The sequence below is a fragment of the Oncorhynchus mykiss genome, chromosome 4, assembly GCF_057628025.1.
Source record: "Oncorhynchus mykiss isolate SJ-2025 chromosome 4, ASM5762802v1, whole genome shotgun sequence".
NCBI classification, from domain to species: domain Eukaryota; kingdom Metazoa; phylum Chordata; class Actinopteri; order Salmoniformes; family Salmonidae; genus Oncorhynchus; species Oncorhynchus mykiss.
This window is the reverse complement of record NC_143025.1, coordinates 76,653,067-76,941,424: the sequence shown is the minus strand read 5'-3', so window position 1 is coordinate 76,941,424 and position 288,358 is coordinate 76,653,067. Positions and strand designations below refer to the sequence as shown.

At 42.4% G+C, this 288,358-nt stretch overlaps 5 protein-coding genes across 21 annotated transcripts in view; 2 read left to right on the top strand and 3 right to left on the bottom strand.

Moving 5' to 3' along the window:
• Nucleotides 1–9,842: 9,842 nt before the first annotated feature.
• On the bottom strand, nucleotides 9,843–18,797 carry opn8b (opsin 8, group member b). Its single transcript, XM_036975468.2, has 3 exons — nucleotides 18,489–18,797; nucleotides 17,761–18,086; nucleotides 9,843–13,226 (listed from the first exon to the last, which is right to left on the bottom strand). The coding sequence occupies exons 1-3, from the start codon at nucleotides 18,742–18,744 to the stop codon at nucleotides 12,819–12,821; spliced, it is 990 nt and encodes a 329-aa protein (XP_036831363.2). The 5' UTR covers nucleotides 18,745–18,797; the 3' UTR covers nucleotides 9,843–12,818.
• Nucleotides 18,798–62,863: 44,066 nt separating this feature from the next.
• LOC118964415 (opsin-5-like) lies at nucleotides 62,864–126,430 on the bottom strand. Its single transcript, XM_036975467.2, has 4 exons — nucleotides 126,343–126,430; nucleotides 109,943–110,236; nucleotides 74,823–75,148; nucleotides 62,864–63,500 (listed from the first exon to the last, which is right to left on the bottom strand). The coding sequence occupies exons 1-4, from the start codon at nucleotides 126,425–126,427 to the stop codon at nucleotides 63,102–63,104; spliced, it is 1,104 nt and encodes a 367-aa protein (XP_036831362.1). The 5' UTR covers nucleotides 126,428–126,430; the 3' UTR covers nucleotides 62,864–63,101.
• Nucleotides 126,431–139,350: 12,920 nt separating this feature from the next.
• Nucleotides 139,351–257,954, bottom strand: LOC110522432 (otoferlin). 17 transcript variants are annotated; one of them, XM_036976031.2, is made up of 47 exons: nucleotides 257,533–257,954; nucleotides 246,513–246,571; nucleotides 228,829–228,917; nucleotides 210,044–210,143; nucleotides 208,792–208,994; nucleotides 191,079–191,149; nucleotides 190,252–190,384; nucleotides 190,050–190,104; nucleotides 189,149–189,280; nucleotides 188,062–188,124; nucleotides 187,766–187,850; nucleotides 187,487–187,646; nucleotides 187,138–187,324; nucleotides 186,712–186,898; nucleotides 180,525–180,748; nucleotides 168,039–168,147; nucleotides 167,667–167,865; nucleotides 167,222–167,342; nucleotides 166,658–166,758; nucleotides 166,460–166,550; nucleotides 166,236–166,352; nucleotides 165,744–165,896; nucleotides 165,331–165,523; nucleotides 164,505–164,629; nucleotides 164,167–164,301; nucleotides 162,930–163,091; nucleotides 160,981–161,052; nucleotides 159,652–159,771; nucleotides 159,301–159,462; nucleotides 157,703–157,865; nucleotides 155,366–155,541; nucleotides 155,122–155,151; nucleotides 154,851–154,982; nucleotides 154,492–154,567; nucleotides 152,921–153,069; nucleotides 152,321–152,593; nucleotides 152,017–152,144; nucleotides 151,567–151,737; nucleotides 151,216–151,376; nucleotides 150,948–151,090; nucleotides 150,658–150,746; nucleotides 147,619–147,717; nucleotides 145,804–146,045; nucleotides 145,443–145,621; nucleotides 145,252–145,352; nucleotides 144,364–144,571; nucleotides 139,960–141,898 (listed from the first exon to the last, which is right to left on the bottom strand). In XM_036976031.2, the coding sequence occupies exons 1-46, from the start codon at nucleotides 257,609–257,611 to the stop codon at nucleotides 144,391–144,393; spliced, it is 6,180 nt and encodes a 2,059-aa protein (XP_036831926.2). In that variant the 5' UTR covers nucleotides 257,612–257,954; the 3' UTR covers nucleotides 139,960–141,898; nucleotides 144,364–144,390. The 17 variants fall into 17 exon arrangements, with proteins under 17 accessions (XP_036831923.2, XP_036831929.2, XP_036831932.2 ...); XM_090233063.1 differs by lacking the exon at nucleotides 144,364–144,571 and adding an exon at nucleotides 147,931–148,029 and having other exon boundaries at nucleotides 139,966–141,898; XM_036976028.2 differs by lacking the exons at nucleotides 139,960–141,898; nucleotides 144,364–144,571 and adding an exon at nucleotides 139,351–139,801.
• A 406-nt stretch (nucleotides 257,955–258,360) lies between these two features.
• cimip2c (ciliary microtubule inner protein 2C) lies at nucleotides 258,361–259,383 on the top strand. The gene is made up of 3 exons (XM_021598428.3): nucleotides 258,361–258,551; nucleotides 258,669–258,927; nucleotides 259,028–259,383. The coding sequence occupies exons 1-3, from the start codon at nucleotides 258,478–258,480 to the stop codon at nucleotides 259,139–259,141; spliced, it is 447 nt and encodes a 148-aa protein (XP_021454103.2). The 5' UTR covers nucleotides 258,361–258,477; the 3' UTR covers nucleotides 259,142–259,383.
• An 11,601-nt stretch (nucleotides 259,384–270,984) lies between these two features.
• LOC110521062 (fibronectin type III domain-containing protein 1) overlaps nucleotides 270,985–288,358 on the top strand; it is a 114,419-nt gene continuing 97,045 nt past the window's right edge. The window contains exon 1 of the mRNA XM_090233055.1: nucleotides 270,985–271,221. Coding sequence (XP_090089181.1) covers nucleotides 271,158–271,221 — 64 coding nt within the window. The 5' untranslated portion in view covers nucleotides 270,985–271,157. The remainder of the gene's footprint in view (nucleotides 271,222–288,358) is intronic.

Genomic DNA, 288,358 nt, shown 5'->3' with positions numbered 1-288,358 from the left:
CTGGTGCGACGGTTCACATTCCAACAGGACAACGACCCTAAGCACACAGCCAAGACAACGCAGGAGTGGCTTCGGGACAAGTCTCTGAATGTCCTTGAGTGGCCCAGCCAGAGCCCGGACTTGAACCCAATCGAACATCTCTGGAGAGACCTGATAATAGCTGTGCAGCTACGCTCCCCATCCAAACTGACAGAGCTTGAGAGAATCTGCAGAGAAGAATGGGAGAAACTCCCCAAATACAGGTGTGCTAAGCTTGTAGCGTCCTACCCAAGAAGACTCAAGACTGTAATGTGCTTCAACAAAGTACTGAGTAAAGGTTCTGAATGGTTACGTTCTGGTTACGCAAACAGCTATTTAAAAAACAATTTATTCCAATAAGGCTGTAATGTAACAAAAGGTGTAAAACAGTCAAGGAGTCTGAATACTTCCCGAATGCGCTCTATAGTGTAGCTTACAGTGATTGGAATGAATTGTTTTTGTAATCTTTTAGTTGTCACTGTAATTGAATAAGCATAGTTGATATGATGATGTTGAAATGAAGCTGGAATAGTGGAGGCAGCTCCTGTTTTCATGCGACTTGTGTAACTCTCCGGTGTTCTAAATCAATAGTTGTTTAGTAGTCTAAAGATGTCGGAAACATCAGCTTGATTGACTATGCTGTAGGTCATACAACAGTTTGTCACATGCGATATGTTTTGTGGACTCCACCTGACATATGTTGCTCTTCGGTTTTGTGAGCCGCTGTGTCTTATTGTCTCGGCCTTAGGCCTATATATTATGGTGCCAAGGCATATGAACTAACAGGTTATAGAGCAAACAACACAATTATCACAACACATACAATTGGTTGTAATTTGGCTTTTTTTCCTAGGCTTGGCTCGCCCAGTGATTTTACCCATGCACCACTACTGTTCTCATAACTATTTTTACTTTCGCTCTTCATTATCATGTGTGACATTGTGAATCCTAACAGACCCTTTATCTCCAGAACTTGCCCTCAGACAAATAGTAATGACTAAATTCAATATAGATCATGGAAACCAGAATGAATCATAACTGGAGAAACACAAGAGCAGCTCTGACTACATGCTTAAATCACTCATTGTGTCATATGGGTTAGAGATTTTCCTGATTCTCTGTTCTCAAGCTCTCAAATTGGAGACTCTAACTGATGAGGGAAGGTCAGAGGTTTGCTCAAGCAGATCAGATCAGACATAATACATAGTGGACCGTTGCTGGCTACATTACGCATTTAGTCAGATAGCCTTTTGCCTTTATGTACAGTCTTTTGTAATATCTTTATCTTATTAAAAAACCCATCTGCTGGAGCTTTCAACCGGCTTATTGGAATAAGAGTTGAGTGCTATGGAGACTGATTATACCCGCTGACTGCGGTTGACTTGCTTAAGCTCACATCTCTGCTCTCAACAACATAAAGCTCAACAGCTCTTTCTTTCTCTCTGTCCATCCCACTAAACCACAGCCAATCACCATCCAGAAACAACACATAGCCCTTAGGGATTACCACTAACCCATACACTTGGTACCCCAAGGCACTTCTGTAACTTGATCTGAACATTTTGGAATCAACTATTATAAGAGTGTGAGGTGGAGGCGGAGCTACTAGAATATTGGTTATTCCTACCCATTCATTTCAAGTACCTAGGAGGTAGGAGCTAGGGGTTATTTCTGTACAGGGCCACAGTAGCAGAATGGTTGTGTATTTTGTCCAAGGATGAACTCCATGTTTTCCTCTACATCTTTTCATGCCTGGAGTCCGTCTATCACAGATAGCTATCATAGACAAGTGTATTTTTCGACATGTGATTCTGCCCTGAGGTTCACTGACATGGATAATGAAATAAATAATCAAGTGTTGAACTTTAAACTGAGGCTCTCCCTTTTATCTGTGTTGTGGTCTTTCTCTCTGTCTCATACACACACTCACTCTTTTTATTTCTTTCTCTCTAGTGTAATTATATGCAGGATTAGAACTGTGTTTAAAAAATAAATACAATTATTTAACCTTTGTTTATCCAGCTGAGTCCATTAAGAACAAATACTTAATTATATTGACTGCTTGGTGTTGACAAAAGCCCTGATAGTAATGTAAACTAAATCCTCATGAAGCCGTGGCCAGTGAAGCATGTCTTATGAAAAGCTTAGGAAAGCTTACAACAGTCAATATTCCTAATACCAGCCATTTGATGCCACGTTCTCAGGTGCTGTCTTGGTATTGATTTGCCTTCACATGATAAATCTGTCTCTTCCAGTTGGTTGGCTGGCTGACAGGGTGAGACTGGAGGATGGTAGAGGAAAGTGAGGAAATTCATGGTGAGACTGCAAAATTGAGTTGACAGCTGAGCGAAGGAGGGGATGGGAGGGTTAGGAAGGTTGAGAAGGACAGTAGTGGGTGATGGTTGAGGGAAGGAGGAGTAAATGTTGGGTGAGGGTGGTGGATAAATGGGAGAGGGAGTCATGGGGCTTTCATTATATAAAATATGTTTTAGTCACAGCACCAGCCATGCATGTCTTTATGTTTTAAACAGTCGAAATTCCTATTAACAGCCATTTGGTGCCACATTCTCAGAGGCTGACTTGGTATTGATCTGCCTTCACATGATATTTCTGTCCTTTCCGGGTAAAAGTGTCATGATGGAGGAGAGTGAGATAGGTTACAGCTGAATGGAGGAAGGGGTCAGGAGTGTTTGAGGCCTAATTGAAGAAGGGGTGAGATACGGGCGGTGGTAAGTTGTGAAGAATGGTTAAGGGGTGACGGTTGTGTGAGGAGTAAGATAGAGTGAGTGTTGCAAAAGGGGTCTTACAGTATATAATGCCTGTTGTTCTAGTCAGAGCAGCATGACTACCCAGTGTAAGACCAGGGTGCTTCCTCTCATTATGATTTCCATGCTATGTATTCCTCCACGCAGGGCCTGAGAGGAGAACAGCAGGGCGGCAGGGTAGCGCGTTGGTTAGAGCGTTGGACTAGTAACTGGAAGGTTGCAAGTTCAAACCCCTGAGCTGACAAGGTCGTCATTCTGCCCCTGAACAAGGCAGTTAACCCACTGTTCCCACTGTTCCTAGGCCGTCATTGTAAATAAGAATTTGTTCTTAACTGACTTGCCTAGTTAAATAAAGGTAAAATAAAATAAATGAGAGGCGCATGATGGGGGGATTTCGCTGCTCTGAAGGTGACTGTTTTTATTTGAAAGAAATGGCTGCAATCTCCATGACACTACGGCTCCATCTCAATAGTCTACAGTGGATTCCTCTCCATGACATCATGGCTGCATCTCAATGGTATATAGTGTATTCCTCTTCATGACACTGCGGCTCCATCGTAATAGTCTATCGTGGATTCCTCTCCTTGTGGATTTTTCTCTCTTCTTCAGGAATTTGCTGTCACAAAATCTGTCTCAAGCCATACATTGCCTACATTGCTGATCTGCCATAAAAGCAGTGACAGTGCTATGTATAATTTCCCCCTTTTAGTCTGTCCTTGTAAGATGACTTCAGTCACCCTAAGCACACCCTCACTTCATAAGTCTGAGATAAACAGTGTCGTATAAACACATTTTCCCACAGAAAGTGCTGTTCATTGTTATAGATTTCACATTGAGATGAAACGTAGCACATTTAAGTGGTATGCAAGGCTGAGGGGATAGCCAGTGAGAGGAAAGTGACAGTTGGGGCATGGCTGTTGGAGAGAGTGGCAATCATCTTCCTCTGTGTGAATAATAACTGCTACTCTCCCCAGTCAGCCAGCTCAACAGCCATGTGAAACCTTACCATGTCATTGCTTGGACACATCCAGATCACAAAATAATGGATGGTAATGTCTTCAGCAAGACAAGACAAGATGCTTTCAATCACTTCAAGATACTTTTTATTGACTAGCCGTGATAGAAAAGTAACAGGGTTTTTCTTAAAATGCCCAGCGACAGTAACAGAGGAAGAGAGAGGCCCAAAGCGGCAGAAAATCTGTCTCCCTCCAGCAGGTAGCGTTTTTCATTGTTGCAACCAACATGCAAGGAGTTTTTGTATGGAGGTCAATGTGAAAGTGTGGAATTTGGTCAACATAAAAGTTAATGGCTTATTTTCTATGTGAGATATATCCACCAATCCAAATAAAGGGTATGTGGGAGCTACACTAGACTGCCCGCCATGCCACTTTGTGGACAACGACTCCCATTGTTAGGGCAGAGAGACATGTATGTATCTTGTCAGTATAGCCATAATCTTTGACAGTAATAATGGTTGAGTGTGAGGATGACGTCACTTCTTCTCCAAAGACTGAAACATTTTCCCCATCTTTTCGATTTTGTGTGAATGTTTCTCTTAAAGAGTTAAAGAGCAGTTTTCAGTTATACAGTATTCCATATCCATTTAATTGAGCCTCTCCAGGCATTTGTTTCTCAGTAATGTTGGCTCCTGTTTTTGTCTTCCTGAAACATGTCAATGGCACCTCTTGATTAAATTAATGAGCTTCTCACCGAATTAAAAATCAAAATTAATCACACCAATTAGCACCTTCCCATAATTCCTCTCCAGTTGGCACCAATGTAGTCTTGCTTGCCAGACACATGGCGGCCGTGGAGCATAGCACATATGCTCCCAATCAAATATTGCAACTGTCGTTTTACGATATTTTTCCCCCTCTATTTTAGTCCGGTCACTGACGTACGCCATCCAGAGAGGATTGTGGCTAGTGAGAGGTAGACATACATCCGTGTCAACAGTTATAGAGACAACCTTCAATTGTTAAAATGGTTCCGTCAAGTGACAAATGTGCCTTCTGAAACTTCAATCTGATCTCCCTTTTTAAAATCTTTGTAGGCATGACAAAAAAGGTTCTAAAATAAATGAGTTTCAGGTTTTTTTTTAAAGAAGAGAAGAAGTAGCTGTATCAATTAAAGAAACATTGCGCGTGTGCGTAGTTTACAATATATTTTTAAAATGTTTTATACATTTTTCAAATGGAAACAGAATGTATTTGATTGAAAATATATGTTAGAGACAAAGAATGTCCTTGGTCAGAAAAAATAATCATCACTCCACAAATGTATTTTTCTGTAATGAAAAATGTATTTCTGATCATTTGCTTTAAGCAGTAAAATGAACAGAAAGCTACATCAGAGAAACACATCAGATTGAAATAAATGACTGTTTGAATTGCTTCTGCATCAATTATGCAAATATCAACCAATCTGCCTGTCTGAATAAATACTTCTCTAACCATTATATTCAGAGCATCAATGATCATCATTTTCATTGAACAGCTAGAGGTGTTATGAACCATTAACTTTGTCCATTAGATAATATTGGAAATATAATCAGTAGGGCCCACACTGAGCCAATAATTTATCAATAAATTGACTGTCCTCCCCTCGCTGTATCATTGTCTGTCTCTGTAGGAGCATCAATGATTTACTGTACACCGCAACCCTCATAAGCATAGTATCCATGTTTTGTAGGTAAACTCAGCGAAATGATGTAGAAAGTAAACAGCATAGTGGGTCAACTAATAGCATTGAAGATTGAGGCTCAACTTCTCCGCTGTTTTGGTCACGTGGCTACCACGATGTGAACGGTGTGAAGTGAACCCACGCTCATCTCAATATCTGCGGTTCTGCTCGTTGCACCGTTTTTCTCTGAGTCTACCTTTAAATTTGGACGTAGTCTGGCGTTTGAAAGTTTAAACACTGCTTGTGTCTAGATTCTTGTCAGCAATCGTTTTTAAAAAATCAAACGTGGGCATTATAGGGGATACAAGTGGTTTGCAGTCAAACAGAACGTCACATTCCACACAATTGAACACAACAGGTAGACAGGTTTTTGTTATGGCTTTGCTGTAAGGGAGTCAACCATAGCAATGCTATAAGGAAATGGAATAACTGTAATAAGTCTCCCATGCTTTTATGAATCAAGCTTGCTTTGTCCTGCAACAACCCATTGTTTACAGATGGCTAGTAGTTGAGGCTTCTGTAGCCTGGCGTCCTTTATCAACCAAACCTACATTATTTTGTTTCACAAAAATAACGTTTACCTGCAACAGAGGCCCATCCAATATCTCTAGCAACAATACTTACGATTTGTCAGGTTGAATGTGTTCTTTGAAACACATCTCCCATTTTCCGCCTCTGTGCTGCCATTGTCTAGACCCCGCAAGAGCAGGCTACTATGTAATCTCCAATTTCTACAGGTGGAAAATGGGAGACCCTGGATGAAAATGTGTTTTAAATACTTATTTGATAGCAAAAGACACATTCAACTTGATTAATCGAAATTATTGTTGACGGGAAACCTCTGTTACGGAAGCTTGCGCAACGAGTCATCTGTAAACATTGTTGCGGGCCAAGGCAACAATCTACCATTATTCTACAATACAATTAGAATGAGCTTTTCTTCTATAGTTTGACTGAGATGGGACCTAGCCAGAAATATAATGGTAGGGGGTACTTCTGCAAACATCAATAATAAATAATACAAATGTATTAATTAGGTATTGCTTTTTCATAATCAGCTATTAGGAATGGATTCAATCCGTAGCACTGAAGTTTGACATTACAGTGTGATTGTCACGATCGTTATAAGGAGTGGACCAAGATGCAGCGTGGTATGTTTCCATCCTTATATTTGGAAGAGAAACTCAAAGAACAAAGACAATTAACGTGAAGCTCAAAGTAGTGCTTACAGGCAACTATACCTTGCCAAGATCCCACAAAGCACAATGGGGAAATGGCTTCCTAAATATGATCCCCAATCAGAGACAACGATAAACAGCTGCCTCTGATTGGGAACCATACCAGGCCAACATAGATCATTAATCACCTAGATAACCCACCCTAGTCACTGTCACGCCCCAACCAACATAGAGAATAAACAGCTCTCTAAGGCTGTTTCCACATTGGCGGAAACTGCATTCACGGTAAACGCTGTATCAGCTCAGTTGAAAATTACCTTTACATTTCAACCGTACTACAATGCTGATCTTCAGCATTATGGACTGAATACAGCCCTTAGTCAATTAATGTTGGTTTGCAAGTACACAGTGTGCTGGAGTCACTTCAACCAAAGTTCTTCATTTTTCGTCACTGATATATACACCTGTTGTTTATATGTGTACTTCATGTGTGTCAAAGTGATCTTTACTTGAGTTGCAAAACTCAAAGATGGTTTTGGGGATGTGAATTGTGTCCTTTATCAATTCAAAACATGACTTAGTGATGCTACTGTAGGTGATTAAAATGTCCACATCTGAAACAGTTTTTATGGGCTTTCAGAAACAGTAATTATATAACTGTATAACAGGGATTTTATCAGTGGTTGGTCCTGGAAAATAACAACATTTTTCAAGGAACCGAAACAGATTTTTTTTTTAAAGCATGGGAACTGGTTAATAATGGTATTTTATTTTCTAGTCCCACAAAAAAACGAACAAAGCATCTATGCAAAGCCCTCACTCTGTCACTCAGAAACTTACTTCAGTGTCTGCCTGCAAGCTGAAAATCTTTGCCAATGTGTGTGCGTGTTTAGGCTACCTGCCCCCCCCCCCCCCTCCGAAGCATAGGCTATGGTACTGAAGTTACAATCTAGATTCAGAAGATAGGAGGAGAGATTTTTATTTAGCTAGAGAAAAATGTATTTACTTTTTCAATGTTAGTTAAGGATACTATAGGCATAGTTACCACGTTTCATGTTGGATTTATTAACTACAGAAAGGTAAAAACGAGTTTTTAAATCTTGTGCCGCTCTGCACAGACAAGCTTGTTAGCTAGCTAGCTCAAAAGACATTCAAAGTTCCTTCATAGGTATAATTCTGTGGACCGAATTCAGATAATGCATGTCATAACAAGATGCCCAGCGCTTCAAGCCTCCTCCTCAACCCTCTCTAGTTCTCTCCCCACCTGCAAAACACTGGGGTGGCAGGTAGCCTAGCGGTTAGAGTGTTGAACCAGTAACCAAAAGGTCACTAGCTCAAATCCCTGACCTGACAAGGTGAACAATCTGTTGATGTGCCCTTGAGCAAGGCACTTAACCCTAATTGCTCCAGGGTCGCTGTTCATACTGGCATTTAAAAATATGTATTTTTTATTTAACTAGGCAAGTCAGTTAAGAACAAAATGACAGCCTACCCAGGATGATGCTGGGCCAATTGTTTTCCGTCCTATGGGACTCCCAATCACAGCTGTATGTGATACAGCCTGGATTCGAATCAGGAACTGTAGTGACACCTCTTGCACTGAGATGCAGTGCCTTAGACCGCTGCACCACTCAGGAGCCCCTCTAAAATTATTGACCCCACTCCCTGAGGGTGTCTCACATTTCCAATTCAAACGTGCATGTTAATAAACAATCGTACATGTGTGAAATAGCACAAATATACAGTGGGGCAAAAAAGTATTTAGTCAGCCACCAATTGTGCAAGTTCTCCCACTTAAAAAGATGAGAGAGGCCTGTAATTTTCATCATAGGTACACTTCAAAAAAAATCACATTGTAGGATTTTTTATGAATTTATTTGCAAATTATGGTGGAAAATAAGTATTTGGTCACCTACAAACAAGCAAGATCTGGCTCTCACAGACCTGTAACTTCTTCTTTAAGAGGCTCCTCTGTCCTCCACTCGTTACCTGTATTAATGGCACCTGTTTGAACTTGTTATGAGTATAAAAGACACCTGTCCACAACCTCAAACAGTCACACTCCAAACTCCACTATGTCCAAGACCAAAGAGCTGTCCAAGGACACCAGGAACAAAATTGTAGACCTGCACCAGGCTGGGAAGACTGAATCTGCAATAGGTAAGCAGCTTGGTTTGAAGAAATCAACTGTGGGAGCAATTATTAGGAAATGGAAGACAAACAAGACCACTGATAATCTCCCTCGATCTGGGGCTCCACTCAAGATCTCACCCCGTGGGGTCAAAATTATCACAAGAACGGTGAGCAAAAATCCCAGAACCACACGGGGGGAGCTAATGAATTACCTGCAGAGAGCTGGGACCAAAGTAACAAAGCCTACCATCAGCAAGGGCATTGAAGATGAAACGTGGCTGGGTCTTTCAGCATGACAATGATCCCAAACACACCACCCGGGCAAGAAGCATTTCAAGGTCCTGGAGTGGCCTAGCCAGTCTCCAGATCTCAACCCCAAAGAAAATCTTTGGAGGGAGTTGAAAGTCCGTGTTGCCCAGCAACAGCCCCAAAACATCACTGCTCTAGAGGAGATCTGCATGGAGGAATGGGCCAAAATACCAGCAACAGTGTGTGAAAACCTTGTGAAGACTTACAGAAAATGTTTGAGCACTGTCATTGCCAACAAAGGGTATATAACAAAGTATTGAGAAACTTTTGTTGTTGACCAAATACTTATTTTACACCATAATTTGCAAAGAAATTCATTAAAAATCCTACATTGTGATTTTCTGGATTTTTTTCTCATTTTGTCTGTCATAGTTGAAGTGTACCTATGATGAAAATTACAGGCCTCTCTCATCTTTTTAAGTGGGAGAACTTGCACAATTGGTGGCTGACTAAATACTTTTTTGCCCCACTGTAAGCACCCATCAAATTATACTGTCCCCTGCCCTTTAAAAGCAGACAACTGCACTCAGTCTGACAACTGAATCGGTGTAAAGTGGTCTTTTGTAACATTGAGGAACATTGAGGAACAACGTGTTCTAAGATTTTTTCATCTATCTACTGTATATATATACAGTGCCTTGCGAAAGTATTCGGCCCCCTTGAACTTTGCGACCTTTTGCCACATTTCAGGCTTCAAACATAAAGATATAAAACTGTATTTTTTTGTGAAGAATCAACAACAAGTGGGACACAATCATGAAGTGGAACGACATTTATTGGATATCTCAAACTTTTTTAACAAATCAAAAACTGAAAAATTGGGCGTGCAAAATTATTCAGCCCCCTTAAGTTAATACTTTGTATTAACCTTTTGCTGCGATTACAGCTGTAAGTCGCTTGGGGTATGTCTCTATCAGTTTTGCACATCGAGAGACTGACATTTTTTCAAGGGGGCCGAATACTTTCGCAAGGCACTGTATATATTAACTTGTATTTCTTCCGTGAAGGTTTAGAGATATGATCAAATGATTGTGACAGGCCTATACATTTCAACTTTTGTTTCCCTGACAATATGTAATTGTATTTTTCAGACATTTAAAAAGAGTACAAAGAGGGAAGTTATTTAGTATGCAACACTTAAGACAACACTGGGGGTGAGGACATTGACAAACCAGTGATAGCAGAAATGAATAATCCATGAAGACGCTTACATAATAACTACATTCCAAAAACCAGAACTGCTCAATACCACAGGACTGTATTCACAATAAAGTTCCAAACTATACATACCATGGTTGCATGACAAGCATGACAACATTATTTGGGGTCATATAGGGTAGTCTCAGAACGAGTCTCAGAGCGAGTGACGTTTGAAACACTATTAGCGCGCACCCTGCTAACTAGCTAGCCATGTCACATCGGTTATACCAGCCTAATCTCGGGAGAGGATAGGCTTGAAGTCATAAACAGCTGCTGGCAAACGCACGAAAGTGCTGTGTGAATGAATGCTAACGAGCCTGCCGCTGCCTACCATCGCTCAGTCAGACTGCTCTATCACTTAGTTATAACATGATAACACACAAAAATACGAGCCTTAGGTCATTAATATGGTCGAATCCGGAAACTATCATCTCGAAAACAAAACGTTGATTCTTTCAGTGAAATACGGAACTGTTCCGTATTTTATCTAACGGGTGGCATCCATAAGTCTAAATATTTCTGTTACATTGCACAACCTTCAATGTTATGTCATAATTACATACAATTCTGGCAAATTAGGCGGCCCAAACTGTTGCATATACACTGACTTTGCGTGCAATGAACGCAAGAGAAGTGACACAATTTCACCTGGTTAATGTTGCCTGCTAACCTGGATTTATTTTAGCTAAATATGCAGGTTTAAAAATATATACTTCTGTGTATTGATTTTAAGAAAGGCGTTGATGTTTATGGTTAAGTACACATTGGAGCAACGATACGTACCACAACGATTACATGCAACGCAGGACACGCTAGATAAACTAGTAATATCATCAACCATGTGTAGTTAACTAGTGATTATGATTGATTGATTGTTTTTTATAAGATAAGTGTAATGCTAGCTAGCAACTTACCTTGGCTTACTGCATTCGCGTAACAGGCAGTCTCCTCGTGGAGTGCAATGAGAGGCAGGTGGTTAGAGCGTTGGACTAGTTAACTGTAAGGTTGTAAGATTGAATCCCCCGAGCTGACAAGGTAAAAATCTGTCGTTCTGCCCCTGAACAAGGCAGTTAACCCACCATTCCTAGGCCGTCATTAAAAATAAGAATGTGTTCTTAACTGACTTGCCTAGTTAAATAAAGATTAAATAAAGGTGTAAAAAAAATATTTTTTTAATCGGCCAAATCAGTGTCCAAAAATACAGATTTCCAATTGTTGTGAAAACTTGAAATCAGCCCTAATTAATCGGCCATTCCGATTAATCGGTCGACCTCTAGTAGGAACCCAGATGCATCACCTATGAGATTAGTGTACAGTCTATGGCATAGCCCAGTCAACTAGATGCATGAAATCCCCATCATCAATCCATGGTTGCCCACCCAGAGGAGCCTCAGCAGGCTCCGCTCGCAGTCCTGGCTGACTGCTACTTACTTACTTACTAGCATCCTATTTAGATAAGAGTGCCTGCTAAGTTTCAAGACAAATATAATATAATAATACAGTATTATATAGAATATATGCCATTTAGCGGATGCTTTTATCCAAAAGGAATTACTGTCATGGTAAAGTGGTTTTGCCAAGCTACGTGGCCATGGGGATATTAAACAGAATTAAAAGTAAATATGAACAGACACCCAATTCGTCCTTCACATATTCAGATTCCGTCCGACCTCAACTATGACTTTTCAACCTCCTTAGTGGCTGGCGTGTGACCTTTGAGGCTGGGCTGGGATCAGTCCTGAGCACTAGAAGCATCCGTTTCTCCATCCTCTCTTCTCCTCATGGGATCAGTCCTGAGCACTAAAAGCATCCGTTCCTCCATCCTCTCCTCTCCTCTCCTCATGGGATCAGTCCTGAGCACTAGAAGCATCCATTTCTCCATCCCCTCCTCTCCTCATGGGATCAGTCCTGAGCACTAGAAGCATCCATTTCTCCATCCTCTCCTCTCCTCATTGGATCAGTCCTGAGCACTAACAGTGCTCTTTAGTGCAGGGCACTACTTTTGACCAGGGCCCATATGGCTCTACATAGGGGATAGGGTGGCCCCAGGCTTAGTGTCTCCATCCATCCTCTCCTCCATGGGAATACGGTCACTTCCTTCCTCTGCATTGATCAATGGCAGCTGTGTTTGTCTAAAGAAAACAGCCCACCTACTGTACGCTCCGTCCATTCAAACCGTATACAGTCTATGATTCCCTATTGGCTATAGCATATTGTCAATCCTCTTCACTCTTCACTCAGTCCAGATATCCTCTCATTGGATGCCATTTTTCACTCACATCCATTAAGTTAAGATACAGTAGTGCAAACACGCCCTCTTTCATGTAACCATCAATACAGGATTTGATATTACCCTGGAAGTTGTTGCACACAACAGTTGTACTTATTAAAGTATAACTTGTCTTTATGTAAAAACTATTTTCATGCCAACAGCAATTGATATAACAATAAAATCATAGATATTGGTCTTAGCTCATTTCAAATTATATACTGTATGATGTCCTCCCTCCCCCCCTCCCTCCCCGAGGCCTTCCTATTGGCTGTCGAATGAGTTTAACCTGGTCTCCATCTTCCGGCTCTTCCCAGAGGACAACTTATCCTCAGTGGTCCTCCCAGCCACCGTGGCCACCACCTTCTCCTCATTCTCCGTCCGGCTGCCGTCACACACCAGGTAGATGGCGTTGTCCGTGATGTTGTTCCTGGCTCTGGAAGCATGGCATGCGTTGGATCTACCACACAGCTGCTTCACCTCCTGCTTAAAGGTCTTGCTGAAGATATAGTAGATCAGGGGGTTGTAAAGAGTGGAGGACTTAGCAAACAGGCAGGGCAGCATGGTCACCTCTGGCCGGATGAACTCACTGCCCCTGACGACAGACACCAGGCTCACCAAACCGTATGGAGCCCATGATAAGATGAAGCCCAGGCTGATCAGGACTGCTATCTGTAAGATAGAAGAAACACTGTGAAAATGGGCAGGCAGAGAAAACTATCTGAAACAGAGGGCAGAAAGCAAACCAGCTGAATATACTTTGAAGACCATGCAGTTGAAACATTATTGTTGAATCCATATCTTCAGTTAAAATCTGATTTGGACACTGTCCCTGAAACAGGATCTTGAACGGTGGGATTTACTTTCTCTTTCTTTGGGCATAAGAAATAACACTGTTAAAATGAATGTATTACCTATGTTTTTATACTTATTTCAATGTATTCCTATCTTTCTGACAAAATATATTTTTTTATCTCCATAGATAAACTGATATCTGCTTTTATCTGGAACAAGAAAAACCCTTGGATACGTAAGAGCGTATTGCAGAGATCTCACCCCCAGGGTGGTCTAGCACTTTCAAACTTTTTCAATATTATTACTATTACAGGCCCGAAATGGTTGACCTTGGAGATGTCATCCTGTGGACCCACCTCCTTAGCTGCCTTACTCTGTTCTAAACTAGCTGAGACAGTTCATTTCCAAATACATTAAGAACCCTATTGTGAAACATTCTCTAAAAAACTGGAAATAGTTCAGGCGATCAGTGAATTTTCAACTTCTGCCCCGTTATTTAAGAACCATACATTCTCTCCATCATTATTAGACCGGGCGTTTCATATCTGGGCTGGAAAAGGGATCTCCTCACTGAACGTTGTACGAGATCTTCAGTTTCTTGGCAATTTCTCGCATGGAATATGCTTCATTTCTTACAACAAGAATAGACTGACGAGTTTCAGAAGAAAGGTCTTTGTTTCTGGCCATTTTGAGCCTGTAATCGAACCCACAAATGCTGATGCTCCAGATACTCAACTAGTCTAAAGAAGGCCAGTTTTCAGCTGTGATAACATAATTGCAAAAGGGTTTTCTAATGATCAATTACCCTTTTAAAATGATAAACTTGGATTTGCTAACACAGTTCTATGGAGTGGCACGACAGGAGGCCCCTCTAAACAGTTCTATGGAGTGGCACGACAGGAGGCCCCTCTAAACAGTTCTATGGAGTGGCACGACAGGAGGCCCCTCTAAACAGTTCTATGGCAACATGCTGGCATGTACTACTCTTCTAGCTAGATGTCTTCTACTAACTAAGTGGAAGGATCGGTTTCTTCCGACTTTTAACCATTGGATAAAGGAAGTTATGCAACATCTCAAGCTAGAGAAAATACACTACTCCATTAGGGGATCTGCAATTACATTTTATAATATCTGGCAACCTTTCCTATCCTTTGTAGAAGACATGGACCCAGCTAATTTCACAACTCCATAAACCAACCCAAATTAGGATTTGTATAACTATTTTTACTATTTTTAACTTTTTGTTTTATAATATACTTTAATTTATTTTGTACTATTTGATTATTTTACTCATTCTATATCATGCCTGTTTTAAGTCTGGTATTGGGGTGGGGCTCTGTTGGAGCATGGGGGGGGTTGGTTTGATTTGGTAGGGGATCAGTGTGTGTTTTGCGCTCTACCTGTTATGTCTGTATTATCTGTATAATCATAAAAAAATGCCAAATAAAAAAACCTTTGAAATCTGCAAATGTATAAAATAACAAATTATCTAGAGGCTGTTTGTTCCTCTATTTTTGGAAGAAAATATCACACATTTCTCAATGTCTGAGCAGTGCAGCTGGAGGCAGAATAATTTATACAATTAGTTTATTCAAAAGGAAGTTTGTTCTGAAGTGTTTTTACATGTATGTAACCCCTTTTTGGCACGATGTCTCCCTATATAAATATCTCTCTATATACAGTACTAGTCAAAAATGTTGGACACCCCTACTCTTTCAAGGGTTTTTCTTTATTTTTAGCTGGTTGAGAGAATGCCAAGAGTGTGCAAAACTGTTATCAAGGCAAAGAGTGGCTACTTTGAAGAATCTCAAATATAAAATATATTTTGATTTGTTTAACACTTTTTTGGTTACTACATGATTCCATATGTGTTATTTCATAGTTTTGATGTCTATTATTCTACAATGTAGTAAAAAATTAAGAAAAACCCTTAAATGAGTAGATGTGTCCAAACTTTTGACTAGTACTGTATATACTTTATTTAAAAAAAAATGAAATATACAACAATAGACAATATAATAATAATATTACATCTATACAATATTCCATCAATATTACGTCCCCTTAGTCCTACAGTATCTGACATCCTAAGAGTCAGAATATCTTAATGTTCACATTAATGGTTTGCCTTTAGCCACTTTTTCAGGTTTGCCTTGAAGCTAGCAAAGGTACTACACTCTCTCACACTGGTTGTGAGAGAGTGTAGAGTGTTCCACGCAGAGTGTTCCATAATCCAGATGCTCTGACTGAAAAAGCAGTCTGGCCAAATTTGGTGTACCTAAACTGAGCATTCCCCTCAGGTTGAAGCTCTTGTGGTTTTCCTCTGGGATTTAGTCTGTTCTTAGCTCTATCCTTTTTCTTTTCATCCTGAAAAACTGCCCAGTGTGTCAAGCATACCCATAGCATATACCAGCCATATACCATACCCATACCAGCCACCACCATTCTTGAAAATAAGGAGGCAGTTACTTAGTGATGTGTTGTATTGGATTTGCCCAAAACATAAGGCTTTGCATTTAGGTCAAAAAGCGTATTCTATTGCTGTTATCTTTTTTTTCAGTATTACTTTAATGCCTTGTTGCATGCATATGCATGTTTTGGATTATTTCTGTTGTTAATCCATCCTGTTTTCTCCAGAAGTTGGAACCGGTTCAGGGAACAGAAACAAAAACTGGGAACGAAAGTGATCTATACTGTTCCGGAACAGAATTGTTATTTTAAAAGCACGTGAACTGGTTAATAACGTTCTTTTACGTTTCCGGGCATTTTTTGTCAGTCGCACAAAAAACGCAACAAGGCGCCTGTGCAAAGCCTTCATTCTTTTTCCAGTGGTTGCCTGCCAACCAGCTGAAAAATACTGACGTTACAAGCGTGAAATTAGGGAGAAAGATTTTTAATTAGAGAAGAATGGGTTCAGTTTTTCAATGCTAGTTAAGGATACTATAGTTATTATGTTTCAAATTAGATTTATTAACTACAAAAAGGTATGAAGTGTTTTTATTTAAATAGAACAGCGCCGGCTTTAACAGGTCAACATTTAAACGAGTGTGCGTTTGACAATTGCGCCAGCTTAACCCCAGCCTAAAATAGAGCCCATTGTGAAAGATGCAGTTTCATTCATTCAACTCATGAAAAACGTTATAATTATATACACTGAACAAAAATATAAATGCAACATGTAAAGTGTTGGTCCCATGTTTCATGAGCTGAAATAAAATATGTATTTCTCTCAAATTTTTGCACAAATTTGTTTACGTTCCTGTTAGTGAGCATTTTTTTCTTTGCCAAGATAATCCATCTATCGGACAAGTGTGGCATATCAATAATCTGATTAAATAGCATGATCATACACAGGTGCACCTTATACTGGGGACAATAAAAGGCCACTTTAAAATGTGTAGTTTTGTCACATTCACAATGCCATATATGTCTCAAGTTTTGAGGGAGCGTGCAATTGGCATGCTGACTGCAGGAATGTCCACCAGAGCTGTTGCCAGTGAATTGAATGTTCATTTCTAAACCATAAGCTGCCTCCAACGTCGTTTTAGAGAATTTGGCAGTATGTCCAACCGGCCTCACAACCGCAGACCAAGTATATGGCGTTGTGTGGGCAAGCGGTTTGCTGATGCCGATGTTGTGAACAGAGTGCCCATGGTGGCGGTGGGGTTATCTTATGGGCAGGCAGGCATACGTTAAGGACAACGAACACAATTGCATTTTATCGATGGCAATTTCAATGCACAGAGATACCGTGATGAGATCCTGAGGCTCATTGTCGTGCCATTCATCCGCTGCCATCACCTCATGTTTCAGCATAATAATGTACGGACCCATGTTGCAAGGATCTGTAGACAATTCCTGGAAGCTGAAAATGTCCCAGTTTTTCCATGGCCTGCATACTCACCAGACATGTCACCCATGTTGCTCTGGATTGACGTGTACGACATCGTGTTCCTGTTCTCGCCAATATCCAGCAACTTTGCACAGCCATTGAAGAGGAGTGGAATAACATTCCACAGGCCACAATCAACATCCTGATCAACTCTATGCAAAGGAGATGTGTCCCACTGCATGAGGCAAATGGTGGTCATACCAGATACTGACTAGTTTTCTGATCTTTTTAAAGATATCGGTGACCAACAGACACATATCTGCATTCCCAGTCATCTGAAATCCATAGATTAGAGAATCATTTATTTATTTAAATTGACTGATTTCCTGATATGAACTGTAACTGTTGCATGTTGCGTTTATATTTTGGTCAGTATATATAACGGAATAAGTTAAAAGTATGTGTAAATAGGCCTGTATAATGTCCATATTCTAGTCCTTTAAAAAATCAATTTAAATTAAGATGGTGTGACAAAAACAACTCTATAGGAATTCAACTCCAAGTCAGCAAGTCACTCACTATGAGAAGGCGGCGGTGCATCTTGATGATGTTTGGGATATTTTTGCTGTTGTCGAGGGACTTGTAGGTAATGTACAGCTTCAAGGCAATGCCAAAGTAGCAACAAAGGATGATGAAGGAGGGCCCCAGCAAGTTGAAGGAGAAGACGGAGATGACGAAGGAGAAGCCTTGTTCCTTCATCTCTCCCCAGGCCAGGGTGCAGGAAAGGCCAAAGGGCTCTGGACCGTACCGGCCCCAGCCCAGGAGAGGGAAGCAGGCCCACAGCAGGGCATAGAGCCACGTCCACAAACACAGGAGCTTCACGTTCCTCCGGCTGATCTTCTCCTCTAGGGAAACACACACAGACAGTGGGTCACTAAGAGGTTTAGGGGGAGAGCAGTACTTCCTGTGTGGCTCAGCTGGTAAGAACACTAGCAACAGAAAGGCCATGAGCTCATGTCCTGGAGGGCTTACATACGCACACCAAACATGTAAGCACTCACTGTACTGTAAGTTGCTCTGGATAAAAGCATCTGCTAAGTAGTATATATTACACTTCTGACCTCAAGGTCCGAATTTTAGACATTTTCCCTGATCTCTGTACTGTGAGAGTGAGAATATGATTTGAGCAGCTTTATATAGTTTATCTGTTGCTATTTCTGGGTTGTATTCTTCAAACATACACAAATTCCAATGGTCCTAACATCATTCCCTGTGGTACTCCTACTCCACATGCTCTATATACTCACTGGGAGACTGGAGGCTGAGGGAGACGACGAAACGCACCACAGCCATCACGGTCATGGTCATTATGCTGGCCGTGCCAAAGAAGAAGCCTACCAGGCCGTAGTAGATGCATGTGGTGTCTCCTCCCAGCCAGTGGTGGTTCCAGGCCGAGGCCACAGCCAGAGGGTACATGGCGACAGCAGCTCCCAGGTCGGTCACTGCCAGGTTGACACTCAGCAGCTCCGGGGGCTTCATGTGAGATGAGTGCTTAAATGCCATGATGAGCACCAGCAGGTTCCCCACAATGGACAATATAGCTAGAGAGAGGGGAGAGAGACAAAGAGGGAAAGGGAAGAGAGCGAGAGGAAATGGGAAGGAAGAATAAAGAGCAATATGATGAGAAAGAGAAACAGGAAGAGAGATAGCGATAGAGAAAATAGGAAAAGAGAAAAGACCTTGCCTTAACCCTCCATTTCCCAACACCCAGGCCAGACCCAACAATCAAACCAGTCTAACATTGGTTATTTTCTTGTCTGGGAAAACACTAAATTATTAGGCATTCAAAAAGCACATGAATCCCTCCAGAGAGAGATTGATTTGGTCAACATTGGTCAACACCTTCAATGCCCAATGTAATGGTTTAGTGAAAGAGATTACATAAAGTTAACACAAGATAGAGCAATAGCATGAGCCATAGAGAGTTAACCGTTGAATTTTCAGACAACCCAGAGGGTTAACTGAAGATCAGAACTAGATTCCTCAAGCTGTCATGGCGATTGGACCATTGAAAAGAAACCTCTGTTTACCAACAGGAAAACATCAAGGTTGTATAAACTGTGAATATTTTCTCAATGGGTCTTTTGTTGTGCCAATGAATGGCGAGCACATTCAGTTTTGTTTGATTGGGAGTATTTGAGGTCATCAGTAATAGACAAGAAAACAGGTCTGATAGGATCTGACAAGGATCCAATTTTGAGCCTAATATAATTTCCAGATAAAAGAAATATGAAGAGTATATGCCTCTGGCAGAGGTTCGTCGTCTGAGTAAATTAATGTGGGCCAAAAAAATATCACGTTACCTTTAACTCCAAATACACAGGAGTTAGATAAGATAAAGTAAGATCGAGTTCAGACTTCAGCAGGATATTGATAACTCAGTAAAACATTGTAAATTGGTTTTATTTCAATGCACATTGAATTAAATAAAAAAGCTATTGGAAAAACAAATCCCGTTTTCTGTGGTATACCCCACACAACTGCAGGTCAAATGGAAGGAAAGAGACATCCCACTAAAATCAGCAAAAGAAGACACCTGATTCCTGGACAAGGACAACAGTGGAAATGGCAATGAATGAACTGTATAGACTACAGGACAGCCTCTCAACAGACAATGTACGACAGATGGGGCACTGGAATACTTAGGCTACTGAAACACTCTTTTTGAAAATACAATCATAGCACCACTCAGGAGATCTGTCTAAATGAATAACACTTTAATGACTATTGGCTATGCAGCTTAAATGAGAACCAATTCATTGGTAGGCTATAGCCATGATGTATTTGTTCAAGCAAACTGACAAGTGAACAGGACAACGTGATTGCTATGATCTGGACAATTATTTGCGAATGCTCCCCAGCCGATAGGCTCCAAAGGCCTGGGTGTCTTCGCCCAAGACATTAGTGACCACTGACCCGCTGTTTGTGTTAGAGATGTGAGAAAACAACAATCCTAGCCCCATGTCATCACAAAGAGGAACTATAAAAACATCAGTGAACATTTTTTTTTTACATTATCTTTATTTTAGTGACCTTGCTCGTATTTCAGCTGTCTCTGAACCTGATTTAGCTTTGAAGCTTTTTGCAGATGTCTTCCACACTATTGTGGATAATCATGCTCCCTTCCAAAAATTAAGGGTTAAAGCTAGATTGAATGCCTGGTACACTCCGGAATTATCAGAAGTCATTCATAAAAGAGATGATGCTTGGGTCAAGAACAAGAACAGAGGCTTAGGCCTGGACTGGCAAGCTTTTAAGCAACTGAGGAATCATTGTGTAAAACTAATCAGAAAGGCCAAATCTGATTATTATGTAACCGCTCTTTGGATTGCAATGGGAACATGGCTAAATTCTGGACTACTGTCAAATCCCTGAAGGGTTCTACTTACTCCTTTGGGCCACAACAAAATCATTTAGACACTGGTCTCATTACAAAAAAAGAAATGTCATCATTGATGCATTTAATCACCATTTTACTTCAGCGTGCGATCTCTTTGAAAAAACTTCTAAGCCTATTCACAATGATATTGCGCTGGAAGCTGATAGGGGAAACTGGCTGAATGATCAGAGAAATTATAGTCAAAGCTTTTCTTTTAGGCTATTTACAGAAAATAAGTCCTGGATGCTTTGCTAGCAATAGACAACAAGAAATCCACAGGGGCCGACCAATTGGATCCTGGTCTGTTTAAGTGTGCAGCACCCATCATTGTTTGCTCAATAACCCATATTTTTTATTTAACATTGTTATCAGGAAATATTCCAAAAGTATGGAAATCAGCTTGTGGCTTCCTTATCTAGCTAAGATTCTTGAATCCTTGGTAAATGTACAATTTAGCTTGTTTTATGTAAACCAATCATGGTTTAGGCCTGGGCATGGCATTATTACAGAAACCACTATAGTTGTTAATGATCTTGTCAATGCTTTAGACACTAAAATGAAATGTGTTGCTTTGTTTCTGGATCTGTCAAAAGCTTTTGATACGGTTGATCAGGATACTTTATTGAATAAGTTGTCCTCGATAGGCCTGAGCTCTGACGTATGTTCATTGTTTCATGATTATCTTATTGACAGAACTCTGGCCATCAAGATTGATGGAGTTAAGCCTGAATTTCTCCAAGTACATAAAGGTGTACCACAGGGGTGGATTTTGGGACCTGCTCTCTTCACTATTTAAAAAACACCATTGGTCAATCAAGTTCATCTATACGCGGATGATACATATGCTATTGCGCCATCTGTTGATCTGGCTGTGTCAAATCTACAGTTAGATTTTATAGCTACTGTATGTAGGAATCCCTTGCTGATTTGCTTAACATGGCCAATATGAAATACATGTTTAAACTCTCGTAAGAATGTTGCTGATTAATTACATGTTCATTCATTAGACAGTTCTCCAATTGCACGTGTTACCGCATATAAATACTTAGGCATTTGGATTGATATGAATTTGACCTTTAAAAAACATGTAGATGAGCTGGTTAAGAAGCTAAGATGTAAAGTAGGCTTTTTCTACTGAAACAGATCATGCCTTTCCCTAAGCAATAGGAGGCAGATTATTCAGTCAATCTTTTTATCTGTTCTTGATTATGGTGATATTATTGTGAGTAGTGCTACTACACTTAAACCTCTGGATGCCATTTAACGTAGTGATCTTCGTTTTGTTACAGGAGACAGTTTTGATACTCACCACTGCATCCTGTATCAAAAGGTCTCGACATTACTGTATTTTTGCTTACAAGGCCCTACTACTTCATAAACCTCCGTCTTATCTAACTTTGCTGTTGAAGTATCGACACCTGAGTTGCCTAACCCTTTCACAGGATTGGTTAACTCTTGACGTTCCTAGGGTCTCCACCAAGCTAAGTAAATCTGCTTGTAGGTTTAATTCATCGCATTGTTGGTACAAAATTCTAAATACATTTCATCTTGATGTTCTGGTGCCTTTTGGGCAATTTAAAGTATTGATTGAGGACTTATTTGTGGAGGAATGTAACAGTTTTTCTGGGTGATTTGTGATGTTTTATTTGTGCTTCCCATAACTTTTTAATTTAATGTGTATATACTGTATATGTTGTATTAAGGGCACATTTGAAATATCTAAGTCTCAATATGTCTTCCCTGTTAAAATATATATATACATACAGTTGAAGTCGGAAGTTTACATACACCTTAGCCAACTACATTTAAACTCTGTTTTCCACAATTCTTGACATTTAATCCTAGTAAAAATTCCCTGTCTTAGGTCAGTTAGGATCACCACTGTATTTGAAGAATGTGAAATGTCAGAATAATAGTAGAGAGAATTATTTATTTCAGCTTTTATTTCTTTCATCACATTCCCAGTGGGTCAGAAGTTTACATACACTCAATTAGTATTTGGTAGCATTGCCTTCAAATTGTTTAACTTGGGTCAAATGTTCCGGGAAGCCTTCCACAAGCTTCTACAATAAGTTGGGTGAATTTTGGCCCATTCCTCCAACAGAGCTGGTGTAACTGAGTCAGGTTTGTAGGCCTCCTTGCTCGCACCCACACGGTTTTCAGTTCTGCCCACAAATTGTCTATAGGTTTGAGGTCAGGGCTTTGTGATGGCCACCCCAATACCTTGACTTTGTTGCCCTTAAGCCATGGAAGGGGGTGAGAACCGTGAGCCTCCTAGGTTTTGTACTGAAGTCAACATACCCAGAGGAGGACAGAAGCTAGCTGTCCTCTGGCTACACCATGGTGCTACCTTACAGAGTGCTGCTGAGGCTACTGTAGACCTTCATTGCAAAATAGTGTGTTTTAATCAACTATATATTTAGTATATTTTTATCTAAAAAGGTCACATTTTTTATGTTTCACAATTTTTATTTTTACAAAATTCATTGAGGAGGATGATCCTCCCCTTTCTCCTCTGAGGAGCCTCCACTAATGTACAGTACTAGTCAAAAGTTTGTATACTCCTACTCATTCAAGGTTTTTTTTACTAAATATTTGTACCATTTTCTACATTGTAGAATAATAGTGAAGACATCAAAACTATGAAATAACACACATTGAATCATGTAGTAACCAAAAAAGTGTTAAACAAGTAGCCACCCTTTGCCTTGATGACAGCTTTGCACATGTTTGGCATTCCCTCAACCAGCTTCATGAGGTAGACACCTGGAATGCATTTCCTGTCCTTCTTAATGTGTTTGAGCCAATCAGTTGTGTTGTGACACGGTAGCGGTGGTATACAGAAGATAGTCCTATTTGGTAAAAGACCGAGTCCATATTATGGCAAGAACAGCTCAAATAAGCAAAGAGAAACGACAGTTCATCATCACTTTAAGATATGAAGGTCAGTCAATGCGGAACATTTCAAGAACTTTGACCGTTTCTTCAAGTGCAGTCACAAAAATCATCAAGCGCTATGATGAAACTGACTCTCATGAGGATCTCCACAGTAAAGTCAGACCCATAGTTACATCTGCTGCAGAGGATAAGTTCATTAGATTTGCCAGCCTCAGAAACTGCAGCCCAAATAAATGCTTCACAGAGTTCAAGTAACAGACACATCTCAACATCAACTGTTCAAAGAAGACGTGAATCAGGCCTTCATGGTCAAATTTCTGCAAAGAAACCACTACTGAAGGACACCAATAATAATTTTAAAAAAAGAGACTGGGTTGTGCCAAGAAAACACAAGCAATGGACATTAGACCGGTGGAAATCTGTCCTTTGGTCTAATGAGTCCAAATTTGAGATTTTTGGTTCCAACCGCCTTGTCTTTGTGAGGCGCAGAGTAGGTAAACGGATGATCTCTCTACATGTGTAGTTCCAACCATGAAGCATGTAGAAGGTGGTGTGATGGTGTGGGGGTGCTTTGCTGGTGACACTGTCAGTGATTTATTTAGAATTCAAGGCACACTTAACCAGCAGGGCTACCACAACAATCTGCAACAATCGGCCAGTCAATCTGGTTTGCGCTTGGTGGGATTATCATTTGTTTTTCACACCTCCAGTCTGGGTAAGGGCTATTTTACCAAGAAGGAGAGTGATGGATTGCTGCATCAGATGACCTGGCCTCCACAATCACCCGACCTCAACCCAATTGAGATGGTTTGGGATGAGATGGACCGCAGAGGGAAGGAAAAGCAGCCAACAAGTGCTCAGCATATGTGAGAACTCCTTCAAGAATGTTGTTAAAGCATTCCAGGTGAAGCTGGTTGAGAGAATGCCAAGAGTGTGCAAAGCTTTCATCAAGGGTGGCTACTTTGAAGGATCTCAAATAAAATGGTTACTACATGATTCCCTACGTGTTATATCATTGTTTTGATTTCTTCACTGTTATTCAACAATGTAGAAAATAGTAAAATTAAAGAAAAACCCTTGTCTGGTCTGAAAACCCGTGTGTCCTAACTTTTGACTGGTACTGTATGCGTTATTATTTCATTGTGGAAAGGAATTTATTTTATTTATCCATCTCCACGATTTTGTCTGTTGGGAAATGTTAATATTGGTCTAATTGCTGCAAAAATGTGTATAGCCATCAATTGGAAACACCTCATATTTACACTCAATAACAAACTGGAGGACTGAACTATCTAGTTACGTTCCACTAGGTTTCTATATACTATGAAGTCAAACAAAAAACAGACTTATATGACAAAGTTTGGAGGCCATATGTGGACCATTTCGGGGAGTGTGGTGCTTAAGTGGAAGTGACGGCTACTTGTGCCGCGCATGTGTGCCGGTCGGGGCTCGGGGGTTTCCAAATTTCTGACTGGTTGTGGTTGTGCACATGTCGCGTTTGTGTTTTTGTGTGTGATTGTGGGCAAGAGCAGGCATGTTTTTGTGTGTTTTGTTTTTGCAGTGTATTGTTTCTGTTTGTGCATGTCAGTTTATTTTGGATAGATTTTTTACTTTAGTATTTTGTTCAATATAAAAAAAGTTATTTGTGAATGTTGAACCATTATCAAAATAAACATATTTTCTAGCGAATAAGCCATAATATTGTCTAGATAAGGGGTGGGCAATTCCAGTCCTCGAGGGCCTGATTGGTGTCAGTTTTGCCCCAGCTAACACACCTGACTCCAATAATCACCTAATCATGATCTTCAGTTTAGAATGCAATTAGATTAATCAGCTGTGTTTGCCAGGGATGGAGAAAAAGTGTGACACCAATCAGGCCCTCGAGGACTGGAGTTGCCCATCCCTGGTAGATGGTGCACTGATTTCTCTTCATGGACAGTACTGTACCCTACCCTGGTGACCAAAGTAGTGCACTATAGAGAATAGAGTGCCATTAGAGACACAGCCTATGTTCCGTTAAGAATAGATGACAGGAGGGGAGAGGAACCTCTTGAAGCCATTAATGGCAGCATCACTCAGCTTAAGTGCCTGTGTGTGTGTTTGTGTGCATGGATGTGTGTCCCACCCTAAATCAGTCCTGTTCCTGAGGGACTGTGAGGAGTGTCTCTCTCCGTCTACCTGAGGGACTTGTGGATGACATTAGATCAGTCAGGCCTACTAATCCAACTAATGACTCCCTCATACATGCTCTCACACACACACACACACACACACACACACACACACACACACACACACACACACACACACACACACACACACACACACACACACACATATATAGACACCAAGCATATATAGACACCTGTGTTGGAGCTCAAAGCCTCAGGCTCTTAAAGCCATCTCCCCTCCTATTCCCCTCCACCCCCTCACCTCTCTATGTGTCACGGTGAATGCATAAATGTGAGGAGATATTCCATTATGAAAGGAATTCAATAGATGGCTGCATTGCTTAAGCCTGGCCTGGACTCATTAAGGTCAGGGTCATAATATCAACACACACACACACAACACACCCACTCTCTCTACCTGGGGTGACTTTCCAGTACATCTCTCTCAGACTTAAAGAGCTGGAGCTGGAGGCATCGCCTCAGGCTCTTCAAACCACCTCCCCTCCTCCAGCTCTCCCCTCTCTCTACATGTCATAGTACATACTTACATACAAGGTCCATGGTCACAAAAGCAGCACTTCTATTAATACATATGTGAGGAGACATTCCATTATGAAAGGAATTAACTTAACTGGCTGCATTGCTCTAGCCTGGCCTGTATCTGTACCCCGTGCTTCTACATCTGCATTGCTTGCTGTTTGGGGTTTTAGGCTGGGTTTCTGTATATCTGCTGATGTAAAAAAGGGCTACATAAATACAATTGATTGATTACGATTAGGGTAATAATAACAGTAATTGTCTATGGCTGAATATGGTAAGCTAAATGTTTCATACAGCAGGTCATCCTATAGCAGCAGTGGCCATTCGTCATTCAGGGCACATTGAGCCCCACATTTCTAGCTAAAAAAGTATTAAAATAAAATAAAGAAATTGGGCATTAAAACGTGTCACATATATATCATTGAGTTAATAAAGCCGCATGGTCTCTTTTTTGTTTTCTTGAGTATGGCAGCTCCAAAATGCAGGTGTTTCAGCCTAGCTCAGTGCTTTCTGTGGTGGTGGGGCAAGCCAGCAGAAAATACGGAGCGTTGCGCCATGATTGTCTCAGTGTTTTGTCACTCATGGGGACACTACGTTACCACCAAGTCTAAGGGTAGACCTCAAAAAATGTTGCCCTTTGGGTGCTGCCATAGAGTTAGAAGTGCCCATCCAAGAAGGCTCTAGGTCATTGGCCACAGATAAAATTACATTATATGTACAGTAGCTTTGATTGGACTGATCATGTCAACATCATACTTTCAAAATCTTAGCTAGCAGTCATCATCATGAATCAAGTCGACAATCTACTGGCAAATCCTTTTTAATCTTTGTCATATGAAGAAAAATAATGAAGAGAAATTACAGATAAAACGAATTGGTGCTCATCAGCCATTGGACATAAACATTACACAACAAGTTGGAAATCGCAAATTCAACAATGAGTGGTTTGGAAGGAATTAGTGACAGTGGCTGTGTGGTCCCAAATCTGGGATTAAGGGACTCTTTTCCAAGTTTAAAATGATAAACATTCAACATTGGCCATGCTGTTGATGAGGCATGATTTGTACCGTGCCCAAAATAACAGTTAACTCGGAACTGCGAAAACTTGACTTCAGCGAGTTCAATAACTCAGAATTGTAAATCCGGCCTCTTTCTTGGTGCTACGACCTGAAGAATATTTACATCATCATGATTCAACCTTGTTTTTATCAGAGTTCCCAATTGTTTAAAAAGCACCATAAATCCAGAGAATGCCAGACTTTTATGACAAAATTTGCCCATGAAGGACTGCTGCGCCAACTTCCTGTTCAAGTGAGCACAGCACAACAAGGTGAGTCCAAAAATGTATTGTATGATGCTGCATAAATAATGTAATATGCCAGGGAGATATGTATACAGTAGCTAAGAAAGTAATACTAAGTATATGTTGTGTAGTAAGATGTTAGTAGCCCATGTGCAGCAGCCTAATCATTTGGTCTATTTACCCCTCTTAATTTCGCCAACTGTTCTGACTTGGTGGTGCATATGCAGCCTATAACCTGTTTTAGAGAAATGTAATCATTGAATATTGTAAGAGCTTTCATTGTCTGCTTATATGCCCCCTTTATTTATCCTACGGTTCTGACTTGGTGTACAGGGAGAACACTGTAAGAATGGCCCATGTTCTGAGTTCTGTCCCTGTACAGTTAAAAAGTGCCAAACAAATAGTTTTGTTGATTACGTCTGTCTAGTTTTTGATTAATGTCTAATCGAAAGGATGAGAGACATTATTCCAGCATTTCCAAAACTCTGTCCTTCCTGGGGACCACAAAGGGTGCACGTTTTGGTTTTTGCACTGCACAGCTGATTCAAGTAATCACAGCTTGATAATGAGTTGATTATTTTAGTTGCTAGGGCAAAAAATTAAATGTGCACCCCTTGGGGTCCTGAGGACCGAGTTGGGAAATGCTGCATTATAGCAATATTAGTTTGACGGTATGACAATGGAAGTGGAATAGAAAAGGCTTCTTTGTGATTCAAAACAAAGTGTTTCTGAATTACATCAATTGGTGTGCTAGAGAAAGCATAGCTTAAAGTCAGTGGTGGGAAAAGTATCCAGTTGTCATACTAAAAGTACAGATACCTTAATAGAAAATGACAAGTAAAAGTCACCCAGTAAAATACTACTTGAATAAAAGTCTAAAAGTATTTGGTTTGAAATATACTAAGTATCAAAAGTAAATGTAAATGATAAAACATGCTGAAGTATCAAAATCATTTCAAAGTCCTTATATTAAGCTAACCAGATGGCATCATTTTCCTGTTTTAATTTTATTTGTGTATAGCAACGATATCATGAGAGAGTAAAAGGCAGCAATCACCCTGTCGCATGGATGGTCACACACACATTCACGCACACACGTGGATGGTCACACGCATGCACGCGCAAGTTTCTCGGCGTACACATCACGGACAAACTGAAATGGTCCACCCACGCAGACATTGTGGTGAAGAAGGCGCAACAGCGCCTCTTCGACCTCAGGAAGCTGAAGAAATTTGGCTTGTCACCAAAAACACTCACAAACTTTACAGATGCACAATCGAGAGCATCCTGGCGGGCTGTATCACCGCCTGGTACGGCAACTGCTCCGCCCACAACCGTAAGGCTCTCCAGAGGGTAGTGAGGTCACCGGGGGCAAACTACCTGCCCACCAGGACACCTACAGCACCCGATGTCACAGGAAGGCCAAAAAGATCATGAAGGACAACAACCACCCGAGTCACTGCCTGTTCACCCCGCAATCATCCAGAAGGCGAGGTCAGTACAGGTACATCAAAGCAGGGACCGAGAGACTGAAAAACAGCTTCTATCTCAAGGCCATCAGACTGTTAAACAGCCATCACTAACATTGAGTGGCTGCTGCCAACATACTGACTCAACTCTAGCCACTTTAATAATGGAAAAATTGATGTAATAAATGTATCACTAGTCACTTTAAACAACACCACTTTATATAATGTTTACATACCCTACATGAATCATCTCATATGTACAGTGGGGCAAAAAAGTATTTAGTCAGCCACCAATTGTGCAAGTTCTCCCACTTAAAAAGATGAGAGAGGCCTGTAATTTTCATCATAGGTACACTTCAACTATGACAGACAAAATGAGAGAAAAAAATCTAGAAAATCACATTGTAGGATTTTTAATGAATTTATTTGCAAATTATGGTGGAAAATTGGTCAATAACAAAAGTTTATCTCAATACTTTGTTATATACCCTTTGTTGGCAATGACAGAGGTCAAACGTTTTCTGTAAGTCTTCACAAGGTTTTCACACACTGTTGCTGGTATTTTGGCCCATTCCTCCATGCAGATCTCCTCTAGAGCACATGGATGGTCACACACGCACGCACGCACACACATGGTCACACACGCATGCACACACACACATGGATAGTCACACACACGTGGATGGTCACACAAGCATGCACGCACACATGCATGGTCACACACGCATGCACGGACACACATGGATGGTCTCACACGCATGCACGCACAAATGGATGGTCAAACACGCATACCCGCACACACATGGTTGAGCAGTCTTACTACTATGTACTGAGCAGACAGTGTGTCTGAGCCAAGGCAGTATCACTTTTTTTTTCTTTTTTTTCTTTTTCTTTTTAATTTTACCCCTTTTTCTCCCCAATTTCGTGGTATCCAATTGTTGTAGTAGCTACTATTTTGTCTCATCGCTCGGGAGAGACAAAGGTTGAAAGTCATGCGTCCGATACACAACCCAACCAAGCCGCACTGCTTCTTAACACAGCGTGCATCCAACCCGGAAGCCAGCCGCACCAATGTGTCAGAGGAAACACAGTGTACCTGGCCACCTTGGTTAGCGCGCACTGCGCCCGGCCCGCCACAGGAGTCGCTGGTGCGCGATGAGACAAGGACACCCCTACCGACCAAGCCCTCCCTAACCCGGACGACGCTAGGCCAATTGTGCGTCGCCCCACGGACCTCCCGGTCGCGGCCGGTTACGACAGAGCCTGGGCGCAAACCCAGGGACTCTGATGGCACAGCTGGCGCTGCAGTACAGCGCCCTTAACCACTGCGCCACCCGGGAGGCCCAAGGCAGTATCACTTAATCTTAATAATCCTCTCCACCTCTCTTACTCTCCTTTCTTTCTCTCTCTCTTTCCTTCTAGAGGAGAGCATAGTGGCATGTCGCTCGACAACCAGAGATGCAGAGAGGAAGGCATGGGGAGGACTCACACACACACGTACACTCACACGCAGGCAGGCAGGTGCACACACACACACACACACACACACACACACACACACACACACACACACACACACACACACACAGCCAGGCACACTAAACATGGTCTGATTCACATCCTCCGCTAACCACTTGTCTGCCACCGACTTCTGTCTATGACACTAGACGAACAGTGAAATGTGTTTGTGTTCATTGGTGTGTGTGTGTGTGTGTGTGTGTGTGTGTGTGAGAGAGAGAGAGCGAGAGAGAGAGAGGATGAGGGAGGATGAGAGAGAGAAAGAGAGTGTAAAACAGAATAGAAAAGTGTGAAATGTTTGAGAAAGTATGAATTTGTCTTGAGAGCCTTTATGCCCCCTAATGACAAGACGGTTTAGAAGTGGAGACTAATAAAGACATTACCATCGAATCAGACGGTAACTTGAGAGACATATATTTCAAAATCCATGTACACTTCATAATACGTAACAATAAAGTTATTCAATAGACTAGTTGAGTAGGCTAATAATCAAGCCATCACCTGCCATGTGTTTGGTAAACAGCTGAGGGATGGAGCTGAAGAAATGTAAATGCTGACAACCATGAGATCAAAATGATAGGCTATGTTTTGAAGCTACATTGTTTGTTTAAGATTACATTGTTTACAAACAATGGAGTAAAAATAGCATAGGCTTATTTTGGGTTCGATGGGGTGAGATTGTTGAACTAATCTCATGAAGCATTTCTAAATTATATTCTTCAATAATCATGCACCAATACCAGATTGCCCGTTTATTAATTTGGCTAGATTAGGTACTGTAAATACTTCATCAGTTTCTTATCATCAAAACTATTTAGATATATCGTAAATGGCTAACCATTTGGCGCGCGACAAATTAAACTAAACATTTACAGTGACATAGGAAAAAGCGTTTACCTATAATGAGTAGAAAAGCACCGGCAGCGAAATCCACTGCAGGTGATAACTTCGACGAGTAAATATCCATCTGGGACATTAATTTGTAGATTTGCGCCGAAGCACAAATCCAAAGGCAAAAAGCTGTAAAATATTCTGCTTTCATGTAAACGCAAACCTAAACACGCAGCGGAGACAGACACAATTGATGTTGTGGATTTCTTGTGTCAAAACCATCTGATTTGAAGAATCCAGACCAGCAGCCTGTACTAACTAGGCTAGCTGCGATGTGAGAGAGGAGCGCGTTTAGATGGAGTTGACACTGCTTCCAACCAAGTCAGAGAGTGAGTGTGAGAGAAGGGTGGGCTCGGTATCTGAAATCCCGTGCAACCCATGTGTATATCAAACACTATCGTCTGGGGGAGTGTTATGTTGAATACAATTCAGTCACATAACATTAGAACAGGCACTGTCTTTGTCCATGAAAACAACTTTTGAGCGTGCATAATAAACGTGTGTGTAAAGTGGCGGTCGCGGACAGCGCAGACAACCTGGTCTCAGAGCATTTCGTATTATTCTGTACATAAATCCGAGACGCTCCATAAACAGTTTTATGATGTTATGTTTGGTATGGTTACATATGACAGATGGTTACCCAAGGCAGAAACAAAAGGAGGGTGGTTGGTCGAGGTGGAAATGTAATAGCTCAAATCTTATCAAGACAACTTTAGCATTTTATCTAATTAGAAACTTTTCAATTACTTACTACTTTTTAGTTACTTTGCACCTACTTAGCATGTTAGCTAACCCTTTCCCTAACCCTTTTAGCTTACCCTTCACCTAACCCTAACCTTAAACCTTAAACCTAACTGCTAAACTTAACCGTTACCCTAACCTAGCTAATGTTAGCCAGCTAGCTAATGTTAGCCACCTAGCTAGAATTTGTTAAAATTCATTACATATTGTACGTTTTGCAAATTCGTACCTTATTGTTTATTTATCAAATTCGTAACATATAATACAAATTGTAATTCCTAACATACCATATGAAATGGGCATCCAGAAATTAATACATACTGTAATGAAACAGCAGGGAGCAGGGAGCAGGTCTCGAACCCTCAACCTTCTAGCTCGAGTTCCGGTGCGCTATTGACTGTCCCACAAAAGCATGCTCGGACGGCTTATAAACCCAGGGTCGTTACACTACTCCCTCCTTTCAAAGAGCGCGTCCTCGCGCTAGCTTGCGACTCTACGTCTTACAGGAACTTACAGCTCACCGGCCAAGCACACGCACTGTCGTGGATGCAAGGTACGATCACTTCTGACACCAATGTAATGAAACAGCAGGGAGCAGGTCTCGAACCCTCGACCTTCGAGCCCGAGGTCCGGCGCATACAAAATGTAACGGAGTCCGGATTTACGTACAGAATAAATCCACATGCTCTGAGACCAGGTTGGCGCAGACAAGCAGTCCCATAAATAGCCAGTTTGTCACACTTACATTGCATGCATGTGTGATGGATCATCTTTGTCACCTTTTCTTGCACAGGGACTCCCTCCCAGGCAAACTGGTGACCCAGGAACCCTAATCATACTTTAGCACAAAAAATACGTTTCACATGTCTTGTCTTATCATCAGGTGAATGAAAACAACAAGGAGAAGTAATCAACATGAGCAGAAAATGAGTAGATTTGGTAATAGTTTTTCACAATTTGACCTCCCCACATTATAAACGGAAGAGGAAGTGTAAACTCTAACATAGTCTACTAGCTAGAAAGGTACATCCAAACACATTTTCGATAAGAGCAGCTACCCAGCTAACAAAAGTACTTTCCAGGGCGTGACCAAAGTTATTTTAGTCCCCACATAATTCATGATAATGTTATTGTGAGACGTGCCTTCTACGTAGCATTGGTGTCCGCTGACAAAACATACATCCCAAGTCTTTTCAGGACGTATAAATGTGTGGGACTTTAAACAGACAAATAACATTATTTAGTAACGTTATAAGAGATGGCCTTGATCTGAACAATAAATTATCAACATTTGATCAAAACTGGCAGACTTTGCTCTCCTACTTGGACGAGTCGGCGCTGTGGATTTGTACATTTTAAGGTAATATTTTAATCTACCTTTGGGCAGCATGTGCTGTCCCCACCACCTGAGCAGTTGGGGGGGGGAATAAGGGGGTGACATCTACCCTCTTTTTTCTACATGTCCTTGTTTGTATGTCCTGTTTTGTAATATTTATTTTGTACCCAGAACTCTGGGTCTTGTTGTTCCTGTCTGCTCTTTTATGTTTAGATAAGAATTGTATACCTGTCTTTTATACCTATACACCATTCTTGTGTGTGTTCAATAAATACACTAATATTTGAAACAGAACACACATGAATGGGTCTCACTTATCTGGAACTCCGTTTATGGCCTAATCCAGATACTTTTAGACTTAAAACTGTAGAGTATCACTAACTGCTCTCCTCAAGACCACAGTCTCAGGGAACATTCCAACTGGAGATAATGAAACGGCCTCCTCTTCTGGAAATGAATGTGTTTTGTTAGCATTCACTATGCTATATTTTAATCAGCAATCCAAAAATATGAATTATAAACCAAATCTGATAATTGTATATCCACTGTTCTTACTCCAATCATTAAATGCTTGTTTCAATCCACCACGATGTTCATGAACTAACTAATAAAATGTGAAGTTCATTTTAGGTTTAGTAACTTTGCTAATTCCTTGTTACACCTCCACCCTTTCGTATATTCTAGAAATCTATTTAAGAATAAGATGACATAAAACATAAATTTATTTCAAAATAAAACCACAAAGTGTTTCATGAGATCAAAAAAAAACGCCAGGCTTTCTGAGTTTGCAAGGAATGTTTGGCCATATAATCTAAATTTGCTACTAGGGTAGCCTAGTAGTTAGAATGTTGGACTACTAACCGGAAGGTTGCAAGTTCAAATCCCTGAGCTGACAAGGTACAAATCTGTCGTTCTACCCCTGAACAGGCCGTTAACCCAATGTTCCTAGGCCGTCATTGAAAATAAGAATTTGTTCTTAACTGACTTGCCTAGTTAAATAAAGGTTAAAAATAATAATACTTCTTCAACCCAAATACGTTTTCTGTGGCAGATTTAGCCAATTTCTCATAGTAAGGAATCCGCGTTATTTGATCCCTGGCCTCTACTAAAAAGTTAGGTAAGACGTGATCTCACACGTCTCCCTTCACATAGAAACTGTAATCTCTATGAACCACTTATCATCATATCAATAGTTATTATTCCCTAACCTCTCCCGATGGTGTTCAGGGTATTTTAGATTTCTTCACTCCCATCTATAATTCACACCTATTAACTATTTTCCAAGGTACTATTATCCACTTCCCCGGATAATAATTAATTGGTCACGACACTTAATACCTTGTATTAGAACCTATCCTATAGCTTCTGCAAATGTATTACTGGAGAATACGGATGACTTAATGGCTTTTTCCCATGTTGCCTCAAATATCACTATTTTTGATAACACATGTTCTGCGCATGAACCGCTAGCGGGACACCTATGACAACATCCAGTGAAATTGAAGAGTGCGAAATTCAAAATACAAAAATCGTAATATTAAACATTCATGAAAATACAAGTGTCATACATAATTTAAAAGCTTAACTTCTTGTTAATCCAACCACGTTGTCAGATTTCAAAAAGGCTTTACGGCAAAAGCATTCCATGCAATTATCTGAGGACAGCGCCCCACATCAAAATACTTTTTCAACCAGCGCAGGCGTCACAAAATCACAAATAGTGATTAAATAAATCACTTACCGTTGAAGATCTTTCTCTGGTTGCAATCCCAGACGTCCCAGCTACACAATGAATGGTCGTTTTGTTCAATAAAGTCCTTCTTTATATCCAAAAAAGTCTGTTTAGTTGACGTCAATGTTCAACATCCATTCAAACGAATCCAAAAGTTACCGGTAAAGTTCGTCCAAACAAGTCAAACGATGTTTCTAATTAATCCTTAGGTACTTTAATATCTAAATAAACAATAGTATGCTCAATAGGGAAGATAAATAACGAAGAGTGCTCACCTCATTCACACACCAACAAGACTACTTTTGTAATGAGAGTCACCTTGTAGTTTTTCCAACTACTTTCTAATTTTTCAAAAAAATAAGCCTAAAACCCTTTCTAAAGACTGTTGACATCTAGTGGAAGCCATAGGAACTGCAATCTGGGTCCTATCTATTTGTATTTCCCATAGGCTAGCACTGAAATGGGCTGTGACCTAAATTTGTTTTATTCCGGATGGATTTTCCTCTGGTTTTCACCACCTATCAGTTCTGTTATACTCACAGACATTATTTTAACAGTTTTAGAAACTTCAGAGTGTTTTCTATCCTATGCTACCAAGTATATGCATATCCTAGCTTCTGGGCCTTACAGGCAGTTTACTTTGGGCACGTCAGTTATCTGAAATTCCAAACAAGTCTCCAGTCTCCAAAACAGGTTAATACCTTGTATTAGAACCTTTCCTATAGAGCCTGCAAATGTATTACTGGAGAAAACGGATGACTTAATGGCTTTTTCCCGTATTTCCTGAAATATCACTATTATTGATAACACATGTTACCAAAAGTATTCACACTTGTCTTCTTATTTCCATATAATCTTTCATGATTCCCCACCCCAATAGTGCATAAAACTAACCTCTCTTTCACACACACACTCACACCCTGCTCTCTCACGGCATCTGCGACTGGACTTCCACCATTCTTACGGGTCTAACCAATATACCGTTACACTGGTAAGCAACCTGAAACCTATAGCAGTAGCCATTGCATGGATTGAGGGAGACAATGCCATCCTGTCTGATGTTCAGACTCTGATTGAATATGTAAGAGAAGAAATCCGTACTGCCCTGCCCACTTCACTGTTGCTCCAAGCAGAGGAAACTTCAGTTCTGAAATACATTTAAAACATTTGAAGAATTCTGCCTGAAGCCCATACACGCCACAGAGTACATGTTGGACCCCAAGCATGCTGGCAAGAGCATCCTATCTGGTGTAGAGATTAACAAGGCCTATGTTGTCATCATTATTGTGTCTCGCCACCTTGGCTTGGATGAGGTCAAGGTTCTTAGCAGTCTGGCGAAGTACACTTTCAAGCAAGGGCTTTGGGATGTAGATGCAATTTGACAGTCGTGCCAGCATCTCATCAGCCACCTGGTGGAAGGGACTTTGTGGATCTGAGGCTTTTTCCAATGTTACCTCCATCATCTTCCAAATCCCACCAACATCAGCTGCTTCAGAGCGCAACTAGTCCTTGTTTGTGAACACACACACCAAAGTATGCAACAGGCTGACCAATACAAGGGTTGAAAAATTGGTGACCATCCGGGCAAATTTGAGGCTTTTTGAACCTGACAACGGGCCATCCTCAACAAGGTTGGAAAATGACAGTGAAGATTCTGAGAGTCTGATGTTCAAGAGGTGGACATTGAGGAGGTCTAGGGAGAAGACATGGAAGCCTGAGAGGAAGACAACCAAAGCTTTAGTTTCTAGACTATAATTTTACAGATGTATGTTGAAAACATTTTTGGGAGATGCGATGGATCATTGTGGATTATTAGACTCCCTTTATTTTGTTGTTCAGTGAAATAATCCCATGTGAAGAGTCAATTAATTTAATTAAAGTTCAATTTGTAACTAAATGTAAAAAAAATATATATTGGAAGGATTATATAATTTGCAAATATGTCTACTTATGATAATGAAACGGTTTATGTTTCTGTCTCAATATGATATGGTAAATATATCCAATGCAAAAATATATACATTTTAATGGTAGTAATTTTAATTTGCATATATTTCAGTTAATTCCCATATCCCACGGAGAGTTTACACCTCTGAATATTCCCCAAAATGTGCAACCCTAAAATATTGTCATAAATACTTTCCTATTAACACTGATAAAACAGGGTCAATTGAGTATTAGTAATTCACATAGTAATGCTTTCAGCAAATACATGTAGTACTTAAGAGGGGGAAGTTACTGACTCTACTGACCAGGAGTGGGTTGCACCAGTTAGACGCTAATAAGGTGTAAGAGATAAGTTGGGCTACCTACTCCAGACCTAATGATTTAGACATTTGAACAAGATGCGACATGACTAGTCATGAAACACTTACCTTGGAAACTAGTTATAGATTTATACTATATGCCTACCCAACATTACACTTGGTTTTTATACCCTGGCATAGCAAAAGCTATTACTTACAACTAGGTGGTGACACAGGTTTACGCCTGGCTTAGAACGTTTGGAACTAGCCTTACGTATGTTCAACTGATAAAACCTGCTCCAGAGCCATACAACCAAGCATACATGGCAATATAATCAGGAGTGGATGGATACTGTCAAATATTATTTTACCAGTGGATGAAAGGATGGAAATTCTGTACTTCTCCCATAATCTTCTGTCCAGCCAGTCTCCTCTCTTAATCATTGTTGTGCTGGCATTTCTTCTCCTGTTGCAACACAGGACCTGCAAGATGAGACACTGTTTAAAGTGAATTATTAATCCATCTCTTTGTCTGAAAAGGGTAAACCATTTAACTGATCAACTCACCTCATCTCTCTTCTCCACCCACTGCTCTGGTACAATTTCAACAGTGTTCTCTTTTACAAAATGTACAAAATAATAACACTGTGTCCTGTGCAGAAAAACAAAACACTGATTCCACACTGTCTCTTGATTTACCAGCAAAGATCATTTGTTAAACTAATACAGCTTGTAATCTTGACTATAGCTAAATGGGGCTTGCTACAGGCTATGCAAGATGGTAAGCACAACACGAGTGCCATGGTCCTCCTCAAGTATAATAGCTCTCTTAACAAGACTGCTCTTTGCAATGAGATGTATTTGTGCTCTCCTCGTAGTGGTGCGGAAAGTCCAATACAGTCTTGAGTCACAAGGACTCAGCGTATAAGATTCCAGATGTTGGAACACTAGAGGTGAGTATCAAAGGCATCTTCGAGGCTCACTACCTCACAGCATGACCCATCATTAGGTATGTAGTCATTGTTTGGCTGTTTCATTTTGATGACCTGTTGGTGGGGAGAAGCTCTAATGGTGCGTTCTTGCACTCTTTTAGAAATTTGCAGAAGTGGTTGCCTCCCTGAATAAACCATCTTCTTTAGTTGTTGCAAGTAGTTCTCAAACTTGAAAGCACTACAGTTGTCAAGGCAGGTGTGTTCTTCAGCATCAGCAGTGAGGTGTAGGAGGAAGAGAACATTATACAGGAGAAATGTGTCTCCATACAAAACCCTTCCCTGCTCCACAAAGAAGTTAGTAAAGCATGAGCATAGGCACTGTGGATTGAAGAAAGTTGACGATAAACCAAAATGCACATGGCAACACTGAAGGCCTTGAAGTGTGTGTACTGTTCTTTAGACAAGATTCTTCTCAAGACTACTTTCCTAGTAGAGTAGAAACTGTCTGAATTCTGTGGCCTTCCAATGGTCGAGGTCATCCAATCCCCGTGGCTTGCGAGAAAAGCAGTCTGGAATTGAATCCTTTATTCGGTTTAGTCGTTGACTGACCTCCTTGACCAACGACAACCTGGTCACAGTCTTTCCCCTAGTCCATATCATCAAGAGCTTCTGGGTTACTTCGAGGCAACAAAGGTGCATATAGTCATTTGCGAATGATACTTATTACTTAATACTTATTTTCCACCATAATTTGCTAATAAATTCATTAAAAATCCTTCAATGTGATTCTCTGGATTTTTTTTCTCATTTTGTCTGTCATAGTTGAAGTGTACCTATGATGAAAATTACAGGCCTCTCTCATATTTTTAAGTGGGAGAACTTGCACAATTGATGGATGACTAAATACTTTTTTGCCCCACTGTATTTGGGATAGGTTCCAAGACCAGCTCTTCCCCAGAGTCACTGCTGCCACAAGACTGCTGTGGAGCAGTCAGGTATTTATCCTCGCTCGGCCAGAAGTTTATTCACACACAGGGATACTCCGTTACACATGGAACAACTTCACATGGGTCCACAACCACAAGCAGCACTATCCATGGCCATTAGCAATCTAGAACGTGACATGAAAGCAAAGCTGCATTATGCGACATTGAAGTTAATGTTGAGACTTAAATTCCTGAGTTTTCCTGCATGTCTTCTTTAGAGAATAGAGAAAGGATAGCCCTAGCAACATTTTACTTTATATGTTTCTTTGATTTTTAGCATTGTTTTAAAACCTCTCTGGGGTAGGGGGCAGTATTTTGAAATCCGGATGAAAAGCGTGCCCAAAGTAAACTGCCTGTTACTCAGGCCCAGAAGCTAGGATATGCATATGGTAGATTTGGATAGAAAATACTCTAAAACTGTTAAAATAATGTATGTGAATAGAACAGAACTGATATGCCAGGCGAAACCCCGAGGACAAATCATCCCCCTCCAAAAAATTTCAGTTTACCAATTTTTCAATGGCTATTACTTTAAATATAAGGCCAAGTCCTCCCAGATTGCAGTTACTATGGCTTCCACTAGATGCCAACAGTCTTTAGAAAGAGTTTCAGGCTGGGTTTTGGAAAAATTAGCCAGAAATTGTAGTTTTTCTAGGTGGCTCCCATTTTGGCTGTAGTGTTTCCGAACGCGTGGAAGAAAGACAGTTCTTTGGTATTTTTCTCCGGTAAAGACAATAACGATTCTCCGTCTTAAATTTGATTGTTTATTTGCGTATTAGGATACCTAAGGTTTGATTATAAACCAGTGATTCTTAACCTTGTTGGAGGTACTGAACCCCACCAGTTTCATATGCGCATTCACCGAACCCTTCTTAATTGGAAAAATAAAATAGCATTTTTTCAAATTCAAAACATAGGTATATATTTTACTGGTTCACAAAATGAACCGTGCATCAACATCAATGTGTTCAAAGAACAAAATCATCAAAACATGATTTTCACACAAAAACAAAAACATAATAATGAATATTTACTGCAAATCAGTGTGACTTCTGCTGTTGCCTTTCAGAGACCAGTTCAGAAATGCACGGCTTCATTTTAGCAAGTGCCACTCTCATGTCATTTTCGCAACAAAGTCTGTTCCTTTTCTTCGTTTTTATGTCCAGCATCCTCGAAAAGGATTGCTCGCAAAGATATGTTGTAACAAATGGTGTGAAAATCTCCAGAGCTTTCTTAGCAATCACAGGGTACGTTACCATTTGTTGACACCAAAACGTTGAAAGCGTTGTTGTTCTGAAGAGTTGCTGTTGAACCTGGCTCTGCTGAATTTACAATGATTTCATCGAGGTATTCATCATTGACATCTGTTGTCTCAACACTAAACGTGAACGGCTGTCTCACCCACGCTGGATATTGTATGGAAGTATCCGTCGAGAGACTTTGCAAGCTCATCTAAGTGCGTGGCAATTGCTTGCTTCAGTTCCGCGGGTACAGAAATGTCTCCGATTCCAGATACATCTTCGATCTTACTTACACAGTCGTCCAGCAGGTGAAAGTTTGCAAAGTTATCGTTCTCTGTTCGTCGCTTCCATAACGGTAGCTTTTTTTGAAAAGCTTTCAGGTTTTCCTCCGCTTCGATGATGTTGACTCCACCGCCCTGCATCTTTTGATTGAGATGATTGAGAGCTGCGAAGATATCAGCCATGTACGCTAAAATGAGAATTAACTCAGCATTTTTGAAGCAATCTGCATGACAATGTTGGTGCTCTTGCAAAAACAGGACTAATTCCACACGCACGGCAAAAACACAAACGTTGTTTGACTTGTTTGGAAAAGTTTATTAGTAATGTTTGGGATTAATTTTGTATGCATTTTGATGGAGGGAAAATGGGTGGATTATTGACTGAAGCGCACCAGCTAAACTGAGTTTTTATGGATATAAAGAAGGACATTATCGAACAAAAGGACCATTTGTGATGTAACTGGGACCTTTTGGAGTGCTAACAGAGGATGATCATCAAAGGTAAAGCATTTTTTATATCGCTATTTCTGACTTTTGTGTCGCACCTGCCTGGTTGAAATATGATTTTCATGTCTTTGTATGCGGGGTGCTGTCCTCAGATAATTGAATGGTTTGCTTTCGCTGTAAAGCCTTTTTGAAATCGGACACGGCGGCTGGATTAACAAGACGTTAAACTTTATTTTGATGTATTACACTTATGTGATTTGTCGGTTTCCAGGAGAACGTTACCTGCCCAAATGCATAGTGTCAACTGTACAGTTGTGTGGTAGGTCTTGTGGCTGAATGGAAACAAGGTCCCACAGCAGTGTTCAAGCATATAGTAAAATATCTTCCCAGAAGAGTGGAGGCTGTTATAGCAGCAAAGGGGGGACTACCTCCATATTAATGACCATGATTTTGGAATGAGATGTTCGACGAGCAGGTGTCCACAGGTGTCCAGATGTCCAAGTCAAGAAAGATGAGATCTGTAGGTTCTACTGTAGGTATATAATTCAACATTTGGTTAGGCCTATTCTGTTGTTGCTTGCAACATTAATGAAAACATATATTTTTTAAATCGAATTTTTGTGTTTCTTTGCAGACCCCTTGCAGTATCTCCCCGGACCCCTAGAGGGCCGCAGACCCCTGGTTAAATACCCCTGAAATATTTTCATGTTATGTTGTTTCGAAATTGTTTTAAATATATTAGCTATTTATTTAGTAGTTGTGTAATAATAGAATAGTCTGTTGAGTGAGAGAGACAACAATGTGCTGTATTGAAAAACAACAAGAGAAATGAATTATTTTCAAGGTGTCAAGGCTCCATCTTTCTTTTCACCACATTTAATTTCAAACAGGGAACATATTACTGCTCTCTGCTCTATTCCCTGACCATGCATATGCAAAACATCCTAGACTGACAATATCAAGTGATAGATTACTGTCACTTGAGTATTTGTCAGTTTGTGTCAGTTGTTCATTTATTTGACCTTTATTGCATTTCATTCAGAAAGAGAACAGTGATAGATAGATAGATAGATAGATAGATAGATAGATAGATAGACGGCATAGGCCTGTGTTACACTATTAGATAAGTGTTATTGGGATCGGTAGCCAGAGCTAACCTACGTCTCCACATCCTCATTATAACTCTCATTACCTGATGCAGAGCACATTGATTTGAAGCTGATCTTTCCATCTCATCTCTCAACCCGGGAGTCTCTCATCAACATCTTGACTTCTGATTGAAAGACAGATTGAAACTAGCGTAGGAGAGAGAAAATTATGACAAGTAGGCTACACAGTTTTAGCTATTCAGAAGAGCTGTTGGCATATAACATCAGTGGGTGGGCGTGCAGTGGGTATTTTGTGCCTTTGACTCCACTGTAGGCCTATCACCAGTGAACAAATTATCCAAAAGGTCAGTCCCACACTCAAAAGGATGCAACAAGAGTGAGTGATGATTTCTCAGAATTGGCTGCTCCATACATTCAAGTTTTCTTTCTAGTTTTCTTTCTACCTGAAAGAAGATGATCCCTAGGAAATGTCCCAGCATCACTGACCTGACTTGTGTTAACAGATAGATATTAGGTGTTATACTATTCTATAGTAAACTCAGCAAAAAAAAGAAACGTCCCTTTTTCAGGACCCTGTCTTTCAAAGGTAATTCGTAAAAATCCAAATAATTTCACAGATCTTCATTGTAAAGGGTTTAAACACTTTTTCCCATGCTTGTTCAATGAACCATAAACAATTAATATAGATGCACCTGTGGAACGGCGGTTAAGACACTAGCAGCTTACAGACGATTGGCAATTAAGGTCAAGGCCTAAAACTTAGGACACTAAAGAGGCCTTTCTACTGACTCTGAAAAACACCAAAAGAAACATGCCCAGGGTCCCTGCTCATCTTCGTGAATGTGCCTTAGGAATGCTGTAAGGAGGCATGAGGACTGCAGATGTGGCCAGGGCAATAAATTGCAATGTCCGTACTGTGAGACGTCTAAGACAGCGCTACAGGGAGACTGCTAATCATCCTCGCAGTGGCAGACCACGTGTAACAACACCTGCACAGGATCGGTACATCCGAACATCCCACCTCCGGGACAGGTGCAGGATGGCAACAACAACTGCCCAAGTTACACCAGGAACGCACAATCCCTCCATCAGTGCTCAGACTGTCCGCAATAGACTGAGAGAGGCTGGACTGAAGGCTTGTATGTCTGTTGTAAGGCAGGTCCTCACCAGACATCACCGACAACAACGGTGCCTATGGGCACAAACCCACTGTCGCTGGACCAGACATGACTGGCAAAAAGTGCTCTTCTCTTGGTCTCACCAGGGATGATGGTCAGGTTCGCATTTATTGTCGAAGGAATGAGCCTGTACTCTGGAGCGGGATTGATTTGGAGGTGGAGGGTCCGTCATGGTCTGGGGCGGTGTGTCACAGCATCATCGGACTGAGCTTGCAGGCAATCTCAATGCTGTGCGTTACAGGGAAGACATACTCCAGCATGACAATGCCACCAGCCATACTGCTCGTTCTGTGCGTGATTTCCTGCAAGACATGAATGTCAGTGTTCTGCCATGACCAGTGAAGAGCCCGGATCTCAATCCCATTGAGCACGTCTGGGACCTGTTGGATCGGAGGGTGAGGGCTAGGGCCATTCCCCCCAGAAATGAACTTGCAGGTGTCTTGGTGGAAGAGTGCGGTAACATCTCACAGCAAGAACTGGCAAATCTGGTGCAGTCCATGAGGAGGAGTTGCACTGCAGTACTTAATGCAGCTGGCGGCCACACCCAATGACTGACTGTTACTTTTGATTTTGACCCCCCTTTTGTTCAGGGACACATTATTCAATTTCTGTTAGTCACATGTCTGTGGAACCTGTTTTGTTTATGTCTCAGTTGTTGAATCTTGTTACGTTAATACAAATATTTACACATGTTAAGTTTGCTGAAAATAACGCAGTTGACAGTGAGAGTACGTTTCATTTTTTTGCTGAGTTTATGCATAAACAAATCCATCCATCCAATAGTTCTTATCTGTGCCCCATCACCTGAGGCTGAGTAGCCTATACATCTAAAGTATACAACTAAAGGACAGTGATGATTATCAGGACTTGTATAACTAAAAGTAAAAGAAAAATTGTAGCATTTCTTAGAAATCCACTCCCTTAATACTTGTTAGAAGTTACTCGATGTTTTTGTGACGTGACTTTTAGTTGCTGTAATCTATCAAACAAATCTAACACAAGCATTTTGAGGAAAGACAGGATGAAATTCCTAGTAGTTTATCTCACACTCAGTGACCCATAATATCACACACACAGTCTTCAACTAATGACATTTATAGCCAGTAGATGTGTGTGCAGTTGTGCGTGCTTGCATGCGCGTGTCTGCAGATACTCATAGCCAGTAGACAGGTCACAGTAGGGCAGGTGAGAGTCTAAGAGTGCAAGCTTTTGCTCCCATCCCTCCTCTACTTGATTCAGATTATCAAGGTCCAATGGCAGCTGATTAGTAGTTTTGGAAGTGTTAGTGCAGGGCTGGATCAAAGTTCGGTACACAAAATAGCACTACAGGAGGAGGATTGGCACCTGGTACAAATACTGCAACAAGAGTTCTGGTTGTTGATTCAGAATAGGTGGTCTGTTTGGCTGCATTCCTCTGGTTCATGTGTTTGACCTCACCATCATCTATTCATCTCATCCCCATGTAATTACTTCACAGGAGGTTGGTGGCACCTTAATTGGGGTGGACAGGCTCGTGGTAATGGCTGGAGTGGAATTGGTGGAATGGTATCAAATACATCAAACACATGGTTTCCATGGTTTCCATGTGTTTGATGTCATTCCATTTGCTCCGCTCCGGCCATTATTATGAGCCGTCCTCCCCTCAGCTGCCTCCCCTGAAATACATACATATGTTAATTCAGAGCTTTATGTGTAACTGTAGCCATGCTAAAACACAGTTAAATACAGGGGGTACGTTGTAAATAAGGCATGAATAGGTGTGAAAGAACTCGTCTCCAAATGAGACTGGAGAGAATATGTTATAGTGATAATTACAGTTTGTCTTTATGTGAGTGTGAGAGAGAGAGAGGTTTATGTGTCTGTGTGTTCACGTGTGCGTGCAGTGTATGCATGTGTTTCGTATTCGTGTCTGTTTGTATCTGTGTGCAGACATGGGGGAAGGGGTTGTTGTTTCACATCTCACTTAGAGGAGGTTGTAGGAAATGTGTCTCCTTTAGAAACCAGGCATCATTCTGAATGCCGTTGTTATACAACTACATAAAAAATCTATGTTTTACATACACCAGATAGGTGCATTGAAATATGTCATTTTACTGGGACAGCCATAGTAGTACAGTGCACCTGGTGCAATATTAGGATGAAATGCCTTGCTCAAGAGGACACAGACAGATGTTTCACCTTTTCGGCTCGTTAACCAGCAACCTTTTGATTACTGACCTAACACTCTAACCGTATAAGGCTACTTGCCACCCAGGACTATTTAAAGGGCTATGATATATCCTAAGATCCTAATGGTATAGCTGTGAGCACTAAAATACCCCAAATAGAAATGTCAAGAAATGCTATATGGTGTTGCTGTGCATGAAACCAGTCTGAAACACATTTATGGAATGATATATGACTTCGGTAGGATTTTATTCCTATTACCTAGGGAGTGTGTGAATCCTGTTAATATGAAGAGACTTAAAGGCTCTGAAGTTCTCTTTCCTCCTGATTACGTAACAAATTACATGCACAATCTCTGCTGTCATACTGTCAAGATCGTTATAAAGATGAGACCAAGGCGCAGCGTGAGTAGAGTTCCACATGTTTTTAATAAAACCGAAACTCAGCAAAACCAAACAAACAAACAAACAAACAAACAAACAAACAAACAAACAAACAAACAAACAAACAAACAAACAAACCGTGAAGCTATACGAATAGTGCAGACAGGCAACTAAACATAGAACAAGATCCCACAAACACCAAAGGGAAATGGCTACCTAAATATGATCCGCAATCAGAGACAACGATAAACAGCTGCCTCTGATTGGGAACCATATCAGGCCACCATATACATACAAATCACCTAGACCTACAAAAACCATAGACATACAAAAAAAACCTAGACAATACAAAAACTAGCGTACCCACCCTAGTCACGCTCTGACCTAACCAAAATATAAAGAAAGCAGAGATATCTAAGGTCAGGGCGTGACACATACGGCAAATGACAAATGGCATAGGCACTCATAGTTTAGCAATCTGTTATTGGTTTCTGGTGTTAGTGCACACCCCTGGCTCCATGCAGCAAGCCTTACAAAGTCACTGTTTGACTGAATATTGTGCAATCTTGAATCCAACATGGCGTAGCAGTAGGACATGTGTTTTTGACTTGTACCGTCCTGTCCCGTGTTTATATTGTTTTTGTCGTATATATTTCGTATATATTTTAATCTCACTTTCCATCTACGCACTGAATATACTCTCCTGCAACCCGCCTCAACCAATGTGGTACGGATCTGCTATTTTTAAACTTTAGAACCGGAACCCCCATCAGTAGCTAGCCAGCTAACTGGCTACAAGCTAGTAGTCAGCCACTGCTAGCGGTCCTCACCGTTAACTCGGACATCAGCCAGCCTCAACCCGGTCAATTCCTGCCAGTCTGCACACCGCGATATCAACCCAGAGCATATCGGACTGCTTTTTCTCTACCACATTTCTGGATTTCTACCGCAAGCTCTGAACCTTTACACCGGATCATCGCAGCTAGCTAGCTGCTATCTGAGTGGCTACTCCTGGCTAACGTCTCTGTCAAGAAGCAAGCACCAGTTAGCCTGGAGTTAGTCTCGAGCTAGGCCCATCTCCCGGCTTGGCAAAGAGGTCCACCAGCCAATTCTTGGGCTATAATACCTATTTTGCCAATTGGCCTGGACCCTTTAATGCCAACACGAAGCCCCAACATTATATAATGTACATATATTATGTACATTATACCTTAAATCTATTCTTCCGCACCCAGAAATCTGCTCCTTTTACTCTCTGTTCCGAACGCACTAGACGACCAGTTCTTATAGCCTTTAGCTGTATCCTTATCCTACTCCTCCTATGTTCCTCTGGTGATGTAGAGATTAACCCAGCCCCTGCAGCCCCCAGCACCACTCCTATTCTCCAGGCGCTCTAATTTGTTGACTTCTGTACAAGCCTTGGTTTCATGCATGTTAACATTAGAAGACTCCTCCTTAAGTTTGTTTTATTCACTGCTTTAGCACACTCTGCAAACCCTGATGTCCTAGCTGTGTCTGAATCCTGGCTTAGGAAGGCCACCAGAAATCCTGAAATTTCCATCTCTAACTATAACGTCTTCCGACAAGATAGAACTGCCAAAGGGGGCGGAGTTGAAATCTACTGCAGAGATAACCTGCAGAGTTCTGTCATACTATCCAGGTCTGTGCCAAAACAATTCAAGCTTCTACTTTGAAAAATCCACATTTCCAGAAACAAGTCTCTCACCGTTGCCGCTTGTTATCGACCCCCTTCATCTCCCATCTGTTCCCTGGACACCATATGTGAATTGATTGCCCCCTTCTATCTTCAGAGTTCGTACTGTTAGGTGACCTAAACTGGGATATACTTAACACCCAGGCCATCATACAATCTAAACAAGATGACCTTAATCTCACACAAATTATTAAGGAACCTACCAGGTACAACCCTAAATTTGTAACCATGGGCACCCTCTTAGATATCATCCTGACCAACTTGCCCTCCAAATACACCTCTGCTGTCTTCAACCAGAATCTCAGAGATCACTGCCTCATTGCCACGGTCAAATGACCACCCCTCATCACTGTCAAATGCTCCCATAAACACTTCAGTGAGCAGGCCTTTCTAATCGACCTGGCCCGGGTATCCTGGAAGGATATTGACCTCATCCTGTCAGTAGAGGATGCCTGGTTGCTTTTAAAAAGTGCTTTCCTCGCCATCTTAATTAAGCATGCACCATTCAAAATATTTAGAACTATGAACAGATATAGACTTTGGTTCACCCCAGACTTGACTGCCCTTTACCAGCACAAAAACATCCTGTGGCGTTCTGCATTAGCATCGAATAGCCCCCGCAATATGCAACTATTCAGTGAAGTCAGGAACCAATATACTCAGTCAGTTAGGAAAGCTAAGGCTATCTTTTTCAAACAGAAATTTGCACCCTGTAGCACTAATTCCAAAAAGTTTTGGGACACTGAAAATTCCATGGAGGATAAGAGCACCTCCTCCCAGCTGCCCACTGCACTGAGGCTAGGAAACTGTCACCACCGATAAATCTACGATAATCGATAATCTCTATAAGCATTTTTCTTCGGCAGGCCATGCTTTCCACCTGGCTACCCCTACCCTGGTCAACAGCTCAGCACCCCCTGCAGCAACTTGCGCAAGCGCTGATGTTCTGAAAGACCTGCAAAATCTGATTCCCTACAAATCAGCTTGGCTAGATAATCTTGACCCTCTCTGTCTAAAATGATCCTGCGAAATTGTTGCAACCCCTATCACTAGCCTGTTCAATCTCTCTTTTGTATCGTCTGAGATCCCCAAAGATTGGAAAGCTGCTGCGATCATCCCCTCTTCAAAGGCGGAGCCAATCTAGACCAAAACTGTTATAGACCTATATCCATCCTGCCCTGCCTTTCTAAAATCTTCGAAAGCCAAGTTAACAAACAGATCACCGACCATTTCGAATTCCACCATACATTCTCCACTATGCAATCTGGTTTCAGAGGTCCTAAACGATATCATATCCGCCATCGATAAAAGACAGTACTGTGCAGCCATCTTCATCCACCTGGTCAAGGCTTTTGACTCGGTCAATCACCACATTCTTATCGGCAGACTCAATACCCTTGGTTTCTCAAATGACTTGGAGGGCCTGTTGATGTCGCTCTTGCTGCTAGTGATTCTCTGATCCACCTCTGCGCAGACAACACCATTATGTTTACATCTGGCCCTTCTTTGGACACTGTGTTAATTAACAAGCCTCCAAACGAGCTTCAATGCCATACAACACTCCTTCTGTGGCCTCCAACTGCTTTTAAATGTTAGTTAATCTAAATGCATGCCAGTCAACGGCCCGCCCGACTAGTATCACTACTCTGGACGGTTCTGACTTAGAATATGTGGACAACTACAAATACCTAGGTGTCTGGTTAGACTGTAAACTCTCCTTCCAGACTCACATTAAGCATCTCCAATCCAAAATTAAATCGGCTTCCTATTTCGCAACAAAGCCTCCTTCACTCATGCTGCCAAACATACCCTAATAAAACTGACAATCCTACCGATCCTTGACTTCGGCGATGTCATTTACAAAATAGCCTCCAACACTCTATTCAGCAAACTGGATGTAGTCTATCACAATGCCATCCGTTTTGTCACCAATGCCCCATATACTACCCACCACTGCGACCTGTATGCTCTCGTTGGCTGGCCCTCGATACATATTAGTCGCCAAACCCACTGGTAAAGCCCCGCCTTATCTCAGCTCACTGGTCACCATAGCAACACCCGCCTGTAGCACACGCACCAGCAGGTATATTTCACTTGTCATCCCCAAAGCCAACACTTCCTTTGGCAGCTCCCAGTTCTCTGCTGCCAATGACTGGAACGAATTGCAAAAAATCACTGAAGCTGGAGTATTATACCTCCCTTTTTAACTTTAAGCATCAGCTGTCAGAGCAGCTTACTAATCACTTTACCTGTACACAGCCCATCTGTAAATAGCACACCCAACTACCTCATCCCCATAATGTTATTTATACTCTTGCTCTTTCGCATCATCTGCACATTTGTCACTCCAGTGTTAATGCTAAATTGTAATTATTTTGCCACTATGGCCTATTTATTGCCTTACCTCCTTACTCTTCTACATTTGCACACACTGCACATAGATTTTTCTATTGTGTTATTGTGTCACGCCCTGACCTTAGATATTTCTGTTTTTCTATATATTTTGGTTAGGGTCAGGGTGTGACTAGGGTGGGTACTTTAGTTTTTGTATGTCTAGGGTTTTTGAATGTCTAGGTTTTTTTGTATGTCTATGTTGGGTAAGTAGGTAGCCATTAGGTAGCCATTTTCCTCATTTGTGTTGTGGGATCTTGTCTATGTTTAGTTGCCTGTTAGCGCTAGTTGTAAAGCTTCACGTTTCGTTTGGTTGGTTGGTTGTTGTTTTGTTCAGTGAGTTTCAGTTTATTAAAATTATGTGGAACTCTAAGCACGCTGCGCCTTGGTCCGTGCTTAGTCCCCTCCTGTACTCTCTGTTCACCCACGATGAGTGGCCGTGTACGACTCCAACACCATTATGAAGTTTGCCAACGACACGACAGTGGTAAGCCTGATCAATAACAACAATGAGATAGTTTATAGGGAGAAGGTCAGAGACCTGGCAGTGTGATACCAGGACAACAACCTCTCCCTCAACGTCAGTAAGACAAAGGAACTGATTGTGAACTAAAGGAAACGGAGGGCCGAGCACACCCCCATCCATATCAACGAGGCTGTAGTGGAGCGGGCAGAGAGCTACAAGTACCTCTGTGCCCACATCACTAAAGATCTATCACGGTCCAGTCACACAAACACAGTCATGAAGAGGGCACAACAACACCTCTTCCCCCTCATGCTTACACTGACACCCCAACACACACACACACTACATAAGCCCACATGCACACACGTTTCTATCCTATCTTTACCTCTGCATTGTTGGAAAATGACCTGTTAGTAAGCATTTCACTGTTAGTCTACACCTGTTGTCCAAGAAACATGCAACAAATAAAATTTGATTTGAAAATGTGATTTATGTACTTGTCATTTGGTTTAGAAAATAATTGTTTGCTCTGATTATATTTGATGTGTAGTTGGTTGACTTTTCTATTTAGCAAGCTGAGTCCTCTACTCAAGTTGGCTAACGTTAGCTAGCTTGCTAATAATGTTTTGAGGAGAACAGGCTAGCTCCCTGTAGAATCAAGACGAGGATGGGAAAGAAGATTAGATGTGCAGTTGCTTCATCTGGCTAATGCCCAGATGAGATGAGAGCTAACTGCTACAGGTATAAAAATGTGAGATATCTGAGATTCTGTCTTGATTAGCTAGCTAGATGTCAATGTCAAACCAATGCAAATACAGTGCCTTGCGAAAGTATTCGGCCCCCTTGAACTTTGCGACCTTTTGCCACATTTCAGGCTTCAAACATAAAGATATAAAACTGTATTTTTTTGTGAAGAATCAACAACAAGTGGGACACAATCATGAAGTGGAACGACATTTATTGGATATTTCAAACTTTTTTAACACTTCAAAAACTGAAAAAGTGGGCGTGCAAAATTATTCAGCCCCCTTAAGTTAATACTTTGTAGCGCCACCTTTTGCTGCGATTACAGCTGTAAGTCGCTTGGGGTATGTCTCTATCAGTTTTGCACATCGAGAGACTGACATTTTTTCCCATTCCTCCTTGCAAAACAGCTCGAGCTCAGTGAGGTTGGATGGAGAGCATTTGTGAACAGCAGTTTTCAGTTCTTTCCGCAGATTCTCGATTGGATTCAGGTCTGGACTTTGACTTGGCCATTCTAACACCTGGATATGTTCATTTTTGAACCATTCCATTGTAGATTTTGCTTTATGTTTTGGATCATTGTCTTGTTGGAAGACAAATCTCCGTCCCAGTCTCAGGTCTTTTGCAGACTCCATCAGGTTTTCTTCCAGAATGGTCCTGTATTTGGCTCCATCCATCTTCCCATCAATTTTAACCATCTTCCCTGTCCCTGCTGAAGAAAAGCAGGCCCAAACCATGATGCTGCCACCACCATGTTTGACAGTGGGGATGGTGTGTTCAGCTGTGTTGCTTTTACGCCAAACATAACGTTTTGCATTGTTGCCAAAAAGTTCAATCTTGGTTTCATCTGACCAGAGCACCTTCTTCCACATGTTTGGTGTGTCTCCCAGGTGGCTTGTGGCAAACTTTAAACGACACTTTTTATGGATATCTTTAAGAAATGGCTTTCTTCTTGCCACTCTTCCATAAAGGCCAGATTTGTGCAATATACGACTGATTGTTGTCCTATGGACAGAGTCTCCCACCTCAGCTGTAGATCTCTGCAGTTCATCCAGAGTGATCATGAGCCTCTTGGCTGCATCTCTGATCAGTCTTCTCCTTGTATGAGATGAAAGTTTAGAGGGACGGCCAGGTCTTGGTAGTTTTGCAGTGGTCTGACACTCCTTCCATTTCAATATTATCGCTTGCACAGTGCTCCTTGGGATGTTTAAAGTTTGGGAAATCTTTTTGTATCCAAATCCGGCTTTAAACTTCTTCACAACTGTATCTCGGACCTGCCTGGTGTGTTCCTTGTTCTTCATGATGCTCTCTGCGCTTTTAACGGACCTCTGAGACTATCACAGTGCAGGTGCATTTATACGGAGACTTGATTACACACAGGTGGATTGTATGTATCATCATTAGTCATTTAGGTCAACATTGGATCATTCAGAGATCCTCACTGAACTTCTGGAGAGAGTTTGCTGCACTGAAAGTAAAGGGGCTGAATAATTTTGCACGCCCACTTTTTCAGTTTTTGATTTGTTAAAAAAGTTTGAAATATCCAATAAATGTTGTTCCACTTCATGATTGTGTCCCACTTGTTGTTGATTCTTCACAAAAAAATACAGTTTTATATCTTTATGTTTGAAGCCTGAAATGTGGCAAAAGGTCGCAAAGTTCAAGGGGGCCGAATACTTTCGCAAGGCACTGTACATACATTTTATTGGCTTGCTATATGAGTTGCTTTTCCTGAAAATGTATTTCTGATATAGCTAGCTAGTTGTTGTTGCTCTAGTGCCAGTTAAATGTTACAGCCACAATGTCATGATCATGTTATCATGCATCTGCACACCAGCGAGGATGAGAAAAGCATTCTTTGGCTAGAACAACATCAACTAGCTAGCTATAATAGCGGATAGACATTTTCAGCAAAAGCATGGATAGAGTTAGCTATCTGTAGTAACATTATATTTGAAACCACCACATGCTCATTGTCTGTATCTGTGTTACATTCCACATTATGTTTTAATATATTTGTACTGTATTGCTATCTGTCTCAAGTTGTACAAATCATCAGCATGAAGAATCCACTGGTCCTGGGAATGGAGCTCTAACAGAGCTTTCTCATGGAAAGGAGAAATGGCATCGTCATCATAAGGCTAGGCAGCCTAGTCTAAAGAGGGAACCTTCATTACTCCTCAGACCAGTGTCCTCAGTTTTCAACAGCAGCTCTCTCCTAAAATAGCCTACCTCACTGTGGCTACCGGCTAGACATGCTACCGAACACCAGACCAACCAGCAAATATCTTTTATTTTCTCATGCCTAATCATCTGCTGCATTTTTTTTCCCCTCAATCTATTTTTAAATGATGTCTGAGATATTAACTGAACCACATGAGGCCAGCCCACGTAACCTTTTCCTTTTCCAACCAGATCCTTTATATGAATATCTCCGTTTTTTTCTCCAAAGAATCCATGATTGCCACGGGATTCTGGGAACCAGAATGGCAGGGATAGGCGGTGCTCTGAGGGAAAACTTGTTCACACATTACACCACATGTCCTCCAAGTCACACGAATATTCAATAGGTGGTTTAGGTTCATAATAAAGCACATGGGGCTGGAGATTTGACCATCTGTGGGTAGGAACCAGATAGACAGGTATTATGATTTAGGTCATGATAAATACATGACAAACTGGGAACATGTTGTTTTGTATCACACCATGTCCTAACAAACATCAATTGTCTATGGGACTCCACTCCACTCCACTCCACTCCACTCCCGTGAATTCACAAGGTTGAACACCAATAATAGCCAACTTAATTTATTCAGCTCTTTGTTACAGTGTGTGTGCATTGTGTAATCTCAGTGTATTCCAGAGGTATCATTATGCATGCCGCTAGTACAGTCGATTTTGAATAATACCTCAAGTGAAAGCAGTCCTTTGTAGTTGATGATGTATTTGCAATAATGTTGTATCTGGGCTGCTGGATGTGTAATAAGATGTTGTGAGAAGAGGAAGATTGGCCTCAGGTGTTAAGGCTGCTTTTGACTAGGATGACCTGTGGTGTAATGTGCGAACGAGTGCACATGGAGCCCTCACAGTCACAGTCACACATCATAGCTGAGAAAACAAATCAAATCAAATCAAAGTTTATTTGTCAAGTGCGCCGAATACAACAGCTGTAGTAGACCTTACAGTGAAATGCTTACTTACAGGCTCTAACTAATGGTGAAAAAAGTGTATGTGTGTGTGTGTAGGTAAGTAAAGAAACAGTAAAAAGACATTTGAAAAAAGAGTAGCAAGGCTACCTGTCAGGCTTATTGAGGTAGTATGTACATGTGGGTATGGTTAAAGTGACTATATGCATATGTGATGAACAGAGTAGCAGTAGCGTAAAAGAGGTGTTGGCGGGCGGTGGGACACAATGCAGACAGCCCGGTTAGCCAATGTGCGGGAGCACTGGTTGGTCGGGCCAATTTAGGTAGTATGTATATGAATGTATTGTTAATGTGACTATGCATATAAGATAAACAGAGAGTAGCAGCAGCGTAAAAGAGGGGTGGTGGGGGGGTATGCACACAATACAAATAGTCCGGGTAACCATTTGGTTACCTGTTCAGGAGTCTTATGGCTTGGGGGTAAAAACTGTTGAGAAGCATTTTTGTCCTAGACTTGGCACTCCGGTACCGCTTGCCATGCGGTAGTAGAGAGAACAGTCTATGACTGAGGTGGCTGGGGTCTTTGACAATTTTTAGGGCCTTCGTCTGACACAGCCTGGTGTAGAGGTCCTGGAAAGCAGGCAGCTTTGATGTACTGGTGTACTGGGTCGTACGCACTACCCTCTGAAGTGCCTTGCGGTCGGAGGCCGAGCAATTGCCGTACCAGGCAGTGATGCAACCGGTCAGGATGCTCTCAATGTTGCAGCTGTAGAACCTTTTGAGGATCTCAGGACCCATGCCAAATCTTTTTAGTTTCCTAAGGGGGAATAGGCTTTGTCGTGCCCTCTTCACGACTGTCTTGGTGTGTTTGGACCAATCTAGTTTGTTGTTAATGTGGACACCAAGGAATTTGAAGCTCTCAACCTGCTCCACTACAGCCCCGTCGATGAGAATGGGGACGTGCTCGGTGCTCCTTTTCCTGTAGTCCACAATCATCTCCTTAGTTTTGGTTACGTTGAGGGATAGGTTGTTATTCTGGCACCACCCAACCAGGTCTCTGACCTCCTCCCTATAGGCTGTCTCGTCGTTATCAGTGATCAGGCCTACCACTATTGTGTCGTCAGCAAACTTAATGATGGTGTTGGAGCTGTGCCTGGCCATGCAGTCGTGTGTGAACAGGGAGTACAGGAGGGGAGTGAGCACGCACCCCTGGGGAGCTAGAGAGAGGTGTCGTGTCTTTGGCATCATTAAAGATGAAGACTGTTATTTTATCAAATCAATTCTCTGTAATTTGTATTATGTGATTTAACTAATCATGTAAATTGAATTAACTAAGAAGTCGGGGCACCATATTCTTTTCCGAATCTAACTTCAGATATTTTAATATCTGATCAATTAGTGTTCTAATTAATTCGTTATTATTTACCTCACATCAGTCTCATCTGAACATCATAAATTGTTGGTTATCTGTACGAACTCTGCCTTTACTATAAATCATCCATACACCAATTGGCTTAATCATTTATTCACTAACTAACTAAATAATCACAGAAATGCATAAACAGTAGATATCGGTTACTAACAATGATAACGAAGATTCCCTAGTGGGCTAAGCAAAAACAGTTTGGTTATAACACGATAGATTCAGAGAAGATAAGGGGTTTTAGAAGGAATGCTAAGGAACATTGTGTCACGTTCTGACCTTTATTTTCTTTTGTTTTGTCTTTATTTAGTATGGTCAGGGTGTGAGTTGGGGTGGGCAGTCTATGTTTTGTGTTTCTATGTGGGTTTCTGTTTCGGCCTAGTATGGTTCTCAATCAGAGGCAGGTGTCGTTAGTTGTCTCTGATTGAGAATCATACTTAGGTAACCTGGGTTTCACTGTTGGTTTGTGGGTGTTTGTTTCCGCATGAGTGTTTGTCGCCACACGGTACTGTTTCGGGTTTTGTTTTCATCACATCGTTTATTGTTTTGTATTTCAGTGTTCAGTTAGTTTTTAATAAATCGTCATGAACACTTACCATGCTGCATCTTGGTCCGATCCTTACTCCTCTTCAGATGAAGAAGAAATCTTCCGTTACAGAAATACCCACCACAAAAGGACCAAGCGGCGTGGTAATGGGCAGCAGCAGCAGCGAACACAAGACTCCTGGACTTGGGAGGAGATCCTGGCTGGAAGGGATCGCCTCCCATGGGAACAGGTGGAGGCAGCCGGAGAGAGGAGCCAGCGATACGAGGGAACATGGCTGGCAAGGAAGCCCGAGAGGCAGCCCCCAAAAATTATTGGGGGGGGGGGAGTACACAGGGAGTGTGGTGAAGCTAGGTAGGAGACCTGCGCCAACTTCCTGTGCTTACCGGAGAGAGAGAGGGACCGGGAAGGCACCGTGTTATGCAGTGGAGCGCACAGTTTCCCCAGTGTGCGTGCATAGCCCTGTGCGGTACATTCCAGCTCCTCCTATCGGCCGGGCTAGAGTGGGCATCGAGCCAGGTGCCATGAAGCCGGCTTTACGCATCTGGTCTCCAGTGTGTCTCCTCGGGCCGGTGTACATGGCACCAGCCTTAGGCATTGTGTCCCCGGTTCGCCAGCACAGCCCAGTGCGGCCTATTCCATCTTGCCGCACTGGTCGGGCTACGGGGAGCATTCAACCAGGTAAGGTTGGGCAGGCTCGGTGCTCAAGAGCTCCAGTGCGCCTGCACGGTCTGGTCTATCCAGTGCCACCTCGACGCACCAGCCCTCCGGTGGCAGCCCCCCGCACCAGGCTGTCTCTCGGTCTTCTGCCTACAGGGTCTCCCGTCTGTCCTGAGCTGCTAGAGTCTCCCATCTGTCCAGAGCTGCCAGAGTCTCCCGTCTGTCATGAGCTGCTAGAGTCTACCGTCTGTCCTGAGCTGCTAGAGTCTCCCGTCTGTCCTGAGCTGCTAGAGTCTCCCGTCTGTCCTGAGCTGCTAGAGTCTCCCGTCTGTCCTGAGCTGCTAGAGTCTCCCGTCAGTCCTGAGCTGCTAGAGTCTCCCATCTGTCCTGAGCTGCTAGAGTCTCCCGTCTGTCCTGAGCTGCTAGAGTCTCCCGTCTGTCCTGAGCTGCTAGAGTCTCCCGTCAGTCCTGAGCTGCTAGAGTCTCCCGTCTGTCATGAGCTGCTAGAGTCTACCGTCTGTCCTGAGCTGCTAGAATCTCCCGTCTGTCCTGAGCTGCTAGAGTCTCCCGTCTGTCCTGAGCTGCTAGAGTCTCCCGTCTGTCCTGAGCTGCTAGAGTCTCCCGTCAGTCCTGAGCTGCTAGAGTCTCCCATCTGTCCTGAGCTGCTAGAGTCTCCCGTCTGTCCTGAGCTGCTAGAGTCTCCCGTCTGTCCGGAACTGCTAGAGCCGCCAGTCTGTCCTGAGCCGTCAGCCAGCCAGGAGCTGCCAGAGCCGCCAGCCAGCCAGGAGCTGCCAGAGCCGCCAGCCAGCCAGGAGCTGCCAGAGCCGCCAGCCAGCCAGGAGCTGCCAGAGCCGCCAGCCAGCCAGGAGCTGCCAGAGCCGCCAGCCAGCCAGGAGCTGCCAGAAGCGCCAGCCAGCCAGGAGCTGCCAGAGCCGTCAGTCAGGCAGGATCTAACAGAGCCGTCAGTCAGCCAGGCAATGCCAGAATCGCCCTTCACTCCGGAGCTGCCGGAGTCTCCCGACTGTCCGGCGCTGCCGGAAGCGTCCTTCATTCCAGCGCTGCCGGAGTCTCCCGCCTGTCCGGCGCTGCCGGTATCCCCCGTCCATTCGGGACCCATGTCTAGGGTCCCCAGTCCAAGGTCGGTGGCGAGGGTCGCCGCTTTAAAGAGGACACGGAGGCGGGCGAAGAGGCGCACTAGAACTATGGTGAAGTGGGGTCCACGTCCTGCGCCAGAACTGCCACCGCGGACAGACGCCCACCCAGACCCTCCCCTATAGTTTCAGGTTTGCGGCCGGAGTTCGCACCTTTGGGGTGGGGTGGGGGGGTACTGTCACGTTCTGACCTTTATTTCCTTTGTTTTGTCTTTATTTAGTATGGTCAGGGCGTGAGTTGGGGTGGGCAGTCTATGTTTTGTGTTTCTATGTTTGGTTTCTGTTTCGGCCTAGTATGGTTCTCAATCAGAGGCAGGTGTCATTAGTTGTCTCTGATTGAGAATCATACTTAGGTAGCCTGGGTTTCACTGTTGGTTTGTGGGTGTTTGTTTCCGTGTGAGTGTTTGTCGCCACACGGTACTGTTGCGGTTTTCGTTTTCATCACATCGTTTATTGTTTTGTATTTCAGTGTTCAGTTCGTTTTTAATAAATCGTCATGAACACTTACCACGCTGCATCTTGGTCCGATCCTTACTCCTCTTCAGACGAAGAGGAAATCTGCCGTTACACATTGGTCTTTTATCGGACCAGGGAAGCTATTCTCACATAAATACGTATGTCACTAACGATCACTCGTTCGGAAAAGCAATGCGTTGCATTTATGTGAAGCTGGTTATGTGAGGCTCTGTTTTGTCATGTCCTTTTTGGAATCTTCCGGGTCGTCGTGTGATCACGTGGTCTGAGAGGTTCATCTCACTCTGGAGATTCGTCCACGTCGATCAGTGTTCTTGTACTAGATGTGCTACCTTTCCAGCTGCAGTCTGTTAGGCTGTCATCTAGGACTCACTTCATCTTGGGTGATCAATAGTTCAGAGTTCATACCATTTCATGTGTAGTGCAAGCTCTCACATTTCCTGGCCTGTAGGGTTGAAATTAGAATTAGCCCTTTTTAAACGTGAGGACACGTCCTCCTGTTCTTTGGAACTTAGGTGACTTTGGGTCACGGGGCTTTTATAGAGATGTAGAAAAGGGGTTGGTTCATACAATGCCTTTCCAAACAATGCCTGTTCACTTGGAAGTGGCTCCTGACTTAGTTCAACTTTAAAGGGAAGACGATTTTCTCATTTTAAAAGTTATCATACTACGTCATTTCGCAAATTGTTTCATCTTTACTCATTCATTTTAAACAATAATTAGACGCAAACCTCATAAATGAGGTGCCTGTATAAACAGAGTTAGGGTAATATGGCTGTATTGTCTTTCATGAGGTCACAAACATGAAACAAAACAGACCGGGTCGTAGCTGGTTTCTCCACCGACCGTTTACACATTCTCCAAAATATGGATATTGTTCAGTTCTCAAATTCTGGGATGTAGTAGAAGTGTATTTGTTCTACTGTGAAACTCTCTCCATACTACATGGCCAGTGAGAGTCTCTTTACTGAATGTATGACGTGGGGGTGAATTGCTAGCCAATTCACTGAAAGGGCTAGCGTCATGACAGAGGTCTATTTAAAGTGTTGACTATGCAAATCTCACTCTGGTGTTCTAGGAGGCTAGGAGGGACCTTCCTTTTCAAACTCCAATCAATGATTTCACATGTAGTTTACGAATGGAAGAAAAAAAGGCTCCCACAATTTTTTGTATTTATTTAACCTTTATTTAACTAAGCAAGTCAGTTAAGAACAAATTCTTATTTACAATGACGGCCTACCCAGGCCAATTGTGCACCGCCCTATAGGACTACCAATCACAGCCAGATTCAAACCAGAGACTGCAGTGACGCCAGAGATGCCTTAGACTGCTGCGCCACTCGGGAGCCCCAACAATGAGTTGGATCTATAGAGAGGGTGTAATGTTTCTGGGTCAAGGGTCACTTCTTTCTCATTGAGTTTCTATCAAACCCATTGAGGTTCTCATCAATTAATATGTCACCTGTTCGGAATTTCCAAAAAATAGAAGGGAATCCGTTTTTTTTATTTTATTGCTTGTCTTGTGCAGCGGGTTTCTGAAAGACAGTTTGTTTTAATAATGAGAGACCTTTTGAGGTATCTCCAATTAAAGCTACTACTTGAACTAGCTTGAACATCACTTTTCCGTCCATATTTAGTTTGATTTCTATTTTATTTCATTTCAGTAAGTGTTTCATAAGATTTGTATCTAGACCAGGGACCCCTCCCAGGCAAACCAGTGACCCAGGGATCCCATCATTTGTTAGCAAAACATGTATATGTCTTGTCTTATCATCAAGTGAATGACAATGGCAAGGAGAAGTAGTCAACATTTTAAAATGAATAGATTTGGTAGATAGTTTTTCATTATTTTGACCTCCCCACATTATAAATGGAAGAGGAAATGTAAACTCTAACATAGCCTACTAGCTAGAAAGGTACCTCCAAACACATTTTAGGTAAGAGCAGCTGTTTACTGATTAAACAAAGGTTAGCCATAATGTTCAAGTCAAGAAAGCTTAACCAGATACTCCAGTGAGTGTAATTGGCTCCAATGAGGGTAATTTGCTCAATATTAGCAGTTAATAAATAAAGTTGACGTCATTAGAATTAACATATTCTTCTCTTTTCTAGGTATGCAATTCAAAATGTGTTTTCTGTTGTTGCTAGCTAATGGGGGGGGGGCAAACATTGAGGGGAAAAATCCACAAAATAAAACTTTTTTTACAGAACCCCCGCAGACCCCCGGTTTAATAACCCTGATCTAGACTTTATAATGCATGATATATTGAATCTCTGTAGCCTTTATTTAATTGTGAGATAGGAAATATGTTTGGCTACTACTGTGTCATCATGTCACACCCTGATCTGTTTCACCTGTCTTGTGATTGTCTCCACTCCCTCCAGGTGTCGCTTATTATCCCTGGTATACATATCCCTGTGTTTTCTGTATCTGTGCCAGTTCATCCGGTATGTTTTTCAAGTCAACCAGCATTTTTCCCGTACTCCTGCTTCTATTCTCTTTTGCTAGTCCTCCCTTTCCTGTTTTCTGGACTCCGTACCAGCCTGCCCTGACCTCGAGTCTGCCTGCCACTCCGTACCAGCCTGCCTGACCATTCTGCCTGCCCTGACCTCGAGTCTGCCTGCCACTCCGTACCAGCCTGCCTGACCATTCTGCCTGCCCTGACCTCGAGTCTGCCTGCCTCTCCGTACCTCCTGGAACTGGTTTTGACCTTTTGCCTGTCCACGACCATTTTCTTGCCTACCACTTTTGTATTGTTAATGGTCTACAGCTTATCAGTCTATAAAACTGTAATCAACTGACTTTTCTCCTAAGACCACTGACCTTAAAGAACCTGTTGGTTGTGAAACCTTATCAATGCTTGTGATTAGCCCCTTTCCCAAATCTCACAATAATCACACTGCCCAGTGGTTTTGGTGATGGTGAAGAACTTACATCAGACAGATTACATCAAAGACAGACTAATGGGGGGACTTAGAGCTGTGAATCAACCTGCAGGTATTGATTTCTATGTCGGGGGATCAGCAAACCCTTTACTTTCATTATGTCTTTGCAGATGGAGAAAATAACCATCCCACACATGTTGTAGTATGTTAGTGTGTGTGTGTGTGTGTGTGTCTACCCGCCTACATGGAGTGTAGCGTCTCATTGGCTGGGAGGTTTATGTGGTTGCTTTATTTTCACTGTGTTATTAACTATGAAGTGTTTTTTATTTCGAACAGAAAGTGATGTAGTTCAAAGAGCCTTTTCCGAACAGAGGTGGGAAGGGAGAGAGGGAAAGCGAGGGAGAGAAACAGCGAGAAACTAAATAAAGACCGATACAAAACTACAGAGCACCTTCACCACTTTCACATTTTCTAAAGCTGTTTAATTTCCTCAGAGTAGCATCACTGTTACAGTCATTAGCGGGCATACAAACAAGGTCAGAATGTGAATCACCGGGGAATAGAAATCACTTCCTGAAGTTTCCAGCAGCCTCCAAAATGGCACACTATTCCCTCTAATCCTGAAGTCGTGGAGTCGTGTAGGAGTAATGTTAGCTACATAGTAATGTAGTAATAGTAATGTTAGCTACATAGGGCTCTGAATAAAAGATGGTGGATGATGTAGGGAATAGGGTGCCAGATTTGCTCTATTATCCTGATGGTTCCTGAGTGGGGACAGACACACAGAACACTGTAGGCATGGGGATGGTCAAAATGACCACATAATAGCTACAATGCTACACTATCCAACAGAAACTCTGAAAACAAAGTAAGGTTAAGTTCAATGCTACAGTACCTCACAACAACATTTAACAATAAGTGAACTTTACAAGCAAACTTTCACAAACACAATGCTTTATAACTTTTTATAAACACGTATGAGCCCTTATAATGCCTTATTATGATAAATACAGTATAACATGTGATTTGCCTAGGCAGCTTTCATCCAACAGTCTCTGCAGCTGGTATTTAGCCAGGACATGCTTATGATACGTTTTACAATTCTTTATGACTGCATCATAATGCATTATGTCTGTTGGCTTAAAGTAAAGTGTTACCTTTGCTAGCGATGTGGTGAGGACCAGGGTTTGATCTATTAGTGTGTGCAATATAGAATGACAGTGAAGAAACACAGCTGAACAACTCACACCACATCAATTTGTAACCCTGTAACAGACGCACACACGCACACACACACACACACACACACACAGTATTAACAGGAGCTTGTCAACTCATTCTCAGACTGTATCTCCAGCGCCGCAGTTCCCAACTCCCCTACCAGAGGAGCTCCACTCTTCTCTTCCGGGAGACTCTGTCGTAGGTCAGACCTCAAAGTCTGTCTGCCCTCCTCTCCCGTCTCCCCACTCGAAGGTGTGTCTGGCTGGGCAGAGCAGCAGATCAGCCCCCGGAGCTGGATGAGCTGGCGTCTAAAGGAGCGTCTGAAGATGTAGTAGATAAAAGGGTTGTAGGCCGTGGAGCCCTTAGCGAACAGGCAGGGCAGCAGGGAGACCAGCGGGGCCAGACTGGCCTTCCCCTGGAACATATACCAAAAGCTGAGCACCACGTAGGGAGACCAAGCCACGATGAACCCTGAGCTGATCAACACCGCCATCTGGGGAGGAGAGGAGAGGGGGAGGAGAGGGGGAGGAGAGGAGGAGAGGAGAGGAGGAAGCGAGGAGGAGGAGAGGAAGAAGAGAGGATGAGAGGAGAGGAGGAGGAGAGGAGAGGGGAAGGAGAGGAGGAGGAGAGGATGAGGAGAGGATGAGAGGAGAGGAGGAGGAGAGGAGAGGGGAAGGAGAGGAGGAGGTGAGGAGGAGGAGAAGAGAGGGGAAGGAGAGGAGGAGGTGAGGAGGAGGAGAGGAGAGGAGGAGGTGAGGAGGCGAAGAGAGGGGAAGGAGAGGAGGAGGTGAGGAGGAGGAGAAGAGAGGGGAAGGAGAGGAGGAGGTGAGGAGGAGGAGAAGAGAGGAGGAGGTGAGGAGGAGGAGAAGAGAGGGGAAGGAGAGGGAAGGAGAGGAAAGACATTAATCTATATAGACTATGTTTACAGCCTTGTCAAACATCTTAAGCCTGAGGAAGCCGGATTTGACAGGACTAAAGCATTTCTTAAATATCCACAAAAGGCTTCCACACTTTAGTCACTGTCACTCATGAGCTTTGCTTGAGCCCAATGTCTAAAAGACCCGAAGAGGAATATGTGTAAAACAGAGTTTTACCTGGTTATTATCTTCCAAAACGATGACAATTTATTAGACTTGTTTTGTTAATAATTCATTCCTCGTAACAAACAAACAAGGGAAAAGCTATTTGGGCAGCAGGAATGCCAAATATAGAACAGCTTGTTGCGTTGTGGTCATAGACATAATCCATAGAAGGATGGATTTCTAAATACAACCACTAGAAAAATGTCGTTTGGATAGCAAATGCCTACTGCTGAAAAGAGAAGACTAATCTGTCTGTAGCAGCTAACATTTTTTTCTCAACTTTTGAACGATTCTGAGCAGACAGCACTGTTTTTCAAAGTGTCTTATCTTGAGATAAGCTATTGGCACGAGCGCACCAGCCATCATCAGTGATCTTCATCATTGGGTGAATCATTGCCACTGGAAAGTTTTAGTAGCCTACTGTATAATATGCAGTATATATATTTCTCCTAATATTGTACAATCGGTGCGTCTCTTTAATGGCCTGGGCTATTATTTGTATTTAAGACCAGGTCGTTTTTATAGCTTTCAGTTTGTCACTGTCAGATTAGCCCCTTACTTTGGTCATTTGTGTGGTATTAGAAAATATTCCGCTAATGTCTGCTATCATGTCAATGACGTAGAATGTGATGTAAAAGGCACTTTTATTTTTTTGCAGACCTTGCTAACAACATTTCCCCATGTGTGAAATCCTAAAAACGCCTCTGCTCAACTGTATACCACTACGCAAATGTGAATATAGATGCATGGAATGCTTTATTATAAAGCATTATCTTTTGGGGGGACAAAAAGTCTAAATGGGAAATTGTACGTTTTTTGTTGTTGTTTTTTTTCAACAGTAACCTTGTTTTAATGGGATGTAAATGTCCAAACGAATGTGACAACTAGCATTGATGTCCATAAGAATAGTAAACAGTTCTATACACTGGAAGCAGCTCTGCACAACAGTGTTTGTCTTGGAGGCTTGTGTAGCACTGTGTGAGCTATGGACCTGAATATAAACTATCTACAGATGTCACAGGTTCAATTTATCATAAACAAACACTTCCTAGAGATAAGCCATTGTTTGCATTGGTGACAGAAACAATTCCCATCTCAAATCACATGTAGCTTGGTAATGACATCTAGGAGCAACAGAAGTGGTCCTGTGTGGCTCAGTTGGTAGAGCATGGAGCTTGCAATGTCAGGGTTGTGGGTACAATTCCCACGGGGGACCAGTATGAAAATGTATGCACTCACTACTGTAAGTTCCTCTGGGTAAGAGTGTCTGCTAAATTAGCAAAATTAAAAGAAAATGTAAGGAGGGAGGCAGTTTTACAATAACAAGGCCATTATCTTCACTGAACAGTGCAATCTGTTGTTGTAGATATGATGGTCAGCCTGTTTGGACATCACTGCATGTGCGATAGAACTGTTATGCGGAGGGGAACCCATAAGCAGACTGGGATGAAGTAACCAAGGTATTTATTGAAACACAGGGGGAAGATGGAGTGCAGGCCAGGGGAAGCTCAGGTGGGTTGCAGGAAACCAGGTGAGGAGGCTGAGATTGGAGGGACAGGGTAAGCAGGTCCGGAGGAGAATCCAAGGGAGTAGTAGAGTGGGGAATCCAGGACAGAGTAGCAGGATGATGAGACGTGGAACTGGAGACTAGAGTCAGAGTGGATGGAACTGTAGCGGAGAGGAAACCAGCCGCAGTAGGGGCAGACGGAGCGGCCTTCTGGTCAGGCTCCGTAGACGTGCACATTGCCCACCGCTCCCGAGTATACTACTCGCCAATGTCCAGTCTCTTGACAACAAGGTAGACGAAATTCGAGCAAGGGTTGGCTTCCGGAGATACATCAGAGATTGTCACGGAAACATGGCTCTCTCGGGATATGTTGTCAGAATCGGTTCAACCACTGGGATTCTCCATGCATCGCGCTGACAGAGATAAACACCTCTCTGGGAAAAGGATGGGCGGGGGTGAATGCTTCATGATTAACAACTCATGGTGTAATCATAACAACATACCGTAACTCAAGTCCTTCTGCTCACCCGACCTAGAATTACATACAATCAAATGCAGACCATTTTACCTATAGAGAGAATTCTCGTCAGTTATAGTCACAGCTGTGTACATTCCCCCTCAAGCAGACACCAAGACAGCCCTCAAGAAACTTTACTGGACTCTATGTAAACTGGAAACCATATATCATGAGGCTGCCTTTATTGTAGCTGGGGATTTTAACAAAGCAAATTTGAGAACAAGGTTCCCTAAATTCTATCAGCATATTGATTGTACTACAACCAAGGGTAATACACTACTCTATCTTCCGAGATGCATACAAAGCCCTCCCCCGCCCTCCCTTCGGCAAATCCGACCACGACGCCATCTTGCTCCTACGTCTTATAGGCAGAAACTCAAACAGGATGCTGTTCTGACCAATCGGAAGCCAAGTTTCAAGATTGTTTTGATCACGCCGACTGGAATATGTTTCTGGTCAGCCTCATAGAACAACATCGACTTATACACTGACTCAGTGAGTGAGTTTATAAAGAAGTGCATTGGAGATATTGTACCCACTGTGACTATTAACACCTACTCTAACCAGAAACCGTGGATGGATGGCGGCATTCGCGCAAAATTGAAAGTGCAAACCATCGCATTTAACCATCGAGAGAGGTCTGGGAATATGGCTGAATATAAAGAGTGTAGTTATTAACTCTGCAAGGCAATCAAACAAGCAAATTGCCTGTACAAGGACAAGGTGGAGTCGCAATTCAACGGCTCAGACAAGAGACGTATGTGGCAGGGTCTACAGGAGATCACGGACTAAAAAATGAAAAACAGCCAAGTCATGGACACCAACGTCACGCTTCCAAACAAACTAAACACCTTCTTTGTCCGCTTTGAGGATAATACAATGCGACCATTGAGGTCAGCTAACAAGGACTTTGCTCACGTCTCCGTGGCTGACGTGAGCAAAACATAATAACGTGTTAACCCTCGCAAGACTGCAGGCCCAGGCGGCATCCCTAGCCTTGCCCTCAGATTATACGCAGACCAGCTGGCTAGTGTGTTTACGGACATATTCAATCACTCCCTATCCCAGTCAGTTGTCCCATGCTTCAAGGTGGCTACCATTGTTCCTGTACCCAAGAAGGCAAAGATAACTGAACTAAATGACTTCCGCCCCGTAGCACTCACTTCTGTCATCATGAAGTGCTTTGAGAGACTAGTCAAGGATCATATCACCTCCACCTTACGGGCCACCCTAGACCCACTTTGTATACCAACCCAACAGGTCCACAGACGATGCAATTGCCATCACACTGCACACTGCCCTATCCCATCTGGACAAAAGGTATGCCTATGTAAGAATGCTATTCATTAACTACAGCTCAGCATTCAACACCATAGTACCCTCCAAGCTCATCATCAAGCTGGAGGCCCTGGGACTCAACCCCGCCTTCTGCAATTGGGTCCTGGACTTTCTGACGGGCCGCACCCAGGTGATGAAGGTAGAAAACAACATCTCCACTTCAGTGACCCTCAACACTGGGGCCCCACCAGGGTGTGTGCTCAGCCCCCTCCTGTACTCCCTGTTCAGCCACGACTGCATGGCCATGAAACGCCTACAACTCAATCATCAAGTTTGCAGACGACAACAGTAGTAATTTGTCATTTTGTAATTTTTATTAGGATCCCCATTAGCTAACGCTGTAATGCTAGCTAATCGTCCTGGGGTCCTACACCAATTAACAAGACATTAAATACAACCACAATCAAGACTTCACAAACATTCAACAAGTAGACAATACAGATAATTAAAATACCTGGCAGGAAACACATTAAACATTCAGTTGATGCTTTCTATTTCCTGTCCAGTCATATGGTCTATCGCATTAGGTGTTCTTTTATGGATTTAGGTGGATTTACTTTTTGCCTGAGAAATATGGATTTGTAAAGAGTTCCATTCAGCTATGGCTCTATATAAAACTGTAGATTTAAGGCGATTTGTCCTTGGCTTGGGTTGTCTTAGCTGCCCTGAATTTGCCTGTCTGGTTTGTTGGTTATGCGTGTTGCTAGTATGTACTAACTGGACTGAAAAATACTGTGTTTTTTTTTTTTTTAAATATAACATTCCTAAAGAAAATCAGAAGACTGGATAGTAATTTGTTTTTAACGTGAAGCCATGAGAGATTCTGGTGCATTTGGATAATATTCATACGGTTAGAGCAATGAACAGATAATCTACCAGCCCTGTTCTGAGCTTTTTTTATATCTTTCTTTGCTGCAGATGAGCATATAACCAGACAGTACTCTAAGTGTGATAGGACCAGGGATTGACCATATAACCAGACAGTACTCTAAGTGTGATAGGACCAGGGATTGACCATATAACTGGACAGTACTCTAAGTGTGATAGGACCAGGGATTGACCATATAACTGGACAGTACTCTAAGTGTGATAGGACCAGGGATTGACCATATAACCAGACAGTACTCGAAGTGTGATAGGACCAAGGATGGAATCACCTGATTCAGTGTGCTAGATGTTACATACTCTGAACACTTTCTTGTAACAGCAATTCCCTTACCCATCTCAATAACACTATTATCTATGTGTTCTGACCATGATAAAGCTGAGTCCAACATGATGCCTAGTAGTTTCGTTTTTTTCACTTGCTCTACATGCGTTCTATTCATTGACAAATTCAATTGGGGATCTTCAGCAAGCATATATCTTCAACCAAATACAATACATTTAGTTTTAGAAATGCTCAACACCAATTTGTTCATATCAACCCACTCAGACACCTTTATTAGTTCACTGCTCAGTACATTCTGATGCTGCGCTATACTTTGTAGAATCATCAGCATACATGACCACTCTTGCTTTGTTCATTACTGAAGGTAAATCATTAGTAAAGATAGACTAGAGTCGTGGGCCTAGGCAACTTCCTCGAGGAACACCACAGTGTATATCTTTACTGTTTGAAAAGCTACCATTAAAGAACACTTTTTGCCTTCTCCTGGATAGATAGCTTTCCATCCAGGATAGAGCTGCAGATTTAAAACCATAACATTTGAGTTTACCTAGTAAGAGTTCATGATCAAATGCATCAAAAGCAGCACTGAAATCTAGCAACACTGTACTAACTAACTTCCTGTCGTCCATACTCTTTAACCAATCATCTTGTAGAATGCCCTTCTTTGTACGCATGCTGGAAACCTGTTATCAGACCTTTACATGAGAAATAATCCTTGATTTGTACAGACACAATTTTTCCAATAATTTACTTAACACAGTCAGCAAGCTTATAGGATGACTATAAGGACCAGTGAAATAATGTTTTTTATCCTTAGGTAATGGAATAACCTTGGACTCTTTCCAGACTTCTGGGCACACCACATACATCAAACTTATTAAAACTATGAGAGATTAGGGTAGATATTTGGTTAGCATTAACTGTAAGCAATTTGGCGTCAAGACGATTTATACCAGGGGACTTGTTATCCAAAAGAGACAATAGCATCCTTTCTACCTCTTCCCTTTCTACTTGGTGAAATTCAAACATGCTTTGCATTTCCTTCATGATACAATATTTTAGTGTATATGACATGGAGCCATCAGTTAGAATCATAGCATTCCTCAATTTGTCCACTTTGCCTGTAAAGTATTCATTAAAGTAGCTTGTGATGTATTGTGGTTTTGTAATAAAAATGCCATCCGATTCAACAAAAAAGGCGGACATGTTCAAATTCCTACCCATAGTAGTGTTCAACGTTCTCCACAGCTTTTTCCTATCACCCTTTGCTTCATCAGTTTTGTGCTGATAGAATCACTTCTTCTTTTCTTTGTTTAGCTTGGTCTCAAGATGTATTCATTTACAATCATTTTGCTTACCAAACAAAGTGCCAGATTTATCTGCTACTTTTTTGGCATCATAACGTTGAATCATTACATTTCTCAGCTCATCATCAATCCATGGGGCACCGTTTGACCTCACATTGCGTTTTCTCAAAGGGGCATGCTTATCAGCTATGCTCATAAATCATTTCATAAACAAACTTAGTGACATTTCAGGATCACCTTTACTACACACTTCTAACCATTGCACATTCTTAATCTCATCCACGAACGAGTCCTGATTGAACCCTCTGTAGGACCTTCGATAGATTACTTTAGGGCCAGCCTTTGGTACTTTAGTTTACCTAGTGAGTGAGTCCTGATTGAACCCTCTGTAGGACCTTCGATAGATTACTTTAGGGCCAGCCTTTGGTACTTTAGTTTTCCTAGTGAGTGAGTCCTGATTGAACCCCCTGTAGGACCTTCGATAGATTACTTTAGGGCCAGCCTTTGGTATTTTAGTTTTCCTAGTGAGTGAGTCCTGATTGAACCCTCTGTAGGACCTTCGATAGATTACTTTAGGGCCAGCCTTTGGTATTTTAGTTTTCCTAGTGAGTGAGTCCTGATTGAACCCCCTGTAGGACCTTCGATAGATTACTTTAGGGCCAGCCTTTGGTATTTTAGTTTTCCTAGTGAGTGAAACAAAGTTATGATCACTGAAACCTACTGCCACTGATACAGCTTTAGAACAAAGTTCAGCCATGTTAGTAACAGTGTGATCGATAAAAGCTGATGATGTAATACCGGACCTATTAGTGAACGTTCTGGTTGGTAATGTCACAACTTGGGTCAGGTTACATACGTTGACAACAGAAATAGGTTTCTTTCTCATTGGACAGTTTATGTTACAAAAATCTATTTTCATATCTCCCAACAAATATATTTCCCTATTTCATCAGATACCTTATCCAACATTTCGCAAATTCCATCAAGATATTTCACATCAGCACTAGGTGGCCTATAGCAGCAACCAACTAGTATAGGTTTCAAATGTGGTCAAAGCACCCATAGCGCCTCTAATCCAGTCAACATTAAGTTGTTTTGCTGGAATATGACTTTGGATGTAAACTGCAACTCCACCCCCATTTCTATTTCTGTCCCTCCTGAACACATTGTATCCATGTATAGAGATCTCAGCATCCTCAATAGAAGAGTCAGAGTGGGTCTCTGATATTGCCAATACATGAATATTGTTTGACTGCACTACACAGCATATTTCATGAATTGTGTTCCTTAAACTGCATATATTGAAGTGAGCAATTAACAGACATTTCTTTGGTAGATTTACAGTATTTATATGTTCAAACATGAATCAGCAGTTGGAATCTGAGAGAGAGATACTCAGTCAGTGTGTGTGTGTGTGTGTGTGTGTGTGTGTGTGTGTGTGCGTGTGCGTGTGCGTGTGTGTGTGTGTGTGTGTGTGTGTGTGTGTGTGTGTGTGTGTGTGTGTGTGTGGGGGGGGGGGGACTGGGGAGGGGGCTGGAATTACTTGTGTCTATCGCTCCTCCTAACTCCTTGGAAGGGAAAGTGAACAATTAGTTTGTCATACCTCAGATATGCTATGTCACCTTGTTCTCTTGCAGCCTTCATAGCTAATATTAGTTCCTTTCTTCTTTGAGAGACTGCATCTGAGAAATCCTCATTGATGAAGATGAAGGCCCCTTTAAGGCCATTGGCTTTTTCAAGGACTGTAAGCTTATCCTTGAACCTGAGGAATTTCACTACAATTGGCCTGAGTCTGGTTCCATTGGCACCACCATTGGCACCACCAGTGCCCCCTGGTTTCCCAGACTGGTGAGCATGTTCCAGCTCAACCTGTTGATCCAATTGTAGCTCCTCAGAAAACAGCTATTTTGTCCTCTCCTGGATACCATATACTACAATATTATTTCTCCCCGATTGTCCATCCAGGTAATCAGCCTTCCCAGACATGTTCTGGAGGCCCTCCCTGACTGTGGTGATTTCATTCTGCATCGAGGAACAGTTTCTGGAAAGCGTATCCTGTGTGGTCTTCAATACATCCACATCCTTCTGTGTGAACTGTAGGCTTATTTTAATGTCTTGTACATCTTTAGTCAGGTCGTCCAGCCGTTTGTTGGTAGACTCCATGATCATTTGTATGAAGCTTTTCCTGCTGAAGGATAATTTCCTTATATAAAACGTTCTGCTTCTCCAAGAGTTCACATACCTGCCCAGCAGAGATGTGATCCTTGTTTTTTTTCAGAGGCATGATAGTAATGATAACAGGACGAGCCCGCTATTCACTTCGTGAAATGAGAGACGCCGGTAGTAGAACACTCTGGTAATTGGTGGTCCTAAAACCGAGAAAAATAGAAGTGCGGCCCTAGCCACAAGGGCTAACCACTTAGCGTGCTTGGTATCTGGCAGATAGTAGTGGGCTTGATTACCAACAATGACGAGACAGCCAACAGGGAGGAGGTGAGGGCCTTCAGGAAACAGTCGAGGGAGCACCCCCCATCCACATTGAAGGGACAGCAGTGGAGAAGGTGGAAAGTTTTAAGATCCTCAGCGTACACATCACAGACAAACTGAAATGGTCCACCCACGCAGACAGTGTGGTGAAGAAGGCGCAACAGCACCTCTTCAATCTCATGAGGCTGAAGAAATTTGGCTTGTCACCCAAAACTCAGAAAAACTTTTACAAGTGACCAATCAAGAGCATCCTGTCAGGCTGTAACACAGCCTGGTAGGGCAACTGCACCGCCCTCAACCGCTAGACTCTCCAGGGGTAGTGCGATCTGCACAACGCATCACCAGGGGCAAGCTACCTGCCCTCCATGACACCTACAGCACCAGATGTCACAGCAAGGCCAAAAAGTTAATCAAGGACCTCAACCACTTGAGCCACTGCCTGTTTACACCACTATCCTCCAGAAGGCGAGGTCAGTACAGATGCATCAAAGCTGGGACCAATAGACTGAAAAACAACTTCTATCTCAATGCCATCAGACTACTAAACAGCAATCACTAACTCAGAGAGGCTGCTGCCTACATTGAGACCCAATCACTGGCCACTTTAATAAATGGATCACTAGTCACTTTAAACAATGCCAATTTAAATAATGCCTCTTTAATCATGTTTACATATCTTAAATTACTCATATCACATGTATATACTGTATTTTACACCATCTATTGCACCTTGCCTATGCATCTCGGGCATCACTCATCCATATACTTATATGTACATATTCTCATTCACCCCTTTAGATTTGTGTATTAGGTAGTTGTTGGGGAATTGTTAGATTACTTGTTAGACATTACTGCACTGTCAGAACTTGAAGCACAAGCATTTTACAATTCTCGCATTAGCATCTGCTAACCATGTGTATGTGACCAATAAAATGTGATTTGATTTGATTTGGGTTCAAGTCTGGACTCTGGCTGGGCCACTCAAGGACCTTCAGAGACTTGTCCCGAAGCCACTCCTGCATTGGCTTGGCTGTGAGCTTAGGGTCATTGTTCTGTTGGAAGGTGAACTTTTGCCCCAGTCTGAGGTCCTGAGCACTCTGAAGCAGGTTTTCATCTAGGCTCTCTCTGTACTTTGCTCCGTTCATCTTTCCCTCGATTCTGGCTAGTCTCGCAGTCCCTGCCGCTGAAAAACATCCCCACAGCATGATGCTCCCACCACCATGCGTCACCATAGGGATGGTGCCAGGTTTCCTCTAGACGTGACGCTTGGCATTCAGGCCAAAGAGTTCAATCTTGATTTCAAATCAAATCAAATCAAATTGTCACATGTGCCGAATACAACAGGTGTAGACTTTACAGTGAAATGCTTAATTACAAGCCCTTAACCAACAATGCAGTTTTAAGAAAATACATAAAAAAGGTAAGAAATAAAAATAAATAATTAAAGAGCAGCAATAAAATAACAATAGCGAGGCCATATACAGGGGGTACCGGTACAGAGTCCATGTGTGGGGGTACCGGTTAGTCGAGGTAATTGAGGTAATATGTACATGTAGGTAGAGTTATTAAAGTGACTATGCATAGATAATCACAGAGAGTAGCAGCAGTGTAGAATAGGGGGCGGGTGGTGGCAATGCAAATAGTCTGGGTTAGATGCAAATAGTAATTTGATTAGATTTTCAGGAGTCTTAAAGCTTGGGGGTAGAAGCTGGTCAGAAGCCTCTTGGACCGATACTTGGCGCTCCGGTACCGCTTGCCATGCAGCACCAGAGAGAACAGTCTATGACAAGTGTGGCTGGAGTCTCTGACCATTTTTAGGGCCTTCCTCTGACACCGCCTGGTATAGAGGTCCTGGATGGCAGGACATTATGTGGTATTGTGTGTAGATTGCTGAGGATTTTCTTTTTTTAATCCAATTTAGAATAAGGCTGTAACTTAACCTTAATGAAGAAAAAGTTGAGGTTTAAGTACTTTCCAAATGCACTGTACCACACACACACACACACACACACACACACACACACACACACACACACACACACACACCCAAACTTTCACACTCTCCCTATATGCTGCTGCTACTCTGTTTATTATATATCCTGATTGCCTAGTCTCTTTTACCCGTACCTCCCTGTACATACTGTATTACCTCAATACCTCAACTACCTCGTGCCACTGCACATTGACTTGGTACCGCAAATCCTTGTATATAGCCTCATTATTATTTTATTGTGTTACTATTTCCTTATTTATTTAGCAAATATTTTTCACATTTTTATTACCACGCTGCCAAACGCTCCTCTCCTCCGTTTTATCAACAAAACAAAAACAAATGCTGATTCCAGCTCTAAAGAAACATCGGTAAATGGTTAATAAACAGTCAACAGATAAACCTTGCATACTCACCAGAGTGACTTTCCTCTCGATGTGTCCGTAGTTGAAGTTTCCATTCTGGATGGACTGGTATGCCTTGTGGAGTTTCCAGGCTATGCCGGAATAGGAGAAGAGGATGACGAGGCAGGGGATGAAGGTACAGAAGATAGACAGAGACATGATGAAGGTAGAGTGGTTCAGGGAGTCTTGGTAGCTTGCCCAGTCCACGGAGCAGGCCACTCCGAAGGGCTCCGGTCCGTAGCCGCCCCAGCCCAAGAGAGGAAACACAGCCCACAGCCCAGAGTACAGCCAGATCAAACTGATCACCATGGTGATGGTCCGACGCTGGAACTTGTTGCCTGGTGGAGAGGTAGAGTATAAGCCTAACACTAGCCCTAACCCTTACTCCGAGCCTAATCCTAGACAAAACCTAATTTTAACCCGAGCCAGATAACATTGATCACCGTCATGACAGTGTCATGCTGGAACTTACTACCTGTACTAGAGGTGGAGAGGAGTGTACAGGTGAGGAAAGCTATAGCCCTGTAACGATAGGCTCCCTTATCCTTAAAGGAAAGATTCACCCATTTTGAATGCTATATTGTTTTTGTTAAACTCAGAGTGATGTTCTTTCAATTCCCTGGGTCATGTCATGTTTGCATGTGTATCTGAGGTATTGCCATTCAAGCATGCAGAAAATTGACTGGTAGGATGTAGCATTGCGATAAAGCCGCTCTCACTACACTCTACACTAATGTCTATCATACATGTCAGATTTTAATACCGGCCGATGTCATAACGCGGGAGGATGTCTTCTCTCAAATGAGCCATTGATCATATTTTTGCGATATTCCTACCTCAAGAAATGTGTAATTTAACAGAGGGTCTACCACATTTCTTCTATTTGTCTGCCTCTACAATCCAGGTTGCATTGCAAGGTGCCGTTGCGAATGTCAGACTCCACTGCAAAACACATCAATCTGCAGGTTGAACATGGTGAGATTGTAGACTACTAAATTGATAGCGCAGTGTGTTTTGGTGATTTTACAACTAACTAGCTATATGCCGATATTAACTTTGGTATTATTGTATGTAGGTACATTTGCTAGCTAGCTAGCCAACCAGCCAATAGAGAGAACATTGCACTGTGGGTTTTGAAATCGATTTGAGCTGCAACAGATTTCCACAATGAATTCCTAATCTTGCTACCAATCTTATTATTAACAACAAAATGAAAACTTTGTTAACCACAAATTATTGTTCTCACATATTAGTGTTATTTAATACTGTACACAATAGGAGTTTGTAGTTTTGGGTCGATTTTTCCTTTAAGGTTGAGTTTCTTTGGGCTATGTGTCCAGGGGTTAGCAGATAACCTCTGGCTATTCCCTCACTTCATTAGAGTAAAGCTCCATAAGGATGCACACTGTACTAAACATCCTGAGAATAGATTAACACACAGCAACAAAAATACTCTTTGCATCAAATACTCCCCCCCCCCCCAAAAAAAAACAACAACACATTTGTCGAAACCAAATACAACAATGTAGTTTTTTTCAATTAAAATATGTTTGTTAGTAATCAAATATAACAGCTGGCATTGAATCACACAGTATATTTTATGATTAAATGCCAACAGTTATATTTGATTATTATTCTTTCAACACTTAATTTACTTTTCCAGTTTGGTTAAACCTAAATGAATAGCATAAATACAAAAATAATATACTGAATATTCAAAACATTTTTTCATGTTAGTTGATTTTTCACTTTGGATTTATCCTATCCAAATGTATTTATTTGGGTTACAAGCAATTAAATACATTTCCTGTTAATCAAGATATTGGGGCGGCAGGGTAGCCTAGTGGTTAGAGTGTTGGACTAGTAACCGGAAGGATGCAAGTTTAAACCCCTGAGCTGACAAGGTACAAATCTGTCGTTCTGCCCCTGAACAGGCAGTTAACCCACTGTTCCTAGGCCGTCATTGAAAATAAGAATGTGTTCTTAACCGATTTGCCTAGTTAAATAAAGGTAAAATAAATAAAAAATATTAAGTTGGCTCCATAAGATGAAATATTGACTCCAAACATTTACTTTACATAAGACTTTCAAATGAACTGGTTACAATATTGTAACCAAATGGTGACGATCTCATCAATAGAGCTTTCCAGACTCATTTTTGAGTACTCATTTTTTTGAGTACTCATTTTTGTACTTATGCTGATACAGTGCATTTGTAAAGTATTCAGACCACCTTTTCCACCTTTTGTTACGTTACAGCTTTATTGTAAAATGTATTAAATTGTTTAAATTGTCTACACACAATACCCCATAATGACAAAGAAAAATCTGTTTTTTAGAAATGTTTGCAAATTTATTACAAATAAAAAACAGAAATAACACAGGTTATCCCATCTCCACAGAGGAACTCTAGAGCTCTGTCAGAGTGACTATCAGGTTCTTGGTCACCTCCCTGACCAAGGCCCTTCTCCCCAATTGCTCATTTTGGCCGGGCGGCCAGCTCTATGAAGTGTCTTGGTGGTTCCAAACTTCTTCCAGTCTCATAGTAAAGGGTCTGAATACTTGTGTAAATAAGGCATTTCTGTTTTTATTTTTTTAATACATTTGCAAAAAAAAAAAAAAAAAAACTCTTATATGTCATTATGGGGTATTTTAGATAGATTGATGAGGATTAATCCATTTTAGAATAAGGCTGTACCGTAAGAAAATTTGGAAAAAGGGAAGGGGTCTGAATACTTTTCGATAATAAAAAATTCAGTGCTGGCAGTAAACATATAATCATAAAATAAAACAAAAAACAAAACACATAACCTGGAATGACATTCACTATCACGGGTGGCCAAAAATAACAAACTGAAATCCAAGCCCCCAATAGGCCACTCCTCCAACTCTTCTGTTAGGCTGCAGTCACAAAATTGCAAACACCACTATACAAAGCAAATGTGCATGAGGTGTTAAAAGGAATTTAAAAGCTTTCGTTCAAAAAAAAAAAATCACGTTGATCTGACAAATTCGTTATTTGACTTCAAGCAAATTTTATAGAATACGTTGAACAAACCAAAGCATAATTTTGGATCATGCCAATCAGAAAAAGCACTTCAGATGAACAACAGTGCCATCCCACTTTTTACAATGTTCATCAGAAGCACTGATGATGAATTGGTTTTGACAAGATGCCAGTGGCTAGCTCGGCTGCCATCCGGCCCACCATGGCTGCGTTTGGAAACAACCCCCTACCACAGAATTAGAATCGGAAACCTATTTCTGAGCCAACAGTTTGGAACTGTAATCAGCACATTAGATAGTGAGATAGATGTGATGGTGAATAGAATTAATACATTAATGAATAAACAAATGAATAATGTGATGGCTGATCTATCTAAAGATGTAGAAAATGTGCCTGTGAAGATCTCATGTTATGTAGCCTAATTGGCAGAGCAACTGTTAGGCTGGTTTTAGACAGTCAGCCCAATTCTGATATTTTTTTCACTAACTGGTCTTTGTGTATGTATACAGGCATGAAACAGTTACGTGCACATAAACCCTTCTGTTTGAAGGGTAGGGTCCATTGGTAGCTGTCATTCAACTTGTTTTTATATGGTGAATGTACACGTCTGTGTGTGTGCGCATGAGAAGCTTTTTATGTGGGTGTGCACGTGTGTGTGTGTACACCTCTGTGAGAATATGTTGTATAAAGTATGCCTTTTCAATATTTAATGTGTTCTGGCAAAGATCAGCCAGATCGGATGTATCTACCATTGATACACAACTGACAACCTTCAGGCGTGCTGCCATGATTTAATCACAACCTCACCTCATCTGCTGGTTAAACGCTGGGTTTTACAATAGAAGTAGAATCACTTATTATTGTAATTGTATGGGTGTTCATCCCTCCTGCTGTGTGTAGATGGTGACGATATGAAACCGGTATAAAACAGTACAGAGCCTTAAGAAGTACATTTATTTCCAGTTTTTTTTCTTCTTATACAGTATTTTATCTGCAACAGGGGATTATCATTCATAAACCGTTCATGTCATGCAAATACATACTGTATGCACAAACGTTTCAAATGAATAGCCTTCTTCCTCGGTATGCGGGACACAGACAAATGGGTGTCCAGAACTGGGAATGTCAAACATTTCCTGGTGATTCTCCATGCGTCCCAACAGCCTTGACAGCCATATACTACAGTAGCCGATAGGGTTTAACATGTGTAACCGGGATCCCAGGACTCTCCAGGGAATACTTTTCCACTTTTTCCCAACATTTTTACAACAACACCTGGGAAGTAAAAAACAAACCCTCCAATGTTGCACTAATGTAATTTCACAAAATACCCAGGTTTAACCTCTCTACTGTTAGAAAGCCGGATCAACTGAGAATACCTAAGAGTGAATTAAGCTATTTTGAAAACGCAATTAAGGTAATTAACTGGAATGATCTCTTGTCCTATACAGACGTGAAGGCTGATAGTCAAGTTTTTCTATCCACAATCCAGACTACAATCAATGGTTTCCTAAGGAAAATCAAATCCAAACCTGGCCAAAAGAGCACTCTTCCTTGGCTAAATGGAGAAATCTGGAAATTGATGAAAGAATGAGTTTATGCTCTAAAAATAGCCCTAAGATCCAAATTAGAGCATGACAGACGTAGGTTTACCATGTTGAGAAATAAGGTGATGAAAGAAATCAGACAGGCCAAGGCAAACTTTTTTATTAACATAATTGATGAAGCAAAGGGAAATTCTAAATTGATCTGGGAGAATCTAAAAAAGTTAACAGGGAAAGACCATAGTAACACTGCAAAAAGACTAGAAATCATGGTGAACAACAATCTAACACAGGATGCAGTCGAAATAGCAATAGCCTTCAATTCCTACTTTATTGACTCTGTCAGGGTACTGACACAGAACCCCTCCATTGGTTTCTTGGGCTCAGTGCTAGTAAATGATGCTCAAACTGTCTTCATCATAAGGGAGGTTTCTGAGTCAAAGGTTAACAAGGTGATTAGCTCACTAAAGAACTCTAAAGGCAAATATGTGTTTGGGCTGGACTCTACTTTTCTTAAAAACTACAAAGAGTCACTCATTGGCCCCATTACTAAGGTCACCAACACATCTATTGGTCTCGGGGTGTTTCCAAGGGTATGGAAGTCGGCCATAATAACGGCCATCTTTAAATCAGGCGACCCTGCTGACGTGAGTAACTACAGGCCCATTAGTATACTACCTGTGGTGTCAAAGGTTGTTGAAATGTGTGGCAGAACAACTGATTGCCTACCTCAACAACAACCCCTTCACATTACACTCCATGCAGTTTGGCTTCAGAGCGAAACACTCCACAGAAACGGCCAACTGCTTTCTTCTGTAAAATGTGAAGTCCAAGATAGACAAAGGGGGCGTTGTTGGGGCTGTGTTTCTGGACTGAAGGAAGGCTTTTGATACTGTTAACCATGAGATTCTCATCACAAAATTGTCCAAGTTCAACTTTTCCCCTGATGCCTTGAGATGGATGAAATCATACCTTGAAGGCAGAACTCAGTGTGTCAGAGTGAGCAATGAGCTGTCGCCCACTCTTAGCTATGACGTGGGCGTGCCCCAAGGGTCAATACTGGGGCCCCTCCTGTTCAGCCTGTACATTAATGATCTGCCTTCTGTCTGTACTGGGTCTGACGTTCAAATGTATGCAGATGATACAGTGATATATGTGCATGGAAAGAGCAAACAACAAGCTGCACAAGAACTCACTACTCTAATGGTCCAGGTTACAAAGTGGCTCAGTGACTCGTGTTTGCATCTCAATGTGAAAAAAACTGTTTGCATGTTCTTCACAAATAGGGATACAGATGCTACTGAACCAGATGTCTATGTATCAGGGGAGAAACTCCAGGTGGTATCTGATTTTAACTTCTTGTAACTAGGGGGCAGTATTTTCATTTTTGGAAAAATAACGTTCCCAAAGTAAACGGGCTATTTTGTCAGGACAAGATGCTAGAATATGCATATAATTGACAGCTTAGGATAGAAAACACTCTAAAGTTTCCAAAACTGTAAAAATATTGTCTGTGAGTATAACAGAACCACTATAACAGAACCAGATTCCTTTTTCTATGTATTCCCCAAGGTGTCTACAGCATTTTGATGTAATTTCACGCCTTTATGTTGAAGAATGAGCGTAAGCGACTACATTGCGTAAGTGGTCACCTGATGGCTCTCAGAGTGATTCTTGCGTAAAATACAGAGGTAGCCATTTTTCCTCTCGGTCCTACTGAAAAGACAATTGTCCCGGTGGATATATTATCGAATATATATTTGAAAAACACCTTGAGGATTGATTATAAACAGCGTTTGCCATGTTTCTGTCGCTCCCGAACCCGGGATGGGTAGTTACAACATTAAGTACCTTGGCATCATACTTGATTCCAACCCCTCTTTTAAAAAGCATGTGAAAAATGTAATTCAAATAACCAAATTCAACCTAGCTAATTTCCGATTTATACAAAATTGTTTGACTACAGAGGTAGCAAAACTGTACTTCAAATCTATGATACTCCCCCCTTAACATACTGCTTGACTAGTTGGGCCCAAGCTTGCTGTACAACATTAAGACCTATTCAGTCTGTCTACAAACAGGCTCTCAAAGTGCTTGATAGGAAGCCCAATAGCCATCATCACTGTTACATTCTCAGAAAGCATGAGCTCCTGAGTTGGGAAAATCTTGTGCAATACACCGATGCATGTCTTGTATTCAAGATCCTAAATGGCCTGGCTCCCCCTCCACTCAGTATTTTTGTTAAACAGAAAACCCAAACATATGGCAGCAGATCCACAAGATCTGCCAAGAGAGGTGACTGTATAGTTCCCTTAGAAAAGCACCTTTAGTAAATCCGTTTTCTCTGTGAGAGCTTCCCATGTCTGGAATACACTGCCATCAGACACACATAACTGCAACACATATCACACTTTCACAAAATGCTTGAAGACATGGCTAAAGGTCAATCAGATTTGTGAACATGGTCCCTAGCTGTGTGTTGCCGCTTTCCATGTCTGTTGTCTGTAATCTGTGAGGTGTGGAAACACTTTGTTGCTTTTATGAATTTTGTCTTGCTGCTTTTTGTCCTATGTTGCTCTGTCTGTATGCTACGTCCTGCTTGTCCTATGTTGCTCTGTCTGTATGCTATGTCTTGATTGTCCTATGTTGTTCTGTCTGTATGCTATGTCTTGCTTGTCCTAAGTTGCTATTGTCTATATTGTAATTGTTTTTAACAACTTGCGGGGGACTGCGGTTGAAAATTAGCCGGCTGGCTAAAACAGGCACTTTTACTGAAACGTTGATTCATGTGCACTGTCCCTGTAAAAATCAAATAAACTCAAACTCAAACACAACATGCACAGCAGCAGATTAGCAGAAAATTAAATAGCACATTATCCGAACAGGTTGTCACATGGAAGCCTTTAGCCAAGCGTATTTACGTGTACTTCACACAAAGTCACCATAAATTCAAAGCACATGCTGAATTGACACTGACCGACTGCACATACGACCCGAATAAAGTTAATAAATCCTACAGGAAACCCCTACAGTATACTGTAGCCTATAAAATAAAGTTAATAAAGCCTACAGGAAACCCCTACAGTATACTGTAGCCTATAAAATACAGTTAATAAAGCCTACAGGAAACCCCTACAGTATACTGTAGCCTATAAAATAAAGTTAATAAAGCCTACAGGAAACCCCTACAGTATACTGTAGCCTATAAAATACAGTTAATAAAGCCTACAGGAAACCCCTACAGTATACTGTAGCCTATAAAATACAGTTAATAAAGCCTACAGGAAACCCCTACAGTATACTGTAGCCTATAAAATACAGTTAATAAAGCCTACAGGAAATCCCTACAGTATACTGTAGCCTATAAAATACAGTTAATAAAGCCTACAGGAAACTCCTACAGTATACTGTAGCCTATAAAATACAGTTAATAAAGCCTACAGGAAACCCCTACAGTATACTGTAGCCTATAAAATACAGTTAATAAAGCCTACAGGAAACCCCTACAGTATACTGTAACCTATAAAATACAGTTAATAAAGCCTACAGGAAACCCCTACAGTATACTGTAGCCTATAACATACAGTTAATAAAGCCTACAGGAAACCCCTACAGTATACTGTAGCCTATAAAATAAAGTTTGCATTTTTTAGCTGTCAAGGAGTCTCTTCAGACAGTCACAAATTTGATAGGCATCTCTGTCACAGACATAAAATCTGTGTTAACAGAGCCATGTCCTAGAGCCTATTTTCCTAACCAGTCCCAATCCCATTGAAACACAAAATCCTGACTGCTGTATCGCATAAAAACTCCTAATTGTCTTCTGTAATCTATAGATTTCAATGCATTATCAAAGCCAGGGGTGCAACTTTCACTGGAGACAGGGGGGACACACATTCTGAAATTACATTTTTGTCCCGTTTAAACAGAAGTACATTTGATGATATACCATTGTACTATTAGCTAGCAGAGCTAGCCAACAATTGTGTAATGTTAGCTAGTTAACTAGCTGAATATTGAATATTGGTCAATCACACTAGACCTGAATCAAATGATGAAACCAGCGGCCAAATGATTGAAGACCGATATTCTGATGTTTTTTCAGCGCAATGTGAGTTTTTATTAGTCCGTATAGCAATGCAATGTTAATGATCTGCCAGCTTCCCTAGCTATTTCCCTACTTTTCACACTGACACGGTATAAACAGCTCCACAGGCTTCACTGCCATGGTGCAAAGTCAGTACTCAACACTATGCTCATCATGTCTTAGCAGGATCAGATGGTGACAGGGGTCCATGCAGGGTAAGACAGACAGGGAAGTCCAGTCTACAGAGCTCAGGTGAATTTTGCAGTATATTATAACAATCAGTGAATGGATGTAAAATTCCATCTTGAGATGATGGGTAGGCTACAATCTGGTATCTGGAAATAATGGTAATGTCAATTGTCGAACCATTGATCCTATTCATGGTTAATATCAGGTATACCAATGTCCTTCTTTGTCATGCCTCATCTGAGCAGGATCAGATGTTGACAGGGGTCTCATCAGGGTCAGGCAGCCAGGGAAGACCAGTCTGTGACGGAGCTGAGGTGAATTTCCTCTGTGCTGCGAACACTGGACAAGCAAGAAGCTTAAAATATTTAAACTATTTTAAGGCAGTCTGACTAACCTCTAAAGTTGATTTTCTGTCACGTATACTCCATCTCTGTTGCTCGAGGTCATCAGGCTGCTCATTATTACTGTCACGCCCTGACTTTAGAGATCCTTATTATTCTCTATGTTTGGTTAGGTCAGGGTGTGACTCGGGTGGGAAAATCTATGTTCTCTATTTCTTTGTGTTTTTGGCTGAGTATGGTTCCCAATCAGAGGCAGCTGTCTATCATTGTCTCTGATTGGGGATCATATATAGGTTGTCATTTTCCTTTTGGGTTTTGTGGGATCTTGTTTTCTGTATAGTTTATTTTGCCTTACAGAACTGTGCGCTTTCGTTTTTGTCGTTGTTATTTTGCTTTTGGTGTCATCAATAAAAATAACGATGTACGCTTCCCACGCTGCACCTTGGTCCGGTCATTCCACAAACGAGAGCCGTAACAATTACGCACACCTGTCACCATCTTTACGGGCATCAGCGCCTCATCAGACTCACCTGGACTCAATCACCTGCCTGATTACCTTCCCTACACGTCACTCCCTTTTGTTCTTTCCCGAGGTGTTACTGTTTCTGTGCCAGTGTTCATGTCTGTACGCTCCCCGTGTTTCTTGTTTTGTTCTATGTTCATTTATTTATTTAATACACTCCCTAAACTTGCTTCCCGACTCCCAGCGTACGTGTTACATTTCCAAACTGTATCAAGGGTTGATAGAGGCTTTCCCGATGACACAAAACATGTGAAACAAAGATGTGAGGAAGATCTGTGAGACGCTATTGATGATGATGAATGGATACAGAAATGTTAGAATGCCCAGTCATGTTCATATCATCTCAGACATAAATTACTGCAATTTAAGACCATCCATAGAATGTACTACATGCCAGTGAAACTGAATATCATGCACACAGAAATGTAATTATTCTGATGGCGGTGTAAAACACAAAAGGGGACATGCAGTGCATTCAGAAAGTATTTAGACCCCTTGACTTTTTGTTACATTACAGCCTTATTCTAAAATGAATTAAATAAATACAAATTCACATCAATCTACACACAATACCCCATAATGGCAAAGCGAAAACAGAAATACTTTATTTACATACATTTCCAAAACATTTCTGCAGCATTGAAGGTCCCAAATAATTCAGTGGCCTCCATAAATCTTAAATGGAAGAAGTTTGGAACCACCTGGAGCTGGCTGCCCGGTCAAACTGAGCAATCGGAGGAGAAAGGCCTTGATCAGGAACCCGATGGTAAAGAACCCGATGGTCACTCTGACAGAGTTCCTCTGTGGAGATGGGAGAACATTCCAGGAGGACAACCATCTCTACAGAACTTCACCAATCAGGCCTTTATGGTGGTGGCCACATGGGAGCCAATCCTTAGTAAAATGCACATGACAGCCCGCTTGGAGTTTACCAAAAACCACCCAAAGGACTCAGACCATGAGAAACAAGTTTCTCTGGTCTGATGAAACCAACATTGAACTCTGGCCTGAAAGCCAGGCGTGGCGTCTGGAGGAAACCTTGCATCATCCCTACGTTGAAGCGTGGTGGCAGCATCATGTGTTGGGGATGTTTTTCAGCGGCAGGGACTGGAAGACTAGTCAGGTGTGAGGGAAAGATGAAAGGAGCAAAGTACAGAGAGATCCTTGAAGAAAACCTGCTCCAGAGCACTTAGGACCTCAGACTGGGGCAAAAGTTCACCTTCCAACAGGACAATGACCCTAAGCACAGCCAAGACAACGCAGGAGTGACTTTGGGACAAGTCTCTGAATGTCCTTGAGTGGCCCAGCCCAGACTTGAACCTGATCGAACATCTCTGGAGAGACCTGAAAATATCTGTGCAGCGACACAAATAGCTGTGCAGAGCTTGACAGGATCTGATGAGAAGAATGTGGGAAACTTCCCAAATACAGGAGTGCCAAGCTTGTAGTGTCATATCCAAAAATATGTGTGGTGGAAATTCTAACCAAAAGAAGAGAGATTGTAGATTTATTCAAACAGCAAATGTTTTATAAGATTTGCAAAACATTTGGAATTCAACAATCACTCAAAATGGTTCAGAGTTGAAAGTCCAACGAACAGAGTTGGCTCTCTCCAATAAACAGAAAGTACATCCTCTTATCTATGTAACAGTTAGCAGATGTGCAGAAACAGGGCCGGGGAACAGAGTTGTAAAAAGTAATTTAACTAATCTGTGCAGATCAAGATAGCTGATATCGCCACCGTTCTCAGTTCCTCCCTGCAATTCCCACATAGCTAAATTGCTCCAGTAAACACTTGAGGTAATAAGCTGAGGTCGCATTCAAACAAAAATCTGTATTGCTCAGAATTATGACTAAGTCACACAAGACAAGTTTGTATCAGTAAAAGAATACTAGCATATACCAATGGACAATTCTTTAAGTTTGAACAGCATTTTTTAAGTAAAACAGCATAGTATGTCTAATTAAACAGCATAGTATGTAATTCATTAATTTCCTCCACAGACTTGAGGCTGTAATCGCTGCCGAAGGTGCTTCAACAAAGTACTGAGTAAAGGGTCGGAAGACTTATGTAAATGTGATATTTCAGTTTGAAATGTTTTATATACTGTATTTTGCTAAAATATCTAAAAACCTATTTTTGCTTTGTCATTATATATTAGTGTGTAGATTGATGAGGGGGAAAAAACGATGTAATCCATTTTAGAATAAGGCTGTAACGTATCAAATGTGGAAAAGTCAAGGGATCTGAATACTTTCAGAATGCACTGTAATTTGCATATGTTATGGTCTTGTGAAGGCTGGATGAATTCTGTCAAAGAGTATGTTATTTTATTTCAACACGTCTACAGATTCTCCCATCTCCCTGTTTTTGTCATGCCTGCTTCCGCTCCCCCTCTGTGGTGCTCGAGGGCGCCAGGCGGCCCATCATTACGCACACCTGTCACCATCATTACATGCATCTGGGCAATAGTGGACTCACCTGGATTCCATTACTTTGTTGATTTCCCGTCTATATCTGTCTGCTCCTCAGTTTGTTCCCGTGTCAGCATTATTGTTGTTATGTTTTTCATGTCCAGACGCTGTCCTGTCTTGTTTCATGTATGATTATTAATTAAATGTTCACTCCCTGTACTTGCTTATCTTCTCCAAGTGTCTGTCCTTACAGTTTTTGTTTGCATGGAAACGTTGATACTGGAGACTTATCAGAATAAACTGTGTAACCTAGCATTTATACCGGCTAAGAAATACATTGCCATTAATTTGAAGGCTGGTTAAACTCCCACAATGGATGGAAGAAATGTCAAGTTATGTATCACCTGATTTATTACAAGATTAAGGGTATACTGTAACTTTCATAAGGTCTGGATGCCTTACATAGAATACAGCACGACAAAAGGAGTCTGTATTGAAACACGCCCATGTCATGGGAGATACATATTTAGGCAATCCCTAGCTGCTGGGCTGCTCAGTCCTTGCCCTGGGGGTCTGCCATCCTGTGGGTTGTCACTCTGGCCTTAGCCTAACACACCCAAAACCAAAAATGAATGTTTCACTAAGATCTTAAAGCTAAGTGGGGTGTATTGGGTTGGGGCGCTGCTGGGCCATGGACCCTTAGGGATAGGACGATGTGACCCAGCTGTATTGTGTGCAAGTAAAAAGAGCTCTACAGTACTATTAGGCCTATGATATAAATTACAGTTGAAGTCAGAAGTCTACATACACTTAGGTTGGAGTCATTAAAACTCGTTTTTCAACCACGCCACAAATTTCTTGTTAATTTTGGCAAGTTGGTTAGGACATCTACTTTATGCATCACACAAGTAATTTTTCAAACAATTGTTTACAGACAGATTATTTCACCTTATTACAATTCCAGCGGGTCAGAAGTTTACATCCACTAAATTGACTGTGCCTTCCAGAAAATTATGTCATGGCTTAAGAAGCTACTGATAGGCTAATCGACATCATTTGAGTCAATTGGGGGTGTACCTGTGGATGTATTTCAAGGCCTACCTTCAAACTCAGTGCCTCTTTGCTTGACATCATGGGAAAATCAAAAGAAATCAACCAAGACCTCAGAAAAAAAGTATAGACCTCCAAAACTGCCATAGAAAAGCCAGACTACGGTTTGCAACTGCACATGGGGGCAAAGATCGTACTTTTGGGTCCTATGGTCTGATGAAACAAAAATGGAACCGTTTGGCCATAATGACCCTCGTTATGTTTAGAGGAAAAAGGCGGAAGAAAAATCATGTGTATATATTGAAGCAACATCTCAAGTCATCAGTCAGGAAGTTAAAGCTTGGTCGCAAATGGACAATGACCCCAAGCATACTTCCAAAGTTGTGGCAAAATGGCTTAAAGACAACAAAGTCAAGGTATTGGAGTGGCCATCACAAAGCTCTGACCTCAATCCTATAGAAAATGTGTGGGCAGAACTGAAAAAGCATGTGTGAGCAAGGAGGCCTACAAACCCGACTCAGTTACACCAGCTCTGTCAGGAGGAATGGGCCAAAATTCACCCAACTTATTGTGGGAATCTCGTACAAGGCTACCCGAAACGTTTGACCCAAGTTAAACAATTTAAAGGCAATGATACCAAACACTAATTAAGTGTATGTAAACTTCTGACCCACTGGGAATGTGATGAAAGAAATAAAAGCTGAAATAAATAATTCTCTCTACTATTATTCTGACATTTCACATTCTTAAAATAAATTGGTGATCCTAACTGACCTAAGACAGGGAATTTTTACTAGGATTAAATGTAAGGAATTGTGAAAAATAAAGTTTAAATGTCTTTGGCTAATGTCTTTGGTTTGTAATCTTCCGACTTCAAATGTATGTGTCATTTCAATTCTACTCCGATCTGCCGGCAACAAAATCTCTTCCATGGCTCATTTTACATACTAAGTCTTGCATGGTTAATTTGTTTTCGGTATTTTGCATTGAAAACGGCTAATATTGCGTTGATTCTGTCACAATTCCCACAGTAATTGGAAATGTTGATAGTGTTAATTAAGGGGGAAGGAGAAAAATTCTGGAAAGTTGAGTGAAGTTCTGCACAGGCTGATCTTTCTTCTGCAAGGTAGTCCCGAGTGAACATCGATTAAGGGGTGTAAAAAAGTATATATATATATGTGTTTCCTCTGACACATTGATGTGGCTGGCTTCCGTGTTAAGCGGGCGGGCATCACTTACTGACACAATTTATGACAAAAATAAATAACACAATACACTGCGCTAGGCAGTAGCAGGCACTGCAAGAAGCCCCTGGAGTGACGCAGTGCTTGCTGTGATTGGTTGAGATTTCACAACGCAGTATACTGCTCACGTCCCTTGACCTCTCCCCCATCCCTACAGCAACGGTTAGATGTCAATGTCATCACTCAGCAAAATGCCTGTCACTCAGTCAGAGTCTGGATATTCAGAACTTAAGCAGGTTGAGGCAGCAGTGAATGAGGTGGGGAGGGCAGAAGACAGAAAGTCAAAGTGCAGGAGCAGTAGAGTTAGCCACAGGTGTAACGAACGTTATGATGAATGTCGGACCAAGGCGCAGCGTGCGTAGAGTTCCATATGTTAATTCAATCTAACTCACAAAAACAATAAAGAGTAACGAAACGTGAAGCAAATGCAGTGCTCACAGGCACTACACAAAAACAAGATCCCACAACAAACAGGTGGGAAAAAGCTGCCGAAATATGATCCCCAATCAGAGACAACGATTGACAGCTGCCTCTGATTGGGAACCATACCAAGCCAACCTAGAAATAAAGAAACTAGAATGCCCACCCTAGTCACAACCCGACCTAACCAAAATAGAGAATAAAGGATCTCTAAGGTGGTAGCTACTGCTTAGCTAGCTGAAACCAAAGAGATGAGAGAATATTTTTCTGACTAAGGCATATATCTTCTGACAGTGACACAGGGCTCCCCTGTGGACTGAAGGATAACTTTACTACAACGTTATATTTAATCCTGTTTAAAATGAGCAAATTTTAGGTGGTAGAACAGCCTGGTCTCAGACTAGAACATAGTAAATGTCAATCTGGGACATTAAAATTAGTAACATATATTAAGTTTGGTATGGTTACTTAAGTCAAAAACGAAAGTAGGGTAGTTTGTCACTGTGGATGGGCATATAAAACAAATGGTTGCGAATTAGCAAATTTGAGCTAATTAGCAACTTTTCAAATACTTCCTACTTACTAGCTACTTAGCAACTACTTAGCATGTTAGCTAACCCTTCCCATAACCCTAAACTTAACCCTTTAACCTAACTCCTAAACTTAGCCCTAACCCCTAGCCTATCTAACATTAGCCAGCTAGCTAACGTTAGCCACCTAGCCATGAAGATAGAATTCGTAACATATCATACGTTTTGCAAATTCGTAACATATTGTACATTTTGCTAATTCGAAACATATAATCTGAATTTATATTGTTAACATTTTTGGCCGCCTCTCCTTCCAGTTCTCTGCTGCCAATGACTGGAACGAACTACAAAAATCTCTGAAACTGGAAACACTTATCTCCCTCACTAGCTTTAAGCGCCAGCTTGTAGAGCAGCTCACAGATTACTGCACATAGCCCATCTATAATTTAGCCCAAACAACTACCTCTCCCCCTACTGTATTTATTTAGCTCCTTTGCACCCCATTATTTATATCTCTACCTTGCACATTCTTCCACTGCAAATCTACCATTCCAGTGTTTAACTTGCTATATTGTATTTACTTCGCCACCATGGCCTTTTTTTTTGCCTTCACCTCTTATCTCATCGCATTTGCTCACATCGTATATAGACTTATTTTTCTGCTGTATTATTGACTGTTTGTTTTACTCCATGTGTAAGTCTGTGTTGTTGTATGTGTCGAACTGCTTTGCTTTATCTTGGCCAGGTCGCAATTGTAAATGAGAACTTGTTCTCAACTTGCCTACCTGGTTAAATAAAGGTGAAATAAAATAGGAAATGGGTGATGGACATCCACAAATTAATATATACCATACGAAATGTAGCATATCATACTGAATGGGGTGTCTTGGATTTACATACAGAATCATTTGAAATGCTCTGATACCAGGTTGGGTAGAACTAACAAAATTAAACGTCTTATAACCTATTCCATTCTACAGGTAAACATGCCCGGCTCATGTCTGTTACTTCCATATAGGCTATGTAACTATGTGTAAAAATAAAACGTTCAAAAATAATAATAAAAAACTGGCCATTATTAAATTGGTGAAATTATTTTATTGAGCTTTTTATTCCCTTATGTACTTACTTTTTCTATTGTTGTTTTTGTCAATACAACCAAAACCAAAGACCTTATCATTGACTTCAGAAGACACCAACCTACAGTACCAACCCAGCGCTGCAGATTAATGGACAGATAACTGAGAGAGTGGAGGACTACAAATACAGTGCCTTGCGAAAGTATTCGGCCCCCTTGAACTTTGCGACCTTTTGCCACATTTCAGGCTTCAAACATAAAGATATAAAACTGTATTTTTTTGTGAAGAATCAACAACAAGTGGGACACAATCATGAAGTGGAACGACATTTATTGGATATTTCAAACTTTTTTAACAAATCAAAAACTGAAAAATTGGGCGTGCAAAATTATTCAGCCCCTTTACTTTCAGTGCAGCAAACTCTCTCCAGAAGTTCAGTGAGGATCTCTGAATGATCCAATGTTGACCTAAATGACTAATGATGATAAATACAATCGACCTGTGTGTAATCAAGTCTCCGTATAAATGCACCTGCACTGTGATAGTCTCAGAGGTCCGTTAAAAGCGCAGAGAGCATCATGAAGAACAAGGAACACACCAGGCAGGTCCGAGATACTGTTGTGAAGAAGTTTAAAGCCGGATTTGGATACAAAAAGATTTCCCAAGCTTTAAACATCCCAAGGAGCACTGTGCAAGCGATAATATTGAAATGGAAGGAGTATCAGACCACTGCAAATCTACCAAGACCTGGCCGTCCCTCTAAACTTTCAGCTCATACAAGGAGAAGACTGATCAGAGACGCAGCCAAGAGGCCCATGATCACTCTGGATGAACTGCAGAGATCTACAGCTGAGGTGGGAGACTCTGTCCATAGGACAACAATCAGTCGTATATTGCACAAATCTGGCCTTTATGGAAGAGTGGCAAGAAGAAAGCCATTTCTTAAAGATATCCATAAAAAGTGTCGCTTAAAGTTTGCCACAAGACACCTGGGAGACACACCAAACATGTGGAAGAAGGTGCTCTGGTCAGATGAAACCAAAATTGAACTTTTTGGCAACAATGCAAAACATTATGTTTGGCGTAAAAGCAACACAGCTGAACACACCATCCCCACTGTCAAACATGGTGGTGGCAGCGCCAGCTGTGCCATCGGAGTCCCTGGGTTCGCGCCTAGGCTCTGTCGTAACCGGCCGCGACCGGGAGGTCCATGGGAAGACGCACAATTAGCCTAGCGTTGCCCGGGTTAGGGAGGGCTTGGTCGGTAGGGGTATCCTTGTCTCATCGCGCACCAGCGACTCCTGTGGCGGGCTGGGCGCAGTGTGCGCTAACCAAGGTGGCCAGGTGCACAGTGTTTCCTCCGGCGCATTGGTGCGGCTGGCTTCCGGGTTGGATGCGTGCTGTGTTAAGAAGCAGTGCGGCTTGGTTGGGTTGTGTATCGGAGGAGGCATGACTTTCAACCTTCGTCTCTCCCGAGCCCGTACGGGAGTTGTAGCGATGAGACAAGATAGTAGCTACTACAACAATTGGATACCACGAAATTGGGGAGAAAAAGGGGTAAAATTCAAAAAAATTAAAAAATTAAAATAAACATGGTGGTGGCAGCATCATGGTTTGGGCCTGCTTTTCTTCAGCAGGGACAGGGAAGATGGTTAAAATTGATGGGAAGATGGATGGAGCCAAATACAGGACCATTCTGGAAGAAAACCTGATGGAGTCTGCAAAAGACCTGAGACTGGGACGGAGATTTGTCTTCCAACAAGTCAATGATCCAAAACATAAAGCAAAATCTACAATGGAATGGTTCAAAAATAAACATATCCAGGTGTTAGAATGGCCAAGTCAAAGTCCAGACCTGAATCCAATCGAGAATCTGTGGAAAGAACTGAAAACTGCTGTTCACAAATGCTCTCCATCCAACCTCACTGAGCTCGAGCTGTTTTGCAAGGAGGAATGGGAAAAAATGTCAGTCTCTCGATGTGCAAAACTGATAGAGACATACCCCAAGCGACTTACAGCTGTAATCGCAGCAAAAGGTGGCGCTACAAAGTATTAACTTAAGGGGGCTGAATAATTTTGCACGCCCAATTTTTCAGTTTTTGATATTGTTAAAAAAGTCTGAAATATCCAATAAATGTCGTTCCACTTCATGATTGTGTCCCACTTGTTGTTGATTCTTCACAAAAAAATACAGTTTTATATCTTTATGTTTGAAGCCTGAAATGTGGCAAAAGGTCGCAAAGTTCAAGGGGGACGAATAATTTTGCAAGGTACTATACCTAGGAACCATCATCAACAACAAGCTCTCCTTCAAAAGAATCACTGAACACATTCACTCAAAATGTCAACAAAGTCTGTTCTTTCTATGGAAATTGAAGAAGTTTCATGCACACCAATCAATCTTCCAAGCATTTTATATGAGTTATAGAACCCATCTTAAAACCTGTTGACGCCAGGGGATCCTGGCGTCAACAGAAAATGTCAGCAGAAAATGTAGGTAGCGCCGCAAGAGAACGTAAATAGACATCATAAACTTTGACTAAATATACATGTTCTACATATAGTTAGAAAGATACACTGCTTCTTTATGCAATCGCTTTGTTACATTTATTTTTAACGTTACAGAAATCGCACACTATTCAATATTCTGAGACGGCGCTCAGATATAAGCTACATTTTCCGTAATGTTGGAGTCAACAGAAACACAGATTTCAGCATTAATATTCCCTTACCTTCGATGGTCTTCGTTCAGAATGTTCTGGAAAGGTTCATACTTACCCAATACATCGTTTGGTTTCAAGTCTTGCGTCTTTGTATTAGCTACTGCTAATAACATCAGCTGAAATGCACCCAAAATGTCCTCTGGTCCGGAAAAGTTGCGCATCAAAACTTCAAAATTACATATTATATGTCGACTAAACAGGTCAAACTAAGTACAAAACCAAGCTTTAGGATGTTATAGACATACAAAACAATTTTCAATTCAACCGGTCATTGTTTGTCCTTCTACTGAGTACTGGAACAAAGGAATGGCCCAATTCGCGCCCTAACGCAGAGGTTTTTTCTCGCGGCACTTACTCAAATCACTCCCATAGGGCCAATTTGAATTTGAACGATTAAACGCTCTACAGAATGAGGACATCTAGTGGAAGACATAGAAAGTGTCCCCAGATCCATAAGTGGTTGGGAAGGGTGGGGGCGATGACGTCAAAGTTGCTCCAACTTTCATGACCACAAAACTAGTTTGGAAGAATGCCTGCCCTGTGAGTTCTGCTATACTTACAGACATAATTCCAACGGTTTTAGAAGCTTTAGAGTGTTTTCTATCCAATAATTATTATTATATGCATATATTAGCAATTTTTGACAATTTTTTTTTCAGTTTACTAGGGGTACCCAATTCCTCCAAAGGGGGCATAAGTCAGCCATATCCTCAACAGGTTTTAACCTTTAATATCATAGGGTGTTTTGGTCCTCTAGGGAACACAAGTCAGAACCCAATGAACAGGGTAATAAGAATCAGTGGGAAGGCCATCGGAGCAAGCCAGGAACCCCTCAATGACATTTACAAAAAATGAGTGCGGAAGAAGAGGGAACAGATAGCATTTGACATAACACACACACTGAATGACCAGTATAGCCCCCTACCCTCCAGGCACAGGTATAGAACTCTCCCATTAAAATCTAAGAATGTAGCTTCTAGTTTTGTGCCAACATCCATCAAATTCCTTAACTCTTTTAAGTTTTAATTTGTATATACCCTGGGATTGCATAGAATGCTTCTAATCATTTCTACTGTAGCCTACATATTTTTGTGTTCTGTTATGTGTTTTGTATGTACCATTCGTCAACACACATGAATTTCCTTCCCAGAAAAAGTGAAAGTGCAGGGCGCCAAATTCGAAACAACAGAAATCTCATAATTAAAATTAAAATTAAAATTAAAATTCCTCAAGCAGACATGTATTTTATACAGTTTTAAAGGTAATCTTGTTGTTAATCCCACCACAGTGTCCGATTTCAAATAGGCTTTACAGCGAAAGCACCACAAACTATTATGTTAGGTCACCATCAACTCACAGAATAATTCAGCCATTTTTCCAGCCAAAGAGAGGACTCACAAAAAGCACAAATAGAGAAAATGAATTACTAACCTTTGATGATCTTCATCAGATGACACTCATAGGACTTCATGTTACACAATACATGTATGTTTTGTTCGATAAAGTTCATATTTATATAAAAAAAATCTGAGTTTATAATGGCGCGTTACGTTCACTAGTTCCAAAAACATCCAGTGATTTTGCATAGCCACATCAATTCAACAGAAATACTCATCATAAATGTAGATGAAAATACAAGTTACACACATGGAATTATCCTTAACCTTTCTGATCTCCCCATCCCGGATCCGGGATCGTGAATACAGACTCAAGCTCATTACCATAACGCAACGTTAACTATTCATGAAAATCGCAAATGAAATGAAATAAATATGCTAGCTCTCAAGCTTAGCCTTTTGTTAACAACACTGTCATCTCAGATTTTCAAAATATGCTTCTCAACCATTGCAAAACAAGCATTTGTGTAACAGTATTGATGGCTAACGTAGCATTTAGCATTAGCATTCAGCTGGCAACATTTACACAAAAAAACAGAAAAGCATTCAAATAAAATCATTTACCTTTGAAGAACTTCAGATGTTTTCAATGAGGAGACTCTCAGATAGCAAATGTTCAGTTTTTCCTGAAAGATTATTTGTTTAGGACAAATCGCTCCGTTTTCTGCGTCACGTTTAGCTATGAAAAAACCCCTGTATCCAGGATTGTGTAAATCTATCAGCAAGCTCATTAGCATAACACAACGTTAACTATTTATGAAAATCGCAAATGAAATGAAATAAATATGCCATCTCTCAAGCTTAGCCTTTTGTAAACAACACTGTCATCTCAGATTTTCAAAATATGCTTCTCAACCATAGGAAAACAATCATTTGTGTAAAAGTAGCTAGCTAGCGTTAGCATTTCGCGTTAGCATTTAGCGTTAGCATTAGCGTTAGCATCCAGCACGCAACATTAACAAAAACATAAAAGCCTTCAAATAAAATCATTTACCTTTGAAGAACTTCTGATGTTTTCAATGAGGATACTCTCAGTTAGATAGCAGATGCTCAGTTTTTCCAAAAAGATTCCTTGTGTATTAGAAATAGCTCCGTTTTATACATCACATTTGGCTACCAAAAAAAATCAGAAAATTCAGTCCTCAAAACGCGAACTTTTTTCCAAATTAACTCCATAATATCGACTGAAAACATGGCAAACGTTGTTTAGAATCAATCATCAAGGTGTTTCTCACATATCTCTTCATTGATACATCGTTCTTGCTTTCTCCCCTGAATCAAATGGTAAAGTAGAAGCAGCTGGCAATTGCGCACCGAATTCGACGCAGGACACCAGGCGGACACTTGGAAAATGTAGTCTCTTATGGTCAATCTTCCAATGATATGCCTACAAATACGTCACAATGCTGCTAAGACCTTGGGCGAACGACAGAAAGTGTAGGCTCATTCGTTGCGCAATCACAGCCATATAAGGAGAGAATGGAAAACAGAGCTTCAGAAATTCTGCTAATTCCTGGGTGATGCATCATCTTGGTTTCGCCTGTAGAATGAGTTCTGGGGCACTTACAGACAAAATCTTTGCAGATTCTGAAACTTCAGAGTGTTTTCTTTCCAAAACTGTCAAGAATATGCATAGTCGAGCATCTTTTCGTGACAAAATATCGCGCTTAAAACGGGAACGTTTTTTATCCAAAAATGAAATAGCGCCCCTAGAGCTCTAACAGGTTAATGCAACCGCTGTGTCAGATTTCAAAAATAAAATATGAAAAAAGCAAACCATGCAATAATCTGAGACGGCGCTCAGAAAATAAGAAAAAAATATCCGCCATGTTGGAGTCAACAGAAATCAGAAATAACATTATGAATATTCGCTTACCTTTGGTGATCTTCATCAGAATGCAGTCCCAGGAATCCTAGTCCCACAATAAATGCTTGATTTGTTCGATAATGTCCATTAATTGTGTCCAAGTAGCTACTTTTTTTAGGGATTAGGTATACAAATCCAAACACTCGTGCAGGTCCGGCATAAACTTTAAAAAGTTATATTACAGGTCGAAGAAACATGTCAAACTAAGTACAGAATCAATCTTTAGTTTGTTGTTATCACAAATCTTCAATAACAATAATATGCATAGTCGAGCATCTTTTCGTGACAAAATATCGCGCTTAAAACGGGAACGTTTTTTATCCAAAAATGAAATAGCGCCCCTAGAGCTCTAACAGGTTAATGCAACCGCTGTGTCAGATTTCAAAAATAAAATATGAAAAAAGCAAACCATGCAATAATCTGAGACGGCGCTCAGAAAATAAGAAAAAAATATCCGCCATGTTGGAGTCAACAGAAATCAGAAATAACATTATGAATATTCGCTTACCTTTGGTGATCTTCATCAGAATGCAGTCCCAGGAATCCTAGTCCCACAATAAATGCTTGATTTGTTCGATAATGTCCATTAATTGTGTCCAAGTAGCTACTTTTTTTAGGGATTAGGTATACAAATCCAAACACTCGTGCAGGTCCGGCATAAACTTTAAAAAGTTATATTACAGGTCGAAGAAACATGTCAAACTAAGTACAGAATCAATCTTTAGTTTGTTGTTATCACAAATCTTCAATAACAATAATATGCATAGTCGAGCATCTTTTCGTGACAAAATATCGCGCTTAAAACGGGAACGTTTTTTATCCAAAAATGAAATAGCGCCCCTAGAGCTCTAACAGGTTAATGCAACCGCTGTGTCAGATTTCAAAAATAAAATATGAAAAAAGCAAACCATGCAATAATCTGAGACGGCGCTCAGAAAATAAGAAAAAAATATCCGCCATGTTGGAGTCAACAGAAATCAGAAATAACATTATGAATATTCGCTTACCTTTGGTGATCTTCATCAGAATGCAGTCCCAGGAATCCTAGTCCCACAATAAATGCTTGATTTGTTCGATAATGTCCATTAATTGTGTCCAAGTAGCTACTTTTTTTAGGGATTAGGTATACAAATCCAAACACTCGTGCAGGTCCGGCATAAACTTTAAAAAGTTATATTACAGGTCGAAGAAACATGTCAAACTAAGTACAGAATCAATCTTTAGTTTGTTGTTATCACAAATCTTCAATAACGTTCCAACCGGAGAATTCCTTTGTCTGTAGAGAAGCCATGGAACGCAGGTCGCGCGTGACACCTGGCTCATTCAGCTCCCATTCAGCCCCACATCACAGTAGAAGCCTCATTCAAGTTTCTAAAGACGGTTGAAATCTAGTGGAAGCCATAGGACGTGCAACTTTATCCATATCCCACTGTGAATTCAATAGTGGCTTCTCACTTCCTGTTCACTTCCTCTTCCTCACTTCCTGTTTGGATTTCTTCTCAGGTTTTTGCCTGCCATATGAGTTCTGTTATACTCACAGACATCATTAAAACAGTTTTAGAAACTTCAGAGTGTTTTCTATCCAATACTAATAATAATATGCATATATTAGCAACTCAATACTGCCCCTGCAGCCATAAGAAGTTTTAACCTGCAAGTAAGCATTTCATTGCACTGCACACTCCATGTACAGTGCCTTCAAAAGGAATTCAGACCCCTTGACTTTATCCACATTTAAATTTTTTTTAAAAAAAGTAAAATAATATTAAAATTGATTCAATTGTTGTTTTCCCCTCATTAATCTACACACAATAACCCATAATGATGAAGAAAAAATGTTTTTTAGACATATTTGCTAATTGATTCAACAACAACAAAAAAAAAATATGACATTTACATAAGTATTCAGACCCTTTATTCAATACTTTGTTGAAGCACTTTTGGCAGTGATTACAGCAACGATTCTTCTTGGGTATGACGCTACAAGCTTGGCACACCTGTATTTGGACATTTTCTCCCATTCTTCTCTGCAGAGCTTCTCAAGCGCTGTCAGGTTGGATGGGAGCGTCGCTGCACAGCTATTGTCAGGTCTCTTCAGAGATGTTTGATTGGGTTCAAGTCCAGGCTCTGGCTGGGCCACTCAAGGACATTCAGAGACTTGTCCCGAAGCCACTCCAGCGTTGTCTTGGCTGTATCCTTAGGGTTGTTGTCCTCTTGTAAGGTGAACTTTCGCCCCAGTCTGAGGTCCTGAGTGCTCTGGAGCAGGTTTTCATCAACGATCTCTCTGTACTTTGCTATGTTCATCGTTGCCTTGATCCTGATTAATCTCCCAGTCCCTGCCTCTGAAAAACATACCCACAGCATGATGCTGCCACCACCATGCTTCACCATAGAGATGGTGGCAGGTTTCCTCCAGACATGACACTTGGCATTCAGGCTAAAGAGTTCAATCTTGGTTTCATCAGACCAGAGAATCTTGATTCTCATGGTCTGAGAGTCTTTAGGTGCCTTTTGGCAAACTCCAAGTGGGCTGTCATGTGCCTTTTACTGAGGAATGGCTTCCGTCTTGCTACTCTACCATCAAGGCGGCAGGGTAGTCTAGTGGTTAGAGCGTTGGACTAGTACCCGGAAGGTTGCAAGTTCAAATCCCCGAGCTGACTAGGTTTGTACCTAGTCAGCTCGGGGATTTGAACTTGCAACCTTCCGGGTCTGTCGTTCTGCCCCTGAACAGGCAGTTAACCCACTGTTCCTAGGCCGTCATTGAAAATAAGAATTTTCTGACTTGCTGACTTGCCTCGTTAAATAAAGGTGAAAAAAAAGGCCTGAATGGTGGAGTGCTGCAGAGATAGTTGTCCTTCTGGGAGGTTCCCCCATCTCCCCAGATGAACTCTAGAGCTCAGGTTGGATGGGAGCGTCGCTGCACAGCTATTGTCAGGTCTCTTCAGAGATGTTTGATTGGGTTCACTCAAGGACATTCAGAGACTTGTCCCGAAGCCACTCCTGCGTTGTCTTGGCTGTGTGCTTAGGGTCGTTGTCCTGTCTGAGGTCCTGAGTGCTCTGGAGTGGGTTTTCTGGAGTCTGTTCTTTGCTCCGTTCATCTTTACCTCGATCTCTGTCGCTGAAAAACATTCCCACATCATGATGCTCCCACCACCACTCCAGTAGGGAGTAGCCAGGTTTCCTCCAGACGTGACGCTTGGCAAACAAGACCAGAGAATCTTGTTTGAGAATCTCTCATGGTCTGAGAGTCTTTAGGTGCCTTTTGGCAAACTCCAAGCGGGCAGGCCTTTTTACTGAGGTGTACCCATGAGTTTAACAGTTTCCGTCTGGCAACAGTTTCCGTCTGGCAACTCTACCATAAAGGCCTGATTGGTGGACTGCTGCAGAGATGGTTGTCCTTCTGGAAGGCTGTCCCATCTCCACAGAGGAACTCCAGAGCTCTGTCAGAGTGACCATTGGGTTCGTGGTCACCTCCCTGACCAAGGCCCTTCAGTTTGACCGGGTGGTCAGCTCTAGGAAGAGTCTTGGTGGTTCCAAACTTATTCCATTTAAGAATTATGGAGGCCACTGTGTTCTAGGGGACCTTCATTGCTGCAGAAATGTTTTGGTATACTTCCCCAGATCTGTGCTTCAACACAATCCTGTCTCTGAGCTCTACGGACAATTTATTTGACCTCTTATCTTGGTTTTTGCTCTGACATGCACTGTCAACTGTGGGACCTTATATAGACAGCTGTGTGCCTTTCCAAATCATGTCTAATTAATTGAATTTACCACAGGTGGACTCCAATCAAGTTGTAGAAACATCTCAAGGATGATCAATGGAAACAGGATGCACCTGAGCTCAGTTCCGAGTCTCATAACAAAGGGGCTGAACACTTATGTAAATAAGATGTTTTTGTTTATTATACATTTGCAAATTCGTCAAATTTACAGCTTGTTGCTTTGTGGCCATAGACAAATAATCCATAGAAGGGTGTTGTAATCTCTAACCCTGGTAATTTGACTGTTAAACTCATGGGTACACTAGCAATGGATGCCTGTCCTGACTTGAATGGGAACTGCCATCGATGGATTATATTTGTATGGTTGGTTGCAGCTGTCAGTTTTTCAAAATGCAGTACGTACAGTTTGGAAAGCAAGTGCCTACTGCTGAAAGAGAAGACTAATCTGTCTGTAGAACCAATATAAACAATTTGGTATGTTTTTTTTTAAACTGTTTTCACTTTGTCATTATGAGGTATGTGGAAAAAGTCAAGGGGTCTGAATACTTTCCGAAAGCACTGTATATCATGTGTATATGACAAATAAAAAACTTGACCTTAAACATAGAAAGTAAGGGGAGGGAAGCCAGGAAGAGGGGGGAAACATGACTTTGTGGTTAAAGTGTAGGTGAACAAAACATTGAAAATACATAGGCCCTTAAAACGTCTTATGGCTGGGGGCAGTATTGAGTAGCTTGGATGAATAAGGTGCCCAGAGTAAACTGCCTGCTACTCAGGCCCAGAAGCTAAGATATGTATATTGTTAGTAGATTTGGATAGAAAACACTATGAAGTTTCTAAAACTGTTTGAATGATGTCTGTGAGTCTAACAGAACTCATTTGGCAGGCAAAAACCTGAGAAAAAAATCCAACCAGGAAGTGGGAAATCTGAGGTTTGTAGGTTGTCGAGTCTTGCCTATCCAATATACAGTGTCTATGGGGTCATATTGCACTTACTAAGGCTTCCACTAGACGTCAACAGTCTTTAGAACCTTGTTTCAGGCTTCTACTGTGAAGGAGGAGAGAATAAGAGCTGATTGAGTGAGAGGTCTGGCAGAATGCCATGAGTTCAGTCAGGCGCACGCCTGTGAGAGGTAGCTGCGTTCCTTTCTAAAGACAAAGGAATTCTCCGGTTGAAACATTATTGAACATTTGTTAAAAACATCCTAAAGAGTAATTCTGTACATCGTTTGACATGTTTCTACGAGTTGTAATGGATTTATTTTACTTTGTCTGGCCTGCGCCTCGTGTATTTGGATTTGTGAACTAAACACGCAAACAAAAAGAAGATATTTGGACATAAATGATGGACTTTATCAAACCAAACAAACATTTGTGGAACTGGGATTCCTGGGAGTGCATTCTGATGAAAATCATCAAAGGTAAGTGAATATTTATAATGCTATTTCTGACTTCTGTTGACTCCACAACATGGCGGGTATGTATGGCTTGTTTTTGTGTCTGAGCGCTGTACTCAGGTTATTGCATGGTGTGCTTTTTCCGTAAAGCTTTTTTTAAATCTGACACAGCGGTTGCATTAAGGAGAAGTTTATTTAAAGTTCCATGCATAAAACTTGTATCTTTTATCAAAGTTTATTATGAGCATTTCTGTAAATTGATGTGGCTCTCTGCAAAATCACTGGGTGTTTTGGAAGCAAAATATTACTGAACATAACGCGCCAATATAAACTGTGATTTTTGGATATAAATATGAACTTTATCGAACAAAACATACATGTATTGTGTAACATTAAGTCCTATGAGTGTCATCTGATGAAGATCAAAGGTTAGTGATTCATTTTCTCTATTTCTGCTTTTTGTGACTCCTCTCTTTGGCTGGAAAAATGGCTGTGTTTTTCTGTGACTAGGTAATGACCTAACATAATCGCATGGCATGCTATCGTCGTACAGCCTTTTTGAAATCGGCCACTGTGGTGGGATTAACATCAAGTTTATCTTTAAAATTGTATAAAATACTTGTATGTTTGAGGAATTTTAATTATGAGATTTCTGTTTTGAATTTGGCGCCCTGCACTTTCACTGGCTGTTGTCATATCGAGCCCGTTAACGGGATCTCAGCCTTAAGAAGTTTTAAATGATGTCCTCAAATGTTATATAATCTAGAAATCTCACATTAGCCTCTAGAACTGATGAAATTAAACATAGAGGTCTAGTAACTCATTCCATTCTACAGGTAATTGTTTTTGGCTCATGTCTCTTTATATTGATATAGCCTAGGGGGCTGGCTATGTTGCTTCTTATCTGTAATGTTTGGAGTTGTGTTTCCACTGTTGTTAAAGACTCTTGAATTGTTCTTTACAGTTAAGTTGCCCTGGTCCTGTCAGTATACATCAACTTTAAAGAGCAACTGCCCCTAAAAACCAACTTCACATTTACAAAACAGCCTACGTGGCATCAATATGAGTCAGAAACTATCCGGAATCACGGTAAAATCCAGATGCAGACACATCAAATTGACAATGGTTTAATATTCCAACAGAGGCAGGCAATAGACAGGTCAAGGCAGGCAGGCAGGGGTCAGTAAACCAGAGGTGGAGCAACAATACCAGACGGCAGGCAGGGTCAGGGTAGGCAGAGGTCCACAATCCAGAGGTGGGGCAAAGTTACAGGTCAGCAGGCAGGCTCAGGGTAAGAGGAAGGCAGAGTGGTCAGGCAGGCTCAGGGTCAGAGGAAGGCAGAGTGATCAGGCAGGCTCAGGGTCAGAGGAAGGCAGAGTGGTCAGGCAGGCTCAGGGTCAGAGGAAGGCAGAGTGGTCAGGCAGGCTCAGGGTCAGAGGAAGGCAGAGTGGTCAGGCATGCTCAGGGTCAGAGTCAGGACAGGCATGGGTCAAAACCAGGAGGACTGGAAAAAGTAGGAGCTGAGAACAAAAACGTTGGTTGACTTGACAAACAAGACGAACTGGCAACGGACAAACAGAAAAAACAGGTATAGATACACAGGGGATAATGGGGAAGATGGGTGACACCTGGAGGGGGGTGGAGACAATCACAAGGACAGGTGAAACAGATCAGGGTGTGACAGAAACATTTATTCTACTGTCAAAATTGACCAAAAAATGTCAATAGGAAAATATTTGGTCATAATGTCAGATTTGTCTAAAACAGATTTTTGTGAGACTTTTGATCGTGACTGCAATCACAATGTAAATTAAGTTATGGTTTGTTTCAGTCTTGCCTACATGCCCACAGTTGGCAGCACAAAAGTAATCATCAATTCGGAGTGCAACTGCACTCGACCCGATCGTAATATATGTGGTAAATTTGGGTTGGGTTGGATATCTCTATGGGGCTAGTTAGGCACCATTGCTAAAGTACACAATGTACATGCGACAATATGTAAAAAATTATACATATGCAGATGTTGAAAGCATTTAATGAGAAAACAAAAAGGAGTGCAACATGAAAACAGGGTCTCAATTACATTGTGTATTTTATTGACAGCCCCTAACTAGCCCCGGAGATAGACTATCCAAAGTCAAAGCCAGATTGCACACCAGGTTGCAGGTTGACCTGCTGTTTCTCTCTCTCTCTCTCTCTCTCTCTCTCTCTCTCTGTTTGTTTGTTTTCTCTGTCTATATCTCTGTGTCTGTTTTCTCTGTCTGTCTCTCGTGTGTTTGTTTTCTCTGTCTGTCTCTCTGTGTTTGTTTTCTCTGTCTGTCTCTCTGTGTTTGTTTTCTCTGTCTGTCTCTCTGTGTTTGTTTTCTCTGTCTGTATCTCTGTGTTTGTTTTCTCTGTTTTATCTCGGTGTTTGTTTGTTTTTCTGTCTGTCCCTCTGTGTTTGTTTGTTTTCTCTGTCTGTCTCTCTGTGTTTGTTTGTTTTCTCTGTCTGTCTGTCTCTCTGTGTTTGTTTGTTTTCTCTGTCTGTCTGTCTCTCTGTGTTTGTTTGTTTTCTCTGTTTCTTTGTGTTTGTTTGTTTTCCCTGTCCGTCTCTCTGTGTTTGTTTGTTTTCTCTGTCCGTCTCTCTGTGTTTGTTTGTTTTCCCTGTCCGTCTCTCTGTGTTTGTTTGTTTTCTCTGTCCGCCTCTCTGTGTTTGTTTGTTTTCCCTGTCCGCCTCTCTGTGTTTGTTTGTTTTCCCTGTCCGCCTCTCTGTGTTTGTTTGTTTTCCCTGTCCGCCTCTCTGTGTTTGTTTGTTTTCCATGTCCGCCTCTCTGTGTTTGTTTGTTTTCCCTGTCCGCCTCTCTGTGTTTGTTTGTTTTCCCTGTCCGCCTCTCTGTGTTTGTTTGTTTTCCCTGTCCGCCTCTCTGTGTTTGTTTGATTTCCCTGTCCGTCTCTCTGTGTTTGTTTGTTTTCCCTGTCCGCCTCTCTGTGTTTGTTTGATTTCCCTGTCCGTCTCTCTGTGTTTGTTAGTTTTTTCTGTCCGCCTCTCTGTGTTTGTTTGTTTTCCCTGTCTGTCTCTCTGTGTTTGTTTTCTCTGTCTGTCCCTCTGTGTTTGTTTTCTCTGCCTGTCTGTCCCTTCGTGTTTGTTTGTTTTCTCTGCCTGTCTGTCTCTCTGTGTTTGTTTGTTTTCTCTGCCTGTCTGTCTCTCTGTGTTTGTTTGTTTTCTCTGCCTGTCTGTCTCTCTGTGTTTGTTTGTTTTCCCTGTCTGTCTCTCTGTGTTTGTTTGTTTTCCCTGTATGTCTCTCGTGTGTTTGTTTTCTCTGTCTGTCTCTCGTGTGTTTGTTTTCTCTGTCTGTCCCTCTGTGTTTGTTTTCTCTGTCTGTCTCTTCGTGTTTGTTTGTTTTCTCTGCCTGTCTGCCTCTCTCTCTCTCTCTCTCTCTCTCTCTCTCTCTCTCTCTCTCTCTCTCTCTCTCTCTCGGCTATGAAAAGCCAACTGACATTTAGTCCTGAGGTGCTGACCTGTTGCACCCTCTACAACCACTGTGATAACTATTTGACCCTGCTGGTCGTCTATGAACGTTTGAACATCTTGAAGAATTAGTTTTTCCTGAACACAGCAACATAGAATACAGAGGAGGGTGAGCACACAGTCGACTGTATCACTTAAAGCTCTTCCCTGGAATCTAATTACTGCACAGTGTGTGTGTGTGTGTGTGTGTGTGTGTGTGTCATAGAGAGAGGGTGTTTGAGTACTGCGGTATTATTCAGTTCAGTTGGTTAATTGGATAGGTCAGAGTCTATGTTTGAGGTTGTTGAGTGGTTTTTGGCAATACACTGTGTAGATCAGTGGTCACCAACCTTTTCTTTTTTTTAAACAAAACTTCATTTTTTAAGTATTAACTTAATATGAACAGTTCTGTAGGAATGAGGTTTGTGCAGTAGGTCTAATACATTATCACAGCACATTGGCTTTATGCCTGGCCTGACAATTATATTTCAAAACGCAAGCTTTCATAACAAAATAGATCAGTTGGTGTTGCCCTTGCAAGGTACAGCTGAGCATAAATTGAAATAATGGTGCTTTCAATTCAATTGGGATCTTTTAAAAAATGAGGTCAAATCATAGTCAGTGATCTTCAGGTCAAATCATAGTCAGTGATCTTCAGGTCAAATCATAATCAGTGATCTTCAGGTCAAATCGTAGAGTCAGTGATCTTCAGGTCAAATCATAGAGTCAGTGATCTTCAAGTCAAATCATAGAGTCAGTGATTTTCAGGTCAAATCAGAGAGTCAGTGATCTTTAGGTCAAATCATAGAGCCAGTGATCTTCAGGTCAAATCATAGTCAGTGATCTTCAGGTCAAATCATAGAGTCAGTGATCTTCAGGTCAAATCATAGTCAGTGATCTTCAGGTCAAATCATAGTCAGTAATCTTCAGGTCAAATCATGGAGTCAGTGATCTTCAGGTCAAATCATAGAGTCAGTGATCTTCAAGTCAAATCATAGAGTCAGTGATTTTCAGGTCAAATCATAGAGTCAGTGATTTTCAGGTCAAATCAGAGAGTCAGTGATCTTTAGGTCAAATCATAGAGTCAGTGATCTTCAGGTCAAATCATAGAGTCAGTGATCTTCAGGTCAAATCATAGTCAGTGATCTTCAGGTCAAATCATAGAGTTAGTGATCTTCAGGTCAAATCATAGTCAGTGATCATCAGGTCAAATCATAGTCAGTGATCTTCAGGTCAAATCATAAAGTCAGTGATCCTCAGGTCAAATCATAGAGTTAGTGATCTTCAGGTCAAATCATAGTCAGTGATCTTCAGGTCAAATCATGGAGTCAGTGATCTTCAGGTCAAATCATAGTCAGTGATCTTCAGGTCAAATCATAGAGTTAGTGATCTTCAGGTCAAATCATAGTCAGTGATCTTCAGGTCAAATCATAGTCAGTGATCATCAGGTCAAATCATAGTCAGTGATCTTCAGGTCAAATCATAAAGTCAGTGATCCTCAGGTCAAATCATAGAGTTAGTGATCTTCAGGTCAAATCATAGTCAGTGATCTTCAGGTCAAATCATGGAGTCAGTGATCTTCAGGTCAAATCATAGTCAGTGATCTTCAGGTCAAATCATGGAGTCAGTGATCTTCAGGTCAAATCATAGAGTCAGTGATCTTCAGGTCAAATCATAGAGTCAGTGATCTTCAAGTCAAATCATAGAGTCAGTGATTTTCAGGTCAAATCATAGTCAGTGATTTTCAGGTCAAATCAGAGAGTCAGTGATCTTTAGGTCAAATCATAGAGTCAGTGATCTTCAGGTCAAATCATAGAGTCAGTGATCTTCAGGTCAAATCATAGTCAGTGATCTTCAGGTCAAATCATAGAGTTAGTGATCTTCAGGTCAAATCATAGTCAGTGATCATCAGGTCAAATCATAGTCAGTGATCTTCAGGTCAAATCATAAAGCCAGTGATCCTCAGGTCAAATCATAGAGTTAGTGATCTTCAGGTCAAATCATAGTCAGTGATCTTCAGTTCAAATCATGGAGTCAGTGATCTTCAGGTCAAATCATAGTCAGTGATCTTCAGGTCAAATCATGGAGTCAGTAATCTTCAGGTCAAATCATAGAGTCAGTGATCTTCAGGTCAAATCATGAAGTCAGTGATCCCCAGGTCAAATCACAGAGTCATTTATTTTCAGGTCAAATCATAGAGTCAGTGATTTTCAGGTCAAATCATAGTCAGTGATTTTCAGGTCAAATCATAGAGTCAGTGATCTTCAGGTCAAATCATAGTCAGTGATTTTCAGGTCAAATCATAGTCAGTGATTTCCAGGTCAAATCATAGAGTCAGTGATCTTTAGGTCAAATCATAGAGCCAGTGATTTTCAGGTCAAATCATAGAGTCAGTGATGTTCAGGTCAAATCATAGTCAGTGATCTTCAGGTCAAATCATGGAGTCAGTGATTTTCAGGTCAAATCAGAGTCGATGATCTTCAGGTCAAATCATAGAGTCAGCGATCTTCAGGTCAAATCATAGAGTCGGTGATCTTCAGGTCAAATCATAGAGTCGGTGATCTTCAGGTCAAATCATAGAGTCAGTGATCTTCAGGTCAAATCATAGAGTCAGTGATTTTCAGGTCAAATCATAGAGTCAGTGATCTTCAGGTCAAATCATAGTCAGTGATCTTCAGGTCAAATCATAGTCAGTGAACTTCAGGTCAAATCATAGAGTCAGTGATCTTCAGGTCAAACCATAGAGTCAGTGATCTTCAGGTCAAATCATAGAGTCAGTGATCTTCAGGTCAAATCATAGTCAGTGATCTTCAGGTCAAATCATGGTCAGTGATCTTCAGGTCAAGTCATGGAGCCAGTGATCTTCAGGTCAAATCATAGAACCAGTGATTTTCAGGTCAAATCATAGAGTCAGTGATCTAAAGGTCAAATCATAGTCAGTGATCTTCAGGTCAAATCATAGTCAGCGACCTTCAGGTCAAATCATAGAGTCAGTGATCTTCAGGTCAAATCATAGAGTCGGTGATCTTCAGGTCAAATCATAGAGTCAGTGATCTTCAGGTCAAATCATAGAGTCAGTGATTTTCAGGTCAAATCATAGAGTCAGTGATTAAAAGGTCAAATCATAGAGTCAGTGATCTTCAGGTCAAATCATAGTCAGTGATCTTCAGGTCAAATCATAGAGTCAGTGATCTTCAGGTCAAATCATAGTCAGTGATCTTCAGGTCAAATCATAGAGTCAGTGATCTTTAGGTCAAATCATAGAGTCAGTGATCTTCAGGTCAAATCAGAGAGTCAGTGATCTTTAGGTCAAATCATAGAGTCAGTGATCTTCAGGTCAAATCATAGTCAGTGATCTTCAGGTCAAATCATAGAGTCAGTGATCTTCAGGTCAAATCATAGTCATTGATCTTCAGGTCAAATCATAGTCAGTAATCTTCAGGTCAAATCATGGAGTCAGTGATCTTCAGGTCAAATCATAGAGTCAGTGATCCCCAGGTCAAATCACAGAGTCATTTATTTTCAGGTCAAATCATAGAGTCAGTGATTTTCAGGTCAAATCATAGAGTCAGTGATCTTCAAGTCAAATCATAGAGTCAGTGATCTTCAAGTCAAATCATAGAGTCAGTGATCTTCAGGTCAAATCATGGAGTCAGTGATCTTCAGGTCAAATCATAGAGTCAGTGATCTTCAGGTCAAATCATAGTCAGTGATTTTCAGGTCAAATCATAGTCAGTGAACTTCAGGTCAAATCATAGAGTCAGTGATCTTCAGGTCAAATCATAGAGTCAGTGATCTTCAGGTCAAATCATAGAGTCAGTGATCATCATGTCGGAAAGTCTGAGCTCTATCAAGAACTGTTTCTACGCACACTGACAGGGCCCTACACACTCACACACGGACTCCAACACACACACAAACACTCACCACGTAATTTGCTCACACACACATAATATGCACATACATGTATACTTACTCTACACACACACACTCACATAAAATAATAATATACGCTTCTGTTCTGTTGTTTATCATATGTCCTGATATCTAGTCACCTTACCCCTATAGAGTATCTACCTCTACCACTCCAGTGTATACCCGGAATACCTGTTCTTGGTGGGTTTCCTGTCACCAGGTATCGTACCAGACCCATGACAGCCAGGGTCATGATGCTGGCCGTGCTGAAGATCATCCCCATCAGGCCATAGTACAGGCAGGAGAAGTCCCCTCCAATCCAGGCGTGGTTGAAGAGTGAGGCGATGGACAGGGGGTACATGCTGAGAGCCATGCCTATGTCTGTCACCGCCAGGTTGACTGTAAGGAGCTCCGGGGCCTTGAGGTGAGTTGGCCGGAGTGCTGAGGTCACTAAGACCGCAGCATTACCCAGGACCGACAGCACCGCTGGAGGGGGAAGAGAGAGAGAGTTCAGTCAGTCAAATAAACTGGAAGAGCGAGCAACAGTTCATCAACTAATCTAGCAATCAATTAACCAATCAAGCTCGAAAAAAGAGAGAAAGAGAAAAGAGGTTAGTCACTAGATGTCTATGGTAGAGATAATAGGAGTAGAATCTGCCAAACAGTCGTTCTCCAGCATGGCCTGATATTGGTGTTCCAGCGCAGAGCACGGCAGAGTACTGAGCATCACATGGGTGAGTGGACACTATTAATCCCTAAGTGCAGTATTTGTCATGGTAGATTGGCTCCTAAACTGAAGCCCTTGATGTATTGGTAATGTAGTGACAAGATGGCACAAAGGCCTCATTCCCTTCATCCACCTTTTTCTCTCTCCCTCTTTTCCTCTCCCTCAAGGGCTGAGGAGTGTCATCGGGGATACAGAATGTTCTATAAAAGCAACATAAAATATTTTTTTATGGATAATTGATTGCTTCAGTGCTGCCACTTGCAATGGTCTTTTAAGAGTGTCTCTCTCAACTTGCATTGTGAGAACTAACCTAATGCACCATACTACAGTACTGAGGAAATGTGGAGACGTGGACACTGCCCAAATCAACTGTCTGGGAGTTTAGGGGTTTGGATGGTGTCTGCAGAGCAAATGAAAGGAAATTCGATGGGAACCCTCCTGCATCCAGTCTCATTTCCTAATGTCCAGGTCTCATTTCCTAATGTCCAGTCTCATTTCCTCATTCCCTGTGTCTTATCTCCAATCCACTTCTTGTTAGAACTGCTAGGCCGATAGCTGGGAACGTTTGAGCATTGAACAGCCTCAAATGTGCTTTAAATGTGCTCTACGTCATCTATTTTAATAAATCTAAAACCAAAACTAAATAATGACTCAATATTTTCCTATTTACCCTCTACATCTATCTATTCATAGCCATCATATAGCAATGCAAGCAACATCTGTGGTGGTTTGTTAATGAGCTCATTATCTAATTATCTTATTATTCTATTTTATAATACTGTGTTTTTTTGGGACATTTTCACCTGGTCAATTATTGCAATGAAAACCACATGAACTGAGCTGAACACACTGTTATTCGTTCTAACTGCTTGCCTGCATTACTGCCCCATTTGGTATAAAGACAAATATTATTTAATTGAATTGAGTCAAACACTGTCCCAACACATTTAGCACACATTTTCATCCAAAGAGACTTACCGAATTCACCAACTTATATTCAGTGTTTCTTGCGGGAATCTAATCCGCAATCTCACCATCTGTGAGAGACAAGGCCTGCTTTGACAGTGGACAACTGGTGAAAATACACTGAATGTTCAAAACATTAGGAGCACCTTCCTAATTTTGAGTTGCACCCCCTTTTGCCCTCAGAACAGACTCAATTCGTCATGCCGTCGTCGGCATGAACTCTACAAGGTGTCGAAAGCGTTCCACAGGGATGCTCACCCATGTTGACTCCAATGCTTCCCACAGTTGTGTCAAGATGGCTGGATGTCCTTTGGGTGGTGGACCATTCTTGATACACACAAGAAACAGTTGAGCGTGAAAAACCCAGCAGCATTACAGTTCTTGACTCACTGGTGCGCCTGGCACCTGCTACCATACACCGTTCAAAGGCACTTCAATATTTTGTCTTACCCATTCATTCTCTGAATGGTAGGCATACACAATCCATGTCTCAATTGTCTAAAGGCTTAAAAATCATTATTCAACCTGTCTCCTCCCCTTCATATACACTGATTGAAGTGACATCAATAAGGGATCATAGCTTTCACCTGGATTCACCTTGTCAGTCTATGTAATTTTCCTAATGTTTTGTACATTCAGTGTATATTGTTGTTTTATTAGTGTCCAGGTCAGGGACATCATTAGGCTATTTCACACAGGGTAAATCTGTTTCACAGTGAAATTGGCTAGAGGTAGGGAATAGAGAGAGGATAGATTGAAGATAGTGGTGAGGGATAAGGAGAGGACAGATAGATAGAGATTATGGAGGATAGAGTATGGATAGACTGAGAATACATAGTTGGAGGAAGGATCGACTAAGAATATGTAGATTGAGGATTTTGGAAGGATAGACTGAGAATATGTAGATGGAGGATAGAGGAAGGATAGACTGAGGATATGTAGATGGAGGATAGAGGAAGGATAAACTGAGAATACATAGATGGAGGATAGAGGAAGGATAAACTGAGAATACATAGATGGAGGATAGAGGAAGGATAGACTGAGAATACATAGATGGAGGATAGAGGAAGGATAGACTGAGAATATGCAGATGGAGGATAGAGGAAGGATAGATTGAGAATACATAGATGGAGGATATAGGAAGGATAAACTGAGAATACATAGATGGAGGATAGAGGAAGGATAGACTGAGAATACATAGATGGAGGATAGAGGAAGGATAAACTGAGAATACATCGATGGAGGATAGAGGAAGAATAGACTGAGAATACATAGATGGAGGATAGAGGAAGGATAGACTGAGAATACATAGATGGAGGATAGAGGAAGGATAGACTGAGAATACATAGATGTAAGATATAGGAAGGATAAACTGAGAATACATAAATGTAAGATAGAGGAAGGATAAACTGAGAATACATAGATGGAGGATGGAGGATAGTGGAAGGATAAACTGAGAATACATAGATGGAGGATAGAGGAAGGATAAACTGAGAATACATAGATGGAGGATAGAGGAAGGATAGATTGAGAATCTGTGCGTACGTACATAGATGGAGGATAGAAAGAAAAATGGAGAAGATGTAGAGGACAGATGGAAAATAGAGAGTGATGGAAGATAAGGAGAGAAAATTGAGAAAGAAGAGGATAGAGAGATTGTCGGCGATAGAGAGAAGATGTCTGGAAGATAGGATTGTGGATGAATATGTACTGTAAGTGTATTGAGGCAGAATAGTTGAGAGACAGAAGGGTTGAGATGCGTGCTGCTGAATAATTTTGCACGCCCAATTTTTCAGTTTTTGATTTGTTAAAAAAGTTTGAAATATCCAATACATGTCGTTCCACTTCATGATTGTGTCCCACTTGTTGTTGATTCTTCACAAAAAAATACAGTTTTATATCTTTATGTTTGAAGCCTGAAATGTGGCAAAAGGTCGCAAAGTTCAAGGGGGCCGAATACTTTCGCAAGGCACTGTAAGTAATCACACCCCTTAGTCAATACTTTGTGGAAGCACCTTTGGCAGCGATAACAGCTGTGAGTCTTTCTGGGTAAGACTCTACGAGATTTCCATACCTGGATTGTGCAACATTTGCTCATTATTATTTTCTAAATTCTTTAAGCTCAGTCAAATTGGTTGTTGATCATTCCTAGACAACCATTGTTAGGTCTTGGCATAGATTTTCAAGAAGATTTAAGTAAAAACTGTAACTCGGCCATTCAGGAACATTCACTGTCTTCTTGGTAAGTAACTCCAGTTTAGATTTGGCCTTGTGTTTTAGGTTATTGTCCTGCTGAAAGATGAATTCATCTCCATGTGTCTGGTGGAAAGCAGACTGATCCAAGTTTTCCTCTAGGACTTTGCCTGCTCTATTCTGTTTCTTTTTATCCTGAAAAACTCCCCAGTCCTTTATGATTACAAGCATACCCATAACATGATCCAGTCACAACTATGCTTGAAAATATGTAGAGTGATACTCAGTAATGTGTTGTAGTGGATTTGCATAATACTTTGTATTCAGGACAAAAAGTTAATTGCTTTGCCACGTTTTTTTTGCAGTATTACTTTAGTGCCTTGTTGCAAACAGGATGCATGTTTTGTAATATTTGTGTTCTGTACAGGCTTCCTTCTTTTCACTTTGTAAATTAGGTTAGTAATGTGGAGTACCTACAATGTTGTTGATCCATCCTCAGTTTTCTCCTGTCACAGCCATCAAACTCTGACTGTTTTATTGTCACCTTTGGAATCAGGGTGAAATCCTGCTGTTTCCTTCCTCTCCAGCAACTGAAGGATGCCTGTATCGCTGTAGTGACTGGGTTTATTGATACACCATCCAAAGAGTAATGAACAACTTCACCATGCTCAGAGGGATATTCAATGTCAGATTTTTTTTATTTTTACCCATGCAACTTATTATGTGACTTGTTAAAAACATTTTTACTCCTGAACTTATTTAGGCTTGCCATAACAAAGGAGTTGAATACCTATAGACTCAAGATATTTCTGCCCTCATTGTTCATTCATTAGTAACATTTTGAAAGAATTCATTCCACTTTGACAGTCTATACCAGTTGCTAATGAAGTATGTCAAATGTGATTTTATTTCATTTATTAACAATTGAAATAGATTGAGTGAGAACCTGATCTCCAGGAGGATGAAAGTAAAAAAATGTGTAACATCCCATGCAAGCTCCCACATAGTTTAATCTATGACTTTAAACCACTCTCTGAAGGACTGGCTGTCCATTATGGTGCATTCTGAGTATTTATGAGTAGTTTTTTTTTATCTCATACTGAGTAGTTGAATGGTATCCATGTGTAATTTCTCCAAAGCCATTTTATAATTGATTATATAACAACTACATGGAGAATGAAAGTATAGTCATATCTTATAGTTCTATTCAAAGAGAACATTGTGTATCTCCTATAGCCTGCCTATATGAGTGCTCTGGTTTATTATTTATCCACAGCCATATTTGATGTTGACTAGACACACGAACAAAGCTGTTGTGCCTTGTATGTAAATGCAATATTTCAGAAATACATTTTCAATAAACATGTTCTAACTTTGTCATTATCGGGTATTGTATGTAGATGGGTGAAAAAATATATATTTAATCAATTTTGAATTCAGGCAGTAAAACAAAATGTGGAACATGTCAAGGGATGTGACTACTTTCTGAAGGCACTGTACTATACATATAGGTAGAGTTAGTGCTAAAATAGTCAATACCGATAGTCCAGGTAACTGTATAGACTAGTCCAGATAACTGTATTGACTAGTCCAGATAACTGTATAGACTAGTCCAGATAACTGTATAGACTAGTCCAGATAACTGTATTGACTAGTCCAGATAACTGTATAGACTAGTCCAGATAACTGTATAGACTAGTCCAGATAACTGTATTGACTAGTCCAGATAACTGTATAGACTAGTCCAGGTAACTATATTGACTAGTCCAGATAACTAACTAACAGTGGATTGGGGGTAGAAGCTGTTCAGGGTCTTGTTGGTTCCAGACTCGGTGCATCGGTACTGCTTGCCATGCGGAAGCAGAGAGAACAGTCTATGAAAGAAGCCCGAAAAATGTAATCAATTTTAACATGGACAGCAGAGAAATATGATTAGTATTTTCGACATTGAAGATCTATACAGATGTAGGACCTTAATTGTATTACTCTTTTGTTGCTGCAAAGCAGGAAATGCAAACGTATAGTGCATTTGAGTTTTAAAAATGCTTCTAAAGTTTCCACTTTGAAATGACAGACTTGATTTGATCTAACGAAAAACAAATCAACCTATAATCCACATAACAATTCACATTTCCTGTTGATGCAGGATTTTCTTCCTGCTGTATCAAACTGGCTCAAATTATGATCCTACATCTGTATGAATCTTAATATTGATCATAGCTCACAGCCAGACAGAACATAGCAGCATGCCATGACTTCTAATGAGTTGGATTCAATTAGGAAGGTTAGTTGTTACGTAGGCCTAATCAATGGCATCACAAGGTGAGGAGCCCCCATAGGAACTCAAGTCATTTTTACCAGCAACTGTTCTCCTTGTACATCCACAAGTGCTCAACATGCAGGTAATTGGTCTCATAATGATTACCGTGGATGGAGGTAAAGCCATCCAGGAGAATGAGCTCTGATCCCAGGTGGGCTGATGTAGATCTGTCTCCAGCAACCAGTCATCATAATTATTAACCCCCCATTTGTAGCGCCCCAGTGAGTGCATTTAATTGATCCAATTTGCTGGCCTAATTAATTTATCCTCGGCTAAGATATGATGCAGGGCTGTAATCCCCATGAGGCTACCCACTTGGCACAGACGTCAGTTCAACGTCTATATTTGATTGACATTTGCTTGAGTTGTTAATAACCTCTTAGACAGGAAATGGAAGTGCGCAACGCCAAATGCTAATAGTACTCGATAAAACTCTAACTTTTATTAAAACACACATGCAGGGTACTGAATTAAAGCTACACTCGTTGTGTATCTAGCTAACATGTCAGATTTTTAAAATGCTTTTCGGCGAAAGCATGAGAAGCTATTATCTGATAGCATGCAACACCCCGAAATACCTGAAGGGGACGTAAACAAAAGAATTAGCGTAGCCGGCGCTACACAAAACGCAGAAATAAAATATAAAACATTCATTACCTTTGACGAGCTTCTTTGTTGGCACTCCTATATATCCCATAAACATCACAATTGGGTCTTTTTTTCGATTAAATCCGTCCATGTATACCCAAAATGTCCATTTATATAGCCCGTCTGATCCAGGAAAAAACAGCTTTCCAAAACGCAACGTCATTTTTTTAAATTAAAAAAGTTGCCTATAAACTTTGACAAAACACTTCAAACTACTTTTGTAACCCAACTTTAGGTATTAGTAAACGTTAATAATCGATCAAATTGATCACGGGGTGATCTGTATTCAATAGCAGCTACTCTGGAAATCATGGTCCACATTCTCTCTTCCATTAACTTCCTGTTGTTTACTCGACGAGAGGAAGTGCCTATTTCTCATATCACCAAGGATTAACTTCAATAGAATTGCCAGTACTGGTGACATCGTGTGGAAGCTGTAGGAACTGTAAACTGACCGCTATCTATTTTCCCTTGCCATAGACAATTCAGAGACTGGCGGATGGATACTGTTTTTTTTTGTGTGACCAGGTTTGTCTTGGGATTTCGCTTGCTATTCACGTTCTGTTATAGTCACAGACATGATTTAACCCGTTTTAGAAACTTCAGAGTGTTTTCTATCCACACATACTAATCATATGCATATACTATATTCCTGGCATGAGCAGCAGGACGTTGAAATGTTGCGCGATTTTTAACAACATTTTGAAAAAATTCTAGAGAGCTTTATTGTGAATTCAACGTGAAATCAACTAAAAATGTCACCATGTCATTAGTTGTGTGAAAAATAAACAAAATGCCCTTAAATGTATGATTTTTTGCAAATCCGTTTGGTTTTCCACATTTTTTCAACGTCGACACATTTAGTTTTCGGGTTGAAAATATATGGAAACAATGTTGATTCAAACAGTTTTTGCCCAGTGGGTACTGTTGAACAGCAGGGACCCTGCAGTCCATCTTACTGGACGCAATGAGAGGGATTCCACCAGACCTTAATTAGCTATTACAACCACTAGAGCAGCCAAGGGGACTGTATCTGTCAACATCAGATCAAGGAGACTCATGTAGCTCACCAAATAGCATTCTGAATAAAACTTCATTTTGGAACAGCATAGAGTTGTGGGATTGACACTTCTACAAAGAAAGTAAGGACGTTTATCCAGTAAACTACAATTACACAGACAATTGTAAAATATCATGACAATGAGCTAGTAAAAAATTGCACAGAGGAGATTGATGGGTACAATTGATTTGACTCTGAGGGTTCACCAAGAGTATTTTCCATTAACTAGATGCATGGAAAGGCATTGATCATCCCCGGTATTCACATAGTGTCATGACAGTGACACAATCGGTGAAAGGTATTGAAAGCCTGCTACAATATGGATAATTTCATGAGATGGAGAAGACTCCTCCGTATCTCTCTCTCTCTCTCTCTCTCTCTCTCTCTCACTTCTCTCTCTCACGCCTCTCACTCTCTCTCTCACCTCCCTCTCTCTTTCATAATGTCACATGTGTAATTTCATTCCTCTGGGTTATTATTTTCCCACTTTTCTCAGATTACGGCAAAAGCTAATCTAATAAAATATATGACTGGAACGACTAGAACAAACTGCAAACATCACTGAAGCTGGAGACTCATATCTCCCTCACTAACTTTAAACACCAGCTGTCAGAGCAGCTCACAGATCACTGCACCTGTACATAGCCCATCTGTAAATAGCCCATCTGTAAATAGCCCATCCAACTACCTCATCCCCATACTGTTATTTATTTTGCTCCTTTACACCCCAGTATCTCTACTTGCCATCTTCTGCACATCTATCACTCCAGTGTTTAATTGCTAAATTGTAATTATTTCACCACTATTGCCTTTTTATTGCCTTACCTCTCTTATCTTACCTCATTTGCACACACTGTATATAGACTTTTTATATTGTATTATTGACTGTATGTTTGTTTATCCCATGTGTAACTCTGTGTTGTTGTTTGTGTCACACTGCTTTGCTTTATCTTGGCCAGGTTGTAGTTGTAAATGAGAACTTGTTCTCAGACTAGCCTACCTGGTTAAATAAAGGTGGGGGAAAAAATCATACAAATATGCTAAATCAAGCTTCATAATCCATTATGGATCTATAATCATCATGCCTCAACTCTCATCACCTAAACCAGGGGTCCCCAATTACACTCAGCCATGGGCCAATTTTTCCTTGAGTGGATGGTCAGGGGGGCGGAACACATAATTCATTATTTGTACACTGCAAATTGCCCACCAGAATCCCAAACAATTATAGTATTTGACAAAAACTAAATCATTTCAAACCCTGATTACATTGGGATACAATCACATTCTCCTCTCTATTTCTGGAATACTTGGGGAAGATTTCCCAGAATTAAAATCACTTTGAGCTGATTTCCTGCTGATTTTCCTGGTGATTTTACAGTCTTTTACAGTCTTTTATGTACAATGTTTTGTTTTTTAAGCAGGATTTTATTATTTTATTATTATTTATTTTTTTGCTCAGAAAACTTTGGGGGGGGTGAAATAAAACCACCCACGGGCTGCGTGTTGGGGAACCGTGACCTTAACCATACTAGCAGGTTGACACCCCACATACCCTTTTTCCTCTCGAATAGGAACCTCTCCACATCTGACCTGTTTTATCACCCTTCTCCCCTCTCCTAACCTGTTACCCAGAAAACATGCTTGAGGTCCAGCTAGCTACAGCAAACATAATAATGGAACATTAATTAGAAAATTGATTGCAGCCCACGTTTCTCACATTAGAGATATTTGATTAATGTGGCCTGAATCACTCTGGTTTCAATCTCGTTTATATAACGTCTCCCTCCACCTCAACACCCTCCAACCCTCCCTCCAAACTCCGCCAGTCCCATATTCTGATGGAGATTTAATTAAACCAAGGGGAAATATTGTATTCATTCTTCCTCCACAGGTTTATAATCTGAATGTAATCTCCCATTGTTCAGTGAAAGGGAAGGATGTGAGGCTTTGTCCTTCAGAAAGCCAACAGTACCTTGACAGAACAATCCACAGCAACCGTTGGTGGAAAAGGAGAATCAGTGGTGAAATTTCTCAATGGTAATGATTTATGATGCATCTACAATGTAAATTCATTGCTGGCTGTGTGAAGTAGACATGCCGCCTACCTGACATAGGCGGCCACTCGAGTGGCCAACTGAAAGACCTCGTCAATAGAAAATATCTTTCAATGTTCATGTATAAAGAATGGCATGTTTTCCTTGTGTCACTGGGAGAAAGAAATGAATCGTGAACATTTGTAAGTCTTGACATCTTCAGCGATTTGAACTTTCCAAAAACACTTATTTTTGTTGTGCCTTACTTACAGTAACATGGTCCTGGTCTCGTTGGAGGAGGTTAGGGTTGATGATCGGGATGGAAGTTTGCCTTTCAATTATTCCTCCCTTACTTACAGCCTGGCGATGCATGATGTCTTATTCAGAGAGTTAGACCTGAGCCAGGTGATGGTCTGCTCCGATGACCCGACACCACATCACCACATTACCCGGTTGTTTGTCAGATTTAGACACACACAGGCCAGACAAGGAAAACCAAATGTCGAGTACACAAATATCACAATAACAGCTGGAGTTTTGTTACACCTCTATGCGATAAAGTTGCTCCTTATTGTAGGTAGACTGACACATACATTAATCCAAGCCATTTCTAAAGACTCTGGCATGAATACGTTTAACTCTCCCAAGGTGCATGTGTTCTGAGGACAGTAACCTGATAATCACCTCTTCTGTCACATACTAACTGCCTCTGTAGCAAAACATTTACATTTTTGAGCATAGGCCTATTCATTTCTGTAACAACACACTCATTTATCACAAATTGTAAGTAAGCTAGTCACAGTGCCTCCTAAAGACATGATTGACATTGGGAAAAGAGGGTAGGCTGTCAGCTGACCATTGATGTTTATGATTGATGTAAATATGCTAGTTAGCTAGCTGGTTATTTTCTTACTGATTGTGATTCATCTTCAATGCTCCTAAATAATAACTTCATAATATAGCCTAATATTATACATTTTCTAACTCATGATATATCGCGGGCTGGCTAGTGGTTTGTGTGATTATTTTAGTATATGGTGGTTAGTTTTAGATTCTATGCCTGTGTTCAGTGCTTAATTTGTAAATCGGGAGGTGCCGGAAACAAAAAGTTAGCGTGAGAGGGGGGGTGACCTGGGGAGCTCTGAGGTACCAGACAGCATGAGAAAAAAATCCCCTTTACAATAAAGCATTGCATGCACATCATCACATGTGTGTAGTGGCATAGAGCAGTAGAGTAGAGGCTCTTCCAGAAGTTGCACACACGGGGAAAGGTTTTTGTAGCCGAGGGTCTGGAAATAATGTGTCCTTTTATAACAGCATTTCATGTCATTTTACATGACTGGAGACTTTGGCAGAATATTTTTTTAATATCGCACAATACATCAAGATGACAGGCTACTTTGACTCTGACAAACTAAGATCAATAAAAACAACCTCGTCTTGAATCCATTAATAGCCTAGGTGTGTGGAGACACACATATTGTACAAAATTAGGAGGATTTTATAGTCCTAAAATTGCTTTCCAGTTTCCCTGACTAGCCCAATAACGCAAAGCTCTTGTGAGAGCAAAATTGCAAGATTATGTTAGAATGGTGTTATTGCATCAAATAGTTGTTTTATGCAAAATAATAGAAGGTTCTTATAACTCTATTGTGTCTGTGGGAACTGAAAGTGGGCCTCTGGGGGATTTAACACTGACAGAAGATGTACCATGTCTTTGGTAATATCACATTCCAGAGCACGGGTTAATGTTTCTGTACTGGGGTACCAGGGGGAGATGACTCCACTATGGAGTTGGGGGGGCAGACACTGGTCTCTACACAATGAGGACAGTTTTTACATCAGATACTGTCTGCTGTGAATTATAAGTTAATTTCATACAAATCTTAAAATTGTGATACTTTCCATGCATCTGTTGTTTGTCATGTAGACTGAAGGAGGATGGACTTAATGGCTATAAAATGCTGTGGCTCAAACCAGCTGATTGAGTTCTCAGTGATCACCTCCAGGGGTGATTACCAACCAGCTGATTGAGTTCTCAGTGATCACCTCCAGGGGTGATTACTGACCAGCTGGTTGAGTTATCAGTGATCACCTCCAGGGGTGATTACCAACCAGCTTGTTGAGTTCTCAGTGATCACCTCTAGGGGTGATTACCAACCAGCTCGTTGAGTTCTCAGTGATCACCTCTAGGGGTGATTACCAACCAGCTGGTTGAGTTCTCAGTGATCCCCTCGAGGGGTGATTACTGACCAGCTCCATTTCTGCAGTAATGAAATAATAAAGTTTGATTGTTTTGAAGAAATGTTAAAAGTCTCTCCTTTTGATTACAATAATTCCACCACACTCTTATGCAGAGTGGAACAGGGATACCCAAAAGCACACTCAGACGAGGAGACTGGGATGAAATAACCAAGGTATTTATTGAAACACAGGGGGAAGATGGATTGCAGGCCAAGGGAAGCTCGGGCGGGTTGCAGGAAACCAGGTGCGGAGGATGAGGCTGAGGCTGGAGCGAGAGGGGATGGGACAGGGCAAGCACGTCCGGAGGGGAATCCAATGAAGCAGTAGAGTGGGGAATACAGGGCAGAGTAGCAGGATGAGGAGACGTGGGACTGGAGACAGGCACAAGAGTCAGAGCGGGCAGAACTGTAGTGGAGAGTACTGTGTCAGGCAAGGAAAACAGGCACAACTGTTAACAGGATCTAAATAGTAACAAACAGCTAGAAACGTAGACTGACTGAGCAGAGATTATGATCTGGCAGTGTGGAAGTGGCAGGACTGAGTATTTGTAGAAGTCTTGATTATGGAACAGATTGCAGCTGGTGGGGATCTGCTCTGTCTCCGCCCACCCAATCACACACACACAGGGAGAGAGAGAGGGAGAGGGAGAGGGAGAGAGAGGGAACTGGGGGAGTGGCGGCAGGTCAAGGAGACACAGGATGAGCAGTAGAGGGCGTGACAGGAGGAGATGTAACACACACTCTCGCCGGCGATAGGATGTTTTCACGAGAGCATTGGCTATCTCTCGCTCTCTGTTCGCTCAATAGGCCTATTTGGAAGTTGATCAAATATTTTGGTAGCCTACAGCATACAGGTTTGAAAGGGTTTTCCCGTGATTGTATTTGAAATATAGAGAAAGGCCTGTTTTGTCTGCATGCTGTTCACTGACAGATTTGCCATACGTTCCTGACTGTAGGCTACTGTATGCCTTTATTGTCTTGTTTTTGGGCTACAAACAATCCACAGCAAAGCAATTTTTTTAAATAAGCTATTTATCCTCTGTGGCTAAATTATTGGCCTTCTCATGGTGTAGTAGGCTATCCTGAATTATTGCATTTCATTCTGAACAGACAGTACTAATTCTATAACTTTATAACTAGCTAGTGTACTTCTCTTTCAGGGGTGCTGCAGAATCTCCAGCAACGCTGTGGAGATGAGACTTGCAGGCTCATGTCTATCAGAGACACTGAGGTTTAAAGAACTGGAGACTTCGTCCAAGATGTCAGACCATTTTTTCAAGGTAATCAGGGTACTCACATTCACATATGCCGATTCATGGACCGTCTATATCCAAGTTGCATCCCATTTATGCGGACCAACATCACATTGGATGAACATAAAATGTTAATATCGTAACGAATATCTTATAAAGAATTATGAATTTCAATTTGTTGTGACTAATGTAAAATAGTTGGCTAGGGGTTAGGGTTAGGGGTTAAGGTTAGGGTTAGGGGTTAAGGCTAAGGTTAGGGTTAGGGGAAGGGTTAGCTAACATGCTTAGTATTTGCAAAGTAGCTAAAAGGTAGTAAGTACATTTTACACATTTTAACCAACAGGACACTTTCACTACTGGAAGCTGAGGTCCAGGGATGACAGTGTAAAGTAGAAAGTGAGAGAACTCCAATATTTATGGCACCTAGGCACCAGGGATAGGAGTGTGTGCGTGTGCTTGTGCATGTGTGTGTGTGTGTGCTTGCATACCGATGTGTGATAAAAATGTGTCTCTGGATGTTTGAGATTTTTTTTTAAGTGAGTGATTTTACGCTCAAACCTATTAACATCATGATCATGCAAGTGTTGGAGTTGACATGTCGAAAGTGTTTGAAATGTGAAGCTGAAAGAGAATAAAGCTTGAGTTCTACAGAGTCATGTGAATAAAGCTTAAGTTCTACAGTCATGTGAATAAAGCTTAAGTTCTACAGAGTCATGTGAATAAAGCTTAAGTTCTACAGAGTCATGTGAATAAAGCTTAAGTTCTACAGAGTCATGTGAATAAAGCTTAAGTTCTACAGAGTCATGTGAATAAAGCTTAAGTTCTACAGAGTCATGTGAATAAAGATTGAGTTCTACAGAGTCATGTGAATAAAGATTGAGTTCTACAGAGTCATGAATAAAGCTTGAGTTCTACAGAGTCATGTGAATAAAGATTGAGTTCTACAGAGTCATGTGAATAAAGATTGAGTTCTACAGAGTCATGAATAAAGCTTGAGTTCTACAGAGTCATGTGAATAAAGCTTGAGTTCTACAGAGTCACGTGAATAAAGATTGAGTTCTATAGAGTCACGTGAATAAAGCTTGAGTTCTACAGTCACATGAATAAAGATTGAGTTCTACAGAGTCACATGAATAAAGCTTGAGTTCTACAGAGTCATGTGAATAAAGCTTGAGATCTACAGAGTCATGAATAAAGCTTGAGTTCTACAGAGTCATGTGAATAAAGCTTGAGTTCTACAGAGTCATGAATAAAGCTTGAGTTCTACAGAGTCATGTGAATAAAGCTTAAGTTTTACAGAGTCATGTGAATAAAGCTTAAGTTCTACAGAGTCATGTGAATAAAGATTGAGTTCTATAGAGTCATGTGAATAAAGATTGAGTTCTACAGTCACATGAATAAAGATTGAGTTCTACAGTCACATGAATAAAGATTGAGTTCTACAGTCACATTAATAAAGATTGAGTTCTATAGAGTCATGTGAATAAAGATTGAGTTCTACAGTCACATGAATAAAGATTGAGTTCTACAGTCACATGAATAAAGATTGAGTTCTACAGTCACATTAATAAAGATTGAGTTCTATAGAGTCACGTGAATAAAGATTGAGTTCTACAGTCACATGAATAAAGATTGAGTTCTACAGTCACATTAATAAAGATTGAGTTCTACAGTCACATGAATAAAGACTGAGTACTAAAGATTCTACAGAGTACATGCAGACAGGACCAAGGCTCCATGTTCAGACACCACCTCTGTTTCACCCGAGACAACTTACAGTTAAACTGTTCCATAGCAAATAGAAAAAAAACAACACCTTCAATATCACCAAGTATGGTCCAATTCAGCTCTATGGAACTGCTTGGAACTGTTGTGGAAGCATGCCCTAAACAAGAGAGAGTGTGCAGAGATCAGAATTACAACTGGAAAGACTGGACTGCTGTAGCACACTTCCAACATTCACACTTTTCAAATGTGAATTTATAAGGAATAAACAGATTCCAAATTCACCTTTTTTGTATCTTGTTTGCGTGGATATCCTTATGGATAGTCCAATTTGACGTCAGACCAGTGAAAGATACGGTTTCCACTGCGTACAACATAAACAATCAGTGACAAACGATACGCAACAGCTTGTGTAAAATCAATGGATGCACAATTACCATTAGTCACCTGACAAAGATCCTTGAAGGATCTAAACATTGTTTGTTTTCGAATTAAGGTACATGGTGGAGTTTATGAGTGTGCAGGCTCTATTTCTTTCGCACAATAACCATTCACACATCAACAGAACTAGATCACACATTACCAATGATTGAAAAGACAACTATAATGCTTTGTGTCCAATCAATTCTTCTGTAACTGTAACCTATTCTATACTGTACACTGAGTTTACAAAACATTAGGAACACCATTCTCTTTCCATGACAGACTCCCCAGTTGATTCCAGGTGAAAGCTCTGATCCCTTTTTGATATCACTTGTTAAATCGACTTAAATCAGTGTAGATGAAGGGGAGGAGACAGGTTAAAGAAGGATTTTTAAGCTGTGAGACAATCGAAACATGGATTGTATATGTGTGCCATTCAGCGGGTGAAAGATTTAAGTGTCTTTGAACAGGGTATGGTAGTAGGTGCCAGGCGCACCAGTTAGTGCTGTTTTTTTCACACTCAACAGTTTCCCGTGTTTATCAAGAATGATCCACCACCTAAAGGATATCCAGCCAACATGACACAACTGTGTCAACATGGACCAGCATCTCTGTGAAACGCTTTCAACACCTTTTAAAGTCCCGACAAATTGAGGCTGTTCTGAGGTCAAAAGGGGGTGCAACTCAATATTAGGAAGGTGTTCCTCATGTTTTGTACACTCAGTGTATAACGCCTATATCGTCTACGGATATGACTTGGTGTGAAAACCTCAAAACGCAGAGAGTCTGTACAATTCCCTTTCCATCATCTCTAATCACCGTCTCCCCCCCCCCCCCCCCCAAAAAATACATGATGCACTAATATCTAAACTCCTGCCATTTGTGTTTCAAACTCCAAACTACCAGCCCCATGCTGAATAGGGAATCCACACAGGGAAACAAATGAAAAAGAAGAAGGAATTAAAAGAGAACAGCAGTATCAGCTGTAAGTAACTCACCTATCACCACTAGGTACATGCCTGCCCAGTGGTCCACAGTGGGCGACAGTTTGGACGTGTATTTGTTGTCCTCCTCCATGCTCATCTTCCACAGACAGATCAGACCAGTACGGACAAGTATTCAAACTCCCCAAACGGTGCCAGCGAGAGAAGTAGACCTCCAAGAGGGACACAGGCTCATCTGAACCAGGCTTATCCTTGACATTACCACAGGTAGCATTTTCAATCAGCCCCTAGAATCTTTATATTCCCTCTCCATAATGGACTCCCACACATATGCACCCAGACATGCTAAGTACACACACACACACACACACCAACCCCACCTCCCCTCGCTGAGCAGATTAGGATGACAACTGTCAACTGTGAGTGTAAGTACACTCATGAAAATGCTCACACATGTACACACACACTCCTGCCCTGGGGGAATGGTGCAGTCTTTCTATGCTCCTGTCCAAATTTCACTTGCACCCATCTGTGATAACAGCATTTTCTTCACAGTGTTTTCGTGTGTGTGTGTGTGTGTGTATGTCATGGTGTGTGGAAAAAGGGAACACTATCTAATCCAGCAAAAACTCTCCTGGTCCTCCTCCTGTAGAGCGAATAACACCTTTTGGCAGAGCACGACCACAAATACAGACAGACACACACACACACACACACTGAGTGCATTACGAGGAGAGATACTGTAGCAAAGCAGCAAGGAGAGCCCCAGTGCCTGTCGTTCCATAGAAGCCTCAATCGGAGAGGAGCTAGTCTACAGCTGTTTCAACGGGTCAGGCTTCGCTTAGCACATCAACCGTGAAACTAGGCATACTTACTCTCCAAGAATTACCTTGATACCGGGAAAAGTCAGAAGGCATTATTCAAAATTATCCCCATTTTGCAGCCTCATAGGGCCAAATTACCTCCACACTTAAAGCTATAATCTAATCATCTGTTTTGGTAAAAAGATGAGGAATGGGCCTATATAAATTAGACACACCTACTCATTCTAGGGTTTTTCTTTACTTTTACTATTTTCTTCATTGTAGAATAATAGTGAAGAAATCGAAACTATGACATAACACAAATGGAATCATGTCTTAACCAAAAAAAGTGTTGAACAAATCAAAATATATTTTATATTTGAGATTCTTTAAAGTAGCCACCCTTTGCCTTGATGACAGCTTTGCACACTCTTGGCATCTGGATCGACAGAGTTTGAAAAACCATGTGCTGAATGACCAAAATGTAAAAATGAAGGAAAAAAACAGGGCTTCACTCCCATCAGTGAATCTGAAGATGGTGTTCTGCAGTACCCCTTTAATAATAATACAGGCTTTACTGATCAGTGGCCCTGGGTGAGTATGGGAGGATGGAAAAACCATTCCAGCCATTCAGACCAAAGGTTAGAGAGGGGGGGCTGATGACACCTGTGATTGTGAGGAACGGAGATGGACATGTGCGAGTTTCCAAGAAAAATCTTCTTCTTATGGCTTGGGGGCAGTATTTCGACGTCTGGATGAGAAGCGTGCCCAAAGTAAACTGACTGTTACTCAGGCCCAGAAGCTAGGATATGCATATAATGGTAGATTTGGATAGAAAACACTAACGTTTCCAAAACTGTTAAAATAATGTCTGTGAGTATAACAGAACTGATATGGCAGGTGAAAACCTGAGGAAAATCCATCCAGGAAGTGGGATTTTTTTTAATGTGGGTATTTAATTGAATGCCTATAGAGTGTCTAATGGGTTAGGACCCAGATTGCAGTTCCTATGGCTTCCACTAGATGTCAACAGTCTTTAGATATTGTTTCAGGCTTGTTTTCTGAAAAATGAAGAAGAATGAGACCTTTCTGTCAGTGGACTGAGGAAGAATGCAGAGCTGGTTTGCGCGCGTGACCTAGTTCCTTTCTATTGAATACGTTATTGTCCGGTTGAAATATTATCGATTTTATAGACAATTGACAACCTGACGATTAATAATAAACATCTTTTGACATGTTTCGACAAACTTTACCAGTGCTATTAAAATGTATTCATCTGCATGCTTTGACCGCCTTTATGTCAGTGGATTACTGAACAAAACAGAGTTTTTGGGATATAAAGAGGGACTTTATCGAACAAAAAAACAAACATTTATTGTGTAGCTGGGACTCTTGTGACTGCAACCATATGAAGATCTTCAAAGGTAAGTTTATTGCTATTTCTGACTTTTGTAACTCCTCTACTTGGTTTTAAAATGTTTGTATGCTTTTGTAAGCGGGGCGCTGTCCTCAGATAATCGCATGGTATGCTTTCGCCGTAAAGCCTTTTTGAAATCTGACAAAGCGGCTGGATTAACAAGAAGTCCATTTTTAAGCCGATGTATAACACTTGTATTTTTTATGAATGTTTATTTGGACTATTTCTGTATTTTGAATTTGGCACTCTGCAATTTCATCGGATGTTGAGGTGGGTCGCTAGTGGAATACCTGCGCCAGAAAGGTTCATAGAGATATGGAGGGAGAGGTGAGGAAGAGATCGAGAGAGAGAACCATGCACCCCGCCCCCTGAAACAGGGAAGAGACTCACGGGGTATGCTAACCCACTCTTTTAAATGAGTAAAAACAGGAACATTTTAGATCTGGGTGGAAATGAATAAGGAAATTATCTCAGAGAACATTTGTCATGTGTGCTACCTCTATCTCTCCAATAGAATCCCCTTACTTTAACGATGACAGCTTTTCCATCCTAGCGGGGGAGATCAACCATTTCCAGGCCCAGGGACATGTACTAGTCTGTGGTGACCTAAATGCCAGAACTGGACAAGAACCTGACACTCAGCACACAGGGGGACAAACACTTACCTGGATGACAGCATTCCCTCCCAAATATGCCCCCCTAGATACAACTATGACAAAACCAACAATAAAAATGAGTCACAACTCCTGCAGCTCTTTCGCACTCTGAGTCTGTACATAGTCAGTGGTAGGCTTCAAGGGGACTCCTATGGTAGGTGTAAGGGTTTTCCTCCTCTTCGTCTGAAGAGGAGAGGCGAGAAGGATCGGAGGACCAATATGCGGTGTGGTAAGTGTCCATGGTTCTTTTAATAAGAAATCCTCAAAATGAACAACTGAATACAAAAACAATAAACGTGGAACGAACGAAAACCAAAACAGTACCGTGTGGTGAAAAACACAGACACGGAAACAAGCAGTGAAACCCAGGCTACCTAAGTATGATTCTCAATCAGAGACAACTAATGACACCTGCCTCTGATTGAGAACCATACTAGGCCGAAACATAGAAATCCCAAAATCATAGAAAAACAAACACAGACTGCCCACCCCAACTCACGCCCTGACCATACTAAATAATGACAAAACAAAGGAAATAAAGGTCAGAACGTGACAGTAGGTACACCTACAGCTCATCCCTTGGCAGTAGATTACTTTATCACTGCCCTCAACCCAGAGTCTCTCAGAGCGTTCACGTTCAGCCCACTGATACCCCTATCAGATCACAGCAAAATCACAGTCTACTTGAACAGAGTAATACTCAATCATGAGGCATCAAAGCCAAAGGAAGTGCGTAATAATAAGAAACAATATAAATATAGTAAGTAGCATAGAAACCTACCAAAAAACAATTAGGCAACAACAAATTCAATCGCATTTAGACAACTTCCCGGACAAAATGTTTCACTGTAATAGTAAAGGTGTAAACTTGGCAGTAGAAAGCCTAAACAGTATATTTGATCTTTCAGCTTCCCTATCAAATCTAAAAATGTAAAGCAGACAAACATTTTTTTGAAAAAGACAAATGGTTTGATGAAGAAAGCAAAAACATAAGAAAGAAATTGAGAAACCTATCCAACCAAAAACATAGTGACCCAGAAAACATGAGTCTAAGCCTTCACTATGGTGAATAACTAAAACAATACAGCACTACGGAAAAAGACCGAATAGCTTGTCAGAAATCTGCTTATTGTAACTGAAGAATCCATAGAATCTATCCACTTCTGGGGAAATTGGAACACACTAAACAAACAACAACACAAAGAGTTATCTATTCAAAATGGAGATGTATGGATAAACCACTTCTCCAATCTTTTGGCTTTATAACAAAGAACAAAGACCAAACCAGCTAAAACATATACATGATCAATTACAAATCTTAGAATCAGCTATCAAAGACTACCAGAATCCAATGGATTCTCCAATTATATTGAATGAACTGCAGGACAAAATACAAACCCTCCAACCCAAAAAGGCCTGTGGTGTTGATGGTATCATAAATGAAATAATCAAATATACAGACCAAAAATTCCTATTGGCTATACTTAAACTCTTTGACACCATCCTCAGCTCAGGCATCTTCCCCAATATTTGTAGCCAAGGACTGATCACCCCAATCCACAAAAGTGGAGACAAATTTGACCCCAATAACTACTGCGGGATATGCGTCAACAGCAACCTTCGAAAATCCTCTGCATTATCATTAACAGCAGATTCCTACATTTCCTCAGTGAAAACAACGTACTGAGCAAATGTAAAATTGGCTTTTTATCAAATTATTGCACAACAGACCATGTATTCACCCTGCACACCCTAATTGAAAAACAAACAAACAAAAGCAAAGTCTTCTTGTTCATTTAAAAAAATATTTTGACTCAATTTAGCATGAGGGTCTGCCATACAAATTGATGGAAGAAAAACATTCACCATTATAAAATCTATGTACACAAACAGTGTAAAAAACACATTTCTTTCCACAGGGCCGTGGGGTGAGACAGGGATGCAGCTTGAGCCACACCATCTTCAACATATATATCAACGAATTGGCGGGGGCACTAGAACTGTCTGCAGCACCCGGCCTCACCCTACTAGAATCTGAAGTCAAATGTCTACTGTTTGCTGATAATCTGATGCTTCTGTCCCCAACCAAGAAGGGCCTACAGCAGTATCTAGTATGCACAGATTCTGTCAGACCTGGGCCCTGACAGTAAATCTCAGTAAGACAAAAATAATGGTGTTCCAAAAAAGGTCCAGTTGTCAGGACCAGAAATACAAATTCCATCTAGACACCGTTGCCCTAGAGCACACATAAAACTTTACCTACCTCGGCCTGAACTTCAGCACCACAGGTGCTTTAGAAAACAGCATCTGCTTAATTTGAATACTTTTAAAATATACATAAAATAAGGGCATTATTGTTAACATAAAAGGTGAGTGATGGGCGGCAAAGTGTTAATGCTTGTTCACGTGCATACAGTTTCAGCTAGGCATGTTACATTGGACATTATGTAATACGGCGAAAAGCCTGTCGTTAATAGTTACTGAATAAGTAAAATATATTTGAACAGGAGCTCAACTTTGATTTTAGAAGTGTGGGGAACATAATATATAATTTTTTATCCAGCTGGATAATCACTCCAAATAGCCTACCCGACCGCTAGGAGGCGTCGGCATGGTCCTAAAGCACACCGTTGCCTAGTTTTGTATCACATTCCAATGACAAAACTGGCAGTGGACAAAAATGCAAAGTTGCGCCCCTGTATTTGAGTAGCAAACAGGGAAACAGCAAATTCCAGACAGTTTGCAGTAGAACAGACCAGAGGGGAGAATCGTTTACTACATCAATTATTGGGATCATCTGGTTACCACCAGTGTTTGGAATACATTGAGCTAGTTGGCAAAGCAGGCCATGGGACGCCTTTTCACAGAATGTATTTGTCAAAGGTCTGTGGTGGGTCTGTGTAAGCTATGTGATTATATTGGAGAGGAGACAGGTTTATAGCAGAGAATGTCATCTATGAATTTACTGTTAGTATTTCTAAGTAGCGGCCATGTAGTAGCCAGGGAAACTAATTGTTCTCACTTTATGATAGAACACTCAGATTTTTGCCAGACTGTGTCTCTCTTTACTTGAATTGTTAGGATTTTCTTGTGATCACAAAAAAACTTCTTATATTATTTTGCTAAAATATAAATATTTTATTTGAAAAGATGGGCCTGGCTGAGTATAGAACATTCAGTTTTCTGCCTGAGTGTGGCGCTGTTTACCGCAATTCTCTGGAAACTACTTATTTTGCTCAATTTGAGATTTAAATAAATCATGTTTCTTTGAATAGATGGGCCTGGCTGTCATGAAAAATACATTGAGGGGAAATGATCCATAGACACAGAGGATGATTATCTTTCTGCACATCTCTATTTGCGATCCTGGCTAACAAATAAAAAATATATATTTTCAATATTAATGTTTATATTTTTCAATATTCATAAATTAATGTAAGAAAATTGTTATTGAAGTCTAAATACTACTCATTTTAAAGCTCAAGCGGTAAAGCTTGGGATTCTCTGCCTCAAACCCTATTACAGGTGCTGACTGGTGCTCACTGGCTTACTGGCTCACTGGCTTACTGGTGCTCTTCCATGCTATCCCTAGGAGGGATGCGACATTTGAGTGGGTTGAGTCACTGACGTGATCTTCCTGTCTGGGTTGGCGCCCCCCCTTGGGTTGTGCCGTGGGGGATATCTTTGTGGGCTATACTCGGCCTTGTCTCAGGATGGTAAGTTGGTGGTTAGAGATATCTCTCTAGTGGTGTGGGGGCTGTGCTTTGGCAAAGTGGGTGGGGTTATATCCTGCCTGTTTAGCCCTGTCTGGCGGTATCATCGGACGGGGCCACAGTGTCTCCCGACCTCTCCTGTCTCAACCTCCTGTATTTATGCTGCAATAGTTTATAAATCGGAGGGCTAGGGTCAGTCTGTTATATCTGGAGTATTTCTCCTGTCTTATCCAGTGTCCTGTGTGAATTTAAGTATGCTCTCTCTCTTTAAGTATGCTCTCTTTCTTTCTTTCTCTCTCGGAGGACCTGAGCCCTTGGACCATGCCTCAGGACTACCTGGCCTGATGACTCCTTTCTGTCCCCAGTTCATCTGGTCGTGCTGCTGAACATCTTGGCCATGTTCTTCTATAATCTCCACCCGGCACAGCCAGAAGAGGACTGGCCACCCCTCATAGCCTGGTTCCTCTCTAGGTTTCTTCTTAGGTTCTGGCAAGGCCTTTCTAGGGATTTTTTCCTAGCCACCGTGCATTGCTTGCTGTTTTGGGGTTTTAGGCTGAGTTTCTGTACAGCACTTTGTGGCATCAGCTGATGTAAGAAGGGCTTTATAAATACATTTGAATGATTTGATTGATTGTAGCATCTACAGATTAAACATTAGTCAAAATGTCTGAAGGGCCAAAATGCCACAAATGTTCCTAATTCAATAAATTATTTCTCAATATGCTTTAAGATACAAGTTTCAAAGATACGTCAACAACCCTTCCTCCAAATGACCCCTCTATGAATTAAATATTGTGAAAATCCCTAAAATCAGTATTTTTAAAAATATCTAGTTACATGTGGAATCACCCATTAGCTGAATCAAGTGTAATGTGTGCTTTCCTGCTGGTCTTGGTCAGTGCACATACTTCAGCGCTGACCAATAGCGTTTCGGGGCAGACCAGCTTGCATAAATCTCTCAGTGTCATAAATCTCTGTGTCATAAATCTCTCAGTGTCATAAATCTCTGTGTCATAAATCTCTCTGGCAATATTCCTCAGGTGATAGAAGTTAGATACCACAGGACTCAGCATCCATTTATCAGGGCAATGTGAACGTCTTTCCCACTGAGTGACTCAGAGACAGAGAGGCAGACAACATTGGGCACAGCAGTCTTGAGGCTCTGCATGCAGTACACCCTCAATAGCAACCTGTGTTTGTAAAATAAAATAAAAACAAGCATTGATATTCTGTATGGGTCACTTTCTCTAAATCCTTCCACTCAGTGTAGCTTTTCCTATATAAAGTGTATAAGGACTTTGTGACATCTGCTGATGGAAGAAGGGCTTTATACATTTTATTGATTGATTTGATTGAACAGCATAGAATTTGAGAGCGAAAACACAATGATGTAATCTCCCCCATGTATGGAGTACAATGAAAGGTGGTTTGGTGAATCAAGGTGACGGACACCCATTACTGAGGTGAACAATTCAGGGAATGAATGACGTGGGGTGAGATGGAAGAGCTGGTCCTGAGGATTACATGAAGCCCAAAACACACTTTGTGTATCAAGAAGTTTCAATTAAGGACTGTATATATTGACAGATACCAACAGGCTGTATGTATGGCGAAGATGAATGCCATCACTAATAGCAGGCCTCATGCTGTGTGGCGTGACTTGCTCTATTCAGAGATTCACTGATGATTACGCTAAGAACACTAATTTATAATAGTGTAATAGGTGCTGAAATGACATTTACATAAAGAAAGTTGCATAAATGGCATTTACATGCTCCACTACTTCCTGTCTGACTCTCTGTACAGTATCTCATCAGCCGCTGGACTCCCAGACTCAGTGCTCTCTTCTGGGGCTCTGACATGTGAGTCAGCCTCTCAGTCTGTGATTACTGTTACATGATGATGACAGAGTTTAGGAGGTCTGTCTCACAATTTTTTGTCACTTATGAAGAAACAAGTCATAAACATGAATGTCTCTACTGTAAGCTTTCAGCTTGTGGAAGTGGAGTGTCAATTTGATTCAGTCGATACAGATCAAAACGGCTAATTAAGTATCATGGATGATTTGGACATCACATGCCTTTGTTGGGTCACACACATACTCACATACACTCGGACATGCCTCCTTTGATGTTGCGTGACACTGTTGTCATGACTTGACTTTTAACATGAATCTGAAGACTGTTATTTATCTAATAAACTAACTATGTTTAATTGTTACCCGATCAAATTATTCAAGTAACAATTAACTCATTAGGATCTGGGGCACCACGAGAGCAGTTCATTAAACAGTTACCATTTCCCAAATTAAACTCTAAAGGTCTTTACCTATCACATCTATAAACAGTCAACTTATTAATCATAACCTTGTATCATATCATCATTCTGAACAGTTGTAACCCCCTTTCATCTGCAAAGACCAGAGCCTTACTTATTACACAAATTGGTTGAATTATTAATTTACCAGCTAACTAAATGGTAACACAAGTTAAACATACACACTTAATACATTAGAAACAGGTCCCAAGCAGACTGACACAATATGGCAGCTTGTTACAAAAGACATGGTGAGGGCGAGAGAATGAGAGGGGGGGGGGGTACATTGGTACATTTAGAAACTACTCTCACTTATACTTTTCACATGAACCGCTGCCCGCTTGGAGTAAGACATCATGAATGTACTTAAGTGAAAATGCCTTGGTTCACCGTGTATCTCTCTCAGAACCAAGCCGCCTTGGAAATGGGGTTGGGCCTTTTCGCGAAATGGGGTTGGGCCTTTTCAGAGTAGGCTCTGATTTTCCAAAATGGTTCCGACAAGTCTTCTACTGTTGTCCTTTTCTATAGTTGTCTGGTATCTGGGGACACCCCCCCCCCCCCCCCGTCCCCCCCATCCCCCCATCCAGAGGGGTCTGGTTGAAGTCATTCATTGCAAACCTGATCTGACCTATTTGGATCCTCACAGGACCATCATGACACTGTCCTTTGTGCTTGGTTTACGCTCCGTCGCCTCCAGACTATGTCTAGCGTCTCTCTGTGTCATGGGACCATCTGTGGTCGGGCGCCAGAACAGGCCCCGAGGAAGGATGCTAATTGGTGAACAACTAGTGCCATTTCCTACACAACACAACGACGAAGACACAATAAAACATTAGCAAGGGTTTGGTTCAAGGCTGTGTCAAACCTCCGGTCCAAAAATTTAAGTGGAAAGTGTATTATGTGACATAGGACACTTTAAAGGACAATAGTACATTAAGATATCCTCATAGCTATAAACCAGGGGTGGGCAATTCCAGTCCTCGAGGGCCTGATTGGTGTCACAGTTTTTCCCCAGCCCCAGCTAACACACCTGACTCCAATAGTCACCTAATCATGAGCTTCAGTTTAGAATGCAATTTGATTAATCATCTGTGTTTGCTAGGGATGGAGAAAAAGTGTCACACCAATCAGGTCCTCGCAGACTGGAGTTGCCCACCGCTGCTATAAACCGAAGTGTGTGGGTGCTGAATAGATGAATAACGGTCCATATTTTACAGAATGACACCATATCATAAAATCTCTGGCACTGGTAACCCCACTGGTACCCTCACTATGCAGGGAATTGGATATATTTTAAGACAAGCCCTTTGACTTCACCTAGTGTCAATTACAAGAGACTACTCCATACAGCAGGCCTGGGCAATTCCAGTCCTCTGGGGCCTGATTGGTGTCACACTTTCCCCCATCCCTAGCAAACACACCTGATTTAAACTAACTGCATGTTTAACTGAAGATCATGATTAGTTGATTATTGGAGTCAGGTGTGTTAGCTGGGGCTGGGACAAACGTGTGACACCAATTAGGCCCCCGAGGACTGGAGTTGCCCAGGCCTGCCATACAGTGACTGACAGTGATGTATAATAAATTGACTAGCTGTCATTCTACTGTCAGTCTGTTGAGGCTGTGATTGTGAAATCATTCTAGAAATTCGACAGGCCTTCAGAAAGTTGTTATTGATAAATGCTATTTAAATGCCATGGCACACATCAATAACCAGCCAATCAATATGCTAACTATTGCAGGGCAGTGTTGTTGTCTGTAATCAATTGTAGTTAAAAAGCAGTATAGACCAATCAATCCTTTTAAGACATTCCATCAATAAAAGGAAATGGACTGTGTGCACTTCATTAGTTCATTTTGGCGTGTTACCTGTAAGATAAACTGTATATTAACAACAGCAACATGATCAATACCACAATACCATATCATGCATGGCATGTGGGACTGTGTCACCTTTATGAAATATCTGATTTAAACTGACTAATGGTCTACTAAAGGGCAATTGGTAGCCTTGGTATCCTTTCGAACCAACTGTATTAAATAATATACATATCACTGAAACTCAAGAAACACAGTCCTTGACTAATATCTGTTTACACCATTGAGGGAAAGACACCACTTTATAATGTACTACTGCTATGAGTAATACAAGCCTAGAGTTAAATAGGGACACCATGCAGATGTTTGTTCAGATCAGACAGCACCTCACCTTGGCCCAGACTAAACCCTGGCCCACTGCACTCTGGTACCACTCTCCCAATGCGGAAGAGTCTTAATGCTCTTATTACTGGCCTCCCTAGACTCAGAAAGTGCAGCAGGATGTTGATTCCTATGGTGCTGTGGTGTGTCTGTCACAGTGAGTGGAGCAGTCTAGTGTGTGTGTGTGTGTGTGTGTGTGTGTGTGTGTGTGTGTGTGTGTGTGTGTGTGTGTGTGTGTGTGTGTGTGTGTGTGTGTGTGTGTGTGTGTGTGTGTGTGTGTGAGAGAGAGATGCTGTATGTCATCATGACTGACTCTCTGGAGCCCCCTAGTGTCTGTGTAACACCACTGGAGTCCAAAGACCCATCTCAAGTCCAATCAATCTCCACTTAAAGGGTTGCGCTGGGGTGTGTTCATTACACCGATTCTGTTATCAAATTGATCAGAAATACACTGTAGACATTGTTAATGTTGTAAATTACTATTATAGCTGGAAACGGCAGATTTTTTATGGAATATCTACAGAGGCCCATTATGAGCAACCATCACTCCTGTGTTCCAATGGCACGTTGTGTTAGCTAATCCAAGTTGATCATTTTAAAAGGCTAATTCATCATTAGAAAACCCTTTTGCAATTATGTTATCACAGCTGAAAACGGTTGTCCTTATTAAGGAAGCAATAAAACAGCAAGAAATTAGCAAGAAACTGAAGATCTCATACAACACTGTGTACTACTCCACAGAACAGCGCAAACTGTCTCTAACCAGAATAGAAAGAGTGGGAGGCCCCGGTGCACAACTGAGCAAGAGGACCAGTACATTAGAGTGTCTAGTTTGAGAAACAGACGCCTCACAGGTCCTCAACTGGCAGCTTCATTAAATAGCACCCGCAAAACACTAGTCTCAACATCAACAGTGAAGAGGCGACTCCGGGATGCTGGCCTTCTAGGCAGAGTTGCAAAGAAAAAGAAAAAGCCAAGCTAAGAGCCCTCTGTTTCAATAACCAAACTAGCATAACAGTAGTAATGAAGCAGTTTATTGGGCATGCACTCTAAGAGGCTTGCTAGTATGGGCATCATATGTGACTCACTGGGCTCAAAATAGTCAACTTAAATCAGTGGAGAAACTACCTTACACATATCATATGACCAAGTGAAACTTTACAAACATATTTCTCACAATGGAGTGATGATTGTGACTGACCAGGTGAATCCTGGTGAAAGCTATGATCCCTTATTGATTTTTAAGCCTTTAGACAATTTAGACAGTGTGTATGTGTGCCATTCAGAGGGTGAATGGGTAAGACACAATATTTAAGTGCCTTTGAACGGTGTATGGAAGTACACGCACCGGTTTCAGTGTCAAGAACTGTAACGCTGCTGTGTTTTTCACGCATAAGAGTTTCCCGTCACGATTGGTCCACCACCCAAAGGACATCCAGCCAACTTGTTGGAGTCAACATGGGCCACCATCCCTGTCGAATGCTTTAAACCTTGTAGAGTCCATTCCTCGACGAATTGAGGCTGTTCTGAGGGCAAAAGGGGGTGAAACTCAATATTAGAAGGCTGTTGCTAATGTATTTCTAGATTCAATCCGGCCTCTAATTGAGTTATAAAACTGTTGATATAAAGAGCGGTAATTGATTGAGCGCTGATTTAGTTTTTTATCGGTCTGTTGCCAGCATTGTTCTGATCGCGGTTTAACGACAGACACAGAGTTTAAAACAGAATCCAGAGCTACGGATGCTGCTGCACCAATACAGCACCTCCAGGGTGAGTGTGTGTGTAAGAGCATCTAGAGGGTTAATGTCCAGAATGTTTGTGCTAATTTAGAGACATTTACTGACAATCTGCATTCTTCGGATGAATTCTGAGCTGGATATTCTGCCCACCCAGGTGATGCCGTTGGCTCCTGAGTGAATGAGCGGACCAATGAGGAAGAGAAGAGCACACACGAACACAGTGTAGTGGAAATGCTTAAATTTATTGATGAGGAAAATAAATCACTTTATCAACTTAGAGTTGATGTTGAACACAATGTAAAATATAAAGTGCATAATGGGAGTTAACTAGTAGTAAAGTAGAATGTTACCAACAATATTGAATAAGATGTAACGCATTAGAACTTCAGTACAATACAAACTATTTAACATGCAAATACATTCAGGGATCAGCCACATGGAGAGAAAGTTACGTTTGCGTGTGCGTGGTTGATAAATGTGTGTTCAGCCAGCGACGTTGAAGATCTTGTAGCTGAGGGCAGAAGGCAGGGAGAAGAAGAGCAGGCCCAGGAACAGAAGTCCCAGGACGGCCCCCAGCAGCAGAGCACAGTGCAGCTTGTACTGCCTCCAGACTAGGATACACACTACACGCACCGGGCTCAGCATCCACGACAGACTGGTGTTGGGACGACTACAGGGAGAGATGGAGATGTTTTACACAACAAAAATATCCACACAATACCCTCAAAGAGTCTAGATACTCATGCAACCTCTGCCACACACATCAAGAACACAGCGACATTTATTAGACGCTGTAAACGTATATAAACCAAACATTTCCCAAAAACGTTTTCAATTCATTCAATTTATTGAAAGTCCTTGTTAAAACAGACAAATTAAGATTGTACACTTTTCAACAGAACTATATAAATACACTTTATCATACAAACAGACGAGAGTTAGTGCAAACATTAAAATATATTTTTTTGTTGGTTTGTATTTTGTGAACACGGGATCACTAAAATGACTGCAACACAAATGATGTCAAAACTGCAGGCTGACGCTTATTGGGATGAGTCTTGTCCTTGAGGCAGACCTGAGCTAGCTGCAAAGTCAAAAGTGGCAATTGTAAACATTTCTGGAAAGAATTTCACTTGTTGGTCTTAATTTAAGGCTAGGGTTATCAATTAGGGTTATCTGTGTGGTTAAAGCTAGGGTTAAGAGCTGCCTCCAGAACAAGATTCATGATGAAAAATGCTAACCTGCCTCATAAATACAGGTAGGTCAAGCAAGGGAAACCATGAGGGAACTGCCCACTGCAAACTAAGTAATCTCAAATCAAATTGTATTCATCACCTACACAGTTTACAGCAGGTATAAAAGGTGCAGTGCAATGCTTACGTGCTTTCTCCCTCAACATTGCAGAACGATATCAATAGTAATCAAAAGTCAATCAAAAACAAGTAATTCGAGGAAGGTAGTATGCATAGTAATTAAACTGATTCAAAAAACGGATAGGGCAAGCCGAGTAATCTGATAGGCCGATTGGGTAGAGGTCAAGAGGCCAATCCCCACCTTCCTATTCCTGTACGTCTCATGTGCTATAAGATGCACATAACCACTTAGGAATCTCTACATTGTAAAAAAAAAAAAGGGGTCTAGATCCGGACATAAATAAAAGGTTTAGTAAGTGACTGTAAAGCTACAATAGAAAGTCATGCCTTGTCAGATGACCATGTAAACTGAATCACTCTGAGATGTTAGAATACAGTTGCATGCATATCTAAACCTACTGTGCATTTGCTGGATAACAGTAAGAATCTATAAGAGCATTCCAGGTCACTGAAGGAAGGGCTGAAGAAACAAGCATTGTTAACATAAAATGTTGGTGTTTGAGGACACAAATTAAACCAAACGATAGCATGCTTAGCTCGGTAATTGATAAATATTCAAAAGTTATTATTGTACTCTTTGTTCCTCTAGAAAAAAAATAGACATCTGTTGTTCAATCTCTTCATCATTATTTAAGATGTGTACAAAGGCTGCAAGAGGAACATTAACTGTTGGGAACAATCCATTTGTTGTCCAGTTCAAGTGATCACACCAACCAACCCCATGATTCCCATTTAAAAACAGCCGTATAATAGAAGTAATGGGAAAAATTACAACATCACTTGAGAAATGTATATCCATGCAAGACCAACAGTGCCAATCAACTGACCACTAACCATGTCCTTCCAAATCATTTAAGTCACAAATAAATAGATAAATAAATAAACAATGTCTAAAATGTTACATCAGGGTATGCCACATCATTGATGATCAGATCAGGGGCAAGGAGTTTGATTGGTTAGTCAGTGGTCATCGCAGGAGTGGTTAGGCCCACTGTGCTACTGTAGAGTAGAAGATATATGGACGTTCTTAGTTTTTAGTAGTTAAAGCGATAGATAAAAGGTCCAAGGGATAGATAGAACGACTTTGAGTAGAATGTGTGTTAAGCAGCACTGCCAAGGTTAGATGGGTGGTGGGGCGGGGGCAGGGCTGGGATGTTGAGGGAGGGGGGCTGCAATCATCTTGTCTCCGCATGTATCCACTCATTCATCCCCCTCAGGCCCCCAGCAGCTTCTTGACCAGGTAGCCAGGCATGCTGTAGAGGAAGAGCCCCAGCATCATGAGCAGCAGCAGGGCCACAATCATCTTGATGATGAGCCACTTGTAGCGGTTACACACCAGGTAGCGGATGGCCTTCAGGGGGCTCAGGAACCACAGGAAGGTGGTGTCTGGCCGACTGGGGGGGGGGGGGGGGGGTTAGAGGGGATGGGTGGGGGGATAGTGGGGTAGAAGATATAGGGAAGGGAGTGGAGAAGGACATGGGGTTGATGGAGGGCAGTTGTGGGAGAGGTAGAGGTGGGGGACAGAGGGGTGAGTAGGTTAAAGGGAAGATAGTGGGTAGGGTGAGGAAACGGTGATAAGGGGGCCAGAGGTGGAGGATGAAAAGAGAAAAGAGGAGGGCCAGTGTTAGTGAGCCATATATGATGTATGACTATTTCCAATGGATCACATTTCTCCGTACACTACTACGCAAACAACCCTGTTTATGAAATAACTACATTATTTGTATTAACCAAAAGACCATTGCACAGTCAGCTAAGCACAGATATATTCCTCAGACAATGAAGACATAAAATGGGATGATGATTGTTTGACATTTTTCAGACACTCACATAGTGACTTATAGAAACAATTAGGTGTAAGTGACTTGCTCAAGGGCACATTGATACATTTTTCACCTATTTGGCTCAGGGATTTGAACCAGTGACCTTACGGTTACTGGCCCAACGCTCTTAACCGATAGGCTACCTGCTGCCCATATAATGACAGCCCTTATTGTTGATTTGTAGTTAATGTTGTTAACAACTTGAATAAATGTATTTTATGTGTTTTCTTAAATTCAGATTTCAGGGAGAATTTCACTGTAAATTTACAGCATTATCCTGGCACCAGAGTTGCAGCTTAATACTGTAATTTTGCTGTACAGCATCGATGCAGTTATACATTTCACGGTACTATTTTCCTTACTGTAAAACATTACAGCATCCAATTTACAGCAGGGATGCTGTATGCTGCAACATGTTTTACATTAAGGAAAATTACCATCTGTAGATTGTGTGATTTGATTGGTCAACACACCATCTGTAGATTGTGTGATTTGATTGGTCAACACACCATCTGTAGATTGTGTGATTTGATTGGTCAACACACCATCTGTAGATTGTGTGATTTGATTGGTCGACACACCATCTGTAGATTGTGTGATTTGATTGGTCAACACACCATCTGTAGATTGTGTGATTTGATTGGTCAACACACCATCTGTAGATTGTGTGATTTGATTGGTCGACACACCATCTGTAGATTGTGTGATTTGATTGTACAATGAGTGTTTGGAGACCTAGGTCTACATCATCGGAGATTCAATTGGCACATGAGCATTCACGCTAAGTTGCCATCTGAGAAACAGAAACGGCCAAAAAGTCGGTGTTTGTATTTGATTAAGTATGGATGGATTAGGTATGGATGGATTAAGTATGGATGGATTAAGTATGGATGGATAAGTATGGATGGATTAAGTATGGATGGATTAAGTATGGATGGATTAAGTATGGATGGATTAAGTATGGATGGATTAAGTATGGATGGATTAAGTATGGATTTCAACAAATAAATGCATGTAACTACAGAAGACAAACATAGGTACCAGGTAGGCGTTTCATTATTAGTTTAAAAAAAAAGTATTGATCTTGAATCAATGTAGTCGGGGCTAGATATTCCACAAAGCCTGGTCTCTGCTCCACTCTGTTGGTGAATTTCACCATGGAGTGGTTTAGACTGCTAGCAACTCTGGTGCCAGTATAATGCTGTACATTTATAGGGAAAAGTTTTGCGCTGCATATAATACGACTCCAGTGTAATGACGGTGTAATGCACAATGGCAGACTCGTGATTGACACAAGACATTGACAGGTCGAGAGACAAGAGACATCACAGGAAAGAAGACTAAGACAGGGAGAAGCAGGAATCAAAGAAAAGAGGACTAGGTACCAGACACAATCTTTGTCTATCTGAGAAAATACAAAGATTGAGAGACAGACCTGAGATGTGGAAAATAGGACCTGAAAAGAAAGAGGACACGAGATGAAAGAGGTGGAGGGATAGAAGAAAGAGGTTATAGAAAAGGAAGGTGGTAGAAAGGGGAGAAGAAGATGTGATAACATCCATTGAGTGACAGATACCGCAGGAGAAGGGAGGAAAGGGATAGACACATATGGGATCAGTGAAAAGGAGGAACAGAGGAGAGAACTGCAGAGGACCAGAGAGAGGACCAGAGAGAGGGACAGAGAGAGGACCAGAGAGAGGACCAGAGAGTGGACCAGAGAGAGGACCAGAGAGAGGACCAGACAGAAAAAAGGAGAGGGCCAGAGAGAGGATCAGAAAGAAAAAAGGAGAGGACCAGAGAGAGGACCAGAGAGAGGACCAGACAGAAAAAAGGAGAGGACCAGAGAGAGGACCAGACAGAAAAAAGGAGAGGACCAGAGAGAGGACCAGACAGAAAAAAGGAGAGGACCAGAGAGAGGCCCAGACAGAAAAAAGGAGAGGACCAGAGAGAGGGTAAATGATAAAGAGAAAGTGACAGAAAAGAAGGAGCAGGAGAGGAAACGGTAGGATAGGAGAAGAGAGAGGAGAGGGGGCTACCAGTGGCCCTGGTAGGTCTCAGCCCCCTCAGGCCCCCAGCATCTTCTTGACCAGGTATCCAGGGAAGGAGTAGAGGAATAGACCCAACAGGAGTAGCAGCAGCAGCAGGCCCAGGGCCTTGAGGATCAGCCAGCGGTAGTTGTGCCAGATGAAGTAGCGGATGGACTTCAGGGGGTTCACAAACCACATGAGACTGGTGTCCGGGCGACTTCAGAAGGAGGGGAGGAGGAGGAGAAGAGGGGATGTAGATGGAAGGAAAGACAACGCAGGTTGGAGGGGAGAGAGGGAGGCAACACAGAGACAGTAAGAAGGGAAACGTGAAGAGATGACAGGAAGGTAACAGTGTGATGCCGTGAAAGTGTGTTCACATTGCAATGAGGTGCAGGTGTCAAAATAGACTGTATTTCTTATTATTATTTCAAGTCATTGTGTGCATCACATAACCTCTGAATAAGCCAGTGTGGCTCAGTTGGTAGAGCACAGTGCTTGCAATGCCAGGGTTGTGATTTCGATTCCCATGGAGGACCAATGTGACGAAGTATGAAAGGTGTACAGTATGCACTCCAGTCGCTCTAGAAAAAAAGTGTCGACTAAAATGTAAACCATTATCAGCTTCTGATGGATGCAGAATAGAGGTTTAGAAATAAATGACCGGGAGAAATCAGTTGGTTTTAACACTTGCACAGTGTTATTTTTGCATGGTGTGAATAGAACCCCTGAAGGAAGTGGAGGATTATAGGAAAGTTGACCATGTCTGACTTATTTTCTGTTTCCCACCTTTGCTTTTAACATAGAGTTATTTGTGATTGTGTACGTTTTGTCTGAATGTGTATGTGGGTATAGTCTTAGTGTGAGTGTGTGTGTATACTGTAAATATAAAGATCTTACTTTGGTTTCTCCAGAGGGTCAGGCTCATTGCGTCCAAGACCAACAGGACTTTTCTCCGCCTCCTCTGCCGACATGAGATGAAGCTCCGCCTCCACTTTACCCTGAGAGGAAGACACAACCATTCCAATGATCCAATGTGTGTGTGTGGGTCTCACTCACTCACTCACTCACTCACTCACTCACTCACTCACCGTGAGTTCCATCTCGTCGTTCTCGTCACGGGCCACGAATGGCCACCAGCCCTTGACTCTCTTCTGTTTGAAGATGGAGATGCAGGGCAGCTCTGCCTGGTTCTGGACCATGTTTATAGAACACTGCTTGGCTGTCTTCGCCCCGCGGGGAAACCTGTTCAGGTCCAGCTCTATCGCACCTGTCAGGAGAGACAATACATGACATTAGACGATAACTGAGGAGATGACAGAGCTTGAGGGATGATATAAAGGAACTGTATATGGCCCAGTGAATGGACAACATTTGAGAAAAATGACAATTAAAAAAAAAAGAAGAATGAGTAGAGTTCTAGAGAGCTCCAGCAGTGTAGGCCTATAGTACCTAGAAAGTCATCAGCAGAGAAGTGGTCAGCATCCCAGACCTGCAGGGTGAGGCGTGCAGGGATCTTGTACTCGGTCTCGTCCCAGGAAAACATGGACTCCTTTTTGGAGATGACGATCTTCTCCTCAGCCATCAGGTAGTCGAAGGGGTACACGAAGCGCCAGTTGAAATTCCCCTCGCCCGTCAGAGAGTGGTAGTGGACGTCTGTGTCCTGCTTGTCCTCCTGTTGACCCTTCAGCCAGCTGGGTTAAAGGTCAAAGGTCACAGGGGGTCAGAGGTTAGGGGTGAGGGTCATGTTGACCTGATGATGTAGTAAATTAAGTGTAATGACTGTGTTATTATTGGGTTACTTTTGCATATTAACAAGCTTCACTTATCATGCTCTGTGTGAAGGTTGTCTGTGGAGGTTAGGCAGACGCAGTGAAGATCAGATCACCATTTTACATCAGTTAATGTGATTTGAAATTGCTATTCATAGTATGACTCAGTATGTGTTGTATGCATTACAGGTCTGTTCCATTGAATACACAAAAAGGATGTTAGTATTTGAAAAGCAAAACACGTATGGTGGGACCCTCCAATAAGAAACCAGCCAGTAATGACAAATGTATGAGATTATGAATTAAATCAAATTGAAACATGGCTGTGAAATAGTGGTCATAGTGTTTGCACCTAGGTGAATTCTATAAAAAATATCACCACTGTAAAACAACTGAATAAGAATAGAGTTCACACTGTGTATTTAAATACAAATTGCCTGATTTGGTGTTGGACGGTCACATATTACAAATGCCATGCACACACAAAGCTTTACAAAAAGAGTAAAATACATTTTTATGACAGTGCTTTCCTTCATTGGAGGGAAGATGCAGATACGAGATTAACATTAACAGAAGTGTCTTACAATGCAAATCTAGTCTCAATGCAGGCTCAGCACAGTGTGGGGTGGCAGACTGAGTTTATCCCCTGCAGTAGTGCCAAGTGGCCAGTGGTTGGTGAGGAGGGTTCAATTCCATTTAAATTCAGAAAAGAAAACAAAATTCCAATTTCATGAATTGAAAATGTATCTTTGAAAATTGATGTCAGTTTTAAAATCTTAAACTGGAATTTCAACACATTTTCTGTTGGACTGAATTGAAAACCTGAAGGTGGCACATTTGAGAAGCAGGATGGGAGAGGCCTCGGCCAAAAACGTTTCTACGACTTTGAATGTCCATTAGTATTGATATATTCTCAACAGCATCATTAATAAGTGCCAGCAAATGACAATACAATTGCAAAAACAATATGGAATCCATTCCATTTCCCATGCAAGCCTTTTTTGCTAATGCTGCCATGCATGAGGCTTCCTGGAATCCCGAGTAGTTTTAACCCCCGCCCAAGACAATCTACAACTGTTGTAGGAATGCAGCACCATACCAGTTAAACTAATGACAGTAAGGATGATTAGCAATTGGCAAGTCAAAATGGAATACTGTTATTGAGTTATCCTAGCTTATATCCAATTTAATGTGCATGAGAACTGACAGACTCTTTTATCTTCTAAGTGTGTTATTCACATAACTTATTGCAAACAGTTTTCAATCCATTAACCTGGTTAATTCAATAATGAATAGTGGATGAGCTTGCCCTAGTGTCATTTGTTGACACGTTGACCTCTTTGCTGTTTAAGTGGTATGGTCCTGATTGGCTTCCTCTGTCTGTAGGCGTGAAGGCATTGTGGTTTACTGCGTGCTGATAGGAGGGCTAAGGGAGGGGCGGGTAAGGAAGGGGGAGGGGTTTGTACGAGCCATGCGATTTAAAAGTGTGTTTTACCCCCTGACATAAATGTCAGACATCTTTTCTCCTGTCATGAAAGCATCGTCCTCTAGAACTACGTCATCAGTGTTCCAAATAATAACACGCAGTTCAAAGCTGGACAACAGCACAGCATCGACACACAGGAGAGAGAGAGAGAGGACGACAAACAAGAGACACAAACAAACACGCAACACACAGAAAACGTGGAAACAAACAAAACAAAACAAAAAAACAATGATTAACGCCAAAAAAAACGCGGGAGCACGCCACTTCGTCACACCCACTGGGCTATCAGGGCATAACGCCGCAGCCCTCTGTGGTACCTACCCCCTGACAAATATGTCACTGGACTTTTCCCCAGTGAAGTAATCATCGTCCTCCAGTATTACTTCGTCTGTATTCCATATAATCACCCTGAGCTCATATCTGGTGAAGGGGGAGGAAGGAACACACACAGTTGGACTGTTGTTGTCTAGTGCTTAATTGGCCCTGGGAGGTGGCTGTACACTCCTATGGTGAGACATGTACCAGGCCAGGTCTAGTGCTAGATAACCAACCTACTCTAATGAGATACAAAACTTACCACAGAAAACCACTAGATAACCAACCTACTCTAATGAAATACAACACCTACCACAGAAAACCACTAGATAACCAACCTACTCTAATGAGATACAAAACTTACCACAGAATACCACTAGATAACCAACCTACTCTAATGAGATACAACACCTACCACAGAAAACCACTAGATAACCAACCTACTCTAATGAAATACAACACCTACCACAGAAAACCACTAGATAACCAACCTACTCTAATGAGATACAACACTTACCACAGAAAACCACTAGATAACCAACCTACTCTAATGAGATACAACACCTACCACAGAAAACCACTAGATAACCAACCTACTCTAATGAGATACAACACCTACCACAGAAAACCACTAGATAACCAACCTACTCTAATGAGATACAACACCTACCACAGAAAACCACTAGATAACCAACCTACTCTAATGAGATACAACACTTACCACAGAAAACCACTAGATAACCAACCTACTCTAATGAGATACAACACCTACCACAGAAAACCACTAGATAACCAACCTACTCTAATGAGATACAACACTTACCACAGAAAACCACTAGATAACCAACCTACTCTAATGAGATACAACACTTACCACAGAAAACCACTAGATAACCAACCTACTCTAATGAAATACAACACCTACCACAGAAAACCACTAGATAACCAACCTACTCTAATGAGATACAACACTTACCACAGAAAACCACTAGATAACCAACCTACTCTAATGAGATACAACACTTACCACAGAATACCACTAGATAACCAACCTACTCTAATGAGATACAACACTTACCACAGAAAACCACTAGATAACCAACCTACTCTAATGAGATACAACACTTACCACAGAAAACCACTAGATAACCAACCTACTCTAATGAAATACAACACCTACCACAGAAAACCACTAGATAACCAACCTACTCTAATGAGATACAACACTTACCACAGAAAACCACTAGATAACCAACCTACTCTAATGAGATACAACACTTACCACAGAAAACCACTAGATAACCAACCGACTCTAATGAGATACAACACTTACCACAGAAAACAACTAGATAACCAACCTACTCTAATGAGATACAAAACTTACCACAGAATACCACTAGATAACCAACCTACTCTAATGAGATACAACACTTACCACAGAAAACCACTAGATAACCAACCTACTCTAATGAGATACAACACTTACCACAGAAAACCACTAGATAACCAACCTACTCTAATGATATACAACACTTACCACAGAAAACCACTAGATAACCAACCTACTCTAATGAGATACAACACTTACCACAGAAAACCACTAGATAACCAACCTACTCTAATGAGATACAACACTTACCACAGAAAACCACTAGATAACCAACCTACTCTAATGAAATACAACACCTACCACAGAAAACCACTAGATAACCAACCTACTCTAATGAGATACAACACTTACCACAGAAAACCACTAGACAACCAACCTACTCTAATGAAATACAACACCTACCACAGAATACCACTAGATAACCAACCTACTCTAATGAGATACAACACTTACCACAGAAAACCACTAGACAACCAACCTACTCTAATGAGATACAACACTTACCACAGAAAACCACTAGATAACCAACCTACTCTAATGAAATACAACACCTACCACAGAATACCACTAGATAACCAACCTACTCTAATGAGATACAACACTTACCACAGAAAACCACTAGACAACCAACCTACTCTAATGAGATACAACACTTACCACAGAAAAACACTAGATAACCAACTTACTCTAATGAGATACAACACTTACCACAGAAAACCACTAGATTTATCAACCTACTCTAATGAGATACAACACCTACCACAGAAAACCACTAGATAGCCAATCTACTCTAATGAGATACAACACTTACCACAGAAAACCACTAGATAACCAACCTACTCTAATGAGATACAACACTTACCACAGAAAACCTGGAAGGGATATAAGTAGGAAAACTACATCCTTCTGTTTTCACTTCATATTCGATCATAAATAAGAAGCAAAACGTCAATCAAACCTTTAGGAAATGTTTATGTTGTGCCTTGATCTATCTGGTAATGTGTAACATATACTGTACCTCAGAGGTAGCTGGTGGGAGGAGCTATAGGATGATGGGCTCACTGTAATTGTTGGAATGGTATTAATGGAAAGGAGTCAAACATGTGGTTTCTATTTGTTTGATGTGTTTGATACCGTTCCATTTATGCCCTTCCAGCCATTACAATGAGCCCGTCCTCCTATAGCTCCTCCCACCAGACTCCAATGCTGTACCTACACTAAAAAGGTGCTAGAACCTAAAAGGGTTATTCGGCTGTCCCCATAGGAGAACCTTTTGAGAACCCTTTTTTCTAAGAGTACACTGACTGAACTCTGACACTTCCGCCGGCCCAGACATGACATACTTCTTTGGTTTACGTGGTGATATGTCGATGGCGGGTCCAGGTGCTGGCATGTCCATGGGGAACATGTCTACCCACATCTCAATCCGCCCCTATGGGGTTAAACAGAGGTCATACCAGGTTATAACAGCTCATAACAGCTTCATTATCCAATATTATTAATTATTTTACCCTCATAAGGCACTATATTATCAATTAACTCAAAAGTGATCTAAATGAATTAAACTCTTAGTTCCAGATGAACACTTATAATAACATTATACTAATAATAAGTAGGAGTGTGTGTGTGTGACCTGCTCAATGCCAGGGTGGTCAGGGTTGAGTAGGGGTCTTGTCTCCACGTGTTCTGGGATGAGTTTACAGCCCACCCTGGGGATCTCCTCCCAGTGCTTCAGCACCGTCAGGGCCAGGTGCTCGTCTGTCTGCTTCTTCAGACCTGTACACACGCACATGCGCGCACACACAGACGCACAGTAAATGTCAGGTCTCTAAATGTAGGCAAAGCTTAATAAATATATTTTCAACAGCACAAATGTATCATACTTTAGGTCAAAAACATACCATTCTCATCCTCGATCTCTGTGGCACCCATGAAGACGCGGTTGGCGACCTTGACCCTGCCCCCGGGACCGTAGTGGGGGCCGTCCAGCTTGCCCTCCTTACACAGCTTTGCCAGGATCTGACTTGGCTTCATCGGGTCACGCCACACGTTGTAACCATGTCTACCAGGAACAAACAACAACACTAGACTGTTTACTTTATTTTCTAGTTTCTTAACATTTTTGGGGGAAACAGACAGCCAGAGGTATAAACTTAACAGACAGACAGACAGACAGACAGACAGACAGACAGACAGACAGACAGACAGACAGACAGACAGTAAAACAATGACATGGACAGACAGGAACTCACACAGAGTAGCTGTTAGCGATGCCACAGGTAGCTCTGTGTTTACTGTAGAAGCGGTTCTCCAGGTCAATCTTGGTCTCCCCGATGAGGTCATCAGTGCCCACCAGATCCCAGTCATACACTGACACGGTCAACATGGACTCCATGGGGAACGTAGCCTCCATGTCAAATGCCCTGAGAGAGGAGGTGGAGGGAGTGGAGGGAGGGAAGGAGGGGAAGGAAGGGAGGGAGGAATAGGAGTGGGAGGGAATAGACAAGAAAGGGAGAGATGGAGAGAGTACGGATGACATTTGAAATAAGAAGTGGTTAGCTTTTTATAGAATGCGCTGCCGCTGCATCTATGCCAGTTACAAGAGTACAGTGATGCTTCAATACACTTGACTGCAATGTTTTATATGAGTTGACTTGTTGAATCAGCACCAATGTGCAACGAATGTATCCATCCACACTCACTTGCCAAAGACAGGGTTGAGCTGTTTGGAGATATAGTTCTCTTTATCCTTCAGCTCTGACTTGCCCAGTTTGATGACAACATAGGGGTCCGCTTTCCCATTCACATCAGCAGGGTGGAGGTCTGTGGCCTGGAATACAGTGTTGGTTGGTGGTATGGTTTAGGTTTTTACTTACAATCTATTGAACCTTTATTTTACCAAGTGAGTTGAATGAGAATACATGATTAGGTCGCTGAAGTTAAGAGCAACAACCTGGGAAAGCTTTGGTTTATGGTTAGAGGTTAGAGGTTAGGGGTGTCACTCACCCTGACCACGAAGACGCGCACGAGCACGTTGATAGGGTCATTGTGTGGAATGCTCTGGAACATGCCCATGTTTGGGTCAAAGCCCACCTCCCGGGTGATCTCCTCAGACAGAGGCAACTTGTACATGCACATGGAGCCCTTGAATCTGCCCACGATCCTGTCGTCATCCAGGGCTGCTTCATCGTCGTCCCCTGCCTTCCCTCTGTACAGGTTGAAGGTGTGGAGCCAGTCCTCAAAGTTATCATACTCTGCCTCCAGCTCCTTGTTGTACACCTGGACAATACACACACACACACACACACACACACACACACACACACACACACACACACACACACACACACACACACACACACACACACACACACACACACACACACACACACACACACAAACACACACACACACACACACACACACACACACACACACACACACACACACACACACACACACACACACACACACACACCTTGTTGTTCAGAGTGTGTCTGATACCATTCCACGTGTGTGTGTGTGTGTGTGTGTGTGTGTGTGTGTGTGTGTGTGTGTGTGTGTGTGTGTGTGTGTGTGTCCAGTGGAATCTCTAGTCCTACTGACCAGCAGCTCGTCCACTTTGGGTTTGCTGGAGTGTTTCTCTGTCTCCTCTCCTGCATGGTGGCTCTTCTTCTTCTCCTTGTTCCTGCTCTTGTCTCGGCTCTTCTCCTTCCCCTTGGAGCCTTTTACAGGGAGGTCATCAGGTTTGATATCTGATTGTGGGGTGAGTGGAAGGAGTGGATGAGGGGGAGTGGAGGGGGGCAGGGGGGTGAATAGGGAATTGATGGAGGAGGAGGGGAGTGAGGTGGGGAGGGAGGGGTGAAGAGGGACGAATGGATGGACACGACACAACATCCCAGATGTCAATCAACATGAAAGTTGACATTTGACCCATCTGGCCATCCATTGCCAGGACTACTGAAATCCATTACATCATGAGTGATTAAAATGTAAAATACAAGTAACTACCAAAATAATGGAAACACTTGAGTAAATACATACAAAGTACAAAGTATATTGAAAGGAATTAAGCAATTAACATCCAATCATGCTTAAGGTCATGAATAAAAATGCTGGGCAGACCATTATTTTGGCCATTATTTTTGCTTCCATGGCTATGCCCCCAGAGGATGACATTGCCCCGATCAACAGAATGGCACTGAATGGTTAGCGTGAAAACATATGCCATGGCCGTCTGAGTCACCAGATCTGAACCCAATTGAACACTTCTGGGATATTCTGGAGTGGCGCCTTAGACAGCGTTTCCCACCACCATCAACAAAAGACCAATTATGGAATTTCTCTTGGAAGAATGGTGTCACATCCCTCCAATAGAGTTTCAGACAGAATCTATGCCAAGGTGCATTGAAGCTGTTCTGGTGGATTGTGGTGCCCAACACCCTTTTAAGACACATTATTTTGGTGCTTCCTTTATTTTGGCAGTTACCTGTATTTGTAATCACCTGTATTTGTAAAGAGCCACATTATCCTTTTTTTTCTAATTCTGGGAGAATATCTTAATAGGAATTTGGTAAACAAGATTTAAACATTTATATTTTTTCAAAGTTTTAGACTTTCATTTAAAATTGAGTTTGTGGTAATTAGTAGATGTATAGATGTATTAGATGTATCCACATCATTTATGGTTAAATCAGGGGATTAAGGGACAAAGGGATTGATTTGCTTTATAAGCATATAAGCAAATGTTGCGTTCCTTAATGGTTCAGTTTATCAGCCAACTTTCATGATAGTGCACGGCAGGGTTGGTCATGCTGGTGTGAGGGGTCAATGGGTATGATATGAGGTCATGTTTTCATTCCAATTTAGGTGGTGATGGATGAGGGGTAATTGGGTCGGAGGTGCTAGGGATGAATGATGACAGTGAGGAGGATGTGCAATGCATACAATGCCTTCACATGCTATACTCTACTCTGGTGCCCTCTCCACCAGTCCGCAAGCAGGCAGAGATAGACACTCTGATCCTGTAGCTCATTCATCTCAAAAAGCACACATCAAACCCATACACTACTCCCATTATCATCCACCATTCAGAGCTGGCTCAGAATCCTGTCATTCTGAGAGACATGTTAGCCAACAGATGCTCTGTTTTGACGCTCAGCACCAGCAGTGTTTACCTGCTCCCTCTGCTGCTATCTCCTGGTCCTCCCTCTCCTCTGCCTCGGCCAGAGCTGCCTCCTGAGCCCTGAGGATCTGGGAAAAACAACTACACATCAGGATTATCCCCACAAGACACACATGGAACTGACTTTATTCTAGAACACTCCAGTTGTCTTATTGGAACTACTCAAACACTCTATTTCCAGAATACAACCATATTCCTACGAGACGGAATATAAAGCAATAGAATATAATAGAATTGAACAGAATAGAATAGAATTGAACAGAAAAGAATAGAATTGAACAGAATAGAATAGAATTGAACAGAAAAGAATAGAATTGAACAGAATACAATAGAACAGAATCGATTTCTCACCTCCATCAGTGTCTCTATGGAAGCGAAATATTTGGACCACCAGTCCAGCATGCTCTCGTCTGTCTCATCGTCCTCCTCCACCTCTCCCTTCTTCTTCTTCTTCTTCTTCTTCTTTTCTTCTTTCTCCTCGTTCTGCGGGTACAAGAGAGATCGTCTGATCAAACTACATGCTAACTGGCATAGTAGATAAATGTTACAGGTGTGCATTGATGTCTGTCCACATTGTGAAGCTCTTTCAAAAGTTGGGGAACAGTTCCATACCAGGACTTACCACATCAACTTTAACAACTGCATCAGACGTCTACAGGGGGAGGGTCACACAAAACAACACCAAATTACACACAAAATATATACATCTAAACAAAACATGAATAGATTTTACACCACACACAGGACCAGAGGTAAAGCCATCAACCTCAAATGCAGTCCTTGAGGGCATCTCTACTTCTGTCCTTTTCATTCCAAAAATATGAAATCAAAAGTGATAAACATCAGAGACGCGTGTAAAAGCTTACAGCGTCTAACTTGACCACCGTGTCCATCTTCCTGACTGAGGGGTCGGCATCCATGTTGACTGTGACATCACCTGTGGGGCGAGAGAAGGTGCGAGGTGGGGTGCGGGAGTAAGGGGAGCAGGGGCGAGAATGGGACCCCCCGTTGGTCAGGACCATGTAGCCATTCATCAGTCTAGCTGAAAGGGGTCAGGGGAGTGACCGAGGAGGAACAGGACACAACAAAGAAATGGAACGAGAGAGACAGAGAGAGGAGAGAGAAAGAGAGAGAAAGATAGAGAAAACGAGAGCGAGAGAGAGAGAGAGAGATAGAGAAAGAGAGAGAAAGAGAGAGAGAGAGAGATAGTGAGAGAGAGAGAAAGTGAGAGAGAGATAGAGAGAGGCAGAAAGGAGAGGCAGAGAGAGAGAAAGAGAGAGAGCGGAAGAGAGAGAAAGAGAGAGAAAGAGAAGAGAGAGAGAGAGAGAGAGGAGAGAGAGAGAGGAGAGAGAAAGAGAGAGAAAGAGAGAGGGAGAAAAAGATGAGAGAGAGAGAGGAGAGAGCGAAAGAGAGAGAAAAAGAGAGAAAGATAGAGAAAACGAGAGCGAGAGAGATAGTGAGAGAGAGGAGAGAGAGAGAGAGAGAGGAGAGAGAAAGAGAGAGAAAGAGAGAGAAAGATAGAGAAAACGAGAGTGAGAGAGATAGTGAGAGAGAGGCAGAAAGGAGAGGCAGAGAGAAAGAAAGAGAGAGATCGAAAGAGAGAGGAAGAGAGAGAAAGAGAAGAGAGAGAGAGAGAGAGAGAGAGAGAGAGAGAGAGGCGAAAAAAAGATGAGAGAGGAGAGAGACAGAGAGACAGAGAGAGAGAGAGAGAGAGAGAGAAAGATAAGAGAGAGAGAGAGAGAGAAAGACAAGAGAGCGAGAGAGAGAGCGAGAGAGAGAGAGAAGAGAGCGAGAGAGAGAGAAAAAGATAAGAGAGAGAGAGAGAGGGAAAGATAAGAGAGCGAGAGCGAGAGAGAGAGAGAGAAGAGAGCGCGAGAGAGAAAGAGAGAGGGAGAAAAAGATGAGAGAGAGAGAGGAGAGAGCGAAAGAGAGAGAAAGAGAGAGAAAGATAGAGATAGTGAGAGAGAGGAGAGAGAGAGAGAGAGAGGAGAGAGAAAGAGAGAGAAAGAGAGAGAAAGAGAGAGAAAGATATAGAAAACGAGAGCGAGAGAGATAGTGAGAGAGAGGCAGAAAGGAGAGGCAGAGAGAAAGAAAGAGAGAGATCGAAAGAGAGAGGAAGAGAGAGAAAGAGAAGAGAGAGAGAGAGAGAGAGAGAGAGAGAGAGAGAGAGAGAGAGAGAGAGAGGCAAAAAAAGATGAGAGAGAGAGAGAGGAGAGAGACAGAGAGAGAGACAGAGAGAGAGAGAGAGAGAGAGAAAGATAAGAGAGAGAGAGAGAGAGAGAGAAAGACAAGAGAGCGAGAGAGAGAGCGAGAGAGAGAGAAGAGAGCGAGAGAGAGAAAAAAAGAGAAGAGAGAGAGAAAGAGAGGGAAAGATAAGAGAGCGAGAGAGAGAGCGAGAGAGAGAGAGAAGAGAGCGAGAGAGAGAAAGAGAGAGGGACAAAAAGATGAGAGAGAGAGAGGAGAGAGCGAAAGAGAGAGAAAGAGAGAGAAAGATAGAGAAAACGAGAGCGAGAGAGAGAGAGAGAGAGAGAGAGAGAGAAAAAAAAAGAAGAGAGCGAGAGAGAAAGCGAGAGAGAGAGAGAGAGAAGAGAGCGAGAGAGAGAGAAAAAGATGAGAGAGAGAGAGAGAAAGATAAGAGAGCGAGAGAGAGAGCGAGAGAGAGAAGAGAGCGAGAGAGAGAGAGAGAGAGAGAGAGAGAGAGAAGAGAGCGAGAGAGAGAAAGATAGGGAGAGAGAGATGGAGAGTGAGAGTGAGAGAGAAAGATAGAGAAAGTGAGAGAGAGAGATAGTGAGAGTGAGAGAGAGGCAGAAAGGAGAGGCAGAGAGAGAGAAAGAGAGAGAGCGAAAGAGAGAGAAAGAGAGAGAAAGAGAAGAGAGAGAGAGAGAGAGAGAGAGAGAGAGAGAGAGAGAGAATACAGATTGGCACAGAGAGTGGGAGAGAAGGAGAGCAGGAGTGGGAAAAAGCCAGGAAGCATCAAGGTGAGTAAAGCAATAGGAAATTCATATTCATACGCAGGTCTGAGTCAGTCTGAGAGGAAATCACAAACTGTTGAAAATAATTTGGAAGATTAGATTCTGAGACTATACAGTATATCAACAAATGTATATACTCAAATAGTATAAATACATGGTTTGGATTCCCCAGATCAATACAAAAATGTAATCTCTTGTAATAGAAATAAAAAGTAGTGTGAGTAGGCCTACCTGCGCTGGCCCAGTTGTTGTGTGTCTTGTCTGGGGGGCTGTAGATGAACCGTCGCAGGCTGGTGACGGCATGGGAACCCACCAGGGTGTAGCGGCCAAACGCTCTGCAGTCCACCACCCGGACGTTCAGAGGAGGGTGAAGTAGCTCATTCTCTGGCAGGTCCTGATGGGGTCAGGGGGCAAAGGTCAGGGTTCACATAGAGAGTTAGGAAGTTGCCCTGGCCTATATGCAAAACTGATCTAAGGTCAGTTTTAAACCAGCTTGAATCCATTCAATAAACAATTATGGACATGCACCCGTGGAACGGTCATTAAGACACTAACAGCTTACAGATCGTAGGCCATTAAGAAAGATGCCCAGGGTCCCTGCTCATCTGCCTTAGTCATGCTGCAAGGAGGCATGAGGACTGCAGATGTGGCCAGGGCAATAAATTGCAATGTCCGTACTGTGAGACGCCTAAGACAGCGCTACAGGGAGACAGGACGGACAGCTGATCGTCCTCGCAGTGGCAGGCCACGTGTAACAACACCTGCACAGGATCGGTACATCTGAACAACACACTTGCGGGACAGGTGCAGGATGGCAACAACAACTGCCCGAGTTACACCAGGAACGCACAATCCTTCCATCAGTGCCCGGACTGTTTGCAATAGGTTGAGAGAGGCTGGACTGAGGGCTTGAAGGCCTGTTGTAAGGTCCTCACCAGACATCACCGGCAACAACGTTGCCTATGGGCACAAACCCACCGTCGCTAGATCAGACAGGACTGGCAAAAAGTGCTCTTCTCTGACGAGTCACGGTTTTGTCTCACCAGAGGTGATGGTCGGATTCGCGTTTATCATCGAAGGAATGAGCGTTACACCGAGGCCTGTACACTGAAGCGTGATTGATTTGGAGGTGGAGGGTCTGTCATGGTCTGGGGTGGTGTGTCACAGCATCATCGGACTGAGCTTGTTGTCATTGCAGGCAATCTCAACACTGTGCGTTACAGGGAAGACATCCTCCTCCCTCATGTGGTACCCTTCCTGCAGGCTCATCCTGACATGACCCTCCAGCATGACAATGCCACCAGCCATACTGCTCGTTCTGTGCGTGATTTCCTGCAAGACAGGAATGTCAGTGTTCTGTCATGGCCAGCGAAGAGCCCGGATCTCAATCCCATTGATTGAGACATTGGGACCCTTTGGATCGGACGGTGAGGGCTAGGGCCATTCTCACCAGAAATGTCTGGGAACTTGCAGGTGCCTTGGTGGAAGAGTGAGGTAACATCTCATTGCAAGAACAGGCAAATCTGGTGCAGTCCATTTGGAGGAGATGCACTGCAGTACTTAATGTAGCTGGTGGCCACACCAGATACTGACTGTTACTTTTGATTTTGAACCCCCCCCCCCCTTTGTTCAGGGACACATTATTCAATTTCTCTTATGTCTCAGTTGTTGAATCTTGTTATGTTCATACAAATATTTGCACGTTAAGTTTGCTGAAAATAAACGCAGTTGACAGTGAGAGGACATTTAATTTTTGCTGACTTTATGTACAGTATCTGCTGTCTTTCACTGTCTGAAAGACCATCGAGATTTGACCAGGTTCTACTCACCACCTCAAACCACTTGACGAGGGTGCTGAAGTTGGGGTTCTTCTTGTAGTTCTGAATGAGAGCAGACTGGACTCCTCTCCCTGCACACTCTATGTCCACCCTGGGTCTGTCCACCAGGGCCAAATTCACCCTCTTCAGGTCCCTCAGGCCCCAGAACAGAACCTGGACCACAACATATCAGACTGGATCAGACCATTTGATCTCTGCCTTGATCTCCCCTTACCTCCACCACCTGGACCTGTGTCCTCCACCTTCCAGTTTCTATCTTTGGGGTACTTTCTCTCTTTCCTCTAGCTTGTAGTTTTATACCCTCTCTGAGTGCTGTTCCCTAGTCATGGAGTGTTGTCTCACCTCTATGCGGTAGCGGCTGAGGATAGGTCGGATGCCCATGGGTACAGGGAGGATGGGTCCACGTTCTGAGTCTGTCGGACCATCGATGGGAGGAAGCTCTGCCCTCCCCCCTTGTCCAATCTACTCCAGGAAAAGAAGGGAGAGGAGGCAACAACCAATGTATACAACATACCGAGGAGATAGAATTAAATGAAATTACAAACATCAGCTTCAGTATTCAGCAATAAAAGGACCTGAGATGTTTTGTTCTCCTAGATTTTAGTTTGGCTTTGTTCTGGACTATTTTTGCAGAGGTACAGAAGTTAGAGAGAGTAGTTACAGAGCAAGACACTGAATAGAGATGGATGGGGCAGAGAGGGAGAGAAGCACCTTTATAGACGGTGTCTATAGACCTTTATAGACACTCAGCAGAAGAAGGCTTAGACTGACCAGAGAGACCATAGAATTAGACCATAAAATTAGACTGACCAGAGAGACCATAGAGAGACTGACCAGAGAGACCATAGAGTTAGACTGATGACAGAGACCATAGAGTTAGACTGATGACAGAGACCATAGAGTTAGACTGATGAAAAAGACCATAGAGTTAGACTGACCAGAGAGACCATAGAGTTAGACTGACCATACAGACCATAGAGTTAGACTGACCAGAGAGACCATAGAGTTAGACTGACCAGAGAGACCATAGAGTTAGACTGATGACAGAGACCATAGAGTTAGACTGACCAGAGAGACCATAGAGTTAGACTGACCATACAGACCATAGAGTTAGACTGACCAGAGAGACCATAGAGTTAGACTGACCAGAGAGACCATAGAGTTAGACTGATGACAGAGACCATAGAGTTAGACTGATGACAGAGACCATAGAGTTAGACTGACCAGAGAGTGATCAGAGACAGAATAACCAAATGTAACAGTTTTGCTTCTGTCCCTCTCCATGCCCCTACCTGGGCTCGAACCAGGGATCCTCTACACACATCAGCAACTGCCTCCCACGAAGCATTGTTACCTATCACTCCACAAAAGCCACGTCCCTTGAAGTAGTTGTTTCCCTTGTTCTGCAAGGTCTCAGAGCGAGTGACATCACCAATTGAAACGCTATTAGTGCGCACCCCGCTAACTACCTAACCATTTCACAGAGATGGACTGACCAGAGATATCATAGAGTTGGACTGACCAGAGATAGCATAGAGTTAGACTGACCAGAGATAGCATAGAGTTGGACTGACCAGAGAGACCATAGATTTAGACTGACCAGAGATAGCATAGCTTTAGACAGACCAGAGAGTGATCATAGAGGGAGGGACAGAAGAGTGAAAAGAGCACCTTAATCTGAGGAACAGCAAAGTCATGGACAGCAATCAGAGCCCTCCTGATCTCCTCATCGTCATAGGGAATCTGCAGGGTGGGGATAGGGTACAGGAGTATGTAAGGTGGAGGGCAGGAGGTAGGGGGGAGTAGGGCAGGGGTCCAGTGAGAAGGAGGGAGAGTCAAGGGACCACAGGGTGATAAAGAGAGGATGGAAAAAGGAGAGGAGAAGCATGGCGGAAGAACGGGAGGAGAGGCATGGAGGAGGAATAAGAGGAGAGGCATGGAAAGGAATAAGAGGAGGAGCATGGAGGAATAAGGGGAGGAGAGGCATGGAAGAAGAAGGAGAGGAGGGGCATGGAAGAATAAGAGGAGGAGAGGCATAGAAGAAGAAGAAGAAGAAGAAGAAGAAGAAGAAGAAGAGGTGAGGCATGGAGGAAGAAGAAGAGGTGAGGCATGGAGGAAGGAGAGGAGAGGCATGGATGTAGAAGAGGGGGAGAGGCATGGAAGAAGAAGAAGAGGATAGGCATGGAGGAATAAGGGGAGGAGAAGCATGGAGAAAGAAGAGGAGGAGAGGCATGGAGGAAGAAGAAGAGGAAGAGTGCATGGAAGAAGAAGAGGAGAGGCATGGAGGAAGAAGAAGAGGAGAGGCATGGAGGAAGAAGGAGAGAAGAGGCATGGAGGAAGTAGAAGAGGAGAGGCATGGAGGAGGAAGAAGAGGAGAGGCATGGAGGAATAAGGGGAGGAGAAGCATGGAGGAAGAAGAGGAGTAGAGTTATGGAGGAAGAAGAAGAGGAGAGGAATGGAGGAGGAAGGAGGAGAGGCATGGAGGAAGAAGAAGAGGAGAGGCATGGAGGAAGAAGGAGAAGAGGCATGGAGAAAGAAGAATTGGAGAGGCATGAAGGAAGAAGAAGAGGAGAGGCATGGAGGAAGAAGGAGAGAAGAGGCATGGAGGAAGAAGAGGAAGAGAGGCATGGAGGAAGAAGAAGAGGAGAGGCATGGAGGAAGAAGAAAAGGAGAGGCATGGGGGAAGAAGAAGAGGAGAGGCATGGGGGAAGAAGAAGAGGAGAGGCATGAGGGAAGAAGAAGAGGAGAGGCATGGTGGAAGAAGGGGAGGAGAGGCATGGGGGAAAAGGAAGAGGAGAGGCATGGAGGATGAAGGGGAGGAGAGTCATGGAGGAAGATGAGGAGGAGAGGCATGGAGGAAGAAGGAGAGGAAAGGCCTGGAAAAAGATGGAGTGGAAAGGCATGGAGGAAGAAAGAGAGGAGAGGCATGGAGGAAGAAGGAGAGGCTTGGAGGAAGAAGAGGAGGAGAGGCATGGAGGAAGAGGGAGAGGAGAGGCATGGAGGAAGAAGGAGAGGAGAGGCATGGAGGAAGAAGAGGAGTAGTCATGGAGGAAGAAGGAGAGGAGAGGCATGGAGGAAGAAGAGGAGGAGTCATGGGGGAAGAAGAAGAGGAGAGGCATTGACGATGAAGAAAATTGTGGACGGACAATTAGGATGAAATGGAAATTAATAACAGACAGATGAAGAGAAGGAAAGGCAGAGAGAGAGGGAAAGAGAGACCCTTCTTTTCTAGATTTGCTGAGGAATCAGCTCGTCACCGTGTTTGTGCACAGCTGCAGTTGCATAGTCCATGCATTTGGTAAATCTGTTGTCATTCTCCATGTGATCCATTTGTCTAATAACTTCTTGTGCGTCGGTGTGTATTTTTAAACTCTTTCCATGCATGTCAATGGCATGCTCTTAGTGTGTTCCTTTCATGTTATTTAGTTCCTAGTGTGTGTGTGTGTGTGTGTGTGTGTGTGTGTGTGTGTGTGTGTGTGTGCGTGCGAGCATGCGTGCTTATTTCCTGGTGTGCGTGTTCCTGGTGTGTATATGTGCATACGTGTATGTTTCTGATGTGTATGTGTGTACTTGCAGTGTGCACACGTGTCTATGTGTGCGAGTGTGTGTGATCAGCTGACCTGCAGCAGCTCAAAGGCAGCCAGTAGGTCACCGGCGGTAGAGTTACCACGGTAGATCTGGTAGTACTCTAGCTGTGGGGGGAACCTCGGAGGGCCGTAGTGCTCGTCACACATCTTAGTGATGGGCTTAGCAAACGTCCGACCAATGAACTCTGCCTTGCCCTGGACGCCACAGAGACAACCGTAGAAAGATTAGAAACCAGTTTAGGGGGTGTACTTCTTGTCATGGCCACTGGGGGCCAGTGTAAGCACAGACAGAATACTGAAAATGGTGTATAAAGTGGGGACTATTCAGAGAACATGCTAGCTACCATAAGGCTAACAGAATTTGAAAGGTCCTACCAGGGGTCATATCTCTATTGGTTCCATCAGTTTATGAGAAGCATGCATGACTGGTAGAGTTAACACTTCAACCAAACAACTGCAACCAATCAACTACTGTTTCAGCTATCAAACACTACTGGAGGAATGCAAGAGGACCATGCTTATGGCTACGTCATGGACAGATGGCAAACCTAGTTTGGGAATGCCCTGTAAAATAGCCTGTCCTGCCTCTTGCATGACTTGGCTAACTAGCTACGTTGCTACGCAAACAGAAGCCCAAAGCAGGAGAGGCCCTACTTCTGGCTTTCACACTCTACTTAGCCCCAACAGCATCATCCACAATATGAGCAGGAACAAGAGGAACATGGTAAATTAAGACAGTAACAGATACACAGTAAGAACATATGGACAAACACAAAGTGTTTGGATCACAGACAGGGACGGACTGGGACCAGAAATCAGCCCTGGCATTTCTATCACACCGGCCCATTTTCCCTTGAGGCCCCCACACCAGCCCATGTTTTCCTTGATGCCCCCATTATCAGCAAAATAATAATCATTTGGTGAAAAGAAACCTGAGATAGACATGGACCAGCCCATCTGGCATTTGCCAAAAATGGCCAGTCCAGTCTCACAGTACTTTGTATCCTAGTATCCTTTGAATCCCAAAAAAACAATAGTTTCACTAAGGATCTCACTCTCACTCTCACACTCTCACTCTCACTCTCACACTCTCACACTCTCACTCTCACACTCTCACACTCTCACTCTCACTCTCTCACTCTCTCATTCTCACTCTCACTCTGACTCTCTCTCTCACGCTCCCACTCTCTCACTCTCACTCTCCTGATCTCTCTCACTCTCACCCACACTCTCTCACGCTCACACTCTCACTCTCTCACTCAGGTCGTACCACAGTGTCCTGGTCGTAGACCTCTACCACAATGATAGGCGGGTCGTCTCGTAGCTCGCCGGCCTCTCCGAACAGCTCAACATCCTCAAACACCAACAGCTGATCCCACGTAGGGCACAGAGTCTCACTCAGGACCTAAAACACACGGACACACATTAACAGACACACACGCACGCACGTATGCAGGCACACACACACACACATTAACAAACACACACACACACGCGACGCTTACTAGGCCCATGTAAAGCAGAGACTGACTCAGAACACACATACGCATATGCACAAAAACACACACACTGACACACACACACACACACACACACCCTCTATCTTACCTCAGTGACCTGGCTATGTGTGGAGAAGAATACCCTGGCAAAGGGGTCTGACAAGCCACTGCTGTCTGCAGCAAACAGACTCCTGGCCTGGTACATGTGAGCCCTCAGCTGGAATACCTGCTTCACTGCAGATCAGAGAGAGAACACAGAGATGAGACAACACTCAGATACACAGGAGAGCAGAGAGGACACAGAGATGAGACAACACTCAGATACACAGGAGAGCAGAGAGAGAACACAGAGATGAGACAACACTCAGATACACAGCAGAGCAGAGAGAGAACACAGAGATGAGACAACACTCAGATACACAGGAGAGCAGAGAGAGAACACAGAGATGAGACAACACTCAGATACACAGGAGAGCAGAGAGAGGACACAGAGATGAGACAACACTCAGATACACAGGAGAGCAGAGAGAGGACATAAGATTAGACAACACTCAGATACACAGCAGAGCAGAGAGAGGACACAGAGATGAGACAACACTGGCTATCTTATAAAGCAGCTGCTCACTCACCATAGCAACAGTATATACAGGTTACAGACTGTAGACAGACTTAATGTTGTAGACCAGACTGATAGGGGGTACAGACTGTAGACAGACTTACTGTTATAGACCAGACTTACTGTTATAAACCAGACTGACAGGGGGTACGACTGAAGACAGAATTACTGTTGTAAACCAGACTTACTGTTATAAACCAGACTGACAGGGGGTACGACTGAAGACAGAATTACTGTTGTAAACCAGACTTACTGTTATAAACCAGACTGACAGGGGGTACAGACTGTAGAGAGAATTACTGTTGTAAACCAGACGTACTGTTGTAAACCAGACTGACGGGGGGTACAGACTGTAGACAGGGGCTTGTCCTGGGAGCCTTGTTCTCTTCAAAGCCGTTGGGCAGGCCAGACAGGAAGTCCTTCCTCTGTTTGTTGAGGCCCAGCCACAGGTATATCTCCATCTTAGCCTGCACTGTCCAACCCGCTGGGCCAAAGCCCTTCTTACCAGGCAGCTGGTGGACACAAACGTTACAGTAACGTTCTAGATGTATAGAACTTTATTCAGCCTTAGAAAGATTGTAATCTTAGGATCTAAAGACACAAGGCCACAGACCTACAACAGCAACACTAAGGTAAATGGACATTCAATAGTTTGTTAGGGTTATAAAACAAAACAATGAGGGTAGGAAGAAGTGGAGGTCAGAGAGAGTCGAGAAGGTTCAAGTCACGTACCCTGAGGAAGACAGCTTTGACCTTGCCACAGTCCTTGCCTGTCTCCTCGTCTACGATGGAGTAGAGGATGTCTTTGGAGGGGATGCGGGCGTAGGCAACACGCTTGTTGTTACTCATCATCCATACAAACACGTCTGGGATACTGTGCTGGGGCTGGAGGGCACAGAGGATATAGCTTCAACGTTTTATTGACACCCACATAGCAGTCAATACAGGCTGAAATTCACGTGCATAACATAAAGGATATTGATAAACACAAGAACGCACACCCCTGTAACGGTGAATTACATGTCATGAGTGTACAGTTTATTGTTGCACAGTGGTACTCTTTACTGCACATAGTGATTGGTTATGATTATGCTAGCGTTTTATAATAGAGAGCTAAGATCCACTGTGGGGAGGTTGCCTGTGCTGTCTCTATAAGGCCTGAATTGCTCTGTCAATGCAACTAGAATGTGTTATAAACAAAGTTGAGTGTAACAGAATCTGTACCTCGTCGGCAAGGAAACGGAGCCTGTGCAGGAAGTTTTGAACCATCTTCAGTTTGTCTCTAACCGTGTTCCTCTTCACCTGGGAGCGAATCAGCTTGGCCTGCTGCCCCATGCTCTCCTACAGAGAAGGATATGACATCATAAACATTCCCACGCTCTGCTACACGAGGATAGATTCATAACCATAACAACTCTCTCCATCACTCTCTCAGAGCAGCCCTGTACCATTTCTCTCATGCAGGACTTGAGTCTCTCTTTGTCCAATTTGGTTCTGCCTGCCTGGTTCTGGTCCTTGTTGGCCAAAGTGACGAAACGACTGAAAGTAAAGGCACAGAGACACTTACACTTACACTTGGCTATGGCAGTCCAGACACTGTATCAACAGAAGTGATTATATCTGTGGTATCAGTAATGTTAGCTCACTTGCAGCCAGTGCTGAGTTCCTCCAGCACCCCTCGGAGTCTGCGCTCTGGATAGGCCTTCTCTGTCTTAATGACCTCCTGCACGTCATTCAGACCCTCCTCCTGTAGGACCACAACCCGCAAACACAAACAAGTGTATCAGATCCAGAAATGCTTTGCATTTATTGGGGTTAATCTAATTATTATCCAGGTTAGGGAGGGTTTGGCCGGTAGGGATATCCTTGTCTCATCGCGCACCAGCGACTCCTGTGGCGGGCCGGGCGCAGTGTACGCTAACCAAGGTTGCCAGGTGCACGGTGTTTCCTCCAACACATTGGTACGGCTGGCTTCCGGGTTGGATGTGTGCTGTGTTAAGAAGCAGTGAGGCTTGGTTGGGTTGTGTATCGGAGGACGCATGACTTTCAACCTTCGTCTCTCCCGAGCCCGTATGGGAGTTGTAGCGATGAGACAAGATAGCAGCTACTAACAATTGGGTACCACGAAATTGGGGGAAAAAATGTAATTAAATTTTAAAAAATTGAATTATTATCTTGCTGGTGCACATTCAACATGAATAGTTACTGACCATTTTGTCAGCGATCTTGTCCATGATGTTTGAGTTGTAGAGTCGTCTCCTCTGGTCCTGCCACCAGCTCTTGATGTAGATACATGGCTTCTTCTCAAAGTAGGGCAGGTGGAAGTAGTTCCTGAGGTTGGCACAAAAAAAGGTCCCTCAGAGAATAAGACCAATGGTTGCAGATTTCTTTCATATTTCAATGTTTTCAATATGCTTTTCACCATGCTATTCTTTTATCGCCATTATTTTATGTTAGAGTACTTTGTGACACATATAGGCTACATTGTGATCTATGAATATGGAAGAGCTAGACCCAGTGGTTCCCAGACTTGTTTTGTTGTTACACGCCATAAGCAAAACAATATTTCTAGCCAGAACCCCGGCTTTAGATGTGACCCAGGAGGAACTTGACCCACCACCCCTGATCCTGACCCTTGAACCCCTGTCCTCTGACCTGTCTGTGATGACAGGCTTCATGGGAGGGGTGGAGGACACAGACACCAGGTCCCCATCATCATCCGCCTCGTCCTCACTGGAGTTCTGCTGGATCAGCTCTGACTCTTCCTCATCACTCTCTCCTCCTCCCTCTTTCTTCTTCTTCTTCTTAGCTGCGGTGGGCTTGCTCACTCCGTCTATCTGGTTGCCGTAGTTACCTGGGGGAAGGAAATGTGAAAAGTAGCAACAATAGTAGAATTGTATCGTTGTGTTTTTGTTTGCAATACGTACATGCCAAACACACAAATCATTGAGTACCTTTTGTGTCCAATACTAATGATAATTGAGTCTGTTAAGTTATTACTGTATACCCCCCAAGTATATTACTTACCTATTGTGACCTCGAAACTGATTGGCTTATCACCGATCTTCCTGTCAATCATGGTGGCCTCCAGGAAGGAACCAAATAGGAAGAATTCCTCTATTTTCCCTGTGGCACTCTGAACGACAGAATAAAGAAGACAAGATTAACAACAGAATACAAATAAGAGGTAGAACCAAACCCGCTTTAATTACAATTTCTCAAACACACAGAATGCAGAATAAACAAATACAGTCCCATTCACCAACATACAGGTTTTTCTTTTTAATCATAAACAATTATCCTAAACAAAAAATATAAACTCAACAAAAGCCAAAATAACAGATCCCAGAAATGTTCCATACTTACAAAAAGCTTATTAGTTTATATTCCTGCTAGTGAACATTTCTCCTTTGCCAAGTAAATCTATCCACCTGACAGGTGGGGCAAATCAAGAAGCTGATTAAACAGAATTATCATTACACAGGTGCACCTTGTGCTGGGGGGGGGCGATAAAAGGCAACAAAACACAACACAATGCAACAGATGTCCCACGTTTTGAGGGAGCGTGCAATTGGCATGCTGACTGCAGGAATGTCCACCAGAGCTTTTGCCAGATAATTAAATGTTCATTTCTACCAATGCTTTTTTAGAGAATTTGGCAGTATGTCCAACCGGCCTCACAACTGCAGACCACGTGTAACCATACCAGCCCAGGGCCACCACATCCGGCTTCTTCACCTGCAGGATCTTCTGAGACCAGCCACTTGGACAGCTGATGAAACTGTGGGTTTGCACAACCGAAGAATTTCTACACAAACTGTCAGAAACCAGCTTAGGGAAGCTCATTTGAGTGCTCGTTGTCCTCACCAGGGTCTTAACCTAACTGCAGTTCGGCGTCGTAACCGACTTCAGTGGGCAAATGTTCAAATTCGAAGGCCACTGGCACGCTGGAGAAGTGGCTCTTCACGGTTGAATCCCAGATGGCAGACAGCATGTATTGCGTTTTGTGTGCGAGCGGTTTGCTGAAATCTACGTTGTGAACAGAGTGCCCCCGTGGTGGTGGTGTGGTTATGGTATGGGCAGGCATAAGCTATGGACAACACCAGATACTGACTGGTTTTCTGATCCACGCCTTTAAGGTATTTGTGACCAATAGATGCATATCTGTATTCCCACTCATATAAAATCAATAGATTAGGGCCTAATTTATTTCCTTCAATTGACTGATTTCCTTATATGAACTGTAACTCAGTCAAATCTTTATAATTGTTGCATTTATATTTTGGTTCAGTGTATCTTTTCAAGTCAGTGTTGATTAAGATGATGATTAAGATGTTGAGCAGGTTAGGGTTGGCCTCTTTAAAGTCTCTCTATCTCTCCGTCTCTCCGTCTCTCCGTCTCTTCGTCTCTGTCTCGCTATACCTGCCCCTGCCACATAGTCAAACTGATACCAATAACTTACTGCACACAGGGGAGATATTAGGGAGGCATTAGCTAAACAAAGAGACAGCAAGGGGATAGTTGGCTACTTATCCAGGGGTAACAAAGATGATGCTATTGATTTCCCTAACAGCCAGTTAATATCTTTAAGGTCTTTATAATGTCAATATAACATAATATAACTGTGAGGGTTGACGCTGGAGGCGAGAAGCAGGTACAGGGAGAACATTTAATAAAGAATGGACATGAAACAGGACAGGAACAGCGTCTGCACAGGGGATAAATAAGACATCAATGCTGACACAGGGAACAAACTGAGGGGCAGACAGATATAGAGGGGGTAATCAACAAAGTCATGGAGTCCAGGTGAGTCCAATACTGTGCAGCTGCGAGTAAAGAAGGTGACACGTGCGGGAGCAGGAGCAGACGACAATTTAACATCAGAATGGAAATATCTAACCTATGACTATTTATGGGGATGTCAGGAGGTCATAGGCAGGGTCAAAGGGCAAAGCTGAACACATGTAGGGGGTAGGCGAGTTGTTTCTTTGTTTGCTGAAATCCATATTTTGTAATAAAACGTTAAACAAATACAACCACCGACTGTTTCCTTGTATCGACTGACAGCGACTCGATGTAGTCGGAGGTACACTCCACCCACAGTGGAGTTGAGAAACCCAGCTAGCGTAGGAGTTATGTTGGATTAGGGGACAATCAATAGTTTGGCAGTTTGCTTTCTTCCAATGTCCTATTGCCTCATAGGGGGTGGGAAGGACCATGAAATTGCTTCTTCCAATTACTGATAAAGAACTGTTAAGGCTCCATGAATTAATGAGGAATTGAAAAACTATGGTTGAAAGAGATGGGGGAAAAAGTCTGGCTGCACATCTGACTGGCTGGCTTACTTCAAATTGAGAATTTATGTGAGTAAACTCAACAAAAAAAGAAGAAGAAACTATTATGAAGACAAGATCAATGATATAAAGAATGATGGAAGAAAACCTTGAATGAAATTATGGGCAGAAAGACTAATCCAACTCCATCTTTCATCGAATCACATGGATTATTCATCATAAAACCATTTGATGTTGCCAATTAATGCAATGATTACTTCATTGGCAAAGTGGGCAAATTTAGGAAGGAAATGCCAACAACGAACAGTGAGCCATCGTATTCATGCATAAAAAAATGTATAACGAAAGAAAAGCATTGTAATAAGTTTTAATTTTACAAACTTAGTGTGAGAGAAATTATTGTTGTCAATCAATAATGACAAACCTCCTGCCATAGACACCTTAGAAGGAAAGCTACTGAGGATGGTAGCTGACTCTATGGCCACTCCTATCTGTCATATCTTTAATCTGAGCCTAGAGGAAGGTGTTTGTCCTCGGGCCTGGGGGGAAGCCAAAGTCATTCCGCTACTGTCACGAATCCCGCCGAAGATGGTGCCTCTTCCTGTCCGGGCGGCGCTCGGCGGTCGTCGTCGCCGGCCTACTAGCTGCCACCAATCTCCTTTTCTGTTTCAGTTAGTTTAGTCTGATTAGTTTCACCTGTTTCTTGTTTGGGTTTTATTTTGGGCGATTTAAACCCGGTAGGCCGGCCAGCTTTTGTGCGGGCTTGTTTTTCTGTTCATGGTGTGTGGATTATTGTGGATTCCGTTTTTCCGGACAGTTTCGTCCTGTTTGTTGGACTGGGTATTTACTCTGGTCTTGGAATAAAGATCCACGTTTTGAACTACCCTGTTCTCTGCGCCCGACTCCACCACCCACTACTCCTAGAAGCCATTACAGCTACCCAAGTGTCCTTTACTGGTTCTTTACTGGTTCTAACAACAACATTGTTTTTGACCAAATACAATGCTATTTCTCTGTAAACAAATTGACAAAAGAGTATTAGCATGCTTATAGAGAAGGGCACTCAACATGTACTGCACTGACACAAATGACTGATGATTGGTTGAAAGTAATTGATAATACAAAGATTGTGGGAGCTATACTGTTAGATTTCAATGCAGCCTTTGATATGCTTTTCAACCTCTGCCATATCGTGGATTTAGAGCTACAGTTGAAGTCAGAAGTTTACATACAATTAGGTTGGAGTCATTAAAATTAGTTTTCAACCACTCCACAAACTATAGTTGGTTAGGACATCTACATTGTGCATGACACTAGTAATTTTTCCAACAATTGTTTACTGACAGATTATTTCACTTATAATTCACTGTATCACAATTCCAGGCTAATTGACATTATTTGAGCCAATTGTAGGTGTACCTGTGGGTGTATTTCAAGGCCTACCTTCAAACTCAGTGCCTCTTTGCTTGACATCATGGGAAAGTCAAAAGAAATCAGCCAAGACCTCAGAATTTTTTTTGTAGTACTCAACAAGTCTGGTTCATCCTTGGGAGCAATTTCCAAATGCCTGAAGGTACCACATTCATCTGTACAAACAATAGTACACAAGTATAAACACCATGGGACCACACAGCTGTCATACCGCTCAGGAAGGAGACGCGTTCTGTCTCCTAGAGATGAACGTACTTTGGTGCGAAAAGTGCAAGTCAACCCCGAACAACAGCAAAGGACCTTATGAAGATGCTGGAGGAAACAGGTACAAAAGTGTCTATATCCACAGTAAAACGAGTCCTATATTAACAAAACCTGAAAGGCCGCTCAGCAAGGAAGAAGCCACTGCTCCAAAACCTCCATAATAAAACCAGACTACGGTTTGCAACTGCACGTGGGGACAAAAATCGTACTTTTCGGAGAAATGTCCTCTGGTCTGATGAAACAAAATAGAACTGTTTGGCCATAATGACCATTGTTATGTTTGGAGGAAAAAAGGGGAGGCTTGCAAGCCGAAGAACATCATCCCAACCGTGAAGCACGGGGGTGGTGGCATCATGTCGTGGGGGTGCTTTGCAGCAGGAGAGACTGGTGCACTTCACAAAATAGATGGCATCATGAGGCAGGAACATTATGTGGATATATTGAAGCAACATCTAGAGACATCAGTCAGGAAGTTAAAGCTTGGTCGCAAACGGGTCTTCCAAATGGACAATGACCCCAAGCATATTTCCAAAGTTGTGGTAAAATGGCTTAAGGATAACAAAGTCAAGGTATTGAAGTGGCCATCCTTGACCTCAATCCTCGACCTCAACCCTATAGAACATTTGTGGGCAGAATGGAAAAAGTTGGTGCGAGCAAGGAGGCCTACAAACCTGACTCAGGCCGAAATTCACCCAACTTATTGTGGGAAGCTTGTGGAAGGCTACCCGAAATGTTTGACCCAAGTTATTAAACAATTTAAAGGCAATGCTACCAAATACTAATTGATTGCATGTAAACTTCTGACCCACTGGGAATGTGATTAAATAAATACAAGCTGAAATAAATCATTCTCTCTACTATTTTTCTGACATTTCACATTCTTAAAATAAAGTGGGGATCCTAACTGACCTAAGACAGGGAATTTTTACTGGGATTAAATGTCAGGAATTCTGAAAAACTGAGGTGTATGTAAACTTCCGACTTCAACTGTGTCTATCTAATAGAACTCAGAGGGTTTTATTTAATGGAAGCTTCTCTAATGTCAAACATGTAGGGTGTGTTGTACCACAGGGCAGCTCTCTAGGCCCGTAACTCTTTTCTATTTTAACCAATGACCTGACACTGACATTTAACAAAGCCTGTGTTTCCGTGTATGCTGAGGATTCAACCATAGGGTTAGTGATTCATTTGACCTATATTTCTGCTTTTTGTGACTCCTATCTTTGGCTGGAAAAATGGCTGTGTTTTTTCAATTTGGCGGTGATCTAACATATGTTGTGCTTTAGCTGTAAAGCATTTTTGAAATCGGACATGATGGATAGATTAACAAGATGTTTATCTTTCATTTGCTGTATTGAACTTGTTAATGTGTGAAAGTTACATATTTCAAAAAAATATTTTTGAATTTCGCTCGTTGCCTTTTCAGCGGAATGTTGTCGAGGTGTTCCGCTAGCGGAACCCCTGCGCTAGAAATGTTAAGAACAAATTCTTATTTACAATGACCGCCTACCCCAGGCAAATCCTAACCCAGATGACGCTGTGCCAATTGTGAGCCACCCTATGGGACTCCCAATCACAACCAGGCTGTAGTGACACCTCTAGCACCTCTAGCACAAGATGGCGACCGAAGAACATGGCTGACGTTTTACATTCTCCCAACCAATTGTGCCATTTGTTAGTTTTTTTGCGTTATTTTTTTACTTATTTTGTACATAATGTTGATGCTACCATCTCTTATGACCGGAAATAACTTCTGGACATCGGAACAGTGATTACTCACCGCAGACTGGAAGAAACTTTTTCCTTTAACGAGTCCAACAAGGAGGATATACTGCTTTCACTGGAACAGGCCCAGATCCCCGTAATTTGCTTGAAGAAATGACCGCAGATCGAGCTGCCTTCTGACAATCCGCAGGCAAGCAAGTAAACTCCCACTGCCATTCATTCTTCTTGCTAACGCGCAATCATTGGAAAATAAAATTGATGACCTACGATTAAGATTATCCTACCAACGGGACATTAAAACATTTTAATATCTTATGTTTCACCGAGACGTGGCTGAACGACAATACCAATAATATAGACCTGTCGGGATTTTCCATGCACCGGCTGAACAGAGAAGCTACGTCTGGTAAGACGAGGGCTGGGAGTGTGTGTCTATCTGTCAATAAATGACTTTTATGCTCGCTTCGAGGCAAGCAACACTGAAGCATGCACAAGAACACCAGCTGTTCTGGATGACTGTGTGATAATGGTCTCGGTAGCCGATGTGAACGAAACTTTTAAACAGGTCAACATTCACAAAGCCGCTGGGCCAGATGGATTACCAGGACGTGTACTCAAAGCATGCGCGGACCAACAGTCAAGTGTCTTCACTGATATTTTCAACCTCTCCCTGACCGAGTCTGTAATACCTACATGTTTCAAGCAAACCACCATAGTCCCTGTGCCCAATTAAGCGAAGGTAACCTGCCTAAATGATTACCGCCCTGTAGCACTCACGTTGGTAGCCATGAAGTGCTTTGAAAGGCTGGTCATGGCTCAAATCAACAGCATCCTCCCGGACACCGAGGTAACCCACGCTTATTATTGAGCAGCTGGACCTGCCTGTGATCTGAGAGGTAGGGGGCACGGGTGGATACAAGATCTCGGACAGAGGTAGGCTTGGACAATCTAATCTCAATAAGTGATGAAATTATAAAGAACAAAGAAAAATGAATCAGAGAGTTTGGATCAACCCTGCTCCTTAGCAGATTTTTGGGTTGAATAATCCTTGTGAGAATCAAGGACAGTGGATATTGCATACCATATTAAAATTGGCAGTATATATGGGCAAGAGCACAACTTAAGTTTACAAATATTCTAACTTTGTTTCACGCCGCATTTAAACAATCGCTAAAGTGTGTAGATTTAAGGGGTTCCGTGTTGATACAATATGTAAGGTAGTGTATTTGTTACTGGCGTAAAAAGACGAAGAAACTTGTATGCTAAACATCACCACATTAGTAAACTATGTGGTAAGGCATTAAATGGTAAAGTACAAATCGGCGAAACAAGAGATAACATATTTGAGCGTTTCAATGGCAGGTTAAATGATGAGTAGAGGGATTGGGCCTTGAGATTGTAATATGATTAGCTGTGGTTGAAAGCGAGCAGGCAGTGGGACATTTGAAGTAGAGGTCTGAGAAACATTCTTTACAGTTTCTGATTATTGTTGCTGGGTTTTATAGTTAGGTAACACCAGTGAATTTGAGCAGGAAGTTAATGTATTCTAACATTATAATCTTATGCTGATAAGACAGCACACATTTTTTAAAAGTTTCTACATGTTAAACAACAGGTTTATATTTTTACTAAATTAATGCAACAGGTTGCAATGTTCAGATTACCGGTAAGGTGTTATGGTTTTACAGTGATACACTGAAGTACTTAACTTCTTGGTGACATGGAGGCAGTATTGAGTAGCTTGGATGAATAACGTGCCCAGAGTAAACTGCCTGCTACTCTGTCCCAGATGATAATATATGCATATTATTAGTAGTATTGGATAGAAAACACTCTGAAGTTTCTAAAACTGTTAAATGATGTCTGTGAGTATAACAGAACTCATATGGCAGGCGAAAACCTGAGGCAAATCCAACCAGGAAGTGGGAAATCTGAGGTTTGTAGTTTCATTTAAGTGATTGCCTATCCCATATGCTGTGTCTATGGGGCCAGATTGCACTTCCCAAGACTTCCAGCAGATGTCAACAGTCTTTAGAAAGTTGTTTGAGGCTTCTATTGTGGAAGGGTGTCGAATAAGAGCTGTTTCAACAAGTGGACTAAGCTGAGGCCAATCAGTTGTTTACTGCGCGGTCACGAGGGCTTCTCCTTCTGTTTCCTCTGTAATGAATACGCTATTGTCCGGTTGGAATATTATTGAAGATTTATTATAAAAAGACCCTAAGGATTGATTGTATACATCGTTTGACATGTTTCTACAAACTGTAATGGAACTCGTTTGACCTTTCATCTGGATTTTGCGCTCGCGCATTGTGCCTTTAGAATAGTGAACTAAATGCGCGGAAAAAACGGAGGTATTTGGACATAAATATGGACGTAATCGAACAAAACAAACATTTCTTGTGGAAGTGGGAGTCCTGGGAGTGCATTCCGACGAAGATCAGCAAAGGTAAGTGAAGATTTATAATGCTATTTATGATTTTTGTTGACTCCACAATTTGACGGGTAACTGTATGGCTTGCTTTTGTGGCTGAACGCTGTTCTCAGATTATTGAATATTGTGCTTTTGCCTTAAAGCTTTTTTGAAATCTGACAAAGCGGTTGCATTAAGAACCATTTTATCTTTAATTCTATGTAAAACATGTATCTTTCATCAAAGTTTATGATGAGTATTTCTGTTATTTGATGTGGCTCTCTGCAATTTCTCCGGATTTTTTGGAAGAATTTCTGAACATGGCGCCAATGTAAACTGAGGTTTTTGGATATAAATATGAACTTGATCGAACAAGTCCTGGGAGTGTCATCTGATGAAGATCGTCAAAGGTTAGTCATTAAGTTTATCTATATTTCTGATTTTTGTGACACCTCACTTTGGTTGGAAAATGGCTGAATGCTTTCTGTGATTAGTTGCTGACCTAACAAGTTCTGCTTTCGCCGAAAAGCCTTTTTGAAGTCGGACACTGTGGTTGAATTAACGAGAAGTGTATCGTTAAAATGGTGTAAAATACTTGTATGGTTGAGGAATTTTAATTATGAGATTTCTGTTGTTTTGAATTTGGCGCCATGCAATTTCACTGGCTGTTGGCGAGGTGGGACGCTAGCGTCCCGAACGATCCCAGAGAGGTTAATGCAGCTGGTGGCCACACCAGATACTGACTGTTACTTTTGATTTTTGTCCCCCCTTTGGTCATGGACACATTGTTCAATTTCTGTTAGTCACAAGTCTGTGGAACTTGTTCTGTTTATGTTTCAGTTGTTGAATCTTGTTATGTTCATACAAATATTTACACATGTTAAGTTTTCTGAAAATAAACGCAGTTGACAGTGAGAGGACTTTTTTTTTTGCTGAGTTTATAATACGATATGGGAGTGAATTGTGTTTAAAGGTAGCACATGCTAAATTAACATAAACATTGGGGTAGATTAAAACAAACAATTAATGATTTGAGGGAGTACAATGGACTTATTATTATCATGTTTTGTTTGTAGTTAAAACCTTTGGGTTGCTGATTATATTAGTATAGTGAATGCTAAAAGAATTGAACACTTTATCCACCAAGAGAATGGGGGTAGTCATATTTTCTCCCTTTGAAATGTTTCCTGAGGCTGTGTTTTTTGTGAGAGAGCAGTGAGTGAAATTCTGCAGTGTAGTTAGTATAAAGGTACCTGGATTAGGCCATTAACTACCAAATTAAATAAGGCCTGGACATTTTTGTTTGCTTTTGTCATATGGTTTACCACACACACACACACACACACACACACACACACACAACTTATTTGAAGGGTTTGAATGACCTCTGACCTCTGTCCTGACCTCCTAGTGTGGTTTGACCGCCCTCACTGGCATGCCGAGAGGCATTGGATGATGATTTAAAGGTCATATTTAATACTGATTTGAAGGTAATTTATAATACTGATAATCACAGAGAAGTTTTATAACTAATAGGACCATGAGAAGGATAGACCTGTCTCTAGTCTATTTTTACTACTACAGGTACAACTGCTTTTTGTTTGTTATTAAGGGTAATAATTAAAATTAGATTTGTAGTGTTGTTGTTTTTTGGGGGGATTGAAGTTTACACACCTTGAGTGATATGTAGGGATGTATTGCTGCGTTGTTTGTTCTGTTTTGGTTTGATAAATCTCCCCAGATTGGGTCTGCTGATGATCAGCATAACTTCCTGACTTCCTGATTACTGCGATGAGGTTGACAGTGTGATATGGGAGTATAAGCTAATTTGAAACATTGTTTCAACAGAATGTGACTTTTTTTTTATTTGAAATATGTTTTAGAGATTTGCATTAAGAATATTGGTAGTAGTAATAATTTGTCATACAGTAGATCATCTGTTTGGATTTCTTGAAATGCTTGTCTGGATTTCCTGAATCAGAAATGTGCTGAACTGAATTATTGTTCTGATCTGTCCTTTCTTGAGGTTATGGTGGAGATGGTATCTAGATGCATAGGAGGGATAATTTGACCAAACAGGGTGTGGACCTCAAAACCCCCTCTAACCAGCTGAAGAAATGCCATTCACTACGGCCCTGTCCTGCACCACTTCTATCCAGAGACCTAAGTCTGAGCCAGCAAACGGTGTACAGCATCCAGTTGATGTTATCAAATGTTTTTCTCTCAGGAGTGAAAAAGAAGTCCACGTGGAGTGTGCATGGAGAGAGATCTGTTCAAAACTTCTCTCATTTTGCTGGTATACTGGTTGGCAAATGGATAAGACATAATGAGTTGTGGTGGGTTTCAGGTGAGACATTGAAATTGGGACATTATCATGGGCCATCCACTTTGAACCTATCTGAAGAAGAAAAATTAAGAAATGCCAGAAGATTGAGGGGGTTGGTCAACTGTACCTGTAATTGATTTAGATGTGGAGGTCTACACTGCTAAATGTATAGTGATTTAGGCTAAGAATGCATTGAGATACTGATCTGTAATTATAGCCCTGATGAGGAATTTAGTACTAGAATTATTAGATGAATATATTTGTATGGTTAAAATAAATGTACATTCTGCCAGTATTGATGTATGTTAAATTGAGGGTTTTCATTTTGAGTGATATATCCAATGTGAATCACTGAGCAATGTCATCCTAAATTTCGGTTGGATAATTCATTGGGGTTTAATTATCATTTGGGAACTGAATGATTTCCCTTACCTATTCCCTATTCCTGACTACATCTCTGATGATGACCCCAATCCTGAGCATAAGGACTCAGATGTGGAGCCCACACTGAGTGTACAAGGTGCCCAGAGAGGGGTGTCTGTCACTGGTGTAGGAATGGTTCTGAACGGGGTGGACATTTTTATCATGCTGGCCCCTACCTTTGTGTATGATGCCAGTGTGATTGATGACTGTCCTATTTGCTGTAATGAAGCCTGTGTGTGATTTTGTTTTTTATGTTTCATTTTCTGTTCCAGATTGACCTTGTTTAGATAAGAAAGGTCTAAAACTCAGCAAAGGTTGTTTACCATGGATGAGATGTCAGGCGCCAGAAATATGTACTTTGTTTGTTTACATTTATGTTTAACAATAATCATGCAATGCTTGTACCCTTAGATTATTCCAGGAGAAGCTTAGCTTCTTGAGAGGGGAATGTGATAGAAAAATATTGTATTCACCTTATTTGTTGGATATGTAACAATTATTTAGTTAACAAACAGTAAGATATTTCTGTTCTGCTTGTGCTGTGTTTTATGGTGTCCACTCTAGCACCCGGCGGCTAGTCTGGGTGTTGAGGACATGGGTTTTACTAGAGAGAGCTTGAAGCTGACAATTGATTGATGTTGGTGACAAAAACCTAAAAGCTGGTATTACATAGACAAGATGTCTATGGACTCGAGATAGAGAGAGACTGGAAGGGTTTAGAACAATGCCTCATTGTCTCATCTTACTGGCATCTACCAGCAGCATACCACCCTGCATACCACAGCTGGCTTGCTTCTGAAGCTAAGCAGGGTTGGTCCTGGTCAGTTCCTGGATGGGAGACCTTTTGGATGGGGTGTTAAACGGGTGTCTTGACTCTCTGAGGTCATTAAAGATCCCATGGCACTTATTGTAAGAGTAGGGGTGTTAACCCCGGTGTCCTGGCTAAATTCCCAATCTGGCCCTCAAACCATCACGGTCACCTAATAATCCCCAGTTTACAATTGGCTCATTCATCCCCCTCCTTTCCCCTGTAACTATTCCCCAGGTCGTTAGGCTCTCAGCCTAACAGTCAGAACAAGACTGGTGGGCTGACAGTTTCATTATTGCAATAATTCATCAATATTAAATAAAGATGATTGTTTGTAGAAATGACCAAGTCTCTCTCAGTACTGAATTTCCACGACAATAGTCACTTCATTTCACGGTAAAGTCTACACTTGTTGTATTCGGCGCATGTGACAAATACATTTTGATTTGATTTGATTTGATTTTTAGACCGATGTGCCACTCTGGAGCCCTGATATGTAGGCTATGTGTGTAGTTTTAAAATGTACGTAGTTATGTCCTTGAGCTGTTCTTCTTTACTAATGTTATGTGTTATGTCATGTTCCATGTTTTGTGTTTTGTGTTGGACCCCAGGAAGAGTAGCTGCTGCTTTCTCAACAGCTAATGGGGATCCTAATAAAATACCAAATACCAAATGTAAGATCAATACAATTTCAAGTTAGAACATAGGAGTGTGAAGTGTGACTCAATGACAGCCAACTAATGGACACTCCTTTCTGAAAGGGTCAGTCAATGGCACTGACCTCAGACATACTTGGCAACCAATGAACAGTCACCATCCAATGAGCACTCACCTCTGAGATGTTGGAGACAGGCTCTACCTGCACCTCGGTGGAGCTCACAATCTCAGTGGAGGTGGTGTCCAGGATCTCTACGGCAACAGAGATGAGGAGGCGGGCCCTGAAGGACACACCTTCCCCCAGCCCCTCATTCAGGTCCTGGTGCTCATCAATCAGAGTGTAGTGACGGGTTGAGCCATACATGTTGACCCAGGCTGGGCCCATGGTGGGGAGGAACCCTGGGGGAGGAGAGGACGGGGTGAAGGAGGAGAGGAAGGGGATGGAGGATGACAGGGGAATTGAACGAAAGACAGGGTCCTGAAAAAGGCAATTGCCTGTGTGCTGTGGTGCAGGAGTGTCATGATGCTGCAACTGAGGAATGTTGCATGGTAACTATTTTACTTTTTCTTACTTTTTCTGTGAACTAGGTACATGATAACTTTGTTTTTTTGCATGAAGACATTATGATTTGCAGTGGAATTGAAAGACTTACCTTCCTGGAAACGATTTATTCCTTCCGTGTGTTTTAAACTATTTGAGTATTTTATCAAGTTAGCATTTTTGCATGCTTCTTTGTTGGGATACTCCCACGCAGGTGACGACCTCTGAATTTACCACCTGGGCTTCCCACTGGATTATTGACCCTGATGATCAAGACCCTGCACAAATCGGAACTGTGGGCGCGGCCCGCATGGACCAATGGGGTTGGGGCAGGGTTGTCCACCTTTGTTTCACTCAGTATATAAGCAGAAGTGAAGTGCAATGGAGAAAGGTGAACTAGACTGGCAGTTGAAATTCTCAGAGAATGGCGGAAGCGTATACCGAGTTTGAATCTAATGGTGCTAGCAAAGATGACAATGAAAATGAAGGTGATGAGAATACTGCATGGACTACAGTCGCTAAAGGAAGGGTAAAGAGAGCTAAAATGACAGTTCAACTGCAGTCTAGTAAGCCTAATGCTTATGGCTCAACTACTTCACAGTTTGTAGTAGGAGGGCGGTTTGAGGATAAGAAGATGTACCTGGGAGATCTGTTTGATGTTGCCCAGATAAAGAAAGTGTTGTGTACTGTGGACTCTGTGAGGGTGACCAGAAGTGGAATTTTGTAGATTTTTGTGTGTGTCGGGCAGGAACAAAAGGAGCGTGCGTTGCGCCTCACCAGAATCAACAATCAAGGACTGTTTTCGAATTTCGGAGGAGGGCACCAATCAAGGGCATGATTTCTCAAGTCTGTGGAAGTTGTAGCTGAGAAGATCAGGATGAAAATTCCTCGAGTAGTTGGGACTCGAAGAAGATAGAGAGTATATCTGTGTTGCTGATTTTCGATGAGTCTCTCCCTATTCATGTCAACATGGGATATGTGTGTCACCCGGTGAGGGCATTTGTCCCCAGGTTACTGCTGCTTTCCAACTGCAAAGCATTTGGGCACATGTTTGTTTGCAAAGGATATGATTTGCTGGGGAATATGATGTGGTAAGGAGGAGCTGCATGGTGTACTGGCTGGAGAAGCAGTTCTGTCCTCTCAGGTCAAAGGGTATGATTTGCAGAGGAATATGATGTGGTAAGGACGAGCTGCATGGTGTACTGGCTGGAGAAGCAGTTCTGTCCTCTCAGGTCAAAGGGTATGATTTGCTGGGGAATATGATGTGGTAAGGAGAAGCTGCATGGTGTACTGGCTGGAGAAGCAGTTCTGTCCTCTCAGGTCAAAGGGTATGATTTGCTGGGGAATATGATGTGGTAAGGAGGAGCTGCATGGTGTACTGGCTGGAGAAGCAGTTCTGTCCTCTCAGGTCAAAGGGTATGATTTGCTGGGGAATATGATGTGGTAAGGAGAAGCTGCATGGTGTACTGGCTGGAGAAGCAGTTCTGTCCTCTCAGGTCAAAGGGTATGATTTGCTGGGGAATATGATGTGGTAAGGAGGAGCTGCATGGTGTACTGGCTGGAGAAGCAGTTCTGTCCTCTCAGGTCAAAGGGTATGATTTGCTGGGGAATATGATGTGGTAAGGAGGAGCTGCATGGTGTACTGGCTGGAGAAGCAGTTCTGTCCTCTCAGGTCAAAGGGTATGATTTGCTGGGGAATATGATGTGGTAAGGAGAAGCTGCATGGTGTACTGGCTGGAGAAGCAGTTCTGTCCTCTCAGGTCAAAGGGTATGATTTGCTGGGGAATATGATGTGGTAAGGAGGAGCTGCATGGTGTACTGGCTGGAGAAGCAGTTCTGTCCTCTCAGGTCAAAGGGTATGATTTGCTGGGGAATATGATGTGGTAAGGAGGAGCTGCATGGTGTACTGACGGGAGCAGCAGTTCTGTCATCTTAGGTCACCGGATCGGAGTAGGGCACGGAGTGTATTTTGAAGGACTACATTTGTTTTTTGTTCAGATGTTTGAGTGGATTAAACGTTTGAGCTTATTTCCCTTTCCCCCCTTTTTTATTTCCTGCATCCAGTGGTTTATTTCCCGCATCCAATGTTCCTGGTGTAGTCAGCCCTAAAACACCAATGAAGAAGAAGAAAGTAACCTGTCTATACCTGTCTATAGTCCTGGAGCCACAACTGCTAGATCAAACCAACCTTCATAGAACCTGAAGCGCAGCAGCATTGTGTACCTTAAGGCATTTCACACCCAGTGGCAATACGTCAATCAGAGCCCCACTTGTTTTGAGCCCTACCTGTTAGCTAAAAAATAAAAAAAATAAAATACATATAGTATATTATTATAATTTTTTGCCTGTTTTGCATGTTATTTTGGCATTAATACAAGTCACATATCAGTTTGAAAACAATGTAAAAAAAATATGATAATTTAGTTAATAAAGCCACATACAAACTTGGTATCTTTTTTGCTTTCTTGTGTAAAGCAGCTCCAAAATGCAGGTGTTTCAGCCTAGCTCAGTGCTTTCTGTGGTGGTGAGGCAGCCAGCCTCAGGTTGGTAATGTTCTGTAGTTGCGCCGTGATTGGCTCAGTGTTCTGTCACTCATGGGGACACTACGTCACTGCAAAATATAAGGGTAGAGCCGCCCGTGACCGTGAGACCCATGAGGTGGTGCTAAATTGGCCCAGCGTTAGGGGAGGGTTTAGCCAGCCGGGATTTCCTTGTCCCATCATGCTCTAGCGACTCATTCTGGCGGGACAGGAGCCTGCAAACTGACTTTGGTTGCCAGTTGGACAGTGTTTCCTCCGACACATTAGTGCGCTGGCTCCGGGTTAAGCGAGCAGTGTGTCAAGAAGCAGTGCGGCTTGGTAGGGTGGTGTTTTGGAGGATGCATGGCTCCTGACCTTCGCCTCTCCTGAGTCCGTAGGTGGGTTGCAGCGATGGGACAAGACTGTAACTACCAATTGGGGAGAAAAGTATACATATTTTTATATTCACATTATATCGACAGCAGCTTTGATTGGACTGGCAGCCAGTGGAAAATATGAAGCGTAGGGGTTGTTAATGTCCTCTAGTTGCGCCGTGATTGGCTCAATGTTCTGTCACTCATGGGGACTGCGTCGCCGCAAAATCTATGGGGAAAACTCTGAAATTCAAGCCCCCTGGGTGCTGCCATAGAGTTACATTTGAAGTACCCATCCAAGATGGCTCAAGGACATTGGCTACAGATAAAATTACGTCAATCACATTATACCTACCGTAGCTTTGATTGGGCTGATCATGTCAACATCGTACTTTCAAAATCTTAGCTACCAAGCTAGAAGTCATCATGAATCATGTCGACAACCTACTGGCAAATCAGTTTTGATCCTTGTCATATGAAGAGAATTAACGAATAAATTATACATACAACTTAAAAGAATAAACATTCAACATTGGTCACGCTGTCAATCCAGCATGACTTCTCCTGCGCTCAAAACAACTGGAAACCCAGAACTGGGAAATCTCAGACTTCAGTGAGTTCAAGACCTCTCTCTAGAGCAGGGGTGGGCAACTCCAGTCCTCGAGGGCCTGATTGGTGTCACACTTTTTCTCCATCACTAGCACACACAGCTGATTAATCAAATTGCATTCTAAACTGAAGCTCATGATTAGGTGACTATTGGAGTCAGGTGTGTTAGCTGGGTCTGGGGAAAAACTGTGACACCAATCAGGCCCTCGAGGACTGGAATTGCCCACCCATGCTCTAGAGCTCTGACCTGAAGATCACTGACATCATCATGATTCGACCTTGTTTTTAATCAGTTCCCAGTTGTCTTGAAAGCACCATAAATCCAGAGAATGCCAGACTTTGATGACAAAATTTTCCCACGAAGGACCTTCCTGTTCAAGTGAGTACAGCACAACAAGGTGAGTCCGAAAATGTAATGTATGCTGCTGCTTAAATTATGTAATATGACAGAGACATGTACACTACTGTTCAAAAGTTTGGGGTCACTTAGAATTGTCCTTGTTTTGAATAAAAAGCACATTTTAAAAAAGCACATTAAAATAACATAAATTTGATCAGAAATACAGTATAGCCATTGTTAATGTTGTAAATGACTATTGTAGCTGGAAACACCAGTCTCAACGTCAACAGTGAAGAGGCAACTCCGGGATGCTGGTCTTCTAGGCAGTGTTGCAAAGAAAAAGCCGTATCTCAGACTGGCCAATAAAAATTAAAGATGGGCCAAAGACACTTGGCAGAGGAACTCTGCCTAGAAGGCCAGAATCCCAGAGTCGCCTCTTCACTGTTGACGTTGAAACTAGACAGAGGAACTCTGCCTAGAAGGCCAGAATCCCAGAGTTGCCTCTTCACTGTTGAAGTTGAGACTGGTGTTTTGCAGGTACTATTTAATGAAGCTGCCAGTTCCAGGACTTGTGAGGCGTCTGTTTCTCAAACTAGAAACTCTAATGTACTTGTCCTCTTGCTCAGTTGTTCACCGGGGCCTCCCACTCCTCTTTCTATTCTGTTTAGTGCCAGTTTGCTCTGTTCTGTGAAGGGAGTAGTACACAGCGTTGTACAAGATCTTCAGTTTCTTGGGCATTTCTGGAATGGAATAGCCTTCGTTTCTCAGAACAAGAATCGACTGACTAGTTTCAGAAGAAAGGTCTTTGTTTCTGACCATTTTGAGCCTGTAATCGAACCCACAATTGCTGATGCTCCAGATACTCAACTAGTCTAAAGAAGGCCAGTTTTATTGCTTCTTTAATCAGAACAACAGTTTTCAGCTGTGCTAGCATCCTAGCTCGTTGATTAATGTCTTAATCGGAATTACGGATGGCCTCTTATCCGCTCGTCGTCCCCTTAGGCCATAGTTTGTACATCTCAATTGTCAGTAGAAACCACATTTGTTTAAGCAAGCCATATCAGCTATGTTTTATTAAAAGGCAGTAAATGAGGCTGAATGAACTGTTTCACTACCAGGTGAAAGCCAGGTGTAGCAGTGGTAAGGTGTTGGGACTGCTGTTGAGACTCTGCTGTTGGGACAGCTTTATTTTCCCAGTCCCTGTTCCCGCAGAAGGCCTTTTGCCATTTGGTAGGCCATCATTGTAAATAAGAATTTGTTCTTAACTGAATTGCCTAGTTAAATAAAGGTTAAATATATATATATTTTAGTTTGTGGGCACCGCTTGTCACCGTTATAGTGCAATTCTTGTATTTTAAGTGTTGTGTTGTGGCTTTCCTGGCATTCAATAAAATAATTGTTTCTGTTTTGTTTACCCGGCTGGGGGGCCAGTTGGACTACTGTGCTCAGTGGCATGTTGGCGATACATGACAAGTTAGGTGGAGTGTTTTGCTTAGCATTGTTTGCACAGTTATCCTTTTTGACATTTCGGATTATTTTTAATCCAGTCCAGTGGTAGTTTTAAAACACAGCCAGATAGAGAGAACGTTTTCTACACACATTTGAGTGTATGTTTGGAGTGCTGTGCGGAACGAGGCACTGGCCCATATTCTCTTGTGTTTAGCTCGCTTATCCAGCTTCACCGTGTGGGAAATCTGCCTGAGGTGAATCTGCCTGAGGTGAAAATTGGACTGGACTGAGGACGACTCTGGCACAATCTGGTGGAGTAAGACTGTGTTTTCAAACGGACTTTCCTGTGTACTTGTTTTGGCACTTTTTGGCTGAAGACTTTTCTATAGACATTAAAGCCCTCTAATGACTTGGTAAAAATGACTTAGCACCAAAATCACTAATGTGCTACATTAACATTGGCTTGACCTGATGACCTATCAATATGAGGTTAATGTTGATCTATGGACTGGGTAGATATATCACCTTACCTTTGTCACCATCGTTGGCGATCTTTCGCAGGTCAATGAAGTGCGTTCCTATGGCAACGTCATTGACTTTGTCAGAGTCTCGTATCTGGACCTTGATGCGTTTGCAGAGCGGAGGAAACATCTCAGTGAAGACCACCTGCTCATTCCAGATGGGCTCATAACTGCTCTTCTGGACAGAAGTCTTCCCCTGGAGGAAACAACAACAAACGTTTGGATTGACACACATTTAATTCTTATACTAAGACACTTCATTTTATGTACATATTGTAAATAATGTATACTGTATTTATAACGTGACTGTGATCCATTTGAATGCTATTTGTCTCTTTTGTTTATCCAACAAATAAATAAAACAGACAGTTTCAATAAAACGGCTTCAGGTTCATGGTGTCCTGATCTCCTGAGTAGCGGCTGTAATGAACCTACTCTCTGTCCAGCGAAGACCACTTGTACGTAGGGGTCCACCAGGTCTCTGTTCTCCCCTATGAAGGCCTTCTTCACATTGGCCATGATGCTGGTGTTCATCTTGGGAAGGCCCTCAGCTCGGTAGATCTTCACATAGAACCGCGCCCACTGCCTCTCTAACGGAACTCCCTCTGGAAGCAGGAGGTTCCTGACCAGAAAAAAAAGGTTGAAAAAAAAGTCTGATTTTGTCTCATCAAAACCCCTTGATAACATTCTCTGGTCTTTTCTATTTTATGACCTGACCACTCTACCACTAGAACATTGTATAACCCTTTGACAATTATTTTGGCCCAATAAAACATTCTCTTACCCCTCTATGTCGTCTTCATCCGTCTCATTGGCTTTGTGGGGAGTCTTGATATTGTCCCCCTTCCCCACCACGGCGATGTCACACTTGATGTAACCTTTGCACCCCGCTGTGATGTCATCAGGGTCAGACAGCATGGCCCACTTGTGGTAGAACTGGTGCTCTGTGACACAGGTGTCAACAAATCATCTATTAATTCAAACAATTAATCATAATTGTTCATAATCATGTGTCCTTATAAGAGGTTCTGAGACATTATGGGTCCAGTCTCAGCACCCTTACCAGGCTGGGAGTAGACTGTGCCAACATCTAGCTTGAAGGTGCCAACCAAGGTTCCACTCCGCAGCAGGTTCTTGGAGTGGATCACCTAGTGAAAGACAGAGGAGAACATATAGAATATACTGCAAACATATGCGCTACATTAGATCTGCCATAGAGACTGTTCATCTTGGTGTTGTTTTGGAAGCAGTTGAGTGGAGTAGGGTTGGGTTCATGCTCATAGGCTGCTACTGTAAAGAGAAAGATTGAGTAGGTGTGTGTGTGACTGTGTGTGGGTATAAGATATGTATGCCACTTACTGAGAGCTTGAGGATCTTGTCAAACATGACATCTGGTGGGACGTGGAAGTCAAAGACAAAATACTGTGGGGAGAAGATAAGACATTATGAGATGTGACAAATACCTTAGCCTTACTCTCTATCAAATGACCCATGTTGTACCTTGGGATGATCATTCCATTGTGTTCAGGAGATTCAAAGGATTCAAAGGTTCAATTGAATAAATCAACCTGATAATGATTCACGGAATAAGGACACAACAGACATGTTTCTACAGAATACAACCAATGATGATTAAATTAACATACTTTCAGCATCGGTTGAATCAATTCTGTGTAGCGTCCAGGTTAATCTTATTTAATACAAGGGTAATTAGTACTGATTAACATGCTTTTCACCCTAGCTGGATCAGGGCATCGACTGAATAATGCTTTCATGTTTTGCTCAGCCTCCCTCTCATGAAATAAGAGTGTAATGTGTAGAGCCCTGCTGAGCCCTTACAGGCAGAGGCTTTGATCTGAACAGAGCCAGCCTGGTGTTGAGACTCTGGACAGAGCCAGCCTGGTGTTGAGACTCTGGACAGAGCCAGCCTGGTGTTGAGACTCTGTACAGAGCCAGCCTGGTGTTGAGACTCTGGACAGAGCCAGCCTGGTGTTGAGACTCTGGACAGAGCCAGCTTGGTGTTGAGACTCTGGACAGAGCCAGCCTGGGGTTGAGACTCTGGACAGAGCCAGCCTGGTGTTGAGACTCTGTACAGAGCCAGCCTGGTGTTGAGACTCTAGACAGAGCCAGCCTGGTGTTGAGACTCTGGACAGAGCCAGCCTGGTGTTGAGACTCTGGACAGAGCCAGCCTGGGGTTGAGACTCTGGACTGAGACTGGCTGCTCTTCTCACAGTTTCAACTCAAGTACACACATACTATAGAAGAGAGGGAGGGAGGGAGAGAGAGAGAGAGACAGAGAGACAGAGAGAGAGGGAGGAGTCGAGGGAGGGAGGGAAGGAGGGACAAAGAAAAAGAGAGTGGGGGAGAGAGAAAGGGAGAGATAGAGAGGGAGGAGGCGAGGGACAAAGAGAAAGGGGGAGATAGAAAGAGAGAGAGACGCACTTACCTCATTGTAGTAGGGGCAGTTGGTGGATTCCTTCATGGAGGTGTACTTCTTGTCTTCCCCAATCTCCACACAGACCACAGGGTCCATGTTTAGGCCTACCAGCTGCCTGGCCTCGACCACTGTGATGCTAATCTAATACGTTGCAAAATACAGAACATTTTCTTAAGGAAACAGGTTTTTCAGAAATCCCGGTTGGAGGATTATAGGAGTCAGAAGGGAATAAGCAGGTAGGTAATATTCTAGCCGGGATTCATTTTACTCCAAAACCTTCCATCTAAAGGTGAGTAAATGCACCATAACAAAAGGGTACCAAGCAAGACAATCAAGATGAAAAGTCAAACTGGAGGTTTTGACTAAAGAGGCGACTCCTGTCCCTGAAGGTTAATTATACCTTTATACCTTTACTAAAGAGCCCAGCACAGTGCAAGGCACACAGTCTGTGCTGTGAACATCTCGGTGTGCAGAGTTGTGGTTTGTGGTCACAGAGACTGGTACATGAATGTATATAGGCCAGTGTGCTGTTGCTGGCAGGGGAGAGTAGCCGCAGCCTGAAGTTAGGCTACATTAATGAGCTGCTATCTTTTGTTCTAACCACCCAGCCTTCACACTATGCCCTATCCATTCATCCCTACTGGAGTCAGTCAATTGGGATCCTAATAAAATCCAAGAAAAAAAAACCTCTCTCCACGAACTGCAGCAGGTATTGTGTAATAGAGCTAAAGATGCATAGATACAGTGAAGACAAACACACACAGCTGGCAGGGGTAGGGTTAAGCCTTGTCTGCCTTTAGGGGCTAGTTGTTAAACAAACTGGACAGGCATGGTTACATTTAACCACAGTGTATACAATATACATTTCCAGCAGTGACTGTAGTCGTGGTAATTCCTTTCCTCCTCTCACCTGGTAATCCACAGGCCTCCCAGAACTAGGTTCCATCTTGATATCAGGCTTTGACCTGAGAGCGTCAAGAAGACACAAACCAGAGCAGTTGACTATTTACTCAATTTGGTATAGTGTGGGTTATAAACATGAATAAGAGTGTTATAAAGGGTCAATGAATCGTTGCACGAGCAGATGTAGAGCAAGTACACAGTACACTGACCTCTTGTTGGAGACATTGGTGGTGACGGCGGTGACGGACGCCAGGGAGATGCAGTCTGGGTCCAGACCACCAAACCCTCCCAGACGCAAGGCCTTCCTGTCCAGATCCTCCATGTCCAGGGTGGCTGGCTCATCTGTGGGATGCCATCACAATAACCCATGTGAGTTTATGCCAAGGGGTTGGCAACCCTCCTCCTGGAGATTCACTGGGATATCTCTGCTCTAACACACCTGATTCAGCATAACAAGGTCTGGAATATCAGCTGATTAGTAAAAGCATACCCTTCTTATCAAGGTCTGGATAATAAGCTGATTAGTAAAAGCCTACCCTCATTATCAAGGTCTGGATAATAAGCTGGTTAGTAAAAGCCTACCCTCATTATCAAGGTCTGGATAATAATCTGGTTAGTAAAAGCCTACCCTCATTATCAAGGTCTGGATAATAAGCTGATTAGTAAAAGCCTACCCGTTTTGTCAAGGTCTGGATAATAAGCTGGTTAGTAAAAGCCTACCCGTTTTGTCAAGGTCTGGATAATAAGCTGGTTAGTAAAAGCCTACCCGTTTTGTCAAGGTCTGGATAATAAGCTGGTTAGTATAGGCCTACCCTTCTTATCAAAGTCTGGATAAGGAGCTGATTAGTAAAAACCTTTTTTCAAGGTCTGGATAAACAGCTGGTTAGTAAAAGCCAACCTGTTTTGTCAAGGTCTGGATAAGGCGCTGATAAGTAAAAGCCTACCCTTTTTTTCAAGGTCTGTATGAGCAGCTGATAAGTAAAAGCCTACCCTTCTTATCAAGGTTTGGATAATCAGCTGGTTAGTAAAAGCCTACCTTTCTTGTGGTCATCTCTGGAGCTCTTGGTCTTGTGGAGCTTCATGGCTGAGAATACCCCTTTCCCTGCTCTGATGGAGAAATAGAAAGAAACTACTGAAATCCAATACAGTGAAATCAGGTCAAATATCTGGGAAGAGCTCCCACTTTTGGACTAATGGCAAAGACAATTTCCCAAATTTCATGAACTGCTGTCATTATGCTGTCATTAGGAGGACTTTGCTGACTCTCTTAGTTAACCTTTATATTCATCTAAGGAGGAGCTCATTCAACAAAGAACCATGTGAGTACATGATGAAAACTGACAGTAACTAACTAAACCCTACACCAGTGTAACACACTGCACCGTCAGGATGGAAACATTTTGCAGAGATGAACATCGCATTGATGAGACAGTTTCTAAACTCCCCGACCCCCATCACAATAGAAACCAGGGGTGTCCAATAACACCACACAGTTATTACAGAGGATCACATATCACCACCACAACAAAGGCTGTGATGTCACTGCCGGACCGGCAAATGAAGGGCCTTAATAATTAAAAATGATGTGCGTGACCGTCCAATTAGCTGCGGATATGGATACATGTCAGATAGAAGATGAAAGGGAGGTTTTCAATTTGTCTGCTCAAGCAGTGAAGCAGTCAATCAGAGTGAAATGTCTGCTTTCTGTCTTTTCTTTCATTAATTCACTGATATCTATCTAACCCTCTTTTGATAAGAACCAGAAAATGAAGGAGATAAAATGGAATGGTCTTTTAAGAATAGATATCATATTACACCCTATTCAATATGACAGGTTTGGGAGGATAAATTGGAAATGGAAAATCCTTCAGAAAGAAGCAAAATGATTTAGACTACAAAAGACTTAGCAATTGTTCACTCAAGGCTGGTGTCTATAAAGCCAGGTTCAAGGTGTAGCTATAGTTATCCTAATCATTTCAAATCAAGTTCAAACACGTCGAAGGCAGAACAGACTTACATTTTTTTTAAACAATCAAAAAATATGAATGGAAAGCCTTGGAAGTCTTGCTTCTGTGTGTTCAACTGACAAGCATATCGAATCACCTAGCAACTGTGCTACTATCCTGCCGTCTATTATTGACCATCTAACAATGCAAATATTTAGATTGTAATATTTGTAAAAACAAAACCAATAGCACCTCAAAACAACCCAAGAATAGAATCATCAGGTGTTGACTACAGCCTCAATCAGATGAACAGACATTTAAGCAGCTCAAGTGGTTCATACATACCCTGGGTCCAAACCCAGCTCGGGATGACAACACTAGCACCTTCTCGCCCTGCTGCTCAGCAGAATACGCTTCACTCATTCACTCTATTCCATATTAGCAGTTCCTTCCATAGACAAGTAGGTCAAGAGGTACACAGGGAGGAAAGGAGACAGAGGAGGGAAAGGAAGAGGCAGGTGAGAGGATGAATCTGAGGCTGGAGGAGATACAGTAGTGCAGAAGCTGCTATAGGGTTGGGGAGGAGGGAGCAGGGAGGAGGGAGAAGGGAGCAGGGAGGAGGGAGGAGGGAGCATGAAGGAGGGAGGAGGAAAGAGGGAGCAGGGCGGAGGAAGGAGGGAGCAGGGAGGAAAGAGAAGGGAGCAGGGAGGAGGGAGGAGGGAGCAGGGAAGAAAGAGCAGGGAGGAGGGGGCGGGGAGGAGGGAGAAGGGAGCAGGGGGGAGGGAGAAGGGAGAAGGGAGCAGGGAGGAGAGAGAAGGGAGCAGGGAGGAGGGTGGAGGGAGGAGGGAGGAGGGAGGGAGGAGGGAGGAGGGAGAAGGGAGCAGGGAGTAGGGGGGAGGGAGCAGGGAGCAAGGAGCAGGGAGCAGGGGGAGAGGGCAGGGAACAGGGAGAAGGGAGCAGGGAGCAGGGAGCAGGGAGGAGGGGGGAGGGAGCATGGAGGAGGGAGGAAGAAGGAGGGAGCAGGGAGGAGGGAGCAGGGAGGAAAGAGGAGGGATAAAGGGAGCAGGGGGGGGAGCAGGGAGCAGGGAGAAGGGGGGAGGGATCAGGGAGGAGGGGGGAGGGAGCAGGGAGCAGGGAGGAGGGAGGAAGAAGGAGGGAGGAGGGAGGAAGGAGGAGGGAGCAGGGAGGAGGGAGGAGGAAGGAGGGAGCAGGGGGAGGGAGGAGGAAGGAGGGAGCAGGGAGCAGGGAGGAAGGAGGAGGGAGGAGGGAGCATGGAGGAGGGAGAAGGAAGGAGGGAGCAGGGAGGAGGGAGGAGGAAAGAGGGAGCAGGGAGGAGGGAGCAGGGAGGAAAGAGGAGGGAGAAGGGAGCAGGGAGGAGGGGGGAGGGAGCAGGGAGAAGGGGGAGGGAGCAGGGAGGAGGGAGCAGGGAGGAAAGAGGAGGGAGAAGCGAGCAGGGAGCAGGGAGGAGGGGGGAGGGAGCAGGGAGGAGGGAGCAGGGAGGAAAGAGGAGGGAGCAGGGAGCAGGAAGGAGGGAGAAGGGAGCAGGGAGGAAAGAGGAGGGAGAAGGGAGCAGGGAGGAGGGGGGAGGGAGCAGGGAGGTGGGGGGAGGGAGCAGGGCGCAGGGAGAAGGGGGAGGGAGCAGGGAGCAGGGAGAAGGGGGAGGGAGCAGGGAGGAGGGGGGAGGGAGCAGGGAGGAGGTGGAGCGCTGACAACCAAATAATACGAGTGTAGCCAATCATGGCAAGGGATCCATTGGAGGACTAATACAGTACACACTGAAGCACAGACATACACACACACATATGCACGCAAACACATAAGCATTTTGCTACACAGTAGCATTTCGCTACACCCGCAATAACATCTACTTAACACGTATATGTGAACAATAAAATGTGATTTGATTTCACACTGTGGTGGTTGAAGAAGTATTTTGGGCTCTCACTTTGTCAGAGCAGAGAGTTTTTTATTTGTATAATTTTTTCAGACCGCTACTGTTGAATGAACTGGGAGGACTAAAGAGGTAAGTTTGGATCACAGAGCCTTATTACAGACAGCAGGGACATGATGGAGGGGATGAAACTGGAGCAGACAGACTCAGGAAGCTGCCTGTCAGTAAACCGCAGAGAGCTGTCACCAGGGATGAAAACTAACAGAGAAATGGGCTCAATACACTTTAACACCCTGTAACAAAGAGACCAGAGACTCTAAGAAAGTTCCCAACACTACAACAGAAAAGCATAGAGCCGACTGAGTGATATACACTTCTCTGTTCCTCTTTTTCCAGCCTTCTCATTTCCTTTTATAGTGAATGCAGATGGGGAATAAGAGAGTAGCTAACCAACATCATTGTCTTTAGAGAGAGACCGTGTCTGAGTGAGAGAAAGACAACAAAAATTGATTGGAAGGCTTTCGGCTTTTTGCTGTTGTTGTTTAATCAGTGACCCGGTGTCTCTAGTTTAATGGCGAGGGTAGAGATGGGGCTGTGTGAGACTGGATGAAAGATCAGTAAGCAGGCAGAGAGATGGAGTGATGCAAGGTGGAAATGAAAAAGTGACTGAACTTCAGTAAAGGGTCGATCTGAACAAATAGAAGTAGATGAATCTGCTAGAAGGGGAATTCATCCACTGAATCATGTCTTATAAAGTATAATACAAGTACTAAAGGGTGTGCTATGAAGTCTTAATGAGCAAAGCTCTGTGTGACAAAGTACCTGTTTGTCTGTCCTTCTTTTCCCTTTGAACTAAAATGGGAAGACAAACCCAACAATTAACAACTATAAATGAATATGTCATCAAAACACGGCAAATCAAACCAATCAAATCACATCAAACCAGTCAAAACCACACAAACTGTATGCTTGAATCAGGTTGTAGAGTAGCCTCAGACAAGCCATCAACTACTAAGGTATGTGCAGCACGGCACCATAGCCCACTAGTGCTTCAGCTTCAGTACCACATAGTCCAGGAATAGAACTTCCATAGCAGACTCAGCAAACAAATAATCCCCACAGCAGTTCACTACAGCAGTACAAACTGAGAGAATCATGGTTCGATGCTGCATTGGGCTACAACCCTTTGCAGTAAGCATGTAGCAGGTGTTCTTAAACCCATCAAACCAACATCAATAATTGATCAATAACTCGCCCTCTGCTACCGACCATGACGGTTAATACTGATCATTATTATGGTGTGATTTGTCACAAGGTCTAATAAAAAGCAATACTTTGTGTTCAGTATTGGTAAATAATTAATAAGAGTGCTTTTGTAGTTTTATCATGACTCATGAGGTACATAATAAGAGAATGAACAGCAACCCTAACTGGTACTCTGATAATGTCTCAGTACTGTTACTTTTAGGGTCTGACTCTTGAGGTTGTAGGATCAATAAAACATAATGAGCGTTGTAGTAATATTGACACAGAGTTAAGAGAGAGAGAGAGAGAGAGAGAGAGAGGGAAAGGAGAGAGAGAGAGAGTTGAGAGAGAGAGAGAGAGAGAGTGAAAGGAGAGAGAGAGTTGAGAGAGAGAGTTGAGAGAGAGAGAGAGAGAGGCAGAAAAGAAAGAATGGTCAGTGTAAGAGAAAATCAAACTAGGGAAATTGAATATAAATACAGAAAAAAATAATTGAACTGCAGGTCATCAATAACGAACCGCCCTAAAGCTCTGTTCTGCTCTGCTCTGCTTGCTCGGCTGAACGGAGCTGAATAGCCTCTCTCCCAAACACACACAGTGTTCTCTCAGGAGTGTCCCGTGATCAGACGGTCGGACAGTGATCAGGTAAACCTGAGAACCAGAGCAGTGGTTATTATTTGACCAATATTATTCATTGGGACGGCAGGTAGCCCAGTGGTTAGAGCGTTGGACTAGTAACCGAAAGTTTGCAAAGATCAAATCCCTGAGCTGACAAGGTAAAAATCAGTTGTTCTGCCCCTGAATAAGGTAATTAATCCACTGTTCCTAGGCTGTCATTGAAGATAAGAACTTGTTCTTAACTGAAAGGTTTTCTAAATCTCTATTTTAAATACAATTATGATACAAGACTTTCCTTCTCCTCTGTGTATTTGTAATAAGAGCAATATTCTGGGCTGCTGTGGTATTTATTTCTTCATTAGTGTCACACAGTAAGTGGCTAGAAAAATCAGTGGGACGCAGGTGGTATGCTGCTGAAATCTTGAAATCATGAAAGAGAAACAGCATTCCATTAGTATTTGCATGTGCAGATGCCTACTTGTTGGAGATGTAAATAATTGAATGCCTAACAAACGATGACAGAAAGAGAAAGAGAGAAATAACGGGAGGAGGAAGAGAGATTTGAGAGAAACAATTCAGCAGTTGACTGGGGAAGGAGGGAGGAGGAAGGAGGGAGGAGAGGCTGAATAGCAGAGGTGGTTAACTTTCAACAGGCATTCTCTGAATACCCCTCTGTTTTAAAATGTTCATTATGCTCAACCCCAAAAGAGTCTGGTATTGAGTGGTGATCTATTCCCACACCATGGCTTTGGACAGGAAGTCAGGGAGGGTCATTCAGTCAGTCAACATGTGGGAGGAACACAATGGCACATAATGCACAGGCAATACACCACAGCAAGACACTACAAAACACAAAACACTGCACTCAGACAGAAGACCTTGAAGAAAAACAGTGACATAAAACACAACACGGAACATTGAGGAGTTGTAAGAGAATCTAAAGTTACCTCTACAACTATAGCATTTGATGTCTACAACTAAAGCTCTAACCGACTAGAAGTACTTCAAACAAGACACAGCTTCAAACCAAGAACACATTGCTACAGTAGCAATCAAAGACTCCAGAACATTCTACCAGTGCTACTGTAAGTTCACATAGACCTCATATGAATAAAGACCCTTAAGTCTACGTTAAAGACATAAAATACTTCCTAGATCTGTCATTTGTTGGCACTGCCGTGTGATACACTGATACAGATGAAAAGACACCACAACACAACACCATCACAATGCTGTTTGATGTGCCACCAACCTGTTGCATTGTGGGTATGATCAAAGGTGGCCTTTGAAAGCATGACGACCCCAGGCTGGCACAGAATGAGCTTGCTTACATCCCAACACAAAACTAACAAAATGATTGAACGAATAAAAACAAAAGCCTAACCAAATTAACATTCAAAATAATCCCTGCCTCGGTTTCCTCCGCTTTGCAAAGGAATACACGTTATGTAAGTTTACACCAGCTCCTGACAGAGCTGGTGCAACTGAGTCAGGTTTGAAGGCCTTGCTCGCATACGCCTTTTCAGTTCTGCCCACAAATTATCTATAGGATTGAGGTCAGGGCTTTGTGATAGCCACTCCAATACCTTGACTTTCTTGTCCTTAAGCCATTTTGCCACAACTTTGGAAATATGCTTGGGATCATTGTCCATTTGGAAGACCCATTTGTGACCAAGCTTTAACTGATGTCTTGAGCTGTTGCTTCAATATATCCACATAATTTTCCGTCCTCATGATGCCATCTTTTTTGTGAAGTGCACCAGTCCCTCCTGCAGCAAGAGTCAGACCCACCCCCACAACATGATGCTGCCACGCCCATGCTTCATGGTTGGGATGGTGTTCTTCGGCTTGCAAGCATCCCCCTTTTTCCTCCAAACATAACGATGGTCATTATGGCCAAACAGTTCTATTTTTGTTTAATCAGACCAGAGGATATTTCTCCAAAAAGTACAATCTTTGTCCCCATGTGCAGTTGCAAACCGTAGTCTGGCTTTTTTATGGCGGTTTTGGAGAAGTGGCTTCTTCCTTGCTGACTGGCCTTTCAGGTTATGTCGATATAGGACTCGTTTTACTGTGGATATAGATACTTTTGTACCTGTTTCCTCCAGCATCTTCACAAGGTCCTTTGCTGTTGTTCTCGGATTGATTTGCACTTTTCGCACCAAAGTCCATTCATCTCTAGGAGACAGAATGCATCTCCTTCCTGAGCGGTATGACAGCTGCGAGGTCCCATGGTGTTTAACTTGCATACTATTGTTTGTACAGATGAACGTGGTACCTTCAGGCGTTTGGAAATTGCTCCCAAGGATGAACCAGACTTGTGGAGGTCTACAATTTTTGCTGATTTCTTTTGATTTTCCCATAATGTCAAGCAAAGAGGCACTGAGTTTGGAGGTAGGCCTTGAAATACATCCACAGATACGCCTTCAATTGACTCAAATAATGTCAATTAGCCTATCAGAAGCTTCTAAAGCCATGACATAATTTTCTGGAATTTTACAAGCTGTTTAAAGGCACAGTCAGCTTAGTGTATGTAAACTTCTGACCCACTGGAATTGTGATACAGTGAATTATAAGTGAAATCATCTGTCTGTAAACAATTGTTGGAAAAATGACTTGTGTCCTGCACAAAGTATATGTCCTAACCGACTTGCCAAAACTATAACAAGAAATTTGTGGAGCGGTTGAAAAACGAGTTTTAACTACTCCAACCTAAGTGTACGTAAACCTCCGACTTTAACTGTAGTTCACGGACCAGAAATACATCCTTCTGGAGTGGCAGAGAAGGGGGCAAAGCCTGGAGCTGTGTTCCCGTGGGGTTCAGTTGGTAGAGCATGGCACTTGCAATGTCAGTGATGTGGGTTCAATTCACAGGGGGGACCAGTACACAAATGTATGCACTGGCTGCATCCCCTTTGACTTCAGAATGCAGTTTCCTTTTCAAGAAGCCAACACTTGACTCCTCTGATGTGAAAAACTACTGATCGGTATCTCTTCTTCATTTTCTTTCCAAAACACTTGAGCATGCCGTCTCTGACCAACTCTCTTGCTATCTGTCTCAGAAGAATATTCTTGACACTAACCAGTCAAGCTTCAAGACGGATCACTCAACAGAGACTGCTCTTCTCTGCATGTGTCACGGAGGCTCTCCACACTGCTAAAGCGCTCATCTCTGCATGCCTGGCAGATATCTCAGCTTGGATGTCGGCCCACCACCTCAAGCTCGGCAAGACAGAGCTGCTATTCCCCCCGGGGAAGGCCTGCCCTCTCCAAGACCTCTCCATCACAATTGACAACTCCACGGTGTCCCCCTCTCAGAGTGCAAAGAACCTTGGCGTGACCCTGGACATCCTGTTGTTCTCTGCAAACATTAAAGCAGTGACTCGCTCCTGCAGGTTCATGCTCTACAACATTCTAGACCCCATCTCACACAGGTGCTAATCCAGGCACTTGCCATCTCCTGTCCGGACTAGTGCAACTCACTGTTGGCTGGGCTCCTGCTTTTTATATTTTAAACTTTTTATTAAACCTTTGTTTACCTAGGTAAGTCAGTTAAGAACAAATTCTCATTTAAAATGACAGCCTACCCCAGGCCAAACCCAGACGATGCTGTGCCAATTATGCACCGCCCTACGGGACTCCCAATCTCGTCCGGGATGTGATACAGCCTGGATCTAACCTGGGACTGTAATGACACCTATTATACTGAGATGCAGGGCCTTAGACCACTGCGCCACTTGGGAACCTTGTGCTATCAAAAAACCCTGCAACTTCTCCAGAACACTGCAGCCCAACTGGTGCTCAACAGTCCCAAGTTCTCCCATGTCACCACGCTCCTCCGCACTCTCCACAGGCTTCCAGACGAAGCTTGCATCCACTAAAAGACCATGTCACTTGCAAGAGGAACTGCCCCTCCCTACCCTCAGGCTATGCTCAAAACCCTACACCCCAACCCGAGCATTCCATTCTGCCACATCTGGTCTCTTGGCCCTCCCACCCCTATCTTCACCCCAGTTCCAATTCAGCCCAGTCCAAGCTCTATTCTGTCCTGGCAGTCCAATGGTGGAACAAGCTTCCCCCTGAAGCTAGGACAGCAGAGTCCCTGCCAATCTTCCGAAAACCTCTGAAACCCTACAAAGAGTATCTTACATAATCCGACAGCACCCCCCCTCACACTACCTCCTTAGCTATTTTAAGATTAATGCACTAACTGTAAGTAGCTCTAGATAAGAGTGTCTGCTAAATGACTCAAATGTCATTGTAAACTGGTGTGTGTGTGTGTGTGTGTGTGTGTGTGTGTGTGTGTGTGTGTGTGTGTGTGTGTGTGTGCGCGTGCGCGTGTGTGTGTGCAATCAAAGGGATACAGAGCAATTAAAAGGCCAGTGAAACCCCTTTCTCATTTTTCTTATCTATCACTTTACCATGGTAGCTCAGACCTGAAGACCGCACACACACACACACACACACCCACCCAACCAACTCCATCTCTCTCTTATCCTTTGTCTATGCCAATGTCAGAAGAACAGAAGTCCTTCCTAAACTGTACCAATGTTGGAATTTGGGATGACCTTTAAACCACATGTAATGCTATCATTACAGACAGGGTGGTCTAAGTTGCACCAGTAAACTACACAGTCTTCATCTTCTGTTTGATATGTACTGTACAAGGCTCTAACTCTCATTAACTCTGACCCAAATCTGGCTGCTCAATAAGGTTAGGATTATGTCTCTTAGCCTTCTGCTTCTCCCCTGATCTATTGTACGGTAGGCAATAAAATCATCTTAATGAATCTCCCACACACCAGATTCCTCTAGCAATAAAAACATCTTAATTAACAGTCTATTGACTGGAAGTATAACTTGAGCTTGAGCTTTCTCCTAGGTTTAGGACAGACACTTCAAAACCTTATTCCTTATGATACATTTTTTTCACTGCCTGTTTTGCCATTTATGAATGTGTTATTCAATGGGTTTAAAATCGCTAAATTATCCATGGTATGACCATCTTAATACAGTTCCATATCCTAGCCTGGTAATAAAACCATCTTAATACAGTTCCATATCCTAGCCTGGTAATAAAACCATCTTAATACAGTTCCATATCCTAGCCTGGTAATAAAACCATCTTAATACAGTTCCATATCCTAGCCTGGTAATAAAACCATCTTAATACAGTTCCCTATGCTAGCCTGGCAATACAACCATCTTAATGAATATCACGCACACCAGATTCCACGACCTCTTACCGTGGACATCTAGCCCTTAGCAATTGCATAATCATAAAATATAATAATAAGCCCTGTGATTGTAATTATTCTACATGAAATAGAAAGACCCTTCTGGTGTGACATTGATTTAGATTTAAGGGCCAGTATGGAATGACTTCTGTTTCATCATGGTGAAATGTCATCATACATAGAACGTGAGATGATAATAAATTAAGTTTATGATGTAATAATGCCTTAGGGTGACAGACGATGCGGTCTCAGGGACAAATTAATTGCTTTGATTCCAAGGTACTAGTGTGCGTGTGTGTGTGTCCTACTCCCATGTCACTGAAAAAACCACTCTCTCATGAACACGCGCACACTCAAACATGCAAGACGGCACTGCTGCAACCCAAAGAGGAGAGACACTGCAACCCAAACAGCATATGGTACCTTGAGTTCACACTGTTTTTGTCCTCCTCCTCATTCTCCTCCCTGTAAGGAGCACCAACCCAGACAGGTTAATACAATGGCATCAATGCCCATTGACATCATCAGAGTGGTTCCATGAGGTCATCATTGTTCCTCCAGTACTGTAGTGTGTGTTTTCCATCAGTATGTCATCACTCTGTGTGGGTTCACTGGGCTTCTCTCTCACACAAAATCTCAGCTCTCCTCTGTGCTACTGTACTGTACTGTACCACTGACAGGACTAGCTCTTTGTTGCCTCGGTAGTTAGGAGATGACAGGTGCCCTCGTCTAGCACCAAGGACAGAGGTGTGTGTTTATGTGTGTGTTTATGTGTGTGTGTGTGTGTGTGTGTGTGTGTGTGTGTGTGTGTGTGTGTGTGTGTGTGTGTGTGTGTGTGTGTGTGTGTGTGTGTGTGAGTGAATGAGTGAGTGAGTGAGTGAGTATGTGCACGTTTTTTTTGTACCATCATCTTTGAAATGCAAAAGAAAGGCCGTAATGTATTTTTACAGCCCAGGAGCAATTTAGATTTTGGCCACTAGATGGCAGCCGTGTGTGTGCCACGCTTTAGACTGATCCAATGAACAATTACATATCTGTTCAAAATGTTGTATCAAGACTGCCCAAATGTGCTTAATTGATTTATTAATACATTTTCAAGTTCATAATTGTGCACTCTCCTCAAACAATAGCATGGTATTATTTCACTGTAATAGCCACTGTAAATTGGACAGTACAGTTGGATTCACAAGATTTTAAGCTTTCTGCCCATATCAGATATGTTTATTTCCTGGATTTTTTTGTTTGTTACTTACAACGTCATGCTAATGACATTAGCATACGTTAGCTCAACTGTCCCGCGGGGTGAGGGGGTGGCACCGATCCCGTAGGACTTTAAATGAGGAAGACACAGTCAGTTGACTGACTAGGTATCCCCCTTTCCCTTTCCCTTTTCTCCTCAGCCTGCGTCTTTTTTTACAGGTCTCATAAACCACAGATCAGCTCTATGGGGACACACTATAAAAACTCTGTTCCGTCCAATAAAACCCACTAAATCAGTACATCTAAACTCTAGGAGATGATAACTGTATGTGTCAGTTCAATAGATTTTCATGAGGATTCACAGACAGAGCCCCATTCCATTGTAATGCCCAGTTGACTCCCACTACAAACACTACTCTAATACATCCAAATACAGTGGCTGATGTATGGTCCCAACCACACACAGATACACTCACACACTCACACACACACACACACACACACACACACACACACACACACACACACACACATACACACACACACATGCACACACACATATAGACACACGCACGCACACACAAACACTTAACTTGTGTTATGATAATGGGTTAGGGAACCTAGCCAGGCAAACCAGCCAACAGGAAAATAAATGCTATCTACACCGTCTTAGCCTACACACTATTCAACAGAAAACACAAGAACACACACACCACATTGAGTATGGTTACATGCACACAAAAATACAATTATTGTAGATAGTCAGATTAATATAATAGTTAGTTTAAAACCTTTACATGCTTTGAAAGAAAAACGATTTCCCAAATAATCCTGTTTACATAAACACCCTCTGAAATCAGGCAACCTGATGAGACGATTGATAATTGTAGATAATCGCTAATCAAAGCAAATGTTCTACCACAGCGACCGTGTTATTTTTGCAAAGGCTATAAGATTCTGGCATACAAAGTTTGTATGTGAAAAACATTTCTAAAATGCATACTTTCAGGTACATGCACAGACCAAATAGATCAAATACACCACTGGAACTGTTTACATGTTAGGGATAATCATTGAAGGGCTATGAGCTCAATGGAAAATAATAAATGACGCGGAAGGTGTGTTCCAAGGAGAGGGGAACTATAACCTTCCATGGAGTTGCATTTTATTTGATTATCCCTTTTATACCATGGTTATAATTGAACACATTTGCCGCTAGAAATTGAATTCTGCCGTGCATTATAGGGAAATAATGCATGCTCTAGAATTTCCTTCAACAGTATTCAACAATGCCATGATATACAGTGCCTTTGAAAAGTATTCAGACCCCTTGACTTTTTCCACATTTTGTTACGTTACAGCCTTATTCTAATATTGATTAAATTGTTTTTTTATCCTCAATGATCTACACACAATACCCCATAATGACAAAGCAAAAAAATGTTTTCAGAATTGTAGCTAATTTATTAAACATAGAAAACTGAAATATCACATTTACAGAAGTATTCAGACCCTTCCTCAGTACTTTGTTGAAGCACCTTTGGCAGTGATTACAGCAATAAGTCTTCTTGGGTATGACGCTACAAGCTTGCCACACCTGTATTTGGGAAGTTTCTCCCATTCTTCTCTGCAGATCCTCTCAAGCTATCAGGTTGGATGCTGAGCGTTGCTGCACAGCTATTTTCAGGTCTCTCCAGAGATGTTTGATCGGGTTCAAGTCCGGGTCTGGCTATGCCATTCAAGGACATTCAGAGACTTGTCCCTAAGCCACTCCTGCGTTGTCTTGGCCATGTGCTTAGGGTCATTGTCCTGTTGGAAGGTGAACCTTCACCCCAGTCTGAGGTCCTGAGCGCTCTGGAGAGGGTTTTCATCAAGGATCTCTCTGTTCTTTTCTCCGCTCATCTTTGCCTCGATCTTGACTAGTCTCCCAGTCCCTGCTGCTGAAAAACATCCCCACAGCATGATGCTGCCACCACCATGCTTAACCGTAGGGATGGTGCCAGTTTTTCTCCAGACGTGACGCTTGGCATTCCAGCCAAATAGTTCAATCTTGGTTTCATCAGACCAGAGAAGCTTGATTCTCATGATCTGAGATTCTTCAGGTCCCAAGCGGGCTGTCGTGTGCCTTTTACTGAGGAGTGGCTTCCGTCTGGCAACTCTACCATAAAGGCCTGAATGATGGACTGCTGCAGAGATGGTTGTCCTTCTGGAAGGTTCTCCTATCTCCACAGATGAACTCTAGAGCTCTGTCAGAGTGCCCATCGGGTTCTTGGTCACCTCCCTGACCAAGGCCCTTCTCCCCTGATTGCTCAGTTTGGCTGGGCAGCCAGCTCCAGAAAGAGTCTTGATGGTTCTAAACTTCTTCCATTTAAGAATGGTGGAGGCCACTGAGTTCTTGGGGACCTTCAATGCTGCAGGAATTTGTTACACCCTTTCCCTGATCTGTGCCCCAACACAATCCTGTCTCGGAGCTCTACTGACAATTCCTTCGACCTCATGCCTAGGGTTTTGCACTGTAAAGTGTGGAACCTTATGTAGATATGTCAGAGTGTGCGCAACTGGTCGAAGGAAGTCAGGTGCAGGAGAGCAGAGATAAGTGAACAGGCACACTTTATTCAGGCAGAGGAAAACAGCCGGACGCAACTGCGTCACAACACTCCGGCCCAAGGAAAAAAGCCAGCGCACAAATTACCCAAATGGGTACAAATTAAAAAAACACGGGTTAACACAATACCCGGCGCAAAACCAGCCTGTAGCGTCACACACGTACCGAACGAACAATACCACACACAGACATGGGGGGAACAGAGGATAATATACCAGGTGTGCGAAAAACAAGACAAAACAAATGGAAAATGAAAGGTAGAGCGTCGATGGCTAGTAGACCGGTGACGTCGACTGCCGAACGCCGCCCGAATAAGGAGAGGGACCGATTTCGGCAGGAGTCGTGACAGTACCCCCCCTTGACATGCGGCTCCAGCAGCGCGCCGACACCGGCCTCGGGGACGACCTAAAGGACGAGGTGCGGGGCGATCTGGATGGCTACGGTGGAACTCCTGCAGCAGTAACGGGTCCAACACGAACTCCACCGGAACCCAGCATCTCTCCTCCGGACTGTACCCCTCCCACTCCACGAGGTACTGAAGGCCCCCCGCCTGACGCCTCGTATCCGGTATGGAGCGAACGGAATACGCCGGGGCCCCCTCGATGTCCACAGGGGGTGGAGGAAACTCCCGCACCTCAGACTCCTGGAGAGGGCCAGCCACCACCGGCATGAGGAGAGACACATGGAACGAGGGGTTAATATGGTAATCAGGGGGAAGCTGTAACCTGTAACTAACCTCGTTCAGTCTCCTCAGGACTTTAAATGGCCCCACAAACCACGACCTCAGCTTCCGGCAGGGGCAAGTTTCGGGTCGAGAGCCAGACCTGGTCCCCTGGTGTGAACACCGGGGCCTCACTGCGGTGACGGTCTGTGCTGGCTTTCAGGTGGACTCCAATCAAGTTATAGAAACATCAAGGATGATCAATGGAAACAGGATGCATATGAACTCAATTTCGAGTCTCATAGCAAAGGGTCTAAATACTTATTTATGTAAATAAGGTATTTCTGTTAGTTTTTTAAATGATAAATTAGCAAAAATTTCTAAAAACCTGTTTTCGCTTTGTCATTATGGGGTATTGTGTGTAGATTTCTGGGGTGAAAAAAATGTCATTAATTTTATAATAAGGCTGTAACGTATCAAAATGTGGAAAAGGTCAAGGGGTCTGAATCCTTTCCGAAGGTACAGTAAATCCTAATAATTCGAAGGATTGCCCAGAAAAACAGGTGTATTAATTGATGTATGTTTACTTCGATTTTGAACTTACGCCGAGCCGATTAAGATACGCAGAGTGTTTACATAACTACTTCCATACTCAACCTACTGCCATAATCAATGTTCAATTTATGTTCTATGTTTGAGCTGCTTTTAAACGCAAAAGCTGAATTGAAAACATTATTGTCATTGTTGAATTCAATTATCATAATAGCAAGCTATGACTGATGGTTCGGTTGGATACACTAGCAACTCTGTTTATTTGGTTACCAATGCAACTTACTAGCTTACTAGCTACTTCAGTGGATGTTGAACACATTTCTACCTGCAAATGAACACATTTCTAGTGGCAAATGTGTTCAATTATAGCCATGGTACGAAAGGGATAGTCAACGAAGGGCTATGCATTCTATGGAAAATAATGCAACTCCGTGGAATGTTATAGTTCCACTCCGTTAGTGCGAAACACACCTTCAACATTGTTAATTATTTTCCACGGAACGCATAGCCCTTCGTTAATTATCCCTTACATAATTCAATAGATTGCTCAGAAAATCAGGTGTATGTTTAATTTGATTTTGACCTTATTCACATTAACATAAGCAGAGTGAGAGCAATTGTTGATAACGAAATCTGAAAATAGTCTGGATACATTCAGTAACATGATAAGAATATTCTTGGAAAATATGAGGTAGCTGCAACAATGAGAAGGGTTTGAGTGAGAGGACTATGTGGTGTTTGCAAGTAGCCACACACCTCTCCAAAGTGTGCACAGTTCCTAATTAATTTCAATGCACTTTTATGACTCGTATATGAGTACGAGTGTAAAGGGCTACTGATGATGAAGAGATGGTTCTAGATATGACATTGATGCATGCACATTTATAATGATGCTGATTATGTACTTCTCTGATAGAGTTCAGTGTGTCAAATCAGAGGGCCTGTTGTCCGGACCTCTGGCAGTCTATATGGGGGTGCCACAGGGTTCAATTCTAGGGCCGACTCTTTTCTCTGTATATATCAATGATGTCGCTCTTGCTGCTGGTGATTCTCTGATCCACCTCTACGCAGACGACACCATTCTGTATTCATCGGGCCCTTCCTTGGACACTGTGTTAACAAACCTCCAAACGAGCTTCAATGCCATACAACACTCCTTCTGTGGCCTCCAACTGCTCTTAAATGCTAGTAAAACTAAATGCATGCTCTTCAACCGATTGCTGCCCACAACCGCCCGCCCGCCTAGCATCACTACTCTGGATGGTTCTGACTTAGAATATGTGGACAACTACAAATACCTGGGTGTCTGGTTAGACTGTAAACTCTCCTTCCAGACTCACATTAATAAATCCTCTTTGGGCTAGGGGGCGGTATTTTCACGTCCGGATGAAAAGCATGGCCAAAGTAAACTGCCTGCTACTCAGGCCCAGAAGCTAGGATGTTTGGACAAAGTTTACAGGTAACTTATTCGAACATCTGTAGTCATGTTGGGCGAGTTGGAACCAGTGTTTTTCTGAATCAAACGCACCATTTATTTTGGAGATATTACGACGGAATTTATCGAACAAAAGGACCATTTGTGATGTTTATGGGAAATTTTGGAGTGCCAACAGAAGAAGATCTTCAAAGGTAAGGCATGAATTATATCGTTATTTCTGAGTTTTGTGTCGTAAAGCCTTTTTTAAATCTGACACGGTGGCGAGATAAACAAGAAGTTAAGCTTTAATTTGGTGTATTGCTCTTGTGATTATATCAAAGCTAAATATTTCAATTTTTATTTTTATTTTTTTCGCGCTCTGCAATTTCACCAGATGTTGTCAAAACATTCCGCTAGCGGAACCCCTAGCCGTAACAGGTTTTAAGCATCTCCAATCCAAAATTAAATCTGGAATCGGCTTCCTATTTCGTAACAAAGCCTCCTTCAATCATGCTACCAAACATACACTCGTAAAACTGACTATCCTACCGATCCTTGACTTCGGCGATGTCATTTACAAAATAGCCTCCAACACTCTACTCAGCAAATTGGATGTAGTCTATCACAGTGCAATCCGTTTTGTCACCAAAGTCCCATATACTACTCACCACTGCGACCTGTATGCTCTCGTTGGCTGGTCTTCGCTGCATATTCGTCGCCAAACCCACTGGCTCCAGGTCATCTATACATCTTTGCTAGGTAAAGCACCCCCTTATCTCAGCTCACTGGTCACCATAGCTACACCCACCGTAGCACACGCTCCAGCAGGTATATTTCACTGGTCATCCCCAAAGCCAACACCTCTTCGCCTGCCTTCCAGTTCCTTCCAGTTCTCTGCTGCCAATGACTGGAATGAATTGACTGGAATGAACTTGAAGCTTCAGCTGTTAGATCAGCTTACTGTCCCTGTACACAGCCCATCTGTAAATAGCACACCCAACTACCTCATCACCATATTGTTATTTATTTTTGGCTCTTTTGCACCCCAGTATCTCTACTTGCACATCACCATCTGCACATCTATCACTCCAGTGTTAATGCTAAATTGTAATTATTTTGCCACTATGGCCTATTTATTGCCTTACCTCCCTAATCTTCCACATTTGCACACACTGTACATAGATTTTTCTATTGTGTTACTGACTGTACGTTTGTTTATGTGTAACTCTGTGCTGTTGTTTTTGTCGCACTGCTTTGCTTTATCTTGGTCAGGATACAGTTGTAAATGAGAACTTGTTCTCAACTAGCCTACCTGGTTAAATAAAGGTGAAATAAAAATAAGAAAATGTTTCAGCTATATTAATGGAGTTGTCGACTCACTTCCTGAAAGTGGGAATTCCGTGGATGGATCGTCCAGGAGACACTCCTGATCCTGATCCATGGCTGTGTCCGGAAAGCAGGCTGTCTGTCTCAAACTGGAACGTTCCCTCTGGGTCGCCCGGAACGTCCAGGAATTCCCCATCACTCCACACCCCCACTGTCCCATCCATGGTCGTGTACTTGATGTCTACGGTAACACTAGTCTGGAATGGAATAGCCGACCAATGAATTAGTAAAAACAAACTAGAAACACACAGATTTCTCATCAAGTGAATACACGACAAGGAACTGTGGCATTGGAATTTGTTTTGACAGCAACTGCCTTTACTACAAACCAAGCCATTTATTTCACTGACAAAGACTGAGGAGGGAAATAAACAAACAATGTTCCCCTTTCCACCTCTCTCTCCCTATCTCGCTCTCTCTGCCCTGCGACCTCCCGGAAGCCAGTAAATCACTGCAGAGCCAGTAAAGTTAAAGGTGTTACCATGGTAACCCTGGATCCTTCAGTGGGAGGCTATAAAAACACTTCTGCTTAGTTAGAACTCAGGTGAGAGTCTGCCGGATGTTTTCCTCCTCTCCCTCATCAGGGACAGAGAGGGGTGCAGAGGGGCTGAGAGGTGTGTGTGTGTGTGTGTGTGTGTGTGTGTGTGTGTGTGTGTGTGTGTGTGTGTGTGTGTGTGTGTGTGTGTGTGTGTGTGTGTGTGTGTGTGTGTGTGTGTGTGTGTGTGTGTGTGTGTGTGTGTGTGTGTGTGTGTGTGTGGAGAGCCGCACACTCTAGGAGCTCAGATGCAATAATTTCATAACCAACCTTTCGACAGCCATCAGGTATAATGAGTGTGAGTACCCCCCAGGTCATTCTGGTTACTATGTGTGATATCATCTCAATAACAGAGTCAGCATTCACAGCTCCACTTACACCATTCTCCTAAGCCCTGGGGTAATTTATACAGATGAGCTCTCACACTCTTTATAGTCGTTTCTCTATCCCCCCTTTCTATATCTCCCTTGATCTCTCCATACCTTGCTCCCTCTAGCTTACTCTCTTTTTCATTCCCTTAAACACTGTCCTCTGAATATATGGCTATTGGATCAGTACTCATCTGAGCTCCATAAAATACATATCTGTTTATCTGTGTGTCTGCGGTATATACTGTAAATACATGTGTGCTGTCCATAGACCAGTATGGAGGATTCCCACTCTTATGGATGAAGACCTGTAGACTGATCTGGGACCAGTGCTGGGGCTTACCCGTATGGCGGTGTTGTTGTCATCGATGAGTGTGTCTGTCACCTCCAGCTGCCCCTCCTCCGCCACCTTCTGTAGAACCATCCGGAAGGTTCCAATGACTCTGGAACAACAAAATCACAAAAACCATAAACAATCAAACTATAGTGGGATAGTGGGTTAGAACCCATTAGTTGATCAACACTATAGATCCTCCCCTAGCAGGACATGATGCAGGGCTGTGTCTTAGCTAGAAACATTGGTATAGTCTGTTTGATGGGTCACAGAGAATCTCAGAAAGTTTAGTGGATCACAGGAACAGACAGACAGAAATGGACAGTGCACTGCACATAGAATGAGCCTTAATCTCTTTAACCTCTTTAACAGTGGGTTTTGGTGGGTTACATTGAATCAGTGTGATAGTGTTGTCCTCACACAGCTTGCACCATCTTCCTCTTCCTCCCCTCTATGTTCTCTCTCTCTCTCCACCTTCTGGTTGACTATCTCATAATCCCATACAGTATGTCTCTACCATCCACCTTAAGTCTTTCTGTCTATTTCAGTCTTTCGTCTCTGGCTCCTGTCTCTTCTCCCTCTGCCTGCATGGTGTGTAGGCAAGTGGCTGTGTTTGTGTGTGTGTGTTTGTGTATACGCGCACGTGCATGTGTGTGTGTGGGCAGAGTGATGGAGATTGGCTCTGACAGGCAGGGATAGTGTGTCATTGTCGCAACCCGCTACAGCAACTAACCAGTAAAGACTGGCAGACTATGAGTAATCGGCTACTATTAAATCTCAGCTACAGAGCTACTGAGAGAGATATATATATATATACACACCACACCAACCTTTGGCCAGCGAGGAATTTGTGAAGTTGAGTTGCATTCAACCCTCCCCCAACATACCAACACCAAACAGTTATATCCACATTGTTTTCTCATTAGCTGCTTTCGCTGTTCCCAAAAAAAGCTTTTTTAACAAAATGTCTAAGAAAACTTCAGTGATTTATTCCCATAGCACACTAACTTTAGGTTTTTAACTTCCTGTCTATAAGCAAAGTTTCCAGAAATATACAGTGGCTTGCGAAAGTATTCACCCCCCTTGGCATTTTTCCTATTTTATTGCCTTACAACCTGGAATTAAAATATATATTTTTTGGGGGGGATTGTATCATGTGATTTACACAACAAGCCTATCACGTTGAAGATACATTTTTTATTATTACTGTGAAACAAACAAGAAAGAAAACCAAAAAACTAAAAACTTGAGCATGCATAACTATTCACCCCCCCCCCCCAAAGTCAATTCTTTGTAGTGCCACCTTTTGCAGCAATTACAGCTGCAAGTCTCTTGGGGTATGTCTCTATAAGCTTGGCACATCTAGCCACTGGGATTTTTCCATTCTTCAAAACTGCTCCAGCTCCTTCAAGTTGGATGGGTTCCACTGATATACAGCAATTTTAAGTCATACCACAGATTCTAGATTCGAGGTCTGGGCTGTGACTAGGCCATTCCAAGACATTTAAACGTTTCCCCTTAAACCACTCAAGTGTTGCTTTAACAGTATGCTTAGGGCATTGTCCTGCTGGAAGGTGAACCTCCGTCCCAGTCTCAAATCTGTGGAAGACTGAAACATATTTCCCTCAAGAATTTCCCTGTATTTAGCGCCATCCAGCATTCCTTAAATTCTGACCAGTTTCCCAGTCCCTGCCGAAGAAAAACATCCCCACAGCATGATGCTGCCACCACCATGTTGTACTGTGGGGATGAGGTTCAGGCAGTGATGAGAGGTGTTGGGTTTGCGCCAGACATAGCGTTTTCCTTGATGGCCAAAAAGCTCAATTTTAGTCTCATTTGACCAGAGTACCTTCTTCCATATGTTTGGGGAGTCTCCCACATGCCTTTTTGCAAACGCCAAAAGTGTTTTCTTATTTTTTCTTTAAGCACTGGCTTTTTTTCTGGCCACTCTTCCGTAAAGCCAAGCTCTGTGGAGTGTACTAACATTTTTTTCAGAATGGCACAAATTCCCCGATATCAGGTCCTATGGACAGATACTGCAATCTCCACTGTGGATATTTGCAGCTCCTTCAGGGTTATCTCTGGTCTCTTTGTTGCCTCTCTGATTAACACCCTCCTGGCCTGGTTCATGAGTTTTGCTGGGCGGCCCTCTCTTGGCAGGTTTGTTGTGGTGCCATATTCTTTCCATTTTTTAATCATGGATTTAATGGTGCTCCGTGGGATGTTCAAAGTTTCGGATATGTTTTTATAACCCAACCCTGATCTGTACTTCTCCACAACTTTGTCCCTGACCTGTTTGGAGAGCTCCTTGGTCTTCATGGTGCCGCTTGCTTGGTGATTCCCCTTGCATAGTGGTGTTGTAGACTAGGGCCTTTCAGAACAGGTGTATATATGAGATCATGTGACAGATCATGTGCCACTTAGATTGCACACAGGTAGACTTTAACTAATTATGTGACTTATGTGAAGGAAATTGGTTGCACCAGATCTTATTTAGGGGCTTCATAGCAAAGTGGGTGAATACATATGCATGCAACACTTTTTTTTTTCTTTTTTTTTCACTTTTTGTGTATGTCCTCACATGAAATACAAATAAAAATCCATTTAAATTACAGGTTGTAATGCAACAAAATAGGAAAAATGCCAAGGGGATGAATTATTTTGCAAGGCACTGTATATGAATTTTTTACTTTTATTTCATTGCTTTGGATTGAAACAAAAGCCTCCAAAATACCTAAATTGGGAGATAATTCCAATTCTGTAACAGCCCTGAGTCTCAGCACGTACCAGACTGCTTAGAGAGATATGGGTTTCAAGGCCTCCCAAGTGGCGCAGTGGTCTAAGGCACTGGATCACAATGCTAGTTGAGCCACTAGAGATTCTGCGTTCGAGTCCAGGCTCTGTCACAGCCGGCCGTGACCGGGAAACCCATGGGGCGTTGTCTGGGTTAGGGGAGGGTTTGGCCGGCAGGGATGTCCTTGTCCCGTCGCACGCTAGCGACTCCTGTGGCGTATGTACAGCGTTTCCTCCGACACATTGGTGCTTCTGGGTTAAGTGGGCAATATGTCAAGAAGCAGTGCGGTTTGGTTGTGTTTTGGGGGACGCACAGCTCTTGACCTTCGCCTCTCCCGCGTCCGTATGGGAGTTGCAGTGATGAGACAAGACTGTAACTACCAATTGGACGCCACGAAAAAGGGGCAAAAACTATGGGTTTCACTCTGTATGAGTAACAGCTATAAAGGCTTAATTAAGCCTTCATAGTGCATTTACAACAAAGTCTCACGTCAGAATTAGACATTCATCTATGTTTCTCAAATTTCGAAGTTGTTCCAAACGTCAAATTTCGAAGTTAAGTTTAGGCATTAACTCAGAAATCTCAAGGTTTGTCATTAACTCTGAAGGGTTAAGGTAAGGGTTAAGGTTTGGGATGGGCTTAAACTAAAAATCTCCAAAAAATAATATATCACTGGATTTGAACATGCAACCTTTGGCACAAGAGGCAGCTGCTTTCTACATCAACTCCAAATGTTTGTAAGGCCTTCATAGATAGTACACAAATAATTTACGAGCAAATGGAATTCGCTGTTCATTTCAAGTGGGAGTGAAACGTGGTATTCAGTCAGAGAATTACAGAGGATGTGATTAATTTATATAGCAGTATATTGGAACCCATTAGGTTGCTCCTGCCACATGCCTAATGATCATACAACCAAACAACCTTAATACACACACACACACACACACACACACATCCACTGGGAGCCCAACTACACACACTAGAAGCCACACTGACGAATCTGGAAGGGCAACCAGTCAATGGCATTACAGCCTGGCACATACACAAACACACACACGCCTTTAGGACCTTTACAAACTGAGCAAACAGACTTTAACCTAATCAAAGACTTAACTCAACAGGAGAAGCTCTCCCTTGAGAAAGATATCCCAACCCCGAGCAGGTCAGACCAGACCTCTTCATTATATAACCCTGCAGATGAGCAAACCCAAGCGGAAAGTCAACCCCCCAGCACAGAGTACTACTCCCTCATTGAAATGAAGGGTATATTTACCCAGCTGGAGGTAAAGCATGTGGAGCTGGAACAGCAGGTGATTACACTCCAGTCAGCACAGACCCAGACAACAGTCCAGTACAACAACACCCCCTTTACCAGACCCGGAGAGCTGGAGGTGGAGAGAGACATACTGTATCTGCACTTAGGACTGTGGTGAGACAACTTTAACATGATAAAAAGCATGAGCAGGAGAAGAACAGAGCACTAGAGGAGAGGATCAGACTGCTGGAGGAGAGGGTGAGGGGGATGGCGTGTGACAGAGAACAACCCACTAGAGAGGTGGCCACCCCCGCAGAGAAGCCAGCAGAACAGCCCACCTCAGCTCCCAACAAGTCTCAACACCACAGCGAAACAGTCCACCCCAGAGCCTGACCATAGCCTCGAAATCCTAGCGGGACAAACAAATGAAGAACCCCAAGCCCAGGGGATTTCACCCCCTCTGAGCACCCCCTGAGTCAGCCACCCAGATAGCCCTCCTGACAACCCTTCCACACCCACTGAGGACATACACAAGACACATATTGTACTCCTTATGGACTCAAATGGGAAATATATACAAAAAATAATAATGTTTTCCCAAACACAGTGTGTCTAAAAGCTGGTGTCCAAACACCCAGCACGCCTTCTGACTTCTGTCTGAGGACCAACTAGGTTCACCTAGTGTAATGGCTCTCCTCTTCGTCTGATGATGAGGAATAGGAATCATCGGACCAACACGCAGCGTGGTAAGTGTTCATAGTAAATTTAACTAAATAAACTGAACACTGAATGACAAAAACAACAAAGAGCGTGAAAAACACAAAACAGAAAGCAACTACCCACAAACACAGGTGGGTACAGGCTACCGAAGTATGGTTCTCAATCAGAGACAACGATGGACAGCTGCCTCTGATTGGGAACCATACCAGGCCAAACACATAGAAATACAACACACAGAACAAAACATAGAATGAAAAACAGAATTCCCACCCCAAATAACGCCCTGACCAAACCAAAATAGAGACATAAAAAGGTCAGGACGTGACACCTAGCCACATAATAATACACACAGGCACAAATGACCTCAGAGCCCAGCAGGAAAGGGTGGCCAAAGAACTCAAGGGAGTGATAGAAAAAGCTTGTTCTACTTTCCCTAACTATCCACCCTGCTACCACGAAAAGACTTCCACCCTGCTACCATACAGCGGGTAAACGCAAGTATTTCCCGTGACTGTGCCTCAAAACCAAATGTTTACCTGACCCACCACTCCAACCTGGACTTGAACAGCCTTTGTGACCAGGTCCACCGATACAAGGCAGCAGTGCCCACCTTCACCCAGACCCTAAAGGACATCGCTCTCAAACTTACAGTTGAAGTCAGAAGTTTACATATACTTCTGTTGGAGTCATTAAAACTCTTTTTTTCAACCACTCCGCAAATTTCTTGTTAACCAAGTATAGATTTGGCAAGTCGGTTAGGACATATACTTTGTGCAGGACAAGAGTCATTTTTCCGACAATTGTTTACAGACAGATTATTTAAATTATAATTCACTGTATCACAATTCTAGTGGGTCAGAAGTTTACATGCACTAAGTTGACAATGCCTTTAAACAGCTTGTAGAATTCCAGAAAATGCTGTCATGGCTTTAGAAGCTTCTGATAAGCTAATTATCATTAACATTATTTGAGTCAATTGAAGGTGTACCTGTGGATGTATTTCACGGCCTACCTTCAAACTCAGTGCCTCTTTGCTTGACATCATGGGAAAATCAAAATACAGTGCCTTGCGAAAGTATTCGGCCCCCTTGAACTTTGCAACCTTTTGCCACATTTCAGGCTTCAAACATAAAGATATAAAACTGTATTTTTTTGTGAAGAATCAACAACAAGTGGGACACAATCATGAAGTGGAACGACATTTATTGGATATTTCAAACTTTTTTAACAAATCAAAAACTGAAAAATTGGGCGTGCAAAATTATTCAGCCCCTTTACTTTCAGTGCAGCAAACTCTCTCCAGAAGTTCAGTGAGGATCTCTGAATGATCCAATGTTGACCTAAATTACTAATGATGATAAATACAATCCACCTGTGTGTAATCATGTCTCCGTATAAATGCACCTGCACTGTGATAGTCTCAGAGGTCCGTTAAAAGCGCAGAGAGCATCATGAAGAACAAGGAACACACCAGGCAGGTCCGAGATACTGTTGTGAAGAAGTTTAAAGCCGGATTTGGATACAAAAAGATTTCCCAAGCTTTAAACATCCCAAGGAGCACTGTGCAAGCGATAATATTGAAATGGAAGGAGTATCAGACCACTGCAAATCTACCAAGACCTGGCCGTCCCTCTAAACTTTCAGCTCATACAAGGAGAAGACTGATCAGAGATGCAGCCAAGAGGCCCATGATCACTCTGGATGAACTGCAGAGATCTACAGCTGAGGTGGGAGACTCTGTCCATAGGACAACAATCAGTCGTATATTGCACAAATCTGGCCTTTATGGAAGAGTGGCAAGAAGAAAGCCATTTCTTAAAGATATCCATAAAAAGTGTTGTTTAAAGTTTGCCACAAGCCACCTGGGAGACACACCAAACATGTGGAAGAAGGTGCTATGGTCAGATGAAACCAAAATTGAACGTTTTAGCAACAATGCAAAACGTTATGTTTGGCGTAAAAGCAACACAGCTCATCACCCTGAACACACTATCCCCACTGTCAAACATGGTGGTGGCAGCATCATGGTTTGGGCCTGCTTTTCTTCAGCAGGGACAGGGAAGATGGTTAAAATTGATGGGAAGATGGATGGAGCCAAATACAGGACCATTCTGGAAGAAAACATGATGGAGTCTGCAAAAGACCTGAGACTGGGACGGAGATTTGTCTTCCAACAAGACAATGATCCAAAACATAAAGCAAAATCTACAATGGAATGGTTCAAAAATAAACATATCCAGGTGTTAGAATGGCCAAGTCAAAGTCCAGACCTGAATCCAATCGAGAATCTGTGGAAAGAACTGAAAACTGCTGTTCACAAATGCTCTCCATCCAACCTCACTGAGCTCGAGCTGTTTTGCAAGGAGGAATGGGAAAAAATGTCAGTCTCTCGATGTGCAAAACTGATAGAGACATACCCCAAGCGACTTACAGCTGTAATCGCAGCAAAAGGTGGCGCTACAAAGTATTAACTTAAGGGGGCTGAATAATTTTGCACGCCCAATTTTTCAGTTTTTGATTTGTTAAAAAAGTTTGAAATATCCAATAAATGTCGTTCCACTTCATGATTGTGTCCCACTTGTTGTTGATTCTTCACAAAAAAATACAGTTTTATATCTTTATGTTTGAAGCCTGAAATGTGGCAAAAGGTCGCAAAGTTCAAGGGGGCCGAATACTTTCGCAATGCACTGTAAATCAGCCAAGACCTCAGGAAAAAAAATTGTAGACCTCCACAAGTCTGGTTCATCCTTGGGAGCAATTTCCAAATGCCTGATGTACCAAGTTCATCTGTACAAACAATAGTACGCAAGTGTAAACACCATGGGACCATGTAGATGTCATACCGCTCAGGAAGGAGACAGAATGTCTCCTAAAGATGAATGTACTTTGGTGCAAAAAGTGCAAATCAATCCCAGAACAACAGCAAAGGACCATGTGAAGATGGAGGAAACAGGTACAAAAGTATCTATATCCACAGTAAAATGAGTCCTATATTGACATAGCCTGAAAGGCCACTCAGCAAGGAAGAAGCCAATGCTCCAAAATCGGCATAAAAAAAGCCAGACTACGGTTTGCAACTGCACATGGAGACAAAGATTGTACTTTTCGGAGAAATGTCCTCTGGTCTGATGAAACAAAAATAGAACTGTTTGGCCATAATGACCATTGTTATGTTTGTAGGAAAAAGGGGGAGGCCTGCAAGTCGAAGAACACCATCTCAACCGTGAAGCACAGGCGTGGCAGCATCATGTTGTGGGGGTGCTTTGCTGCAGAAGGGACTGGTGCACTTCACAAAATAAATATAATCATGAGGACTGAAAATTCTGTGGATATATTGAAGCAACATCTCAAGACATCAGTCAGGAAGTTAAAGCTTGGTCACAAATGGGTCTTCCAAATGGACAATGACCCCAAGCGTACTTCCAAAGTTATGGCTTAAGGACAACAAAGTCAAGATATTGGAATTGCCATCACAAAGCCCTGACCTCAATCCTATAGAAAATTACGGGCAGAACTGAAAAAGCATGTGCGAGCAAGGAGGCCTACAAACCTGATTCAGTTACACCATCTCTGTCAGGAGGAATGGGCTAAAAATTCACCCAACTCACAGTGGGGCAAAAAAGTATTTATTCAGCCACCAATTGTGGCTCCCACTTAAAAAGATGAGAGAGGCCTGTAATGTTCATCATAGGTACACTTCAACTATGACAGACAAAATGAGGGGACAAAATCCAGAAAATCACATTGTAGAATTTTTTATGAATTTATTTGCAAATTATGGTGGAAAATAAGTATTTGGTCAATAACAAAAGTTTATCTCAATAAAAAAACGTTTTCTGTAAGTCTTCACAATATTTTCACACACTGTTGCACACTGTTGCTGGTATTTTGGCCCATTCCTCCATGCAGATCTCCTCTAGAGCAGTGATGTTTTGGGGCTGTTGCTGGGCAACATGGATTTCAACTCCCTCCAAAGATTTTCTATGGGTTGAGATCTGGAGACTGGCTAGGCCACTCCAGGACCTTGAAATGCTTCTTACGAAGCCACTCCTTTGTTGCCCGGGCGGTGTGTTTGGGATCATTGTCATGCTGAAAGACCCAGCCACGTTTCATCTTCAATGCCCTTGCTGATGGAAGGAGGTTTTCACTCAAAATCCCCCATTCATTCTTTAAATTTACAGTCGATCAGTCGTCCTGGTCCCTTTGCAGAAAAACAGCCCCAAAGCATGATGTTTCCACCCCCATGCTTCACAGTGGGTATGGTGTTCTTTGGATGCAACTCAGCATTCTTTGTCCTCCAAACACAACAAGTTTGTCTGTCATAGTGGAAGTGTACATATGATGAAAATTACAGGCCTCTCTCATCTTTTTAAGTGGGAGAACTTGCACAATTGGTGGCTGACTAAGTACTTTTTTGCCCCACTGTATTTTGGGAAACTTGTGGAAGGCTAACTGAGATGTTTAATCCAAGTTAAACAATATAAAGCCAATGCTACCAAATACTAATTGAGTGTATGTAAACTGCTGACCCACTGGGAATGTGATGAAAGGAACAAAAGCTGAAATAAATCATTTTCTCTACCATTATTCTGACATTTCACATTCCTCAAAATAAAGTGGTGATCCTAACTGGCCTAAGACAGGGCATCTTTACTAGGATAAAATGTCAGGAGTTGTGAAAAACTGAGTTTAAATGTCTTTGGCTAAGGTGTATGTAAACCTCCGACTTCAACTGTATATCCCCCACTAGAATCCCCATACTTTAATGAAGACAGCTTTTCCATCCTGAAGGGGGAAATCAATCCAGGCCGAGGGACATGTACTAGTCTGTGGTGACCTAAATGCCAGAAACGGACAAAAAGCTGACACCCTCAGCACAAAGGGGGACAAACACCTCCCCATATGCCCCCCTAGGCACAACTATGACAACTTAACCAACAAAAACAGGTCACAACTCATGCAGCTCTGTCAAACACTGGTTATGTACATAGTCAATGGTAGGCTTTGAGGGGACTCCTATGGTAGGTAGTAGGTACACATATAGCTCATCTCTTGGCAGTAGCTCTGTAGACTACTTTATCACTGACCTCAACCCAGAGTCTCTCAGAGCGTTCACAGCCAGCCCACTGACACCCCTATCAGACCACAGCAAAATCACACTCTACTTGAACAGAGCAATAGTCAATCATTAGGCATCAAAGCAAAAGGAACTGAGTAATATTAATCACTCTACTTCCGGCGCCGACAGAGATGGCCGCCTCGCTTCGCGTTCCTAGGAAACTATGCAGTTTTTTGTTTTTTTACGTGTTATTTCTTACATTGGTACCCCAGGTCATCTTAGGTTTCATTACATACAGTCGAGAAGAATTACTGAACATAAGAGCAGCGTCAACTCACCATCAGTGCGACCAAGAATATGACTTTCGCGAAGCGGATCCTGTGTTCTGCCTTTCACCCAGGACAACGGAATGGATCCCAGCCGGCGACCAAAAAAACCTACTTCGTAAAAGGGGGAAACGGAGCGGTCTTCTGGTCAGACTCCGGAGAGGGGCACATCGTGCACCACTCCCTAGCATTCTTCTCGCCCATGTCCAGTCTCTTGACAACAAGGTTGATGAAATCCGAGCAAGGGTAGCATTCCAGAGGGACATCAGAGACTGTAACGTTCTTTGCTTCACGGAAACATGGCTCACTGGAGAGACGCTATCGGAGTCGGTGCAGCAAGCTGGTTTCTCCACGCATCGTGCAAACAGAAACAAACATCTTTCTGGTAAGAAGAGGGGCGGGGGCGTATGCTTCATGGTTAACGTGACGTGGTGTGATCATAACAACATACAGGTACTCAAGTCCTTCTGTTCACCTGATTTAGAATTCCTCACAATCAAATGTCGACCGCATTATCTACCAAGGGAATTCTCTTCGATTATAATCACAGCCGTATATATTCCCCCCCAAGCAGACACATCGATGGCTCTGAAATAACTTTATTTGACTCTTTGCAAACTGGAATCCATTTATCCGGAGGCTGCATTCATTGTAGCTGGGGATTTTAACAAGGCTAATCTGAAAACAAGACTCCCTAAATTTTATCAGCATATCGATTGCGCAACCAGGGCTGGAAAAACCTTGGATCATTGCTATTCTAACGCATATAAGGCCCTGCCCCGCTCTCCTTTCGGAAAAGCTGACCACGACTCCATTTTGTTGATCCCTTCCTACAGACAGAAACTAAAACAAGAAGCTCCCGCGCTGAGGTCTGTTCAACGCTGGTCCGACCAATCTGATTCCACACTCCAAGGCTGCTTCCATCACGTGGACCGGGATATGTTTCGTATTGCGTCAGACAACAACAATGACAAATACGCTGATTCGGTGAGCGAGTTCATTAGAACATGCGTTGAAGATGTCGTTCCCATAGCAACGATTAAAACATTCCCAAACCAGAAACCGTGGATTGATGGCAGCATTCGCGTGAAACTGAAAGCCCGAACCACTGCTTTTAATCAGGGCAAGGTGTCCGGAAACATGACCGAATACAAACAGTGTAACTATTCCCTCCGCAAGGCAATCAAACAAGCTAAGCATCAGTATAGAGACAAAGTAGAATCTCAATTCAACGGCTCAGACACAAGAGGTATGTGGCAGGGTCTACAGTCAATCACGGATTACAAAAAGAAAACCAGCCCCGTCACGGACCAGGATGTCTTGCTCCCAGGCAGACTAAATAACTTTTTTGCCGCTTTGAGGACAATACAGTCCCACTGACACGGCCTGCAACGAAAACATGCAGACTCTCCTTCACTGCAGCCGAGGTGAGTAAAACATTTAAACGTGTTAACCCTCTCAAAGGCTGCAGGCCCAGACGGCATCCCCAGCCGCGCCCTCAGAGCATGCGCAGACCAGCTGGCCGGTGTGTTTACGGACATATTCAATCAATCCCTATACCAGTCTGCTGTTCCCACATGCTTCAAGAGGGCCACCATTGTTCCTGTTCCCAAGAAAGCTAAGGTAACTGAGCTAAACGACTACCGCCCCGTAGCACTCACTTCCGTCATCATGAAGTGCTTTGAGAGACTAGTCAAGGACCATATCACCTCCACCCTACCTGACACCCTAGACCCACTCCAATTTGCTTACCGCCCAAATAGGTCCACAGACGATGCAATGTCAACCACACTGCACACTGCCCTAACCCATCTGGACAAGAGGAATACCTATGTGAGAATGCTGTTCATCGACTACAGCTCGGCATTTAACACCATAGTGCCCTCCAAGCTCGTCATCGGGGTCGAGACCCAGGGTCAGCCCTGTGCAACTGGGTACTGGACTTCCTGACGGGCCGCCCCCAGGTGGTGAGGTTAGGCAACAACATTTCCACCCCGCTGATCCTCAACACTGGGGCCCCACAAGGGTGCGTTCTGAGCCCTCTCCTGTACTCCCTGTTCACCCACGACTGCGTGGCCACGCACGCCTCCAACTCAATCATCAAGTTTGCGGACGACACAACAGTGGTAGGCTTGATTACCAACAACGACGAGACGGCCTACAGGGAGGAGGTGAGGGCCCTCGGAGTGTGGTGTCAGGAAAATAACCTCACACTCAACGTCAACAAAACTAAGGTGATGATTGTGGACTTCAGGAAACAGCAGAGGGAACACCCCCTATCCACATCGATGGAACAGTAGTGGAGAGGGTAGTAAGTTTTAAGTTCCTCGGCGTACACATCACAGACAAACTGAATTGGTCCACCCACACAGACAGCATCGTGAAGAAGGCGCAGCAGCGCCTCTTCAACCTCAGGAGGCTGAAGAAATTTGGCTTATCACCAAAAGCACTCACAAACTTCTACAGATGCACAATCGAGAGCATCCTGTCGGGCTGTATCACCGCCTGGTACGGCAACTGCTCCGGCCACAACCGTAAGGCTCTCCAGAGGGTAGTGAGGTCTGCACAACGCATCACCGGGGGCAAACTACCTGCCCTCCAGGACACCTACACCACCCGATGTCACAGGAAGGCCATAAAGATCATCAAGGACAACAACCACCCGAGCCACTGCCTGTTCACCCCGCTATCATCCAGAAGGCGAGGTGAGTACAGGTGCATCAAAGCTGGGACCGAGAGACTGAAAAACAGCTTCTATCTCAAGGCCATCAGACTGTTAAGCAAGCTGGTCCTGGGGCTCTGTTCACAAACATAACCCACAGAGCCCCAGGACAGCAACACAATTAGACCCAACCAAATCATGAGAAAACAAAAAGATAATTACTTGACACATTGGAAGGAATTAACAAAATAACAGAGCAAACTAGAATGCTATTTGGCCCTAAACAGAGAGTACACAATGGCAGAATACCTGATCACTGTGACTGACACAAACTTAAGGAAAGCTTTGACTATGTACAGACTCAGTGAGCAGAGCCTTGCTATTGAGAAAGGCCGCCGTAGGCAGACCTGGCTCTCAAGAGAAGACAGGCTATGTGCACACTGCTCACAAAATGAAGTGGAAACTGAGCTGCACTTCCTAACCTCCTGCCAAGTGAAGAACAAACACCATTGTAAATACAACCCATATTTATGTTTATTTATTTTCCCTTTTGTACTTTAACCATTTGACAATCGTTACAACACTGTATTTAAACATAATATGACATGTCTTTATTCTTCTCTTTATTCATGTCTTTATTCTTTTGGAACGTCTGAGTGTAATGTTCACTGTAAATCTTTATTGTTTATTTAACTTTTGTATATTATCTACTTCACTTGGTCTGGCAATGTTAACATGTGTTTCCCATGCCAATAAAGCCCCTTGAATTTAATTGAGAGAGAGAGAGAGAGAGAGAGAGAGAGTGAGAGAGAGAGAGGAGAGAGAGAGTGAGAGAGAGTGAGAGAGAGAGAGAGAGAGAGAGAGAGAGAGAGATAGAGAGAGCGAGAGAGAGGAGAGAGAGAGAGAGAGAGTGAGAGAGAGAGAGAGAGAGAGAGGGGACAGAGAGAGCGAGAGAGAGAGGAGAGAGGAGAGAGAGAGAGAGAGACGGAGAGAGAGAGACGGAGAGAGAGAGAGAGAGAGAGAGAGAGAGAGGCAGTGACATTAATAGCCATGGCTATTAGATCCTATCAGTAGAAGACCAATCACAAACCATCATTGTGTTTATCACTCCAACTACTCTCTAGCTCTGTCTCCCCTTTCCCTTCCCCACCCATGTATATTTCTCTCTCTCTCTCTCTCTCTCTCTCTCTCTCTCTCTTTCTCTATCTCTCTTTCTCTATCTCTCTATCTCTCTCTGCTTTGCCCCTCTCTCCCTTCTCTCTTTCTCTCTCTCTGTTCTCTCACTTTCCCCTCCCTCCTGAGAGATGGATGCAATATGCAGCAGAAACTGAAGTGTAACAATAATAACAACTGCAGCCAAATGAAGTAAACAGCCAGCACAGACATATCATCCAATAGAGGACAAACGTCATGGAGACAGAAACAGAACCCTACTCCAGATGTGATCCTCACTGTAACTAATCATTCCACCTCCAGCACATACAGCCTGGCTTCATCTGGAAGTAGCTAAGTCTTCCCACACTGAATAACACCATATGGTATGTCCCTTTTGGGCTCATAGCCAAAATACCTAGGATGATTCTCTATGGAGTATAGTTTTTCTATTTTTTACAAGAAACTAAAAACTATTAATGTACCCTCCTCTACTGTTCTCTCTTCTCCAAGCCTCTCCTCTATCCTCCCCCATCTTTATCTCTTTCCTACTCTGTCCTTTTGTTATCATAACGGTGATCGATACCTCCTCAGAAAAGTGAACTGTTTGTTAGTCCCTTTCAGCCACTCCTGTGTACTCCTGAATAATAGAATAAGAACAGCCTATCAGGTTCTGGCTCACTTTTTGGCTCTTCAAAAGGTGCCATTCATTATTGATCCTTGCCTGCCAAACAATTTACTTTCACCTACTTCATAATTCAAAGCAGAGTTCCTTTCTTTATTCCTTCTCAAGTCAATTTCATTTTTCTAATCTAGATCAACCCTCAAAGTCTGAAGTGTGCTAGCTTCCATCAGGCAATGAATTCAATTAAAGGAGAAGTTGTATTTCTTACACAAAGAAAACCCCACAAACAAAGGCTTCAAAAACACCCAAATACATTGTTTTATAAAGGGCAAAGTTCTCAGTACAGTGATGAAGAACACATGAAATTCCATTTTGTTGCGACTCGAGTGATACGTCCTTCCATTCTGCAGGTAACTGAGAATATAAAGGAAACACTTGAATAAGCAGGAGATACAAAGCTTATTGAAAGCATGGGGTGCTTCTACACAGGAAGATCCAGACACAGAATCTATGCCAAGGGGCATTGAAGCTGTTCTGGCAGCTCATGGATGCCCAACGCCCTATTAAGACATTTTATGTTGGGGTTTCCTTTATTTTGGCAGTGACCTGTTGCAGCAGGCTACATGGACGGGAACAGCTGGATAGGGGTAAGTGATTTGCTGTTTGTCTGAACCATTCTACTGTATAGCATGCCATTTACATAAAACATAGAGATTGGGTTACAGAAAATAAAACTTCCTTAAGGCTTGACTGCAAGAATATGTTTTGCTCTTAGAAGAAATGACTGTAGAGAAGACCTTGGAATATGAAAACAGACCACAGGCTGTTTAGTATTCTCTCTTGGAAATGACTGTACTGTATGCTCTTGGTAAGGAGAAATTAAGCTTTACACTGATTTACTTTTGATTGTCATATTATTAAGCAGTTCCCCCTGTTGGCCAGCTAGACATGAATAACACACATGCCCACATCCGCGCCCCCCCCCCCCCTCTCTCTCTCTCTCGCTCCTAGCTCCTCCCCTATATTGTCTGCCACCCCTGTACCTGTGTGGTTATTTTTATGGTGTGGCTGTACCACTGTGCAAAGTTTAGAGACAGTAACTGTGTGTTGATGAGTGCTCGATGTGAGGGGAATGAAAACGACCCTCTGCACTTTACCAAGGACAGAGAAGTATTGGGGGATGGAGGAGTGAGGAGAAGGGAGTTATGAAATAATGATGAAAGGGATGACAGAACAGAAAAGGAGAAAGATGGAATGATGAATAGAGATGTTGCGGAATGAAGAATGAAAGAGGGAGAATGTGAGGAAAATTAACGAGGACAGATGGTGAAATGTAATAAACTGAAAGGTTTAAGGTTTGCCGATAAGTATAGACAGACAGAAAAATGAAGGTAGAGAATAAACTGAAACAGAGGATGTGAGGGATACAAGGGATGAAGGCATGAATTGAATGAATTGCAGTCTGTGGGAGAAATGGAGTGAGGGAGAGAGAGAGAGGGGGGGGGGCGAGGGGGACAGCGGAGGCGAAGGCAGAGAGGAGCTCTGTTTGGGAAGAGAAGATACACATGAATTATACACAGTCTTATCTCACTGTGGAAGGCTTTGTGGAGTAAGGACTTTATACAGGCACACTCACATCCCTTAACATAAATTAAATTGGAGGAAAAATTGTAAGCAGCAACAATGTTTTGGCTCGTAATAAACTGCAGTGTCTCCCATTGGTGCATCAATAGTATATAAGATTATATTACAGTTTAGAAACCCTGCATATGACTGGCCAGGGTGTGTGTGTGTATGTGTGTGTGTGTGTGTGTGTGTGCGTCTGTGTGCGAACGTGTGTGTGTGTGTTCGTGTGTATGTGTGTGTGCGCATGTGTGCGTCTGTGTGCGAGCATGTGTGTGTGCGCGTGTGTGTGTCTGTGTGCGAGCGTGTATGTGTGTGTGTGCGTGTGTATGTGTGTGTGTGAGCGTGTGTGTGTTTGTGTGTATGTGTGCGTGCGAGCGTGTGTGTGTGTGCGTGTGTTCATATGTGTGTGTGTGTGTGTGCGCGTGTGCACGTGTGTGCGTCTGTGTGCGAACGTGTGTGTGTGTTCGTGTGTATGTGTGTGTGCGCGTGTGTGCGTCTGTGTGCGAGCATGTGTGTGTGTGTGTGTTCGTGTGTATGTGTGTGTGTGTGCGCGTGCGCGTGTGTGTGTGTCTGTGTGCGAGCGTGTATGTGTATTCGCATGTGTGTGAGTGTGTGTGTGTGTGTGCGTGTGTATGTGTGTGTGTGAGCGTGTGTGTGTTTGTGTGTATGTGTGTGTGCGAGCGAGCTTGTGTGTGTGTATGTGTGTGTGTGTGTGTGTGTGTGTGTGTGTGTGTGTGTGTCATCATTGTTATCCCTCAACTCTTTTTATTTTGGTAACATGACCCTCGTCATCCCTCTACTCCTTCTCCATTCTGCTCTGAACCCGCTGTGACATGGCCTGCCAGCCGTAATGACACGGTGACTATTGACAGTCATCAGGCCATGAGGTCATCAACCAGTAGCCATGAAGGGTATTGGTTACTTTTGTAATGAGGCGTTCTGTGGACATATGGGGCAGGTGTGAGAAGAATAACATATGCTAGGGGTGACCTTCAATGATTTACCAACCACCCTTGTTAGGTGTGTGTTGGTGTGTTATCTGCAGCATCTTTTGTATATTAACTGATGCTTTGTGTTTGTGAAGATGCGCCAGCCATTGTAGCTACAGAGCAACATACGGCACGAACACAGCAAGGCTCTTATCGTAGGCATCAGAACTGTCTAGGAGCTAGGCAACTGCACAGCTGTACTCTCAGATGTTAATGACATGCCAATACGTATGAAAATAACATATCTGTGCACATGGTCCATTTTGATGACACGAAAACCAAGTAAACACATTCAGACTATCTAATACAAAATAATGATTTTCAATCAAATCCTTGAACCTGGACTTGTTGAGAATAGGACCAAACTGTCTGTCTGTTCTCTGTCTCTGTATCATTAATGGTTTCCATAGAATTCAATAGGACAGTAGAATTGGCTTGATGCCACTACATAGTTGCGTTGATGTGAAAGCGATAGACAGAGCAGTCAGAGTGCTTTATGTGGCTGAGACAAACAAACAATGTCACACACACACAGGGTTCCTGCGTGGGAAGCCCAATTTGAGGACTCGGGACACAGCAGTCAGCCCACTGGGCAGCTGGTAGATCTGATCTGATGGGATGAATCCAGTCTAGCTAACAGAGGTTGACAATGTACTCACTAGCTTTATGACATCTAACAGCATAAATGCACTAACTTAAACCATCCTTCTACAAGGGCTATATCCATCCAGTAGAAAGATAAAAGCTTCCAAAGTGATGATATTTAACCATAGAGATAGGTAGAGAAGCTATATAGTCTTTAACCACTGGTGCTACAACGTTCCTCTCAAATGGGGGCAGCAGATAGCCTAGCGGTTAAGAGTGTTGGGCCAGTAAGTGAAATGTTGCTAGTTTGAATCCCTGAGCCACTACACTTTGAATCCCCAAGCAAGGCACTTAACCCTAATTTCTACTGTAAATCGCTCTGGATAAGAGAGTCTGCTAAAATGTGAATCCTCAACTTAAGGATTTGACTTAATCCTGCCCTGCGGTCTGCAGCCTATCACACGTTTAATTGAGTCAATCTATCACCTCATAGTCAAGAAGCGTTAGGAGCTGATTGTCTATCTGAAGTGCCTTCAGCTACATTATTTACAGCATTATGTAAGTCTGAGGATGGCAGGTGAAAAGTGTTGGAAGGGTGCTGGTATCCTTCCTCTATGTTGCAACTCCTAGTTAGATCCTGGTCAGTCTGGTGGCCTGTTGGAGTGTGTTATGAGTATTATTGCCTCTGACTCGTCGTTGGAGTGTGTTATGAGTATTATTGCCCCTGACTCGTCGTAGGAGTGTGTTATGAGTATTATTGCCTCTGACTCGTCGTTGGAGTGTGTATTGAGCATGTTGGGACTGACCTGTTGGTTTAAGTTTTGTTAGTAGTGGTAGGTATGTTACAATACTGTGTTTATAGTAACTGACCTGTTGGTTTAAGTTTTGTTAGTAGTGGTAGGTATGTTACAATACTGTGTTTATAGTAACTGACCTGTTGGTTTAAGTTTTGTTAGTAGTGGTAGGTATGTTACAATACTGTGTTTATAGTAACTGACCTGTTGGTGAAGATTTTGCTGTAGTTGAACACTTGAAGCTCCAGTATCTCGTTTTCATCCACTCTACTGGCGATCGGCCATCGGAACATCTGAGGGGAGAGAAGAACTAATTAAGGATTCGCAAACACTATGAGACTGTTTAACAGGCTGCACAACCACAGCCTATATTGATGCAACCACAACATCTACAGTTTCCAAGGAAATCATTTGACTGACCGGTTTAAAGGTATTTCAGGTCAATCATTAAACACAACAGGCAATTCACAAAAGCCCATCATCCCTCTCTTACTGGGCCATACAACATCTAAATACTTGTTTGACTAAGTAAGAGAAAAACATTCAATCCAACAGTGAAGCAACACCACCAGCAACATGTACAATTGAAAATGCCAGAAAACCTGAATATGATTTCTTCAAGATAAACCCAACTTGTGCTGCCGAGTCATTTCTAATAGCAGAATAGAAGTTGCAACCCCATCATGATTATAGTTGTTCCCCTGTACTGCCAGCTACTTTGAATAGCTCTGGAATGGCCTTGTTTGTAAGTGTGGTAGTTGGGACTTACTTAGGACGCACATCATATTGACAGAATCATGCATTGCTTCATGTTTTCCTGAGAACTGTTAGGTCCCAGTTATCACACCTCTAATTGGCTGTCTTCGACTGTCAAAGGTACAACAGCAAGACAGAGCTGAGATAAGTAGCTATTTTTATCAGTCTTCTCAGTCTTGTCTGTTGTAACGTTGAACTAAGTAAGTGTCTGCCAGTGCTGGTGTGTGAGAGGAGAGGCTGTTTAAAGCTCAAACACCCCTTGCTGATCCTCTCTCCTCCTGCTTTCTCCGACAGCACATCGGTCTGTTTTTACTCAGAGCAGTGATCCATCAGGCCTGTCCCATTACTAAAACCTAGGGTTCCACCTGCTACTGTATGGTGTGTGTGTGGTGCTATTAACCCACACTCGGTGCTGCCAATTGCCCTAGAGTCAGAGGTGTCAGTCTCACTAACAGACAGAGTGGACAAGCATGGACACACTTATCAAGAGCCTCACACTTATCAAGAGCCTCACACTTATCAAGAGCCTCACACTTATCAAGCAAACCAACAGACAGAAACACTGAACGGATTGAACAGTGGTTCCTTGGGCATCTTGTAAATATCCTGCTTCTGGCCATCAACCACCCTCTGTGGTACCCTCATGAAAAAGTACTACTGAATTACTACACAAAACCTATTTGTGCAGTAGTGACTATGTAGTAGTGGATGTGTAGTATATACACTACTTAAGATACACAAGCAGAGCTTTGTAGTGTTCAGTAGGAAAACTGTAGTGTTTCCAGTAGTAATCAGGTAGAGATTCTTACTACTATATGATGGTAGTAAATAAATAGTCAAAAAACTACAGCTTTACTGCACAGGTTTTTCAATAGCAATCAGGTAGAGTTTTAACTATTTCTACCACAACAGACTACACCGGCTTTTCACAACCGCAAAAGAAGACAAAACAGGAAGTAGTTGGTTGTTGTTAGCTAGCTACTGTCTTTGACAATCCTGAATGTAATAATCTTGGGGCAGCAGGTAGCGTACTGGTTAGAGCGTTGGGCCAGTAACCGAAATGTTACTGGATTGAATCCCCGAGCTGACAATGTATAAATCTGTCCTTCTGCCCATTCCCCGGTAGGCAGTCATTGTAAATAAGAAGTAGTTCTTAACTGACTTGCCTAGTTAAATACAGGATCAATCTTCCATCCTTCCTCATCCTGTCTTTCATAGCACTTATGCTGGCACCATCTATGTGTTTACCTTTCCTTTATGTTTTACTTTCAAGATGTTGTTTAGCTGTTCATCACCCACCAAAAAAAGATTGCTAGCCAAAATGGTCTTAGCCATTAGCCGTTGACATAGAAATTAATTGAGTTTAGCCTAGCTGTTTGCTAGCCCCATTGAAATATAGCTACATATGTAGCCTCTGTTTTTGTCATGCTATCTAATAAGTATGTGTGCTTGTATGCAAATATACAGTATGTTCAAATTGGTATACTTACCCATTCTACTTACCTCTTTTGGCCAGTTGCCAAAGAGACCCACGACATAAGAAGTCTGGAGGCCATTGTCGGTAAGATTAACATGGTTAACCAAATGTTTTTCTGTGTTGTGTTATGTGACCTCTGTTAGCAGATGATTGATTATGGATTATAATTGGTGCTTGTTTTTATTTTCTAAAAGGTTACATGGTGGAGAAATGTGGCAGCAACCTCATAATGTCAAAGCAATAACAGATTTTTAGAAATGTTTGCAAATCTATTAAAAAAATAACTGAAATATCACATTTACATAAGTATCCAGACCCTCTACTCAGAACTTTGTTGAAGCACCTTTGGCAGCGATTATAGCCTCGAGTCTTCTTGGGTATGACTCTACAAGCTTGCCACACCTGTTTCTTTCATTCTTCTCTGCAGATCCTCTCAAGCTGTCAGGTTGGATGGGGAGTGTCGCTGCACAGCTATTTTCAGGTCTCACCAGAGATGTTCGATTGGGTTCAAGTACGGGCTTTGGCTGGGCCACTCAAGGACATTCAGAGACTTGTCCCGAAGCCACTCCTGCGTTGTCTTGGCTGTGTGCTTAGGGTCGTTGTCCTGTTGGAAGGTGAACCTTCGCCCCAGTCTGAGGTCCTGAGTGCTCTGGAGTGGGTTTTCATCAAGGATCTCTCTGTTCTTTGCTCCGTATATCTTTACCTCGATCTTGACTAGTCTCCCAGTCTCTGTTGCTGAAAAACATTCCCACATCATGATGCTCCCACCACCACGTTTCACATTAGGAATGGTGCCAGGTTTCCTCCAGACGTGACGCTTGGCATTCAGGCCAAAGGGTTCAATCTTGGATTCATCAGACCAGAGAATCTTGTTTGAGAATCTCTCATGGTCTGAGAGTCTTTAGGTGCCTTTTGGCAAACTCCAAGCGGGCAGTCATGTGCCTTTTACTGAGGAGTGGCTTCCGTCTGGCAACTCTACCATAAAGGCCTGATTGGTGGACTGCTGCGGAGATGGTTGTCCTTCTGGAAGGCTGTCCTATCTCCACAGAGGAACTCCAGAGCTCTGTCAGAGTGACCATCGGGTTCGTGGTCACCTCCCTGACCAAGGCCATTCTCTCCCGATTGCTCAGTTTGGCCGGGTGGTCAGCTCTAGGAAGAGTCTTGGAGGTTCCAAACTTATTCCATTTAAGGATGATGGAGGCCACCATGTTCTAGGGGACCTTCATTGCTGCAGAAATGTTTTGGTATCCTTCCCCAGATCTGTGCTTCGACACAATCCTGTCTCTGAGCTCTACGGACAATTTATTTGACCTCTTATCTTGGTTTTTGCTCTGACATGCACTGTCAACTGTGGGACCTTATATAGACAGCTGTGTGCCTTTCCAAATCATGTCCAATCAATTGAATTTACCACAGGTGGACTCCAATCAAGTTGTAGATACATCTCAAGGATGATCAATGGAAACAGGATGCACCTGAGCTCAATTTCGAGTCTCATAGCAAAGGGTCTGAAAACTTGCGTAAATAAGGTATCTCTGTTTTTTATTTGTAATACATGTGCAAAAATTGTCATTATGGGGTATGGTGTGTAGATTGCTGAGGAATTGTTTTTATTTAATCCATTTTAGAATAAGGCTGTAACGTAACAAAATCGAGGGGTCTGAATGCTTTCCGAAGTATTTCATTTCTAAAAAATTAATCGCAATAAAGTCTGTATAAGCTTATTATTTATTGTTTGATGATATAATACAGTTAGAATCTTGAGGAAATACCATGTAAATGTCAATAGGGATTGAGTAGACACACAGCAGTAATGTGTAAGCATTACGTGGTAATTCAATAGTGAACATGTAGGAATTGTGTAGGTATGTTCTAGGGTTTTAAGTAGTAGATACCCAAAAGTAGTTGCACATTAGTCATTAAGGGAGAATTCTCTAGTGATTTGAGTAGGAGAGATATAGTGTTAATCCGTAGTGAAACATCCCAATTTATAGTATCTCTCATTACTACTTCAATTACTACATAAATCACAACTTGTTTACTGAACATTTCAATAGCAACCAAGTCGTAAAACCAGTAGGTTTTGTAGATCTTGTGTAGTAGTGTTGAGTAGTAATTCAGAAGTACTTTTTCACGAGGGTAGTCACTGTCCAAGTACACCAGAGATAATGTAGCTACATCAGTTAGTTCTAAATCTGTTCCCCTCTGCTAGAAAAGCCTGGGGTGAGAAGAGAAGCCACAGCATGGTCTTAATGTGACACAGCTAAGTAGTCACACACCCACTGTGATGATGAAACTTAGATAGCTTACAGTAGAACACTGAAGCATCACGCCACAGTATGGAGTTAATGTAACGCATGGAATGATCTGGAACATTACAGAGGACACGCATTTGACACACAAATGTGTCCAAGTTTGGTTTTAGCTGTGGTGGCATGAATTCAAATTGAGTTTACCTCTGAGGAAACACACAGTGAAGAATCCTCTACCAATAAGAATCTACTGAACACACAAAAAAAGCATACGGGGGGGTGGGGCGGGGGGGGGGTGAACAGTCAGACAGACACTACTTGTACACATACTGTAGGAAATACACATTCAGAGACAGTCACGCCTATAAAACCCACATGTGTGGTTAACTATTGATGTTGACAATAATTGCACCAGGTTCGATTTAAGATCTCAACCTCATCATTTATAATTCAGCGTCGCCATTACGATCCCCATTACCACGTCCCAGGACAGCCATTTTAACAGTCACATGACCCCAATGAATCAACACTAACTTCCTGATTGAAACTAAATGGAAGACTGTTTATAAACATATAGCTAAGGAATCACCATCATCTAATGGAGAAGGTAGTTTGGAAGATGGCTTGATGTAGATATATTGGGGCAGGTTAGTATCACTCACCCATGGCCCAGAATACCGCAGGAGAGAATGTTTCATCATACTTCATGTTCGTGCGCATCATGACCTTTAATGAGTTACAGTATGACTCATGCATGATGATATTTAGGTAATGGAGTCCAATAACCAAATATAGCACAGGTATAAAGACGGTGAGTCTGACTGAAACACACTATGAGTTGGGGCAAATGCTGGGAGGCATAAATGAATGGTGGTCAACAGTGGGAAGGAAGTCCAATGGCCTATGTTGAGTTAACCACCTGACTGCTTAACCATAGAGCTAAGCACCATAGAGTCATAGAGCCATAGACCCATAGTGAAGGTAAAGAAAACCAGATTGTTCTTTAGGGTGAAGGAACGAGCCAATCTGAGCCATCTTTGCTGTTGTCATGGAAATGTGTTCTCTTTTCACACTCAGTGTACGTGTATCTACACAAATGTGAATTGGCAGAGACTAGATTCATGTTTGCAAATTAAATACAATAAGTTAAGTACAAAAAACAATATTGGATGAGTGTTGCTTGGTTCTTGGTTTGCTTCTCAAACCTTCCTAGATGGTTCCAGAACCCAATGTGCTAACTGTCCCTCCCCTTTCCCAAAGCAGATGAACTCATAACCAGAAGGTTTCTGGTTCAAATCCCGTGTGGTGCTCACTGTTGTATACAGTACCAATGGAATTAACCTGACTGGCACCAGACACCTACAGTACACCCACAGTACAGTATATAGATACAGTGCCTTGCGAAAGTATTCGGCCCCCTTGAACTTTGCTACCTTTTGCCACATTTCAGGCTTCAAACATAAATATATAAAACTGTATTTTTTTGTGAAGAATCAACAACAAGTGGGACACAATCATGAAGTGGAACGACATTTATTGGATATTTCAAACTTTTTTAACAAATCAAAAACTGAAAAATTGGGCGTGCAAAATTATTCAGCCCCTTTACTTTCAGTGCAGCAAACTCTCTCCAGAAGTTCAGTGAGGATCTCTGAATGATCCAATGTTGACCTAAATGACTAATGATGATAAATACAATCCACCTGTGTGTAATCAAGTCTCCGTATAAATGCACCTGCACTGTGATAGTCTCAGAGGTCCGTTAAAAGCGCAGAGAGCATCATGAAGAACAAGGAACACACCAGGCAGGTCCGAGATACTGTTGTGAAGAAGTTTAAAGCCGGATTTGGATACAAAAAGATTTCCCAAGCTTTAAACATCCCAAGGAGCACTGTGCAAGCGATAATATTGAAATGGAAGGAGTATCAGACCACTGCAAATCTACCAAGACCTGGCCGTCCCTCTAAACTTTCAGCTCATACAAGGAGAAGACTGATCAGAGATGCAGCCAAGAGGCCCATGATCACTCTGGATGAACTGCAGAGATCTACAGCTGAGGTGGGAGACTCTGTCCATAGGACAACAATCAGTCGTATATTGCAGAAATCTGGCCTTTATGGAAGAGTGGCAAGAAGAAAGCCATTTCTTAAAGATATCCATAAAATTGTCGTTTAAAGTTTGCCACAAGCCACCTGGGAGACACACCAAACATGTGGAAGAAGGTGCTCTGGTCAGATGAAACCAAAATTGAACATTTTGGCAACAATGCAAAACGTTATGTTTGGCGTAAAAGCAACACAGCTGAACACACCATCCCCACTGTCAAACATGGTGGTGGCAGCATCATGGTTTGGGCCTGCTTTTCTTCAGCAGGGACAGGGAAGATGGTTAAAATTGATGGGAAGATGGATGGAGCCAAATACAGGACCATTCTGGAAGAAAACCTGATGGAGTCTGCAAAAGACCTGAGACTGGGACGGAGATTTGTCTTCCAACAAGACAATGATCCAAAACATAAAGCAAAATCTACAATGGAATGGTTCAAAAATAAACATATCCAGGTGTTAGAATGGCCAAGTCAAAGTCCAGACCTGAATCCAATCGAGAATCTTTGGAAAGAACTGAAAACTGCTGTTCACAAATGCTCTCCATCCAACCTCACTGAGCTCGAGCTGTTTTGCAAGGAGGAATGGGAAAAAATGTCAGTCTCTCGATGTGCAAAACTGATAGAGACATACCCCAAGCGACTTACAGCTGTAATCGCAGCAAAAGGTGGCGCTACAAAGTATTAACTTAAGGGGGCTGAATAATTTTGCACGCCCAATTTTTCAGTTTTTGATTTGTTAAAAAAGTTTGAAATATCCAATAAATGTCGTTCCACTTCATGATTGTGTCCCACTTGTTGTTGATTCTTCACAAAAAAATACAGTTTTATATCTTTATGTTTGAAGCCTGAAATGTGGCAAAAGGTCGCAAAGTTCAAGGGGGCCGAATACTTTCGCAAGGCACTGTAGCTATAGAAATGCATCACATTTTGGACAGAGGCCTCCGCAAATGACTATTCAACAGTCTTATGGTCTCAAAACATCCTCAAGCTTACTTCTCTCTCACCTTCTCTCCCTCCCTTCTCTCTCTCTCTTCTCTCCCTCCCACACTTCTCTCCCTCCCTCCCTTCTCTCTCTCTCTTCTCTCCCTCCCACCCTTCTCTCCCTCCCTCCCTTCTCTCTCTCTCCTCCCTTCTCTCCCTCCCTCCCTTCTCTCCCTCCCTTCTCTCTCTCCCTTCTCTCTCTCCCTTCTCTCCCTCCCTTTTCTCTCTCCCCTCTCTCCCTCCCTTCTCTCCCTCCCTTCTCTCTCTCCCTTCTCTCTCTCCCTTCTCTCTCCCTTCTCTCTCTCCCTTCTCTCCCTTCCTTCTCTCTCTCCCTTCTCTCCCTTCCTTCTCTCTCTCCCTTCTCTACCTCCCTTCTCTCCCTCCCCTCTCTCCCTTCTCTCCATCCCTTCTCTCTCTCCCTTCTCTCTCTCTCTCTCTCCCTTCTTTCTCCCCCTTCTCTCTCTCCCTTCTCTCTCTCCCTTCTGTCTTCCCTTCTCTCCCTCCCTTCTCTCTCTCCCTTCTCTCTCTCTCTCCCTTCTCTCTCTCCCTTCTTTCTCCCCCTTCTCTCTCCCCCTTCTCTCTCCCCCTTCTCTCTCTCCCTTCTGTCTTCCCTTTTCTCTCTCTCTGTTCTTACATAGTCTTTTACAGAGAGGCAGCCTTCCTTAAATGGAGGTATGATGTGCTCGTTAAAAATGACAGATATGCTCTGACCGCATTAAGAAGGGCCAAGAGCTCAATTAAAGACAAGATATTGACTCCCATGGTCCTTCACTGTAAAAGCACGGCGACTAGCTTGGTGAGCAGGGTCATCCCGCAGTCCTCCTAGCCATATCCCATGATTCCTCCTGACTGTTGCCATGGACACAGAGGATGAACACATCTAGGATGAGATAAAATACAGTGCATTCAAAAAGTCAGACTCCTTGACTTTTTTGTTTTTGTTACGTTGCAGCCTTATTCTAAAATGGATTCAATTGTTTTTTTCCCTCATCAATCTACACACAATATCCCTTAATGACAAAGCAAACATTTTTTTTTTGACATTTTTGCTAATTTATTACAAATAAAACACAGAGATATCACATTTATATAAGTATTCATACCCTTTACCCAGTACTTGTTGAAGCAACGATGGCAGCGATTACAGCCTTGAGTCTTCTTGGGTTTGACACTACAAGCTTAGTACACCTGTATTTGGGGAGTTTCTTCCATTCTTCTCTGCAGATCCTCTCAGGTTGGATGGGAAGCGTGGCTGCACAGCTATTTTCAGGTCTCACCAGAGATGTTCGGTCGGGTTCAAGTCCGGGCTCTGGCTGGGCCACTCAAGGACATTCAGAGACTTCACCCGAAGCCACTTCTGCGTTATCTTGACTGTGTGCTTAGGGTCGTTGTCCAGTTGGAAGGTGAACCTTCACCCCAGTCTGAGGTCCTGAGTGCTCTGGAGCAGGTTTTCATCAAGGATCTTTCTGTTCTTTGCTCCGTTCTTCCTGCCCCCCATCCTGACTAGTGTCCCAGTCCCTGCCGCTAAAAAAAACATCCCCAAAAACATCCCCACAGCATGCTGCTGCCATCACCATGTTTCTCATAGTCTGAGAGTCTTTAGATGCCTTTTGGCAAACTCCAAGCAAGCTGTCATGAGCCTTTTTTTCTCCGTTTCGAGTCTCATAGCGACGGGTCTGAATACTTATGTAAATATGGTATTTCTGTTTTTTGCTTTTTTATAAATGTGCACAAATTTCTAAAAACCTGTTTTCACTTTTTCATTATGGGGTACTGTGTGTAGACTGTTATTTAATAAATTTTTCCCACAAAATGTGGAAAAAGTCAAGGGGTCTGAATACTTTCCGAATGCACTGTATGTAGCTACAGCATGGTTTCACTCACAGAGGAGAGCATCTCTGAAGTTTCCCTGGCTACCCAGACTCCTTGCTTAGCTTTTCTCTGCAATGAGTCTGACCCTTCACCGAATGCAAACACAATCGGGGCTATCTGATTGGTCCAGAATCCAATGGGTTGGACCAGAGCCAGAACAAACGTGGGTAAAGTGGCGGTTTGAAAATTCGTCATTGGCTTTGATACACTGATTGGTTAGAGACGATCCAATCGCAGAAGACATTGTTTTTGAACAACCTCCTTTGTGCCCCTCGTCACCACAAACGACTTCATCGATGTCAGTCTCAGACTAAAGTATGCAGCGAACGACAGAGCAGCAGAATCATTTTGTGCTAATAATAATGTCCTTTTGTACTTTCAATATAAAATCCCACGTAAAATAAATGATTTCATCATTCTATAATGTGTTGAATCAAAACAGATCATGATCTATCCATCCTCCCTTTGATGACACCTCACTCCAGTTGGAGGAAAGCTATATGTCATTTTCATGGGAAGTGATGTAATATTTAGTAGTCTATTTCCTGGACAGGGTAGGGGAAGGGTGAGGTGGTCTACTCGGGGTTTACCATCTTGTATATAGCAGTATTCCACTAAGAAAGTAGGCCTACAGCCCGAGCTCAACTCTGAGACAGTTAAATTACTGAAGATCGTTTCGACCTCACATCAACACAGAGATTATGACATAGTCTTACATAATTCACTAGTTCCTTCAATAATTTGTTTTACCTATGAAGGGAGAGGCCAGGCCTGGCTCCACAGAATAATGTGCTGTACAGAGACTGTGGTTTATGCTATGCTCACTGATAGTGAACAGACTTAAAAAATACATATTCTCTTTACTTATTTCAGACAGTACAGCCTTTGTGTGTGTGTGTGTGTGTGTGTGTGTGTATATGTGTGTGTGTGTGTGTGTGTGTGTGTGTGTGTGTGTGTGTGTGTGTGTGTGTGTGTGTGTGTGCGCGCGTGTCTGCGTGTGTCTGCGTGTGTCTGCGTGCGTGTGTCCGTGTGCATGTGTGCATGTCCATGTGTGCGTGTGCGTGTCTGTGTGTGTCTGTGTGTGTGCGTGTCTGTGTGTGTGCGTGTCTGTGTGTGTCTGCGTGTCTGTGTGTGTGTGCGTGTCTGTGTGTGTATGTGTGCCTGTGTGTGTGCGTGTCTGTGTGTGTGTGTGCGTGTCTGTGTGTGTGTGTGTGTGTGTGTGCGGTCTGTGTGTGTATGCGTGTCTGTGTGTGTGCGTGTCTGTGTGTGTGTGCGGTCTGTGTGTGTATGAGTGTCTGTGTCTGTGTGTGTCTGCGTGTCTGTGTGCGTGTCTGTGTGTGTATGTGTGTCTGTGTGTGTGTGTGCGTGTCTGTGTGTGTGTGTGCGTGTCTGTGTGTGTGTGTGCGTGTCTGTGTGTGTGTGCGTGTCTGTGTGTGTATGAGTGTCTGTGTCTGTGTGTGTCTGCGTGTCTGTGTGCGGTCTGTGTGTGTATGAGTGTCTGTGTCTGTGTGTGTCTACGTGTCTGTGTGTGTGTCTGTGTGTGTATGTGTGTCTGTGTGTGTGTGCGTGTCTGTGTGTGTGTGCGGTCTGTGTGTGTATGTGTGTCTGTGTGTGTGTGCGTGTCTGTGTGTGTGTGCGGTCTGTGTGTGTATGTGTGTCTGTGTGTGTGTGCGTGTCTGTGTGTGTGCGGTCTGTGTGTGTATGTGTGTCTGTGTGTGTGTGCGTGTCTGTGTGTGTGTGCGGTCTGTGTGTATGAGTGTTGAGTGACATACTTCAACTCATTAGAGGGTAATGATTTTTTTCTGCACCAAATGAACCCTGATTAAAATAACATGACCATACAAAGAAAAAATATTGTTGACATGAAACCTCTTCAGTATTAATGAGATTAACACAACATACGATCAATGATGATCATTGTGGTCTTTACGGCAAAGCAATGTCCGTTAATGACACTTCTATGAACACATTTCTATTTATCTGATTAACAATGTGCATAATTCAGCTATTCTTCCCACGCCAGTACAATTAAGCCCATCCACCATCACACAAGGTTTTACACCTTGAATCAAGTTTAAAACAAGTGCAGTATAATACCGTTACTGTATTGAAACAGTCCCTTTTTCTCTGGCTGCTGCAAGGGCACTTTATACAGCTAATCTAAAGTGTTTTGATTGTGAATTCAGGAATAGACTACCGTCTTGATTAAACTCCAACTGTTTTCATTGTGTAAGGCACTGAGGCCATCTGGTGTGGAGTTAACTGCAGAGGGGAAATGGGTCAAGTTGTCCAAGCAGGTTTCACAGAATCGCCCATGGTCTATAAACCAGATACTGCAGCACTGCGCAATCAAACTGCAAAAGTGTATTATCTTTACACCAAAAGACCTTTGACTGATGTCCAATTTGACATGTCAGCATGACCTGAGACTGCTCCACTGTACTATCCCAAAAGCTTCTGGAGAGTCCGAATTGCGAGCAAAGAAAAGCTGTTTTGAGAGTATTATTTTAAAAGCTTGAGACTTGAGACACAGAAACTCAAGGCTGATAAATCATAGTCAAGACTGAACTGTCTAGCCCTGAAACTAGCCTGTCCATCCACTCCAATACCCTTTCAATCACAGCCCAGGACCACTTTACCATGTTCTAATCCACCTATGGGGACCATCTTTTTCAATATCGCCAGATATCGATCTATCAACCTCACCACCATACCCTATCAAAGTCTGTCAATTTAACCTGCCAATCTGTACACAGACATCTATTCAGAATCCATACACAGAGCACAGGGACATTCCACTTACAGTACACCCATGGCTATACCAATTATAGGGCTCTCGCCATTGAAGACCAATACAAGAAATCTACCTGAGATCTATAGCTGAGACACTTAGACTGTATTACATTACCTCAACTGGGAGCAGTAGAATACAATATCCTGACATGTACCAAGGTCCTGAAAGTTCTCTGTTTCATTGAAACAGTTTTAGACATGATGAGACAATTATCTTGTAGCTATTTATGGTCATGATCTGTTCTTCTCGCTCTGGTGGAAAGATAACGTTTTGTGAAAGGGGGGGGCTGTTGTTGCAGTCTTAATGGCGGTGCCTTGTCAGTGCTGCGTAGTGTTCTCTGTGTGAGATGAGCATTATTATGCAGATGCATGCAGCAGAAACGAGGAGAAACGAGGACGAAACATTCCCCTCGGAAATGAGTGTGTGTGTGTGTGTTAAAACTTTAAGAACAAGACAGCAATGAATAAACCACAGAAGTGAGAAATGCAATGTGGGATTTCATGGTTACAAATACCCATGAAACCGTTGCCTTCAGTAACACAGTGTGGAAAGAAATAACTGTCTAGGGTAAGGGAATATCTAGGAATAAATACTTTCTACCTTTATTCAGTATGCTGGGAGATTGGATACTACTTCTGTAGGGCAACACTTCAACCCTAAAGAACAGTGTGCAACCAGACAGGATTTTAAAAAAGTGAAAACACTTTAGTCTTTATGTTGTCTACAGATGCCTGTAATCCACATCTCACATTCTCAAAGCCCAACGACAAACCAGAGTACTTCCTGGAGCTCCACATGATCAGTTAGCTGTTTCGGTTAGTCTGACAGGGATATGGTTCTCTCCATGAACAGGATGTCATGGCGCTGGGTTAACGAGAACACTCGCTATATTTAACCCCATCATAACAAACAGTCGCATGAGGGCCCTCGTTTCCTGCAACTCAACCATAATCAGGGAAGTGATGCGGGCAATATGGGAATTGATGCGGGCACTTTCAGGAAGTGACTTCACAGTGGCCAGCTACAAGCTTTCAGTGAGTGGTAACCTACATAATGGCGGACAGGCACAATACATTATGAAATAGCTCTATGTCTTTCAGTATGCAAGCGCCTGAAAAAGTTATGACATTAATGACATGTTGCTTTGGGTGCCTCATGAAAACATCTATCTGCATACCCTATGTATGATCCCAATCAAGAAGGCTACACAGCTTGAATAGGTTACGCTGCAGAATATTTAGAAAACAATACTTTTTTTAACTTCCCAACACTCAGAATGCTGTTAACTTGTGGCCCAAATACACATCAGTATTCTAGCAGGAGGAGATGGCTTCATGGAGGTAGTGTAGTTCTCAGGCTAATACACTAAAGAACAGGGAGAGGCTCCAATGTACTGCAGCTACAAGCTAACCCTCCCATGTTGAATCATGAATAAAGATTCAGCATCCAGTCTATCAAAGCCATGTTCCAGGCCATGCATAAAGAAACAAACCTATCTTTATGCTAATGAGGCAGTGTTCTACTAGAGAGGCTGGCCTGGGATATTCAGTGAGTTTTATTATGAAGATGAGGAGGGTTATTAGGATGTAGAAAATTCAACTGCTATCACATTCAAAGCTTTTTGGGTTAACTTTTGATATAAATCATGCACACTCACACTGTTGAAGCTGTCCTCTAGACACTACACTGCCCGGGGTCAGACTGGACAATCCATTGATGATGAGTTGATATAATAACCTCTTCATCGTTTCGTGGTTTGGATGCACAAAGCCCGGGCAGGGAACATTGGATAACCCTCTGTCCGATCACATCAGTTGTCCTACTGTAACTGTACCAACTCACCAATGTAAATGAGGCAATAATAATACCATAGGAGAATGAGTGGTGTGTGTGCGTGTGTGTGTGTGTGTGTGTGTGTGTGTGTGTGTGTGTGTGTGTCTGTGTGCGTGTGTGTGTGTGTGTGTGTGTGTGTGTGTGTGTGTGTGTGTGTGTGTGTGTGTGTGTGTGTGTGTGTGTGTGTGTGTGTGTGTGTCTGTGTGTGTGTGTAGTCTTTGTGCAGGCATGGGTACATTAAGTCTCATCTTGCTGTTGTTCCTGATTAGACCCAAAACAATAGCGCTGGTTATCAGCAAAGGAAAAAGCACTCAGTGTCTGAGCCGAGCCATCAAAGGAAAGTGTTTCTGCTCCTAAACAACAAGCAGAAAAACTCAAGGTCTCCTCTGTATGAGAGAGAAACTCTTAAAGTATGCCCCATGGCATAACCTATATTTTGTCTCTCTCTCTCTCTCTCTCTACAATGGTGTTTGTTCTTCACTGGATGACCTTCTCTTGTGACAACAGGTCACAAATCTTGCTGCTGTGATGGCACACTGTGGAATTTCACCCAGTAGATATGGGAGTTTATCAAAATTGGATTTGTTTTTTCGAATTCTTTGTGGATCTGTGTAATCTGAGGGAAATATGTGTCTCTAATATGGTCATACATTTGACAGGAGGTTAGGAAGTGCAGCTCAGTTTCACATAGCCTGTCTTCTCTTGAGAGCCAGGTCTGCCTACGGCGGCCTTTCTCAATAGCAAGGCTATGCTCACTGAGTTTGGACATAGTCAAAGCCTTCCTTAAGTTTGTGTCAGTCACAGTGGTCAGGTATTCTGCCATTGTTTACTCTCTGTTCAGGGCCAAATAGCATTCTAGTTTGCTCTGTTATTTTGTTCATTCTTTCCAATGTGTCAAGTAATTCTCATGATTTGGTTGGGTCTAATTGTGTTGCTGTCCAGGAGCTCTGTGGGGTCTGTTAGTGTTTGTGAACAGAGCCCAAACCAGCTTGCTTAGGGGACTCATCTCCAGGTTCATCTCTCTGTATGTGATGGCTTTGTTATGGAAGGTTTGGGAATCGTTTCCTTTTAGGTGGTTGTAAAATTTAACGGCTCTTTTCTGGATTTTTATCATTAGCGGGTATCGACTTATTCGACTTCTGCTCTGCATGCAGTATTTGGTGTTCTACATTGTACACAGAGGATATTTTTGCAGAATTCTGCATGTAGAGTCTCAATTTGGTGATTGTCCCATTTTGTGAATTCATGGTTGGTGAGCGGCCCCCAGACCTCACAACCATAAAGGGAAATGGGTTCTATAACTGATTCAAGTATTTTTAGCCAGATCCTAATTGGTATGTCCAATTTGATGTTTCTTTTGATGGCATAGAATGCCCTTCTTGCCTTGTCTCTCAGATCGTTCACAGCTTTGTAGAAGTTACCTGTGGCGCTGATGTTTAGGCCAAGGTATTTATAGTTTTTTGTGTGCTCTAGGACAACAGTGTCTAGATGGAATTTGTATTTGTGGTCCTGGCGACTGGACCTTTTTTGGAACACCATTATTTTGGTCTTACTGAGATTTACTGTCAGGGCCCAGGTCTGGCAGAATCTGTGCAGAAGATCTAGTTGCTGCTGTAGGCCCTCCTTGGTTGGTGACAGAAGCACCAGATCATCAGCAAACAGTAGACATTTGACTTCAGATTCTAGTAGGGTGAGGCCAGGTGCTGCAGACTGTTCTAGTGCTCTTGCCAATTCGTTGATATATATATATTGAAGAGGGTGGGGCTTAAGCTGCATCCCTGTCTCAACCCACAGCCATGTGGGAAGAAATGTGTGTGCTTTTTGACTATTTTACCGCACACTTGTTGTTTGTGTACATGGATTTTATAATGTTGTGTGTTTTCCCCCCAACATCACTTTCCATCAATTTGTATAGCAGACCCTCATGCCAAATTGAGTCTAAGGCTTTTTAGAAATCAACAAAGCATGAGAAGACTACCTTTGTTTTGATTTGTTTGTTTGTCAATTAGGGTGTGCAGGGTGAACACGTGGTCTGTCGTACGATAATTTGGTAAAAAGCCAATTTGACATTTGCTCAGTACATTGTTTTCACTGAGGAAATGTACAAGTCTGCTGTTAATGATGATGCAGAGGATTTTCCCATGGTTGCTGTTGATGCATATCTCTCTCTCTCTCTGTATCTCCCTCCATATTTAATTTTCTCTCTCTATTTTCTTCTTCTCTGTCTTTGCTCTCTCTTTCAGTATTCCACTGTCTACTCCTCATCCCTCCCTCCCAGAGTGAGTCTTCAGGTTTAAAAACATTACAGAACTGATTTCCCAACCTGACAAGAGGAATTGCACTGGGAAAACTTTCCAGAACAGCTACAAAGCCAAACGGAGCCAGTCAATCATCAGCCTCCACCAAAGCTCCTGGACCCTGAGGCATTTACAGGTCTCTCTAGACATCCTCGTTGCCTCACGCATGTTCTTGAGTCTGGTTTTCAAGACTATTACAGGTCTACAATTTATCAGAATCATATTCAGAGTAGAGCAGAGTTCTTATTCCTGCTAATGTCATTTGTTTATTTTTAGATGGCCAATGTAAAGGTAAATCACAAAGTAATCATATTCATGGTGTCTCTCAGGTACAAACAAACTAACTCTCACTCTTCCTCTCTCTCTCTCTCTCTCTCTCTCTGCCTAGTTAAGTCTCTACACCCCAGTAGCCTGCAGTATGTCTGATCTGGTCACACTGTACAGCATGGCTGCCATCCACTAGCTCTCACTGCCATCTCAACCCCACAAATACCACCACCGAAGACTAGTTGCAAGTGGCCCATTAGAGTGGACTAGATAGGAAATGGCCCATTTACAATGGACATCAAATGAGATTCCTTCTTGTCTTAAGAACAGAGGTACTTTAAAGAAATAACACAAAAAACTTGATAAGATTAAAATAGTGCAGGATTTCCTGTTAGCAGAGCCTGGTCAAATCCCTGATGTGATAACCAACACTGGAGCCTGTTAATAAGGAGTATGGATGAACACACTAGCTCCATACCCTCAACGCGATCAAAACAGAGGAGATGATTGTGGACTACAGGAAAAGGAGGACCATTGACTCTGTACCGGTACCCCCTGTAAATAGCCCCGCTATTGTTATTTACTGCTGCTCTTTAATTATTTGTTATTCTTATCTCTTACTTTTTTAGGGATTTTCTTCAAACTGAATTGTTGTTTAAAGGCTTGGAAGAAAACATTTCACTGTATGGTCTACACCTGTTGTATTTGGCGCATGTGACAAATAACGTTTGATTTGACTTAACCATGTCCATATCAAGCAAAGTAATATCCAACACAAATCATGCTATTTGTATCATGGTGGGGAAACTCTCACCTCAGGACACAGGGATGTAAAGCCTATAGACACAGGGATGTAAAGCCTATAGACACAGGGATGTAAAGCCTATAGACACAGGGATGTAAAGCCTATAGACACAGGGATGTAAAGCCTATAGACACAGGGATGTAAAGCCTATAGACACAGGGATGTAAAGCCTATAGGGGGCGGCAAGATCGAATCCCCGAGCTGAAAAGGTAAAAAATCTGTCGTTCTGCCCCTGAACAAGGCAGTTAACCCACTGTTCCTAGGCTGTCATTGAAAATAAGAATTTATTCCTAACTGACTTGCCTTGTGCTCTTTGTAGCCTACTGCATCCATCTCCCCCATATGTACTAACTCTGCTAAATGAAATTGTCTAAACTAAATTAAAATATAAACACAAAAGAAAAAGGGCTTGATGGTTATTTGGAATCGAATAGAAGAGTTACAAACCTCATCAAATCTGGCCTCATCCTCACAGTTCTCCAGAACACATGTGTAGAACGACAGACCTGAGGGGTGAAAGGACAGAGGTCAGGGGTTAGACAGGCTCAAAGGATTTACAATTTTCAAATGATAAAAATACAAAAAGTTATTCAATGAAGTGCAGGGTCACAAAGGGTCAATGAGCCTTGAAGAACACGTTGGCCTTGAAGAACACGTTGGCCTTGAAGAACACGTTGGCCTTGAAGAACACGTTGGCCTTGAAGAACACGTTGGCCTTGAAGAACACGTTGGCCTTGAAGAACACGTTGGCCTTGAAGAACACGTTGGCTTTACTTGGCTCATTGCACTCTAGCGACTCCTCAGTTGAACGGTGAAACCTCAAACACATTGGTGCAGCTGGCTTCCGGGTTAAGCGGGCGGGTGTTAAGAAGCAGGGTTTGGCAGGTAACATTTCAGAGGACACATGACTCGACCTTCACCTCTACCGAGCCCATTGGGGAGTTGCAGCGATGAGACAAGATCGAAAAAGGAGGTAAAAAAATATATCTGCCCTGTGTGGGATTAGAACTCCACCACTATGCTTGAAAATTTGGAGTATGGCACTCAGTAATGTGTTGTATTGGATTTGCACCAAACATACAAAAAGTGAACTGCTTTGCTGCATTTTTTTGCAGTTTTACTTTAGTGCCTTGTTGCAAACAGGATGCATGATTTGTAATATTTTTATTATGTACAGGTTTCCCTTCTTTTCACTCCGTCATTTAGGTTAGTATGTGGAGTAACTACGATGTTGATCCATCCTCAGTTTTCTCCTGCCATTAAACTCTGTGACTGTTTTAAAGTCAGCATTGGCCTCATGGTGAAATCCCTGTGCGGTTTCCTTCCTCTTTGGCAAATTAGTTAGCAAGGACGCCTGTATCTTTGTAATGACTGGGTGTATCGGTATGGATTGACCATCCAAAGGGTAATTAATAACTTCATCATGCTCAAAGGGATATTCAATTTCTGCTTCTTTTTTTTACCCATCTACCAATAGGTGCACTTCTTTGCGAGGCGTTGGAAAAACTCCCTGGTCTTTGTGGTTGAATTGAAATTCACTGCTCGACTGAGGGACCTTACAGATAATTGTATGTGTGGGGTACAGAGATGAAGTAGTCATTCAAACATCATGTTAAACACTATTGCAGTTATTATGTGACTTGTTAAGCACATTTTTACTCCTGAACTTATTTAGGGTTGACATTAAAAATAGGGTTTAATACTTATTGACTCAAGACATTTTTGCTTTTCTTTTTTTAAATTAATTTGTAAACATTTTGAAAAACAAAATTCCACTTTGATTTTAATGACCAAAAAAATCTAAATTGAATGCATTTTTAATTCAGTCTGTAATACAACAACATTTCAAGAGGTGTGAATACATTCTGAAGGCACTGTAGCTACCTATATAAACGTATAATCTACATTGCCTACATGCTTTTTTCTTCGTAAAAGTACATTGATGTGTATGAAACTATGTGTATGATAGATGTGTATGAAACTATGTGTATGATAGATGTGTATGATAGATGTGTATGAAACTATGTGTATGATAGATGTGTATGAACCTTCTCAAGATGCCTCTACATCACGATTTTAATGGTAGTTGAACCGCTAGGGGAAAATTAACTAGATTTACTACTGTCAGCGTTCAATCTAACAATACAACAGAACAGATTGAACAGAATTACATTTATTCTATTGGCTGGCCAAAAATAATTATCTGAAAGCCTTGCCCCTACTAAGCCATTCCTCCAGTCTTCTGAGCTGACCCGCTGAGTCATATCTCATTAACCCAGCATCAATAACCCAGCACCCAGCATCAATAACCCAGCAGTTTTTAAAGAAAACAACCAAACTAAGTGACTCAATGCCTGCAACCCAGCAGTTAGGTCAACTATAAAACCCAGCATATATTTATAGTGTAACCAACGCAGATCGTTTGTGGACTGATTTGGGGTTGAGCTTTAAACCTGTTGAGGTTGCTCATTTTAGGAGAGCTTTGACTGGCCTGATATGTCAGCTGTGCGAGGAATTATTGACGCTTTGTCAAAGTTTTAGGCGCTCTTCCTTAAAAGCCATCAGTGAATTGGCCATTGCTTTTACTTTATTTGTTATTATTGTCAGTCAAGTGTTCGTCAACATCAGTATTCATGGTTCAGCTCACCTTCTGTACCTGTAAATGAATACCACAATGTTGCATGTGAATTCCGTCTGACTCCTGATGCTTTGCATCGCATGACATAACCATATACTAGTTGCCATGACATAACCATATACTAGTTGCCATGACATAGCCATATACTAGTTGCCATGAAATAACCATATACTAGTTGCCATGACATAACCATATACTAGTTGCCATGACATAACCATATACTAGTTGCCATGACATAACCATATACTAGTTGCCATGACATAACCATATACTAGTTGCCATGACATAACCATATACTAGTTGCCATGACATAGCCATTACTAGTTGCCATGACAAAACCATATACTAGTTGTCATGACAAAACCATATACTAGTTCCCATGACAAAACCATATACTAGTTGCCATGACATAACCATATACTAGCTGCCATGATATAACTATATACTAGTTGCCATGACAAAACCATATACTAGTTGCCATGACATAACCATATACTAGTTTCCATGACATAACCATATACTAGTTGCCATGACAAAACCATATACTAGTTGCCATGACATAACCATATACTAGTTTCCATAACATAACCATATACTAGTTGCCAGAGACCCACTCAACCTATGGCACAACTCTCCTTCCCCGGCAATAGATAACAGTAAAACTCCAGCCATCTATTTACATGTGTCAGACTAAGTGGAAAGGGCAAGACAGAGTAATGGTGCTGTAATAACCGAATGACAAGCATAAGCCCACACCAGGCTTGATACGAGGAGCCAGAGGAGAGGAGAGAAAGACAGCCAGACAAATAAACAACTAAATGATGACTCATAATGACACCAAATGTAACAGAAAGAAGACAGAGAGAGAGTGACAGAGAAAGAGGGAGGGAGAGATTGAAAGAGAGCGCGAGAGAGAGATTGAAAGAGAGAGAGAAACAGACCAATCAACCTGCACATGTACTCTACTGTATGCTTATTGTTATTGTTGAATGTATGGTTATTTTGACCCTTGGTTATTGTTGTTACTGTTGTCCCGTTGACAATTTTGATTCTCATTTTTATTTTTATATTGTAAATATCCAAAATAAGCTTTGGCAATATGTACATTGTTACGTCATGCCAATAAAGCAAATTGAATTGAATTGAATTGAATTGAATTGAGAGAGAGAGATTGAAAGAGAGAGAGAGAGAGAGAGAGTGACAGAGAAGGAGGGAGAGATTGAAAGAGCGAGAGAGAGCTAAAGAGAGAGAGAGGAAGAGATTGAAAGAGCAAGAGGGAGAGAGAGAGAGAGATTGAAAGAGAGAGAGGGAGAGAGAGAGAGAGATTGAAAGAGAGAGAGATTGAAAGAGAGAGAGAGATTGAAAGAGAGGGAGAGAGTAGGAGAGAGAGAGAGAGAGAGAGCAAGAGAGAGAGATAGAGAGCGAGAAAGAGCAAGAGAGCGAGAGAGTGAGAGAGAGCAAGAGAGAGCGAGAGAGAGTGAGAGATAGCAAGAGAGAGTGAGAGATAGACTACTTACTCTGTGGTGACATGATGCTTTTCAACAAAAGGAAAAGGCATGGACACAGCTATACCTCCAATCTAATGTATACATACTAAATATAGACTAATTCAAATACAACTGTGTGAATTTGTAGCTATTCATCTTTTACATTTTCAGTTAGATTGTTTAAGAAAAGATGTACCATATATGTATGACCACAAGGATAGTAAACACAGAGACTACTGGGTCTATTAAAAGACTGCTTTGTGAATGAGGGCTGGTGAATATCAGAAAGCTCTACTGTGGTTGTGCGTTTGTGTACTTAAGTAATTTGCTTTGTGTGTAAGAGGCTTTGTGTGGGTGTTCATGTCTGTTGATGTGTGTGTGTGTAGACAGCTCATATGTACTGAGGTTGCCAGCCAAACACACACACACACACACACACACACGCAGGTAATTCCAGCCCTTGTCATTCTGATTGGTAATTAGCCTGGACAGGGACTCAATAATTTCTCGCTGGCAGGTTAGCGACCTCATAACTTATCTCTCTCTCTCTGTGTTGAAATAAATACATTAATCACAGTTAACCTGTTTTCCATTTGCTAGAACAAAATATATGCATTCAACTCAGATTACACAACAAATGAGGTGTTGTTTTGAGAAACTACAGTTACTGCAACAATTATTGGGTCATGTAAGTATATTGGATAACCTCTATCCTAGGTTTGAAAAAAGTTGATATATAATGTATATATAATGCATTTGTTTATTTACATTTTAAGTGACTTTGAGATTCTGTATGAAAAGCAGTTTATAAAATAAATATATAATAATTCATATTATTATATATTATATATATATATATATATATATATATATATATATTTATTTATGTTATATTCTGCTTTTGAAGTTGGAGTATACAGTAAAGGCTTTACATGCGGATCTAATGGTTTCAGGGTAATTCAGTACACAATGTCAGCTCTTTAGTTTGAACACAATTGCAACTGCAGCATAAAATCCAATGTGTTCCACCTACACAAACCACAGTGAGCATGACTGTCCTGATGAATCTTTTCACCTAACAGAGATATTAAACCTGTTAGTCTTTTGGGTTTAATAGGGTAGGACCACACACACATAGTGATATGCAAGGCCCTCTTAAAACCAAACAACAATTCAACAAGGCAGCTTGGAGAGAGAATGAAACAAGCCGCAAACGAGCAACCATGTCAGAGAAAAGAGACTGAAACTACATGACAAAAGAGAGAGAGAGAGAGAGAGAGAGAGAGAGAGAGAGAGAGAGAGAGAGAGAGAGAGGGGAGAGAGAGAGCGAGAGAGAGGAGAGAGAGAGAGCGAGAGAGAGGAGAGAGAGAGAGAGAGAGAGAGAGGAGAGAGAGTGAGAGAGAGAGAGAGAGAGAGAGAGGACAGAGAGAGCGAGAGAGAAGAAAGAGGAGAGAGAGAGCGAGAGAGAGTGAGAGAGAGAGAGCGAGCGAGAGAGAGGAGAGAGAGAGAGAGAGAGAGAGAGAGAGTGAGAGAGAGAGGAGAGAGAGAGAGAGAGAGAGAGAGAGAGAGGAGAGAGAGAGGAGAGAGAGAGTGAGAGAGAGAGAGGCGAGAGAGAGAGAGAGAGAGAGAGAGGAGAGAGAGAGCGAGAGAGCAAGCGAGAGAGAGCGAGAGAGAGAGAGCGAGAGAGAGAGAGAATAGACTACAGTGAATGGTAGATGTGGGGACAGTCTGTGCAACTTCTTAGCGAATCAAGCAATCTGTATTTAGTCTCACCCAAAGTGAAACTGACTCCATTCCGTGATGGTGGAAATAATTGTTTAATTTCTCATTTATTTGATATTGTAACACATTGGCTATGTTATCTTCCCCTCAGGCCCCAGAAGAGAAGATAGGCATGACCATCAAGCCTTAAGTCACGCCCTGACCGTAGAGATCTTTCTATTCTCTATGTTTGGTTGGTCAGGGTGTGACTCGGGTGGGAAACTCTACGTTCTTTATTTCTATGTTTTGGTCGGGTATGGTTCTCAATCAGGGACAGCTGTCTATCGTTGTCTCTGATTGGGAATCATACTTAGGCAACCTGTTTTGCCACCTTAGTTTTGTGGGATGTTGTTTTTGTACATCTCTGTGTAGCCTTCCGAACGTTACGTTAGTTTTCCCTTTGTTGTTTGTTAGGTGTTCATTTTTAATAAAGATAAAATGTACGCCTACCACTCTGCACCTTGGTCCCATCATTTCGACGAGCGTAACAGAACATCCCACCAAGGAAGGACCAAGCAGCGTAGACAGGACAAGTGGACATGGGAGGAGATCCTGGACGGTAAAGGACCCTGGACGCAGGCTGGAGAATATCGCCGCCCAAAGGAGGAAATAGAGGCAGTGAAGAAGGAGCGGCGACGATGTGAGGAAGCAAGTCATCGACGGAAGCCCGTGTCATGTCTTTGGCTATGCCGGATTAAGTGATATGACATGCTATTCTATAAAATAATTTCTCCGTCATTAATATTACCTGATTGAGCTAATACTGTAAATGTAATTAACTAGAGAGTCGGGCACCACAAAATAATATTTATAGAGCTGTTATCTTCCGAATAAACTCTTAAAGACCTAGTAATATTTTACATCAATAGCAGTCAATATTAATCGTCATCTTAATTCAGTCTCATCTGAAAGTTGTAAATTCTTAGTTATCTGCACGTACCCTGGCTAACAAGTTGAATCAGCAATACAAAATTGGGTTTAATTATTTATCTACTAAATACCTAACTAATCACACAGAATTACAGATACACATATTTAAATCATAACTTGATTACAAATTACGTCATAAAGGAAAACGTCCCTAGCGGGCGGAACAGATATGACAGTTTGTTACACAAAAGAAAAGGGTCTGGGTTTGAGTGAAAGAGCGGGAAGACTGAGGAACAAAGGTCGAAGCCTGTGCTATCGTAAATACAGTATCTTATGCATTCTAAATTACCACCCATTTGGAAAAGGAAAATGCAATAAACATTTACTCTGAGCTGCGATTCGGTAGGTTGATGGTAGATGGAAGGCCGTGTTGCCCAACCGAGTCCTTTGTCCTTTGAAGAATGTCTCTGCTGGTAAATTGAATAAATTGTAGTAACGTCATTGTGTGGTAGACGGGATACTCTGTCTGTTCCTTCCTAACCCTCGTTTGCAGTGGCTGTTGCTAACTCAACGGCTAGGAGGTATCACTTCTGTAGTGAATAAGATTTCAAAGTTCATACCATTCGCAACCAAAGCTCACGCTGATGTTGGCTTCGTTCTGTAGTTATTATCTGAACCGTTCTGACATCGGACCATCGTCCTCACAACAGGAGGTTATATTGTCGTCAAGGCTTTATATAGGAAGGGAGAGGAGGGCGTGTTTGAAAAGTTTTATAGCCCATGTCCCTTCACAGGGGCGGGCCAATGATTGAGCAGAGCACTATCTTATGAAAACCCAAATCTCACAGTTTAGAAGCTAAAATCACATTTCATCCCATCACGAATAATTTCATATTCAAACATTTAAATTGAACAACAATTCCATGTGAGTCCGATAACTCTGATGTGTAGACTTTCCACTGTAGTGTTTAGGTCCTCTTATCATTGATGAGAATGAATTCAGATGACAACCGAACTGACATCATATTCATTAAGTACCACCGCATATGTTCAATTGGTCGCATTAGCAGAATATAGTTAATTTCCCCCCACCTTCTGATGTTCCCAGAATCTCTATGTTAACCAAGGGTTTTGTAAATAGGGTAGAGAGAGGAAAAAGGGGGGAAGAGGTATTTATGACTGTCATAAACCTACCCCCAGGCCAACGTCATGCAACGAGGGTCCTCATTCTGGGGCCTGCAACGAGGTTCCCCAGTCCGGAGCCTGCGGCGAGGGTCCCCAGTCCGGGGCCTGCGGCGAGGGTCCCCAGTCCGGGGCCTGCGGAGAGGGTCCCCAGTCCGGGGTCTGCGGAGAAGGTCCCCAGTCCGCGGTCGGCGACGAGGGTCCCTGCACCAGAGGCGCCACCAAAGTGGGGGGAGCCAGAAGTAGAGCGCGGCCTGCGTCCCGCACCGGAACCTCCCCTATAGTGTCAGGTTTGCGGATGGAGTCCGCACCTTTGGCGGAGGGTACTGTTACGCCCTGACCATAGAGATCTTTTTATTCTCTATGTTTGGTTGGTCAGGGTGTGACTCAGGTGGGAAACTCTATGTTCTTTATTTCTATGTTTTGGCCGGGTATGGTTCTCAATCAGGGACAGCTGTCTATCGTTGTCTCTGATTGAGAATCATACTTAGGCAGCCTGTTTTGCCACCTTAGTGGGATGTTGTTTTTGTACAGCTCTGTGTAGCCTACCGAATGTTACATTTGTTTTCCTTTGTTGTTGTTAGGTGTTCATTTATAATAAAGGTCAAAAGTACGCCTACCACGCTGCACCTTGATCCGATCATTTCGACGAGCGTAACACCTTACTACACTACAGTACAAGCTGGAGTATCTGGTATTTGAATAGGAAAGAACTAAACTTCACACCTGGGCTACTTACATAATTACTAGACTGATGATAACAAAGGGGAAGAAAAAAAAAGTATTTTTACCGCCAGCAATTCAGCACCCTTCTAAAATACCGTTGGTAAGGGATTCCCGAAGTTAATAAAAATAACAGCAGAACTTCATACATTCATACTCTCATTCAACACAGTGGTGCCAGTATATGTGGGAAAATACTTGGCCTTAATGGACAGACTATCCTCTACCATTCACTAAAATGTACTTACTGTATACACATTCTTGTGTATAGGTTCTTGTACAGTATATGTGGACTTCAATGTGATCAATTCGTTGATTTACATCCTAAATGATCTCCATCTTCATCTACTTAATGGATACATGGGTCTTTATGTTTGTCCTTCTGGAGAGATGTTTAACGCTGTGGTTACTGGTAACAAAGCTTACATAGCCATCCCCATTAACCACATCTCTAAGGGATATACAGGTTGGCATGCCCAGTGGGGCAGGGGCTTCCTGAGTGAGCCTTTCCTCTCCAGACAGGAAACAGTCTGAGCTGAAAGCATTCAGGAAGCCTTGCTGACAGCCTGTATAAGAGACCAGGCAGGGAGCTATCAACAGCATCTCAAACACCAGAGAGACAGGGGTGGATAGGGAAGGAGAGAGAGAGAGAGAGAGAGAGAGAGAGAGAGAGAGGGAGATGGAGAAGGACAGGAAGGTGGACAGACAGACTAAAACTCAGGTTTCACTTTAAAGGGTTGCCTTTTGCCATTAAATGAGACACATTGCTAAGTTGTCGTCCTTCTCACTGACATCGTAAGTTAATAGATCAGAAACTGAACACCTTTTGGTTCCTTAATTCAACTGAACAACAGGCCACATAATATAGGGTTTCAGTGCCAGGCAGCCAACAAATATAGCAGGTGTCCTATTCAATTGGTAAAATATTTCTATGGCCAGTACTGTTTAAGCAGGGTTACTCTCATATGCCCCAATCTAAACTCTTACTAACATTACTACAAAAAGTGGGCTACTCGTTGTCATAAAGAGTTAAAACAGCATTTCTTTCAACAAGTAATAAGTCATTGTTATGTCAAAGAGTTAAGGCAGAATTTATTTCAACAAGTAATTCGTTATTGTTATGTCATAAAGAGTTATCACTGCGATCTGCAGAGATTCTAGAAAACATCCTCAAAGGCATTTATCATAGGTTGGTTGGTTGTTGGTTGGTTACTGTGAGCACATGCAGAGACTCAAGTGGAACGAGGAACAGATGTAACACTTGACAGGGCTGCTAAAGATCTGACACGTTCCCTGGTGCCCTACAAGAAAATGCTGGAATTGATGGCACACACATATAGACACACAGATGAGAGTGTGCTTAGAGTGTGGCACACACACACATAGATAGAGAGAGAGAGAAAGATTCACACACACACATAGATAGAGAGAGAAAGATTCACACACACACACACACATACATATAGAGAGAGAGAGAAAGATTCACACACACACATAGATAGAGAGAGAGAGAAAGATTCACACACATATATATATAGAGAGAGAAAGATTCACACACACACATAGATAGAGAGAGAGAGAAAGATTCACACACACACATAGATAGAGAGAGAAAGATTCACACACACACAAACAAAGATAGAGAGGGAGAGAAAGATTCACAGACACACACACACACACACAAAGATATAGAGGGAGAGAAAGATTCACAGACACACACACAAAGATAGAGAGGGAGAGAAATACTCACAGACACACACAGATAGAGAGAGAGAGAAAGAATCACAGACACATGAAGGGTTCCATGTGAACAGCAGTTGAACATGAGTCAGTGGTCCACACACATGTAGCATGCATAAGTTTACACACGTAAGTATGCATGCACACCCACACACAGACAGGCACCTACACATACAGGCACACACACACACACACACACAAACAAACAATATTTGTGTCTAAGCCTTCCAGGTGTTATGGGATCAACAGAGGCAATGTAAGCTACTGTATCTCAGAAACCAGAATTCACTCTTCAAGGTGCTGAAATAGACAACCAGCTAAAGCAACTCAAACACACAAACACAATTCCGTGAACACAAATGTGTGTAAATCCACATATACAATATATTGTTCTATCCAAATAGTTCCATTGGGATTACCAATCTGTTTCCAGTCAGACTTGCCTGGCCATGGGAGTTGGCCATAGAGGGCCACGGGAGAGCTTCATTAATGGAGTCGAATTCCTTTCAGAGAAGAAAATCAATGGTGTTTGAGATTGTGAGATACAACTCCGCTGAGCGCATTATTGGGAGAACGAGCGCCCGTGGAGAATAGATGAGAGCTGTTGAATGTGAAACAAAGGTAGCATATTACGCATATGGTCTCAACCTCATTTTGATCAATAGGACTTTATTAAACACATTTCTCAACTTGACGGTCAATTAAAATACGATGTCTTAATTCGACAAACCAAATGGTTGTAGGCCTACCATAGGTTTTGAATTAAAATGACTCAATAAAAACAGTATACATTTCTTTGAGGATATTATGTATTCCCTTGCGTAAAAGCGCTCCTCGCCTCCACAATCCGTGTCTCTCATCACCTCCTGGGATTGCGGAGATAGACAAGGGTTTTCTCCAACTTTTCAGCGCAACCACAGGAGATGCGTCAGCACATTGGGGCTTACCTGTCCACAGGCTCACACACCGAATCCCACTGATCACATCGCAAACCCCGGGCACTGCGCAATCAGTATATGACTAGTATTGGGACAAAGGATCTGCAGTGATAATAAACGCTTGTTACCTCGAAATGTGACTTTGGCGATTCTGTCCCCCTTTCCGCGAAGGTCCCGGACTGTTTTTAGGTGGACTAAAAGAGCCATGTCAAGTTAGGTACAATCCAGCACTTCAGGAGAAAATTAACTATTTTTTTCACAGAGCAAAACAACTCTAATGTACTGCTGATATGCGTTTAAACCGAATGTTCAGTGATCTCTAAACCTAGACCCTCTCATTGTGTCTTTGGTTCTGTGGAACAAAAATCTAATTCCATTCCGCATGCAACATCTGCTTTATCCTCCTTCAGCAAAAAGAAAGGAAGGATCTTTAATTATTGGTAAGCTTTCGTTTTATCCCGCGCTATATGCTCGGTGGCTGCTGGGTCTCGCGCATCCCAGTGACTGACTGGCGCGTGTGTGAAGGCAGCGGTTTGCGCTCTGACTGACTGTCGGAAGGAAGGGAGGGTGACAGGGTATTGGAGATGGACGGTTACATTCTCTGATTTTTTTTACAAAAATGTACCATTGTTAGAAAGACATTCACTATGCAGGCCAACGGTGGGCTTCCATATTAAACATGTTTGGGAATTTTATTTTATTGCAATTTCATTGCACCTATAGGCTACCACAATTCCATATATGCCAGTCATTTGCCATTTCTATAGCTTAGTTTTCAAGATGACCAAATGTATTCAATAGTAATCAAGCTTATTAATAGTTTTTACGTGATATCCTATTTTAGATCACGCAAGAAAATGTGAGTACAGATATGCATGGCACAGTTTTGTCATTATTTCGTGACCAGCAGGGCCACGCTGAGTAAAAGAGCAGTTGCCAGGCAACTCTTTGTTGTCCTCTGGTCGCCTGGTGTTAGCCTGGAGGTGTGGGTCAGTGTTTGGTCCGGTGCTTGGCAGCTGCTTGTCGTGCTCGGTCTTGCGTGGTTCGAGGGTTCGGGTGATTATAACAGTAACATGGCACTCAGAGGAAATGGAACGCTTATCACGCACAACAACTCGACCTACATCCCACCTTCCTTAATGCCCGGGTGAGCGACACACCTGCCAAATGGACAGAACCATAAGAGACGAGTTGCCTACGGACAAGTAGGCTTGGATGAAATAAGTTAATAGCATGTTATTTATTTACTTTCTCATTTGTAAAGATACTGCGGCTATGTTCCAACTTCAAAGTACTTGTATGGAGACACATTCGGGAATGCCACCATCAAATACTTTCAGGACTTCCGCAGCGGGGCAATGGCCTGCAGCACGATCCCGTACAGCCGCGGTGGGATGTTCCCATCCATCTTCTCCAACAGCGGGCTCCTAGTGTCGGCCCAGCGGGCTCAGAGCCGCAGTCCCTACTGGGCCCGTTTCAATGTGGACTTCAAACGCCAGGAGACGCTGAAAAGCTTCGGAGAGGTGAAACGGGGATGGGGGTTCTCTATGAGTTGTTTTCAACATACCGATTTGATGCCTCATTTGACATAACATGGTAATCATGAACCGTATTGGTTTGCAGCTCTCTCAGAAACACCGGGAGAGCTATAAGGACAAGACAGGAAAACGACTTCCCGTCAAACACTTCGTCATCCCAGTGAAAGAGAGCGAAAAATACTTCTGGAAGCAGATGTAAGATCTAAAGTTGTGTAGTCAATACATATTCCTGTAATGTTTTTACATGTACATTTACGTGCTATTGTGAACAGATGCGTCTAAAACAAAATACTACTGATGCAACAAAAATATTTGTTACTTAGACTGTCATAACTGCTTTCAAAGCACATTGTAGGCTATTGGCAATGGACTTGTTAATGCCTTGTAGTCTGTATGAACTACATTTATATATTATTTCAAAATAAAACATACTCAACCACACATTACAATTGCCCATCTCTCCACTTATATTTTTCTCAAATGCATTACATGATGTGCCCATCCGAACCTGATACACAATTCGACCAACCACACATCCTAAATGACAAGAGATTAGGCTGCATTTACACAGGCAGCCCAATTCTGATCTTTTTTTTTAACCAATCAGATCAGCTCTGAAAAAGATTGGATGGGAAAGATCTAATGTGATTGGTCAAAAGAGCAATTATTGGAAAAAATATCAGAATTGGGCTGCCTGTGTGAGCACAACCTTTTTCTTAGTTTCACACCCGTTTAAAGACTGACATTAAACATTTGTTCTAAACCTGACACGAACACTCTCTTAGGGCCTTACATCTAACATCACAGGAAACCTGCTAGAACACCGGGTGAAACGCTATCTGAGGAGAAATTCAATCTCTCTCTGTGTGTGTGTGTGTGTGTGTGTGTGTGTGTGTGTGTGTGTGTGTCTGTGTCTGTGTGTGCGTCTGTGCGTCTGTGTAACTGGCAGAGGTATAGGCAAGAGATTGTTGAGACAGAACAGTCGATGAGTTTATGGCGTTATTGCTTTAAAAATTTGATTTGAGGAAGATACACAACTCAATTGCAATTAAATCACAACATAGAACCTAGGGGGCAGGCTAGACACTTTGATGTCAAGGTAAGTTGTTTATCTGGTATGTTCTCACTAGAAAAAGTGCTGTATTGACTTGTTATCACTATCTTTGTTTAAGGCCTTTTTACTTCTTACTTTCTGCATCCCAAACCTCCCCACTTCTCCTTCATCCAGATCCAGATAGCTGCTAAATCTGGACCCGTACAAATCAGCCGGGCTAAACAATCTGGACACTCTCTTTCTAAAATTATCTGCCAAAATTATTGCAACCCCTATTACTAGCCTGTTCAGCCTCTCTTTCGTATTGTCTGAGATTCCCATAAAATTCCCATCCTCTTCAAAGGGGAGACACTCTAGACCCAAACTGCTACAGACCTATATCTATTCTACCCTGCTTTTCTAAGGTATTTGAAAGCCAAGTTACGAACTGCAGAAATCTCTGAAGCTGGAGACTCTTACCTCCCTCACTAGCTTTAAGCACCAGCTGTCAGAGCAGCTCACAGATCATTGCACCTGTACATAGCTCATCTGTAAATAGCCCATCCAATCTACCTCATCCCAATACTGTATTTATTTATTTATTTATCTTGCTCCTTTGCACCCCAGTATCTCAACTTGCACATTCATCTTCTGCAGATCCTACCATTCCAATGTTTATTGCTAAATTGTAATTACTTTGCCACCATGGCCTATTTATTGCCATACCTCTTTTCTCCTACCTCATTTGCACATGCTGTATATATATTTTTCAACTGTATTATTGATTGTATGTTTGTTTATTCCATGTGTAACTCTGTGTTGTTGGTGTTGCACTGCTTTGCTTTATCTTGGCCAGGTCGCAATTGCAAATGAGAACTTGTTCTCAACTAGCCTACCTGGTTAAATAAAGGTGAAATAAAAAAATGAAACATCCTAAATGGCACCCTAGATTATTCCCTACAGTGTACCAGTTTTGACCTTCCCTATGGGCCATGGTCTAAGTAGTGTACAAAATAGGAAATAGGGTGCCATTTGTAACACACACTTATTTAATTATAGCTGTACTGCCAAGATCATTAAGAAAGTCTCCACTAAACATCTGTATAATGGATGTACATGCTGTACAAGCTGAATGAGTATTGCCCCCCCCCCTAACAGAGACCAGCCCCCAATGAAGACAACCTCAGAGGGGGTCCGTCAGGAACAGGCCCTCCCGTCAGGAACAGGCCCTCCCGCCAGGAACAGACCCTCCCGTCAGGAACAGGCCCTCCTGTCAGGAACAGGCCCTCCCGTCAGGAACAGGCCCTCCCGTCAGGAACAGGCCCTCCCGTCAGGAACAGGCCCTCCCGTCAGGAACAGGCCCTCCCGTCAGGAACAGGCCCTCCCGTCAGGAACAGGCCCTCCTGTCAGGCATCCAAACGTCTCTGGATGAACGCTTCATGCGGGACGTGTTCTTCGAGCGCAGATAGATTGTGACCAGCAGAGGGAGGTGTGGGCAAGGCTCAGAGACTCAGAAGGACAATAGGCCAACATAAAGACCAGAGACAGAAGAGACTGGTGTGTGAGTCTGTCTTTCATCAGATAGTTGGACCAAGAGGTCTTGTTGCCATTACAAGTTAGGCTAAATGAGTTACTTGGTGCTAAGTGACTGACCTGTCTTGACGCTGGGCATGTACATAGTCAATGGTAGGCTTCGAGGGGACTCCTATGGTAGGTACACATATAGCTCATCTCTTGGCAGTAGTACTGTAGACAACTTTATCACTGACCTCAACCCAGAGTCTCTCAGAGTGTTCACAGCCAGCCCACTGACACCCCTATCAGATCACAGCAAAATCACACTCTACTTGTACAGAGCTTTGCTCAATCATGAGGCATCAAAGCCAAAGGAGCTGAATAATATTAAGAAATGCTATAGATGGAAGGAGAGTAGTGTGGAAATCTAACAAAAAACAATTGGGCAACAACAAATTCAATCCCTACCAGAAAATGTCCTGGACAAAATGTTTCACTGTAACAGTGAAGGTGTAAACATGGCAGTAGAAAACCTAAACAGTATATTTGACCTATCAGCTTCCCTATCAAATCAAAAAATGTTGAACAGAAAACCGAAGAAAATGAACAACAATGACAAATGGTTTGGTGAAGAATGCAAAAACCTAAGAAAGAAATTGAGAAACCTGTCCAACCAATACCATAGAGACCCAGAAAACCTAAGCCTTCATTATTGTGAATCACAAAAACAATACAGATATACACTACGGAAAAAGAAGGAACAGCACGTCAGAAATCAGTTCAACGTAATTGAAGAATCCATAGGCTCTAACCACTTCTAGGAAAATTGGAAAACACCAAACAAACAACAACACAGACAATTTATCTCCCCAAAATGGAGATGTATGGGCAAACCACTTCTCCAATCTTGTTGGCTCTATAACAAAGAACAAACAGCAAAAACATATACATGGTCAAATACAAATCATAGAATCAACTATTAAAGACTACCAGAACCCATTGGATACTCCAATTACCTTGAATGAACTACAGGGTAAAATAAAAACCCTCCAACCCAAAAAGGCTGTGGTGTTGATGGTATCCTCAATGAAATGACACTGTATACAGAAAACAAATTCCAATTGGCTATACTAAACCTCTTTAACATCTTCTTTAGCTCTGGCATCTACCCCAATATTTGGAACCAAGGACAGATCACCCCAATCCACAAAAGTGGAGACAAATTTGACCCCAATAACTACCGTGGGACATGCGTCAACAGCAACCTTAGGAAAATCCTTTGCATTATCATTAACAGCAGACTCGTACATTTCCTCAAAGAAAACAATGTACTGAGCAAATATCAAATTGGATTTTTACCAAATTATTGTACGACAGATCACGTATTCACCCTGGACACCCTAATTGACAAACAAACAAACCGAAGCAAAGGCAAAGTCTTCTCATGCTTTGTTGATTTCTAAAATGCCTTCGACTCAATTTGGCATGAGGGTCTGCTATACAAATTGATGGAAAGTGGTGTTGGGGGAAAAACATATGACATTATAAAATCCATGTACACAACAAGTGTGTGGTTAAATTAGTCAAAAAAACACATTTCTTCCCACAGGGCTGTGGGGTGAGACAGAGATGCAGCTTAAGCTCCACCCTCTTCAACATACATATCAATGAATTGGCGAGGGCACTAGAACAGTTTGCAGCACCTGGCCTCACCCTACTAGAATCTGAAGTCAAATATCTACTGTTTGCTGATGATCTGGTGCTTCTGTCACCAACCAAGGAGGGCCTACAGCAGCAACTAGATCTTCTGCACAGATTCTGCCAGACCTGGGCCCTGACAGTAAATCTCAGTAAGACCAAAATAATGGTGTTCCAAAAAAGGTCCAGTCGCCAGGACCACAAATACAAATTCCATCTAGATACCGTTGCCCTAGAACACATATAAATCTATACATACCTTGGCCTAAACATCAGCGCCACAGGTAACTTCAAAGCTGTGAACAATCTGAGAAACAAGGCAAGAAGAGCATTCTATGCCATCAGAAGGAACATAAAATTTGACATACCATTTAGGATCGGGCTAAAAACACTTGAATCAGTTATAGAACCCATTGCCCTTTATGGTTGTGAGATGTGGGGTCCGCTCACCAACCAAGAATTCACAAAATGGGACAAACACCAAATTGAGACTCTGCATGCAGAATTCTGCAAAAACATTCTCTGTGTACAACGTAAAACACCAAATAATGAATGCAGAGCAGAATTAGGCCGATATCCACTAATGATCAAAATCCAGAAAAGAGCGATTCAATTCTACAACCACCTAAAAGGAAGAGATACCCACACCTTCCATGACAAAGCCATCACCTACAGAGAGATGAACCTGGAGAAGAGTGCCCTAAGCAAGCTGGTCATGGGGCTCTGTTCACAAACATAACCCACAGAGCCCCAGGACAGCAACACAGTTAGACCCAACCAAATCATGAGAATACAAAAAGATAATTACTTGACACATTGGAAGGAATTAACAAAATAACAGAGCAAACTAGAATGCTATTTGGCCCTAAACATAGAGTACACAGTGGCAGAATACCTGACCACTGTGACTGACCCACAATTAAGGAAACAGATTTAGAGAGCATAGCCTTGCTATTGAGAAAGGCCGCCGTAGGCAGACCTGCCTCTTAAGAGAAGAGAGGCTATGTGCACACTGCCCACAAAATGAGGTGGAAACTGAGCTGCACTTCTTAACCTCCTGCCAAATGTATGACCATATTAGAGACACATATTTCCCTCAGATTACACAGATCCACAAAGAATTCGAAAACAAACCCTATTCTGATAAACTCCCATATCTACTGGCTGAAATACCACAGTGTGCCATCACAGCAGCAAGATTTGTGACCTGTTGCCACAAGAAAAGGGCAACCAGTGAATAACAAACACCATTGTAAATACAACCCATATTTATTTTCTCTTTTGTACTTTAACCATTTGCACATCATTACAACACTGTATATATACTTAATATTACATTTCTGATGTCTTCATTCTAGAGGTTGAATGCCGATTATTGGAGATCCCAAAAAAGCTGATACCGATTAATCTGTCGATTTGTATATATTTTTGTAATAATGACAATTACAACAATAATGAACACTTTTATTTTAACATAATATAATACATAAATAAAATCTATTTAGTCTCAAATAAATAATGAAACATGCTCAATTTGGTTTAAATAATGCAAAAACAGTGTTGGAGAAGAATGTAAATGTGTAATATGTGCCTTGTAAAAAAGCAAAGGTTTAAGTTCCTTGCTCAGAACATGATAACATATGAAAGCTGGTGTTTGTTTTTTAGTTTTTGATCCGTTATTTTACCAGGTAAATTGACTGAGAACACATTCTCATTTGCAGCAACGACCTGGGGAATAGTTACAGGGGAGAGGAGGGGGATGAATGAGCCAATTGTAAACTGGGGATTATTAGGTGAACGTGATGGTTTGAAGGCCAGATTGGGAATTTAGCCAGGACACCGGGGTTAACACCCCTACTCTTACGATAAATGCCATGGGATCTTTAATGACCGCAGAGAGTCATTAATATTCCAAGTTCTTCAATATTCCCAGTTAAGAAGTTTTAGATTGTAGTTATTATAGGAATTATGACGCGTCGACTATTTCTCTCTATACCATTTGTATTTTATATACCTTTGACTATTGGATGTTTTAATAGGCACTTTAGTATTGCCAGCCTAATCTCAGGAGTTGATAGGCTTGAAGTCATAAACAGCGCTGTGATTCAAGCATTTGTAAGAGCTGCTGGCAAACGCAGTAAAGTTTGAATGAATGCTTACGAGCCTGCCGCCACCTACCACCGCTCATTCAGCCTGCTCTATCAAATATCAAATCATATACTTAATTATAGTATAATAAACACAGAAATACGAGCCTTTGGTCATTAATATGATCAAATCCAGAAACTATCTGTCACGGCTGACTAGGTGTGTAGATAGGAATCAGGCGCAGAGAGTTCCAGGGGAAAGATGCACTCTATTCCGGCACCAAAAGTAAATGTCCAAACACACTGACCAACCCAAAACACAGGGTAACAGGTCCGGAGCACAAGCAACACCAAGGACACAAACGTGAACACCAAAATAATCCCGCACAACAAAGGGGCGGATTCCACACGCTAAATAGGGAAGCAAATCAAGAACTCACAAAATAGGAACAGGTGTAACTAATGAGACAAAACTAACCGAAAGGAAAAAGGGATCGGTGGCGGCTAGTAGGGCGGTGACCAAGACCGCCGAGCACCACCCGAACAGGCGGGGGAGCCAACTTCGGCGGGAGTCGTGACACTATCATTTCGAAAACAAAACATTTATTATTTCAGTGAAATACGTAACCATTCCATATTTTATCGAACGGGTGGCAACCCTAAGTCTAAATATTGCTGTTACATTGCGCAACCTTCAATGTTATGTCATAATTATGTAGAATTCTGGCAAATTAGTTTCAACTAAATACGCAGGTTTAAAAAAATCTACTTCTGTGAATTGATTTTAAGAAAGACATTGATGTATATGGTTAGGTACATTCGTGCAACGATTGTGATTTTTTCGCCGAATGCGCTTTTGTTAAATCATCCTCTGTTTGACGAAGTAGGCTGTGATTCGATGATAAATGAACAGGCTTATATGATTATATGCATCGCAGGACAAGCTAGTTAACCTAGTAATATTATCAACCATGTGTAGTTATCTAGTGATTATGTAAAGATTGATCGTTTTTTATAAGTTTAATGCTAGCTAGCAACTTATCTTGACTCCTTGCTGCACTCGCGTATGAGTGTAATGTTTACTGTTCATTTTATTGTTTATTTCACTTTTGTACATTATCTACTTCACTTGCTTTGGCAATGTTAACATATGTTTCCCATGTCAATGAAGCCCCTTGAATTGAATTGAGAGAGAGAGAGACAGATAGAGAGTGTATCTCGATCAAAGTTATCCTGAAGAGGATGTCTTACTATCTTACAGTATATGTATGTAGGCCTACAGTTCTAGTTTTTTGATTGGGGATTTTGTTAGGCCTAACTGAAATCACCTATAGGAATGCTTTCACCTTTAAGTTTAGCCAGAATTGTTTTGACCTGACCTTTGGTAGTAAGTCCATCAGAACCCTACTGGTGGAAAGGCTCGGCTGCCATGATGTGAGCAGCGTAGACACAGTATGGGATGCAGTGCATTGGGAATGTATTCAGACCCCTTGACTCTTTCCACATTTTGTTACGTTACAGCCTTATTCTAAAATGGATTAAATAAATACAAATCCTCACCCATAATGACAAAGCAAAACCAAATTAATTACAAATAGAAAACAGAAATAACTTTTTTACATAAGTATTCAGACCTTTTGCTAAGACACTCGAAATTGAGCTCAGGCGTATCCTGTTTCCATTGATTATCCTTGAGATGTTTCTACAACTTGATTGGAGTCCACCTGTGGCAAATTGTATTAATTGAAAATGATTTGGAAAGGCGAGGATTGGTAGGATGGTCAGTTTTACAAGGGTATATTTGGCAGCATGAGTGAAGGATGCTTTGTTGCAAAATAGGAAGCCAATTCTAGATTTAACTTTGGATTGGTGAAGTTTGATGTGGGTCTGGAAGGAGAGTTTACAGTCTAACCAGACACCTAGGTATTTATAGTTGTCCATGCATTCTAAGTCAGAGCCGTCCAGAGTAGTGATGTTGGACAGGCGGGCAGGTGCAGGCAGCGATCGGTTGAAGAGCATGCATTTCGTTTTACTTGTATTTAAGAGCAATTGGAGGCCACGGAAGGAGAGTTGTATGACATTGAAGCTTGCCTGGAGGGTTGTTAACACAGGTGTCGTCTGCGTAGAGGTGGATCAGAGACTCACCAGCAGCAAGAGCGACATCATTGATGTATACAGAGAAGAGAGTCGGTCCAATAATTGAACCCTGTGGCACCCCCATAGAGACTGCCAGAGGTGAACAGCAGACCCTCCGATTTGACACACTGAACTCTATCAGAGAAGTAGTTGGTGAACCAGGCGAAGCAATCATTTGAGAAACCATGGCTGTAGAGTCTGCCGATGAGGATGTGGTGATTGACAGAGTCGAAAGCCTTGGCCAGATCAATGAATACGGCTGCACAGTAATGTTTCTTATCGATGGCGGTTAAGATATCGTTTAGGACCTTGAGCGTGGCTGAGGTGCACCCATGACCAGCTCTGAAACCAGATTGCATAGCAGAGAAGGTATGGTGAGATTCGAAATGGTCGGTAATCTGTTTGTTGACTTGGCTTTCGAAGACCTTAGAAAGGCAGGGTAGGATAGATATAGGTCTGTAGCAGTTTGGGTCAAGAGTATCCCCCCCTTTGAAGAGGGGGATGACCGCAGCTGCTTTCCAATCTTTCCAATCTATAACGTAACAACATTTTGAAAAAGTCAAGGGGTCAGAATACTTTCTGAATGCACAGTATGGCTCGAGAATATATGTCAATCCAGGGATGGAAAATGTTGCTGTACTCCTTATTATGCCATTATCCCAACTGAGAAATCGGGAAGATTGAAATACTGCTCAAATTAATTAAGCTTCCTTTTTTGTCCTCATGCTGTGTAGCAGAAGCCACAGCAGCCATTTTGGAATGGCACGTAGAAATTCACGTTGAACGGATAATCAGCCAATCAGGTTCCTTTGTTGTTCAACAAAACAATTCTGACTACCATTGTTTTGTTTCTGAGAATTATCCTGTACAGCAGGAAATGCCAACATGTATTGTATTTGAGGTCTAAAAAGCTTCTAAAGTTTGTAATTTCCACTTTAAAATGTCAGACTTGATTGGCCCTAAGGGAAAAATGTATCACCCCCTACAAAAAAATATCTAATCACTTTAATCCACATAATAATTCACATTTGCTGTTGCTGCAAGATTATTTTCCGGCTGAAGCAAACTGGCTCAAATTAAGATCCTACATCTGCTATGACCTTAGTTGAACTGCCATTGGCCCAATGTGGACCAGTCCAGCAACACTGCCGGGAAACAGTTTGTTATCTGTTTGTATTTTGTGTCTCTATGATCCTGCATATACAAACCCATCCAAAATCATTAGTCCCTTGTGTATATCAAATGAATTCAATCCAAATCTTACACATGCTAGCTATAGATTTCATGCATTAATTGATGTTCCTTGCCTTGGTCTTTCAGTTTAGAGAAAACATTGGCGCCATAATTTATAGTCTCTTTATTTTCTATGTCTTCAATGACTGTTTGATAAACACAGTTTTGTATGTGCGTATCACAGTCACAGGGAGGAATGCTTGTCCTTCTCCAAGGGAACAATAAAACAAAATCAACTGAGAAGAGAGAACCTGAGCACAGCCATTCCGGGCCCACAAGTCAAACGGCAGATGTTAACAGATAGGCCAGCCTAGACTTTTTTGAAGAGCTTTATTTATTACGTTTGCACTGTTTCGGAGGGCAAAGCATTCTCATCTCTGCCCTCAGAGGACACAGTGAACCTTTGTAAAAACACCAGAGTGGTATACTACAAAGCAGGATCAATGAGTAAACCAGCTAACTTTGATAAACACTCAGAAATAAAAAGAGTTACTGGTGCACTAATGAACCTAGACTTGAATATTGGTTATTTGTTGAAACAAGTTATTCAATACATACCCATTCTAAGCATATATTCCTGAACATTAAGTTATTTCTGAACATTGAAGCATTACAGCAGGCTAACTCATTGATCCTGCTTTATAGTATACCCCTCAGGTGATTTCCTTTTACCAAAGCGTAGGTCCTTGTTAAACTTAAAGCTAGAATCCTTAATTGAAACATTAACAAAGCCTCATCACACCTCTGTTTAGATTTTTTAAAAAGCTGAGGGAGGGGACAAGTAAAATTGTCCCACTCTCAAATTCGTAGACAGAGCTAAGGATACAAGGACTGACCATCTATTAGATACAAATTTGAGTTTGAACCATGTTTTGAGGCTATACAGTGTTTACATTTACATGATTTACAAACATTGGAGTAAAACAAGCTTATATTTTGGTCTCTAATGGAGTGTGACAGCTGAACTAATCTCATGAGGCATTTATAAGTAATATTCTTCAAGAATCAATGGCTATATAGCATAACATTAATTTATCGGTCAAAAAATGGATGCAGCAATAGAGGAATCTATCTTTAAGGCTGTGGTTTTCTGAGGGACGGCACAAACCTTCAGGACAAGGCTCTGATCTCAACAGTTTTAAGGGTGTGCAATTTATATGCTCATGGCTAGAAGGGATCCAGCTTTTGTCAAATTAATTCAAAAGTATCATTTGTTTGTATTCCTAACCTGCTATGCAAAGTCCAATCTGACCTTAATTATACAAAAGTTTCTAGCCATGACCAATTTATACATTCTACATATTCCCCAGTAAGAAGGGTCTCCTGGTTCCCACCCTGTAGTGGTGTAAAGTACTTAAGAAAAATAATTGAGAGTAGTACTTAAGTCGTTTTTTGGGGGTATCTGTACTTTACTTTACAATTTATATTTTTAACAACTTTCACTTTTAATTAAAAGTTTTGTACTTTTTATTCCATACATGTTCCCTGACACCCAAACTATATTTGAGCAATTATGTTTACTTTTGACACTTACGTATATTTAAAACCAAATTATTTGAGACTTTTACTCAATTAGGATTTTACTGAGTGACTTTCACTTTTACTTGAGCAATTTTCTATTAAGGTATCTTTACTTTTACAAGTATGACAATTGGATACTTTTCCCACCACTGTATCCTAAAATTTGTCAGAAAGGGAAAAACGCCTCACTCTTAAAAGTATGTTGTGTTTTGTTATATCCAAATTCTCACAGTCAACCCTGTCACATGCACATCTTTTTTTCTCTCCAAAAAAAACCCAGGTTGACTGTGAGTATTTGGATATAACAAAACACAACATACTTTTAAGAGTGTGACGTTTTTCTTTTTCTGACAAATTGTAGGATACAGTTTAGAAAAATAATTAAGCCCTAACTTCCCCAAAGACTCCACCCTTGGAATCATGCAAATACGGGATACGTCCTATCCATAAAGACAGATAGAGGACTCATCTTTATACATCTGTGCCATTATAGCATCTGTGACAACATACTTTTAAATGGCAGAAGCATTGTGGAACCCCTCAATGGCGCTGCCTATGCTAAAACTGCCTTTTTTTTACTAGGAAGTCAGTTAAGAAAAAAATCTTATTTTCAATGACAGCCTAGGAACAGTGGGTTAACTGCCTTGTTCATGGGTAGAACAACAGCTTTTTACCTTGTCAGCTCGGGGATTCGATCTTGCTAGTCCAACACTCTAACCATATCATTCTCTATGGTCCCACCTGCTGTGATTCATCTTCGAATCTGCGTGCGCAATTGACTGTGGATCCCATCCCTCCATCCCGGTGCAACTCTCGGCCAGTCCCGCTTTTCCCCAGAAGAGGGAGACATGCTACACGGGAACAGAACGCCAACAGTCTGTTTGTCCCCCTCTCCCAGGCCATGGCAGCCTTCTCTCTCCATATACTACTTTTCTCTCCCTCCTCTCTCCCTCTGTTGCGCTGCACCATAGGACTAGCGCACTATCCTCACTATGGCATCCACCGCAACACGGACTCTCTTACTGCTTTTCGTTACCTTCTGTGCATCGATTCAAGGTAACATCACCCATTTTATTTTTTTGGTCAGAACAGATGCATGCATGGTTTCAAATGTTTCTCACTTAGTGAAGTGGTACTTTATTGATAGATTTTATGGCTGGGATTGGTGGAGTTGGACTATAGCCCAATCAATAATCAATTGGTTATTTGATTACCCCCTCATTATAGTATATCCAGTTCCCAATTATTTTTGTTGATTTGTTTTATATCATAGACTACGTCAAGACACCAATAGCTTCATATTAAGCTGCTACCACATGGTACATAAATTATAATGACCACATTGCATTGCAGGGGAAAGTGAATTCAATTGTGATGTTCTTTCTTTTGGATTACTTTGATGAAAACACACGCTATGGTTCTGGTGTGTGTGTGTGTGTGTGTGTGTGTGTGTGTGTGAGAGAGAGAGAGAGAGAGAGAGAGAGAGAGAGAGAGAGAGAGAGATAATAATCTTAACAAATCTTCTGGTTTGTGTTTCATAAACAAATTATGCAAAAGATTAGGGAAAATACGTTATTTTGGGCACTTAATCTGAAAACAAAAATGCGTAACAGCTTGCAGATGGGGAAAAACATACCAGTCGAAAGTGAACAATAATGATGAATTTGGACCTTGAAACTGTCTTTCATCGTTTCTGGTCTGGAAGGAAAATGTGATGTTGTCTTGTGAGCGCAGCAGTCATGGAATATGTTCTTACCTCATAGGCACACACAAAAGTAGCTTTGCTCTATAATAAAAATAAGATGACAAATATTCGATCATGATTCAAATCAATCACAACCAACCGAAAATATGAAGAAAAAAAGGTTTTGATCTCTAAAGGGATGCTACCGTGCCAAAGCGGGGATCCAACTTGGCACCGGTAGCAGCTCCATGATGGCCCGGCTTTCAACTCTGACAATACCACAGAGAGAGGGGGGAGGAGGAGGTGGTTGACTTTCTCACAAAGTTTCTGTCAATTTTGCCCCTGCTGCATCTAGGTGTCACTAGCATCCACTTATTATCGCGTCCACTGGTCTTGTTGCGCGCTGTGAAACCCAGCTTCTATGCGTTAGAGCTTAAGCTCCCAAACACCCCTCTCACTGCCGCTGAGTTTAAAGCAGAACAGGTGTTGCTCAGGTTCTTTTGTTACGAGGGGATAGGAGAATAGGTCAACACACAGTTCTTAAATTCACTGTGGATATCTACTCCGATTTCAGAGCACTCTCGTCGGAGTGTGACAGATTGAAGAATAACTGATGATTTTAAGAACAATCAACACCCTTTGAATATGATCGGTGTCAGTAAACGTTGGCCAAAAAAACTTTATTAAATTGTTACCAGCAGCACATTTACAGTCACTAGATAACAGGAAAACAGCCTAACCAGCTCTGCTAGGGTGAGTAAAATGATCAGAGTGAGGTGTTCTCTCATTTGTGTCTGGAAGTAGCTAGCAAGCTAGCCAACGTTAGCTAGTTAGCTCAGGTGCTTGACTGCCGTTGAGGCCAGAACGCTTGGATCAACACTCCTCCTCGGCCAGAGCGTCCAGTGTGGCTCTGAACGCAAGGGGTGCGAAATGCTCTGAATTTATGAACGGACAATCTGAGCTCTGAATTGATGAACACCCAGAGAGCACTCTGAGGGCATTCTGGCACTCCAGAGTGAATTTCACGAACACACCCATAGTATTAGGAATTAGAATACTAATACTAATATTTTTGAAGGATCTATATGGTTGTACTGCTGACTAACTGGAATGATGAACATCAGGATGGACAGAGGCGTATCCATCTGAAGAGACCTAACTTCCCTTGAGCACACCTCCTAACAATCACTCTAGTCATTAGAAGGGCTATTCAATTTGACAGATAAGTGGAAAATATGCTAACAATATGTGAGACAAATTTTAAGCAAAATCATTTAGCAGACTGAAAGATTATCCAGCATTTTGAACTTTCAGACAGGAAGTTCCCCCTGGGCAGGTTGGGGGGGGGACAGATGCAGGTTACAGTTTACTGCTTCACTGGGTTCTCATCATCATATTAGCCCAGTGAAGTGTAAAATGGAGATAGCACCTTTAAGAGGCAGACAGAGACTGCAATGATCCACAGACAGCACAGATGTTTTAGACACTCCTACAGAGCAGGGTTTGTGAAATCGATTTGGAGCCACACTCACACTTGCTGTGAGAGGACCTGCTTCCCACCAGAGGAAAGAAAAGGTCTGAGTGAAGTAAATACAAAAGGCTTGAGTTTTGGAGAAGAGCATCTGGCTAATCTCTGTTGAGCTGACTTAGCTGCCAGCCTGCCACGTTATAATAACCCTCTCTTCTCCCTTGCCCTTTTCCCCCTATCTCCTCTCTCCATCTCTACATATCTTTTCATATCTTTCCATCACTCTTTAAATTCTTCTCTCTGTCTCACTTTCTTATTTCCAATTCCCATCTTTACACCTCTCTCTCTTTCTCTCTCATGCTCTCTCTCTCTCTCATGCTCTCTCTCTCTCTCTCTCTCTCTCGCTCTCTCTCTCTCTCTCTCATGCTCTCTCTCTCTCTCTCTCTCTCTCTCTCTCTCTCTCTCTCTCTCTCAGACAGTTCATGCTCAGTGATTGTTTGTTGTGGCTTTGTTCTTTTCTTGGCCACTGCTTCTCCAAATAAATAAATTACATAAAATCAACAACCTTCATCAAAACATGCAACTAGTTATCTAATGAAAAGGTATTTATATCAATCGTTACACAAAGGCCCAATAAATACTAACTACAGCTATCAATATACCCTAACCTGGTTAACAGTCTTTTATACACTATATATACAAAAGCATGTGGACACCCGTTCAAATTAGTGGAGTTGGCTATTTCAGCCACAGGTGTATCAAATCTAGTACACAGTCATTCAGCCTCCAAAGACAAACAGTGACTTTCAACATGGCAACATAATAGGATATCACCTTTCCAACAAGTCAGTCCATAAAATGTCCGCCCTGGTAGAGCTGCCCCGGTCAACTGTAAGCAGTTATTGTGAAGTAGAAACGTCTAGGAGCAACAACGGAAGTGGTAGGCCACACAAGCTCACAGACCATCTGACAGTCAGATGAACAAATCTGGTTTTGGTGGATGCCAGGAGAATGCTACCTTCGCCAATGCATAAACTGTAAAGTTTGGTGGAGGAGGAATAATGGTCTGGGACGGTTTTTCACAGTTCGGGTTAGGCCCCTTAGTTCCAGTGAAGGGAAATGTTAACACTACAGCATATAATGAAATTCTAGACAATTCTGTGCTTCCAACTTTGTTGCAACAGTTTGGGGAAGGCCCTTTCCTGTTTCAGCATGACAATGCCCCCATGCACAAAGCGATGTCCATACAGAAATGGTTTGTCGAGATCGGTGTGGAAGAACTGCACAGAGCCCTGACCTCAACCCCATCGAACACTTTTTGGGATGAATTGGAACGCTGACTGTGAGCCAGGCCTAATCACTAAACATCAGAGACCAACCTCACTAATTCTCTTGTGGCTGAATGGAAGAAATTCCCCACAGCAATGTTCCTACATCTAGTGGAAAGCCTTCCCAGAAGAGATTAGGCTGTTATAGCAGCAATGTTCCAACATCTAGTGGAAAGCCTTCCCAGAAGAGATGAGGCTGTTATAGCAGCAATGTTCCAACATCTAGTGGAAAGCCTTCCCAGAAGAGTGGAGGCTGTTATAGCGGCAATGTTCAAACATCTAGTGGAAAGCCTTCCCAGAAGAGTGGAGGCTGTTATAGCAGCAACGTTCCAACATCTAGTTGGAAGTCTTCCCAGAAGAGTGGAGGCTGTTATAGCAGCAATGTTCCAACATCTAGTGGAAAGCCTTCCCAGAAGAGTGGAGGCTGTTATAGCAGCAAAGGGGAGACCAACTCCATATTAATGAATGAGATGTTCTACTAGCAGGTGATTTTAGAATGAGATGTTCTACTAGCAGGTGATTTTAGAATGAGATGTTCTACTAGCAGGTGTCCACATACTTCTGGTCATGTGGTGTATGTCTGGACCATGTGTTGATACTATAATTATAGTACGCACCATAAAAGGTGAGTCAACATATTATCACAGCATGGGCTGTATTCTTTCTTCCTAAAGTGATTTGACCAAAGCTGACCAATGCAGAAAGAATGTCACTCAAGAGCATGAATATCCAGAAACAAAAGGCATATTTGACCTTTTTCCATTTGAACTGAGAGCTGAACTACATTCCTCTATGGGCCCCGCTATCTCACCTTTGTCCTTGCCCTCAAACTCTTACTTGGTCCATTCTTGCAAACAGCAACTCAGAGGTTACCTCTTTTATGCATGAATAAGGACTGATTGGTGATTGAACAGGTGCGCAAAGACAGTTTGCACACATGCAGAAGAGGTTCACATTAATGGGAGTAATTTATATTAGATGTGTCCAAATGTTGAACATTGTGTTTGTCATGACTGTTTTGCAAAAATGTGCTTAGCATTTGCATTGTGTGTGAAAGCTGTGAGAAATTACTTACAGTTTTGCAAAAAATAATGCTGTTGTGCTCATTAGGTTCTGATGGAGATCATGGACCCCAGTTTCATTAAAAGTATCTTAGAAAAACTGTAATACATAGAGCACTTAGTAAAAGCAGAAAAGCCTACAATCGCCAAAAGCCTACAATCCCCAAAAGCCTACAATCCCCAAAAGCCTACAATCCCCAAAAGTCTACAATCTCCAAAAGCCTGCAATCCCCAAAAGCCTACAATCCCCAAAAGTCTACAATCCCCAAAAGCCTACAATCCCCAAAAGCCTACAATCCCCAAAAGCCTACAATCCCCAAAAGTCTACAATCCCCAAAAGTCTACAAAAGTCTACAATCCCCAAAAGTCTACAATCCCCAAAAGCCTACAATCCCCAAAAGTCTACAATCCCCAAAAGTCTACAATCCCCAAAAGTCTACAATCCCCAAAAGCCTACAATCCCAAAAGCCTACAATCCCCCAAAGCCTACAATCCCCAAAAGCCTACAATCCCCAAAAGTCTACAAAAGTCTACAATCCCCAAAAATCTACAATCCCCAAAAGCCTACAATCCCCAAAAGTCTACAATTCCCAAAAGTCTACAATCCCCAAAAGCCTACAATCCCCAAAAGTCTACAATCCCCAAAAGTCTACAATCCCCAAAAGCCTACAATCCCCAAAAGTCTACAATCCCCAAAAGCCTACAATCCCCAAAAGCCTACAATCCCCAAAAGCCTACAATCCCCAAAAGCATACAATCCCCAAAAGCCTACAATCCCCAAAAGCCTACAATCCCCAAAAGTCTACAATCCCCAAAAGCCTACAATCCCCAAAAACCTACAATCCCCAAAAGTATACAATCCCCAAAAGTCTACAATCCCCAAAAGTCTACAATCCCCAAAAGTCTACAATCCCCAAAAGCCTACAATCCCCAAAAGCCTACAATCCCCAAAAGCCTACAATCCCCAAAAGTCTACAAAAGTGTACAATCCCCAAAAATCTACAATCCCCAAAAGCCTACAATCCCCAAAAGCCTACAATCCCAAAAAGCCTACAATCCCCAAAAGTCTACAATCCCCAAAAGCCTACAATCCCCAAAAGCCTACAATCCCCAAAAGTCTACAATCCCCAAAAGCCTACAATCCCCAAAAGTCTACAATCCCCAAAAGCCTACAATCCCCAAAAGCCTACAATCCCCAAAAGTCTACAATCGCCAAAAGTCTACAATCCCCAAAAGCCTACAATCCCCAAAAGCCTACAATCCCCAAAAGCCTACAATCCCCAAAAGCCTACAATCCCCAAAAGCCTACAATCCCCAAAAGAGAGCGAGAGAGAGAGGCAGAATATTTTCCAGCGTGTCATGTGCGAGTGTGTAGAGAGAGTGTGTTTGTAGATAGTGTGTGTATAGAGAGAGTGTGTGTAGAGAGAGTATAGAGTGTGTGTGTAGAGAGAGTGTTTATAGTGTGTGTAGAGAGAGTGTGTATAGAGTGTGTTTATAGTGTGTGTAGAGAGAGTGTGTGGAGAGAGTGTGTGTATAGAGTGTGTTTATAGTGTGTGTAGAGAAGAGTGTGTGGAGAGAGTGTGTGTGGAGAGAGTGTGTGTAGAGAGAGTGTATAGAGAGAGTGTGTGTGTAGAGTGTAGGTAGAGAGTGTGTGTAGGTAGAGAGTTTGTGTAGAGAGAGTGTTTATAGTGTGTGTAGAGAGAGTGTGTACAAAAGCGTGTGTATTGAGTGTGTAGAGAGAGTGTGTGTAGGGAGAGTGTGTATAGAGATTGTGTAGAGAGTGTGTATGTATAGAAAGAGTGTGTCAGTATAGAGAGTGTGTAGAAAGTGTGTCAGTGTAGGAAGAGCGTGTATATAGATTGTGTGTGGTGTGAGAGTGTGTAAAGTGAGAGTGTGTGTGCAGAGAGTGTGTTTATAGTGTGTGTAGAGAGTGTGTTTGTTGAGAGAGTGTGTGTGTAGAGAGAGTGTGTGTGTAGAGAGAGTGTGGAGAGAGAATATGTGTATCGAGTGTGTGTAGAGAGAGTGTATGTGTAGAGTGTGTGTAGGTAGTGTGTGTGTGTGTAGAGAGTGTGTGTATCGAGTGTGGGTAGAGAGAGTGTGTGTAGAGAGTGTGTGTGCAGAGAGAGTGTGTAGAGAGAGTGTGTATCGAGTGTGTGTAGAGAGTGTGTGTATTGAGTGTGTGTAGAGAGTGTGTGTGTGTGTGTGTGTGTGTAGAGAGTGTGTGTATAGAGAGTGTGTGTGGAGAGAGTGTGTGTAGAGAGAGTGTGTGTGTGTAGAGAGAGTGTGTGTAGCAGGAGTGTGTGTGGAGAGAGTGTGTAGAAAGTGTGTTTGTAGAGAGAGTGTGTGTATCGAGTGTGTGCAAAGAGAGTGTGTGTAGAGAGAGTGTGTAGAGATTGTGTGTGTGTAGAGAGAGTGTGTAGAGAGTGTGTGCAAAGAGAGTGTGTGTGTGTAGAGAGAGTGTGTAGAAAGTGTGTGTGTGTGTAGAGAGTGTGTTTATAGAGAGTGTGTGTAGAGAATGTGTGTGTGTGTAGAGAGAGTGTGTGTAGAGGGAGTGTGTGTATCGAGTGTGTGCAAAGAGAGTGTGTGTAGAGAGTGTGTGTGTGTAGAGAGAGTGTGTAGAGAGAGTGTGTGTAGAGAGAGTATGTGTAGAGAGTGTGTGTGTGTGTGTGTGTAGAGAGTGTGTGTTTAGAGTGTGTATAGAGAGTGTGTGTGGAGAGAGTGTGTGTGGAGAGAGTGTGTGTAGAGAGAGTGTATAGAGAGAGTGTGTGTGTAGAGTGTAGGTAGAGAGTGTGTGTAGGTAGAGAGTTTGTGTAGAGAGAGTGTTTATAGTGTGTGTAGAGAGAGTGTGTACAAAAGCGTGTGTATTGAGTGTGTAGAGAGAGTGTGTGTAGGGAGAGTGTGTATAGAGATTGTGTAGAGAGTGTGTATGTATAGAAAGAGTGTGTCAGTATAGAGAGTGTGTAGAAAGTGTGTCAGTGTAGGAAGAGCGTGTATATAGATTGTGTGTGGTGTGAGAGTGTGTAAAGTGAGAGTGTGTGTGCAGAGAGTGTGTTTATAGTGTGTGTAGAGAGTGTGTTTGTTGAGAGAGTGTGTGTGTAGAGAGAGTGTGTGTGTAGAGAGAGTGTGGAGAGAGAATATGTGTATCGAGTGTGTGTAGAGAGAGTGTATGTGTAGAGTGTGTGTAGGTAGTGTGTGTGTGTAGAGAGTGTGTGTATCGAGTGTGGGTAGAGAGAGTGTGTGTAGAGAGTGTGTGTGCAGAGAGAGTGTGTAGAGAGAGTGTGTATCGAGTGTGTGTAGAGAGTGTGTGTATTGAGTGTGTGTAGAGAGTGTGTGTATAGAGAGTGTGTGTGGAGAGAGTGTGTGTAGAGAGAGTGTGTGTGTGTAGAGAGAGTGTGTGTAGCAGGAGTGTGTGTGGAGAGAGTGTGTAGAAAGTGTGTTTGTAGAGAGAGTGTGTGTATCGAGTGTGTGCAAAGAGAGTGTGTGTAGAGAGAGTGTGTAGAGATTGTGTGTGTGTAGAGAGAGTGTGTAGAGAGTGTGTGCAAAGAGAGTGTGTGTGTGTAGAGAGAGTGTGTAGAAAGTGTGTGTGTGTGTAGAGAGAGTGTGTGTAGAGAGTGTGTTTATAGAGAGTGTGTGTAGAGAATGTGTGTGTGTGTAGAGAGAGTGTGTGTAGAGGGAGTGTGTGTATCGAGTGTGTGCAAAGAGAGTGTGTGTAGAGAGTGTGTGTAGAGAGAGTGTGTAGAGAGTGTGTGTGTGTAGAGAGAGTGTGTAGAGAGAGTGTGTGTAGAGAGAGTATGTGTAGAGAGTGTGTGTGTGTGTGTGTGTAGAGAGTGTGTGTTTAGAGTGTGTATAGAGAGTGTGTGTGGAGAGAGTGTGTGTATCGAGTGTGTGTAGAGAGAGTGTGTGTGTGTGTGTAGAGAGAGTGTGTGTAGCAGGAGTGTGTGTGGAGAGAGTGTGTAGAAAGTGTGTTTGTAGAGAGAGTGTGTGTATCGAGTGTGTGCAAAGAGAGTGTGTGTAGAGAGAGTGTGTAGAGATTGTGTGTGTGTAGAGAGAGTGTGTAGAGAGTGTGTGCAAAGAGAGTGTGTGTGTGTAGAGAGAGTGTGTAGAAAGTGTGTGTGTGTGTAGAGAGAGTGTGTAGAGAGAGTGTGTGTAGAGAGTGTGTTTATAGAGAGTGTGTGTCGAGAGTGTGTGTAGAGAATGTGTGTGTGTGTAGAGAGAGTGTGTGTAGAGGGAGTGTGTGTATCGAGTGTGTGCAAAGAGAGTGTGTGTAGAGAGTGTGTGTAGAGAGAGTGTGTAGAGAGAGTGTGTAGAGAGTGTGTGTGTGTAGAGAGAGTGTGTAGAGAGAGTGTGTGTAGAGAGAGTATGTGTAGAGAGTGTGTGTATCGAGTGTGTGCAAAGAGAGTGTGTGTGTGTAGAGAGAGTGTGTAGAGAGTGTGTTTATAGAGAGTGTGTGTAGAGAGTGTGTGTGGAGAGAGTATGTAGAGAGTGTGTGTGTGTAGAGAGAGTGTGTAGAGAGAGTGTGTGTAGAGAGAGTATGTGTAGAGAGTGTGTGTATCGAGTGTGTGCAAAGAGAGTGTGTGTGTGTAGAGAGAGTGTGTAGAGTGTGTTTATAGAGAGTGTGTGTAGAGAGTGTGTGTGGAGAGAGTATGTAGAAAGTGTGTTTGTAGAGAGTGTGTGCCAAGAGAGTGTGTGTGTAGAGAGAGTGTGTAGAGTGTGTGTGTGTGTAGAGAGAGTTTGTAGAGAGAGTGTGTGTAGAGATTGTGTGTAGAGAGTGTGTTTATAGTGAGAGTGTGTATAGAGTGTGTTTATAGAGAGAGTGTGTAGAGAATGTGTGTGTGTGTAGAGAGAGTGTGTGTAGAGGGAGTGTGTGTATCGAGTGTGTGCAAAGAGAGTGTGTGTAGAGAGTGTGTGTAGAGAGAGTGTGTAGAGAGTGTGTGTGTAGAGAGAGTGTGTAGAGAGAGTGTGTGTAGAGAGAGTATGTGTAGAGAGTGTGTGTGTGTGTGTGTGTAGAGAGTGTGTGTTTAGAGTGTGTATAGAGAGTGTGTGTGGAGAGAGTGTGTGTATCGAGTGTGTGTAGAGAGAGTGTGTGTGTGTGTGTAGAGAGAGTGTGTAGAGATTGTGTGTGTGTAGAGAGAGTGTGTAGAGAGTGTGTGCAAAGAGAGTGTGTGTGTGTAGAGAGAGTGTGTAGAAAGTGTGTGTGTGTGTAGAGAGAGTGTGTGTAGAGAGTGTGTTTATAGAGAGTGTGTGTAGAGAATGTGTGTGTGTGTAGAGAGAGTGTGTGTAGAGGGAGTGTGTGTATCGAGTGTGTGCAAAGAGAGTGTGTGTAGAGAGTGTGTGTAGAGAGAGTGTGTAGAGAGTGTGTGTGTGTAGAGAGAGTGTGTAGAGAGAGTGTGTGTAGAGAGAGTATGTGTAGAGAGTGTGTGTGTGTGTGTGTGTAGAGAGTGTGTGTTTAGAGTGTGTATAGAGAGTGTGTGTGGAGAGAGTGTGTGTATCGAGTGTGTGTAGAGAGAGTGTGTGTGTGTGTGTAGAGAGAGTGTGTGTAGCAGGAGTGTGTGTGGAGAGAGTGTGTAGAAAGTGTGTTTGTAGAGAGAGTGTGTGTATCGAGTGTGTGCAAAGAGAGTGTGTGTAGAGAGAGTGTGTAGAGATTGTGTGTGTGTAGAGAGAGTGTGTAGAGAGTGTGTGCAAAGAGAGTGTGTGTGTGTAGAGAGAGTGTGTAGAAAGTGTGTGTGTGTGTAGAGAGAGTGTGTGTAGAGAGTGTGTTTATAGAGAGTGTGTGTCGAGAGTGTGTGTAGAGAATGTGTGTGTGTGTAGAGAGAGTGTGTGTAGAGGGAGTGTGTGTATCGAGTGTGTGCAAAGAGAGTGTGTGTAGAGAGTGTGTGTAGAGAGAGTGTGTAGAGAGAGTGTGTAGAGAGTGTGTGTGTGTAGAGAGAGTGTGTAGAGAGAGTGTGTGTAGAGAGAGTATGTGTAGAGAGTGTGTGTATCGAGTGTGTGCAAAGAGAGTGTGTGTGTGTAGAGAGAGTGTGTAGAGAGTGTGTTTATAGAGAGTGTGTGTAGAGAGTGTGTGTGGAGAGAGTATGTAGAGAGTGTGTGTGTGTAGAGAGAGTGTGTAGAGAGAGTGTGTGTAGAGAGAGTATGTGTAGAGAGTGTGTGTATCGAGTGTGTGCAAAGAGAGTGTGTGTGTGTAGAGAGAGTGTGTAGAGTGTGTTTATAGAGAGTGTGTGTAGAGAGTGTGTGTGGAGAGAGTATGTAGAAAGTGTGTTTGTAGAGAGTGTGTGCCAAGAGAGTGTGTGTGTAGAGAGAGTGTGTAGAGTGTGTGTGTGTGTAGAGAGAGTTTGTAGAGAGTGTGTGTAGAGATTGTGTGTAGAGAGTGTGTTTATAGTGAGAGTGTGTATAGAGTGTGTTTATAGAGAGAGTGTGTAGACAGTGTGTTTATAGAGAGTGTGTGTAGAGAGTGCGTTTATAGAGAATGTGTGTAGAGAGTGTGTTTATAGAGAATGTGTGTAGAGAGAGTGTGTGTAGAGAGAGTGCGTGTGTAGAGAAAGTGCTGGTGTAGAGAGAGTGTGTGAAGAGAATGTGTTTATAGAGAGTGTGTGTAGAGAGAGTGTGTGTGTAGTGAGAGTGTTGGTGTAGAGAGAATGTGTAGAGAGTGTGTTTATAGAGAGTGTGTGTAGAGAGTGTGTTTATAGAGATTGTGTGTAGAGAGTGTGTGTGTGTGTGGAGAGAGTGTGTGTAGAGGGAGTGTGTATAAAGTGTGTTTGTAGAGAGAGTGTGTGTATCGAGTCTGTGCAAAGAGTGTGTGTGTAGAGAGAGTGTGTAGAGAGTGTGTGTGTGTAGAGCGAGAGTGTGTAGAGAGAGTGTGTGTAGAGTGTGTGTATCGAGTGTGTGCAAAGAGAGTGTGTTTGTGTAGAGAGAGTGTGTGTAGAGAGAGTGTGTGTAGAGAGAGTGTGTGTGTAGAGAGAGTGTGTGTAGAGAGAGTTTGTGTAGAGAGAGTATGTGTATCGAGTGTGTCGAGAGTGCTTGTGTAGAGAGAGTGTGTAGAGAGTGTGTGTGTAGAGAGTGTGTGCATCAAGTGTGTGTAGAGAGTGTGTGTGTGTAGAGAGTGTGCGTAGAGAGAGTGTGTGTGTGAGTAGAGAGAGTGTGTGTATCGAGTGTGTGAAGAGAGAGTGTGTGTATAGAGAGAATGTGTATCGAGTGTGTGTGTGTGTGTGTGTACAGAATGTGTGTTTTGAGTGTGTGTAGAGAGAGTGTGTGTGTAGAGAGTGTGTGTATCGAGAGTGTGTGTATCGAGTGTATGTAGAAAGAGTGTGTAGAGAGTGTGTGTGTAGAGAGTGTGTGCATCAAGTGTGTGTAGAGAGTGTGTGTATCGAGTGTGTGTAGAGAGTGTGTGTAGAGAGAGTGTGTAGAGAGTGTGTGTGTAGAGAGAGTGTGTGTATCGAGTGTGTGTAGAGAGAGTGTGTGTGTATCGAGTGTGTGAAGAGAGAGTGTGTGTATCGAGTGTGTGTAGAGAGTGTGTGTGTGTACCGAGTGTGTGTTTTAGTGTGTGTGTGTGTGTAGAGAGAGTGTGTGTAGAGAGAGTGTGTGTGTAGAGAGTGTGTGTGTATCGAGTGTGTGAAGAGAGAGTGTGTGTATTGAGTGTGTGTAGAGAGTGTGTGTGTGTACAGAGTGTGTGTTTGAGTGTGTGTGTGTGTGTGTGTGTAGAGAGAGTGTGTGTATCGAGAGTGTATAGAGAGTGTGTTTATGGAGAGTGTGTGTAGAGAGAGTGTGTGTGTAGAGAGAGTGTGTTTATAGAGAGTGTGTGTAGAGAGAGTGTGTGTGTAGAGAGTGTGTTTATAGTGTGTGTAGAGAGAGTGCGTGTGAAGAGACTGTGTGTGTAGAGAGTGTGTGTATCGAGTGTGTTTATCGAGTGTGTGTAGAGAGTGTGTGTGTGTATCGAGTGTGTGTATAGTGTGTGTGTATAGAAAGTGTGTGTGTATCGAGTGTGTGTAGAGAGTGTGTGTATCGAGTGTGTGCAAAGAGAGTGTGTGTGTGTGGAGAGTGTGTGTAGAGAGAGAGTGTGTAGAGAGAGTGTGTGTGTGTGGAGAGTGTGTGTAGAGAGAGAGTGTGTAGAGAGTGTGTGTGTGTAGGGAGAGTGTGTATAGAGATTGTGAAGAGAGTGTGTGTAGAGATTGTGTGTAGAGAGTGTGTTTATAGTGAGAGTGTGTATAGAGATTGTGTAGAGAGTGTGTTTATAGAGAGAGTGTGTAGAGTGTGTTTATAGAGAGAGTGTGTTTGTAGAGAGAGTGTGTGTGTAGAGAGAGTGTTTTTTTAGAGAGAGTGTGTGTATAGAGAGTGTTTATATTGTGTCAGTGTAGAGTGTGTCAGTGTAGAGAGGGTGTCAGTGTAGAGAGTGTGTCAGTGTAGAGAGTGTGTCAATGTAGAGAGTGTGTCAGTGTAGAGAGTGTGTCAGTGTAGAGAGTGTGTCAATGTAGAGAGTGTGTCAGTGTAGAGAGTGTGTCTGTGTAGAGAGTGTGTCAATGTAGAGAGTGTGTCAGTGTAGAGAGTGTGTCAGTGTAGAGAGTGTGTCAATGTAGAGAGAGTGTGTCAGTGTAGAGTGTGTCAGTGTAGAGAGAGTGTGTGTAGAGAGGGTGTCAGTGTAGAGAGTGTGTCAGTGTAGAGAGTGTGTGTAGAGAGTGTGTCAGTGTAGAGAGTGGGTCAGTGTAGAGAGTGTGTCGGTGTAGAGAGTGTGTCGGTGTAGAGAGTGTGTCAGTGTAGAGAGTGTGTCAGTGTAGCGAGAGTGTGTCAGTGTAGAGAGAGTGTGTCAGTGTAGAGAGAGTGTGTCAGTGTAGAGAGAGTGTCAGTGTAGAGAGTGTGTCATTGTAGAGAGAGTGTGTCAGTTTAGAGAGAGTTTGTGTAGAGAGGGTGTCAGAGTAGAGAGTGTGTCAGTGTAGAGAGTGTGTCAGTGTAGAGAGAGTGTGTGTAGAGAGTGTGTCAGTGTAGAGAGAGTGTGTGAGAGTGTGTGTCAGTGTAGAGAGTGTGTCAGTGTAGAGAGTGTATCAGTGTAGAGTGTGTCAGTGTAGAGGGAGTGTCAGTGTAGAGAGTGTGTCAATGTAGAGAGTGTGTCAGTGTAGAGAGAGTGTCAGTGTAGAGAGTGTGTCAGTGTAGAGAGTGTGTCAGTGTAGAGAGTGTGTCAGTGTAGAGACTGTCATTGTAGAGAGTGTGTCAGTGTAGAGAGTATGTCAGTGTAGAGAGTGTGTCGGTGTAGAGAGTGTATCGGTGTAGAGAGTGTGTCGGTGTAGAGAGTGTGTCGGTGTAGAGAGTGTGTCAGTGTAGAGAGTGTGTCAGTGTAGAGAGTGTGTCGGTGTAGAGAGTGTGTCAGTGTAGAGAGAGTGTGTCAGTGTAGAGAGTGTGTCGGTGTAGAGAGTGTGTCAGTGAAGAGAGAGTGTGTCAGTGTAGAGAGTGTGTCGGTGTGGAGAGTGTGTCGGTGTAGGTAGTGTGTCAGTGTAGAGAGGGTGTCAGTGTAGAGAGAGTGTCAGTGTAGAGAGTGTGTCAGTGTAGAGAGTGTGTCAATGTAGAGAGTGTGTCAATGTAGAGAGTGTGTCAGTGTAGAGAGTGTGTCAATGTAGAGAGTGTGTCAGTGTAGAGAGTGTGTCAGTGTAGAGAGTGTGTCAGTGTAGAAACTGTGTCAGTGTAGAGAGTATGTCAGTGTAGAGAGAGTCTGTCAGTGTAGAGATTTTGTCAGTGTAGAGAGTGTGTCAGTGTAGAGAGTGTGTCAGTTTAGAGAGTGTGTCAGTGTAGAGAGTGTGTCAATGTAGAGAGTTTGTCAGTGTAGAGAGTGTGTCAGTGTAGAGAGTGTGTCGGTGTAGAGAGTGTGTCAGTGTAGAGAGTGTGTCAGTGTAGAGAGTGTGTCAATGTAGAGAGAGTGTGTCAGTGTAGAGTGTGTCAGTGTAGAGAGAGTGTGTGTAGAGAGGGTGTCAGTGTAGAGAGTGTGTCAGTGTAGAGAGTGTGTGTAGAGAGTGTGTCAGTGTAGAGAGTGGGTCAGTGTAGAGAGTGTGTCAGTGTAGAGAGAGTGTCAGTGTAGCGAGAGTGTGTCAGTGTAGAGAGAGTGTGTCAGTGTAGAGAGAGTGTGTCAGTGTAGAGAGAGTGTCAGTGTAGAGAGTGTGTCATTGTAAAGAGAGTGTGTCAGTTTAGAGAGAGTTTGTGTAGAGAGGGTGTCAGTGTAGAGAGTGTGTCAGTGTAGAGAGAGTGTGTGTAGAGAGTGTGTCAGTGTAGAGAGAGTGTGTGAGAGTGTGTGTCAGTGTAGATAGTGTGTCAGTGTAGAGAGTGTGTCGGTGTAGAGAGTGTGTCGGTGTAGAGAGTGTGTCGGTGTAGAGAGTGTGTCGGTGTAGAGAGTGTGTCAGTGTAGAGAGTGTGTCAGTGTAGAGAGTGTGTCGGTGTAGAGAGTGTGTCAGTGTAGAGAGAGTGTGTCAGTGTAGAGAGTGTGTCGGTGTAGAGAGTGTGTCAGTGAAGAGAGAGTGTGTCAGTGTAGAGAGTGTGTCGGTGTAGAGAGTGTGTCGGTGTAGAGAGTGTGTCAGTGTAGAGAGTGTGTCAGTGTAGAGAGAGTGTCAGTGTAGAGAGAGTGTCAGTGTAGAGAGTGTGTCAATGTAGAGAGTGTGTCAATGTAGAGAGTGTGTCAGTGTAGAGAGTGTGTCAATGTAGAGAGTGTGTCAGTGTAGAGAGAGTGTCAGTGTAGAGAGTGTGTCAATGTAGAGAGTGTGTCAATGTAGAGAGTGTGTCAGTGTAGAGAGTGTGTCAATGTAGAGAGTGTGTCAGTGTAGAGAGTGTGTCAGTGTAGAGAGTGTGTCAGTGTAGAAACTGTGTCAGTGTAGAGAGTATGTCAGTGTAGAGAGAGTCTGTCAGTGTAGAGATTTTGTCAGTGTAGAGAGTGTGTCAGTGTAGAGAGTGTGTTGGTGTAGAGAGTCTGTCCGTGTATAGATTGTGTCAGTGTAGAGAGAGTGTCAGTGTAGAGAGTTTCAGTGTAGAGAGTGTGTCAGTGTAGAGAGTGTGTCAGTGTATAGAGAGTGTCAGTGTAGAGAGTGTGTCAGTGAAGAGAGTGTGTCAGTGTAGAGAGTGTGTCAGTGTAGAGAGAGTGTGTGTAGAGAGTGTGTCAGTGTAGAGAGAGTGTGTGAGAGTGTGTGTCAGTGTAGAGAGTGTGTCAGTGTAGAGACTGTATCAGTGTAGAGTGTGTCAGTGTAGAGGGAGTGTCAGTGTAGAGAGTGTGTCAATGTAGAGAGTGTGTCAGTGTAGAGAGAGTGTCAGTGTAGAGAGTGTGTCAGTGTAGAGAGTGTGTCAGTGTAGAGAGTGTGTCAGTGTAGAGACTGTCATTGTAGAGAGTGTGTCAGTGTAGAGAGTATGTCAGTGTAGAGAGTGTGTCGGTGTAGAGAGTGTATCGGTGTAGAGAGTGTGTCGGTGTAGAGAGTGTGTCGGTGTAGAGAGTGTGTCAGTGTAGAGAGTGTGTCAGTGTAGAGAGTGTGTCGGTGTAGAGAGTGTGTCAGTGTAGAGAGAGTGTGTCAGTGTAGAGAGTGTGTCGGTGTAGAGAGTGTGTCAATGAAGAGAGAGTGTGTCAGTGTAGAGAGTGTGTCGGTGTAGAGAGTGTGTCGGTGTAGGTAGTGTGTCAGTGTAGAGAGGGTGTCAGTGTAGAGAGAGTGTCAGTGTAGAGAGAGTGTCAGTGTAGAGAGTGTGTCAATGTAGAGAGTGTGTCAATGTAGAGAGTGTGTCAGTGAAGAGAGTGTGTCAATGTAGAGAGTGTGTCAGTGTAGAGAGTGTGTCAGTGTAGAGAGTGTGTCAGTGTAGAAACTGTGTCAGTGTAGAGAGTATGTCAGTGTAGAGAGAGTCTGTCAGTGTAGAGATTTTGTCAGTGTAGAGAGTGTGTCAGTGTAGAGAGTGTGTCAGTTTAGAGAGTGTGTCAGTGTAGAGAGTGTGTCAATGTAGAGAGTTTGTCAGTGTAGAGAGTGTGTCAGTGTAGAGAGTGTGTCGGTGTAGAGAGTGTGTCAGTGTAGAGAGTGTGTCAATGTAGAGAGAGTGTGTCAGTGTAGAGTGTGTCAGTGTAGAGAGAGTGTGTGTAGAGAGGGTGTCAGTGTAGAGAGTGTGTCAGTGTAGAGAGTGTGTGTAGAGAGTGTGTCAGTGTAGAGAGTGGGTCAGTGTAGAGAGTGTGTCAGTGTAGAGAGAGTGTCAGTGTAGCGAGAGTGTGTCAGTGTAGAGAGAGTGTGTCAGTGTAGAGAGAGTGTGTCAGTGTAGAGAGAGTGTCAGTGTAGAGAGTGTGTCATTGTAGAGAGAGTGTGTCAGTTTAGAGAGAGTTTGTGTAGAGAGGGTGTCAGTGTAGAGAGTGTGTCAGTGTAGAGAGAGTGTGTGTAGAGAGTGTGTCAGTGTAGAGAGAGTGTGTGAGAGTGTGTGTCAGTGTAGATAGTGTGTCAGTGTAGAGAGTGTGTCGGTGTAGAGAGTGTGTCGGTGTAGAGAGTGTGTCGGTGTAGAGAGTGTGTCGGTGTAGAGAGTGTGTCAGTGTAGAGAGTGTGTCAGTGTAGAGAGTGTGTCGGTGTAGAGAGTGTGTCAGTGTAGAGAGAGTGTGTCAGTGTAGAGAGTGTGTCGGTGTAGAGAGTGTGTCAGTGAAGAGAGAGTGTGTCAGTGTAGAGAGTGTGTCGGT

Coding starts and splice junctions, on each gene's coding strand:
- opn8b (XM_036975468.2), bottom strand. CDS start 18,744: ATGGCATTTAAGCACTCATCTCACATGAAGCCCCCGGAGCTGCTGAGT. Junction 18,087..18,488: donor CCTCAGCCTCCAGTCTCCCA/GTGAGTATATAG, acceptor GTGTTTCCCTAG/AGGAGAAGATCAGCCGGAGG. Junction 13,227..17,760: donor TGCACCGCCGCCTTCTCATA/GTGAGTGACTTG, acceptor TCTATCTTACAG/ATAGCAGTCCTGATCAGCCT.
- LOC118964415 (XM_036975467.2), bottom strand. CDS start 126,427: ATGAGCATGGAGGAGGACAACAAATACACGTCCAAACTGTCGCCCACT. Junction 110,237..126,342: donor CATGTACCTAGTGGTGATAG/GTGAGTTACTTA, acceptor TTCCCCCTCCAG/CGGTGCTGTCGGTCCTGGGT. Junction 63,501..74,822: donor TCGAGAGGAAAGTCACTCTG/GTGAGTATGCAA, acceptor TCTCCTCCCCAG/ATGGCGGTGTTGATCAGCTC.
- LOC110522432 (XM_090233063.1), bottom strand. CDS start 257,611: ATGGCTCTTTTAGTCCACCTAAAAACAGTCCGGGACCTTCGCGGAAAG. Junction 165,897..166,235: donor TCCGTTTCCTTGCCGACGAG/GTACAGATTCTG, acceptor TGTGCCCTCCAG/CCCCAGCACAGTATCCCAGA. Junction 148,030..150,657: donor TCACCACGTAAACCAAAGAA/GTATGTCATGTC, acceptor CCCCTTCACCAG/ATATGAGCTCAGGGTGATTA.
- cimip2c (XM_021598428.3), top strand. CDS start 258,478: ATGGCACTCAGAGGAAATGGAACGCTTATCACGCACAACAACTCGACC. Junction 258,552..258,668: donor CCACCTTCCTTAATGCCCGG/GTGAGCGACACA, acceptor TCATTTGTAAAG/ATACTGCGGCTATGTTCCAA. Junction 258,928..259,027: donor CGCTGAAAAGCTTCGGAGAG/GTGAAACGGGGA, acceptor ATTGGTTTGCAG/CTCTCTCAGAAACACCGGGA.